At 38.2% G+C, this 288,358-nt stretch overlaps 1 protein-coding gene across 8 annotated transcripts; it reads right to left on the reverse strand.

Annotated features, from left to right (window-relative positions):
* Positions 1-485: 485 nt before the first annotated feature.
* On the reverse strand, positions 486-242,870 carry TJP1 (tight junction protein 1). 8 transcript variants are annotated; one of them, XM_087428839.1, is made up of 29 exons: positions 242,695-242,870; positions 232,383-232,515; positions 83,669-83,725; positions 64,602-64,726; positions 63,790-63,892; positions 57,825-58,101; positions 53,971-54,074; positions 52,979-53,147; positions 52,011-52,158; positions 38,268-38,407; positions 36,993-37,098; positions 33,935-34,085; positions 31,483-31,591; positions 30,272-30,491; positions 29,797-29,981; positions 29,599-29,694; positions 26,147-26,229; positions 24,829-25,039; positions 24,428-24,528; positions 20,603-20,953; positions 20,034-20,273; positions 18,517-19,389; positions 18,258-18,355; positions 16,627-16,854; positions 11,741-11,916; positions 8,817-9,294; positions 6,915-7,132; positions 5,798-5,881; positions 486-2,961 (listed from the first exon to the last, which is right to left on the reverse strand). In XM_087428839.1, exons 1-29 carry the CDS (start codon positions 242,868-242,870, stop codon positions 2,867-2,869), a joined length of 5,535 nt encoding a protein of 1,844 aa, XP_087284965.1. In that variant the 3' UTR covers positions 486-2,866. The 8 variants fall into 8 exon arrangements, with proteins under 8 accessions (XP_087284965.1, XP_087284964.1, XP_087284963.1 ...); XM_087428838.1 differs by having other exon boundaries at positions 5,777-5,881; XM_087428837.1 differs by having other exon boundaries at positions 5,738-5,881.
* Between the last annotated feature and the right edge of the window lie 45,488 nt (positions 242,871-288,358).

Consider the following 288,358-nt stretch of genomic DNA (forward strand, 5'->3'; position numbering starts at 1 on the left):
TTGAAAGACATGAAGAAAATGAACAGACTGAGAGAAAATATTTGCAAATCACACATCTGACAATGAACCTGCATCTAGATTACATGAAGGACTCTCAAAACAATAAGAAAACAACCCAATTTAAAAAAATGACAAAAGATTTCAACAGATACCTCACCAAAGATGATATACGGATGGCAAACAAATGAAGAGATGCTCAACATCATGAGTCATTAGGGAGACGCAAATCAAAACCACAATGCGACAGCCTACTAGAATGGCTAAAATAAAAACACTGATAATAGCAACTGCTGGTAAGGACACGGAGCAACTGGGCCCTTAAAGCCTGCTGACCAGAGTGCAGAACAGTACAGTTACTCTGGAAAACAGGTCGGCAGTTTCTTACAAAGTTAAACATATACTTACCATATGATCCAACAATCCCAACTCCTAGGTGTTTAATCAAGTGAAATGAAAACTTACGTTCACACAAAAGCCTGTACTCGAATGTTTATAGCAGCTTTATTTGTAATTTCCCAAACCTGGGAACAACCCAAAAGTTCCTCAACTGGGAAATGGATAAACAAAGTGTGGTGCAGTCCTGCAGCAGAGCACTACTCAGCAATGAAAAAGAACTACTGATACTCAGCTTCATAAATGAATCTCAAATGCTTTATGCTAAGTGAAAGAAGCCAGACTCAAAGGCTACATATTGTATGATTCCATTTACACGACACCCTCAAAAAGAAATGGTAGGGACAGAAAAGAGATTGCCTGCCAGGGGCCGGAGAAGGGGTGGAGTATAAAGGGGTACGATGGACTTACAGAGGGATTATGAAACTGTTCTACATATTAATTGTGGAAATGGTTATAAAATTGTATTGTTTGTCAAAGTTTGGACAACTATACACTAAAATTGATACTTTTATTGTATGTAAATTATACCTTAATTAAAAAGATCAAACAAATAGCCTAAATCTACATAGAAATTCACTTTACAGCAACAGCCTAAATGTCAGTAGGGGTAGTGCTTAAATAAATATGGTAATCATGATGGAATATGTATAGCCATTGAAAATTACTTTCTTCCTACAAATGTAGCAACATGAGAAAATGCCCATGTTATGCTTTTGGGAAAAAGCAGAATACAAAACTATATACAAACTGGTCCTAAGGAGCACAAACACACATACAAATGCATGTATATTTACAGATGCAGAGGGAAGACTGCCCAACATTCTATAGGTGGCCTGCTTCTCGTCTTACTGTCTTGAGATTTCAGTGACCGGCACTGCTCGCCCATCCGGACACACTGCGCGTGTGGCCCACCAGGCCTGATGTAGCAGGTGGTGACCGGGTGATGAGGATCAGCGCAGGATTTTAAAACAAGATTATAAAGTTGCATGAAACTAGAAATAGCGGGCAAACAGACCAAACCAGCACTTTATTTTAAAAAGTTTTATTCTGCAGATTTAGAAATTTGAGATTTTTTTAATAACTGCAAAAGAAATTCAGTCACACCTAATGATTGATTAACAGAATGTGGTGTATTATCTAAACAGAAATGTTTAGTGGTGTATTATTTAAACAGAAATCGTGCTGATGTGCCATAATAAATTGTCTATTAGTAAAAAAATACACTTTAGGGCACAGCATTGTATCACAAATTACAGTAGGGATACTTTGCAAGAATTTAATCAAACTAGAGAATTCTGAGTAACTGTATCTTTTAAATGCAGCACTTAAAAATGTAACAACTCTGTGCATTCTTTTTCTTAAAAAAATGACCTTGTGTGTGTCACAGAAATGCTGCTTTATTGCTGCAGAGCTCAAAGTTCAAGGCTCAAGAGGTACAGGAGAGAATACAAAGGTAGCCTTAAGAAATTTGTTTTGTTTATGTATAAAAAAGGTATAGTTTATAAAAGTTAATTTACAAACCAAGAACAAAAGTGGTATGCACGCATTATGTACAAGCATCCTTAAAACATCAAAATTTTCAAATGCATAGCCAAAAAGAACAGAAAACCACTGCCCCTTGCGGGGGGGAAAAAAAAAATCCCCAAATCACACCACTATTTTCTTCTGGGTGATTATACATTTCTGAAACCACCAAATCCACAATTTACTCAATCTCTTTCATGATACAGTATCTAGATGCACACAAAAGCCATAAAAACTTAGTAATACACAGAGAGAATGATCTAAGAGTTAAAAACACCAGGGTAAGGCATTCCTGCTGGTTAGTATGTCTGTGGTGATATGGTTAATTTATAGATCGAAAGAGGCCACAGAACCAGTCTCACATGCTTTGGTGTCCTTCCCTAAGAAAAATGTGTTTTCATATACGGTAAGTAATTGTCTTTACTTGACCCCCCAAAAGCTATAAATTCCCCTTGCTGTACATTTCTGTTAAATCCACTACACTGGTTATATATTCCAGGTGCATTTTAAAAAGGTGTGCATATTACCTCATGCATAATAAAATAAAATGTGTATGCCAGGCCAGGGCCATAATAAAGTTTGAAACTGCAAAGAATAGAACTCAAATGTACCCCATTTACTGGCTGGTATTTTAACGGAAATCAATATGTAAAGTTAAGCAGTGACCATAAAAAAGTACAAAAATCATTACAAAGCAAAACATCTTTGAACCTCTCGTCAATACCAACAGTTCTTCAATCACAAACACGCAGTTTGCAGCATGTCTTCTGACCACAGTTCAGGGGCATGCTCACTAACCTTTATCAGTTCAAACAAAATGCTCAATACTAACAAACTGCAGTATCAATTCTAAGAACAGTATAATACTTGATAGAGTGGTTCCATTTAGATTTAGTAAGTTTAACCCAGTTTCACATTATTTAATCAAGTTCCTATATTTTAAGAATTAAAAGTGGTCAATCAGGACAGAAACACAGTTTGCTCCAACAAGATAATTTGGATCTCCAGGAAGACACTTATTTTGCCAGGTTTTAGGATCACCTATGAGAGAAAAAGAAGTTCATGTCATTTATAGTTGGTTCAACTGCTAACCATAATGCTTTGCAATCATGGGGTAAACATAAATACATATATTTAGATACAATTTTCTTCTATTTCGTCAGCATATTGCACTTATATCAAAACTCTTAGTGTTATATTTCAATGGAATCTAAGGATTCAAAAGCTATTCCAGATTTCTCTTTTATTCATTATATTTTCAAGTTCATACCTTTTAAAAAATGAATAAAAGTCAGGGTGATCATATGTCTAGGGTAGTTCCAGTTTGCTCCCAAGTCCACATAATTATTAACAGCACTCTTCTTTCACTTCCAAAAGTTTGGACAATAATTATATGATCACCCATTTGAAGTATGAGAAATGTGTTCTCATACTCAACTACAGACCAACAAATGAAACCCTGAAAGTTCTGCAGAATCTAGTTCCTAAAGACCCTCCTCCTCGTTAAAAAAAAAAAAAAAAAACCCAAAAAGCAAACAAATAAAATCCGTAAGACTGGAGCAGAACTTCTTAGCCCTGATCCTGGCTGTACAACAAAATCACCTGTGAAGCTTTGAAAACTCAAAGCTTGAAAACTTATGTGAGTCTGAAGCAGGGCGTGGGTATTTGAGTGGTTTTTTTTTTTTGTAAGGAAGATCAGCCCTGAGCTAACATCCGATGCCAATCCTCCTCTTTCTGCTGAGGAAGACTGGCCCTGGGCTAACATCTGTGCCCATCTTCCTCTACTTTATATGGGACACTGCCACAGCATGGCTTGGCAAGTGGTGCCTTGGTGCATGCCCAGGATCCGAACCTGCGAACCCTGGGCCACCACAGCGGAGCACATGCACTTAACCACTGACTGAGCCACCAGGCCGGCCCCGGGTATTTGAGTTTTTAAACAAGCTCTTGGTGATTTGGAATTTGCATCTAGAGCTAAGAAGCCCTGGTAGTGGACACTGAGTGTGAAGAACGCTGGGATGGCTGTATGTTTCTGTGGTATGCAAGGTAAGTGATATTCAAAGCTGCTGACTTTGCTTCCCTTACAGCAAGGTTCTCAACCAGGAGCGATTCTGCCCCCAGTGGGACAATGTCTGGAGACGTTTTTGCTTGTCACAACTGGCATCTAGTGGGTAGAAGCCAGGGAGGCTGCTGGATGCACAAGACAGTCTCTACAACGAGGAATTATCTGGCCAAAATGTCAACAGTGCCAAGGCTGAGAAACTCTGCCTGTGGTAAGTTATATACCACCAAAGCAGCATCTGCGTCATGAAGGGCTCAGCAGTTCAAGACAGAGTGATTTACCTTCACAGATATATGTGGGCCTATGCAATACTGTAGATCAATTGTTTAGGCAATAAGATAGAGTTATGACAACTCTTTGGAAGCAAATAAAAAAATCTCATCTTTAGGCTCAAGTTTCTTTCCAATATACTAATTTTTCTTGGGATTAAGTCAGTAGTTATCAAAATCTACCCTTGACTTTTTGAACAGAAATTTATAGAAGCAAAACATTCTAAACCCATAAAGGATTACATAAAGGCACCTTTCTCTTCTAAGTGAACATACTCAAATTTAACACAGGAAAAAGTTATTTCAGTCTAATAAAATAACTTATGTTCCATGGCATAAAAACACTGGAATAACAAATGGAGAAATCACTTATGCTTCATATGACAGCTGGAAAAAATTGCTCATAAAATAAGTAATTACAACAGACAGTTATTTTAAGCACTGTCATCCTAATTTGGTTTGGAGGACAACCAGAGCTTATGCTATAACCTGACTTTCAGAATACATGTTTTAAATGCAGTTTTACAAATGTTAATTAATTAATTCAAACTCGGCTAATATAATGTTTCTCAGTGGAGTCCCGCAGGAAATAGCCTTAATATCTAATATTAAAATTTTTAATGTTAAAATTAATTTATTAACTTTTTCCAGAAAATGGGGTACTTTTGAATATCAGGAAATACATATTTATATATAACTTTTTACCTTGGGTAGTATTAAAATATGCTCCTATAATTTTTACATCATAAAAGTCTATTTCATACTAAAACTGCATAATGCACATGTGATTTACCAAAAATTCAAAAGTAGGACTTTGAATTCTTATTTTTCTATATCAGGTTCAATTAAAGTGATCTATAGCAAAAATACAGAAAGTTCCAACTAGTAACTGACTTAGTCACCCACGGAAGTGAGAAATGTGAAAATGCAATGGAAGCTTTGAAATTATGATCATAAGAGCAAAAAGCCATTTTAAAAAAGTGTGTATAATAGAAGTGAGAGTTTTACATTGAAAAACCATGGCCAAGTATGATCACAGTGGAAGGTCTTTTGTCTTTCAAGTTTCTCTGGTATATATACTTCGTAGATTGAAAAATTAAAGAATAGTAAGCAAAAACGGAAATTATTACACGAAAGAATCAAATCATTTTAGTAAGAAAATGAAAATGCCTATATATGTGGGACAATGTCAGTTCTCCCATTGCATCTTAAAAATTCTGACAGAACAAATAATTTTGTTGAACACCAAGAAACATCAACCTTTGGCCAAATCATCAATGTTTAAAAGGCAGAAACTTCTCTACCTTTCCATATTCATTTACAATATATGCACCACAAAGAAATTTCAAAACACTGGTGATGCCTACGAGGCCACAGGAACAGAGGTGGAGATGTGCTAACAAACAGCATGGGTAGCTCCAACAGCCCAGGGATTAATCAATGACAGTACCCAAAGCCCCCAAAGGACAGAGTGAAGACAGCATACCCGACGAGGAGTCGGATGATTTTAGAGCAAAAGACCAACCGTCAGGAGTCATGGACGCACAGTGTGGTAAGCGCAGCTCCACGGGCTTCAGGAACTTGAGGCCATGGGGCCCACACATCACTAAGGGGCTCAGCAGTGTCTCACCTGGAGTCAGGGAGGGGTGGGGGTGAGAGGTTAGATGGCTGTCTTCCTTCTAGACCACAGTTCTCCTCACTCTCCTTCTAATGATACGCTTTAAAGCTAAATGGGGTTAGTTCTCTACAGCAGCACTGATCAAGGAAAATATAACTAAAATCACATACGTAATTTTAAATTTTCTAGTAGCTGCATTAAAAAAAAAAACAAGTAAAATCAATTTTAATATTTATGTGTAACCCAATATATCCAAAACATTATTTCAACATGTAATCAATATACTAAGTTTTTGAAATCAGTGTGTATTTTACATTCCAGCACATTTCAGTTCAAAATAGCCACATTTCAAGTGCTAAACAGCCACATGTAGCTGGTGGCTACTGCATTCGATCGCAGGGTTCTTATAGTGTAAGATATATTCAAGTGTATCTTTTACAAATGTTACTTATATCTTGCATTTTTAATATTGTAGTTGCTACAGACTTGGTTTAAGAAATTCACACAGGGCTGACATATGTTAGTATCCTGGCAAAATGCAAGAAAATGAGCTAAAGTAACGAATTTAAGGAAGTAAAGCACTGCTGAAAGATTATAAAAGTTGTTGTAACACTGTTCCTTAAGCTTTCTGAGTGGGTGGTACCTAACCAATATCTAGAGATGGAAGGGGTGAATGATTCAAAGACAAATCTGGTGAGGTCAGCTAAGACTGCCCGGCAGACAGGTGGAGGAAGGCCCAATGGCCTGTCACCTGCCATTCACTCTGAACGCAAAGCATGCCATGTGGAAGGTTTAGCGTGCTCACCTCTACCACCCTGGCCTTACTGCAGGACACCCACCACGTGCTCGTGACACCATCCCAGGGCACTCCCTTCCACAGTGTTCATCTGAGAGGCCCTCCTGATAGAAGGAACGTGCTGTGGTCGGCCAGCGTGGAGGCAGAAAAGGGGTCTGGATTATCCTCTCAACTGAGTACTATAAGCTTTGAAGAGCACACAGGACAACTTAAGTTATTAAAACTAAGCAGAAAAATAAACACATTTACCTTTCTCCTTATCTAAAGGTGGGAGGATGCTGTTGTCTCGGCAGACCTTGAAATAGATTTCCTGCTCAATTCCCTCAGGAATGGCTCCTTGTGGGATAATTATACTAACACCAGTTTCTATGGAACTCAACACCCCACCATTGCTGTTAAATACTCCTCGGGCTGTGGCCACCACAGTATGACCATCCTCATCTTCATCCTCTTCCACAGCTGAAGGACTGCAAGTTCAGAAATGGCTAATGAGTAAATTCTCAATAATATGCAGGAACTTTCACTACTATCATAATAGGTGGTTTCATTTTATTTCTTCATAAAATCGAGTTATTTACTTTAACAAGGTAAGTTTTCAGTGACAGATCTTACTCATAGGAATAACTAAGCATATTCTTCCTCGAGAAATCGATTTCATTTTTTAAGGTAACTAATCAAGTTACCCTCATTACTGATTTTTGCAACCAGAATGTAGAAAAGCCTAATACCCAACTACTATAGTTCATTGGTTTTAAGAAGCACATTTTAACATCCATAAAATTGGTGTTTTAAAACTGATGGCAAGTCATGGTTTAATTAGTAGCACTTTTTTCCTCTTTAGTGATATAAAAGACAATGGTGCATCTTACAACTGATGGCATCTTAGGCCTGATAAAATACACTAATTAGGTTCTATATCTCCCTAAGACTTTAAGTGTACACAGTTATGGCCTTTCCTTAGCACTCCCTGAGTACCAGACGCCCTTGCCGTCAAAAGCAAGGCTTCCACAGTTCCATGAGGTAATAAAGACTTTGGTATGGGTACACCTCAGACACCCATGAGAAAAAAGACAGTACATTAACTTAGTACACAAAGAATACCAAAGGCAGAAGGGATGCAGTATGCAGTATCAATGACTGCTTCAAAAATGGAGATTATCAAGACTTCTTGAAGTAAAATTTTGAGCCAAGACCTACAGGTGAGCAGAAAGATGGACTGACAAAATTAAAGTGTGTGAAGAGTAGCTTCAGCTTCATTCCCGCATGACCAGAGCATCGCAGACGGATGCTGACACCTACAACGAGGAGCCTGCTCTTCCCCATCCCTCATTACTAGGGAGGCTCACAAAGAAGGGAAGGCAGCACATTTCCATGACCATCCTTGCTCTTGGGAAGCAGACTGCAGGGCGCCTTCTTAGGCTCTCTTGGTTCTGCCTGTGAGTGCTTCTGCTTCAGTGGGTGGCTTAAAAATGTAAGCAGATTTGGGAGGCTGAGGTGAGCTTATGTGTAGCCAGAATGGGTCTGGCCAATCACAACGTAATGACAAGACAGAAAGAAGTATACAGAGTGTGGTTCCCAGGCACGCCTGCTCTGTCTTGTTTGCTCACACATCTTCCTCACTAAAACTATAAAAAGAGCTGCTGTTTTTTAAAAATCATTTTGAGGTTATTACATCTTTATTCCTTTTTGACATCACTAGTGAACAAACAGTGGACAAGGAACATAGATACTTACGTTTTTCAGATATTCTCCCATGTACCTCACCAGTTGAGGTTAGCGGTTATGGGAAGCCATGGTTGGTTAAGAGTAGGCTGAGTGAGGCTGAGTGACCAGGGGCTGAGTCTAGGCTCCCCTCACCCTAGTTCTGTGACCTTGGGCAAACTGCAATGTCACTCAACCTCAGTTCTTTGTAAAATGGGGATAATGACAACACCTATCGGCTACACATGATTGTTAGCTTTATTATTTTATTGACATTATCTTGTACCTCTTGCAAGACCTTCTATGTAACAGCATTCATTGCAACAACATTTTGGACAACACTGTTCAAAAGTTTGAGTTATAATTATTATTTCAAGTCCCAAATCACATAAACTACACCAAACTCATGTAAGACAAATTGCAAGGCCAAGAGAAAGGCAAAAATCTTACCTCACAGGAATAGCTTTAGGCACTGTGCTGATATTATTTATTTGATATTTAGGCTTATCTGCATGGATGGAGAAAGTTTCAATTCCACTGTCAAACTCAGGAGGCTGTGCTGAACTGTGTGCTTTCATGAGAGGTTTTGGAGAAGCAGGGGCTTTTGAAGACAAGTCAGGTTTATGTGCAGTTTCACTTGGCAGAAGATTGTGATTGAATTTAGGACTTTCAAACTTGCGTTCAAATGGCCGAGCAGAACTTGTATATGGTTTGGGCGTGAATCGATTGTATGCTGGAGTGACTGTTTTCTGAGTCTGTTCAGCTCCATTAACTGGAGCTTTATCTGGGAAACTTTTCTGGGGATAGAAAGTAGACTGAGCAGTATCTTCTCGGTTTGGCGGTCTGAAAGTTGCTGGCTTATTCTGGGATGGAGGTGGGTCTGGTTTGGACACTAGAGAATTCTGAAAATCCACTGACACGGAATTACCTGAAAAACAAACATATAAGCATTTTAGAAAATTCCTGAAAGAAGTTTTAACAGCCCCTTGGATGTCTCTCCCATCTTAACTTGTCCTGGTGCCAGTGTGTGACGCTATGGGACCAGGAGGCAGAGATACATGTGGTGCTATTAGTGCACCCTGCTGCCTTGGAGTCAGGGTCATGCTGATACAGGTTCTGGTCTCCAGAGACTGGCGTCTGAATAACCCCTCTCCAATGTCCATAATAAATTCAAAACAAAATGACAACCTTGGGCATGTTAAAAAAAATCAGTACTGGGGGCAGCCCCGGGGCATAGTGGTTAAGTGCGTGCGCTCTGCTGCTGACGGCCCGGGGTTCGGATCCCGGGCGGGCACCAAGGCACCGCTTGTCATGCCATGCTGTGGCGGCGTCCCATAAAAAGTGGAGGAAGATAGGCACAGATGTTAGCCCAGGGCCAGTCTTCCTCAGCCAAAAGAGGAGGATTGGCATGGATGTTAGCTCACGGCTGATCTTCTTCACACACATACACACACATACAAAATCAGTACTACAAAACTTGCCATAATTAAAGCCAAAAGAAAAGCCATAGCTTGCAATAAACTATTTACAACATGTATAACTGATAAAGAATTAGGATCCAAAACTTAAAAAGAACACCCATATATCCATAAGAAAGATTCAAGTGAATAGGAAGATGGGCAAAGACTTGAACAGGTAAAAAACAGAAGTGAAAACTAGAATGCCCAGTAATCATATAATAAGGTACTCAACCTCACTATTAATTAGGAAAATGTAAACCAAAAACAAACAGAAAACATGAAATACCATTTCACACCCATTAGAATGACAAAACTTAAGTGTGGTAATGCCAAGTGTTGGCAAAGATGTGGAACAGGAACTTCCATGTACTGCTGGTGGTAGTGTAAACAGTACCAAATGAAATCTGTGAAATAACTAAGAAAAAAGTAATATCAATGCTATACAAACTCTTTCAGGAAAAAGAGAAAAGGGAACATGTCCTAGTTCTCTTTTATGAAACTAGCACAACCTAGATGCCAAACCAGGCAAGGACATCACAAGAAAATTATAAACCCAAATTCCTTGTAAACATAGTAATATAATTTACTACAATAACAGAATAAAAAAGAAAAATCTTATAATCATCCTAATACATGCCAAAAAAGCATCTGACAAAATGCTTTCAGCAAACTAGGAATACAAGAAATGTCCTAAAAATAAAGGGCAGCTATGAAAAACCACAACAAACCTACAGCTGATGTCGTAAGGGTGAAACATTAAATCCTCTCCCTAAGATGGGGAAGCAGCAAAAGCTGTCTCCTTTCTTCACATCTACTCAACATTTTACTGGAGGTCCCAGCCAGCGCAAAAGGGTGAGAAAAAGAAATAAAAGGCATAAAGATTGGAAAATTAGCACTAAAACTTTCTTTATCTGCAGACACGATAGTGTGTAAAGAAAATCCTAACATGAAGTAACATCAATTCACAACCACAACTTGTCTAGGTGAAGACAGCCTGGAATTTGACTCCTACATAAATAGAGAAGTATTATTTGTAATAACAGAATGTCAACAGGAGAATGGATAAATTGTATATTCTTAGAGTAAAATATATAGCTTTTAATTTTTTTTTTAAAGAGCCAAGTAAGAAAAGGAGTGTTGGGAGGTGGAGGCAACAGTTTCCCTTTCAGGGAGTTTGATAAAAGAGCAAAGCGATATATGAATGAAGGTAGTTTGAAGAGGCAGCAGGGTCAAAGACAGGTGCTTTTAACAATGGAATAGGTAACCTGCATATGTTTGAAGCAGAGGGAAGGATTCTGTGGAAACGGAGTAAGAGACTGAGAGAAAGATGAAGAAAGCAGAAACAGGGGAGAACGGTTGGGCAATGGCCCAGGAAGAGGGGTCAGCACAGGTAAGGGAAAAGAGTCACTGCTCAGAGAGATGTGAAGGAGAGAATATGGACAAAAATGCAGGGATACAGCTATAAAATGAATAAATTGGAGCTATGTTATCTACGTTGTTGAGATGTTGCCACAGAACATAAATGTAAAAGGCAAGATACTAAGCGACACACATTATATGAAACTTTATGGCTTTCCCATGTCCATGTGTGAAGATGGAACACAACAATTTTTACAAACCACCATTCACATACTTAGATTCAGACATACTAGTAAACAAATACTACTTCCAGAAATTGAGCTATGTTAATAAAACAGATTAAAATCTATTTAGCAAAAAGGCTTATCTGGTAGATGATCACCGTCACAAAAACAGGAGACGTACTTTTAACAAAACCCTTTTCATTGCTCCCAGCCTAACGGTTTCAAGAATGTACTTCTTATAAGAAAAACCATTTTGCTTGGAAACTACAAGAATTTCATTTCATAAGTATTACTCTATTATAGCGGTAATGGCAACTTCTGAACTTCCTACCTTCACCGTGTGCTCCCTTAGCATGTGTGTGGAGGGTGAGAGAAGAGCTGGAGCCCGGCTGAGAAGTCTGGGTGTACTGGGAGGGCAATGGAGGAGGGGGGGGAGTGGCCTGGATTGGGTCATAGCGTTTCTCCCCAAATGATCTCTCCAAAGCATCAGCTTCGGTAGACTTTCCCCTGTGAAAAAATAAAGAAATGCCAACATCTGAAAATGGATTCACGTTTACAAAATAAGTTCTCATTCCTCTAAGTATCCTTAAGTTTTAAAAAAAAATCTAGAATTTCACAATTCATTCTTATGAGTATGGATAGCTACTCTACCAAAACTTACAAATTCAACCATTCATCAGCACAAGAAATGGAAAGACATCACAGATACTTCAAGAATATCAGTAAAACAACCAGAAGAGGGCAACCAAAAGGCAGATGAAATTTTGGGTATACTTATAATATTTAATTGTGTTGTTTACAAAAAACAGTAATGGTTGGTAGGTTTAAGAAAGTTTTGCAAATATTTAAAAAAATATTTATTGGCCCAAATCCTCCTTAGATTCACTTCTGATTTTGTAACTAAGGTACAAACCCCTGGCTTCTGGCATACTCAGAGCACCACAAAAAATGATGTCACAGACCAGGAGTTGGCAAGTTTTTTAAAAGGGCTGGTTAGTAAATGTTTTTGGATTTCGGGCCATACAACCTGTCACAACTATTCAAACCCTGTCCAAAAGCAGCCATAGATACTCTGTAAATGAACGAGTGTGGCTGTGTTCCAGTAACACTAAACAACTGGACATCTTTTATTTTAAACTTTGTCCTTGATTTACCAGATCCATTTTTTGTTTAACAACTGCTAAAGTAGCAGTAGTGCTTGATTTTACAAGGCTCATTTAAGTCAAATTGTGCCATGTATGTTTATTTTTTCAGATTGTGAATTGTTAATATGTAACATAAAATTAACAGAAAAGAAATCTTTAAAATAGACCCATAATTGCAACACTGCCATCTAAACCTTTGCAGAGAGCCAAAGCTGCACTGGCTTTATGTGCACAAACAATAACATGGACATTTGGAATGTACTTTCATGAAGAAGTCTAGTTTTATGATCAGCTTTAAAACTATGCCGTTATCTCACTTTCAGGCATTTACACTAAGCATTTGAAGATGATGCCAAAATCTGAAAGTGCACATAATGCCAATGACACAGCGAGGGACACCTATGTAACAGCCTCCCATTAATGCCAGTCTTACCACTTGACGTTCCTTTTCAGGTAGTCATACCTAGTGTAAGAGCCAAGAAATCTAGGTGATGGCAAAGCAAGCGCAATGGAAAAATGAAAGAAAATGGTCAATCTAACTAACAAGCAAATTTGCAGCAAATGGAACGCAAATGTCATTTTAAAATATCAATCAAAAAATACATATCCACCATTTCAGAATAATCTGATCTATAAAAGAAAATATCACTGACTCTCATTTAGCTAGGGAAATTACCGATAAATTAAAACCAAGTAATGGCATTGGGTCCTGCTGGCCTGCCCGCCCGCCACACACTAACTGGTGTTGCTAGTGAGCAGCAATGTGTTTGGGCTTTACTCCTCTTCCACTTCTGCCCACTTCTGCAGCAGCTGCTATCGGTGGGCAAAGAAAGGCACTAAAGAAAGGAGCAGTACTAAGGATAACCAGCGGGTTCTGAATAAGTGAGAATGAAATGCTCCATTAACAGAAAGGGCTAGGCAAGAGAAATTCTCTAGGTGAAAACAGAGGAGGAAGTGATACAGCACGACAGCTACACTGACCCCCAGCAGGGTCATGATGGATTAGCAAGTGGAAATATGAACATCCCTGAAACATGACTATGACTAACATATGTTCCTTTCTAGCAAGACCTTATCCGTCACCAGTCCTAAAGCTAAGCTCTGTGGTGGGTGAAGCCTATTTGCAAAGCTGCCATGCTTCAACCTCATAGCCTCTCTCATCTAATAATGTCACAAGCACACAAAAACAACCTAATATCAATCTTACACTTAGTTGTTAAAAAGCTGAAAATCACCACCATTTATTTTGAAACCTGGAAGTCTCAAAGTAAGTTGAGTCTTGAGAGACAGATATTCTAGTGACAAAAAATCCCTAGTTGCCCTGAAGAAGCTGACTCAATCTCTGGGCTGGGTCACAGACCCAGAGGGAGATTGCTCTTTTAGCCCTTTCTTAGAATCCTGGAAACTTCTAACTCACTTTGGAGGCGAATGCCTGAGCTATTATCTCCTTAACCTCCCCAATTCCAATTCAGCTTTATGGAATTGCAACACAGGGTGATATCTGCTTGCTTTCTGGGGCATTTGTCTTGTGCTAACAAAGACTTCTCCCCTCTCTGATTTCTAACATTTCTGAGGTGTGTTTTTAAGTGGAACATAAGCACATATTATCTGGAGGAAGATACCTTTGCTATTTCTATATTTTACTTTAGGAAATAAAGACCTGTAGACAGTCTACTGGTGACAAACAGTAAATGGTTTTCAAATATAGGACAAAGAGGGTCCCATATTTTAAACAATTTTCCAATTGTTAAAGTTGTTTAATTGGGCTAAAGAATAAAACAGCATTAGAAGGGAAGGCATAGAAACAACTTCTCTCTTAGTCATCTTTTATGACCCTTACTCTCCTTTCCAATTCTCTAACCATTAAACACCTATATGGGAAAATACAGCACAACTGGGAAGAGTTTTAATTTCATACTACAAAGGAAGGAAATGTATACCAGTATCCATCTCAAGTTACACTTTGTCACTCCCACAACACTCACAACAGTAAAACCATGCTGAGTCCTGAGTGAATTCACAAAGACAGATAGTTATCTCTTTCTTTCCAAGGTAACATATCCTCGTGAAACCTCTGGCCAGCTATCACTGGTTCCTCCCAGAGCTGTGTTCAGGAAAAGGAGGGGAGCCGACACACCTAGTGCACTGTACCCTGTGCCGAGCTTCAGTCACTCGGCAAACAATTACCAAGCCCCCACCCACCAATACTAGGCAGTGTTCTAGACTCTGTCTGAAAGCTTACATCACATATATGTTACTAAGTCTTCTTTGTAGAAAACCAAATTAACACAAAACCAAAAATGCCTTGTCATTTCATTCCCTGGCAAAACTTTTTACTTACTTTTTAGACCTAAATGTATTCTTTTAAGGCTATTCTATTTACCAAGTATGTAAAAGGATAGATAAAATCTGTATCTTTATACCCCTAGACCCTCTTCTGACAGGAATGAATGTGCTTAACGGCTTCAGTAAGAAGGATTACTTAAGGGTACAGCCTTCTACCTTACTGGCAGCGAGCTCCTAAGGCTCGGTGTCTGGCTCACCTTAGTCTGGACACTCCAGATGCACTGGACACCTCTCTAGTGTTGTTGGGGGCAGGTTCACGACACTAGTATAAGACACTGCTTGCACTGAACAGAACCCTCACTGCAGAACTACTAGTCTGCACTTGTATTTCTCATAAACTGCTTTCTTCTGTAGACAAAAATTTAAATGGATGACAATGGAAAAAATGTTTGAAATCTTCACTTCAAGCGATGTCTTAGACAAAAGGGGTAATTAAAACTAGGTTTTTAATATTAGAGGTTTTAAAGTAGATTCTAAAAGAATTTTCACTCAATAGTAAATGACAAATGCTAGCTAGGTTCAGATAATACCAAGCATCTAATTCAGTAAAACTCTGGGTGCTTCTTAACTTAGATGCAAAAGTGATCTGTGATGACTTTTTGATGTGTCAACTTGGCCAGGCTAAACTAGTCCCAGTTATTCAATCAGACACCAATGTACGAACTACTGTGAAGGGAATTTTCAGATGCTCATCAGCTGAGTTTTAAGTTAATTAAAAGGGAGATTATCTGGATGGGCCCTTTTAAAGAGAATTTAGGCATTCCCTAAGCTCAGAGAAACAGCTCCGGATCTTCCCTTCCTGCCCTATGGAGTTAGGACTTGCGTAGCCAGGTCCCACAACTGTGTAAACGAATTCCTTGTAATAAATCCACACTAGTTTTTCATTCTTAAGGGTTTGTTTTGTTGAAGTATGAACCCACCTGTGCCCGTGTGGCTTTATACCCCACTCTCAGTACCAAATTCTCTATCACTCAGGTTTCAACCAGACAGGCAGAACCAGCAGGAACCACTAGGAACACAGGCATAAATGGGTTTGTACCCCAACAAAACCCACAAGAAAGAAAAGCAAACCAAGAAAAAGCCCAATAGAGAAGAAAACAAAAGGGAACAGCACAGAACAAGGAGAAGACGACTGGGAGTCAAGAAACTTGGCATTTAGTCCTAGCTTGCCCCGGCCCCAACCCCTCACTGGATCTTGGTTTCCTCACGTAGAAAATTGGACCAGCAATCTCTAAAGTCTCCTCAAGCTCCAACAATACAAGCTCTTTCTCACCTTGAAGAAGAAAAAAAAAACTCTATTATCTTCCCTCCATGTCACCCTCACCCCATCCCTGTTTTTGTATTTAAAAGACAAAAACAGAAAAGAAGGAAAAGAACCAGCATTAAGTGTGCTGCAAAGAAGGGAGAGATTCTTAAGATTCACCCAAAAGTCAGGGTCTTGACAGTTTACTCTCTCTTACCTCAAAACTCTTTGATTTTTAACATCTTTCCTAATGCAAAAACTTTATATATCTGATATCAGAGTTTAAGAACAAAAACCAAACACACATTCTAGAGCTAGGAAGTATGCAGTGCTGAACCCCTCTAGCCTACAGAACTCATGTCTTATATACTTTATTTTCCTTCAAAATATACTGAACTTCACGTGATTAACTCCACTTTATGCAATCGAACCTTTAAGTCTCATCTTACTTTTAAAAGGTAAGTCTTAGGTGAAATAACTTACTTCGAAGAATAACCAGAAAAATTTGGTTGATTCTGAGAAGCAACTGGCTTGGCAGGCTCTGAGAGATGGCTAGCAGGAATGTGTGCAGAAGGCTTGTTCTCAAAACTTCTTCGGTCAAAGTATGAGAGCTGTTTTCGATAATATTCTTCATCTTCCTCAGGATCATAATGATTTGACCGAACAATATCCTCAGGTGGCTTCAGTTGCGGTTTTTGAGGTTCTGGGATCCTGACAATGAATGACAAATGGAACAACTTTTTAGATGTTACTTTTACAAAGAAGATGGAATGTATAAATCCTTTATCTTGACCTTTCATTGACTGATGTGATTATTCAGAATCCAGTCGAGCAGTCCAATAGTCAAAATGGATATTCCAAATCCCTATCCTCATACATTATACTCAAAAGGCAGCCCTCTTCTGACTTGTGAGTCCTTTAACACAATCTAATAACTTGATAATTATCTGATTAGAGGCTTCATAGCCGGTGAGAAGCAGTTAATTAGAAACAGAAAAGGGAATGCAACCAAGACAGTGGACAACAACTCGAAATACATACACCAATGTCAGCAACAATAACTGAGAGAATTTAAGAACTTTAAAAAGGATTTTTAAGAACTTTACTCCAGGATCAATAAATGATCCTCATATAAGGAAATAGCTCTATCCAGTCCAAAGTTCTAGAGGGCACAGGAAACAGATGAGGAAGAAAGTTAAGTTATTAAACAAATTAATACACCATTATGTATGCTCTGCTTAGTAAATTTCAGAAACTTTGCATCAAAAATGGATACACTTAAATAGTTTTCATATGAAAAAAGGGCTACGCTTTCAGTTATTAGAAGTTTATTTTATGTAAAACTGCTCATTTGCTAATGATACTGGCTGAAGGAGACAGTTTACATTTTCATGAAAAGCAGTAGACATCACTAAAATAAGAAGAAAATGCATATGTTAGATAGTACTTCCTCTTTATTACAAGCACAAATGTAAGCAAATGAAACACACTAGTGAGGCAGAAGAACTGTACCCAAATCCAGTCTGTCACTTATTAGCAGTATGATGAGGCCACGGTTAACAGCACAGCTGGCCAGGTTTCTCTCTCAGCTCTACCAAGTCCTGTAAGCGACTTAACCCCTCTCAGCTTCAGTGCCTCTCTTTAAAATGGGGAAAACAACCATATTCCTTCATTGCCCTGAAGTGCTTAGCACAATGGCAAGCACGTGGCACATGCTCACTAAACAATTAATTTTAGTTATTTTTAGCCAATCTGAGTCTGTTTCCTTACCCTTAAAAGCTAAGAGTTCACATGTCTGAAAGCAGACGTCTGAAAGCACTTTTAAAACTGAAAAAAACAATACAAATGTTAGGGCTTTAAAATTTTTATTTTAATCATTTGCTAGGAAAATATCTTTTCGAAAGATCTGTTACAGAAAGTATAACAAAGACCTTTATTTTTCTTTCTAGGACCACTGTTTTAATTAGAAAGGCTGGTAGTTTTCATTGAAGGACAAACAAGATCCTCTCCCTTTCCCTTTCTCTCCCCTACTAACATAGTACAAGGCTTGCTAACTGACTAATGGTCAGATTCCTGGTCAGTTCCTCGCCACAAACACCACAAAGTGTACCTACCTGTACAATGTTTTGTCATGTTCACTGAACTGATTTTGAGGAGTGGCTTTAGGACCAATGATGGGAGCACCTGCAGGTTTAGATGCTACCTCTGGAGGCTGTAAAAAATAAGACAAACATGCCCCAAAACAAATAATTATAAAACAAGTTTCATTTTCAGGGAGTGGTGTGGGGAGGTGGGGTTAAGAAGCATTTTGAACTGCTCTTCACTGAATGTGTTTATGCACCCAAGGCAGGAAAGACATAGTTACGTATTTACCTTAAAACTAGCACTGTGATTTTCATCCTTCTTGTTCTCCAACGATGCAGATCTTTTGTTTTCAAACATTTTAACTCTAGTGAGCACAGACTGTGGTTTCATTGCTGGATCTTCCTCTTCTTCAGTGAGAGTTGGGGGTGGAGGCAGTGGTTTGGTATTTGAAGGCAGAACTTCTGGCTTCTGCTGAGATGCAGGTATTAGAGGAGGGACAACTGCAGCACCATGGGGAGGCTCATAATGGCCTGCTTTAGAGGTAAATCCTTGTGATGGTACTTGCTCATAGCTTCGTGGGTATTGGTCAAAATACTGCTTGGGCTCAGACGCTTTAGGGCCTGCTGAAGAATAGGGTTGTGCTTCCGGTCTGTACCTATTATGCATGTCGTATCCAGGAGCTGGTTGCTCTTCATGTCGTAGGGTGGAGGTTCTAGGTGGTTGGTCATAGCGTGGTCTGCCGTCATAGGACAGAGAAGCTGGCTCTTCAAAACGTGAGAAATACCCTCGTTCTGAGGACTCTTCAGGATGCTGCCTGGAGTCAAGGTCTCGAGGGTGCTGATTATCATAAGAAGGCCGAGGTTGGTAGGGCTGTTTGTCATCATAATATGACCACTGCTCTTCATACGTAGGGATGCGATCTTCATAGCGCAGACGATGGTCATAGTTTCGAGAAAACTGGTCTGTATAGCTTGAGGAGTCATATCTGTATGTGGGCTGCTCAAGGTCTCTGCTGGCTTGTTTCTCCACGTATGGCGGTTGGGCTTCATAGCTCAGGTTAGGCTCTTTGTCTGCCCTCTGGCCTGGGTGACCAACAGCTGGCTGTTTCAAAACATGATTCTGTCTCATCATTTCCTCAGGATAGGGATCCTTTCTATACACCTGTATAAAAAATTCACAGGTAAGTACAAAGGCTTGTTTTTAATTTTAGTCTATTTTAATAGATAAACTATGATTTAATATGTGAAAATGGTATATTCTACCATTGATTACCAGGACAGAAAGAGATTAGTGGAGAAAGCTAGTTTAAGTGAAAGGTCAAAATTTATAACGTAGGTAGGGGCTTTTAAGTTTTAGCATGTACTAAATGAAAAGTGAGTTAAAGATAATTAATTATTAAATTTAGTATAAAATTAATGCACTGAACTACTGATTCCACTTGATTTGGATATTGAAAATAAAAATTATAAAGAAAATTTATGGACACCATGATCTATAAAACATAAAAATGTTCAAGATGGGTCTCAACTATTTTTTATCAAGGAATTCTGGAAGATACTGAAAATCAAAAAATAAAAATAATAAAAATATTAAGCACAAATCCCAATTAAAAGGCCTGTTTTCAAATAATCAGTATACCACCGGAAGCCATGCAAACTACAAAACTAAAATGATTTGTACTGATTTGAAAGCACTATGGTGTATAAGTAAAAAAGCAAAAGGAACACTTAAAGGGCAAAGCAAAAATGATCATATGCTAGATTGATGGAGAGCAACAAATTAGTGCAACGCTGCAGCACAGGTACCTTTGTTGGATCTACATGCGACGACAATGATGGTTCTTGATCTCTTAGCATTATGTGAGCTGCCTCAGAACTTGGTGTTCTTAAAGAATCAGCTTGTGGTGAGTAAGAGGTGGGAGGAGCTGGGGTGGGCTCCTCCAGTCTGACATTAGTTAAATTTACATTATGATTAACAGCAGAGGTTGATGATGCTGGGTTTGTTTCAGGCGAAAGGTAAGGGACTGGAGATGAGGCTTCTGCTTTCTGTGAAGTGTTTAAAATATTTTAAATATAGTGTTTCTGTTTACTGCTAACTTCCCACTTCCATTTATAGTGGCTGGTAGACATACATTTTAAGTGTGCTGAATAACAAAACTATGACCTCATGTCCTATATTTTTTAAAAAAATTTAATATATTGCTGTGTAAGATGAACACAAAGTTTAGAATGAAGTCCTTTGGATTCTCAAATCAAAATTAAAGATTAATTCTTAATCTGGAGAAAGGATAAGATATATTCTTTAACTCAGTCACCACAATCTAAAATTTAATAATGCACCTCTAACTACAAAACGTTGAATGCTTGCTGCTTACCTGTTGAGAGGCTGTTTTAAATCCAGGGGAGTCTATTCTATGAATTGGCTGTGGCTGCGCTTGTGGTGAATAAGGAGGATATGTTTGGTTTTCATGATGCATTCCAGAGGAGTCCTCTCTTACAGGCTCAGAGGACCGTGTAATGGCAGACTCCGGTGGAGTCCCAACCTCATCATTAAGAGTTTCATCTAGTTCTTGATCAGTGTAGGCCCCGCCTTCTGTATCTGTGTCTTCATAGTCAGAAGTGTGTCTACTGTCCGTGCTATACATTGAGTATTCACTACCTGGGGCTGACAGGTAGGACAGACGATCATCATGCAAATCAAGGTCATCACTTGTAGCACCATCCGCCTGGGTCAAATAAAAGTAAATTAAAAATTTTATTCAGTAGTTCTTTAAGAGATGGCCTTTATTTCACAGGGAGATTGAAAAGGATAGTTTTCTTGGGAGAAATCACACCTATTTCTCGAAACTTCTGGTCAGGAAAGGTCAAGAAGATTGTACAAGCACACATGCAAACACACAGAACATCCTTTGAAATGTGAAGGGCTTGGATGAATGAAATGTTGGCCGGCCAGCCAGGACAAAGCTGGACTCTGGGGCCTAGCTCCAGAAGACAATGAAGAAACCCTGGCACCGCTCAGGTTTGTAAAACCTGTCAGTCACTAGCTTTTCAGCCCAAAGGTGAAGAGGGAGAATGCTACCAAACCAAGCTCAGAGAAACAAGCACACACTGGCAGAACAGCGCTGTGAGAACAACTATGAAAATAAATGCCACAGTTCAAGTTGAGTAAGAGCTTATATATATAAAAAGAAAACAACTTTAAAAAAAATTGGTGTTTGGCCCTAAAGCTTTTGTAAAACACAGTGGAAAAGCATTACCTAAGTGCTGGTCGACTCATTAAGAATTTTTAAGTTATTTTTCACAGATACAGTATCTAATGGATGGCGAGGGAGAAATGCAGTTATACTTCTCTTTTACAAGTAATTAAGAGCTGAGTTAGTTTTTAATAGTTTACATTATCTTCTGAGTAGATCAGAAAGAAAACGAGAAGTATTTGAGGGAAATGGAACTAAGGAGTTGCATCAGCAGGCTTTCAGTGGACACTAATTTGAAACTAGTACCTGGATTAAATAGAACAGTCTCTGAAGATCTTGCCTGGACATTGTGCCCAGTTCGGCACGAGAGCTGAAGGATCTGGAATCCAGAATTCAGACAATCCTTCTTCTATTTCCACATGGACTGAAGGACAAACGTAAGGCTGGAGACACCTGAATTGAGCTTTCCACGCAGTCCCATGCCTGGCTCTGTAAGACCCTGCCCCTGAGCACTGCCTTCCTGATACAAAAGACTAGGCCATGTCAGGCCTCCTTGGTGGCTGTGATTTTCAGCAGAGTACCTGTGGGGCTCGGGAGAGTGAGAATCCTAGGGCTCTGCTCTGTTACAGCAGAGTCTCTCTCACTGAAATTTCAATGGCTTCTAAACTTTGTAATGGCTGCTGCAGAAGAGAAGTCTTCTCACTATCTACTCTAACCTTTACCTTGCCAGGGTTCTGGAAGACTATAACCCAGTAGCCAGCCAGGGAAATATTTAAGGCCTTGGGAAAGAATAACTTGGAACTCTCCAATCCATCTAGCTTTTGCAGTGGTATGAAGTGCAGAAGTGAGCAAGAACCATGGGTTACTTTGAACCAGGAAATGACATAAGCCTAACACGTTAAGAAAGCCTCAGGACAACTCTTCTTGGTTTAGTAGGGAACATACAAGACTGTATCAGATCTTGCAAAAAAAAGGAACTCTTCCTAGCAATTAGATCAAAGTAGCTCAGGAAAGTCAATGTGAAATGAAGTGGTGTTAGTTTAAGAATCTATCTGTTCTGATAAAATATACTTGAATGGAAAGGGGGGATAAATCAAGCTTGATTTCAACTGTAACAACTTTTCTAATTTATAAAATACATCAATCTATCCTACTAATAAACGACCTATTTTTCCTCACAAAAAAAGTTGTGGGAGCTAGACCTTTATTTTAAAATTCAAGCAAAGAAAAGAAGCACACAATAATATCACGAAGAGAAATTATAGAAAATTAAGATTTGCGGATTAAAAAAAACTCTTGGATAGGTAGACGGTAAACTTTGTGCATTTATAAATTAATTTCATTTCAAGAATCACCAGTGCAGACTATTAACATTCTACCTGACTAAGGCTACTAACAGAATTGTGTTGTTACAGAAGACTAGTATGGAGAGGACTGCAATCCTTGTTATCAAATGCCTCAAGAATAAAAATTAGTAATAGTGTGTTGCTGTATAGTGGTGTAGTGGGTTTTTCCACCTTGATTTATCTATCAAGTGTCCCAGCTGATATGTCAGTTATTCAAAGTGCTCTGATGATCTCATATGCATAGTCCATCCCCCAGAGTGGTACTGATGACAAAAACCATAGTTCTGACACATTACTACAGGTGGGAATAGCAGTCACTACCTCTAGATGCAAGGGTTTTAACATCTCTTCTTGCAAAGGCTGTGTATTTGCTGGATAAGGGGCACGGTGGTCCTAAGTATGCAGCATGCACTACCAGAGCATCTGTAGCTATAGCCAGGCAGAGGAAAGTAGGGGCCATGCAGGGGCAAAACACAACAAAAACCAAGCCAAGAAGGAAATACAAAAAACAAAATAAAAAAAGAGATATTCTCAATCTTCCTGAGCAATCAAAATCTATTAATGTTGTACTGATCTGAAGGTAAAAGACATTAAAAACAAAAGGTTCTTTCAACTGTATACTTTGAGAAAACTATTAATTCTCCTAACAAAATGAACACACTTTTCCCATCAAAGATTGCTATAAAACCAGAAAGACTGATAACAGAAAGTAGTTATTTTAAAGCTGGCCATTTGAATGTACATAAAATCAAAATTCAAAGCCAAAAAGAATGCACTGCTTTGTCCAACATTTCCTGGTATGTTTTAAGAATGTTAACAGATGCTGAGTGAAAAAAAAGAAAAAAATCCCCTAGGTAAGAATTTAGGGGGCCGGCTCCGTGGCTTAGCGGTTAAGTGCGCGCGCTCTGATGCTGGCGGCCTGGGTTCGGATCCCGAGAGCGCCCCGAGGCACCACTTCTCCGTCCAACGTGAGGCCGAGTCCCACGTACAGCAACTAAAAGGATGTGAACCTATGACATACAACTGTCTGCTGGGGCTTTGGGGGGAAAAAAACTGAATAAATAAAATCTTTAAAAAAAAAAAAAAAAAAAAAAAAGAATTTAGGGAAACGCTTAAACAAAGTAATAAAGTATATTCTCAACTTCAGACTTCTCAGAGCCTTTAATATGTGAATCCTGGGCCCTCATGGGGGCTGTGGTTTGCAGTTAGTTCCCACCCATCACTCGCCATCAGAGTGCCTTTTGTTCTCAGAGCAAGTCACAAATCTCATGTGCTGACAATAGCCCTTTGGGCAACACTCATCTAGCTCACTCAACTCCCCTCATTTTCAGAGGAAGAAACGGAAGCCAGGTTCAAAGTCATTCCTCAGCCAGAAGGCGCAGAGTCAGAACTCAACCCTGCTCTTTTAGTTATCATTTGAGAATTCTCTGAGAGAACACACTTAAGTGGTAATTCAATAGGTGGGGAAATTTCAGAATCTCTTACTATCAAAAACAACTTTCATAACCCCTACATACGAATTCTAAAAACCTAAAAGCTAACTCTCCCAAAATTACTCCAATATGTTAATCTAATTAGAAAATAACGGTAACTCAAAGGCATCTCTGATTAGTTACATAATCTATTGAATAGGTTGAAAAACTAATAGGAAATTTCTTACCTTTCCCTCAGAAACCCATACCAACTGGTTCTGTTGTTGTTGAATTGCTTCTTTTAATGCACCATACCAACCATCATTCATTGAATTTAAGTTAATTGTAGCTGAAAATAAATTAACAACATTGTTTTACAGTTAGAACACTCAAAAGTCAGAATTCATTCAAGCTTGCTTAGAGCTCAATTATCATTACGAGTTATTTGAAAGATGATATTTGACGATAGAAATCTTTGAAATTTCTATTTTGGCATGGTACACTTTCTTTCAAACAGCAGCTGTTAATACAACAGGAGGCTTTCTAGGCACAGGTTATTTAACTTTTAGTATATGAACACCACAACGTTTTTGCCTACATATCATTGCCCAGACACTTTAAGCTGAAAGAACGCCTTTAACATACTCACTCGTAAAAAGATGGTGATTATTTTTACGAAGTTTATGAGACCGCTCATATAATTTCCTGGCACTCTTCCGAGATTCTGGACATAACCTCATTCTCATAGTTTTCACACCTTGCTTAGAATCAGGGTTAAGGAATACTACAATTGGATACCACTGAGCATAATTCAGACGATCAACTGCATTTGGTGTTACATCTAATAAAGCATGTTTGTCCTAGAGACACATACAAAAAAATAAACAAGGATACAAGACACAGTTAATTAAGAATCATCACCTTCTGACAAAGTCACAGCCTAGACTACATTCCAAAGGGAATGGACCTTTAATTGTGCTCCAAAATGTCTCAGCGGCATGTTAGAAAAATCTGTGATCAAAAATTAATTCAATATAATTTCTAGCCCAATTAAAAAAAAACAACTTTTTAACCAGCTCACTTTGAAGACAGCTGCAATAATTGCTAGCTGACAGTATTATCTGTGTTTGGTGAGAGTGAAAGTAAGTATAACAATTCAATGTTCCTGACATGATCTTAAAGAGTAACAACATGGGGCCGGCCTGGTGGCACAAGCAGTTAAGTGCGCACGCCCCACTGCAGCGGCCCAGGGTTTGCTGGTTCAGATCCCGGGCGTGTACCGACGCACTGCTTGTCAGGCCATGCTGTGGCAGGAGTCCCATATAAAGTGGAGGAAGATGGGCATGGATGTTAGCCCAGGGCCAGTCTTCCTCAGCAAAAAGAGGAGGATTGGCAGATGTTAGCTCAGGGCAGATCTTCCTCACACACACAAAAAAAGAGTAACAACATATTTCTTATGCATATAAATATCAAAGTACAATTTGAATTGTACTGATGCAATATAAACAGTCTATTAATATATCTGAACATTGTATACACTTTTTTTGTGGTAACGAAAGATATTTTGATGCATTTAGTACTATTCCCTTGAAAGTGATTACTATAATGCCTTTCAACAAGGGCTTAAGTTTCTTATGGTACACCAGTAATAATTTTATAAAAACTACCTTCTACAGTCATGCATCACTGAACGATGAGGATACATTCCAAGAAATGCATTGGTAGACAATTTCGTCATTGTGTGAACATCACAGAGAATACCTACACAAACCTAGATGGTATAGCCTACTATATACCTACGCTATATGGAACTAATCTTATGTGACCACCATCGTATATGTGGTCTGTTGTTGACTGAAACATCGCTATGCTATATATGACTATTATCAAAGTAACCAAACTCCATCTCACTCAAAAACACAACATTCACAACTTACAATGAAATAGGTCCATCTTTAGTAACTTACTTGATCTATTATTTGCTTTATTGTATGAAGGCGAATAATGCCAGAGCTACGCTGGTCAGTTCCAGCATCTCGTGGTTCACTTTCTATTCAGGACAAAAACAAAACATCAAATTTCCACTGGTTAGATCAGAGTTTCTCAAGTACTGGGCACTACTGACAGTGGAGTTGGGCTCTGTAATACTTAGTTGTGGGGGCTGTCCTGTGCACTATGGCCTGTTTAGCAGCATTCCTGGCCTGGCCTCTACCCACTAGATGCCTCTCGGCCCCACTATGACAAATAAAAACGTCCCCAGACATGGCCACAAGTCCTCGAAGGGCCAGAATTGTCCCCGGCTGAGAATCACTGGGTTAGATCAATGCTTCCCAACAATGCCAGGATTAGGAGAAGGCAAGTGAGGCACTTGCCTCAGGTGCAAAATTTAATGGGATGCCCAAAAACCTCAGTAATCAAGTAATATTTTGATGCAATATGTTCAATCAAAATTAATAATCCACAATGAACAACTTATCAAAATTTTAAACAGAATCCAAAAATGGAACGAGTAAAAATTATTTAAGACTGTCCCTTGGTCAAGTGAAATTTTCAAATATGGCAATTCTCTCAAGTGAAAATGAGACAAAGAGTAGATTTAAAAAATAATATTGATGAGCCTGTTTCCATTAAAGCCAGGAAAATAAAATTATAAATTCTGTGTTTGGTATAAATAAAATATTTAAACTTAAAATGTGAGTTTTAATACACATATTTTTCATGTTTTTCAAAAGTTTCCCAGCTACCTTAATGTTCTGGAAAAAATTGGCCATTAAAAAAACGTAAAAACATGTATATAGGGACACACATTTTTCTTCTACCGCCTAAGCCTCCACTATGGCCTGGCATAGCACTACTTCCAAATACACTGTGACACACAGAGAAAATAGTATTATTTGTATGGCACACTGACGTAAACTGAGGAGGCCTCTCCTGGGCAGAGCCCCATTGAGCCACTGAGGGCTGGCGAGATCAGTACCTGGGCAGGTCCATAACCCATCAGCAACACTGCTGTAGCAGACTGGCTGGGGGCCTCTGGGTTACAGACCTTTTTTACAGCAGTAGAATGGGAACCTGGGAGCAGAGAAGACCATTAGTTTGTAACTGTGAGACAGGCTGTGGTTTCACACTGGTAACCCGTCCTTCTCTACTAGTGTATAACATGTCAAATTCAGCATGGGCTGACTTCTAACGAAGAATCTCAGAGGTCCAATTTACATGAAGTTCTTCACTTTTTAAAATGGCACAGCAATGTCTGTGACTCTCGTCACAAGGAAAGCTTGAAAAGAAAGGAAGAGCTCTGGTGTTTCAGATCAGAAAAAGGCAGAGATTTGGAAGGATAAAAGTCACACTGAGGGACAAGGCGAATGAACCTAGAGAATGAGACTATCATGACACAAAGCTCCATGGGCCAAGAGGGCAGAATTTCAAATCTGATGGACACAGGAGAATTAGAGAGAGAGGGCCGGCCCCGTGGCTTAGTGGTTAAGTGCGCGCGCACCGCTGCTGGCGGCCCGGGTTCGGATCCCAGGCGCGCACTGATATACCGCTTCTCCGGCCATGCTGAGGCCGCGCCCCACATACAGCAACTAAAAGGATGTGCAACTATGACATACAACTATCTACTGGGGCTTTGGGGGAAAAAATAAATAAATAAATAAAATTATAAAAAGAATTAGAGAGAGAGATCAACGGGGAGTTCTGGTTGGAGAAAATGCTACTAATTCCTTAACTCAAAAGACTTCAGAGTCTTTTGAGTTAAAGAGGACACATAACTAAGCTGAGTCCCTTTGATAAGAGCCTGGATGTAGAGTAAACCCAATTAAACCAATCAATTCCTCTTTAAAGTAGAGCTTTGTAAGTCTTCACACTTGCTTTTCCTGAGTTCAAAAATCCTAAATTTGGTTATGGGTGGGGACACCATCAACTTCTTCAGGCAAAACGTTTTCTACCAACAATGACCAAAAAAAGATCTCTTTTGAAAAAAACTAACAAACTGAATGGGGAACCAGAAATAAACATTTTATAACTTGCTCAAATTTTACTATCATTTGTATGCAAATTTTCTGAGTTTCAGAAAATAAATATCCTCATCCAACTTCACCAGCAACCAAATGAAAAGCAATATAATAACAAGTTAATGTTCTGATTCTTTAAATTAGTACTTATGTAGTTTAAAAATGAGGGTTTCATACAAAGCCAGTGGGAAAACCACCACCAACAAAGGCATACCCCTCTGGAAAGCAGTAATAATTACACAGAGCAGTAGGCAGAAAATGTTCATGTCTTAGAGTTCATTCCTTTCTATCTTTGGGAATTTTGTCCAAGAAAATCATCATAAATATGGAAAAAGCTATATTCTTGAGGATTTAAATCCTTTGGGAAACAAGGTAGAGCATAAACAAGCAAACAAAATTTGAACAGGTTTCTGCATCCTCTGTGATAGTAAAATATAAAATTGAAACACACTATACAAACAACTAATCAACCACAATTTGATTGTAGAATAGATAATAAAATGAAAATATGGTATTATCTATTAAAAGGAAAATGGTATAAATAAAATTTCACAGAAGTATGTTTACGAAGGGTGGGAAGGGTGGAAAAAATACAAAAAGGTAAAATTTAGTGTGATGGTGATATATGCCAAAATTAGTTTTCTAACTTTTCCAAATAAAGAATGATATTTTTGTATTAGAAAAAAAAATAGTTAAGTTTAACTATGTAAGTTTTACATATATCTTAAAGCAAGCCAGAGGGGTCATAACTAAGTCTGCATATTTAAAGTACTATAATAGCTAAACTAATGAAAAAATCTGAAGTAAAATCCGTTAGGCATTTAAAGCACTACATCCTCAATCTTTATATTTAACATTAACTTACTATAAATGTCTGCAATAATAACTGATAGCATGAATCATGCTTTTATTACCCTTTATACATATTTGGGAATTTCTGTTAGCTTAATAACTGAAAGCCCTGGACTGGAGCCAGAAAGGGTTAGGTACAAAGCCGAGTTTTGTGACTCATTAGCTGGGTGTCATCAGACACTAAAGAGTTTGGTGGTGGCCCCGACCATAACCACTCTTAAGGCTCAGGTTGCTTGACTTCAGCATGGATAGTCTAATACTTACCCCATGGTGATATCGTCAGGATTAAACAAGACTGTGTGCTAAGCAGTTTTCATATGAAGCCCAGAGCTTCACAAATGGTGATTCTTCTTATTATTAAAGGGAATTGGTAGAACAAGGACACAATCATTCAGGTTTCCCACAAAATTAAATATATGGGGTAAACTGCAAATTTTCACCTATAAAAAGTTTTTTTCTATTAAGTGAATGGATCAGACCTATCCTTTAGAAGAGTAACTAGTAAAGAAACACACTCAACCTCATCTTAAATCAGTCTCGAAGCTACTTACTTGCAATCTGATAAATATCTGGTTCTTCTCTTGCCAGCTTTTCTCTGGCAACATCAGCTATGGGTCCAAAGATGGTTACAGGCCTCAGAAATCCAGCTGGGGAGAAATTCAAATGAGAAGTACCATAGTTCACACTTTTTCTTTTTTAAGCATATTGACATTAAAGAGTATTAGGTTAGTCTGTAGAAAATAAACTACCTTCTCGAAGAACAACTCTTTCATACGCTGGAAACTTTGTTTGAACTGGCTGAGCTGACAAATCCTCTCTGCTTTTTCGAAGATTTCTCTTGGAGCTGCGAAGACCCCGGAATCTCCAGAAGTCAGCACGGTCTCCTCCTGCTGTTTTTGGAAGTGTGTATTGTACACTGGCTAACTGCTCAGCTCTGAACAAGAAAAGATTAAAAAAAATAAAATAAAATAAGGGTATTCAAAAAACAAAATGGAAAAAGACCCATAATGAAACAAAATGTCAAAATACTGGATAGAACTTCACATGCAGTTTAAACCTTAATGGTTAAACTAAAATAAAGGAGTGTGTACAAGTCAGTCAGTTATAGATATGACAAATACAAAGAAAACTAATGCTTTATATAGCCAAAATTTCCCAGGGGATTGAAACCTTCTATCATCATTTACTTAATTTGTTCTAGGAGAAGTATCCAAACATTCCTACCTGTTCTTATTAGGGATGATTCCTCGTTCTACCTCCTTATGATTTTTACCAATTCGAATAGCGAGCCAAGAGCCTAGTTTTCCATTGTACAAGGTATCCACGACACGGAACACTTCTCCTTTGTTAAAACTAAGTCCGTAGGGAGATTCCTTTTCATATTCAAAATGGGTTCTAATATAGAAAGAATCTCCTACGTCTGATTCCACGATGCGACGATAAACTAAAAGGAATCAAAACAAAAACATTATCAGCAGTTAGTGGAATTAAGAAATTAATCTGAAGGGAATATATTATGTAAAGATGCGTTGATAACATTAATAACAAAAACAATAGTATTCAACAAATGTCGAATCCTTACTATGTATCAGGTACTGTATTAAGTATTTTGTCTCATGTACATCACCACTACCTCATGAAATGGAACTCTTAGTATCTCCATCTTGCAGATGAGGAAACTGATGTGGAAACAGATAAAGCAACTTGTCTAAAGCCATACACATGCCTTCTATTTAAATCATCTAACTTAATTTCACTGCAAGTATTATAGATATTCCCATTTTCTAAATGAGTGGTTCTCAAATGAGAGCAATGTTGCTCCCCTAGAGGATATCTGAAAATACCTGGAGACATTTTTCGTTGTTGCAATTGTATGTGTTGGAAGGAGGGTGTGTAAGCTACTGGCATCTAGCCAGGGATGCTTCTAACCATCCCACAATGCACAAGTCAGCACCTACAACAAATAATTATTTAGCCCAAAATGTCAATGGTGCCGAGGCTGAGAAACTCTGTTCCAAATGAAAAGTGTATCTGCTTAATCACAGAGAAATTAGGCATTCTCTTGAATTAATGCGAACCAACATCAGAGTGTATTGCATAGATAACATCAGTACAAAATTCAGAAGCTGCCCGTATATACTTCTGTGTGGTTCTGATGGCTAGTAAACAACTAGGATTTTTCTATGCCTTATAAAGGGTTGGATGGCATTCTACTTAAATCAGAATGCCATAAAGTTTGGTCCTATTATCATGCTGTGCTAATGAGCATAGTGTAAGATTGTGAACCCTTAAATGACTTAAACTCCCTCTGAGATTAACAAATTCATTTATCACTCAACTTTGAGTGATTTATTTAAAAAATTGAAATTAAAATCCCTATTTAAGTCCTCAAACTTCTACAGGTTTATTTTCTCCATTTTCTGACAGTATCTCACCATCCTTCTTCTTCTGAGCCAATATGGTCACTTCTTCTCCTTTAGGGAGGTCAAGTAGGAAAAGGACAGCTTCTTCTCTTATGATGTTTGTGAAATCTACATTGTTTACCTGGTTAAAATACATTTCACAAATTACTCTTGGCCATCTTTTAAGATTATAAAAATATTTATCTACACAGGAAACAATCTCAGAGTTTACCTAATTTTAAAATATCACACCTTTAAGAGGGAAGAAATTTATTTTACTTTTAAAACAGCAGAAACCAAGTAAATAAAGTGAGCAAAGGCATAAATTCACTTAAAGAGTAGCCACAGTGCATTCTGATATTAAAGATCATCCTTTGCAAAATCTAACCAATTTCAACCACAAAAGACAACTTCTAATTTAAAATATTTATCATTGTAAAATCGCTGGCTTTAAATTTTTAAGTTGTAAGTTCTTTGAATGTAACCTGAAACTAATATAACGTTCTATGTCAATTATACCTCAATAAAAAAAATTAAAAATTCTGTGAATGTGCAATAGAGCCCTACTTTCAGTCTCTGAAAAAGAAATAAAAAAGAAACAAGATTAAAAAGAAACAGTGTATGCACTGTGCCATCTCTGTAAGAGCATCTATATGATGTAGGCTCACTGTCTGCCAACTCAATATTTACTTATATTAGAAGCTCTTAAGGACCAAATGAAACTTATCAAAATGTCACTAGTGACTGTGCAGGATTACAGGTGGATTATCTTCTCACCTTTCGGAGATTTTTCACATTAAAAAAAAAAAATCAACATGCACTACTTTTTTGATACAAAATAAAAATAAACTATTAAGAAATAATTTTAAAATGATGTATGCCCTGATTACTTCAAATAGGGTATGAGGTGGTAATAAAGATCTGTTTAATTTCTTTAGTATAGTGAACATTATTATACAATGTTGTATTTGAGGACAACGTAAATACCATCAGGAGCAATCACAACATAATGTCAGGTGGAAATCAATAAGTCAGAAATGATGCCTTGACTTTCTGACATGCTAAGTTTGAAGGGAAAGGAGGAGGATGAAAATGGCCACAGGCAGCTAGCACAGTGCAGGGGACTCTGGAAAGAGCTTAGACTGCAAAGATTCTGACTGTGGCCTGCTGACTTAAGCGACCAAACCTGAGATGGAGACTGACTAGCAAGAGGGAGCTGCTGACATTCCTCAAGTCTTAGAAGAATCATTAAAGGTAGGAAAAAAATTAAAAAGATTAGAGGAGTACCAGAATGGCAGTGTTATAGAATCCAAGCAATAAAGCACTAAAAGAAGGATTACTTAAGATAGTCAAAACACTGCTAAGAGATAAAGGAAAATGAGGGCTGGGGATGACAGTCAATGATGCCTTATGAAAATTCAGACCCAGCAGTGGTTAAGGTGGAGGCTAGACTATAAAACTTTATGACAGCAATGAATGAAATGAAAGCAGGGAAGGGACTCGACAATACCTTCAACAAGTTCAACAGCAAAAGGAGAGAAATAAGACAGTGGAGGATAGATAAAGAGCCAGATGAGAGGGAAAGAGAAAAACATGAACCAAGCAGTAAGATTCTGGAGCAGGAGACTGAATCCAGGACCTAGGCAGGAAGTAGCCTGAATGCAGGAAAAGAAAAGAAAACAGGTGGCAACGATAACTGAGGTGGAGAAGTAGAGCAAAAAAAGAAACTCACATTTGATAGATTTGATTTTCTGATTTAAATGGGACATAATTTATCTGCCAGATAGTTTGAATATTTTAAGAGGAGAAGAGAGAGATAAAGATGGTACTATGTTACCAGGGAACACTATTTATGGAAAAGAAAGAAAAAAACAACAACAAAAGAAAGAAGACCCTATTGGTAGACTGCACCTAAACTGGGCTTTCCTGACTCTTGTAACTGGTCCTCTCTCTTAGGGGGTATAAAGCTTCAGAGCCAAGGCTGCCTACTCATCTGCCTGATGTACATCCCATCTCCTTGCACCTGAACCATCACCTGGGGTGAAGAGGGTACCAGAGGGCTATGTGGACAGCTGCACGGACTACTCTCTTGGGAGAGGAACACCTGATGTTGGCCAGCTGGCAAGTTGTGGCCCAGGGCAGAGTCTTGCCAGGCTGAATGTTTAGTTCAACTTAAAAGACTACCAGGTGGATATTTTAGGGATCTAAGACTTATTTTTTTGTAGGTTCTATGAACACCAGAGATAAAAATGACACCAGAGCATCACACTGTGTAGTAACATATAACATAGCAGTAAACAAGAGCAAATGCACAAATGGGAATTGACAGTCCAGCACAACCAAGACCTGATGGATTCTCAGCCTGAATGTTTAAGGGGTTCAAGAGACTGATACAGACTACAATCTATAATAGATTTGCTGTGTTTGATGCCTTTTTCTAGAGATGTAAGTACTTTCAAACCCACATTTTTGATATATGACATACCCTGAGAATCTGATCACCCTCTTCTAAGCCTTCTTTGGCTGCAGGGCTATCTTCTAGAACGCCAGCTACAAATATTCCGACATCATTTCCACCAGCCAGGCGCAAACCCACACTATCTCCTTTTCTGAATTTTACCAATTTCATGCTGGGCCTGTTAAAACAAATATTTCATTCAAAATAGTTAAGAGAAACTTGAAAAGTTACAGCAAACTGCTACAATGAAAACCATATTCAGAATGAAATAAAGGATCATTATCTCTGAAATATCCCCCATACCGTTTATTGAATAAAATTTAGTGTTAGAATTCCAAATCAAATTTAATAGCACAATTTCTGATTAACAAAATAAGTTTTGAAATATCTGAATTTAATATGCAAGTGCTGCTTTACATACTAATTTACAAAATTATACAAACAAGGTTTTTCCAACTCTCAGAGTCTTGGATGTTTATGGTACATACCCTATGACTAAAAAAAAAACACTCCCATTTTCTTCCACCCCAATTCATACCATATCATCTGTACTGAATAACTGAGAAGTACTGTTTTCTAAAGGTAGAAATTGAAGCATAAATTGACCAATTTTTCTAATACCAGGGAGTCAAATCAGGCTCCAAGCACTGTGATCTCTACATCCAACAGAAAGTGGTTTTTAAACTTGGCAGTTGGTGAACTCTTGCACTAGTTCACACAGATCACTTACTCTGTAGCCCCTCTGAATTTTAAATAAAAATCTTATCATCATTCAGCCTTTCTGGAGTAGCCTCATATTCAATCTCTGCCCCTTTCTTGCTACAGAGAGAATGGGAAAGAATTAACGCGTGCACATCCCTCTATAATTGGTGTAGTGTCAGAACCTGGTGACACTGCTAAAACAAATACTGAAGGATGCTTTAGAAGAATGGCTGGGCAGAAATAAATCATAATTACAAATTACCCTTTAGGGTACTTAACTACAAATTACACACATAATTACAAGTTATCCTTCTAGGTTTCCATAACTATCCCACATTCCAAGCCAAGTAGACACACAATTCTTTTACCTATTTTGACATGAAGTGTAGAAAAAGTCTCTTTCCTCTTAATTCACGAAGCAACAATGGGCAAATTATTAGAAACTAACTAAAGTACACAAATCAAATAAACGAATGAATGAGTTGAGGAAAGAGAGATGTCTAGTCCTTTTAAAACAACTAAAGACCATCTTAGCTTTTAGAATTTATAAGGTATTCACATTTGATCTGGTTTCCTCATCTGGAACTAACGTTAGCTAAACATAAACCTAAGGACCTGTAGGTTAGATGAGGTCAGTCACTGCCAGGGTTGGTGGCAGCCTTGGCCCCTCCCTGAAACGATTTACCAGTTTTATCATGGAGGGTGAGTCCCTTGGTTGTGGTGGTATCCTACTTTTCCAGTTGAGTCTGGAGCCCTCTCACAGACTCCTCTCCCAAAACAATTGTACAGAGAGCTCTTAAACATTTCCTCAAAGTCCTTAAGACTCCAGGTCCCTGGAAGTCCTTCTCTTCTAACACTGACCAATGTAGTGTGCCTCAAAAAGTAAAAATAGCTGATTGTAGTTTGCATCCTTCACGAAAATTTGGCTTTTTAAAACCACTGCTCGAGGACAGCTTTAGGCCCAAACTCCTGGTGTCATGAGCCCCTGATGCCTGACATTTTACACTCTGCCCTACCTGCAATATATCAACTACTTGCAATGGTAAAAAGTAGACTCTCACTAACCATTCTGCCTCAAGTCCATCCACTGGATTTGAACAAATAACCCAACCCTTCCTGGCTCAGCTAGGAAATCCTGCCCACACCCTTAATCCTCTTTGGTATCTGTTCTTCAGGGCTCTCCCAGGGAAATACGTCTCTGGAATCTAATCATTAAAGTTTTCTGAAAACTTAAAGAGAGAGAAAAACTTTCAAGCAGGGCTGGCCCAGTGGCATAGTGGTTAAGTTTGCGTGCTCCACTTCAGGTGGCCTGGGGTTCCCAGGTTCAGATTCTGGGCACGGACCTACGCACCACTTATCAAGCCACGCTGTGGCAGGTGTCCCAAATATAAAGTAGAAGAAGATGGGCACAGATGTTAGCCCAGGGCCAATCTTCCTTCACCAAAAAAAAAAAAAAAAAAAAAAGCTTTCAAGCAATTCTTAAGAAAGGTAAAAGAAGGGGACTATTTCTTTGCAATTTATAGAATTTTGAATGACCAGTTACCTAATATTAAAAATATATGATTTTAAACTTGTGTGATACCCATCTATTTCAGGAGCTATTTCTCTCTACCTAGCTAGGTCTTATGGCAAACCAATTTTCTTTAACAGAAAAAATAGATGAGAGCAGGGATCTACATTTAACCCACTTTAAGAAATTCGGTAATTTTCAATTACTCACATCATGTCTCTTTTACCACAGAGGCAACAAAAGACTAATTTGATGACCATGATGGTTTGAAACCTGATTATAAAATTTACATCTTAACCCCATCAAGTATAAAATATAAAGTAATAAAAGGTGTGGAATATCAAAAACTACTTTTGAGTTGCTCACGAATCTAGAACAGGTTTTCAAGTAGGGGCGATTTTGCCCCCCAGAAACATCTGGCAATGTCTGGAGATATTTTTGGTAGTCACAACTGGAGGGTGCTACTGGCAGCTAGTGGCCAGGGATGTTGCTAAACATGCCACAATGAGGACAAGTCTACATGATAAACAACTATCTGGCTCAAAGGTCAACAGTGCTGAAATGGAGAAACTGATTTTTTCGTATTTGTTTTTTTAATGCCAGGGCATTAGAAAGCTTGTGAAAATTCTGATGTCTAAATAGAAAACCATTTTTTAATTTTGTAACTCCTGATCTAAAAACTAGGTAGGAGACAGCGGTGAGAAAGAAGTAAACATCCAAAAAGTTTCTTTGTTGTTTTCAAATCTAATCATAAGTTAAGTGGTAATACACTACTTTAAAAAGTATATGCAACATAGTTTGCAACTGAATGCTCACTTTAAATAATACTTAATAATGGATACAGAAGATAACACAAGTTTAAAATTGCATTACCGAAGAATCCCGTCTTCATGAGTTGAATTCGGCAGGACACCATCAGATGGACTGACAGGTAAATCCACATCTGGCTGTCCAACTTGAGCATATACAGGCTTTGGTTCTAAAAGAAAGAAAATTTAAAAACTGTGCAAGAATCATTTTTAAAAAAATGAATAATGATGTAAGCAACCAGTGACAATAGCCAAACAGGGCCGGCCCTGTGGCGTAGCGGTTAAGTGTGCACACTCCGCTGCTGGCGGCCCGGGGTTCGGATCCTGGGCGCACACCAACGCACCGCTTGTTAGGCCATGCTGTGGCAGCGTCCCATATAAAGTGGAGGAAGATGGGCAAGGATGTTAGCCCAGGGCCAGTCTTTCTCAGCAAAAAGAGGAGGATTGGTATGGATGTTAAGCTCAGGGCTGATCTTCCTCACACACACACAAAAAAATTAAAAAAGAAAATAACCAAACAATAAAAAGTCTGTAAAATATACAAAATTCATCAGCAAAAATATAAGTTCAGAGAACCTGATAAAGAACATTATATATAGAGTTCACAGTTATAAATTCTGATGTCTTTATAACAAGTATGCAAGTTACTGGTCACCTGTGCTTTCCACAGCTTCCGCTGTTATGGTTTGAAAAATCTATTATCAAAGAAAAAAAATATAAGGAGAGAGAATCCCTACGTTCCTCTGTTAAGACTGTCAAAGCAACCTTCTTTTTTCACTATGGTAGAATTTATTTTTAATATCCATAGTCTTGCCACTAAACAAGCAGAGCAAAAACAAGATTTGAGAGAAGGAACTGAGAGACATTAAAACCAAAATCTCCAGGCCTTTCAAGCAACCAGATCTCAGAACCTTGCAGATTTCTTATTTCTGGTCTCATATACAGCTCTATTAGGTATACTTTATAAAGTGAAACACTTTCAACAGGCAAAGTAACTTTGAAAAAAAATTTCTTAAGCCAATCTAACATTTCTCTCTAATGAGCAGTGCTGCATAAGAACCTTACTCACTGTGAGTAGCTGGTAACCATGAATAACTTCTATCTAGAAAATTTTTAAAAAACTCATGAAAGCCTGCTGATCCACGCCAACCTTCTGCTTACAAGGAAATAGCTGGAAATCAAATACAGAAAAATTCACAAAGGCGTGGTGGTGGTAGTAGCAGCAGCAGAGCAGTAATAATAGCAATAATAATTGTATTTTTAAGTTTTCTGTAAATCCTGACAATTACTTTAGTGTGATGGCTAATGTTTTCTGAACTTAGTATTTTGCTAGGCTTACCTGGAAGAGTGGGTGCTTGTTTCTCATTTCTTTCAACTATAACTTCTTCCACTGTTTTAGGTGTATGATCATCTGCATGCTTTACAGGAGTTGAAATAGCCCCAGGTTTAGAAATTCTCTCTTCCTCTCTGCTCCGGAGACTATACATTAGTAAAATAAAAAATTATGAGACTAAAGGTCAGTGTGAAAATCACTTGTAAGAGAACAGTACAAGAACAGCCAGGGCTGGCCTGGTGGGGCAGTGGTTAAGTGCACATGCTCCGCTTCGGCAGCCCAGGGTTCGCAGGTTGGGATCCCGGGCGTGCCGCGACGCACTGCTTGTCAGACCATGCTGTGGCAGTGTCCCATATAAAGTAGAGGAAGATGGGCACAGATGTTAGCCCAGGGCCAATCTTCCTCAGCAAAAAGAGGAGGACTGGCATCCGGTGTTAGCTCAGGGCTGGTCTTCCTCTTACACACACACAAAAAGAATAGCCAAAACAACCTCAAAAAACAATGACAAAGGACTTGCTCTAACAGCTATCAAAATACTATAAAAACCTACTAATTAAAACTAGAATAGTACTGCCACAGAAACAGAAAAATAGATCAATGTAACAAAACAGAAAATGAAGAAATATATCCACAGTAGCAAAGTTTATTATGGAAGTGGCAGTCCAAAACTGCTGGAAAAGAACATCCTGTTTAATAAACAGGGTTAGGACAATTGTCCACAAATTCAGAAAAACTAGATCTCTGTGCATATCGATGACAAAAATATAAATTGATTTCAGATGGAATAAAGTCTTAAACATAAAATATTTTTAAAAGTTTGTATCATCAAAAATAGAGAACTTTTAAAGTAAGACTCAATGCACAAAAGCCATAATGTATCAACAAAAGTGACTATGTAAAAAGTTAAAAGGCATGCAAATAACTGGAAAAAATATACATATTGGGTTGAACCAAATGAAATGGGATTTTTTAGTTCAAACAGCTAATATTACCAATTTCATAGTTTGACCTAACATATGTAATAAGAGTTCAATATTAAGACCATATATTGACCTAATAACATATATAAATAAGAATTTGACATTTAGAACATATAAAGAACTATAAATCAGTTTAAAAGAGACAACGCAAGAGAAAAATTAGCAAATACTAGGAAGAGGCAATTCACCAAAAAGGATATACAAATAGACAATAAAGATGAAAACATATTCAACCTCAGGGCTAATCTTCCTCATCAAAAAAAAAAGAAAATATGCAATAAGCTGTAATTCCACTTCTAGGTATCCTAGAGAAATACATATATGTTCAAGAAAACAGCTATAAAAATATTTATTCTGATATCATTTTAATAGCAACAAACAAAAAAATTAAATCTAAACATCCATCAACATTTTCCCCAGAAAAATATAAATTATAAAAGCTGAATCAAGACAACACATAAAAGAGATCAATAAATATACCTCAAATAAAAAGACAAATCAAGATCCAACATTTAAACAAGTATAGAAGGTTTTACAGCTGAGTTCTCCCAACCTCTGAAAAACAAAATAATATCTGTTTCTTCAATTATCCTAGACCACAGAAAAATAAAGAAAGCTAATTCAAATTTTAGAAAATATTTGTTGTGGAAAATTCCGAAATACAGAGATAACACTGAGAATAGTATCATAATAGCATCTTGTGTACCCATCTTTAAAAATTTTCAACATTCTGTTGATTAGCAATTAAATCTGAGGCCTGAGAACCTTAATATCCAAACCTTCACAATGACAGTACAAAAAAAGAAAACAGATATTTTAAATTATGAATGGAGGAAAAAATTCTACATAAACTACTATCTAAGGGAATATAGCAATATATTAAAAACTATACCACAACCACAACATGGTTATTTCAATCAAGAGTGCATGGCTGGTTCAACATCAGGAATCTATCACATAATTCATTATTACATCCAAATATTACAGAAAAAAAAATGTTAATATCGGTCAAACAGGCATGTGAAAAAATTCAACAGCGATTCTAATAAAAACATAAATAAAGCAAAGATACAGGCAGTACAGTTAATTACGAGACTATTTTCCAAAACAAAGAGGTAACACCATATTTAATAGTGAAGTGCTGAATCTATTTACACCAAAATCAGTAAACAGCACAGCGACACCTGCCAACACTACTGTTATTTATCACTATTTTGAACACTCAGATGATACAATCATGAAATAATGGGGTTGAAATACTGGGAAAAAAATTTGGTGAGTATAAAAGAATACTAAAAAATTAAGAGAATTTTAATTACATTCAAAATCAGATTTTTATCAATATCTCAACAATCAGATGGAATTGAAAAGGAAAAAATATGCTAGCAACAATGGCATTAAAAATTATAAAAATCCTAGAGAAAATCTGCACAATTTTAGATTGGGGGAGATCTCCCTAAATAAGAATGATAAAAATTCAGAATACATAAAGGAAAGATGGAAGTATTTGACTAAATTAAAAATGTTTAATTGTATAGGAAAAGATATTATGAAGACATATTTGCAACACACTTGCCAAAAGAGCTACTATCCACTGACGAAAATATGAAAAAGAACAACCCAACAGAAAAATGAGCAACAGAAATGAACCAGGCAATTTACTGAGGAAGCAATCCAATGGTCAATAATCCCATGAAAAGATGCTCAGCTCCAATCTGGCACTATCCATAAAAATTTTTAAATAACATCAAGACACTCTTTGATGACTTTACAAATAAAAAGAGCCAGTACATGAAATCATAAACAAAGATGCTTACGCAACATTGTTTGCACAATGACCTAGAAACAGACTTTCCATTATATGGAAAGTTTCTCATCAAAAGGATAAGCCGGAAAGATGTTCCCTTTGCTTGTTAAGTGAAATTAGCTAGCTGGAAAATAATGTGCAGAGCCTGACCTTTCTTCCTTATTAAAAAAACACACACAAACTCTACATATGATGCTAAATGTTTGTAGGAGTAGGGAGAAAGGCTTAATCCAAGAGATGTGGGAACTGGGGTGAGGTGGAGCTGATGGATTTGACCTGTTTCACTTGTTCTAATAAGCATGTGTTGCTTTTATAATTGAAGATAAAAACTGAAATATTAAAATAAATTATGATGAAAGAGAGCTCTACGTAGAGACACGAGAATAACTCCAAAACAAAATTTGAAGAAGCACAAACTGAAGACTATATGTGGCGTGACATCACTAAGGTATTAAAAAAAATTCTCTCTGTATAGTTAAACAACATGTGCATGCACATGCCCACATGTAGACAAACCTAGATGGATACGACCAAACAGGCAACAGTGGTTCACCCTGGAGGGAGAAGGAGACAAAACAGCAGCCCAGAGGAATTTTAGGTTTAGCTCTTCTATTTCAATTTTTATAACAAGAAAATATTTACATATTACTTACAAAGTAAAGACTGAAATGTTTTAAAATATTTTAATCTTTAAAATGAACATTATTTTAAAATGGAATTAAATCTAACTTTAAATAAAGAATTTGGTTCTATTAATGCATATTATTAGCAGTCTCTTATCAGGAAAAAGTTTCTTCCTTGTTATTCTCCTGAAAGAATAAAACATAAGCACTTTTCATAGTTTCTATTTTTATATTCATTTAACTATTCTGTGGAAGTGTACTCTAGTTTTAAATTATATGTATTAAATGAGCTCTACATGTAAATAAAACAGTCTTTTAGAAAAAACTATACAAGCCAAGATTATTTTCTAGTTTAAACCAGAATGAACTACTTTTACATCATAAAAGGTCAAAATTTTTAGCCATTGCTTATGTAATAAAATCTCATACACAATTAGTCCAAGAATAAACAAACACAATTAAGCTTTATCCCCAAACTGCTCTAGGCACCTCAGAATATAAAGAGCATACAAAGTAGCAAATTCTCCCTGCATTCTTTGCATTAAAAAATGCAAATGATATATTATAAATATGAACATTTTAACAAAAAGAGAATGAGATTAAAGTACTACATAATTTTAATAGGTCTATAGATTTCTGTTCCTCTGCAACGAGCAGATTTTAAACTATTTGCTTAAAAAAGATTCAAAAACAAACATTTCCAATTGGTTTTCTTCTTTCTTGTAACTTAAAAAAAACTTTCTAAATTTAAAATGTGACTGACATTAATAACTACCATCTCGATAACTCAGAATCAATTATAATATTTTAATTTGAATGTCTTCCCCAATGATAACCAATAGATTGTCACTTGTTGTGCAACATGGCTCTTGTTCTGTTTATCACACAAAATTTCTACTAGTATTTTCACCTTTGGCTAATTTTCATATCATATTGTCTAGCACCTTTTTCCCCTGTAATACAGTTATTACGACAACATTTCAGATGGATGGAACTCACATCACCATATTAAATCTTTCATACAATTAATATTTGAAAATCATTGCTCTTTTCTGTGCATTTCTGTTATCTACCTAAAGATGGAGGCATTATTCAATAACAGATGTAGATCTAGAGCAGTGAACAGAATAATGAAGCAAGTCACTCATGCAACTTTAAATTTTCCAGAATCCACATTAAATAAAATGAAGTAAAATCAATTAATACATTTTATTTAACCCAATATAACCAAAACATTATTTCCTTATGTAATCAATATAAATTGTTAATGAGCTATTTTACAGTCTTTTTTTGTGTAATCAGTCATCGAAATCCAGTGTGTATTTCACACTTACAATACATCTCAATTTGGACTGGCCACATTTCAAATACCCAATAGCCACACGTGGCTAGTGGCAATGAGTTACATTATAAAACAAAATAATCAACTTTTCCAAACATTTAAAATGTTCTATTATGAGAAAATGTGACTTTAAGTCCACTGCAAGACAAAAACAAAACTTAGACACCCAGAATTAGTCTACAATCAGCGGCAATTATTGAAAAAAACTGGGGAGGCTGTGAAAACGAAAAGAAAATACATTTTCCTCAAATCCTTCTTACATAATTCTACCCTAATGGCTCTCAAATAATATTTAAGCTTTACAAAATAATTTTTGCTATTATGAGGAAAGCCGATTTTATACAAAAACCATCTTTGGCCAGATTCAGACTCAAGTTTGAGTCTGCCATACTAGAGTATGCTACTAGAGCTACTAGCTCCTGGTTGCCTAGATGGAAACTTCAGACATTCTAGGGGACCTCAAGACCCTCTTGAGGGCATTTTTGTTTTTCCCCTGGAGGGTAAGGAGACAGGTTTTGTTTTTTGGATTATTCACTTGTACATATCAATCTAACAGTAATGATCCATTTATCTAGAGACTTTGGGCTGGTTAGAAACTTCATGAAAGACAGTTGTTAGACAAAGATGGAGTGGAATGGTGTCTCTGAAGAGAGTTTTTACAGTTCACATACATGGACTCATTGTAAACAGAGCCTTCTTCAAGTCTTATTCAGTCAACTGTGTAAACAGGGTAGGAGAATAACACACACTCAATCGGATCAGCAAGGAGTAACAGATATTTTAAAAGAAAAAATTCAGGTGTAAAATCACAACTGTTTGGAGCCATTAGTGTGGGCAGAGCACAGGCAACTTGGTCCGTAAAGGGACCTGGAGAGACACTGCAGGAGTAAGCGGCTCTCCTTTCTGGTTCTAGTGTGTTCCCTCAGCAGGCTTCTGCAGCACAGAGCACTCAAAAGCACTCAGTGGTCAGCAGCTTTCCCTAGTGACAGCTTAGGATGGTTTTGCAGTGTACTGTCTCTGATGAGACACCTAACCATGAATGGCTTTCCCAAGCACCTTAGAGGGCAAATTTCCTGCAGGTTCATACGGCAACACACCACAGCAAATTCTCTGCCATTCAGTGAGCCATGGTGTGCCCTTTTCAACAAGGCTGGCTCTCAGCCTTGGGGATGGGTGGGGGAGCGTCTTCCTTTGGCATTCCATCTCAGTACCAGGGGGAGCGGCTGCTCCTTACATCCGATTCTTACATTCCTCAGAGTTCTCTAATTCTTACTAGATAATCCTTTGTTACTCCAATCCCGTTATATTTCATCTCTTTACATTAAACTTGCCCTGTTCATGGAAAGTATGCTATCTCCTGAACAGACCCTGTCTGATATGATATGCCAGATCGCTTATTCTTCATGGAGCTTTCTTTCATACCTCTAGTTCTCAAACACCTTCCCAATTGACTGGTTATGGCTGATTTAAAAACAACCTTTTAATATGGGAAATAAACCGAGGCTGAACATTCACTCTGGTAAAATATCCTTTTATAAAGCCAACTTCCTGTTACAGACTAAATGACTCATCCTACAAAAAACAATTTATGCTTTCTTTTCAGAAACTCACTTATTACATAAAGGCAGGCAAGACCTACATAGCTAAAGATGAAAACAAAAACTAGGTACTAATCCCTTTAAAGGCTATTGGACTAACTCAGCCACAATTAACAATAAAGATATGCTTAGAAGCTAACTTAACCATACTCCAAAGTTCTTCCCCACTGACAGAAGAGTTCAACGTGAGGCTCTAATACATGAGAAAGAACAACTAAAGGCACACTCAAGTCTGACTACTCAGAATGTTGCAAACATTGTTAATCTTCTAAATTCTAAAGGGAAATGAATAGATAATTACACACTGCAGTTCCTCCTTGATAGCAATTAGAAAATTAATGCTCTCTCTCTCTTTGCATGGCACATACAGAATTCTAGGGATGAGAAAGGCAGAGAGATGTAGCCATTCTGAGCTGGTACTTGGGCACAAAGTGAGGAGTTGCCCAGAAAGTATGCTGAGAAGGAAGGGGGAATAATTACCTTATACCTTTGCCATATTTGCAAGCTAATTTCTCACAATTTAAATTTGTTCTTTACACGTTGTAATCTATTTTCTACAAATATATGTGTGTGTATGCTTTTGAAAACATCTGAGTATAGTGCTCCTTTTGACAAATGGTTTTCAGGCAATAACCCAGGTAGATATTTTTATGAAGCTTATTTTGTACAGAGCTTCTCATCTTACCTGATCATTTATTATGATGATGATGACTAACCTAGTCCATCTGAATTAGAAAGAAAACACCTGTTGTTCAAAAAGTATAATTTTTATAAAAATGAACGATTTTTAAAAACCAATAATTGAGGCAAGACTGAGGAGGACTTTTTTTTACTTAAGGAATAGCATCCTTAAGCATTCACTGGTGGTATAATGATTATTAGGTACTTAGATTAATATTTAGAGTAAAACAACCCTTTGATTAAGTGCTATGTTTGGCTGATTTTATAACAAGAGACCAATGTCACAATACTCTGTTCTTTCTTTATTAAGGTTCTTGCAAGAACAATGGAGGATTGCTCTATATTATTTAAATGTGAAAATAAGATTTTTCATACATTTAGTACTTTTAACCACATTAGCAAGTGGAACAATCTGTTTTTAAATACCATATTTTATCAAAAAACAATTTGATACAACATACTTGTATCAAAAAACAATTCTCACCTGATGAACTAAATAAAATTTATACTTTTATAGTAGTAGATATAAAGTATAATATATAAGCTTGCCTTTCTAACATGAGATCCATAATCTCCTCTTAGGGGGTAAAATCTATCAGCAATCATTGAGCACACCATGACTACACTTGGGTTTCCATTAACTAGAGAACCGTACCAACCATGGTCTTTCCTCAGCCTAGACCCCTAAAAAGCACAGCAAAAACTAAACCTCAGATTGAAATTTTAACCTGGTAACCTATAATTCTCAGAAGGACTGAAAATAACAATTGGCTCTCATTTAAATAACAAAAGTTCAGGATGGGTCATCAATATTCCACTCACTTTGAAATGCCAGACAAAGAATCTTAACAAAAAAAATTTAGTAACAATTCAAGTAATAAACAACTTTTTTAACTTTCACATTCTTCCTAAGCAAACATTTTTTCCAAAACAGAGAAAAATACTTAGAACTCCAAATCACTCTCTTCCTTTGCTCTTGTGATCCAGCCACAGTGATCATCTTGTTGTTCTTCCAACAAGCTGAGTGTGTTTCCATCTCAGAAACAGCACATGCTATGTCTTATTCTGTAATGACCTTCATCTGGTGGGCTCTTTCTTACTCATTTCAAGATGAAGCGACCTTAGAGAAGCCTTCTTCCCTAAGCATGTCATCTCATGTCATCCCCTGCCTTCACTATCACATCACCTTGATTTTCTTAATAGTACTCACCACTAATGGAAATTATTTTTTTGTATTTCAAACTTATCTGCTTTATTCACTTGGCTATAAGCTCTATGATAGCAGGGATCTTGCCTAGATTGTTCAGGGCATAATCTATAATCATACACTGATAACATATGTAATATCAATAAATATTTTTCTTTTTTTTTTTTGCTGAAGAAGATTTGCCCTGAACTAACATCCACTGCCAATCTTCCTCCATTTTGTAAGTGGGTCGCCACCATCGCATGGCTGATGAGTGGTATAGGTCGGTGCCTGGGATTTGAACCCAGGAACCCGGACTGCCAAAACGGAGTGCACCAGGGGCCAGCCCCAAGGCTTAGTGGTTAAGTGCGTGGGCTCCACTACCAGCAGCCCGGGTTCGGATCCTGGGCACACACCGACGCACCGCTTCTCCAGCCATGCTGAAGCCGCGTCCCACATACAGCAACTAGAAGGATGTGCAACTATGACATACAACTATCTACTGGGGCTTTGGGGAGAAAAAAGGAGGAGGATGGGCAATAGATGTTAGCTCAGAGCCAGTCTTCCTCAGCAAAAAGAGGAGGATTACCACGGATGTTAGCTCAGGGCTGACCTTCCTCACAAAAACAAAACAAAACAAAACAAAACAAAACGGAGTGCACCAAACTTAACTGCTAGGCCATGAGGCTGGCCCCAATAAATATTCGATAAAGAAAGAATTAGCAGGGCCGGCCCCGTGGCTTGGCAGTTAAGTGCGTGCGCTCCGCTGCCGGCGGCCCAGGTTCGGATCCCGGGCGCACCGACGCACCGCTTCTCCGGCCGTGCTGAGGCTGCGTCCCACATACAGCAACTGGAAGGATGTGCAGCTATGACATACAGCTATCTGCTGGGGATTTAAGGGGAAAAAAATAAATAAATAACATCTAAAGAATTAGCAGGATAATGTCAAAATTACTGGTAAAAAAAATCTTTCAACCTTCACTGTAGAACGTTCTCGGTGATGTCTTTTGATCACTCACAACCAACTGCATTAGTCCAGTTGTAAGGCACAGGAGCCATGGGAAAGAAGGCATCAATTGGTTGATTAATTTCACTGAGACACTTAATGAATCATATTATTCTACCTAGCCGTTTCTATCATTCACAGATGAAGGGGAAATCAAAACAAAACAAAGATGAAGGACTTCATAGTGTGTCTGAAAATGGAAAATGTAGTACTACCTACACCAAGTTAATTACCAACAATATCACAGGCAAATCTTGTTCTGAATAAAGCACCTATCGAATTGGAGGTAATGAAACCTTTTTTACTTAAGACAAAGAACTAAAACCAAAATCTGATTCACCAGTCAGAAGACAGTTACTTTTCTATATTTTGAAATAGTAAAAACAAACGTCCAACTGATATATGTGGATATCTCAACAATAATTTTTAGCCTATTGGCAAAGTTATATGTATGTTCCAGAGAGAATTAAGCAATATCTGACAGAAACTACATATACTAGAATGAAAGAATAGTTATAGCTCTCTAATATCAAAGAAAACAACCATGGAAGGTGACAAAAAAAGTAAAGTGTGTAAATAAGAAAACTAGATCTTTAAAAGCCAAGACTTTAAATTAAAGGTATTTAATCTAAAGGTATTTTATCTGAGGTATTGAAGCAGATATATTACATGCCCTACACATATACGTATTAGGACTTAACCTGGCACTCTCAGAGAATAAAGTCATGAATTTAAACGCAACCCTGTATAGTAAAAGGCTGATAATACAGGTGGACTGTATAGGTAAAAGGTTTCAATCCCAAATACATGAAAGTTTGACTTGGCTCAACATCTTGAATTAGGCTAGAAATTTCTCATCTGTAAAATTCAAATTTATTATCATGTATTTGCTACATCATAGCTATATCAATACTGACACCACTAACTTCAGAATTTAGTGGAGGCATTTCTCTTAGGAGAAAAAAACAATGAATAAAGAGAATATCTAAAATTTTTACCAAGTTGCAATCTTTTTTTAAACACTGCTTTCAAGTACTTCGGAAGCAACCATTTTTATAAAATAGATATGCTAAATATAAATTAGACTTTTTTCTATTTCTTAAAAATACATTCCTAAAAACTTTAGATAACAGCTTAAGCCTTAGATGAACTTGGTCAGTCTATGGAACGACTGAGTATTAAATAATACAAAATGTAAATCTTCACAATCCAAATTTTTTTTTGTAATGTTCTTTTCAAAATTGTGTCCATATAGTGTTTGCTCTCTAAGAAAAGAACATCACACAGAGGAACCTAAGTAGGTCATGACAACAATGGAATGCTTTGTAGATCTTGGTTCCTGAAGATGAAGTAGCACTTAACCTTCCACTTTCCTCCTTTCTCTATACCAGTAAGATTAAAGATTTGTGTCAAATGGCCAAGAGTTTTAATCCTGGCTCCTATCTCGTGTCAACTCTGTAACCCTGGACTTGAGCAACCTCTCAGCTTAAGCTTACTTGCCTACAGAATGAGGAAATCTTAGAAATGGTTCAATATAAGCAGATGTGAAAGCATGTTTGGAAACTCTAACTACTACTACTACAACTAAAACAACTACTACTACTACTACTACCACCACTACTACTAGCAGCTAACATTTGTGCTGTTATTCTAATAACACATTTAATTCTCACAACAACTTTGTAACGTACAACCACGCCTACTTTACAGCAAATGAGAAAACTAAAGCACAGAAAGGTTTCGAGGTCATACAAGTAACCAATGGCAGGCTAGGAGTCAAATCCAGGAAGTCTGGCTCTGAAGCCAAAAGAAATGACTATATTTTATTGCCTCTAACAAAATGAAGATATTATTATTCTCAGCAGATAACCATATATCCTAAAAACATACAAAAATATTCAGAAATCTAGGAAGAGAACAAGGCGGGGCTGGTGTTTTACCAAGCCAGACCTCTTTACATGGTGAAGTGAAAATTTTCCCAGAGATATCACTTCTTTAAACAACAGAATTTAAACAACATTTGTAAAACAAAGACACTTGTATAAAATTAAATAAGAAAAATCAAAATATATGGAGGTCTCCTGGTATTTTTTTATACTAGGATTTTGCTCATATCTAAATTGCTTCTCAAAATACGGGGCACCCTCTAAATTAAAACTCCACAGTTGTTTGGATTTTAATATTAACTTTAGGGGGGAGATGAAACTTTTAAGCAACTGGTAATATTTTATACCTTGCCCATAGGCAGGTTACTGAATTTTCAGGAATTAAATTCTCAGCACAAAAATTTGCAAAGGGGGGCCAGCCCTGTGGCGTAGCGGTTAAGTGAGCATGCTCTGCTGCTGGGGGCCCCGGTTCGGATCCCGGGTGCGCACCGATGCACTGCTTGCCAGGCCATGCTGTGGCCGCGTCCCGTATAAAGTAGAGCAAGATGGGCATGGATGTTAGCTCAGGGCTGATCTTCCTCACACACACAAAAAAAATTGGAAAGAATTGGAAGACTTTTGTCTTCTGTAGTTAAAATACTATCTTTTCTTTAGCATATGCTAAATGTTCTAACCAGAAGTTCCCAAATCTGGTAGCGCGCAGAAAAGACTGATACCAGGAACTTAAAAAAAAAAAAAAAAAAGAAAAGGATTCCCTGCCTCCATCTCAGAGGAATTGAGAACAGGGCCCAGAATTCTCTATTTTTAAAAAACCTGGGCCGGCCCCGTGGCTTAGCGGTTAAGTGCGTGCGCTCCGCTGCCGGCGGCCCGGGTTCGGATCCCGGGTGCGCACCGAGGCACCACTCCTCCAGCCATGCTGAGGCCGCGTCCCACATACAGCAACTAGAAGGATGTGCAGCTATGACAGACAACTATGTACTGGGGCTTTGGGGGAAAAATAAATAAATAAAATCTTTAAAAAACCTCACTTAACTGGTGTTACCCATGAGAATATCTGAGGTTCCCAAGAAAAGTAAAACATCTCAATATAATATGAAAATAGTTAATCTTTTTTAAAAACCTCTTCAACCTTTAAGTTAAAGTTACAGATGCCAAGTGTTTAGGAAATCTAAAGGAAAAAAAGTGATATCAAAAAGAACTTTGTAAGATTTAGAATTTGCTTACAGTAAAAACAAATGGCCAAAATTTTGACGAATATTTCCTTTTTTTAAAAAAAGGAAAATCACGTCCAAATTGCTTGATACCACCATGGTTTCTAGGTGAAAGAAATGTGTTAAAATTATAGCTGCTCCCCATGAATCATCTAGGGTGTTAGTTATATTGCTATGGATATGTTGTGGCAGCAATCTTTTTTCAGATAACCTATGCTGTGTCAGGAAGACTTTTAGAATTAATATATTAACCTGCAGCAGTCAAAAAGACGATCAGTTATAAGATAAGCCAAATTTTGCATGTGACATACTATAATTTTTCTTTAAAAATATCATTAGAACCTCAAAATAAAAATCAGGGTTAGTATAATTTATAAATCTAAAATTTGAAATTTAGAGAAAATCAACTTCAGAGTATGTAAAACCAGCGCTGTACAGTAACTGTATCACTATGGTTTTTGGCAATCTTTAAAAAGCCTTCTCCTGGCTAGGTACTCTTGCTTTCTGTGTTCACTTCTCCCTTGCCTCTTCACCTTCCTCAGGGAATGTACTCCGTGCAGTCCAGTTCTTGGCCTTCTCTCCATATTGTTTCTCTTAGCAATTTTAGTGACTTCTATGGCTTGAACTAAGCCATAGTTAGTGGCTCTATGCAGCTAAGTCCCAAACCACCATCTCTAATCCTAAACTGTTCAACTGTGGACTTGAATTTTCAAGTGCCTCCAGAAGATCTCCATATGGACTGTTATTAAACCATAGTAAGTTGGTGGCCTACAGAGCCCTGGAGATGTCCAGAAATTTTATGTAAATGCTACACATGTGTGTACATGTGCTTTTTTCTGAAGATAAGGGTCATAATTTTCTTCAGATTCTCAAACGTATATATGACCCCAAAGACAGTACACACTCAGGGAAGTCACATATTATTGGCACACCAGAACCTTTGGCATAAATACTAGACAGTGTATCTTTAAAAGGGAAAACAAAGTTCAGGTTAATCTGTCTAGTAAAAGACTTCTACTACAGTTGACTTTCTCAAGCAGATTTCTTAAGCTTGCTAGCATCTTCTAATGCTGTGGGTTAACAAACTGCAGCTGCGGGCTAACTGTTTTTGTAAATAAAATCCTATGGGAAAATAGCCATGCCTATTCATTTACATATTGTCTAAGGTTACTTTTGTGCTATAAAGACAGAGTTGAGTAGCGATAAGAGACTGTATGGCTTGCGTGCCTAAAATATTTACTATCTGGCCCTTAGAAAAAGTTCGACTCCCCTCTGTTTTCTAGATAAGAAATAATTAAATCGATAAAGAAAAACAGACCTAATCTTGAATAATCAAAAGAAAATCTGTCTTCTAGTTTTATTTGTAAGCAATACCAGGAACATGTATTAGGCACACACAACTATTTTATTTTAAATAGAGTGTGATTACCTGCCGTTGCTTGGCTGTTGTGGAGAGTGTCTGGAATGATCAGAAGGCTCTGATCGTTGGTCAGGAGATCGTGACCGGCTGTGGCGAGGAAGCCTGTCGTGTGATCGACCGGAATGATCTGAGGCCAGTGACTGTATTTCTGAAATGTCTGTTAAATAAAAGGGTGCTATTTATTTTCCCATGAAATGATTATAGTAAAATATAAGATAATCTGATGAAATAGATATAAGCTACTAAATATAATTTCATATAAAATGGATGATTTAAGCATTAACTTCATAAGCCACTGATCAATAGTGGTGAGCTGTCTACAAAAAAAGAAATCTACAGCAACAACATGGTGGACCTTGAAGGCATTACACTAAGTGAAATAAGTCAGACAAAGATAAATACTGTATGATCTCACTTATATGTGGAATCTAAAACAAATGAATAAAACACCAAACTCATAGAAAAAGACATCAGATTTGTGGTTATCAGAGATGGGGGGTAGATTAGAGGAAGGTGGTCAAAAGGTACAAACTTTCAGCTATAAGATAAATTAAGTACTAGGAATGTAATGTACAACATGATGGCTATTGTTAACAATGTTATGTGATATATAACAAAGTTGTTGGGAGACTAGATCCTGAGAACTCTCATCACAAGGAGAAATTTTCTTTCTTTTTATTTTATCTATATGAGATGATGGAAGCTAACTAAACACATTGTGGTAATCATTTCACAATACATGCAAATCAAACCATCATGCTGTACACTTTAAACTTATACAGTGATGTATGTCAATTATTTCTCAATAAAACTCGAAGAAAAATTAAAATCAATCCTCCCCAAATATAGATCTATAAGTCTTAGATTTTGAAGGTGTCTGGGTTGTAGAAAATTATTTCACTCAAACATGTCAAATCTTCCCAGTACTTTAAGAAATAAGTTACTTAAAGGGAATCTCTAAACCGAACTGTACTCACCATCTCTCTCAGAGGCATTAGCAGAGTGGATACTGTCAGCAAGATCAGGGACGTTCAACAGGGTAGCCCGTTCATCTCTCTGAACTACCATTTTTAACTTGCCTTTAGACCTTTCTATCAATGTCTTTGCATCTGTCAATGACATATTTTCTGTCACAGTACCATTTATCTGCAATAGAAAAGAAACTATAAATGAAAGTAAATGACAAAAATACAAATGTTAATTTAGTCTGTTATGAACAACAGTATCTAAACTACTCCTTGGCTTGCTATAAGAACCAAAATATTCCCTTTCCACTTTCCTATAGCATCAAAGTACTCCTCCTTCCTGAAATAATAAACTCTTTACTCCACTGTTGCTCTGTCAGAAAACCCAAATTAGCATCCCCTAGCCCCTCCCCCAAAGCCTGTCACTTTCTGTTAATTATAAGCAAACTAAAAAAACAAACATTTCAATAGTATCTAGAGCAGTTATCAAAACCACTAATTGTGGGGGCCAGCCCGGTGGCACAGGTGGTTAAGTACGCGCGCTCCACGTCAGCGGCCTGGGGTTCACAGGTTCGGATCCCGGGCGCACACTGACACACCGCTTGTCAAGCCATGCTGTGGCGGCGTCCCATATAAAGTAGAGGAAGATGGTCACGGACGTTAGCTCAGGGACAATCTTCCTCAGCAAAAAAAAAAAAAAAAAAAAAAACCACACAAAAAAAACACTAATTGTATAAGAATACACATATCATTATCTACAAAATAGCTCCTACTAGTGAATGACATACATTTGTAGTGATTCATTTTCTCAGGATGACTCTATGCTTAAAGAAAAACATCAGTGTTGACATGTAATAACGGACAGTGGCAAACTATCCAGCCTCCCAAACATTGATTTTTAATTCTTTTTGGCAAAACTGCTTCAAGCACGAGCAGAAGCTATATGGTCACTCTAGAACTTGCTTTCTATTTCAGATCATTAAAATGTAAGAATACGACTATACCTTCAATACAACATCGCCTTCTTGAATATTGCCATCTCTTGCTGCCAAACTATCTTGTGAAATTTCCTTTACAAATATATGGCTGGCCAATCGAAGACCATATTCTGAAATAATATATTTAAATGTCTTTAGTGTAAAACCATAAGCCACTTAAATAGAGTTGAAAAGCATAAGACTAATAATCACTGCATAAAGAGTTTTTAAGTACCATCAATAACAAGAAATTATTCTTGATCACCCTGCAGAGAGGACAATTCCTCTAATCATCAAAAAGTCTGCACTGTCAATGTGAAAGCAAAGGGAAAGTGTGTAGTTCAAACAGAAGACTGACATACTGTATTCCCATTTTACTGAAGAAGAGAAAGCCCTAAAGAGAAGCCCATTTCTTTCTATGTTGTACTGACAGATTGGCTTCTCAGAAGGATTATTAATGAATATAATTCTAAAAAGTAAACTGCTTAAGGTCTGGCAAAACTCTGGAAAGGGTGATACTTTTATTGATGACTAGTGTTACCAAGCATATACTGTTTTTGTTTTCCCCAGTTCCTAGAGCAAAAATATTTCTGATCCTACACATCTTTGACACTGGAGAGACATACTCAGAGCACCAGCACATACTACCCTGTATTACTACAGCAAACAAAGGCTTACAACAAGCCAGGCAGACGTGGGTGGGAGTTAAAAATGGCAGTCCTTTCCTTTTAACAACCAACGAGGTATCCAAGAGTGAGGCAACATTAATTGTATCTGCGGGTGAGGGTGAGGGAGTGGGCCGAGTTGGGGAAGTTACCAGGACAGTCCAGAAAACTGTCCAGGGGCTTGCAAAGCTGCCGTTTTTTTTTTTTTTTTAAACTAGAACAATGACTACAACATAAAGTCAATAGGAAAAGGATTGCTCCTGGTTCTGTCAGGCGAGAGAAAAGGACTCTGAGTCTTACTGCTTTAAAAACAAAAACAAAAGCAAAAACATACCAAGATTGGAAACAAAACTGTTTTTAATATGGGATAACTTAGCAGACCTGATACCCAAAAAGTTACATCAGAGTTACAGTTTAACTTAAGGCAAATATACAAAAAGTGCTCACAAGCAGGACTAGAACCAGGGTTAAAAAAGAAAATGACTTTTTAGGGGATTTAGGCAGTCAACTATACGTGCTTTAGAAATGGTCATTATATCACAGAGAAATACAGTATTGATTAAAAGACTATCCTTCAAGTTAAAATTAAACAAATACAGAGATGACTTCAAAATATTGCTTATATATTAATATATTTCAAATATTTCCTTGGGTAAATATTAACTATGTGCCAGGCACTATGGACAAAAAGCAGCAAATGAGAGAGGGAGTCCCTGTACTCTCGTGACTTACATAGTCAGCAGGGAAAAAGATGTTACCAGGGCAATTATGAGCGTGATGAAGAGTTCAGATGGGGCAATGAGTCTAGTAAGAGGTCAAAAAAGGCCTCCCTGAAGAAGAAATACTAAGGCTGGAACATCACCTAAGAAATATTAAGGTGGAAATACTAAAACTAAAAGATGAAAATACTAAAACTAAAAGATGAGGGTGTGTATGTGTGGTGATGGAGGTGTTAGAAGCAGAATGGTTAAAAACAAATGCACCAAGGGCCAGCCTGGTGGTACAGTGGGTAAGTTCGCATGCTCTGTATCAGCGGCCCGGGGTTTGAAGGTTCAGATGCCAGGCATGGACCTACGCATTGCTTATCAAGCCATGCTGTGGCAGGCATCCCACATATAAAATAGAGGAAGATGGGCACAGGTATTAGCACAGGGCCAATTTTCCTCAGGAAAAAGAGGACTGGCAAGGAATTTAGCTCAGGGCTAATCTTCCTCACCAAAAAAAAAAAAAAAAACAAACCCAAATGCACCAAAAGGTATGAAGGAAAGACTTGGCAGGTTTGCTGAAGTCCTAAGTGTAGGGTAGCTGGGACTGAGAAGTAACTAAGAGAAGCTGAAAGAATAAGACAGAAAAGCATCCCAGAGGATCCTCTAACTCTGTGAAGGAGTCTGCAGAATCAACTGGAAGGGATCCAGAGACTAGTTTATGAGACTAAATGAGTGCATTAAGAGAAGATGGTGCTCACTACACCAAAAAAAAAAAAGTATGTGAGGTGATGGATGTGTTAATTAACTTGATTGTGGTGATCATTTCATAATGTATACGTACATCGAACCATCATGTTGTACAACCTGAATATATACAATTTTATGTATTTACATACAATGTCAATTATACCTCAATAAAGGTGAAAGAAAAAAAGGAAATGATGGTAGCTTGGACAAGGGCGGTGGCAGTGGAGAAAGGCAGAAGTGGGATGGTTAAGAGTGGTATTTAGTAAATTAGAATGTATTAACTGGGCGTAGGAAAATAAAGAAAAACAGAAATGTCAAGGATAACCACCATGTTATCTGTGACTGGCTTGAGAAACAGGGTAGATAGGAATATATTCAACGGGATACTTCATAAGAAGCACAAAGAAAAATTTTAAGAGGGAGATGTGTGTTTCATGTGAGGGACCTATGTGGAACACCTAAGTGAATATGCCTAATGGTCAGCTGGAACACAACAGTATACAGACTTGAGCTGGACAAATAAGTTTTGCCAATATTAGCAGCTGACTGAGGCAATGAGAGTAGATGAGATTGCCTAAAGAGGTTATCTTACATGGAAAAAAAGATTCTAGGACAGAAATCTACAGATCATTAAAGGGTAGGATGAGGAGAATTTATTTGCCAAAGATACAGAAAAGCAAGGGGGATCCCAAAAGGACATAGTACTACACAAGCCAAGGGAAGACATTATTTCAAAAAACAGGGAGTGGTTAACTATGTGAAATGGTACTGAAAAGGCAAGTGAGACAAAGACTGAAAATTTCTACTGGATTTAGTGTGAACAGTTTTGGGAGCAGGGTGGAACAGATATGAGACCAGAGAGGGTTGAAGAGGGAGTGGTAAAAGAAGTAGAAACAGCAAGTGTAGACAGGTTGACTGAGAAGTCCACTAAACAGTGGGGTGAGGAACAATAACTAGGAGATACGTTAGGTTTTGGTAAAGCAGATCAAAGTGAGCCTTCAGAATATTCTTACTATAATAATCTTTTTATCAAAATGATCAGTCATAAATGCTTTCCTGCATTTGAGAGACATGGTCACAGCAGGAAGAAGCCACAATCAGATTCATTTTTATCAAATTTGATTGAGAGGAGGCAGCTAGGCTTCGGTTTCAAAAATTTTAAAGAAGTCCTGCATTATAGAGAAACGCCCTTTAAGGGGCTCCTTCCCCTTAATCTCTCAATTTAAAAAAACAGTCTGCCAAAAAAACAAAATCCCTAGACTTCTCTGCCTGGTTATGCTACTACTGATCCCAACAAGAAATCCAAAATCCAACTACCACAACTATTACAACAAAATGATGCAAGAAGAGAAAATCGATGATCTCTCAAGGCTGCCATAACAGGATTTGACTTATAGCAATAGGACACAAGAACGAAGATAACAAAAGACAACAAAAACAAAGATACAAAGAGACGGCAACTCTACTTCTCATTAAAATTAAGTCTTAATGGCCGGCCCTGTGGCTTGGTGGTTAAGTGCGCGCGCTGCAATGCTGGTGGCCCGGGTTCGGATCCCGGGTGCGCATCGAGGCACCACTTCTCCGTCCATCCTGAGGCCGAGTCCCACATACAGCAACTAGAAGGATGTCCAGCTATGACATACAACTATCTACTGGGGCTTTGGAGGGAAAAAATAAAATAAATAAAATCTTTAAAAAAAAAAAAAAAAATTAAGTCTTAAAATTTTCAAGTGAAAATGATAAATGAGCTGGTAGAGAATACCTTCATTTTTCCGGGATTTCACCAATGTGACTTTGGTGGGTTTGGCAGGTTGACTGGAGGCCACAGATCGCCTATCAGATCGCGGAGACAAACTCCTCTCTCTACTTGCACTTCTATCCCTCGCCCAACTCTTCTCACTCCTTCTATTAACCAGACCACCACGGCCACTTCTTGGATCATGTACTTCATCATCATAACTATCTTCTTCATTTTCAGATACTGGTTCAGGATCAGGACGACTTACTGGTATCTGAACTTTCTTCTTCCTTCGAATAGTCTACAAATAAAAAAAGATTACAAAATAAGCTGACTGATTTTCATATTTGTACTTTCAGTTCCTAAGAGAAAGGAAAATTACATTTTTATGGTCCCATATTAATTAAATTAATTACGAATCAGAGAGATATAATACACAATCATAACAAATCCCACAGGAATACACTGCTGTAATGGTTGTGTTTTCTGCTTTCCTGATAAACAGATCTGGTTAAGAACCACATTTGGAATAGTGGGCCTAATCAAGTCCACACTTAATTAATTCAGAAAGATCTTTTAAGTGTAATAATTACAAGCTTAAAGGAAAACTAATAATTGTTGGTGGTTTGAATAAAGGATGGGGCACTGTACTCTAACACCATCAAATATACTATAGTTGCTACCAAATCATAGCAAACTTGCAAGCTCAACTTGATTCCTTAAAAATTTCAGAATCCATCAGGAACAAGGCCCACAATAGTTCTCATGGACCTCTAGGAGATAAATTTATTGACCTCCACACTAACATTCAACTTAGTGTTGGAACTAATAACTCCATTATACTTCACCAATACAAACTGCTTTCAGTTTCTGAAGCTCACCAATATGTAATTTCTAGTCTAGGTATAAATTCCTTCTTCTGGCTTTCTTTCCTCAATGACTCTGGCAACTCGTTAAATTTTCCCTGTCCATTTATTTCCTTCACTTTCTTTAAGTTCAAGATCTATATATGCGTTACCTTCTGATTAAGAGCGGCCTCAATCTCTGGACTGCACTTTGCCTTCTCACACTGGTATACACTTGATCTCATCACAGCTCTGTAAGATCTTCTTGGTTAACACTCCTTGTCTTCTATTTTTGACATCTTGATCTCCTGAAACTTTTTCAGGTCCATCTTATTTCTGATTCCTCTATTCTCTATTCTCTCAGCCATCAACTCCCTCCTAGTTTCACTTGCCTCCCTCCCAAGTTTGCATGAGATGTCATGGTGTGATATTTAAATGACTTTCTCTTGACCCCTCAATCACCTGCCATGACAAACTCCAGCCCTGTATTATCCTTACCTTCAGATGGCTGCATTTCCACACTTTGCTGATTAGGTCCTCTATAAATTCATTTCACTTGACACAATTCTTATGCCTGTTCTGCAATCCTTTCATCTACCTCTTGTTGCCTCTCTATGGAATTTGCTAACACAGGTATTCCAACACTATTCTCCAAGATCCCAATCACTTGGCCTGATTTGGAGACATCAGTGCCACTTCACAGGCCCTCTACTCCTAATTTTTTTCAATATCTCATTTATTTGGTCTTCCTTCCTTCTGGTCTCAAAGAGCAAGCTGATCCTCTTCCTGTATAAACAAAACTCTTCTGTATAAGTTCGTATTCTTATCCCTACCCACCTCCAAGACCCTTCTTCATCAATTACCATCCCCCAAGGTACTTACAACTTTAATCTCTGCCTATTCACCTCAAATCTATCCTCTGCCTACTCATCTGCCAATTAATCTTTTATTCCTCTGTCTTGCTACTCATTTCCAAGTTATCATCTTATCTCTTCCTTTTGTGGCTAACTTTCTTCAAAGTGCTGCTCTACACCTTCTACTGCTGCTTCTTACTACCACCAAGAGTGATCAGAGAAAGCCCTTCTGAGAAAACAACATTGAAGCTAAAGGATCAGAAGGAGCAAGTGGCCAGCATCTGAAAGGGATGGACAGTCAGTGCTCTGTTATGAACTTAAAGAGGCTGCCTGCCTTTCCACCCTGTGTCCCACAGGGTGGAGGCCCTTAGCAAATAACACTTACTGTAAAGCCTTCCTAACTGACTCCCTGCACTTTACTCTCACCTCTATTTCAATCTCCAACATATTGTATTAGAAGCAATATTTTGTATTATTTGTATTGTTTATACAATTCCTTCCTAGTAATGTATAAACAAAAACAAAGTACATAACCAGCCAAGCATGCAAAGCTTTCCCTATCGTTCCTCTAAGAGAGTGCCAACTATTTGGAAAGCTACTGTACCTGAACTACTCTCAACCTCGGACGACGTACATTATGGTGACAATTGTGTGTACCCATCTATGCTATTAAGATTTACGTTCCTTACAACAATAAACAAACACATAGGGACAGAGATTGGATTGGTGGTTACCAGAGGGGAAGGGGGGAGGGAGGAGGGTGAAAGGAATAATTTGGTACATATGTGTGGTGATGGGTTGTAATTGGTATTTTGGTGGTGAACATGATGTAATCTATGCAGAAATAGAAGTACAATGATGTACACCTGAAATTTTTACAATGTTATAAACCAATGTTACTGCAATAATCAAAAAATTAAAAAAAAAAAAAAAAAAAGATTTACGTTCCTTGAAGGGAAGGTCCTTGCCATGCATTTAACTATACATATAATCAAATATTTGCACCCAGTTAAGTGCTTAACCTACAGAAAAATATTCAATCCTGTTATAATTCTCCATTTATATTATGAGTTAACTGTTATAAACTCACATGAAGATATTTAGCAGGTTTGGCAATTATGCTTGATTTTAACACAAAATTTTGAAACAGAAATTTTAGGAAAAAACACCTACTTCAGTTTAGCAAAATTAAAGATTCAGATGTAAAATAAAACAATGAACTCATGCAAGTACTAGAATAAAAGACAGGATATATGCTTTTATAACTCTGATAAGGTAAAGGCTTTCATAAGCATAACACCAAAGGCAGAACCAATCAAGTGAAAGTCAGACGGGACAACATAAAAATTAAAACATTTCTATATTGAAACAAAATGATATAAAAACAAAACAAAAAATCACCATAAACAACTTACATACACTCACAAAAGCAAATGGGCAAACAATATATGCAGTACATATGACAAAAGGCTAATAATCTTAATATATACAACTCTAATATGACAATCATCATCATACAAATGCAAAGGACACAAACAGGCAAAGAAGAAACATAAACGGGCAGTATATACACTATGATATGATCAAACTCGTAATTTAAAATATTTCATTTGAAATACTATGTTTAGTCTATCAGTTTGGCAAAGACTAAAAAAGCGTTGATGAAATTGGACTCTCAATATCCTATGGGTTTTCTGAAGGGCAAACTGTCAATCCATATATCAAGTCATTCATGCCCTCTGACTAAAAAGCCACGCTTAAGAAGTTATTCATAAAAAGTAACTGAACAAGTAGGTAGAAACACATTTTTTTTAATACTTGTGGAAAGTGGACACTGAAATGCCCGTCAATGAATGGGTCAGGTAAAGTGTGTGTACGTACAGTGAAATGCTATGCAGTCATGTGGTTGTATACTACAGTGTTGGCAGGTTATCTCTAGGAAGGTGTTTTTGCCCAATTATTTGCTTCACAATGTTTTTTAGTATGTTCAGAATTTTAGTAAAAATTATACATGCTCACTACATTATAAACAATATCTATCTTCTCTTCACCTATTGTTAAACAAAATTAAGCATATTTATGGTAGTTATACTATCAAGGGAGTTGTAATATTTTAATTCAACGGAAAAGAAATCTTTTATTGAGCCTAACGCCCAAAGGGCTTTTAGTTTATGAAAAGATAATCATATAAACAACCACCCACCATAATGTAAGAGCACTGGGAAGAAGAAAGATTAGTAGATCGGGGAGGGGGGAAAGAGGAGCTGGCTATTCAGAACTGCGGAAAAACAAAAAACAACCCCCCATATAATGACCTTGAGGTTCCGGTTATGGCTGGGGATGAGTTGAGAAAGATACCTTACAACGAACGGCCACATTCTAAGACACTGGGGTTTTTTTCTAAAAGTTGTATGGCAATGAAAAACTTAACATAAATTAATGACATGATCCAATCTCTTCAAATGTGGAAATGAACAACTGCTCTCTGCTGATTAAAACACCCTTCCACCCAATCCCCCTATAGAGCAAAAAACACTTGCCCAAGGTTGCTGAGTTCTGCCCTTCCAACTGATGTAGCTAAGCACAGTCGGAGGAAAATCCATCCTTTTAGTTGCCCCAAATCCTTCTCCTTAACATGTGCTATTTCAAATATATTACAGCTTTTGGACCTACTTCTTATAAAATCATTTCTATGGGGAAAAGTCTGGAATGTAGGAATACAACTTTCTTGGGTGTATTATCAATGTGGGGTATGTGTACCATGTATTTTGCATGGAAAAACAACATTTCAGAGAAATGAAGGCCTAACAAGTTGGAGATATGAGTCAAGTTCACAACCTCAAATAGAGAGAAAAACCCAATTTACCTAAGGTGCTCACCTTGGAAGGTGCAACAACCCATCTGAAAAACACTATGAATAATAATGATAATGTGCAGGATCAGCAGCTAAGGCAAGAAAGCTAAAGCTTATTCAATTTATTAAAACCAATAAGTATAAAAATCAGCAATTTGCTTTCGTAAACACTACAGATCTCATGTTATAAAAACTGCATAAAAACTCTACTATATACTGTGCCAGTCTGTAAATAAAGTACAATCTAAAAATAACATTACAGTTGTAAAAATAAGATTATAATGAAGCTGTGAAAACATACACACAATAGAAGCTGTCTGTCATTTGGAATGCAGTAACTAAATACTGGGTCTATTGCAATATGAGAAAACTCTCATCTCACCAGCAATGACAATGGTGTAGAGAAAAACCATATGGCACAGCAGCCTACACAGGGTGAGACGGCCTAGCGACTGTGGGGTACACAGTCTCAAGGAATACCTCTTTTAGCTCTCACCCCAGCTCCCAGAGGTCAAAACACAATGCAGGCCCCTCCCCTCACTCCAGCCCTCTCCTTTCTGTTGGGTCCACTGTCTTTCTGAGTGTCTGCTGCAAAGTAGAAAGGTTCTCAGTGGACAAGGCAGGATAAACCATCTAGCTGCCCAGCCTCTTCCTCCTGCTCTGTACACCTGAGCCAAGGCCTCAAGCAGTGCCATGACCAGTCCTTTCAGAGGCTAGATGGAGTAGAAACAGGGAGGAGCAAAGTGGGCAAAGTGGCTGATGTGCTCCTAAATGTGGATCTAATTTTAAATAGGACTTTTACATTAAAATCAATCTGTGCCACATTTGCCTAGTTTTAACTGTGATCTGAGGTCAGTTATGGAGAGTTACTTTCTTTTCCTTTACTTAAAAAAAAAGACTTTTAAGAGAAATATGAAATAGAAGAAAGATTCTAGCTATATACTAAAACTGTAACATTAAATGCACCATGAACAAGTAAAATCTTACCACTTTGTCTCCTTAAACTGTATCACAGTAACAAGGAAAACAGCTGATAATGTATGTGTTCAAGGCACAATGTAAAATTTGTACATTAAACAAATCCTGGTACAGAAAATAGGGCTATATATTTCAAACAGACTACATGCCAAAATTCAGTCAAACTTAAGTACTTAAAAGAAAAGGAAACATTAAGCCATAAAGAGGTAGCCATTCAACCACTCCCCTCCTTTCCCTCTCAATTGAAAAAATTCTGGTATCTGCACTCAGAGAAAATACACACACCAGTGACAAAACACACCACCAGTATTAAAGAAACACTCTTGTAAACAACTAACTTTAGAACTACTGCTTCAGTTTTCATTTTCTTAAAGGGGAAGGAGGAATTCAAACACCAAAAACACATCAACAATAATAAAGTTAGTACCTTTACTAAATTAAAGATAAAGGATACTTACAATTTTTGCATTCTTCCCACTTTTCCTTAGTTGCTGGACAGCAAAAGCATGTTCAACATTATCCATCGAAACTCCATTAACCATTGCAACTCGGTCATTTTCCCTAAGGAAAAAAAGGTCCCCAAAATAACACATTAGAGAAAAACATACGGGTAAGTTTGTGAAGATATTTTCAAGATGAATACTTCTAAAAAATATCCTCACTATGGGCTAATTAATCTATTTATTTGTCTTCAGATCACTGATAAAATAATGTCAAACTATTTACTTTCAGATCTTCCACAAGAACGTTTAGCAAACATAACTAAACACAGGTCATTAATTTTTTTTAACCATGAACACAACGTTTCCCCAAAGGACTGAACACGTACCACAATACACAAAATGATTTTTGGTGGTAAAATTACAGGGCACGAAATGATACTATACCATATAGCTGGAAAATTCTCTTTTTAAAAAACAACAAGTCTTTCTCCTTCCAGTTTTCTTTCAATCCTTCTGATTATACTCTCACTTTTTTTTCTACTATACTTCTTTTGCTTCTCTTTATCTTGCTAATTTACTGAACAAAAAGGGCAAGACTCAGGATGAGAGGTTCCTGATGGCTATGTTCTACCCAAAACTGAGAACAAGTCTTTTCACTATCTTTATTTTTACAGTGACCTTCTACTTAAGGTGACACTAGCTTTCCATTTATGATAGAGATAAGCATAAACATGTATTAATGTAAAGAAATCACCAGCACAGGATACCAGTGACGGAGGGTAGGAACAGTGCTTCAAACAGGTGCCCACGAGAAGAAACATGCTTACTGTAGCTGTCCTTCAGCTGGTCCTCCTTTCAGCACATCTGAAATTACGATTGACGTTTCTCCACTCTGAAAATGAGGATTATCTCTTCCACCAGATATTGCAATTCCAAATCCAAATCCAGGAGCCTAAAGTAACAATTATAGTAAAATGTTGTTATTAAGAAACATAATTGTTCATTATGTTATAATCTACCATATAAAAATGTTAAAACATAAAAATTACAATCTTCTTACATCTGTGATCCAAATAGTCACTTGCTTGTATGGTTACACCTGGTATGGGAACTCATGCTCTAATAAATTAGATGCTGGGCATAACAGAATATTAAAAATTGTCAACTATATTAATGTTCTTAAGAACTAAAATACATTTAAAAATTCTGAACACTGAAATCCTGAGTTTATTTTTGATTATCAGAAGGGTTCCTGAGGGGACTGGCAGTGCCCCAGTGTGATTATCACAAACACTGGCAACTAATTTTTAGAATGACAGACTTAATTAGCAAATATACCGGGTGCCATTTTACATAATAAAATATCAATAGCTGTGAAAATCAAATATGTTATTTCAATTTCCTTCAATTATGCTAAAAATCTCTTTAGAAGTTGTACACTATGTCTTACGCACACTGCATACAATAGAAAGTAGATATTAACCATAACAAACATTTATAAATATATTTTTAATTAAATGAAATTATAATAAACTATACACTTCTAAATAAGCTGAAAATCTTTACCACAATGACTAAGGACAGCCCAGCACAGAAAAAATTCAAAATATTTCCAAGTTATTAAAAAATCACCTAATCTCAAAGAAATTCACACCATTCCCTAGAAAAGAAATGAAGTAAAATATTCAGAGGTGTCTAAAGAATCATTAAATATTTTCCCCAGGCTCCAGAATCACTAAATCAGAGGAGTGTGTTTTCATATAACGTTGTACTACAATCCACACATTGCTCTGCAATCCAAACCACTTGAGGATAAAGGCAGTCCAGTCCACAACAGAGAAGACCATGTCCATCACAGACTGAGCATATGTAATGACCATCCCTCCCACCCCAAAGACCACTGAAGAGGCAAAAGAAAAAGAAAAAAGAAAAACTCGTCTTAAAAAAGAATAAACAGGGGCCGGCCCAGTGGTGTAGTGATTAAGTTCATGCGCTCCGCTTTGGCGGTCCAGGGTTTGTGGGGTGGGATCCCAGGTGTGGACCTACGCACTGCTCATCAAGCCATGCTGTGGCGGCATCCCACACAGAAAAAATAGAGGAAGACTGGCACAGATGTTAGCTCAGGGACAATCTTCGTCAAGCAAAAGGAGGAAGACTGGCAATGGATGTTTTAGCTCAGGGACAATCTTCCTCACAAAAAAAAAAAAAAAAAAAAAAAAAAAGAACACACACCAGCAATTCCACTCCTAGGTATATACCTAAGAAAAATGAAAACATGTGTCCACACAAAGACTTATACCCAAATGTTCATAGCATCACCATTTATAGTAGGCCCAAAAGTGGAAACAACCCAAATGTCCACTGACTGATAAATGGATAAAATGTGGTATAGCTATACAATGGAATATTATTCACAATAAAAAGAAATGAAATACTGATACATGCTACAAAACGGATGAACCCTGAAAACATTATGCTAGGTGAAAGAAGCCAGTCGTAAAAGACTATATATAGTATAATTCCATTTACATGAAATGTTTAAAAAAGACAAATCTATAGAGACAGAAACTAGAGTAGCTGTAGTCTAGAGCCAGAGGTGGGAAGGGATGGAGAGACTGGGGAGGGAGAGCTTACGAGTACAGTATTCCTCTGTATTTCTGAGTCTCTGGTGATGGTTGTACAACTATGAATATACTAAAAACCATTAAGTTGTACACTTTAAAGGGTGAATTGTACGGTATGTGAATTATATTGCAATAATGTTAATGCAAAAAAAACGTTAATGTGGAAAAAAAACAAACAAGAAAACACCTGGGTAGCTGAAGACAATGGCAACTGCCTGAAACTGTGTCATCCCATATATCCTTCCCAAATAATACAACAAGAACAAATTACCACACAAAACCATACCCTCAGTATAACTCAAAGACAGAGAATATCCAACTTTCAAAGTAGCTAGAAGCAGGCCTAAAATTTCAAAAATAAAATAAGAAATGATTAGAAAGAAATAACTCTTAGCACTGAATTAGAAAACGACTATTTTACAGAACTAATTCAAATAAATTTGAAAACCTAGATGAACCAGATAATTTCCTAGGGAAATACAGATTACTGAACTGACTCTATTAGAAATAAAGTTTACACAACCTGAAGAAATAGAGAAAGTTATGAGGAAATTACCCCACAAAAAAGCACCAGGCACAGATGATTTCATAGGGGAATTCTACCAAAACATCAATATCCAGATACCCTCGATGTTCCATAAATTGTTCCAGAGCACTGAAAATGAAGGAAAGCTTCTAAACTCTTTTTATGAAGCAACTATAAATCTGATAATGACTGTCCATGATAAAGTCAGAGCTCTCCCCCCGCAATTTTTTTGTGTGTGTGTGTGAGGAAAATCAGCCCTGAGCTAACATCCGTGCTAATCCTCCTCTTTTTGCTGAGGAAGACCGGCTCTGAGCTAACATCTATTGCCAATCCTCCTCCTTTTTTCCCCCAAAGCCCCAGCAGATAGTTGTATGTCATAGTTGCACATCCTCCTAGTTGCTGCATGTGGGACACGGCCTCAGCACGGCTGGAGAAGCGGTGCGTCGGCAGGCGCCCAGGGTTCCGAACCCAGGCTGCCAATAGCGGAGCATGCGCACTTAACTGCTAAGCCACAGGGCCGGCCCCCCCCAAATATTAAAGCCCAACATCATTTACGTATATCTATGTAAAAGTAATAAATAAAAAAAGAGCAAACAAGGGCCAACACCACACATATATTCCATGACAAAAGGACTTATTCCAAGAAGCAAAACTGGTGTATTAGGAAATCCATTGGTATAAAATATCCTATTAATAAATCTAAAGAAAAAAAATTCTATGATTATAGCTTTAACCCTGGAAAAGCCTTTGACAAAATCCAACACTCACTAATGAGAAAAAAAAAAAGAGTTCAAGAACGTGCATTCAATCTGCTGTAATATGTTGGTTTTTGTTAAAGCACATGAAGAAAATCCAGCTTCACACACATACGTAATTGAAAAGGAAAGGCGTTATTTTAGTAGCCTTTTTAGGTAATTACGGATATGCATGTGTGATTTTATATCAAAACCTGATAAGCGGTAGTTTCTTAACAGATAGTTGCAATGTGCAATCTGAAACCAAATCAGTGAGCTTTTTGTACTCTGTTACATGAATATCCATTGGCCTATTTTGCACTTTGAATGGATATTTAATCCATCATGATTTTACAATAGCATGCCTTGGTCGTTTGGAAAATATTTAGGCAAATCTTTGAAATGAGGATACATTTCACTACACAATATTTTTTAAAAATCATGTGTTAATATCACCATCAATCTCATCAAAGTCTTTAAGTACTGAAAAGCTATTGAGCTCATAGTGGCAGATAAAAGTTTTCTAAATGTTAATATTTATTTTAAAATTCAATTTTCTTCGTTGGCAACAAATACTATCAGAGTTGTTTTCCTTGAAGCAACAGGTACTTGTTCATTTGAGAAAAATGTCAAACATTCAAGTCTAGATGACTATACATTCCTTGAAGTACAAACAGTGTTACACACAGACAGACACACAAATACATAACTAGTCGAGCTTCCAATTCAAACAATCACACTAGTACTTCAGCATAACGCAGGAGTGCCTTATGCATATTTCTCATTTCAATACATAGATTATTTAGAAAGATATGTATTCAAAAGCTGAGATGTGGTAAAACACTTGTTATTGCTTCGAGTCATGCCAAAGCAAAACTGAACTTGTTCTTATAAATTATGAGTGTGTGCCAGTGACTACTAGTAAGGTTTGGTGCCACTGCCTTGATTTGGGCTATGGCGCCAGTTTTACCCACCACTGTTTCTGCATTTTCACTACAAATATCAACACAGTGAAAAAGACAACACTTTGGTATTGTTATGAAAATAGTTTGCCCTACAGCATAAAGGGTTTCAGAGACCTTTCAGGGTCCTCAGCCTATACTTTGAAAACACTGATATTAGGAATCACTGAAAAATGAGAAAGAAGAACAAAAAACCCAATAAAATAATGAAACAATTTACAAAAGATATATATGATGTTAAAACTCATAATTAGAGAAATGCAAATTAAAACCACGCAGAAAATGGTATAAACTGAAGTATGACAACACATTCTGTTGGGGAGGCTGCAGAGAAATAGGCACTCTTATACACTGAGAATGGGCATGCAAATTGCTACAACTCTTTAGGAGAGGAATTTGGCGATATCTAACAAAATTACAAAAGCACTTAACTTTTGACAGAGAAAACCAATTTCTAGGAATGTATTCTGAAGATATATACAGTCATGCGTCGCATAACGATGTCTCGGTCAACGACAGACCACAGATACGACAGAGATCCCTTAAGATTAGTACCATATAGCCTAGGTGTGTAGTAAGCTATACCATCTAGGGTTGTGTTAAGTACACTCTATGATGTTCACACAATAATGAAATGCGTAATGATGTCTCAGAACATATCCCTGTTGTTAAGTGACACATGACTGAACATCACCAACAACATGAAAATACATATGCACATGGTTATTCATTCCAGATTGTCTATAATTGTAAATATTGGAAAAAACCTAAATGCCTAAGGGTTAGCTCCAGGGCAGTTGGGAGGGTGTTATTCTTTTGCTTTTTTTCCTCCTTGCAAGAGATTGGGACTAATCTTTTACCCTATATACTTTTATACTGTGCATTTACATCTTAGTGGTAATTCTTTTATTTAAAAATTAAACAGGGGCCGGCCCCGTGGCTTAGCGGTTAAGTGCACGCGCTCCGCTGCTGGCGGCCCGGGTTCGGATCCTGGGCGCGCACCGACATACCGCTTGTCTGGCCATGCTGAGGCCGTGTCCCACATACAGCAACTAGAAGGATGTGCAGCTATGACATACAACTATCTACTGGGGCTTTGGGGGAAAAAAATAAAATAAATAAAAAAATAAAATAAAATAAAAAAGTAAAAAAATAAATAAATAAAAATAAATAAATAAATAAAAATGAAAGGGACTGGCCTAGTGGCGTAGTGGTTAAGTTTGCATGCTCCGCTTTAGCAGCCTGGGGTTCACAGGTTCGGATCCCAAGCGTGGACCTATGCACCACTCATAAAGCCATGCTGCGGCAGCATCCCATATACAAAATAGAGGAAGATGGGCACAGATGTTAGCTCAGGGACAATTTTCCTCAGGAAAAAGAGGAAGACTGGCAACGAATGTCAGCTCATGGCCAATCTCCCTCACCAAAAAAATAATAATAAAAATAAAAATTAAAAACATAACACAAAAATATTAAAGAAACGCTGAAAACATCAGGAACTTTCAATGAGAAAGGCAAAGATGAGAAGATATTTTCTTAAGATTTACTTGTGAGCAAGTTAGTGTAGTTTTGGCTGCAGTGAGCCAGGGCCTGAAACCTGGCCCGCACCACTGCTTCCATGGAGCTCCGGCACTTAGGAGGGCGTGTAATGCTGCTGGATCAGTGCTTGCTGGAGTTCATTTAATGACTATCCAGAGAGTCTGTGATTCCCAATCCTGGCTGCAGATGAAAATCATTTGGGAACAGTTTCAAAAATGCTTGCTGATGTCTGAACCCCTGGTTTTAAATAAAACTGGAGAAGGGTAGATGGCAAGCATTTTTTTTTTAAGCCCCAAAGTGATTAAAATGGGCAGCCAGGACTGAGAACCTCAGCCTTAAATGCTCTGTGAACAGCAGACCAGGGTGGTCATCAAAAACTTCAAAGGGTTCAACTATTCACACTTTCCCTTCCCTCTACTTTCACTGTTGTCTGATTTGGCCTTTTCAATAGATTTCTTACCTCCACTGCACTATAATTTACCCTCCATGTTCGAAGGGTTATCATTCTAAAAGAAACCTAATCCTGTCATGCCACTGCCCACAGGTCCAAATTCCTTAGTATGCAATATACTGAAATACAACTCCAAACTTGCTTCCCAGCACCCCAGTCTTTGCTCTGAACACACTTTACTTAAGCACGCCATGCATTATCAAACTCTATGCTTTCGCATCTCCTTTCTGCCTAGGTTTCCTTTGGCATTTCATCAGTCTTGTGAGCTTTAGCTCATCCTTCACAGTCCAGGTTCCATGTCATCTCATTGATAAAAGCATCCTAGCTTTCCAGAGGTAGAAATGGCCCATCCAGTATGCTCCCAGAGCACATGCACATACTTCTGCTACTTAAGACATGGCATTGTAAATAGCCTGGGTATCAAGGCCCCATTTGGAAGGGATTCACTATTTACTTACATATTCCAGCTAAGTACAACACTGCAAGGGTCTAACACAAAGTGGTTCATCAACGTTAGTGCACTAAAACAAGTATTTGATGGATTATTCAATTTAACTTTAATTCAATTCCCCAATGTAGTTGTCTTTTTTTTAACTAGCACTAATTTGACCACTAAAAACTCAAGATTTCTAGAAAAACTAGCAGCCATAGTACTAGCATGGATTTAGATCTTACTGAATTTCCAAACGAAAAAGCAGGGCAACTACCAAACAAACCAAAAACCCATGGGCATTTACAACAAAACCAAGCAACCAACGTATCCCCTCAAGGTGCAAAACCCAAGCAGGTGGGAATGAGCAGCTAGCTATGAGACTTGTGTGTTCCCAGCAACTACATGGGAGGGAAGCAACAAGGTGTCTAACACACTAAGACCTGAAGAACCTCCAAATAATCCACAGGTATTCACTGGAAAGAATGGCAGGATAATTTGAGAACAGCAGCTAAAATTGGGAGAGATTATGGCTACTCCACAAGTGGGTGAGAGCAAGGAGTCTGCAGTAGAAGCTGAATTGGCTGGAGCAGTGTACCCCCTAGGAATTCTCAACACTGACCTGCTAGGCCCTTCTAGGACAGGGCTCACACTGCAGAGAAACTGCTGCCAGTGGAATCAAACCTGCTCCTGGCAGGACAGGAACAACAGAGACAAAGGAAAGGGAAGGTCCAGATAAAAGTGTGCAAAAGGGGGCTGCTGGCCCAGTGGCATAGTGGTTAAGTTTGCGCGCTCTGCTTCAGCAGCCCGGAGTTCACAGGTTCAGATCCCGGGCGCGGACCTATGCATTGCTTTATCAAGCCATGCTGTGGCAGCGTCCCATTTTTAAAACAGAGGAATACTGGCATAGGTATTAGCTCAGCGACAATCTTCCTCAAGCAAAAAGAGGAAGATTGGCAACAGATGTTAGCTCAGGGCCAATCTTCCTCTCACACACACACACACACAAAAATTAATACTATTTCTAGTAATTAAAATTGATAATGGTGGAATTATTATTATTCTGAGGCAATCATATGCGCTGTACTGGACTTACTAAAAGACTAACGTGCCCAAGGTGCATTCCTGAGGGATTTTCAAAAGTAATGGAAAATATCCCATTTTTTCTCATATATCTTTACCATAAAAATTTTGTAGGTGTGTCAAAAGATAGTTGATTTTTTGTATGTTTACATGAGAAAATATCTAAGATAATTTTTTTATTACAGTAGTGGGGAAAGTGGTTTAAAGCAGTATAATCTCATCTCATTTATTTGTATGTGCACATATATATATGGTTATAGCTTTTGCATGAAACAAAGAGCATCAAAGAATTTTACTTTCACCATATTTCATCCTTTTGAGACCCAGAGGCAGCCACAAGCAGAAATAACATGCATATCTTTGCCTGGTAGGGATACTGAATTTCTGATAAATGAGAGGCTGGGAATCTGTTCAGTTATTTGTCCAGAGTTATTGGACACTAGCCATGCCCATTCCTTTACATATCATCATGACTACTTTTGTGGTGAGTTTTTGCAACAGGGACCACGTGGCCAACAAAGCCGAAACTATTTACTATCTGACCTTTTATGGTAAAGGTTTGCCCATCCATGTGACAAAGCATTTCTTAATTCCTTTTAAAAAAAAAAGGGAAAAAAAAATTCCTGAAAGTTGACTGTTGATTCAGTTGCAGAAATAGCTGGATAATCTCTTCTTCAAAGATTCTTCTCTGTTCCCTTAATATATGCCCGATTCTCTACTTAAAGATTTCCCTCGTTGCCTTCTTTTCCTTCCGTTTTTCTATGCCAAATTTCTACGACCAGTTAACTTAAACCTAACTTTCTCACTAATTATAGTTTTACTCCTCTCCCTTTATTCTTCCAATCAACCCTCAACATTCCATGGAACCTGTTCTAGTCACGTGCTTTCACAGTGAACATTAGGATCACAAAATTTTAAAACCAAATGGATCCTCAGCGATCATTTGATTCAATTTCCTTTTTACAAATGAGGTCAGAAAGCCTGGGGTCCTATGTGTCTCTCTACTACTTGCAGATTTATGACCTTATGTAGGACCTCTGTGGACTTGAGTTTCCTCATTTGAATAAAAGAGATTAGGATTTTATCAACTGTGATATACCTCAATTCTGTAAGGTGCCAAGAGATTTTAAAGGCCTGTTCAAAATTAGTTAGTGGTAAACCCAAACTAGATTAGAAGTCATGAGACCCCTACAGTTTTTCTACCTTACCCTGGTAATTCTCAAAATGTTGCTTAAATAGTTTATGACTGTTAGACTGCTTCTTTTTTCTACCTCTGTATCCTTAAACAGTCTCCTGGCTACTCAAATTGTGTTATGTGTCCCCATTTATTCTTACACTATGACTCTCACTCTTATAGTTGATTTCCAAGTTTTAGCTCTCATTTCTAATTCCTGTTCCATTATCCTATTTCCAGCTTCTTATAGGACACTTTCAATTGCCCTTCTCCCAAACTGTCATTTTCTCCACAAAATTAACCTCACCACCAATATCCTAAACTTAAAAAAAAAAAAAAAAACCCGAAAACTTGTGTTCCTTCCTTACCATGTTTACTACTTTTTATGTTTTTCATTTTACTGCATGTATATGTGGTTTATGTGATAGAACTACGAATTCTGAATTTCAGAAATTATATTCCATAAACATTTTTTTTTGTGAGGAAGACTGGCTCTGAACTAACATCCAATGTCAATCCTCCTCTTTTGGCTGAGGAAAATTAACTCTGAGCCAACATCTGTATCCATCTTCCTCTACTTTATATGCAGGACACCGCCACAGCATGGCCCGACAAGCGGTGTGCAGGTCTGCACCAGGGATCCGAACCCACGAGTCCAGAGATCTGGGTTCAACTTCTAGCTCTCTGGGGCATTTCACTAGACCTTTCTGAGACTTAGTCTATTCCATGTGTTATTAACACCTACTTCACAGAGGATTAAATAAAATGAAGGAGGGTTTGAAACATTTATAATAAACTCTTATAAACAATGGCCTTCAATCAGATAAAACAAGCTTATTTCAGCTTACATGCTTACCTCAGGATAAGTGATTACCTTATATCTATCATATACTAGTTTGGAGCTACTCAAGAGATATGTAGGATTCCTCCCCCTCAACCCCTTTTCTTGGAACAATTTTATTGAGATATAATTCACATATCATAAAATTCACCCTTTAAAATGTATAATTCAAGGGGGTGAGCCCCATGGCGTAGTGGTTAAGTGCACGTGCTCTGCTGCTGGCGGCCCAGGTTCGGATCCCGGGCGTGCACCACTGCACCCCTTGTCGGGCCATGCTGTGGCGGCGTCCCATATGAAGTGAAGGAAGATGGGCACAGATGTTAGCCCAGAGCCAGTTTTCCTCAGCAAAGAAGAGGAGAACTGGCATGGATGTTAGCTCAGGGCTGATCTTCCTCACCAAAAAAAAAAAAACAAAAAAAAAGTACAATTCAATGTTTTTGTACACTCACAGAGTTGACTCACAGAGTTGTGGCAAGCATCACCACAATTAATTTGTAACATTTTCATGACCCTAAAAAGAAATTCCCAACAGTGTAGGGAATCCCCTCAATCCCCTCAACCTTATGCAACCACTAACATGCTTTCTGTCTATTCACCTGTTCTGACCATTTTATCATACAATATGTGGTCCTTAGTGACCGGCTTCTTTCATTTAGTATAATGTTTTCAAGGTTCATCCATGTCGTAGCATGGATCAGTACTGCATTTCTTTTTATTGCTGAATAACATTCCATTATACAGATGTATCAACCAGCCCTGGTGGTCAAGTGGTTAAGATTTGGTGCTCTCACCTCCACGGCCCAGGTTCATTTCCTAGTCAGGGACCACACTACCCATCTGGTGGTTGTCGTACTGTGCATGTTGCTGTGATGCTGAAAGCTATACCACCAGAATTTCAAACACCAGCAGGGTCACCCATGGTGGACAAGTTTCAGTGGAGCTTCCAGACTAAGACAGACTAGGAAGAAGGACCTGGCCACCACTTCCGGAAAAACTGACCATGAAAACCTTATATCTGATATAGTGCTAGAAAGTGAGAAGATGGCACAAAAAGAACAGGCAGGGTTCTGCTCTGCGGTACCCAAAGAGTCAGAACTGACTTGACAGCACTAACAATATGGATATACCACATTTTGCTTGTTTATTATTGATCAGCTGATGGGCATTTGGGTTATTTCCATTTTCTGGCTATTATGAATAATGCTACTATTAATATTCACATATAAGTTTCTGTGTGGATTTTTGTTTTCATTTCTCTTGGGTATATACCTAGGAGTGGAACTGCTGGGTCACAAAGTAATTTCTATGTTTAACTTTTGAGGAACCCTCTGTTTCCCTCAGTGCTACACCATTTTACATTTCACCAGCCAACATCCACATCCTCTCCAACACTTGTTATTGTCTGTCTTTGTGATTACAGCCATTCTGGGTGTGATGCTATCTCACTATGGTTTCTGACATATATTTCCCTGATGGTTAATGATACTTAGCATCTTTTCATGTGCTTATTGGATATTTCTATATCTTCTTCAGAGCAACGTCTATTCAAATCCTTTGTCGCTTTTTCAACTGAATTATCTGTCTTTTCGTTGTTGAGTTACAAGAGTTTTTACATATTCTGGATATAAATCTCTTATCAGATATATGATTTGCAAATATTTTTTCCCATTCTGTGGGTTATCTTTTTACTTTCTTCACCGTGTCCTTTGAAACACAAAAGTTTTAAATTTTGATGTGCTCCAATTTATCTTTTTTCTCTTTTGTTGCTTGTGTTTTTAACATCATATCTAAAGAACCATTGCCTAACCCAAGGTCATGAAGATTTATTTCTGTGTTTTCTTCTAAGAGTTTTACAGTTTTGGCTCTTACATTTAGGTCTATGATCCATTTTAAGTTAATTTTTGTACATGATGTGAGGTAGGAGTCAAAATTCATTATTTTGCATATGGTTAACCAGTTGTCTCAGCATCATCAGTTAAAAAGACTATTCTTTCCCCCACTACACTGTCTTGGCACTCTTATTCCAAATTTACTTCTTATTCAACCACCTCCCTAGTTGAAACACTTAGCTGCTCAAACTTAGATTATCTCTTATGTAGCCTCTTTGCTTTACACATACTTTCACCTTTTGAGTCTTTAGTATACAAATACTCACTTAATCTTTTAGATAATTCTTTTTTAGAAAATAAAAAAGTAGAGGTGAACAATTCATTTCTGAGTATTTACTTCATTTCTCAAAGGATTATAAAAAATACATGCATTTTCTAAGAAAGAATATCTGAAATTAAAGAAAGTGTGAGTGTGTTGCTGTGGCAGGAGGGTTGAAACACAGGACCCTCTGGATGCAATTACCATCTCAAACTACAGACCTGCACTGCCAATACAACAGCCATTAGACACATGACTACTGAGCACTTAAAACGTGGCTAGTCTTCATCTGAAATGTGCTGAAATTGTAAAATGTTTACCGGTTTTGTAAGACTCAGCATGAAAAAAAAAGTAAAGTATAGTCATGCACCGCATAACAAAGTTTCGGTCAATGATGGATCACATGTATGATGGTGGCCCCATAAGATTAGCAGTACATATAGCCTAGGTATATAGTAGGCTACACCATCTAGGTTTGTTTAAGTACACTCTATGATGTTTGCACAATGACGAAACTGCCTAATGATACATTTCTCGGAACATATTCGCGTCATTAAGTGACACATGACTATCAACTTTTAAATATTGATTACATGTTGCAAATGACAATATTTTGGATTACTGAGTTACATAAGATTATAAAATTAATTTCACTCATATTTTACATTTTTTAATTTGAAGACTACAAAATTTTAAATTACATATACGGTTTGCCTTATATTGCTATTGTACAATGTGCTATAAACCTCCAAAGAGTGACTCTGATAAATAGGTTGGCCTCCTAAGAAATTAAGTTTTACTGGGCACAACTAAGTACCAAGAACTAAGGGGATATAAAATTGACTAAGACTCCCTACTCTTAAGAATATTATAATACAGTAGGAGACAGGATAGATAACTACCTGAGGAATATATTCATCTATCACTTAGGACCAATGGGGAGATGAGAATCCACGAGGCAAAGAGTTCTCGCCTGTTTTTGTTTTCTGATATAAGTCCTGGGACTACAATAGTGTTCAGCATACAGTGGAGCACCAAAAAATTACTTAGCCTTGAAGAATGAATATGATTTGCAATGATTTTTAGTATCCTAAGATGAAGAAAGTTTCCTCTGAGAATGCAAATAGAAGAAGGAGGCACTATAAAAGCATATCATGTATTATTCTTGACAGTAAATAGCAGAAAATGTTAGAGTTTTTAATCTACAGGATTTTTATTCTTTTTTTAGAGACAAAGTTACCTTTCATATAACTGACCATCAGATGTCAAAGAATATGGATTTGCCCTTATTTGGCAACACACACACACTCCAGTTTATTGCCCAAAGAATACAGACTCAAATCATTTCCTTCACTAACTACTATTGCCAAAAGTGCATTTGCTACCCTCAAGAACGACTTTCTCATTTCCATCAATGTTTCTTAAAAATGTGATGCCAGAGGCCACGGCCCTCCATTTCAAACTGGAACATTTAAATAAATGCATATTAGGGGCCCCACAGCAGACCAATTGAATCAGAATCTCTGGCAGCTGGGGATGACCCAGTTGATTCCTCTTTACAATAAACCTGGAGAGCCACTGCTCTAGATCACTGGTCAGCAAACTACGGCCTGCAGGCCAACTCCAGCTAGCCGTCCATTTTTGTAAATAAAGTTTTACTAGAACACTGCCACACCCATTTACCTACATTTTGTCTATGGCTGCTTTTGCAATACAACTGCAGAGTTGAGTAGCTGTGACAGAGATTTATGGCCCACAGGGCCTAAAATATTTATTTTATTATCTGGCTCTTAACAGCAAAAGTTTGTTGATAGTGCTCTAGAAAGTCTAAATTTTATTCTGGATCAACTCAGAATACCAAAGGACTGAGATATGTGAAACTACAGCTCTGCAGCCTCAGAGAATGAAGTCAACTGAATTATGGTTTGGCATAAGTCTCTTGGCTTGTTACTGACAGAGCTATTTTTAAAAATCTTCAAAAAACAATTCCTGGAGGGATAGCTGTTGAGGACTTCCATTCTGTCATAGTGTCTCTTTGACAAGGCCCAGAGGCAACACAGCTCTGTCTTCCCACCACAACAGTTAACATGTTTAAAAACCATGTTTAAACATCATTCTTTAACATGTTTAAAAAATTATGAACTACATACTCATCTTATTTCTATGTATGTTCTGATGACATTTCTGATGGTATCTATCTCAGGGCAAAAGAAAATCAAAGCACAGAAAGAGGCCAGCTACAGAATGGAACTTATGCTAATCTTCTAGACATGAGTTCTCAGATTTGCCTGAGTATTTCAACTACCATGATGAGTTGGGATGACACTTTTAACACATTCAGAAAACCAGATTTTGTTTTCTCACTATTCAGGATCTTTTCCTACTTTGCCTAAGCTAATAAGATAAAGATCTGTAGTAAATACACTTAGTATTTCCCCACACCTGAATTCCTAATAAAATCAGGCAAAATAGTGGTAAGGAAAAACATACTTTAGCTAATTTAAGTGTCTTATTTTATTTTATTCTGCTTATTTAAAAACTAAAAAGGTACTGGGAAAAAACAAACCTAACAGGATAATGTCAAATTATACCCATGGTCTCAAATGAATGATCTGGCTTCTACCTTAAGAAATTATAAAAAGAAGAGCAATTAAAACCCAATGTAAGCAGAATAAAGGAAATATTAAAATAAGAGCAGAAATCAATGAAATAGAAAGCAGAAAATAAAGAATATCAATGAAAACAAAAGCTGGTATTTTGAAAAGATCAATAAAATTGTTAAACCTCTAGCCAGACTGACCAAGAAATTAGAGAAGACACAAATTACCAATATCAGAAATGAAAAAAGGGACATCATTACAGATAATACAACACTAAAATAAGAGAATATTATGAACAATTTTATGTCTATAAATTTGACAACTTAGATGAAAGGGACAACTTTGAAAAACACAAACTACCAAAGCTACCCAAAAAACCCACAAGATAACAAAGAAGAAATACATAACCTGAATAGTCTTATATAAAATTAAAGAAACTAAATTTATAGTTAAAACCCTTCCCACAAAAAAAACCCTCCAGGAACAGATGGCTACACTGGTAAATTCTACCAAACACTTAAGGAAGAAATAACATCAGTTGTACGGGAACTCTACCAGAGAACACAACAGCAAGGAATACTTCTCAACTGTTTGTTCTGAGGCAGTAGCTTTCCCAGATACCAAAACCAGATTAAAAAAATATAAGAAAAAAGTACTAACCAACATCCCTCATGAACATAGAAAACAACTATCTTCACAAAACATTAGCAAATCAATCCAGCAATATATAAAAGAGATAATACATCACAACCAGGTAGAATTTATCTTGGGAATGCAAGGCTGTTCAACATGCAGAAAGCAAGAAACTGACCATACTAACAGACTAAGAAGAAAACTCTTATGATAACCGCAATCAATACCTGCAAAAAAAGCACTGGCAAAATTCAACATCCTGGGGCCGGCCCAGTGGCGTAGCAGTTAAGTTTGCACATTCCGCTTCAGCAGTTCGTGGGTTCGGATCCTGGGTGTGGACCTACACATTGCTCATCAAGCCATGCTGTGGCGGTGTCCCACATACAAAGTAGACAAAGACTGGCACAGATGTTAGCTCAGGGACAATCTTTCTCAAGCAAAACGAGGAAGACTGGCAACAGATGTTAGCCCAGGGCCGATCTTCCTCACACATAAAAAATTCAACCTCCATGATTTAAAAAAAAAAAAAGCCTCTCAGCAAACTAAGTATAAAAGGGAACTTCTTGGGGCCGGCCCCATAGTTGAGTGGTTCAAGTTCTGCACACTCTGCTTAGGTGGCCCAGGTTCGCCAGTTCAGATCCCAGGTGCAGACCTACACCACTCGTCACCCACACTGTGGCGGTGTCCCACATACAAAACAGAGGAAGACTGGCACAGATATTAGCTCAGGGACAATCTTCCTCAAGCAAAGAAAAAAAAGAGGCAGACTGGGAATACGTTACCTCTGGGGGAATCTTTCACAGCAAAAAAAAAAAAAAAAAGTAAAAGGGAACTTCTTCCTCAACCTAGTAAATGACAAAATAGAAATACAAGGCAACTGCCTTAACCTGATAAAGGGCCTCTACAAAAACCCTATTGCTAACATCATACTTAATGGTGAAAGACAGAATGCTTTCATCTAAAATTTGGAATAAGGCAAAGATGTCTACTCACCATTCCTATTCAACAATATCCTGGAAGTCCTGGCTAGTGCAATAATGCAGGGGAAAAAAAAACAAACAGCACAAAGGCATACTCTGTCTTACTGTGCTTCGCAGATATTGCGTTTCTATCAATTAGAGGTTTGTGGCAACTCTGCGTCAAGCAAGTCTATCAGTGCCATTTTTCCAACAGCATTTGCTCACTTCGTGTGTCTGTGTCACGTTTTGGTGATTCTTGCAATATTTCAAACTTTTTCATTATTACTATATTTGCTATGGTGATCTGTGATCAGTGATCTTTGATGTTATTATTGTACATCATAACGCACATATTGAATTGCAGCCCATGGATCAAGGAGTAATTTCGACTTTCAAGTCTTGCTATTTAAGAAATACATTTCGTAAGGCTATAGGTGCCATAAACAGAGATTCCTCTGTTGGATCTGGGCAAAGTAAATCCAAAATCTTCTGGAAAGAATTCACCATCTAGATGCCATTAAGAACATTTGTGATCCATGGGAAAAGGTCAAAATATCAACCTTAACAGGAGTTTGGAAGAAGCTGATTCCAACCCTCATGGGTGACTCTGAGGAGTTCAAGACTTCAGTAGAGGAAGTAACTGCAGATGTGGTGGAAATAGCAAGAGAACTTAAATTAGAAGTGGAGCCTGAAGATGTGACTGAATTGCTGCCATCTAATGATAAAACTTTAATGGATGAGGAGTTGCTTCCTAAGGATGAGTAAAAAAGGTGGTTCCTTGAGATGGAATCGATCTATTCCTGGTGAAGATGCTGTGGAGACTTAAAATGACAACAAAAGATTTAGAATATTACATAAACTTAGTTGATAAAGCAGCAGCAGGGTTTGAGAGGATGGACTCCAGTTTTGAAAGAAGTTCTACTGTGGGTAAAAAGCTGTCAAACAGCATCACATGCTACAGAGAAATCGTCTGTGAAAGGAAGAGTCTATTGATGCAGCAAACTTCACTGTTGTCTTATTTTAAGAAATTGCCACAGCTACCGGAACCTTTAGCAACTACCAAGATCAGTCAGCAGCCATCACCATCGAGGTAAGACTCCACACGCAAAAAGATAATGACTCGCTAAAGGTTCAGATGATGGTTAGCATTTTTTAGCAAAAAATATTTTTTTAATTAAGGTATATTCTAGTGTAAACATAACTTTTATATGCACTGGGAAATCAAAAAATTCATGTGACTCACTTTACTGCGATATTCGCTTTACTGTGGTGGTCTGGAACCAAACTCGCAATATCTCCAAGGTACGCCTGTATACATCAGAAAGGAAGAAACAAAACTGCCTCTATTCACAGGTGACAAGACTGTCTACACAGAAAAAATGCCAAGGAATTTACGGAAAAAGTTCCTAGAACTAGTAAATTTAGAAAATTTAGAAGTTCACTATTAAAAAAAAAAACCAATTGTATTTCTACATACTAATGAACAATCAAAAATTGAAAAATTTTGAAGGAAACAAAAGAATGGAGAGATACATCACATTCACAGTTTGAAAGATTCAATATTGTTAAGATGTCAATTCTACAAATGGCCACAAGGGAAAGTTTCAGGATGATGGAATTGTTCTATATTTTGATGGTGGTGGTGGTTACATGACCATGTGCGTTTATCAAACTTAGAATTGTACACTAAGTATGAATTTTACCGTACGTAAATTATACTAATAAAAACAATACAAGTATTAGGAAAATAAATGTAATGTGGTAAAATAATACCAAGTTATTCTATCACAACCAGCCAATTAAACAATTACAAGGCATGAAGTTATATTTAAAACGATTTAGGGGCCGGCCCGGTGGCATAGTGGTTAAGTTCGCATGCTCCACTTCGGCGGCCCAGGGTTTACCACATTGGATCCCAGGCACGGACCTATGCACCGCTTATCAAAGCCATGCTGTGGCGGCGTCCCATATAAATTAAAGGAAGATAGGCACAGATGTTAGCCCAGGGCCAATCTTCTTCAGCAAAAAGAGGAGGATTGGCAACGGATGTTAGTTCAAGGCTAATTTTCCTCAAAAATAAATAAATAAATAAATAAATAAATAAATAAATAAAATTGATTTAAATGTGCTACTTATCAGCCCATTCCAAACAGAGAGAGGCTATATTTTAGCTTTATAAATTAGAAGTTAAGGTTAGTATTATTTAATTTCTTTTACCATTTAGGGAGTCAGAAAAAAGGTTGACTATACCTTAATCTGAAATCACTGTTCTTTAATAATTAATTTCCCCATTATCTATTATGTGCGGATTCAAATATTTATGAGATAATCAGGGACACGGTTTAGGAACATGATTTTCCCCCTTTCCATTTTCCTGGTAATGACTATAGCTGGTAGAAATGGTAAGTGTAAAGTATTTCAATATTCGCTAATCTCTTTCCATACATTCTCTGAGGGGAAGGGCAATCAGTAGAGTCAGCTCTCTTCAAAGGGAGGAAAGGGGAGAATTACAGGAGGCACTTACTTTACATCAAGCATGATTAGGTGCCATTAAGCCCCTTTTAAACAAGTGAAAACCAAGGCTTTAGAAGGGGGTTGGACCACTTGCCCATTTCTAAAGGGAAACAGACAGAACTAGGATTCAAATTCAAGGCAGTCTCACTTCAGACAAAGCTCTTACTCTTACCCAGCTTACTGTTCATTTGCTCTCTGCCCATCTGCAGTTGCTTAAGCAATAGCTTCGGTCTACATGTTTCAAATCACCAAGTATCTTAAGATTTTATTACCCACACGACCCGGTTTATTTTCAAAATCCGGTTTAATTTCAAACCCCAACCATACAATATATGCATATACATGCAGAAAGGCTGAAGCAGTTTACAATTTACAGTAAGGTACAGTGTCTTTTATCTGATCACTTAAAATTTAAAAAATAAATCACTTAATTTCTTAAGCCAGGAATAAAAACAGCAAATATACAAATAACAACCAAAAAGATATATGAAAAAGTAATCATGTTCACTTTTAACTTTAATAAAGAATTTATTGCAACTCTAATTTTAAACAAAAGAATATAGAAAAGTTTTTCCCCTTTCTTCTGGCTTCCTGACATCTGGCTTTCCTCTATTGTTTTCAAAAGCTGCCAGTATCCTGAGTTATACACAGATTATTTACTGCAACAGAAACTTACCCTGTGAAGCGTCACTGTGTGTTGTTCCCATATAGCTGTTTCCTCCATTACTGTGTTCTGATAAAGGAAAAGAAAAACAAATCATTTATCTTTTAAGAAACTGTCTTTAATAAAGTGAATGAGAACATCCAGCAAACAACTTAGCACACTGAAACACCAAAATTCGTACTATTAATGTTAGATACTCTGAAAGGAGCTTAATAATTATAGAAGGCTTTTTGTTTGCTTTTGTTTTTGTTGTAAGAGACAGGAAGCTACACACAGGAACTTCCTTTGTTTTTAACTTAATTTGCACAGATGCCTCTACATTTATTTCATGCCAGATGAAATCCGTATTCCAGCTAATTCTGAACTTTATACTTAACATCAGATAGAAAAGAAAAAAAGTTGGAATAGCATTATTTAAAATATCTAATGACACATAAAACATTTAAAAGCATTCCTTATGTGGTGCAAAGGAAGAAGTCAAATACCTCTGCACTCAGTAATTATACATATACATGTTACAGGAAAACAAATAAGACCATTTGATAGGTTTGGTCAACGGTTGCTTTAATATCACAGTTAAACACTACTGCTCCACCTAGTTTCAGTTTTACGACAGAATTATCTTCTCAAGCTTTGTTTATAACCCCAACAAAAAAATGCCTTTTCTAGTATACGTATAACGCACATACGCGCATACACACACACAAGATCCAAAAAAAGAAAAGCAAATAAACAACTCCAAAAAACCCCCAAGAATCAACATCAAATAAAAGTGATGCAAGCTCCAATACAGGTACTACTCAAACCACAGTGTAGTTCAGTCCCACCTCCTGTCAAGAACCTCTTACTAGAGAGCAAAATAAATGACTATCCAAGGGATGAGTACTGAAGAATTCAAAATAAATTTCTTATAAATTGGGTTAATTACTCTTAGAGGCTTAAAGTAATTCAGTCTCTTTTAACATTATCATTCTATGGAATTGGCGTTCCTAAGAAATATAAATGTTCACAAACATTTTTTTTTAAAAAGGCTCTTTCAGAATTATCAAAAGGTAGTGTGGGAGAGGAGACTACTAAGCATGACATTTTCAGAACATCACTCGTTACCCATCGTAACAAATGCCTGTTTCACAAGCGAGATCTGTTTTCTATTACACTGCTGTCATTAGCATCATGAGAATATGTCCATCAAGGTGCCATGGGCCTATTTTTCCTTTTCCACAGCAATTTTAGTCGAAGATTAATGCCACTTCAGAAAACGAATCCCTATAAAGAGAACCTGCTTCCCTAAATTCAAAGCAACTAGATTAACTTTCCTGCCAGATGAATAGAGGAAGAAAAAGGATCTCTCTGTTCACCGCCATAGATAAAAACTGCCAACCTTACCAGCGTTTTGTTTCAATCTTCCAATCAAGTGCAGCAAAATCTCCCTTTAATGAGACCTCTGCTGGAAACAAAGTTGTTTTATTTTTTAACAAAAACTGACCAGGATTTATGTATTAAAAAAAATTCCTCCATCAGTGTGAAGCAATGATGATATGAGTAATTTCTGCTAAACATCAAGAGTCTTACTAAAATATACATGATAAAAATATCTGCAATAATTGCCAGTTTGTCCAATCTTAGCTGACTTAATTAAAAATGAGAACTGCTTGCACAGCTCTAAGCTCCTCTTCTTGATCCACTTCCTTAACCAGTAGCCTGCGTCACTGCTTTTTTAATCCCTTTCCTATCAGTGCACACTGAAATGATCTGATAGCTGGCAAGTGTCTGATAATATATTCTTTGGTATGAAACAGTTTATCATCCCCCATGTGGTTTTAATGACCACCATAGTTTTCTATTTCGTAAAAGAATATTAATCAAATGGGAAATTCATTTAATGTTGGGGGGAAAAGCAGGTTATGAACAAGCTTATACACTGTTATTCTAATTCTGTTTAAACATGAATAGGAGGGCCGGCCCTGTGGCTTGGTGGTTAAGTGCGCGCGCTGCGACGCTGGTGGCCCGGGTTCGGATCCCGGGTGCGCATCGAGGCACCACTTCTCCGTTCATCCTGAGGCCGAGTCCCACATACAACAACTAGAAGGATGTGCAGCTACGACACACAACTATCCACTGGGGCTTTGGGAAAAATAAAATAAATAAAATCTTTAAAAAAAAAATAAACATGAATAGGAAAAGAAAGGCTGAAAGGATACACAAAACGTTAACATTGATCATCTTCAAAGTGAAGGGATTATGGGTGACATTTTTTCATCAGATATTTTCTTTTTGCTTCCCTTTCTCCATTCCCAATCAGAATAAATTGCCAAAGTATTTTAAACCACATTCATCAAATCCCATTTGAAACTTCAAATATCTATTTTTTATTTTATTTTTGTGTGTGTGTGTGAGGAATACCAGCCCTGAGCTAAAACATTCGATGTCAATCCTCCTCTTTTTTGCTGAGGCAGACTGGCCCTGGGCCAACATCCGAGCCCATCTTCCTCTACCCTACATGGGACGCCACCACAGCATGGTTTAACAAGCGGTGCATTGGCGTGCGCCCGGGATCCGAACCGGCGGACCCTGGGCCGCCACAGCAGAGCACGCGCACTCAACCGCTTGCGCCACCAGGCTAGCCCCCTCAAATATCTATTTTTAACTCTGCTTTTATGAAAATCAAATAATATTTAAGATTATTTTATGTTTTATTGTTAATTATAAAAAGTATTCTTTGGGGCCAGCCCAGTGGCATAGTGGTTAAGTTTGTGCGCTCAGTTTCAGTGGCCCAGGGTTCACGGGTTTGGATCCCGGGTGCAAACCTACGCACTGCTTATCAAGCCATGCTGTGGCAGGTATCCCACATATAAAGTGGAGGAAAATGGGCACAGTTGTTAGCCCAGGGTCAATCTTCCTCAGCAAAAAAAAAAAAGAGGATTGGCAATGGATGTTAGCTCAGGGCTAATCTTCCTCACCAAAAAAAAAAAGTATTCTGTTACTAAGGGATCTATACATTAAGATCTTAATGTACAAACTTCTAGAGGAGTAAAATAAGAGAAATTTAAATTATTTTGTTTGTGTAAGTTAAGGGGAAAAAATAAAAATACTAAAGCAATTGTTCTCAATATTCCAATCAAAATTAATATGTTTCTTCTTTGGAAAGATCAGAAAAGTGCACATCTCAACCAACTCAATGGCTTCCCCAAAAAGGGTAATATAATAGGTTCACTTCTGTGTTAAAGACAAACAGTCTTCTTAGCTCGATTTTTTGGGAGAACAATGTACAAGGCGGCAATAGAGAATAAAACATCAAAAAGAGTGGTTAGTTAGGCTCTTGACCAGCACACTAAACCAATTTAATCCATAATATAAATGAGTTATTATGCCTTGCCAATCCTTATCACTTTGGGGAAAAAACAAACAGAAGAATGTATTCCTAGTTTAAACCATGGACCATGCCGTCTCTCTCCACTCTCCAGTTTCCTTCAGCGGCAAAAGCAGCAAAATTCTATCCATGGTTGTTTGCATAACCAGCAGGACTTAGGAGGAATTCTGAAGGAACTAAGGGATAAAGAGATGGATGAACACAGATTTGTGATAATGCAAATACAGTAAAATACAACGGTAGAATCAGCTATCGGGATTCAAGTACCCATTGTAAAATTCTTTCACCTTTGCTATGTTTGAAAATGATCATAAAATAAGGGGCGTGCACCGATGCACCGCTTCTCCGGCCATGCTGAGGCCGCGTCCCACATACAGCAACTAGACGGATGTGCAGCTGTGACATACAACTATCTACTGGGGCTTTGGGGGAAAAGTAAATAAATAAATAAAATTATAAAAAAAAAAAAAATGAGGAGCTTCTTACAGTAAATCACTTAGAAATTGAAGGCTAAAATTGATATAAAAACATTTTTAGTACTAGTAAATTCATTAAGCATTATTTTCATGAGCACTACATAAAGACAAAATGCTCATTAATGACTGAGAATTTGGATACTTTATCAAAGTTGACAAAGGGGGGGGGAGGTTTCCTTTGGAAGAATACCTAAGAAACCAGTGGCCTGGGGGCAAAGAAACAGAAAAACAGAAATGGGGCGTAGGGGAACGGGGCGGACACCATGACGACATCGTCGAGAGACACACACACGACACCTTACTTTTTCACTGTGAGCCCTTTTGTAGTACTTTACCAAGTTCATCTATTACTTACTCAAATAAATGATTTTTGAAACTCAACATCTTTACTGTAAACTTGCTTACTTATCATTTTTCTTATTTAAAAAAAGCAGAATGCATAATTGCATAATTTGCACAAAGATCTCCCGGTAAATCAATACTCATTCCCAAAGCATTTAGCCTTGTGAGAGACCAAGTAAAAATTCTTATTCCTCTAAGCATGATTCCAGCATTATCATTCCCTAGTAACTTTGAAAGATGCTGTTAAATAGAAAATGAACTAGACCAGAAATATCGAGATCACCACCCAAATCTGCCATTAACTAGATATGTGACCTTAGTTTTCTTACCTATAAAATTAGGAAATTGGATGAAATTATCTCAAGTAAAAAGTCCTTTCCAGCTCCAAAATTCTATCAGGCTATAATTTCAATTGTAGTCCAAGTAAAATTCCAATTGCAAACAAGCTGCAAGTTCAATAATTAGTGAAGCACTGCAGGCATCAAGAGTGACTCAATTTGTGGCTACTGGATTCTGAGTTCTACGTACAATTCTAAGTCAGCATCAACTGACTAGAATCACAATTTCTGAAGAAGCAAAAAGCTGCATTTCAGTATCTGCCAACAGTTTGTTTGGTTTCTTTGTTCTACGCTCCAGCTGGCAAAGACACTACTCAGATCACCAACTCCAAAGGGCTTCCTGCCAAAACTTCACATCCCAATTCTAGGCAGTTTCACTATCCTTTAGGGCTGATTACAGATCAAATAGGGTGAGACAGGAGGACACAAGAAGGGACGAGACAGGATGAACCCATAATTGGGAGAAGACCAAATCCCAACTAGAATAACTAAAGTGTTCTCCAAATGAAGGAAAATCTTAACTCTTTAACATTACCTAAATATGCAGCCAGATATATAGCCGGTTACATTTTACCATCCTTTGGGCTATAATTTTAAAAACAATCCTTTTACTCACTCATTCATTCAACAAACATTTATCAGATATGCTAAGTGCTGTGGATGCCAGAAATAGGTCCCTCTTCCTCTCTAGGGGCTCAAGGAGAAAACTTGTAACACTAGATAAATGGTGTAAGAGGTGTCACGGAGGATGGAGCCGACTCTGCCTGCTGTGAAGCTCGGAGTTCCTGAGAAAGCAACACAAGTTCAAGCTTGAAGGAGGACCAGGAAAAAAAGTGGGGAAAGACGTTTTGGAACAGCATGTCAGCAAGGTTATTGATGCTGCACATAAAGCTGGCTTTGGTATGGCTGAGTTGTAAAATTTGTAGACTAGGAAAAGGATAAAAGGAGAAGATGCAAAAAGGACCATCACAAAAGGCCTTGCACTGCAATGCTAAGGACTTTCAACACAGTGGGAAGACACTAAGGAACTTTAGGCAATCAAATGATATAGCCAGAACTCATTCTGAAGGCTGTTAAGTGGAAGATGAATTTGAGGCAGGGAAACCAGTTAGAAAGTTAAAGTGAAAAGGAGGGAGGAGTTAAACATGGCTGTTAGGTTTCTGAACTGGGTGGCTGAGTGAAAACGCAGGAAAAAGAAAAGATTACAAATCCAGTTTTAGACATCCTTAATTTAAGGTGCCTATGGAAATACTGAAGCAGAGACATAGGCAATAGGCAGCTGAAAATACAGGTTTGAAGATCAAGACTGAGATCTGGAGTAGATAAGGATCTAGGAGTAATCAACAAAGTAGTATTGAACACAAGAGAAAAGATCCAATTACCAAAGGACTAAGATGACTCTGTGGACTACAAATACTTAAAGGGAGGTGGGGGGAGGGGGAGGGAGGGAAAACCAAAGGAACTTGAGAAAGAACAGCCAGTGAGGAACTAATATAAAACATGATTTATTGTCCACAGAATACACCAAAACAAAATTTAAAAATAGAAGATATTGTAAAAGAATACAATTTTCATATACTCTTTAAATTGTTGGACTCTTAAATATTACATCTAAACTAGTCTCTTCAGTACTCTCTCTTAAATAAAGCATGCTGACCACTCTTTCTTGATGACTTGTGATCCCCCCTTAGGAAAATCAAGTAGTAAAGGGAGGTATTAACACTCTTTCTGGGTTCCTTCTGTGAGCAGAGCTGCTACTCTGAATTATTCTGCCCTCCACAGTGTTCCTGTTTTGTTTTTTTCAGCTTTTTTCCAACCAAAATAGAAAGCAAGATCACCTATTGAAACGAGGTTGAGCCAGGAACTTGGGAAGTACAACCTAAGTTTTACTGAATAAAACAGATGACCCCTGCTCCTCCCTGAACTTTCAGTTAAGTATTTAATTTCAAATTGTGATCACTGCTATGCAAATGAAGTACAAAGAAAGAGACTAGTGTATGTGTTAGAAGGTGGGGAAAATATACATTTAGATTGATTGATCTGAAGGGCTGTTGTGTAAACTCAAAATGCAGAAGTCCAAGAGGTAGTAAAAAAGATAAATCTCAAGTCAAATGTAAAGAGGTCTTAGAGACACTCAGGGATTCAACAAACTTCACAGATACAAGATAGCAAGTCACTAAGCATAAGAATTAAAATAATGATCAAAATAACAGTGCAGTAACTTACTTTCAATAGTCAATATTGACCATCTCAATAGAAAGTAAGTAAATTTAGCATCCTACACCTCACTATACTCAACACCAGTTAAATTTTCAAATACTTTATTGTGTCTACCCTTTGGGTGACAATTTAGGAGACAAATGAGATGAAATGTTAAATAGAAATAGAAAAAATTAAGAAATATTAAGAAAAATAGAAAATATTAAGAGTTGGAAGGAAGATGTAAGTGGATACGGAATTTTTTGATTGATCAAAGCTGGAGGTTCGCTTAAAATGTTAAAGTTCACAGATAAATCATTATATTTGATGCAGTTCTAAGATCAAAGTGAAAGAATATTAGCTTAAATAAGTTACCATTATATGCACATTAAACATGGAGAAATTTTCATCAGGTACAGTTACAGATACTCTAGAAAATTTTGAGGGCTCTCCAGTTATCAAAAAAAAAACTATTTTGGGCCGGCCCCGTGGCTTAGCGGTTAAGAGCGCGCGCTCCGCTGCTGGCGGCCCGGGTTTGGATCCCGGGCGTGCACCGACGCACCACTTCTCTGGCCATGCTGAGGCCGTGTCCCACATACAGCAACTAGAAGGATGTGCAACTATGACATACAACTATCTACTGGGGCTTTGGGGAAAAATAAATAAATAAAAATTAAAATAAATAAATAAATAAATAAAACTATTTTTAGGTTGACATTTTCTAATGGCTGAAGATGGACAAAATCCCTTTCAAATTCTTTCCAAGTGGAAAGGGGAAAGGGAATAGGGTACCAGGGATGACAAGGGAGTGATAGTTCTGAGTGTAACTTTTTGTGTAGCTCTGACTTTTAGAACAGCAGTAGTTTTTCATATCCTTCATATATCAAAAAAATAAACCATTAAAACCAATAAGGGGGGGCAGGATCCAAAATGGAATACAAACAGTAACAAATAAACCTAACTGTATTACAAATGAATAATATGATCACACTGAAGAAGGCAGGGAAGAAAAGCACCTAAGTAACTGTGGAAAACAGTATCTGAACTGAATGCTGTAAGGCCAAAGACTAAAAGAACTGTACCAAAATTCTGTAGCCTAGTTAGACTAAGTCTTTCTCCTGGGGGTATGGATAAAAATTTGAAACTATTTTGTGTGTATACTAGAACGATAAATAAATACACTGTAGGTAATAAGAGCTGGGTTTCTATTGTTGGAGAAAAAAGTTATAAATAAGAAAAGGAGGGAGGCTAAAATGAACTCTATGATGTGAGATCGAAATCTGAGGTATCAGTACAAACCTGTGATTTTAAATATATATACTGACAGATACAGAAATAAAGTCACACAGATATTCATGGGTTAGTATACATATGGCTATTCTGAGCAAGCCTAGAAGCCAGAAAAACCCAACAGCAATGAGCACAGCTAGCAGAGAGATCTTAATTTCCAAATACTATTCTCTAATAAAACAAACCAGGATTCCTTGGAGACGGGGTTGGTTCCAGGGTCGGGGCAGGGAAAATGCAGGATGAATCTGGAATATCATGTGGCACCAGAAATTAAGGAACTGCTCGAAAAAATACAGGGCTTTGTCAAAGAAACAGGAACCAACCTGAAGCAGCTTCTAAAGGCTAAGGCTGGAATAACCTAAGCAACACTTGAGCAACAAAATAAATAATGACAGTATTAGATTTTAACCCACAGAACAAAACAAGTATCCACAAGTCCATACTGACATAATCAAATAAATAAATGAGAAAGGGACAGTGCCACAAATTGTTGCAGATAAGATCCACCAATACATGCTAAAATTAGTGGGTGAAAGTTTGAGGAGTTAACAGGATTAGCATAGCCTCACATTATCTCTTCCAAAATATTTATCAATCACAAAAATACAGTAACTTTACAGTGGAGAAATGCCACGTTAACCAAGTGATCAAGGTAAACATCACCAAGGATAAGGCATATCACCATCACGAACCCCTTAATATGATGCACCAAGGATGCAACATGGTTTTTTATACGGTATTCTTGCCAAAGATGCATCACCTCGTTCCAATGATGAGAAAACATTAGACAAACCAAACTGAGGAGCATTCTACAAAATAACTGATCAATTCTCTTCCTAAGTACAAAGGTCATAAAAGACAGAGGGAAGACTGAGGATCTGTGTAACAGATTCAAAGACACCAAAGAGAAAACAACTAAATGCAATTTGGAATCCTGGAACAGAAAAAGGAAAAACTGGGAAAATTCAAATACAATCTGTAGTTTAGTTAATATTATTCTATCAATGTTAAGTTCTTATCCTTTATAATTGTTTTATGGTTATGTAAAATGTAAGAGGAGTAGGATGAGGGATATAAAAGAATTCTAATATTTTTGCAACTTTTCTCTAAGTCTAACATTAATTCAAAATTAAAAAGTTTTAAAAAATCTTTTTGGTTTCTAAATAATAAGATATATGAAAAACCATGATACTTCCCAAACAAAGCACTCAATGAAAAACAGACCATATCTGTAGACTCAACTGGCCACATTTCTTTAAAATCTGCCTCCTTACTTCACCTTAAATCCTAAAACTATTTTAAACAAATTACGAAATGTTTAAGGTAAAAAGGCAACAAGCAGCGTTTCAAGCCTCACTCAGGCACACTCCATCAGGGAGCTCCTCCTGGTTCCAACCTTGAGGCTGGAAATCTTACCACTAAGGTGGCAGTAGTAATGGATCAAGGTTCAATAAGAAGAGAGTAAATATACCAATTTTAATGTAAGCCACTTAGGTATTAAAACTTACGACTTTTCCCATACACAAAGAAGCAATATCATTTATTTTCATGTAGAATTAGGTTTTTAAAGTAACCTGCTAATATCTATCTATCTAACCAACATAGTATTCATATCCAGAATATACAGAGAATTCCTATCAATAAAGACAGACAGCCTAATAGAAAAGATGGACTAAGGGCTTGAAAAAGCACTTTACAAAAGAGGATATCGAAATGTCCACTAAGTATGTGGGAAAGGTGCTCAACTTCAACAGGTTAGTACAAATTAAAAACACAATGAAATGGTACTACACACCCACACAATAAGCTATATGAAAAAGAACATATGGAGTGTTAGTGAACCATCTAATCAGAACTCACTACTCATAGGAGTGTAAACTGGTATAACTGCTTTGGAAAGCTGTAAATAATAATCACACTCTATGATCACTCAACAGAAATGTGTACATACATTCATTACAAGAATGTTCACAAAAGCACTATTCTTAATAGCCAAAAACCAGAAATAATCTGAATGCCCATCAACAATAAAATGGAAAACTATGCAACATTCATTCAATGGAATATTATGCAGCCACGAAATGAATAAACTATAACTATACAAACCAGTATGGATGAATCTCACAACACCGTTTAATGTCAAACAAAAGAAGCCAGACATAAGAACACACACTGTATGTCTCCATTTGAGTTAATAAGAGGTAAAATTCAAAAACACACTGCAAAAGAAAAACTCTCAGAGGGGAACTAGCCCTACCAAGTTAAGGCCTCTTAATTAAGACATACCATAAGGCTTCTACAATTAAAGTGTGGTACTGGTGCATGAGTGGACAGACAGACCAGTGGAATAGAATGGAAAAACCAGAAACAGACCCCAAAACATACAGAAAATTAGTATATGAGAAAGGTAACATCTCAAATTACTGGAGTAAAGATGCACTTTTTAACAAATCCTGCTGGAACAACTGAGTCATTTGGAAAAAGCATAACATTAGATCTGTATCTCACCATGCAGAAGAATAAATTCGAAATGAATTAGGGATCTAAATGTAAAAAATAAAACCATACAAGTACTAGAAGAAAACTTAAGTGAATTCCTCTTTAATGTTGGTGTAGGGAAAGGCTTTCTAACCATAGCTCGAAGTCTAAGGAAATAAAATAAATTTAAGTACATAAAAAATAAAAAATGTCTGCATGACCAAAAAGCAAATACCAAAACAAAACACCATAAACAAAGTCTTAAGATAACTCACAACCTAGGAGAAAATATTTGCAAGATATACCACAGAGGGCCAATACGTAATACATAAAGAAATAAAAAAACTGCTGAGAAAAGAACAAAAAAGCCAAAAGAAAAATGGGAGAAAGACAGATACTTCACAGAAAAGGTATTAAAACGGCCTTCAAATATTTGAACAGTGTTTCAACTCACTTGTAATTAGACAAATGCAAATTAAAATACACCAAGATGCCACATTTCTCACCTGTCAAACTGGCAAAAATTAAAAAGCATGACAACACAGTCTGTTGGCAAGTCTGTGAGGATACATTCACTCTGCTACATTTTTAGTGGAAATATAAATTAGTACTGCCTTTCTGGAGGGAAATTTAGCAATACCTAATAAAACTAAACATGTACTTATCTTCTGACCCAGAGATTCCACTTCCAAGAAATCTACCCTGAAGATATACCTCCAACAACGTGAATATACATATATACAAGTTATTCATTGTAGCAATGTTTATAATTGCAAATACTGGCAACAATCTAAATGACCAAATATGGGAGAGTGGATGGACAGATTATGGTACATCCACATAATGGAATATTATGTAGCTATAAAAATGATGAAGGTCTCACAATGTCAAGGACATACCTTTAAGTGAATAAAGCAAAGCACAAGAATATCTATAGTATGCTATCCTTCATGTAAGAAAGTAGGGAATATTAGATTATACATATGTATCTGCTCATGTGTACAAAAGAAATAACACAAATGGTAAATCAGAAACTAAAGAAATTAATTATTTATAGGGTAAGTAGGAAAGGGGTGGAAAGGAGGAAAAAATGGGTTTGGAGTAGTAGGAATGAGGCAAGAATGACATTTCTGAGCATACTATTTCTGCAGAGCTGTGAACTACAGTAATGTTTCACATACCCCAAGGTAACAAATAAGTAATTAAAGTCAACCAGGATGTGGTGGTGGTCTTGGTGATGGGACCCAAAATGAAATACAAACAGTAACAAATAAACCTATCTATTACAAATGAATACCACAACTGAAGAGGATGGGACAGAAAAACACTAAGTAACTGGAAAACAATATTCTGACTAGATACTTTATTAAGACAAAAAGAACAAAAATACTGTACTCTAGTTAGTCCATTTGTTTCTCACAGGGGTAGGATGGGTTAACAATCCTGTAACTGCTTTAAGAGTATATCATCTGGATTAAACAAATAAGTGAATATATTGTAGATAATGAGCTGATTTCTCACTGTCAGAAAAAGAAGTTATGAAAAAGGGGGAAGGCTAGAACAAAACATGTTGGATTGGAATCAAGGTATTCACATAAACTCATGGTTTTAAATATATGTACAGATAGCTAGATATAAGAGGAAAAGGGGGCAGCTCTTCCTTACAGAGGAATTCCAATTAATGAACGTAGACGGAATGAAAGAAATACAAAATCACTACTAGAGAAAAAACATAGTAATCATTGGTGCAGGCAAGATCAACCAATATAATCAGTGGGCAAAAGTTTGAGGAGAAACAATCTCAAAGTAGTATCTTGCCGAAGATATTTATCAACTACAAAGGGAAAAATAGTTAAGTACCTCACCAAGCGATCAAGGTTAATGTCATCAGTAATAAGACATAAAAATCACATACCTTCTCCTGATATGATGCACTGAGAAAGACACACCATCACGTCTGTGGTATCCTTCTCAAAAATGCATAAATCTAATCATGATATGGCATCGGACAAACCCAAACCGAAAGAAGCATTCTAAAAAATAACAGTGTTCACTGAAAGTGTCACTGGTCCTAAAAGACAAGGAAAGACTGAGAAACTGGAGGAATTGTTACAGTTAAAATGATAATATTTGGGATATATGCACAAAATACAACATTAAAATTAATTTCACCTGTTTATTTCTAACTTTTTTGTGTGGCTAATAAAAACTTTTAATTACCTATGTGGCTCACATGATATTTCTATTAGACAGAACTGTTGCTCTAGCTCTAATGTCCAATTTACAGGAAACACAGAGGGCAAAGAAACATTGTAACCACCACAGGGAAGCAAGCACCAAAATCCAGACTAAGAAATTCTACAGGACAAACAAGCCTGCTCCTCACCAGTAAAACTGCAAGCTGGGCAGGGAGAACAGAGACAGAGAGAGATGGGGAAACCTTATAGTCCTAAGAGATTTAGGAGACATGCGAAACAATCACAATGGGAGGACCATATTTGGACCTGATCTTTAAAAAACATATTAAAAAAGGAAAGTTGGTATTTAAGACAATTAGAAACTTTACATTGACTGAATGTTGGATTTTGGATTTAGAATTTATTTCTGAAGTGTGCTAATGGTAATATAGTTATTTTTTTTAAAAAAAAGGGTTCACGACTAAATATATAATCACAGGCTTAAATAAGTACAAAGGAAAGAAAAACAGTGCCAGGAGAGGAACTCAAACCGGAACCTGGCAGGAAGTTCAGTACCTGCTAGAAACTAAAAGGAGGACAGCATAGTTTGAGAACAGAGACCAAGGAGAAGAAAGAAGCAAGGCGAGGCTAGAAGGGGTAGGCAGGGGCCAAATAAGCCAGTAGGAGCTTACTGACCATGTCATGGATTTTGGTCTTTTACTTCTAAAGGTAATAAGAAGCCTAAGAGTCTTAGGATGAGTGTGTATGTTGGGGCACCGGGTGGGGGTGGGGGGGACGGACTAATCCAACTGGGATTTTGAAAAGACCATTTCAGAAAAACAGATTGTAAGGGGGAAGAAGGGATATGACAGTATTAGGAGGCTATTACAGCAATACAGAGAGATTATAATGTGTATATGTGTATATATGTGTTGGGGGGGTGAGGTGATGTAAATGGTAGAAAGTACAGATGGAACAAGTAAAAGGATATGAGGTGCTCAGGAGGTAAAAAACTGAAGAAAATTTGTTAATCAATCATTCACCATACTGGATGAATGTCCCAACTGAGCCAGGTGCCCTGGATTTGCAATAGTCTTTAATCTCTATTTCCTAATCCATCAGACTAAAGACTGCATCTCTTACTTAACACTATTATAATAAATTTTTCAAAAGTATCTCAGGAGCTCAAGGACCTTCTCTGAAACCACAGCACATCTTGCTGAGCTGGGACTCCTGACCTACAGGCCAACCTTTGTCTAAGATCAAATAAAAAAATATATACATACATACTTGCATGCATACATAAATTAAGTAAATGTTTATATAAGCACACACACACAAAAAAAAACCCATAATTCTTATATGCCTCTTCTCTGATATTGAGATGGGCTTCATTTAAAATATAGAGTTCACATAAAAGTTTACTGTGTGCTGGGCACTGTGCTGAGTGCCTAAACACTCTGAAATGGGTACTGTTATCATAACCTGTATTTTTACAGATGAGAAAACCGCTATTAAGTAGTAGACCCAAAATTCAGATTCCAGAGCCTAAACTCACATAGTAAAGTGATAAAGACTCAGGGTTATTCAATGAGAACCTTTTCAGTCCTTATATTACTTGACCTCTCTCTGTGCAGGATCTGGCCTGCCAACAGACAGGTCCCTCTCTTGAAACTCTCTTCCCTTACTGGCCTTTCTCTGTGCCACTACACTCAGACTACATTCAAATTAAGGACTTCTATTCATCAGAAGACCATTAAGAGAACCACAGGCTGGAAAATATACCTATAGTACATATAATCAACTGGCTTTTATCCAAAAAATATGAAGCAAATCAATAAGAAAAAAATAATCCCAAAGAAAAGTAGACAAAGACTTGAACAGGGCACAAACATGAAAAGTTATTCATCCTCACCTAGTCAAAGAAACGCAAATTAAAACTACAATGAGACTGTACTAAAGACCAACCAGAAAGGCTAAAATTAAAGTGTCTGATAATACCAAGTACTGGTAAAAATGCAGATCAACAGAAACCCTCATTCACTGATGATGAAGAGTGCAAACTAGTACAACCTCTTTTGGGAAGATACGATCTACTAAAGCTGAAGATACACTAAACAATCCAGCAGCAATTCCATCCCTAACTACATATCTTAGAGAAATATGTGCACATGTTCACCAAGAGACATGTACAAGTCTCTCATGGAAGCATTATTCTTAGTAGCCAAAATTAGGAAGTAACCAAAACGTCCATCAACAGTAGAATAAATAAACTGTAGTATATTCATACAATAGAATACCATACAGCAATGAAGATAAATGAATTCATATGCAACAATATACGAATCTTAAAAACATAAAGTCAGACTAGTGGTTGCTGGGTGGGGGGGAGGGTGTTGTTAGGAAGATCGTAACATAAGAATCTTATGGTCAGGACAGTGCCTACCTTAGCAAAGTAATTTTATTAGGAAAAGGCAAGGGGGGAAGCTTCTGAGGAGCTGGCAATATTCTATTCCTTGACCTGGATGGTGTTTACGTGGGTGTTCACTTTGTAATAATTCATGAATGTACATATGCTTTATGTATTTCTATATAGGTATTATATTTCACAATAAAAAGGTATAAAAACGAAATCAGCTGGCAACACTTAAGTCAAGGTAATTTCCAAAAATTCTGGATTTACAACCTGTTTTGAAAAACCGGAAGATCTGGCTTGCCTTCCTCCATGCCAATCAGCAATCAGCTAGAGCTGAGCAATAGCTACTTCCTTTACATCAGACTGTGCTCTCTGACTGCCACAGTCCCCTCTCTTCCGGCTTTCATGATTCATGCTACTTGTCTGGTCTAAGACTCACCTAACACCATTCCACACTTGTCTCCCTGACACTCCTTTAGAACACATGAACGTATAAGCAGTTCCATGTATGAAGTACAAAGCAGAGAACCAGGTGTGCGATTAGCTGGAGCAAGTAAATTTAACCTTAGATTCCTCACCTATAAAACACAGATAAGAGTAGTACCTACCAGAGTTAAGACTAAATGAGATAATGTACATAAAACACTTAGCTTAGCACTTGCCACAGAATCAACACTCAATATTAGGGGGCTATTATTTATTAACATACATTTATCATATTTACAACTAGCATGTACATCTACTTGCCACAGCCACCGTCTTCAGATTTTACAGGAAATACAGCATCAAAATATGGGTTGGTATATGTATATTTAATTAAATACTCCAACACTTATCACTTAAAAAAAAATCAATCAATGGATCTTCCAAAGTTCCTTTACATGACACCATTGGGAAAGATTTCCTACAATTATACTTTGAAAAGTAGACTTGTGTTTACTTGTTTTTGTCCAAAGCATGTATTTCTCCTGATTGTGGCTTTTCCTGGTCTGATCAGAGTCAAGTAAATGGATACCTACAAAAATATACTTTAAGATGATGGATTTTAAGACCTTAGTCATAAAATGCCCTCAAAATTAAAGCTGACTTTTCAAGGTAAACATCCATATGAACACCAAAAGCAGCTTAGTATCTTTCACACAGTTGATAGTGCTCCAATGAATAGCTAACATGCTTATCTAATTCTTGCCCCTCAGAGAGGTATACAATATTTTCCTCCAAAAAAACAGGCTAATTCAAACTATTTTTTCCTGAAGCCAATTTGGCAGTAAGCCCTCATACAATGGAGTACGATGAATTTCATCCATGAATACAATGAAAACTAATGAACTACAGTTACTCACAACATCGTTTATCTCACAAACACAATGTTGAGCACAAGAAGCCATACACAACAGAATCCACACTGGAAGAACCTGTTTGTGTAAAGTTCACAGGCAAAACTACAGTGTTTACAGAATGCATAATTAAGTGGTAAAATTATAAAGAAAAACTAGAAAATGAGTACCATAGAAGACAAAATAGTTGTCATCTTTGGGGAAAGGAGGCTATGATCCAGAAATGGCATGTTGGGGATTCTAGCACTTATCATCATGTACAGTAATTTATATGTTGCTTTCTGCCCACATCATTAAAATGCTCCATGCGTACAGAGACATGATTACTGCTCTATCTCCAGCACCTACAACAGTGCCTGGTACATACTAGGTTTGCAATAAATATCTGTTGAATGTAGAATACAGTTTCAAAAATCCAAATTGTTACATATTTCACAGCTTGTTAGACCTAAATATAACAGTAACAGCTAGCATATTGTCCATTTCCATGTCAGTATATTCAAGGAGCTATAAGTAAATTCTAATTAAACCTTTTTCTCTTATTGAGATACTTTTACAACACACATGCATGCAACACTTACACGGATGTATCTGGATTCATTAAAAAAAAAATTAACAAGGAGGGACCAGCCCCGTGGTTTAGCGGTTAAGTGCGCGGGCTCCGCTGCTGGCGGCCCGGATTCGGATCCCGGGCACGCACCGATGCACCTCTTCTCCGGCTATGCTGAGGCCGCATCCCACATACAGCAACTAGAAGGATGTGCAACTATGACATACAACTATCTACTGGGGCTTTGGGGAAGATAAAAAGAGAGGAGGATTGGCAATATACGTTAGTTCAGAGACGGTCTTCCTCAGCAAAAAGAGGAGGATTAGCAAGGATGTTAGCTCAGGGCTGATCTCCCTCACATACACAAAAAAAAATTAACAAGGAAAAATGCAAAAACGCATGTGTTACAGCAAGCCCAGGCTCTAGACGTGACTCCACCATTTTCCCCTACCAAAAGAAGCACACCAGAATGCCGTGTTATTATAAGATGACCATAAGTGTGCTCATATTTATTCTTTAAGAGTAAACAATACAAATTCTTTGGATCTTAAAAATGAATTACAGATTTCACAACTTATTATTACAGTATAGAGCAGATGGAAACTATAAGCTTCTAAAAGACAGGGATCCAAAACAAAATGTGCTCAATTAATGCTAGCTGAACTAACAAAAAGAATTAGTCATTACTGATATCCTCCTGAATTTTAGAATTATGTACTGAATTAAAAGAGCTAATTATAGAACTTAATTCAGTCATCAGAAACTATTGTACAAACCCCCAAGATTACTAGTGACAATTCCAAAAGAGTGAAAATTCCTAAGATAACCAAGAAAAAAAAATGAACTTTCACTCCTTGGGAATGTACACTATTTTAAAAAACAAAAACAAAAAATATTTCAGCAAATCAAAAAAAAATTTTTTAATAAAGCCAGGTATATGCTAATCTTATGTTCTTAACTACTATCCACGTAACGTAATATTTGCTCCTGTTTTCACCTCCCTTCTGGGCAGGATGAAGTAGAATGATTGAGGTCATTCATCAGTCATCTCACTTCCCAGCATTCTGCTAGCATGAAAGAGTTAGACTGTTCTAACATATAACAGAAATGTGCCTACAACACAAACTAATAAAAACTCATCTTTTGATCAATCCCAAAATGAAGGGCCATCTGAGATTCAGTATTTAAGACTATATGTATAACAGTCAGGGCTTTGTTATTAAATCTCAAATGGTATGTTTCATGGTACAAATTTTGGCAACGTTGGTTTTCTCATGTTCTAAAGCAGTGCTCTGTGGTATAGTCAATTATTCAGCGCCCATTATTTTCATCCATTTTTAGGACATAAAATGAAATTCCCTACCTATGTACTCACCACATACTTCTCATTATTAAGAATTTATCTCTTTAAGAAGGAATGGAAATAAAGCACCTGGCTAACCCATAAAGGAGCAACCTGAAGCCACTCTTCTCTGCAATAAATAAATTAAGAAGCACTCTAGGTCAGAGATAGCAAAAGGCCTATTTTTATCACTGGCTTATATGGAAATACTATTCTGAAACACTTAAGCCAATTTTAGATTAAATTTAAAACTCAGTAAACTATCCTAAGGTCTATCTCTTCCTACAAGATTAGAAGTTGTCCTTTTTTAAGATTGTCTTTCAAAACTCAGAGATGCAAAGCAAGTTCTAGTCAAATAGTTCAGAAACACTGTACCAGACATAAACAACTATCTTATAATCTTATATAACATTTGATCAAAAACTTCACTAATAAAATATAACTTTGCTCATTCCACTAACTTGTCTTCAGCCACTACAATGCTCAGTCAGTCCTTGACACTGAGTGTGTGTATAATGTGTGTACGCAAGCCGGGACTGAGCTGTGAAGGAGCAGGCACTACACACGAATTTATAGCTGGACTCATGGTCTTTCAGTAGACTGAACTTTATCATGACAGGGCTACATCAAGAAACAGGATTATATTTCCAAATTTTTCACCAAAATTATTATTTTTAAGTACATTTTCCCTAGCAGCATGGTGATCTGTCTTATTTATACTCAGTTTTATTCTTAGAACTGTACTGAGTTTACATTTGGTCTCTAAATAGAAAAAAGATTAAAGAGCAAGTAAAAGTCAGAGCCAGTACATTGTTTCCAGGATTGGAAAAAAAAAAAAAAAAAGTGAAACTACTGTAACCTTTTTCCTTCAAACCAAACAGGATATGGTACAATATACTAACATTATAGCCCTCAAAGCCACAGATTGGTTTCAATCTCATTATTTGGTAGTGTGGATGGCTAAGCTCTATCACTCAATGACGACAATCAATGGGCAGCATAAGTCTTTCTTAAACATAAAATAAAAGTTAACCTTGCAAGTTCCTATCAAGAAAACATCAGTATTTAAAAAAAGAAAAGAAAAAAAAGAGTCTTTCCTAACAGTGTAGTGCAATTTGCACCATTACACAACCTGGGAGAAAAAACACTGTATAATTTGAAGAGTAACTGTCTTATGGGGCTGTCCTAAAATGAACTTAAGAGTGATAAACATAGGACTATCAGCCAAGTACATACATAACAATTTTAACCATGAATGTCTGAAATGCCAAACACGCTAACATAAAAAATTAAAACCCTTTGACTTAAATATTATAAATATATTTTTAGTGAAAAGTAAGTATTGTACAAACTTAGCAGGTCCAGAAAAATATTACTACAGCAGAGTTCATTAAAAGTTGGCAGACACAATCAAGTGAATTCTCATAAAGCATACTGAGCTGTTAGTTTACCTTTGAAGCAATATGAAGCAAATATACAGTGATCAGTAAGTATTAAAATTAAAACTACATTATAATAGCCATTCAGGACACAATTTCTCCCTATAAAGACTAATTTTATAATTAGTTTTGTTCATTAATTTAGCTATTTTCTACAGTCCTTAACTTTCAAATGTTCAGCTATTAAGAAAAGTCCAGTGTGCCTTACTTGATATAATAAATCGATTCCTGAGAAGTGGTGCAAATAATTATCATACTAAACTATACTATAATTTTAGAGATAATCACCTGAAAAAAATACTGTTCCTGAGATATAATATAAACTTTTAAACAGCAAAATCTAATAAGTACAATTTTAAATTTTATTGCTATCTCCACAGTGAAACAGCTTGAAAATCTAGAAGCCACTGCACTTTCTTCACCACTTTCTGTGATTCAACCAACGGAAATGTTCCTAATAGTTATTCATATCATTTTCTTATATAATTAAATAATTCCTTGAAAGACACAGAACCACCCTCAAATTCCTGTTTTCAACTTTTAAATAATTTTATATCAGGTACACTAGTAATTCTGTTTGCAAATTCAGATGTATATCACACATATAAAAACCTTTTCCTTTATTACTTCTTAAACTAATATCATGCAGAGAGAAGCCCTTTCCAACTCAGGTATTTTTTTTTTAAAGTATCCTACACTTTTTTCTAGTATTTGGTGATTTATCTTATTTGCTCTTTTTCAAACATTTCATTTGGATTTTTTATTTTTGCCTATGGCCTAAGGCAGAAAACTAACATTTAAAAAAAAAAAAGGATAACCACCAGTCCCAGCACTATTTATCGAACAACCTATCCTTTCTCCAATAATCTGCAATGTTACTTTTATCATATACTGCTAATTTTCTATAAAGTAGGGATAACAGTAGTGCTCACTCAAAGGGTTACTCTAAGAAGTCAGTCAGTTAATTCACGTGAAGCACTTAGAACAATACCTGACACACATTAAATGCTGACGGTCATAATCACCAAAAGCTCATAAATACACAGATGTTTCTGAACTCTGTGGTTCCAGTGTCTACTCCTGAGCTAACAGACTGCTTTATATTACTTTGAATTTATAACACATTAGGCTTTCTGATAGAGTCTTCTTGTTCCACAAATTTGTGGCTATCAGTCATTTATTTTATCAGATAAACTTTCTCATCAATATGTCAAGTTTTCTACAATACCACACTGGGATTCTATCTCATTTAAACACCAACTCAAAGAAATCTGGTGTATTCCAGAATACTGACTCTCCGCATCCTGAAAGTATGTTTTCTCATTTCATTTATTCAGGTTTTATTTTATGTGCCTCTTTAAAATTCAGGTAATTTACCGACAATTGTTTTATTTATTCCTAGGTACAATCTTTTTGGAGAAAGATTTAGCGGTATATATCAGAATTTTAAATGCACATACCCGTTGAATTTGACACTATATAAGTGCACAGATATAAAAATATAAGGCTACTTATTATAATAGCAAAATCCTGGAAACAAATTAAATGTCTATCAATAAAGTAATGATGATTTGCAGCATATTCATGGGATGGAAAACTTTTCAACCATTACAAAGAATATAGAATCAAAAGTATTGGCTTAGGGCCGGCCCCGTGGCTTAGCGGTTAAGTGCACGCGCTCTGCTGCTGGCAGCCCGGGTTCGGATCCCGGGCGCGCACCACTTCTCCGGCGATGCTGGGGCCACGTCCCACATACAGCAACTGGAAGGATGTGCAGCTATGACATACGGCTGTCTGCTGGGGCTTTGAGGGGAAAAAAATAAATAAATAAAATCTTTAAAAAAAAAAAAGTATTGGCTTAGAGAAGAGTTCTACAAACTATCATGCTAAAAACAAAATAGCAAGCTGCAAAATTACGTTGTTTTTTTTTTTAACTAAGGGGTGGGGGAAACAAAAGTATCATATGTAAGGTAGTGGCTCTTAGCAAGCATTTTAATCACCTTAAAAAATTAAATGTGACTTAAGGAAACAGTTGGTTGAATATTATTTCATTTCACCTACTTTTTACAGCCTGCTTTGCTCTACGTAACATTTCGCGGTGGCCCCATAATACAGCATTTGGGGAAAAAAAGCTTTCAACTCACATTTTACTTATATTTAAGAATGCAAACGTCCCTACAATATAACATTTAACTAGTGATGTTTTTCAATATGCCATAAAATCTCAATACCATAATTCAGGAGGAAAAGTATTACTCCTTCTAAATCACGTTACTATGGTAATCTATTGAAAACTTACTCTCTCCATACTTGAAATAACCTTTTAAAGGTGTGCTGTCTTGGATATCAAGTGCAGAGATCACACTTTAGGAACAAAGTGACATTCTGTGTAATATGGAAACAAAGCCTTTCTTCCTAGGAAAGGTAGCCCCAGAAAAGGTAAATAATGTGACCTTATTTTAAAATCAAAGCAAGTTTTTGCCTTTTACTTTAAATCTTTAGATCAAGCTTTATCTTTAGATTGTTCTTCATCAGTGTAAGGTCAAAAAGGCCCACATGAAAGTTTCCTTAAAGAAAGAACACTGCATTCCTTAGAAAGAATCAATTCACTACTAAATGTAACAACTAACTTCACTTCAGGGCTATATTATACCTGCTCCCAGGTGCTATGAATAACATTTCAAACAAAAAAATAAACACGTAAAACCACTACCTGCCTAAGTACTTCGATACTATTTGTACACTGATTTTTAAAGGGGGAGATTTTTACTCTTCACATTTCTGTATCCCTGTAATTGTTTAAAAGAGCTGGTACTATTCTATGATGACAAAGGTTAAAATGTACAAAAGGAGAGGAGGATGTTAACTGATTTTCAGGAACTTCAGCCTTTTAACGTAATACACAAGTTGGTTTCAAAGCACATGGAAAAACTGATAGGAAAAAGTCTTACTTGTTTGCTGAAACCACAAGTCTTCGCTAATTATTTTTTAGAGTTCATCTTATTGTCTATTTGTAGGGGATTTTGTGTTACTTTTGAAAGTCTAATTCAAATTAAACTATTAAAAAGTGTTAAGGTATTAGTTTTTTCAACGTCACCTTAAATAAATAATACAGCTTGAAGAAAAATCCGACCTATTCCACACAGGCTGAGTGTTTTGCTGTCTCAATGTCTTATCGCTGGCGCGCGCATACCACGGAGAGTGACATCAGATCGAAACTACACGGTTTCGCCGGGGACCAACCACTCCTCCGAAGACAGCAGCCACCGGCCACAAACCCCGACTCCGGCTCGCCGCAGGCTCCCGCACAACCCCGCGCCGAGTTTCCCGGCGCGGGACCTGTTGCGCATCCCCGCCCACCCCGAGCCGGAGCCAGGCACCGACGCCGGCAGCGATGCACCTGCCCGGGACTGCGGCTCCGCGCGCCCCGCCGCCCCCTCCTCGGGCCCGCGCGGCCCCCGGCCGTCCCCGCCTGCCGGTCCCTGGCCCCCGCCTGCCCACCCACCGCCGCCGCCCCCGGAGCCCAGACAGCTGCCCGCGGGGAGGAGGGCGGGGCGAGGGCCCGACGCCGGAGGCCGGCCGCGCTCGCTTGGGATCGGCCCTGGCGGCCACGGAGCGGCTCACCTTGGCGGCCGCGGCTCTGGCGGACATCTTGTCTCTCTCCAGCGCCGCGCGAGGCTCCTCGGACCCGAAACTCCCCGACACCAGCCCGCCGGCTCCTCACGCCACAGCTCAGATAAACATCTCCCAGAGCTAGCGGGGCTGGGGGCGGAGGCGGACGGAGAGGCCCGGCCCACGGGGAGGGGACTCAACTCGGACAAAAGTCCGGGAAGCGCCCGCCCGCCTGCCCCGCCCGGGGCTTCTCCACTGGGCGCGCCTGGCCGGCGCCTCCCTCCGAGTGCAGCCACCCGCTTGGCCTCCTGAAGCTCTCGCAGCCCGGCCACGACGGCCCCGCCCGCTCGTCACGCGACAGCACCGGGGGCCTCCGGCCGTCCCCGCAGCCCGCCCGGTGGCTCCTCGGAAGCCGGTTTCCGTACGTAACTTCCCTGGAACCAGCCGCGAGGAAAGGACGCGCAGTCGGCGGGCTGAGCCGGCGCCGGCAACTGCGGGAGGCCACGCAAACCTGCCGGCCCGGCCGGGCCCACTGAGCATGCCTGGCTGGGCGGGGGCGGGGCCGAGGTGGGGGCGGGGCCGAGGTGGGGGCGGGGCCCAGGAGGGGCGGGGCCCAGGAGGGGCGGGGCCCAGGAGGGGCGGGGCCCAGGAGGGGCGGGGGCACGGCGGGGTGGGGCGAGCAGCCCGGATCCCGTTTTCCTCCAGGGGTCCGACCCCAGTCGCGGAAGGAAAAGCCCAGTTTCCGAAGCAACTTGAAGGCAAAGTTTCCGCTGGCGTGCGAGGCTTCCTGTTTGTTTTTATCAAAGGTCCGGCAGAAACCACCCCCCAGGAGAAGGCTCCTGTGTACCAAACCTTTTTGGACTTCTCACAGACTTGTCCACTTGCCCCTCAACAAGCCACGCTGGATTAGCCCCACGAGGAGGGCGGCTAGAAAGGCTGGCACAGCAAATACCTGACAGTCGTTTTCTGAACTTGGTAAATATCGATGCTCACAGCTGGACCACATGCCTGGGCCTTGCTGCCCCATTGAAGGCAGCATGCGTTTTTCTGTAAAGCACGTCCTGGCTTTCGTCTCTGGGGAGCGCCTAACTAAAACTGGTAATGAAGTCATGGGCATTCCCGGGCAAGAAGGCTGAGAAATACCCAGGAGACCTGTGGTATCTTGGCCCACCCACATTAGGCCTCAAGATATATCCAAAGTCTCTTTTGTCGCGCCCATCTAGACAGGGATCTCAAAAGTATACTTTTGGCATCAAATGCTGAAATTCTTAGTAGTGAGTGACAGAGTCAGGCTGCCTTGCATTTCTAAACCCAGCTCCTCCAGCTCACGCTGGGCAGGACAGGATGCAAAGACGTGCAGTCCACGGTCCAGTTTAATCAGCCACGACACAAACTTCCCAGAACGCTGAAGCCTTGCTAAACGCCAAGGAGCACGTAAAAAACCATTCCCAGCCTCATTATTCCACACTTTGTAAAATGCAAAGCTCTCCACAAATGTAAGGAATTCTTAGTAACATCAAATGATAAAAGTACCTGGTATAGTGCCACAAAAGAGACAAAAGAAATGGAAAAAAACATAAACATCAAGTTTTAAATGATGGTTTTCTCTTTAGAATTCAACTGTATGAAAAGGTCAAACAACCAACAAATATCCGTATATCATACATAAAGATCAATTAAGATTTCAGAGTAAAGTGCCATGTATTTTGCAACCTGAAGCTAACTGAACTTGAAAAAAGCACTCTGCAAATCAAACCCTTATTCTTTTCTTTCCTTTTTCCCCCCTGCATAGAAATGGTCGAAGTCACTTTTGTTTTCATGTCATGTTGTGTGTAACTTTTTTGTTTTTGGACAAAGTATTATTTATTCTTTTATAAATTGTAACTAAAATTTCCTTATGAGCAAACAGTTTTAAAAAAATTTGGGAGATTATTTTTCATTCTAAAAGGTGGTTTTGGAAGACCTTTCCCATTATCTGTATTACTCTTACCAGTTAATAAGCTGTGCAATCAGCATAACCTGCCTAGAACTAGGTATAGTGTCTTTAACAGCACCTAAACCTTGAGAGAATATCTACAAATGTGCTGAAAGCTTTCCTTTTTTCTCATTTGTCACTTTTCATCAAGTCTCCCAAATATAATTTAAATGTTAGATTACAATGATTTGTCAAAAATCTAATGTATTACAGTTTTAGCATATTTTACTTTTGCCATGGTTTAAAAAATAATGAAATCAAGCAAACAAATTTCACCTTGGGAATCCTCTCTATGCTTTGAAAATTACATTAATAAAAATATTTCAATGAATAATAGTATCCTTTTAAAATTTTTCAATGGTAATTAAAATATCTAAATTAAACTGTATAATGTATGTTTTATATATCTTCTTTTTTCCAAAGAAACAAGAGAAGGTTTTTGTCATTTGTAAAAATAAAGGTAAAACACCGTTGTCAAGAATTAAAAACACACCTCCATCCCTACAGTTTATTTTTGGGGAGATGCTTTGATAAGAAGTGGAAAGCATAAAGCATAATCTCAGATAGTTGCCCATTTAACAATGAAGAGTTTATCCACTGAACACCAAAAAAATGTTCAAATTATACCACAACTTTAATGCTTACATATGAATGTGATTATAACTCCTCTAGATCGATCAGAGGGGAAGAAATACAAGCAAATTTGAGATTCTCATTTAGAGTTACAGTAAAGTTTAAGGATCTCTTTCAGTTGCACAGATTATTTTATTTCTGATCATCTAATGCAAACTGAACAGGAAACTAAAAAACCACAACACTTACAAAGACAACTTCCTGTGGGATTTTTGGTGTCTGTGGCTTAGAATGAAAAAAACACTGTGTATGCAAAATCTTTATAAATCTTAGAACCATTTATTAAAACAGCCTTGGCCAAATGAACAATTATACCCACACCCATATTTTACATACGTATATTTATGTTTCCATTACAAAAAATATCCTTAGAAAAGCGTATTTATGTTATTTTTGGTATGAGCTGTGAGTTTATGGGTGAAATGCAAAGAGGAAGTATTATGGCACTGTGGTAGAACACGAGACAATCTTGATAATATCACAGAAGAGAATATATACACAAAATACTAGAATTAGGAGAACTTTATCAAAGCATTGTAACAACAACAAAAATAAGTAATCCTAATCTCACTCCTATGCCATATCTTTAAAAATTCTATAAACTGCTTCAGAGCTTTCCTCTGCCGATAAAGTCATATAATAACATTAAATAAGGAACAGCTTTTTAAGGCTCATAAAGTTTCTAGATTTCACAGACCGGTAAAATTTCAAAAAAACACTTCAGGGGTGCAATATAGGATGACCAACTTATTTTATTTTGAAAGGAAAGACATTTAAAAACAAACATTATTGATTGTACATTTAAAGATGGTCAGGGGGCCGGCCCCGTGGCTTAGCAGTTAAGTGCACACGCTCTGCTTCTGGCAGCCCGGGTTCGGATCCCAGGTGTGCACCGATGCACCGCTTGTCCGGCCATGCTAAGGCGGTGTCCCACATACAGCAACTAGAAGGACGCACAACTATGACATACAACTATCTACTGGGGCTTTGGGGAAAAAAAGGGAAAAAAAAAAAAGGAGGAGGATTGGCAATAGATGTTAGCTCAGGGCTGATCTTCTCAGTAAAAAGAGGGGCATTGGCATGGATGATTGCTCAGGGCTGATCTTCCTCACAAAAAATAAATAAATAAATAAAGATGGTCAAAATGGTAAATTTTATATTATGTACATTTACCACAATAAAAAAATACCAAAAGAATGTTACTATCACCAATATTTCATTTTTTTAAAAGGACATATCAACACTAAAAACAAGTCATTTTTTATTCAGTTCAGAATAAGAACAGTCCTTCCTAAGAAAAGTTCCTTCTAAGAGAAGAGTGGGGGCATCCTTCCTCTGACTGAGGCAATGTGGAGCTTTCTCTTTTTAGGGTCCTGAATTTTATACAACCAGGCAGACTGGAAGCTCCATAATTCCATGGAACTCATGCCTCTACCCAGAGGGGCAGGGCAAGCCTCTGACTCATCTCTGCTCAGTTTGCCTCCCCTTGTTCACAGCTCCTGTTTCCCATTTTCTACACTCTCCTAATGATCCCTCAAAGACTCCCTCCCCAGCCCAAGGAAATAATTCATAGAGAAAACAGAAATTAAGTAAAGAGAACTCTCCTTCCTTGCAGCCAAACACTAACATACCTACTCTGAGCATCTGCTTTTCTTCTCTCTTTCCTTCCCCTTAGGCTGTGAATCCCATCTGGGGAGCTGGCCTACCAGCTGTGTTCTGTCTCACCATCATCTTCACCCTCTCAGCTAAAGGATTCTACCTCTCAGAATTCAAGATTCCTCTACTATCTCCCATCTTAAAAACAGGGGGGAAAAAAAGAAAAAAGTCCCAACAGCCCTTGATTCTACCCAGGCTGCCTTTAAAGGTGTTCAACCAATGCAGCTGTACAAAACTTGGTGCTCAGAAGGGCCCTGCACTTGGGATTTAATGCTCTGCAGTGCTGTCTTGAATCTTAACGATTTTCGCTTTGGATCTGTGTTTTGTAAGTGAAGGTTGATAGGACAATGGAGACATTGGGGAATTGGGGCCTTATCTCACACGTGGTCCTGTCTCCTGTGGCCTCCCTGGAAGGGGTCCTGGGCTGCCTGTTCCTACAACTCCTGAAGCCCCTGCCTGGCTCTCCTCCCTGCTCCACCTCCCTCTGTCCCTGACAGGGACCTAGGTGAGGTTTGGGGTCAGACCTGCATACCCACAGCATCCTAGGCAGGGCAAGAGCCCCAGGCAGGCAGCACCACTTCCTGTCTGGTGGGCAGCCAGCTGGAGGCCACATCTTCGTGGGGGTGAGTCTCTTGCCCAGCCCCCATTCAGGTACCAAGCCCTGGCTGCATGGAGGTTTAAGGATTCTTGGTGGTTGCCATCTGCTGTGGGTTGGAGCAGCAAGCCCATAGCTCGACTTCCCCAAACCTTGTCCCCAGCTGGGGTGTTTAGGTCAGACGACTTGTGAGAAGAGGATCCTGGGAGGCCAGCAGGCAAGTGGGACACCCATGGTTCTGTGGTGGTCTGTACTGGCTCTGATTGACCCCAGGACCAGTGGTGCTCCCCCCACCGGTTCCTGCCTGGGAATGGGGTCCTCTCTCCTCCCAACCTTTCTGAGCCTGGCTGTGCTTGTCTCTTTTGGCCAGCTGAGGCCCAAACTCCAGGGACAAGTCACAACATACGAATTGTGTAATTTAAGTATTTCTCATATGAGTTAAATGTTCTGATCTTTGCATTTAAAACTAGCATTGCACGATGCAAAGGTAAGTGGTAAAACCGTATGTACAAAATTTAATGGCGCTTTTTGAACAAAGGGTCCCACATTTTCATTTTGCACTGGATCCCACAAATTATAATAGGCAGCTCTGAGTCCACCTCTCCCTCTAGATAGTGTTCTATCAGTTCATGACAAGCGTCCTAAGAGTTCTCTAGGACTCACCTCTAGGTCTCTCTGTTGTCAGTGCATGCCCAGGTCTTTAGGTATTCTTTCTTTCTCCCCTTAGTTTCACAACTAATACAGGAATATATTCTTTTCGTAAAAGACTCAACTAATAGATTTGTGTGTGTGTGTGTGTGTGAGGAAGATCAGCCCTGAGCTGACATCCATGCTAATGCTCTTCTTTTTGCTGAGGAAGACAGGCCCTGGGCTAACATCTGTGCTCATCTTCCTCCATTTTATACGGGATGCCGCCACAGCATGGCTTGACAAGCGGTGCCTCAGTGCGTGCCCGGGATCCAAACCCCGGCCACCAGCAGTGGGGCGTGCACACTTAACTGCTACGCCACGGGGCCGGCCCCCCTCAACTAATAGATATTTTTTAGAAGTCCAACTGGACGACATCCCTCCATTCCCATTCCTATTACACAAGAATCTTAGTATTTAAACTTAACTAGAGAGTGTATTTCCAGATCACTTTCTGTGTATTTATTTACACATATACATGGAAAAAAAGAGAGAGAGAGAGAAAAAGAAATGTGTAGATATATATAGGAATATGGTTTTGTTTTTTTTAAACAAATTGTAGACTATATTTACTATTTTATGATTTTTTCACTTAATATTTTTGTCTTAAAGATTATGTCAAACAATGAAAATCTACCTCATCATTTTAAAATGGTTGTCTAGTATTCCATAATACGGATGAACAGCAGTTTATCTAAGATGATTTTGATATTATAATTTTGCAATGAAAATCCTTATTTATGCCTTTTTGTGCACATGTGCAAGTATTTCTCTAGGAAAGCTATCAACACGGAATTTTTTGTGTTAAGTATATGCTTATTTATAATAAATTTTTTTAACTGATACTGTCAACTTGTCCTCCAAGAATACTGGATCAACTTATCCTGTTTCCCCCACGCATATGAACACTTGATAATATTAATATTTTACATTTTTGCCCATCTGGTAGACATCTACTTGCCTGTTTATTTCATTTACCCCTTTTTTTCTGTTAGGTTATTTCTCTTATTGATTTGTTGAAGTTAAACTTTAAGTATCTTTTTGTATTGAATTCATTCTAAGTCTTTAGTCTGCTGCTTGTGTGTGTGTGTGTTAAATAAAATTTATTTTGGAATAATTTTAGCTTTACAGAAGAGCTGCAAAGATAGTACAAAGAGTTTCTGTATATCCTTCACCCAGCTTCCCTTAATGTTAACATTGTACATAACTATGGTAGATTCATTAAAAACTAAAAAATTAACGTTGTTACAACATTATTAACTAAACTGCATCAACTTCTGCCAATTTTAACTCTTTAATTTCTCTGATATTCTTCCAATTTTGCCAATTCCTCCACCTTTCCAAATCTTAGGAAAACTATTTTGGACGTGTTAATTTTGAGCCTGTAGACTTTTCTTAAGTTCTGGTTTGTAAACATGACTATGAATGAGGCAGAGTATAAATCAAAAAGTCACAGAGGACAACATACATGGTTCACCCTGAGTTTCACGGTTCTTATTATGTTCAAGGAACTTTTTTCTCAGACTCATTTTGTGAAAGAACTGCTGTGAGACATTTTCTCAGCCTCAAACAATAAATAGAGATTAGAAGAAATCTATCTACCTCACTTTAGTTTGAAGTCTGTCTTCCCCAGATGGCAGGGAGTACCAAACTCATTGGATAAAAAAAAAGAGATATATTCCTTAAAAGAAGCTGAATGGTCCAGTCCCCTAAGTATACTGTTTGGATTTTTTTTTTACAATGTGTGTATGTGTGTGTGTGTGTGTGATAAAATCTTTATAATAGTCTTTTAAAACAAATAAACATAAAATATAGAAAAGTTAGTGGAACTCCATTTAAAAAGAGGTAAATATATTTTTATATTTAAAATAATTTTTAAAACAGAATAAAATATATACATATATTTGCAGCAAAAGAAACATTGGAAGGAAAACTAAGAACAAATAAAAAGAGTTACCTCTAAAGGAAGAAGAGGATGTCAATAATATAAGACTTTTCTAGATATACACTACAATATAGTTTTGACTTTGGCAACATAAAAATGTTTTACGTATTTAAAAAAATAATGAAATCAAGAAGAAAAAAGAAATCTGTAAAAACTAAAAACTAATTGAGGCAAGAAAATATACATTAAGGTGGTGAACTAACTATACAGAGAAAAGAATTATTTCCAATGACGCTTGCACAAAGTGCTTTGACTGTATATTCTTAGTATAATATATTCTAAGGAAAACAGCACTGCAAAGAAATCTTTAATTCAGTAGTCTCTTAGTATCAGCATTATTACTTAGAAACAATTTTATATATGTGTGTGTGCATTAACTATAAAACTGTTATATATTCATTACTGTATTAACAAATATATAATGATTAACTGTTATATACGTGTATTAACTATTGGTATATTTAATATATATTAGCATTATTAACATATAACAATTTATAATATTAGCATTATTATGTGTATAATAGTTTTGAAGTTACATATAAATATATAACAATTTCAAAGTACTAATGCTAATATTATATGTTAGTGTATGCTAATAAGGCTAATACTACATGTTTTTACACTAGTTACATATTAGTTAATACATTGATACATGTTAGTGTATGTTAACATTGTTTGGAACCAAGATTTTCCATTTAAGAGAAAAGATAAAAAAGTACAAAGTCAAAGAAGTTAAATAAAAATTTTGCAATTCTAATTTGTTTTCAAAAATCAGTATAAATTTATTTTTAAAAATCTTTAAGAAAAAAGAAACATCATACACACACACACACACACACACACACACACACATATTTCCTAGCTCTCGTCATTGAAAAAGACTAGAAATAATGAAAACTCAATAGCAATGAGCACATCTAGTGCCCATATTGTAATCTCCAGCCAGGAATGGCTGATTACAGGTCTGGAGCAAGAAATATACAAGATAATCCTGGAATATTTTATGCCAGAAAGCAAGGAAGTTCTCAAAGAATAATGGATCAAAAGGATACAGAAGCCAACAACAAGTAGATCCCACTGGCCAAAGATTAAACAATTTAAGCCTCAAGAAAATGCAACTGATCGAAATAGACTGAATATCTAAAACCCATGAATTCATAATAATAACAAAAAAAAGAGTAAGCCAGAGAGCCCCAAAATAACTACTCATTGAACAGCCCTGGATATAACTTGAGCACAAACTCCTTATTCTGTAAGCTGTCAATTAAAAGGGAAGAATATATTTTGTATGCACTCTATTTCAGATAACCAAATAACTCTAATTGATAAGGGAAAGTTCCCTATAAAAGAACTCCAGCTAATAAACCTGGAAGGAATGATACAATTAGGAAATGGTTGTCTTGTAACATTGAAATGACAGATTCAGGCAATGATCATCAAAGGATCAACATACTGATCATTAGTAGCATCATTAATAGTAAGACAAGCAAACATTCATACCGCCCATGTGACGCAACTGGAAGCACACAGTACTATCTACAAAGGATGCCCGCCCCCAAAGTGGAACCTGTATGAAATTTAGCTTATATGGCTAACTTTCGTAAACAGAAATACAAGAGACGGAGAGGCAAATTAAATGACTCCACAAGGAAGCAAAGGGACAAACACAGAATGTGGACGTTTCTATATAGGAAAACTAACCCAGTTTTCAGAACAAGTCAATAGAAAAAAAAAACCAGAAAAGCAAGTTGGGACTGTTATGGACCTTATGTGGATGGATTCCTTTTCAAATCTACCTATCCTAAAAAGACATTTTTGAGACAATTGGGGAAATTTAATTATGGACTGGATATTAGATGATACCAAGACGTGATAATGACATTGTGGCTACATAAGGAAAGTATCCCTTTTTAGGAGATGAATATTGAAACATGTAGAGTTGAAATAGCATGATGTTTGGGACTTGCTTTAAAATACTTCAGGAAAGAGAAAAATGAAAAAATAGAGGTAGCAAATGTAGCAAAATCTTGAAAATTGGTGAATCCAGGTGATGGGCATATGGGAGGTTTAGTGTATTATTTTTTCCTACTTTGGGGTATGTTTGAATGTTGGTATACATTTGAAATTTTTTATCATGAAAATCAACAAAAACAATAAAAACAGAAATATTCCTGTCAGCAAAGGTTAGGTAGATTGTAAATAATTGTCAGAAATTCTTGCCATCCTTGTTTGGACGTCCCATTGCAATGTGATATTGCAGCTCTTCTCATCAAGATGTGGAGTCTTTTTTTACAACCCTAAATCTGGGCAGCAATGTGGCCTGTTTTAGTTAAAGGGCAAACATGACAAGCAGAGGCTTGAAAAGCACTTGGGCATTGGGGCTTGCTCTCGCTGCTGAGAACTCTGCGACCCCCAAGGAAAGAAGCCCAGATTAGCCTGTTGGAGAGGTCACATGGAAAAGAAATGGGATGCCCTGGCTGACAGTCTGCCAACCCCCACACATATGAGTGAGGAATTCTAGACCATCCATTCCCAGCCAAGCCACAAACAGCCTGCATCTGCACGGGTTAACCCAGGCAACTTCAGCAAAAGAACCACTCAGCTGATGTGAGCCTAAACTGCCAGCCCACAGAATCATGATTGTTTTATAAGATGTTGAGTATTGGGGTGGTTTGTTATACAGAAAAGACAAACATATGTAAGGCTAAATCTACAGGAGTGCTACACAAACAAAGGCAAAAGATTAGCTCCTTAGTACTGTGGGGTACATGGCATGTACTCAATAAGAGTATCTGACTGAGAATTCTGCATCACTAGAAAATGGTATATATGGAAAGTTCTCTAAAGGCAATGGAGGCTTAGGTAGACTGCCTCCTTTTGTAGGTACTATAGTAAGGACTATAAAATCAAATAGTCACTCCATTGATACAGGCAGGTACGGCAGATGGACAATGTAGAACTTTTTTTTTCTTTTGAGGACTAAAAAGGTCTGGCTCTGCCTCTGATCAGCTATGACCAGACACTACAGAAATAGTCTTTGTGATTGCTGGCAGATGGACCTGCCTTTCTCCCCTGACAGAGTTCTGCAACCCAAGTGGCCAGTGCATAGGGCCAGCACACATCTCCTGTGAGAGTCTGGCTGACGCTCCCTCCCCTAAGGGCCACAGCTGGGGCTACCCAAGCACCCATGAAGTCATCTGGGACACTTTCCAAGAGGGCATATTTCACTGTATGTACTCTAAGAACAAATCATGTTTCCTCTTTACCACAGATGTTCACCTGCCAATGCTGGTTCCAGGTATAAGAATTAATTAGAGAGTGTTTAGAAGGCCACAAAAAGAAACTATACAAAAGTCACTGAGGTGCATATGGACGTTTTAGCCGAGGTATTTTTTACTAAAAGGAAATATTAAAGGACTTTAAATTATAACTGACCAATTTAGCTGAATCATATAACTTTAAAATAATCCTCATAATGACTGGGTAGCTCATCTTAGTATCATTAGCAAAATACTGTACTTGCAAAAGAAAAATTCAAGGTAGTTAAGTATTTCTCCATAATACTAGCTATTTATTTGGAAATATTTTAACTATAATTTGATACTTTAATTTTTGATGAATATGGCTATTTTCAGTACATTACAATTACTGTTTGCACAAATGCCGCCCACATTTATATGCTAATTTATCTGACCTCTTCATTTATATTTTTAAAGGTACAGTATAATTTTTTGTAAATGTATTTTTAAAGCAAAGAATCTTATAAGTAAATGACCATATTTTATACTATTTTGAATTAGCTACTATTATTACTATTTTGAATAAACTACTATTTAGTAAATGTTGCAAATGCCTTTTTGGACTACGGGTTTGGAATTAACATTATTCAACAAGGCTGAACAACACAAAAAGATCATTAAATATGGTTATTTGGGAAGAATGGACTTTAAAAGCTAAGAAAAATTGATGGCAGCTTCATTATTTGTGCAACTTAACTCGAAGGGGATGAATGAACATTTGTAGCTGAGCGGAAGGTTGCTGCAGCAGAAACCAGGGCCCCAGACCTATCCCTCACTTGGGGGAGCACTTTTGATCTCCTGCTCCTGACAGTCCTGCCTTCTCTTTTTGAAAGGGCAACACAAAGAGCTGAGGAAAAGCCATTAGATTCATTATCATTCCACCTAATACAAAAATAAATGTTCTCTTTGATTAACAAAGTGTGGACACATATGGTGAAAGCATCGGAAAGAACATGATGGAAATAATCTGGAGAAGGTCTTCTGGGACTTCCTCATCTGCACAACAGAGGGGGGCTGACATGGGGGGACTGGTGTGTGTGTGTATGGGGGGGCTGGATTAATTCTAAGACCCTTCCTAGCCGTAACTTTCAGACTATTTCTAAATAGTCAAAAGCTAAAGATCTTTTTCATCCCTGACACTATGAGGCCAGTGGGATGTGGTTAATTATAGGTCTTACTAGTTTTGGAAAGATGCATATTATAAAACCATATACTTTGTTTCTATGAAAAGCTCAAATTTTAAATGTTTACTTTTAAATGTGATTAATATTTCCATAAGACAGTGCATATTATATGAAAATGAAAAGTTTTATAAAACGTGGGACAATTAAAAAACAAATACAATTCCAGCTCTGCTTAAATCTGTGTGAGAGAGAGTGTATGTTTTGGAAGGGTGTGGTTTCCTGACTCTGGATTCTTTGGAAACACTCTGACAAAGCCAAATTCATTTCTCTGATATCTTGAACGCAGCAAGGAAATGGAGCCTAAAATAGCCTAAAACATGATATTCCTATACATAAAATTTAAGTCAACTAAGAAATGTGATAAATACCCAAAAGATTTCTAATCTGTATTCTCTTAATTCCTTTTTCAGAGATACACACAGTTAGTTGGACTGGAAAATTTAGCACCACTTAGCATACTTTTCACTCATTCCCTCATTCATTCATTAATTTTTCATCTATTCAACAAGTATTTATACAGTCATGTGCCACATAATGACATTTCAGTCAACAACGGACTGCACATACAATGGAGGTCCCATAAGATTAGTACCATATAGCCTAGATGTGTGTAGGCTATACCATCTAGGGTTGTATAAGTACACTCTGTGCTGTTTGCACAATGACGAAATCGCCTAACGACACATTTCTCAGAATGTATACCCATCGTAAAGCAACACATGACTGTATATCTCCTACTATGTGCCAGAAACAATTTCTTTTAGATTTTTTCCAGGTTTTTTTATTTTTAACTTCATATTTCTTTACTCTCGCTCCTGCCTTTGTTAGGTATGCTCCCACACTCAGATTACTCAAGAATACATTTAAAATGTGGCACTAAAAGCAGAATACTCTCTTACCAGGGGAAAAACACAACCCACATGGGTCAATACCTCACACTGTGGTGTCAGGAGGAGTAAAAAAACACATGAGCAGTTTGGTACTCTTCACCATCCCCACCCCACCTCAAGGGAAATAAGTTCCGGCTGGACTTACTTTTGTTTCTTCCACTATTGTTACAAGAAGTTATTCATGGGATGACCAACTTTCAGAGAGTCAACCCAGGACACAGCAATAACAGACAAAAAGACACAATAATATAATATATAATAAGCAAAAATACACATGTTATTACTTTAACATAAAAAACAGGTGCATATGGAAATTATGTATTATTCAGCATTATTTCCCTTTATTATAAATGTTATTATTTAAACAAAAGGACAATAGAACTAGTTAATAGTGGCAATCAGTAGTAATTAATAGGACTAATTAGACAATGTGTAAGAAAAATTTAACAATATTTTTAAATGTTTCTTTCTGTCCTCTGATACAGCAATTTAACTCTTTACAAAAAAATTACTTATTGGATACTAAATTTTGTAGGCTTTATATTAAGTATTTTGTGTGTGTGTGTGAGGAAGATTAGCCCTAAGCTAACATCTGCTGCCAATCCTCCTCTTTCTGCTGAGGAAGATTGGCCCTGGGCTAACATCCGTGCCCATTTTCCTCTACTTTATATGTGGGAAGCCTGCCACAGCATGGCCTGATAAGTGGTGCGTATGTCCACACCCGAGATCTGAACCCTCGAACCCCAGGCCACGCAAGTGGAGCATTCAAACCCAACCACTATGCCACCAGGCCGGCTCCATATTAAGTATTTTTAAGATATATAAAACTAAGACATCTTAAAAGAAAAATATAAATAAAATGGAGCTAAACAGATATTACCTATTTTAATGACCACAAAAAAAAGTCGTTTCTTTCTGCTCCATGATACAGTAGGACATTTTTACTCTTTTTGTTTCCCTTTCCAATAAAACTTCTCTGAACTGCCTGCAGCCGTGTTACATATCCCTCTTTTCTTTATGTGGTGGCAAAACTGAATACAGTCATATGTAAAATTCACTTGGACTTACAGTTCTGCTCTTCTCAAGCCCACGTGACACTGATCCCTGGCGTCAGTCCAATGTAATGACATTAAGCTAAATACCCTCAACAAAAGCATTTGAGCATGGAATACTTACGTTTATATTTACTAGAAAGAGCAGGTTTTTAGACATGGGAATTCAATTCCAAAAATGCCCATCCACTTTGTACCTACAAACCTGTTTGTTACTCAGGTTGTTTGCATCTACAAATTCTTCATATAGTCTATCATGTCTAAAATATTCATTGTTTTATAAAACCTTTTATTTTGAAATAATTTCAGCTTCACAAGAAGCTGCAAAGAAATGTACAGGGAAGTCTCGTGCTCCCTTCACGCAGCCTCTCCTGATGTTAGCAGCTTACACAACTCTAGTACAGTACTGAAACCAAGCAAATGACACTGGTACAATCCAAAGACTGTATTCAGATTTTGCCAGTTATACAAACACTCACGCATATGCATGTGTGTAGCTCTATGCAACTTGATCAGAGTGTAGTCTTGTACAACCACAACCACCACCACCAAGATACTCAACTGTGCCTTCACCACAAGACTCCCTCATGTTATCCCTTTATAGCCACACCCACCCTCTCCCCCAGTCCCTAACCCCTGGCAACTACTAATCTGTTCTCCAGCTCTATAATTATATTACTTCATGAATATTACATAAATGGAATCATACCGTATGTAATTTTTTGGAATTGGCTTTTTTCACTCAGCATGATTTCCTTGAGGTTTATACAAGTTGTTGCGTGTATCAGTGGTTCCTTCCTTTTTATTGCTGAGTTGTGTTCTATGGTATGGACATATCACAGTTTGTTTAACCATACCCAGCAAAGGACATCTGAGTTGTTTCCAATTTTTGGCTATCATGAATAAAAATACTATGAATATTTGTGTACAAATCCTTGCATGAAAATAACTCTTCATTTCTCTGGGATAAATACTCAAGAATTTAAATGCTGAGTCCTATGGTAAATCCATTTTTAGTTTTGAAAGGAACTGCCAAACTACTTTCAAGAGCAACTGTACCATTTTACACTCCTATCAGCACTGTCTGAGTGATCCAGTTTCTCTGCATGCTTTTTAGCATTTGGCGTTATCATTTTTTAGCCATTCTGATAAGTGTGTAATATCATCATATTTTTGGTTTTAAGTTGCATTTCTCTAATGGCTAATGATGTTGAACAGCTTTTCATGTGCTTATTTGCCACCTGTATATTCACCTTTCAGTGAAACATCTATGTCTTTGTCCATTTTCTAACAGGATTTTTTTTTAATATTGAGTTTTGAGAGTTCTTTATACAGTCTAGATACAAAGATTTTGTTGGATATTTGGTTTGCAAATATTTTTCCCAGACTAGAGCTTGTCTTTTCATCCTTTCAACAGTCTCTTTCTCAGAGCAAAGGTTAATTTTCATGAGTGCCAATTTATCAATTTTTCCTCTTATGGACTGTACTTTTGGTGTTAAGTCTAAGAGCTCTTAGCCCAGTTCTAAGTCCTGAAGATTCTCTCTTGTGTTCTTTTCTAGAAGTTCTATAGTTTTACATTTTACATTTAAGTTTGACTATCATTTTTAAACCATCTGAATGGATAAGTTAAACCTCTCTTTCTCGGGGAAAATAGTTTTAAAGCAAAGACGTAATTTGAACTTGTGTGATCAAAGTTTTAGTTTAATTGAGAAAGTCCTGTTTAACTTGCTTGCCCTTTTCTGATGACTTTTTAAATAAATTCGAAGCAGTCGTTTAAAAAAATGAGTCATTTTATTGCCATATGAGTTTTTGCCACAACCTCAACATAACATCAAACGACTCAGATACAGACACTTCATCCTTTTCTAAGCTTCTACAACCTCATCAAAGACCATCAGTTTTGAAGAAACAGCATATAAATGTCTGTTTTACTGTACTTCTTTTCTCCATTCTTACCCTCAACGTATTTACAAATTAGAAAACGATATTCCTTTTGTCCCACATTTTGAAAATACGACTTTATGCCAATTCAACGTTTTAACATCATTTTATGGCTGACAAGTTATTTTGTAGGCAAATGTGCTAAGGAGGCTATTTCCTTCCATTTCTATAAATTCAAATATCTCCTTAATTGCTTCTGCACATTTTGAAGAAACTGAAAAGTGACCAAAAACTTGCATTATCACAGATAAACAAATCATGCTCCTTTGTAAGGGTGTTGTGTATGAGGCATTCAGGCATTTGGTAGGTAAGATCATTTTAGTTTCTGTTTGTTTTCCAAGATTTCATTAAAATCTTCATAGAAATCGATTTTCAAATCAAAATACCTAATAGCCGGGCAGAACATTTTTGTTGCCATGATCTGATGCATCACGACTTACTGTAGAAAGCAGCATGGTTGGTAAGACCCGACAGAATCAGCTCTACGCCAGAAGGGGCCAACACACCTCGCATCAAGATTTCCTCTTGTTTGCCCACAGGGCACTTAACTGCAACCTCTGAATCAGGAAATGTAATTTATCCAGTTTCATAGAGAAATAGGGGAAGGAAACTATAATACATTTGTGTGGTACACCCAAGTACATTCAGCGGCAGCTATTTTCAATTGAGTATTGGTGTCTTTTTGGGAGATTAAAAAACTTTTGATTGATTTAGAAGTACTTGCCTATCTCAGCCCTAATTAGTGAAATTCAGTCTCCATATGAGCTTTCACACCACCTTCTCCACGCCCAATTCCAATTTCTGTTCTGTGTATTGTTTATTATGCTCTATTTTGGTCATTTACCTCCCTAATCCAGTTGTATGCATCCTTCCATCTGTCATGAAAATATCACAGTCATTTAGCCTTCTTGTTCAGTGAGCTCTGGGCCATGCTGGCATTGCTATTGTAATCATTTTCATTTGAATTATCTCGATTCTTAGAAAACATGATCAGAATATTCATAATGTTAACATTTTAACTAGCCTTATCTTGATAGAAAGCACAACAGTTAATCAACAGGCCAAGTCAAAGCCGGATTCTTAACACTCATGATTACATCGCCCTTAATTACACACACAAATCTCCTTGCTCAGAGTGATGCAACAACGGATGATCCATTAACTGTGGACTAATCATGGACGCCATCAGCAGTCTGGGTAAAAACAGTGACAGTGACTACAAAAGATAAATAATCTGTGCAGTATCCACCAGAAACGAACGGCATCACTTTTAGCACCTATTTTGGGGGCCACTTTATGGGTTTTGTACTTTTCCACCAACCTTCAGGACCCATCACCAGAAGCCGGGGCTTTCTGTGTCCCAGGGAGTGGCTTCCTGGGACACAGGATTTTCAGCGCTGGAATCAGGGCAAAGGAGGTCAGTTAGTCACACTAGTGATATATATAGAAGAGCCATTCTAGAGAGCCCTTGGAATAGGATGGCCCCTCTCACTGGCTCTGGTCAGACCTTTCCCTGATTATGTTCATTGTAGAGAACCAGGGAGAGACGTTTTGGAGAACAGATAAACGGGCCAATCTCCTTTTCTTCCTTCTTCTCTGCCACATCCCCATTTCACTCTTAGTTCACAAATTAAAACTGTACATAGTCTCCTCGCTTTACCCTTGTACCAGAAAGGAAGAGGCAGAAATTGGAGGGGCAAACTCCAAACTAGGAAGGCTGCAGTGTGTAAACTCCTCCAGATATTTGTACTCCGATGCAACGGAGTAAAATCGCATGCAGCAGCACCCCACTGTGAATACAACGCATACTTCTCCATCATTTATAAATGTTTCCTTATTAGATGCCATCCACTATACTAGGTGTTTGAGATACAAGAAAGAATAAAAAGAAGGTCTCTGTCCTTAAAGAAAGTACAGTCTAGAGAAGGAGACAAAATAAGAGATAAGTACCAGAGAGCGAGGGCTAAGAGCACAGGTAACAGAAGAGAAGGGGAGCTTAACTTGGATTAGGGGCTTTGCGGAAGGCTTTCCTAGAAGACAGCATGGTGGGAGTGTAAATATTTGAAGTAGAAAACAATGGACCTGAGAATAAAAGTTCCTGTATTTCAAAGTCCTTGAAGTAAATTCCAAAGGGTACCACCAGTTTGAGGGCTGCTATTCCAGAAACAGGACATTGGTGCTTCCCAGGAGCACCAAGAAGAACCCACAAAGGGGGAATGTGACTGCATAAGGTCGACAAGGCAGCGAAGCAAGCCTGCCACTCTCCCGACTAGCCTAGAAGGCTGGGCCTTCAACGTGATCGTCATGGCGCTCTGTCCAGTGTTCCAGTGTAGTCTGAGCTAGGCTAAAGTTGAGTCTGGCTAGTCCATGACAAAAAGCTTGCTAAGCAGAAGGCCAGGGGGAAAATATTTCAGCAAAAATATTTAACCCTCTGAAAATAATTGATACTTGTGTACAAACAATCTGCTGATTAAAAATGATTCTTAACTACTCATTAAAAGGAGGCCCACCCTTCAGGACCTATACTTTGCAACACTTAGTAATCATTTAATTGGAGTTACAGTATATGCAAAATATAAAAAGGCTGCATTTCTTTATATGCTATAATTTTACTTTCTGATTAATTCCAACTTTCTCTGCGCTCAATTAGCCTGACTTAGTGATGTTTTGTCATGTATAGGCTGTAAAGTCCTGGCTTTTCTCTCAACTTTCCAGCCAGAAGTAGCAGGATTAGTAAATTCTCAAGATTTTAAAAAGTAGTCCTTCTTTTTCTTTACTAATTTTAAATGACTGTAAGCCATTGGAAGAGTAATATTTATCAGCAAAAATACAATCTATATCCTTCGGGACCACAATTTAGATTTGATTGAGAATCAAATTCGAGTTTGTGGTCTCTATCTTATAATGTCTTGAATGTACTATACATAATAAAGCTGGGTTCATCTGGGGCTTCTAAAGCCCAGAGACCCATTGAGAATTCCCATAACTAGGGACATTTCTAGCGGTGGTGGGACAGAGAAAGGCTTTCTGATCGTCTGGTAAACTTTTTGCTAGGAAGCCCAATTTAGGTTATTTTATTTTGAGAGAGGGATAAAAATCTGAGCATGTGACAGCTTCCAGATGTAAGTATAAAAGGGAGACTAAGTGCATGATCAGAAGTGCAAATCTCTAACAAAGAAATTAAGAAGAGCCATTTTGCTAGCCCCTTAACATCTGCTGCCCATGGTAACAAGAATAAGTTTTCCACACGTGAGAGAAAATTTTACTTCTGAAATGCTAAATTAATCTGTGGTTTCAAACAAGCAAAGTTGCATAACGGTCCTGGCTTTGCCAGATACACGCTGCGTACGTGGACAAATTGTCTAACTTCTCTGAGCCTCAGTTTTCTTATCAATAAAAATGGGGATGGGGCCGGCCTGGTGGCGCAAGTGGTTAAGCGCGGGCGCTCCACTGCAGTGGCCGGGGTTCGCCGGTTTGGATCCCAGGCGCGCGCCGACGCACTGCTTGTCAAGCCATGCTGTGGCGGCATCCCATATAAAGTGGAGGAAGATGGGCATGGATGTTAGCTCAGGGCCAGTCTTCCTCAGCAAAAAGAGGAGGATTGGCAGATGTCAGCTCAGGGCCGATCCTCCTCACAAAAAAAAATATAAATAAATAAATAAATAAATAAATAATGGGGATAATCGCTGTTTTTTATAAGTTAGTGCCATGAGGATTAAATGAGCTCATGTATGAGAGAGTACATAAACACTCAATGAATATTTGCTCATTTTTTTATTCTTTGCTTTCTTTTTAATTTTGACCTATTTGCTATTTATTGATGTTATTATTTTTTATTTTTATATCAATGTAAAGTCAGAAGAGTTAAACGACCATTCTGAAGATGACAAAAGTTATTTTCCAGACCCAATTCAATTATTGAGTATTTGTTATGTCCTATACTCTGGAGACTCAGCAGTTAAGAGTAGACGAAAAGTCCTTCACCCTCACAGCTTCCACTGTAGTGGAGAAACACAGAAACTAGTAAAATAAATAATAAAAATATGCAAAATGTTAGACGGTAGTAAGTGCCAGAGGGAAAAATCAAGTGAAGAAGAAGAATAGGGAATCCATGAGGAAGGCAGGGAACAGTTCAATTTGTGGATTCAGGAAGGTCTCATTAAGAAGGTGACATCAGAACACAAAGAGTAAATCATGCGCACATCTGGGGAAGACCTTCCAGGCAGAGAGGTCAGCAACTGCAAGGTCTCTGAGATGGGAGAGGAGTCGGTGTGTCTGAGGAATAGCGAGGAGGCCAGTGGGCTGGGGCAGAGGGAGAGCTCAAGGGAGCAGATCAAGGAAGTAAAGGAGCTGTGGCAGGGCGGACAAGGCACGTTGGGCCTTGTAGGCTTTTTCTTCTGTGGAATGGAGAGCCACTGGAGGAGTCTGAACAGAGAGACAATGGAGCAATTGTTTTAACAGAAACACTCTGCTGCTGTGCAGAGAATGAAGTGAGAGAGCAAGGGTGGAAGCATGGAGGCCAGTTAGGAGGCACCTATAGTAGCCTAGGGACGAGGTCCCAGCGGCCCAGACCAGGCAGCATCAGTGGGGATGCTGTCTGTGGACTCCAGACATAGTCTGAAGGTAGAGCCGACAGGATGTGCTGATAGATTGGATGCAGGGTATAGAGAAAGAGAGGAGTCAAGGTTAATGCTAAGATTTTTTTTTTTCTTGGTGAGGAAGATCAGCCCTGTGCTAACATCTGCCAATCCTCCTTTTTTTTTTTTTTTTTTTTTGCTGAGTAAGACTGGCCCTGGGCTAACGTCCGTGCCCATCTTCCTCCACTTTATATGGGACGCTGCCACAGCATGGCTTGCCAAGTGGTATGTCGGTGTGCGCCCGGGATCCGAACCAGAGAACCCTGGGCCGCCGCAGCAGAGTGTGCACACTTAACCGCTTGAGCCACTGGGCCGGCCTCAGTGCTAAGATTTTTGATCTGAGCAACTACAAGGATGGAACTGCCATCAAATAGGATCACAATGACTGTGGAAAAAGCAGGTTTGGGAGGCTGACATCGGGAGCTAGTTTTGGACATGATATATGTGAGGCACGTGTTACACATTCATGTAGAAGTGTTGAGTAGACAGTTAGAGATATGAATCTGGACTTTAGGAAAGAGGTCCAGGTTGGATGGATTGATAATCACCAATTTAAGATGCTACAGGAAGCCAAGAGGTGGGTGAGCTCACAAAGGAGTGAGTGTAAAAGCAGAGAAGAAACCCAAGACAAAGCTTTGGGGCAGGCCAATGTTAAGAAGTCAGGGAGAAGTAGCAAAGGCAACTAAGAATGAGTGGCCAGTAAAATAGAGGATGGTGTCTTAGAGGCCAAGTGAAGAAAACATTTGAATGAGAAGGGAATGATTAACTGTGAACTGTATCAAATGCTGTTGCTAGGTTAAGAGGATGACAACAGAGAATTGACCAAAATGGATACTCCAAAATCCTCAAAAAAAGGTATGGGAAACTGATTTTAACATTTTAATAAGGTCTTACAATTAAACATGACAGTTTACACATGTATTTATCTCCTCTCCTACATCTCGCTAAAATGACACTAAAGATAAGAAAGGTATAAACACATATGGACAAAGAGATAATATCGGTCAGGATGTTTCTCCTCCCTCGCCTTCTCCCCTAAACTCTAAACAGATCCTGGAATCTATTCAAAGATAGATTTTCCAGCTAAGTCTAATTGGTCTTCCCAGGAATTCCAGAAGAATGGAAGCCCCAGAGACAGCAACGGAAACACAGAAACCTCCAGGGACTACAGCAGATTTGTAAGGAGATTGCAATTTAGGTGGGTGACAAGAACACATACATAAAAAGTGAAGCAAAAATAAAGACAAAGTTCTATATTTACTAGTAAACTTCAAAATAAAATGTACTAATAATCTAAGATAGTTTTACCAAGGCAGCAGAGAATACTGGCTCCCAGTCTTCTCCTGCCCAACCTCCGCCTGCAGCCAGGGGGATGTGGACATTCACCACCAGCTCCTCAAGTCCCGGACCTTCCTCATCTCCACTCCCTCCACTTCATAACTCCAAACTGCCTCCTCTCCAAAATCACTGCACTCAAACATCCCAGTCTCAGACATTTAACTCCTATCTTTGCATCTTCCTTTTCTTGCCTCCCCATTCCCTCCAATCCGTTCTCCACACTGCACTCAACTGATCTTTAACAGATAACTTACCATATCTTCTCCTGTTTATAATCCTTCAAAACTAAAACCCCACATCCTCAACATGTCCTATGGGTCCTGCATGAGTGGACCTTCCTACAGCCTTGTCTGATGCCTCCTTCTCATTCACTCTCTATTCTCCAGCTATGGTCCTTCCAGTGTCTGGGCTGTACCATGCTCCCTCCCAACTCAGGCCCTTCACATACATTGTTCCCTTTGTCTGTCGCTCCACCAGTGTCTAACATGACATATCACATTCAGTCAATAACAATTTATCTATTCATTTGCTGATTTGATATCAGAACCCCAAGGGAATGAAACACAGAGCAGATAAACCTGGAGAAAAGAGGGAAATGAGAAGCAGAGGAAGTAAAGATCAGTTCCTTCACTCATTCCAGATGTGTTAAAAAGGTTAGGCACGTCAAGGTAAATTGGAACAGTGTGGATTGTAAAGAGCCATGGGTCAACACTGTCAGATCTAGAAAGAGTTACAAGGACGGAAAAAAAGAGCTAGGGGTCACAGAAAGGAAAAGTATCTGAAAACATATAAATGTTTTAAAATTAATTAATTAGCCTAATTTAAATAAATGCTTTTTGAAGAAATTAGTAAATATTTATTGACCACTTACTATATGCAAAGCAACATGCTATGGAATGCTATGTGCATTAGTTATCTATTGCTATATAATAAAACTTAGTGACTTAAAACAACAAATATTTATTATTTCACATAGTTTGTAAAGGTCAGGAGCAGCTTAGCTGAGCGGTTCTGGCTCAGAAGCTTTTATGAGGTTGCAGTCAAGATATTGGCCAGGGCTGCAGTCATCTGACGGCTTGATTGGGCTGGAGGATTTGCTTTCAAGGTGGCTCACTTACATGGCTGCTGTCTGGAGGCCTCAATTCCTCACCACATAGATGGTTCCAAAGGCCTGCTTGAATGGCCTCATGACAGGGCAGCTGGCTTCCCTCAGAGTGAGTGATTTGAGAGAACATGGAGGAAGCCACAATGCCATGGATGACCAAGTCTACAATACACACCACCACTCCTGCCTTATTGTTAGAAGCCAGTCACTAAGCCCAGCCCACATCCCAGAGGAGGGAATTAAGTTCCCCTTCCTGAAGAGAGGAGGATCAAAGATTTTGTGGATATATTTTAAAACCATTGCACTGTACATGTGGTTCTGTAAGGAGTGATAATACAGTAGTACTGTTAAAACAAGCATGCATGTAAGTATAATACAAATTGGAATGTGGAAAATACAAGAAAGGTAAAAGTGCTATATGCAGAGTTCATGAAGAAAATTATAATTTAGCCAAGGGTCAAACCCACCAGTTGTTCCACAAAACTTACTCAAGACATTAAGTCTAAGATGCTCCATGTGATTAAATTTAAAATTTCATTCTTGTTCTTTTTTTATTTATCTATAAGATCACATTTCAAAACTGTTACAGTATCATTTAGAAGTCTTTTCATTGATGATAAAAGTCACCAAGTTTATTACATAATATATAAATCATATATTCTATTACTGTTATGTGGAAAATAATGATTAAAGAAAGAAGCACCACTATTTCTCCACATGTAAGAAAACTGTTTAAAGCAATCTGTTGGAATAACAGTTTCTGCATTATCTACACTAAAAAGCTCTGTTTTTAAATTTGTTTCTAGTCTACTTCCTCTGTGACTACTATAAAAGCCATCTAAATACATAATTAATAACAGCTGGAACTAGAGTTCTCAACATCTTAAGACACGCTTAACATAATTTAAACTTAAAATATAAATGTTAGTATGCACCAAACAATAAAGCCTCAAAATGCATGATGCAAAAACCAATAAAGCTGAAAAAAATGGACAGGTCTACATTTACAGTTGGGGACTGCAGCCCCCTCTCAGCAACTGAGAACTACCAGATAGAAAATTAGCAAAGCTAGAGAAGATCTGAACAACAGAATCTAACAGGATCTTATTGACATACATAGAACACTAACCAAACCTCCACAGACTACAAATTGGTTTCAAGCACTCATGGAACATTCATCAAGAGAGACCATATATGTTGGGCCATGAACCATGCCTCAAAAAATTTAAAATAATTGCAATCATGCAAGTGTGTTCTCTGTCATAATGAAATCAAACTAGAAAAAAATAACAGACAAGAGGAAAATCTCTAAACGTGGAAATAAAACAACAGTTCTAAATAATCAATGTGTCAAAGATAAAGTCTCAAAGGAAATAAAAAAATACATAGAACTAAATAAAAATGAAAACACAACATATCAAAATATGTGGAACGCAGATCTAGCAGTAGCTGAGAAGAAAATTTATAGCACTAAATGCTTATATTAAAAACGTGTGTACACTTTAAACTTACACAATGTTATATATCAATTATATCTCAATAAAAAAAGAAAAAAATGCAGAAAGGTCTCAAATCAATAACCTAACCTCCTACCTCAAGAAACTAAGGGAAAAAAGTAAAATCAGCCCAAAACAAGCAAAAGGAAGTAATAAAGATAAGAGCAGAAATTAAAAAAATTGAAAATAGAACAAGAAAAAAGCAAAAAACAAAACAATTGTAGGATTCTTAGAGGAAAAAAATCAATAAAATTGATAAACCTCTAGCAAGACCGACAAAAATAAAGAAACAAACAAAAAACCATTATCAGGAATGAAATAAGGGATATCACTGTAGATCCTACAGCCTAATATTAATACGATAAGGGAATACTATGAACTTTATACTCAAAAATTTGATAACTCAGAAGAAATGGACCAATACCTCAAAAACCACAAACTACCAAAACGCAACCAAGATGAAATAGTGAATCTGACTAGCCCTATCATCATTCTAAAAAATTGAATATCTAATTTAAAAGCTTCCAAAAGATAAATTTCCAGGACCAAAATGATCCACTGGAGAATTCTACCAAACAGTTAAAGAAGAAATAACACCAATCAAAATCCCTGCAAGATATTTATAGATACAGACAAGATTACTTTAAAGTATGTATGGAAAGGCAAAGGAATTAGAATAGGTAAATGGATTTTGAAAAAAAAAAGAATAAAATGGGAGGAATCAGTCTATGAGATTTCAAGACTTATTATCTAGCTACAGTAATTGAGGCTGTGTGGTATTGGCAAAGATCAATGGAATCCAGAAACAGACCCAGACGTACACGACCCACTCATTTTTGACAAAGGTGCATAGGCAATTCAATGGAAGAAGGACATCCTTTTGAAGAAATAGTGCTGGAGCAACTGGAAATCCATGGGCAAAAAGTAAACCTGGACCTAAACCTCACCCCTTTTACAAAAATTAATTCAAAATGGATCAGACACTTAAATGTGAAACTACAAAATCTTTAGGGGCAAAAAGAGAAAATCTTTCAGCTCTAGGGATAGGCAAAGATTTCTTAGATTCAACACCAAAAGGACAATCCACAAAAAGAAATACTGATAAATTGGATATCATCAAAATGAAAAACTTTTGCTCTGCCAAAGGCCCTGTTAAGAAGATGAAAACACAAGCTACAGACTGGAAGAAAGTATTTGCAAACCACGTATCTGACAAAAGATTAGAATATATAACAAACTCAAAATTCAACAGCAAAAAAACGGTCCAAGTAAAGATGGGCAAAAAATAAACATTTCACTGAAAGGGATAGTCATATGGCTAATAAGCACATGAAAAGATGTTCAACATTATTAGCCCTCAGGGAAATGCAAATTAAAACCACAATGAGACATCACTGCATATCTATCAGTTACATATCTATTTGGTGACAACACTAAATGCTGGAGAGGATATGGAAAAATTGAATCACTCATACATCACTGGTGGGAATGTAATATGGTAGAGCCATCCTAAAAAAACAGTTTGGCAGTTTCTTCTAAAACTTAACATGCAATTACCATACCCAGCAATTGTATTCTTGGGCTTTATCCCAGCGAAATGAAAATTTATATTCATATAAAAACCTGTACACGAATGTTCAGAGCAGCTTTATTTACAACAGCTCCAAACTAGAATCAGCCCAGCTGTTCTTCAACAGGCGAGTTTAACAAATTGTGGTCTATCCATACCACGAAATATTCGGTAATAACAAGAACAAATGATTGATACATGTGACATCTAGGATGAATCTCCAGGAAGTTATGTTGAGTGAAATAAGCCAATCCCAAAAGGTTCATTTTGTACTGAATGCTTGATTCCATTTATATAACATTTTGAAATGATAAAATTTTAGAAATAGAGGATAGATTTGTCAATGTCAAGGGTTAGGGATGTGCCAGGGGAAGGGAGAAAGCTGTGTGTGGTTATAAAAAGGCAACATGAGAGATTCTTTTTTTTTTTTTTTTAATCAAAGAAGACTTTTTTTTTTTGGAGGAAGATTGGCCCTGAGCTAACATCTGTTGCCAATCTTCCTCTTTTTATTTTTTCTCCCCAAAGCCCCAGTATATTGTTGTATATCCAGGCTGTAGGTTCTTCTAGTTCTTCTATGTGGGACACTGCCTCAGCAGGGCTTGACGGGTGGCGGGTGAGTAGGTCTGCACCCAGGATCCGACCTGGCGAAAGCTGGCCCGCCAAAGCAGAACACGCGAACTTAACTGCGGCCCCTAACATGAGAAACTTTTGTAGTGTTGGAAGCATTCAGTATCTTGACTATAGTGGTAGATACATGAACCTGATAAAATTATACAGAACTTAATACACACGCACACATAAAACTGGGGAACTCTGAATAAGATCAGTGGATTGTATCAATGTTAATATCCTGGTTGTGATATTATACTGTACTTCTATAAAATGTTACCATTGAGGAAACTGGACAAAGTATACAAGGGATTTCTCTATATTGATTCTTATAACAGCATGTGAAATTACAATTATCTCAATAAAAATTTTAATTAAAAAATATATAAAGGTTAGATAAAGAGAAATATACTCTTTGAAGTGGCTCTAATTTTTTTCCAAAAGCTTCATATTTAATACAATGGCCACGCTATAAAAACTGAATAAGAGGAACTGATGCCCTGTGGTTACTTTTCAACATATCAAAACTAAAATAAATACAATTACATTCTAAAAAAAATTCAAAGCTCTATAAAATGTAATTTTACAAGGTTACTAAATGTGCTTGTTTTCAGGATCATGAAAGCAACTTCCTTGTTTCAAAACCAAAAGCTTCTGAAATAAATATCCTTTGTTGAGAATGATTTACACAACGCTATTCTGCATTACATGATGATGAAACGATAGGGTGTTTTTTCACAAGAGAGCCGCACAACACATCACAGGGAGCAACAATGCATCTGCATTTCTAACAGACGGTCGCTGTACCTTCACCACACCACCACTAGATTTCCATGAATCATGTATAAGAAAATCGAGGGCCGGCCCCATGGCTTAGCGGTTAAGTGCGTGAGCTCTGCTACTGGCAGCCTGGGTTCGAATCCCAGGCGCGCACCGACGCACCGCTTCTCTGGCCATGCTGAGGCCACGTCCCACATACAGCAACTAGAAGGATGTGCAACTATGACGTACAACTATCTACTAGGGCTTTGGGGAAGAAAAAGGAGGAGGATTGGCAATAGATGTTAGCTGAGAGCCGGTCTTCCTCAGCAAAAAGAGGAGGATTAGCATGGATGTTAGCTCAGGGCTGATCTTCCTCACAAAAAAAAAAAAAAAAAGAAAATCGATATGTCACAGTGCTTTCACTCAGTTTATAATACATGCAAAAATGACAAGGCCACGGGCCGGCCCCGTGGCTTAGCGGTTAAGTGCTCGCGCTCCGCTGCTGGCGGCCCGGGTTCGGATCCCGGGCGCGCACCGATGCACTGCTGCTCCGGCCATGCTGAGGCCGCGTCCCACATACAGCAACTGGAGGGATGTGCAGCTATGACATACAACTAACTACTGGGGTTTGGGGGGAAAATAAATAAAATTATAAAAAAAAAAAAAAATGACAAGACCATTCTCTTGCCATACTATTTTCAAAGGAAATCACATAATTACTTGGAAAAACATTTTACCAAACTCTAAATCTATGTACAAAATGTAATATTTTACATACCATATAGAAAATATAAAAATACAAATATATATATAGAAGTACCAAAAAACTACAAACAAGAGAGATCATCTACGTACTGGCAACTGCAGAATGGATTCTTTAGTAGGGTGTACAGTGGCCCCCAACAAGGTATGTTCACATCCTAAACCCCAGAACCTGTGAATGTAACATTATTTAGAAAAAAGGTCTTTATAGTCGTAAAGAGATGAGAAGATCATCCTAGACTATCCCAGTGGGCCCTAAATCCAATAACAAGTGTCCATATAAGAGTGAGGCAGAGGGAGATGTGACAGGGACAGAAGAGGAGACGTGGATGTGAAGATGGAAGCAAAGATTGGAGAGAAGAGGCCCCCAGCCAAGGAATGCCCAGGAATGCCAAGGCAGCCACCGAAAACGGGAAGAAACAAGGATTCGATTCTCCCCTAGATCTCCCAGAGGGAGTACAGCCCTGCCAGATTTTGGACTTCTAGCCTCCAAAACTGTGGTAATTTGCTACGGCAGCTACAGGAAACTAACACATCCCCTTTACCAGCGAATACAATCCACATATCTGCCAATCAAAGCAAAGCATAAAAATCGCTATCTTTCAAATTCAGGATAAAAAAGATCTCAAAAGTACTTTAGGACACTAGCTATCCAGAATCTAGCTTATGTAACCATGAGACCTTCAAACTAGTTTTGAATCCAGAACAAACAAGGAACAACCAAATAGAAAGCTATCGTTGAGGAGAAAAAAAAGTTTAGAAACTGGGGCCAGCCCGGTGGTGCAAGCAGTTAAGTGCACACGCTCCGCTGCGGCGGCTGGGGGTTTGTCGGTTCAGATCCCAGGCGTGCATCCACACACTGCTTGTCAAGCCACGCTGTGGCGGCGTCCCATATAAAGTAGAGGAAGATGGGCATGGATGTTAGCCCAGGGCCAGGCTTCCTCAGCAAAAAAAGAGGAGAATTGGCAGAAGTTAGCTTAGGGCCAGCCCATCTTCCTCACACACACACACAAAAAACGTTTAGAAACTAATTTTTAATTCTTTTCACAGGGAAGCAATACCACCAAAAAATCAAATAAACAATCCCTTTAATTAATAAGCATTCTGGAAAGAATGAGAATAAAATTGATGAATATAAGTTAAACTTATATCTTTATTATATATCAGAAACACTAGTTTAAAATATAATAGATACTGCATTCACAAAAGTATGAAAATATGAAATAGTATTAAAGAATAACTTTAACCAACTATGCATGGACCTATATGAAAACAAAGACAAAAAATTAATTATTATTTATTAATTTTTTATTTATTCAAGAACATTGGAATAAGTGAGGCATGCCCAGTTGTTGGGTGGAAGACTAAATACTGTAAGATACAAGTTAGTCTCAAGTTTGTTGACAGGTTTGACACAACACAAAAAAATTCCAAATATATTTATTGAAGGAACTTAAATGACTCCAAAGTACAAATAGTGTAAAAATCTAGTGAGAAAGAAAAGATTTATCAAGTAAACTAATGGGTATGATGATGACAAGATCTGCTAGATATTGAAACATGATATAAAGGCACAATTATTAAAACATAAGGAAGAACATAAGAAGCTAAATGAAGCAGAACAGATAACAGAGAAACAAACCTTCTTATATAAGAGAATTAATATAAGGTAAAGCCAGCAACAGGAAAGGGAATATTGATAAACTTTATAAGGACAATGGACTAGCAATTGGGTGGAGTAGGGGTAGGGAAGCAACTAGAACTTTGTATCACACCACACAGGAAAATAAACTATAAATGAACTGAAGACTTAAAGGCTAAAAATCAAACAGCAAACAAGCCAGAAGGTTACAAAAGAGAACGCTAACCAGATCTGGAGGCAATGGAGGGAGGAAAAGAGAAGGACTTTAAATGCAGTGGAATAATCCAAAAAGAAAAAAGATTTGTAAATCTTTTAAATTTTATTATTTAAATAATAAACTTTAATAATTTTATTTATTTATTTATTTTTTCCCCCAAAGCCCCAGTAGATAGTTGTATGTCATAGCTGCACATCCTTCTAGTTGCTGTATGTGGGACGCAGCCTCAGCATGGCCGGAGAAGCGGTGCGTCGGTGTGCGCCCAGGATCCGAACCCGGGACGCCAGAAGCAGAGCGCGCACACTTAACCACTAAGCCACGGGGCCGGCCCGACAAATCTTACTATGCAAAATTTTTTAATACTAAAAAAAGACAAATGAGCTGGAGAAAAATATTTGCAATAAATAAGATAAAAAAGGATTAATATCCTCAATATCTAATAAGTTCACTCAGTGAAAAGGACACCAGAAAACAGAGAAAATGGAAAAAAGATATTAATAAATAATACGAAAAAGAAATAAATCTTACAATTCGAATAAAAAGACAACTCAATTTGAAAATGGGCAAAGAATTTCAATAGGCATTTCCTCAAAGAAGATATACAAATGGCCAATAAGCCCAGGAAAAAATGCTCAACATCATTAGTCATTAGGGAAATGCAAATCAAAACCATGATGAGATACCCCTTCACACGCACTAGAATGGCTATAATCAAAAAGACCAACAAAAACAAGTGTGGAGACGACGCAGAGAAATTCAAACACTCATATATTGCTACTGGGAATTAAAACGGTTTAGCTGCTTTGGAGAATAGTTTGGCAGTTCTTCACAATGTTATATATAGAGTTACCAGCAATTCCATATCCAAGGGAATCGAAAACACATATCCCTGCAAAAACTTGTAAACAAGCATTCATAGCAGTATTATTTCATAATAGCCAAAGAGTAGAAATAATCCAAATGTCCATCAAACGGAATGAAATGTCCATTCAATAATGAATTAACAAAATGTAGTATATTCATACAATAGAATATTGTTCAGCCATAAAAAGGAATGAAGTACTGACACGTGCTATATCATGAATAAACCTTGAAAACATCATGTTAAGTGGAAGAGAAGTCAGACACAAAAGGCCATATACTGCATTATTCCATTTATATGAAATGTTCAGAACAGGCAAATCCATGGATAAAGAAAGTAGATTTGGTAGTTGACAGAGACTTGTGGGAGGGGAAATGGAGAGTGACTGCTAATTAGTACAAGGTTCTTTTTGGGATGATGGAAATGTTCTGGAATTTAAAGTTATATTTTTACCTTATACCAAGTCAAGAAATACATTTTAATTGGATTAAAGATTTAAAAATAAAAAATAAAGCCAGGAAGGTACTATAAGAAAATACAGAAGAATATTACTATAATCCTTAACTGAGAAAGGCCACTCTAAGTATGACATGGATTAAAGAAATTATAAAAGATGGATGGATGTAAGCATATAAAATTTATAAACTTTTACAACACAAGAGACTTCCTGAATGGATGCTGTTGGATTAAAAGAAGTTGTTTCCATTTATATACCTTAAAAGGCCAATGTAGTAGACACCTACTGGGTAGTCCCCCAACTTAACCATTCTGCCTCTTACATTACATGGACCCACCCTCAGGCCTTAGTCACGTTTTTCTGCCACGTGGACAAGAAAAACAGAGGAGGCCCTTCTGCAGACAAACAAGAAAAATAAAAGATACATGGCAGAAAAGGCAGACATAAATGCTGGAGAACTGAATTTGACATATTCAAGTTCCCTCTTACAGCCTTTTTCCAATGCCAAGATGCATTCCTGCCTTTGGGGATTGGGAGACACTCTGGTATCCTTAAACTAGCCTTTGTTGCAACAAAATTTGTCTAAATGAATACATTTTATTATATTAAAGACGTTTCCATTCCTTTGACTCAGTATATTTGCTTTTCAGAATCTTAAATACAGAAACAGCTACAGGTAGAAACATTAATTCAATGATTATACATTAAGTCCCTAGTACACACCAGGCATTGTTTAAGGCAATGTGGTTACAGTGCTTCCTAAGACAGATGGTCAATGAAGCATTATTTATAACAGCAGAAACCACTGAGGTTGATATCCAATAACCAGGGCTTGTTTGTAGACTATTTACTCAACATTGGTTATGTTAATGTTACTTAAGCATTAAAATGCTATTTGTAATAGTGATGAAAAGTATGTTATTTGTTAAGTGAAAAAAATATCATATTAACATATATTTTAATCACAAAATATATGTTATAAAAACATTTTAAACCTATAAATAGATCAAAAGATTGGAAGGATTAAAGTGTTGACAGTTATCTTTGAGGTGATACTATGGCAGTATTTTTCTGTTGTAGAAAATTTCCAGATTTTCTATAATGAGCAAGCTTACTTTGGAGAATAAAACAAAGTCAAACATTAAAAAGAGCTTTCAGAAAAGTGAATCAGGAGTCAATGCAGCAGAAGTATGCGTCATCTGATTATAAACAATCTTCGGGCTGTTACCTCCAAAGAATCCACCAGAGACTCTAGACAAAAGAGGTGGTCCTTCCCGTCCCATGAATAAAGGAAGCCCAAGTGAGAAGGCAGAGGTTGACAACCAGTGTGGAGGTTCCCACCCTCAGCCCTTGTTCCAGGAAGTCACTTTGAATCTGTGTTCCTCAGAGCCCTCAGCGTTCTCTGGAGGTGACTTGGGATGGGGGCAGTGGAGGAGGTAAATAGGGGTCCAGCTTAAAAGATTCTGAAAGTGGGGAAAAACAGCTTTAAGGTATAGGAGATGCACTCAAGGCTGAGACTTTGCAGAGTTTATACAATGACAAAACATGATGGCCAATAAAAATTCAAACGGTTTCATAGTCAACATGATTTTTCAATTTTCACCCTTAAGTGACTCTGTCACCCTCTGTGACTCACATCACAGAATACCTAAAATCTGGAAGAAAAAAATGCAGTACAGCTTGAGTGCCTATGAGGCGGACTGTTAGATGTTTTTTTCTTTTCTTCTTTTGATGAGGAAGATTGGCCTGAGCTAACATCCATTGCCAATCTTCCTCTTTTTGCCTGAGGAAGATTGTCCCTGAGCTAACATCTGTGCCAATCTTCCTCTATTTTTTGTATATGGGACATCACCAGAGCATGGCTTGACGAGCCATGTGTAGGTCCATGCCTGGGATCTGATTCTGCACACCCTGGGCCACCGAAGCAGAGCACGCGAACCCAACCACTACGCCACTGGGCTGGCCCCACAGATTTTTAAAATAAGAATGAGAAAAGGTGTCATTTTTTCTAAAGCCTTACCATTAAGATCAGCTCTAACATCTATCCAAAAGGAATATCAGATTGCTAGTATTACCATCTTGCTTACAGAGCTGTGTTGACCAGCTAATTTAGAAAACAAATGATTTTGTGCTGTAGATTTCTCCCTATGTTGAGAATTAAATAAATTCTATGGTTGGTTTTTTATTTTTACATTTATCCTCAATGACTTTATGTCTCAATAAGAAAATATCTTAGAAGGAAAAAATCAATTGCAGGACTCTTCCAAAGATATTTTGGCCATGAGCCGAATGAAGGAATACATATCTTGCAGGCAGGCCCTCTGTCTCATCCTGCTCTGCTTCCCCCAGAGCACTGTCTCAAATACCACAGTGAAGGTGACGATGATGATACTATACCCGCTTTCCATATCGAGTCCTTGCTCTGGAACCAGCCCTGGACCTGACCACATCCTACACTCCAACCTCAGGAGTGAGCGCTTCTTTCCCTCACTCTCCCTGGGAGTCCTCATTTACTGTTACAGTGTTATGTGCCTCCCTTTCCTCCCTTCTGTTACCTGGTTCCAGACAGCAGAATGGAATTACAGGACACTTCTGTTTTCTATTCCCTCCAAGTCATCCAGAGGCATCCTTAGATTTGCACAGCTATACTTAAACATCTAGAAAACACTTCACACTTATTCTAGGATAACTTAAGTATATCCATTGTTAGTTAGAACTCTTGGTTTATAAAGTCATAAAAGAGTATTGCAGGTGGCATGCTAGATACCTTCTAGTTCTACTGAATATGAATCATGACAGGACAGAAGATGCTACACGTGTATTTCAGAAAAGCTCAAAGAGATTTTTTAAAATAATATTTTTATTGAGATATAATTCACATACCTTAAAATTCATCCTTTTAAAGTATATAATTCAGGGCCGGTCCCGTGGCTTAGCGGTTAAGTGCACGCGCTCCGCTACTGGCGGCCTGGGTTCGGATCCCGGGCACCCACTGATGCACCGCTTCTCCAGCCATGCTGAGGCTGCATCCCACATACAGCAAGTAGAAGGATGTGCAACTATGACATACAACTATCTACTGGGGCTTTGGTGAAAAAAAAAAGGAGGAGGATTGGCAATAGATGTTAGCTCAGAGCTGGTCTTCCTCAGCAAAAAAAAAAAAGAGGAGGATTACATGGATGTTAGCTCAGGGCTGATCTTCCTCACACACAAAAAAAATAATAAAGTATATAATTCAGTGGGTTTTAGTATACTCACCAAGTCATGCAACTATCACCATTATCTAATTCCAGTACGTTTTCAGGACCCCATAAAGAACATCATACCAATTAGCAATCACTCCCCATTCTGCCCCCCTCATCAACCTCCTAGTCTCTGGCAACCATTAATCTACTTTCTGTCTCTACAAATTTGCCTATTCTGAACTTTTCATATAAACAAAATGATATAATATATAGCCCTTTGTGACTGGCTTCTTTTACTTAGCATAATGTTTTCAAGGTTCATCCATGATGTAGCGTGAGTCAGTACTTCATGCATTTTTATGGCTGAAAAATATTCTATTGTATGGATGTACCACAACTTTTTTATCCACTCATGAGTTGATGGACATTGGGGTTATTATGAAATAATCCTGAAATGAACGTTTATGTACAAGTTTTTGTGTGGACATACACTTTTAATTCTCATATATATATATATCCCTAGGAATGAAATTGCTAGGCCACATGATAACTCTACATTTAACCTTTTTAGGAACCACAAATCGTTTTTCCCACAGCAGCTGCACCATTTTACGTTCATGCCAGCACAAAGGAGGGTTCCAATTTCTCCACTTTCTAGTCAACACCTATTATTGTTCATCTTGATTATTGCCATTCTAGTGGGTGTGAAGTGGTATCTCACTGTGGCTTTAATTTGCATTTTCCTGATGACTAAGGAGATGCTTGGGCATCTTTTCACATGCTTTTTGGCCATTTGACTATCTTCTTTTGGAGAAATGTCTATTCAAGTCTTTTGCCATTTTTTAATTGTATTGTCTTTTTATTGTTGACTTGCAAGAGTTCTTTATATATTCTGAAAACTGGACCCTTATTAGATGTATGATTTGCAAGTATTTTTTCTCATTTTGTGAGTTGTCTTTTCACTTTATTAATGGTGTCCTTTGAAGCACAAAAGTTTATAATTTTGATGAAGTCCAATTTATCTATTTTTCCTTTTGTCACTTGTGCTTTCGGTGTCATATCTAAGAAACCACTGCTCATTCCAGGGTCATGAAGATTGACTTCTGTGTTTTCTTGTAAGAGTTTCATGATTTTAGTTCTTATATTTAGGTCTATATTCCAGTTTGAGTTAATTTTTGTGTATGGTGTGAAGCAGGGGTCCAATTTCATTCCTTTGCATGTAGATATCCAGTTGTCCCAGCACCATTTGTTGAACTCCAAGTGATTTTGATGCACGCCTCTAGTTAAGAACCACTGAATTCTAGTCCAACATCTTTGTTTTACAGATAAAAAATTTTAGGCCCAGAGAGATTAAGTTAAAATGACTCTGCATTTGGAATAAAGGAAGTTACAGAAAAGGAGAAAACTTGGTTCCTACTTTTTAGAATTTCTAAGTCTAATGAAGGAGGCAAACATTACAATGCAGGATGTTCAGGGATAAGAGCAGAAACATACAAAGTGGTGTGGGATCACAGAGAAGGGACTGATGAAGTAACTGCCTGGTGATTTAAGCTAAGATTCACCAGGGAATGTCACTCCAGGCAGGAAAAAACTCGCCTTCAAAAGCCTTTAGATTGGAATGTTGTGGGAAGCTTACACAGTCACCAGAGTGGTGAGATCTTCAATTGGGGCCAAAAGGAAAGGGAGTGACAGGAGACAAGGCCAAACTGCAAAGGATCTGCATGCAAGGCTGAAGACCAGGCTGTGTGTGCCCTTCTCAGGTAGGCAATGGGGAGTCGCCCCAGGGTTTTAGCAGGGAAGTGACACCACTAGATCTGTGCTTTAGAAATTAACTGCTGGCAATATGGATGATGGATCATAGGAGGTAGAGCCTGGAGGGAGGTTTTAGGAGATTCTTGCAACAGTTCATGATAATGGCCTGAAAGCAGAGTCCTCAGTCCACAGCCAGTTTTCAGAGGCAGCTGGCAGATATGTGTTGTTTGGCTAAGACAGTGTTTTTAAAACATCTTGAACTTGAATACCTCATCTGGGAGGACGGGGAGGCAAGCTCTCTCTGGGTGCCACAACCCCAACACTCCCTCTTTAGGCTTGCCCAGGCAGAAACACCTGTTTACGTTACCAGCCTGGCCCCATTCGTATTTCTGTTTGCGACCTATGCCTAAACTACGGTGGCGACGATGCAGAAAGAGAGAAAAGAACAAAGATTCCCAGGAAAATTAGAAAGTGGGCTGGCACTGGCTCTCTGGTGGTGAAAGAACACAGAGCGAAGTTAATCCCTGGACTTCCATTTGCCTAACCCACAGCCTATCTCCTGGAATGATGACAAAGCTCTTGCTGAACTTGATACTCTGAATAGCTAGCACTGCTGGTTCCTGGCCTCTCGTGGCAATAATAAAAATACATAAAGTCTTTCAAAATGTCTTGAGAACTGTATTTTCTTTCCTGTTGAAGGTTTAAGGCAGAAAGCTTTGGAAACTAGACCTTCCAGTTCTCTGGGAAGCAAAGGTTCTTTTAAATTACAGGCTTCAACTTTTCCAAAGTTGTCTGGAGATTCTGGTGCTAGTCAGTGATGTGGTATTTACTTTTTATTTATCTTAAATTGATACCTCTCAAAAGAATTCTCTCTCTCAAGCTTAAAAAGACGCACCCTAGTTCCAATATAATCCTTGTTTTCTTCTGAACCTTGTTCACTCCAGTCCTTCTTTCTGAGGGTAAGTTCCTTGAGGGTCGGGAATGTGCATTTCATTTAGCTTAGTAACCAAGAGCTTAGCGAGGTTTCTGGTGCACAGAAGGTGATTATTATTGAGAACTGTACACGTTTCCTACCGTCAAGACCATTACCTATAGGCTCTTTTCAGCTTGAGTTACCTGCTGGCCTCTGGGCCAGATTCAGTTCCAAGGGGCGCTCATCCGAGTAAGAGGAATGAAGGCAGTGGAAGAAGGAAACTGGAATCTGACCCCTAAGAGTTTCCAGATCTCTTTTGTGCTTCTGATATTGTGTCTGTGAGTCCCTGCTTGTCTCATCTCCATCCCCACATTTCTTATCAGTTAGCTATGCGAGTGCTTTCTCTACCACAAATCCTTTGTACTTGGCATTCTTTTTCCTTTGCCTTACTGGGTACCAAGTGATAAACATTTGTATGCTATTTATTATTTCTTCTAACTTTTTGCTTTACAAACACCTATATTTCATTTGTAAATCTCTTTTCTAAAATTAAGACAAAAGTTATATAATAAAAAGCAAACATTAAGCTAAATTTAGAAGGCTTAAAATAACCTCTTGTTCTCCTTCTCCTGGAGTGACACAACAAGAGGGCTCTTCCAACTCCATGATTTGAAGCTTCAGGAAACCATGAAAGCTCATGTGAGCCAAGATCTTCACAATTTGCTTGAGTTGGAATCTACAAGTGAATTTTAACAGGATAAGCAATATGTAACAAGACCAGGAAACTATTCAAGGACAAGATTAGATGGGTGTCTTTCTTGGGTTTAGCCTCACCAATCCCTCCCACAGGATAAGAATTACTCTTTCAGCAGTTACTGACAGTAGCAAATGCCAGGAAGATATTAACAAAGAGCATCAATTTAAAGCCTAAGTGTCTGGAGAACGGAGCAGCGATTCTTACAAATGTTAACGTAAACTGCAGTTGATTCCACTCCATATTGTTGAAAATTTTACTCTGCCAGGTCCAGTGCAATCTCAAAATACAGTTTTCTCAAAAGAATAGGCTATAGCTTCCTTCAACTTCAGAGTGACTTTTACATGGAAATAAAGCTGCAATATCTGTAAGAACTTGGGGGCCTTTCAGAATGTAATCATGTTCAGAAGTACATTTTTTATTTGCAAAAATTATTTTAATTGATTTTGTCAAATACATGAATGAGTTAACATGCATAAGTATGTGAAACATTCACAAACCTCTTGCATACACCCAGAGGAATAATAATATATGTAGGAGCCTTGGGAGCAAAGAGGGTTAGTAAAGATGTACAGTCATGTGTCCCATAACGATGTTTCAGTCAAAATGGACTGCATGTACTACAGTGGCCGCATAAAATTAGTACCATACACGCTCTTTGACATCAGTCTTAGCAGCATCTTTGTGCATACCGTGTCTCACCAGGCAAGGGAAACAAAAGAAAAAATAAACAAATGGGATTACATCAAACTAAAAAGCCTCTGCACAGCAAAGGAAACCATCAACAAAATGAAAAGACAATCTAACAATTGGGAGAAGATATTTGCAAATTATACACCTGATAAGGGGTTAATATCCAAAATACATAAAGCACTCACACATCTCAACAACAAAGAAACAAACAACCCAATTAAAAAAGGGGCAAAAGATCTGAACATTTTTCCAAAGAAGACACACAGATGACCAACAGGCACATGAAAAGATGTTCAACATCACTAATTATTAGGGAAATGCAAACCAAAACTACAATGAGATATTACCTCATGTCCATCAGAATGGCTATAATTAACAAGACAAGAAATAATAAGTCTTGGAGATAATGTGGAGAAAAGGGAACTAGCATACACTGCTGGTGGCAATGCAAACTGGTGCAGCCACTATAGAAAACAGTATGGAGATTCCTCAAAAAATTAAGAATAAAACTACCACATGATCCAGCTATTCCACTTCTGGGTATTTATCCAAAGAACACGAAAACACAAATGCATAAAGATGTATGCACCCTTATGTTCACTGCAGCATTATTCACAATAGCCAAGATTTGGAAACAACCTAAGTGCCCACCAATGGAGGAATGGATAAAGAAGAAATGATATACAACGGAATACTACTCAGCTATAAAAAAGATGAAAACCTGCCATTTGCAACAACACAGATGGACCTTGAGGGTATTATGCTACGCAAAATAAGTCAGACAGAGAAAGTCAAATACTGACTGTATGATTTCACTCATAAGTAGAAGATAAAAACAACAACAACAAACACATAGATACAGAGATTAGATTGGTGGTTACTAGAGAGGAAGGGGGGAGGGGAAGGGTGAAAGGGGTAATAGGGCACAAGTATACAGTGATAGATTGCAATTAGTCTTTGGGTGGTGAATGTGATGTACTCTACACAGAAATCAAAATATAATGATGTACACCTGAAATTTATATAATGCTATAAACCAATGTTACCTCAACAAAAAAAAGAAAATATTAGTACCATAAAGCCCAGGCATGTAGTAGGCTATACTGTCTAGGTTTGTCTAAGTACACTCTGTGATGTTTGCACGAAGATGAAATTGCCTAATGACGTATTTCTCAGAAGGTACCACTGCCGTTAAGCAATGCATGACTGTACACACATTCAGCAACATCTAGTGCAAAGTCTGAGCTAAACATCATCACCAATACCAAACAATAAACGCACTTGGCCTTCAACAGCCTTAAAAGCTGTTGGAGAAACAACTCATAGAAAGAAGAGTGAATGTAGAAAAGAAGTGAGGGAGTGAATTAGAGAGACAAACAGATAAGCTAAAGGAATAGAGAGAAGTAGTGTGTTGAAGAGAAACATGTATCCAGTCTTGTTCAGATCAATTCAAATCACTAGGCACTGTGCTAGGAACTGGGGGACATGAGATATTTACTAAGAGAAGCTTTCTGTCATTGATTGGTGCTGAGACAAATAAATTTGCAACTAACAACTGCAAAAGCATATCTTGCATCATCGGCACTCAAAAGAAAGGAAACATAGAGCTGACATAAACTTTGATGTAAATACAGCTTTAAGCATTTTTTCTTTTTCTTTCAGTGGTCTGACACCTTCTCCTTTTCAAAAATAACAGCATATTAATTCTCTGTTAAATCTTCTCTTTGAAATTTGTGTTTATGTCTGGAATGACTTTATCCCTGTGTCACCTAGTCCTGCCCCCCACATTCCTGTTCCTTCTGGCAACACCCACCTAAATTGCAACACATTTTCTCTCACAAATTTAGCATTAGCTTAAGTCATTAATTATATTTAGAGCTTGCCTTCATCTTTACTGAAATATAAAGAATAGCTGCAATAATGGGTGTGTTTTGTTTATGAAGAAAAAGTGTCCATATTTAATCAGTACATTTAAATACATTAGTTCTGTATTTGAACATGGCTTTGACAGCTGCAGGGTAGGAGGAAAACTCCACACTGGTCAGAAAACAAACAGGCAGCATTCTTCATTTCATTATGTGAACTCCCCACACAGTATATCATGTGGAATTTGTGGGGGATTTTATTTACTATATTACAAAAGCAATCCTTAGTGTATATTTTACACAGGGAAAAAACGGGCTGCTTTTATATGTCAAATGTCACACCAGAAAATAGTACTCTGGAATGTTTGGAAAGCATTCCAATGTTTTTTATCCATTGAAAAATATAATTTGCCTTTCACAAGAACAAATTAACTGAAGGGGTGAGGTATGTTTAATAAAAAAAAAAGCGTTCTGGTTGGAACAGAGCTGTCAGGAACCTGTGGAAGGAGACAAGACCCTCCATGGGCTTTCTCCAGTGGCCGCCCTAATCTGAGACAGCCTGGGAGGCGGCTGGGGCGTCAGGTGCACAAGGACCCGCAGAGAGCCACCATCAGTAGCCCTGAGCCTCCCAGGGAAAGAACACTGAAACTGAGCCTGAACGCATTGTCCCTTAGTTCCTGCTTTATTCCAGTGGGCATTCCCAGATGACTGTGCTTCTTGCTGTCTTTGTGTTCCCTACGTTTTCCTGCAAAATCCATTGAACTGGACTTATGACATTTATTTAGAACAAATAAGATAAATGATGTACTACATAACATGTAAAAAGTGGAAAGAGCAATTTCTGACTGGCACTGGAACTCCTCTGGACACAAGAAACTTCAACACATTGAAGCTGAGCAATGCCCAGATCAGTGCTGTTCATCTGTGGCCAATACTAGAAGGTAGTCGTTTAACTGGAGAAGCTAACAGCAATTTATGAGCAAGAAATCAAAAGAAAAAAATGAATTATCGATGAGATAGCCATCACAAAAGGTAACAAGGGCAAAACAGTAAACCTGTTTGTTTACAAGTCAAAGCAGTCCTCCCTGGAAGAGGGTGCCCTGCCTCCCTGTCACACACCCCAACACAGCCCATGTCTGCTCACAGAGGGGAAAGCATTTCTTTCCCTTGACACGATGTGGGAGTTTGGAATGCAGTTTTCCACTCTCTTTCCACAGGCTCTTTGGGTGTGTATATTCCCTTGAAAATTGTCTCAGTGTGTAAAAAACCTGTTTTAAAAACATTTTTAAGAAGAATTAGCAGAGGATTAGCGCAATAGCTCCTAATTCCCTCTTTGTAATTTTCCATGCATTAAAAATAATTGGCCAGTTACGAGGCTCCTCATTCTGCCCAGTGGTGTGCAAAGGCTTAGGATAAAACACAGAAATCATTGCTAAGGAGGCTCCTTTCCCTTTTCTGGCGTTGTGGCCTCGTATAAAATCTACACAAGCTCTAACACTGCCCCTGTGTGTGCAGCTCAGGCACAAGGACAAGGCCAAGCTGGCTACGCTCTCCATGAGTCAGAGAACGGCGGGCTCTCTCTCAATCCACCAGCCAAGCACACAGTGTCCAGCTCATAGCAACACATAATAAAAGCTGACGGAAAGGAAGAAAGAGAAGGAAAAAATAAATGAAGAGAATGATACGGCTCATCATGTCTGCAGCGGCATACACTAGGTGCCCAATATTTGTTGAGCAAATGAACACTCTAAGCAAAATAACCCAAATTTAAGTTTTCAAACTTCCTTTAGAGACTGGTTCTGAGGACATAAGCGAAAGATTTTGCTACTGCTGACAAACTTTGCAAAACTTTGAAAAGAAAGGTTTTAACCACGGGAAAAAAATCTGGAAAAAAGTAATGAGTAGAAACTAGCTCTAGCAGATACTAAAATATATTATGAAGCTTCAATATCAAAACAGTTCGGAGAAGAAGTAAACAAGACAGATCAATGCATCATAATAAAAGATTAAAAATGTATAAGATAATTTAAGTTACTGTAAAGGTACATTATATTACTATAAAGGTAACATTTCAAGAAAAGAGATTACTCAATAAATGTGTTTAATGCAACTTGGTAGCTTTCTGGAAAAAATAAAGCCAGATTCCTCTCATTCCTTATACCAAAATTAATTTTAGATGAATCAAAGTTTCTAAATGTAAAGATGAAGCCCTAAGAGAAGGCGTGGGCGAACAGTGAATACGTGAATAATCTCAAAGATGTGAGGGATGGTCTCTTACTACACTAACACTCAAAATCAAACAACAAACAAGGAAAAGATCTGCAATACATATACAAAGGGCTAACTCCATTAATTTAGGAAGTGCTCATACAAACAAATAAAAAATAAACCAAGAGAATAATGGGGAATATATACAGAAAATTTGCAGGAAGAGAAATACAAATTTAAAAAACAAAAATCATAAAAGGATGCTCAACTTCACCCATATTTAAAGGGGTAAAATCAAATAAACAATGAGATACTGTTTATTTTTCTCACTACATTGCAAAACTTGGGGGAGGGCCTGGGATAACTTACTGAGACACTGTTGAGGGGAGTATGTACTAGATGTAATGTTTCTGGGGAATTTGGCAATGTTTATCAAAATTTAGAAAACATGTATCTCAGCAATCCCCGGCCCACAAAGAATTTATCCTACAAATATACTCCCACGATCCGAGGTTCTGCTCTAAGGTCAACGTTGCATAAGGGGCAGCGTTCTCTCCAGATCATCACTCACACTGTAATCAGGTTCAACCCCACATCCCACAGACACTGCCTGTTACACTTAATGATGCTCCCCTCGATGCCAGATCAAACAGGCACCGTATAGACACGGCATGATGATGAAGCTCACCACATGGCACTGTTGACACGTATGCTTCCTCACTAGGCTCCAGCAACTTGAAGGCAGGACGATGTCCTTCCATCTTTCTTATATAGTATTTATATAGCCCACAGTAGGTATGCAAAACAACATTTGCTGAATGAATGAACAAATGAATGAATGAATGTGTAAATGAGATGAGTTAGCTAACTGGAAATACCAGTGGGCAGATTAGTTTCACCTGAAACACAGGTGAAAGGTTAAAAAAAAGAGAGTGAAATAAAACTTTAGAATAGTTCTCTAATAAATTTAACATGAGTCTTCTGTGTAAAAACTATTTTCACATTAATATGCAAAATTACCTTACAATACATAGAGCAACATGAGTAGACAGTAACGAATCTTACAAATTTAGTAGGTTGGGTTAGATTTCATGAAACTAAAGACTTAAGCTTCAGAGACTAGCTTGTTAAATAACCACGTTCCTGTAAACAGGCAGGCTAGATTTATTGTGCCCCTGGGAAATTCTCTGGACTGAACACAGAAAATGCTTCTGTTGATTAGCCATTTTAGCTTGCGGCTGAATGTTGACCTAAAAGGGAAAGCCCTGCCCTCCAGATTTTACATAACGTGCCCTTATCAATTCCTGTCAGGGGAACTGTCTCTCACAGGGATATGAGGAAGACTGACGATTCTGCCTCAGTAAAACATCTGTGGTCCCCAGAGCCGGCTGCCAAACAGAAGTTAATCTTCTATACCTGCTTGAGGACTAGAGAGAAAAATTTTTAACTGAGGGCAAATGCAAAGAGAAAGATAAGTAAGGATGGAGAAATTAATACAACTAACAAGTTTACTGACTGATAAATTCCAGACAAAGAGAGGAAACCAAGGCCATGCATGTGTGATAACCTGCGCAAGGTCACAAGGGAACTCATAGCCAGCCCGAGAGCATCAGGGCCTTGCCTCCTCCAGCTGGGCCTTCTCCAGCCATCTCCTCAAATGCTAGCTTGAACTGCAAGCAGGAGGCATTTCCAAGAGGTATGCCCTGAATACTCTGCAGTGTTTTTACTAGACAAAGGAAAGGAAAGATACTCCTCTAAAGAAGACACTGAACATTCACTTACAGCCGGTAATTGAAGCCTCCATCTGCAACTCAAGGCTCACTTAGCCAACATTTGAGTTATTTCCCATACAGTTCTAAAAAACTATGCAAAACAGAAAATGAGGTCAAAGAAAGATACTTCAAATATTGTGAGAGTACAATAAAATTAGAGGATTTTAATATACGTATAAAACATTATAAAATGTGGAAGTGTACATAGTTGGTGTTCTGGCTGTCATTGCCAATCTGCAAAGATGACCTCCCTCCACACCCCATCCCCACAGAGAGCGAAACCTCTCGCATTTACCCGTGTAGTTCCCTCCCCTTGAATGCAGTAGAAGCAAAGCTGTGGTGACTTCTGAGACTTGATTCATAAGAAGCTTTGTAGCTTCCACCTGAGGCTCTTGGAGCACTTGCTGTGGGAGAAGCCCAACTGCCCTGAGAGGCCTTCTTATGAGGAAGTGCATGCTAGTCACATGGGGAGAAAGCCTGGAGAGAGAGAGATGCCAGTCAGCCCCTAGCTCGCCCAACTACCTCTGCTGAAGCACCAAACACACACATGAAGAAGCCATCCTGGACGTACAGCCCAGGCCAGCACTCACATAAGTCCAGCCCAAACACCATCGACTACAATCCCATAAGAGACCCCTAGTGAGAACTGCTAACTCACAGAACCAAGAGAGAGAATAATAAACAGACCACTAAGTTCTGGGTGGTTTCTTATTCAATAACAGATAACTAAAACATTAGTTAACCAAACTGTGAAAAAATACAAAAATAGATTTCTTGCTATAAGACATGAGAAATGTAAACAGAAAAGGTTAATAAACAATCATTGAGCTCTTATGCCGCTTTTTTGAATGGAAGGCCTGAGAAATGCTTCTATACTTTCTGGGGTATTTCGAAGGAGAGCAGGTCTGAATACACAGAAGCACACAGCTGTGGGAAAGGAGGCCAGGTGGTTAACAAGGTCTGCTGTGGAAGAAGAAACCTGGTGGGCAGGAAGAGAACAATGGTGACCACAACGGGGTCCAGGAGGCTGTCAGCTGAAGGACTCAGCAACAACACCTGACTTTCAATTGGAAACACATTCAGTCCAGCTGATTATTTCTCCTACAAAGTCTAGAATGCTCTACGGTCCTGAGAGGTATTTATATTGTGAGCATAAATGTGGAGTTACTTGTGTTATCCTAGATTATGTGGCAACATTTTATATTCTTTACTTTCTCTAAATTTAAATCTTAGTGTATTTCAATCAGAGATGATTATGAAGTGCCTTGAACTCAAATTCAAATTTAAAATGTAAAACAAAGATGAAAGCATAGACCAGAACAGAAAATAAAAAATAAACAAAACACAATTCAAGGATATTATAACAAAAATATATTTCAGATACTGGAGACTGCTGGTACTTTGTGATAGGAGGTGGAGTTCCACAGATGTCTCATCCTTAACATGCAGATGTGTACACTACTCATTCCAACAAAGTCATTTTTGAGGTTCAAAGCTGCATTTGAATGGGCCTTGAAAACCTCACAGGAGCACGTGTTCATTCAGTAAGTACACACATGAGGGACCTGCTGAGGGTGAAGGGCGAAGCTCTGTCCTGAGAGAGCAGAGTAAGCTCAGGGAACTTCAAGCAGCTCTGAGTATTTCTTTCGATGTCCATTTGGCGAAAGAATTTCTTATTAAACAGACCAACTCACTGTTTGTATTTTGCTGAATATATTAAACACTTGTGAGAGATTCCCTGTCTCTCAGTTTTAAAAAAATTAATTCTGGATATTAGTTGTTTCCAAATTCAAAGGTGACATCCCTCACAGCCAAAACCTCATCCAGGTGCCGGAAACCCCATGCAGAAGACGGCCGACAAGGCCCTGCCACAGGGACTTGCACTCCTGCAGACCCTGCTCCACGGCTCCAGGGTGGCCCACCATACCTCTCTGTGTAAGAGCAAACTGTTCCTCGGGCTGAGTCAGTTTCTTTTTTGAATCAAATCAGAAATGTAAAGAAAACATAGAGGGGGCCGGCCCAGTGGTGCAAGTGGTTAAGTGCGCATGCTCCACTGTGGCAGCCCGGGGTTCGCTGGTTCGGATCCTGGGCGTGCATCGATGCACTGCTTGGCAAGCCATGCTGTGGTGGTGTCCCACATAAAGTGGAGGAAGATGGGCACGGAGGTTAGCCCAGGGCCAGTGTTCCTCAGCAAAAAAAAAAAAAGAGGAGGATTGGCAGATGTTAGCACAGGGCTGATCTTCCTCACACACACAAAAAAAACAAACATAGAGAACTATTCACTATGATCACGGCAACTTTTGCTATACTCGACATTCTTTTTCAGTTTCATGTTTTCATATTCTCATCCAGTAGATTTCAAGCATAGGCTCTCCTTTTCTTTCAACTAGGGTATGAAGCTGACTCCACCTGCCTAGACAAGGCACTGGATTTTGTGGCCTTGGGATTTCTTAGGGATGTACCAAGTAGGTTATCTCCAGATAAATCCAGAAATCTTTCTGATGTAAATGGAACTGCAGATCATTATTTTACATTTTGCTGAGGGCAAGAAGTACACTCCATATTGCACAAAATACAGCATTAGACACAGCTCTTACCCAATTCAATAGGTTCAAAAATCTAAAACAAAACAAAAGGGCAGAAAGAAAAGCAGTTTTCTTCTCTTCCACCTCCTCCTCTTTCCCCTTCTCCTCTCCTCCAAAATGTACCGCCCACCGGGAGTTTCTCATTCACACAGTTGAGCGTTTAGACAAAGATGATATTCCATGTTCTCTTTCAGGTTTCCCATTTATGGCTGTCACCACCATGACACCAATAACAGCAAGGGAGGTGTGGTCACATTAATAAAACAATGAGGGTCTGTTCTGGGGAAACTCAAGGCCCGTGTCATGGCTTCCTTTCTCTCTGAGGAGGAGGGTGACAGGACAAGAACAACCTCCAGGGTGACAGCCGGGAGTGTGTCAGGGATGGGGCTGCAGAGCCCTGCAACGTCCCCACTGTGTGCTGTCAGAACCAATCAGGCACCGGCTCATTGGAACTGGGTCCCCACAGCAGTGGGGGATGAGGGCAAACCTCAAAAACAACATATCTCAGTCACAGGACCCGATCAGGACTGGCATCACCAACCATGAGACAAGCCTACAGCAGACAGCAGTCAGAGACAATGCCCTGGGTTAAAAAAGGAATCCACCCTATTATGAAATAGGAGAAACCTCAGCAAATTGTTGTCTATGTTCTTTCTGAGCTGATAAAATGGCATTGCAATGAACCAAGAGTGGCTAGTCCCTCAAAATCCATGTTAATGAAATTCTTTAAACCAAGTGAAAGCTGGCAAAACCATCATTTTAAACAAATTTAGAATTTTAAATTTTTATTTGTTTGAAAACTTGACAGTGAGCTTTTGATATAAAAAGTCTAATTTTTTATTCAATGAGGAATGGCTTTTAAAAACCACACCTTAATGCACAGCAGTATCAATATTACAACTATTTACATAGCTGATGCTTCCAATGATAAATATATGTCATCACTCACACACTCAGATATCATGCAAAAAGGTAACCTAACTAATTCTGACATGCATATACACCAAGTAGGACCACTCGGGTAAATACAGAGTTCATGACTACAAGAAGCAAATAATACCAATAAAACGATTTTTAAAGGGTTTTAGACTTGCATTCTCTTCCTCATTGGAAAGTAGCATTTATTGCATATCCACATGTTGCTGGGATTGTAGTAAGCGAAATCTCACTCGACTGAAGGATGGCATCTATTACACAAGGATTTCTTATTTTAAATGTAGGCCCACTCCCCACACACCCACACCCACCAGTCACCCAGCAGATCATCATAACGAGTGCTAAAGTTTGACAGCTCACTGGGGGCTTGAAGCAAACCTTCCACTCCAACCCAGTAAATGTGCAACCCTAGGAGGCACTGTGTCCATCTGCAGACCAAGACTAAGGAAAGCCTCTAGTGTGTACTTTTGAACTAATACCTGGGAGGTTTCTTAAGAGTGATTTTGATCTTGTTTTAATTGGTTTGATTTTATTTTACTCAAGTACCTTGTTGCAGTTGAAAACTACAGCTGACTTTTATCTTCAACTTATTTGAGTCCTCTTTTCTGCCTGCCATAAGAATTCCTAAAGCAAATCATTTGTGTAGGTATCTAAGGACTAACTTCTCCTGGAGATGCCATGTTCAAGTCCATAAATTCTCCCCCAAATACAGGTGGGTTTTTGTTCTCCCATTAGGAGGGAAGTTGTCACTGTCTTCCCTGTCGGTTGCATCTCCAATGACCAAATGTAGCTGTTACTTCAGCCAAAAGTCGACACCTTTGAAGTCTAATGTGGCAGCCACTAGCCACACGTGACTATTTAAGTTAACAAAATTACATAAAATTAGAAATTCTGTTCCTTAGACACACTAAAGCCACATTTCAAGTGACCCACAGTCACATGTTGCTAATGGCAACCATACTGAACAGTGCAGAAAGTTCTACTGGGCAGCATTGCTCTACATGATAGAAGATGGGTCTGTTCCAGCTTCTGGTTAATACAGAACACTTTCTACCAGTACACACACAACTGAGAATACCGAAATGAGTAAAAGCTATATGGAACGCTGTAGCCCCTCCACTCCTCTGAAGAATTCGGGGGCAATGTAACACCCGGCAGGGCAGCACTGTGAATACAAATCGGAGGAACCAGCACACTCTTGTCCAGAGCCTGAAATCGTCCCAAACCTTTTCCTGTGACAGTTAATACCACCTCTCAGGTGCTCACATCACACATTTATGAGAACATGGTGACGCCTGAAGTAACCAGAATGCTCACAAAATGGAAATATTTCAGTTAAATCTGAAGTCAATTCAGTTTCTCCTCACTTCTATTACAATTTTCTGTATAACTTGTCAGTTTACTTTGCTGCTTCGGGATGGCAGCATTCTACACCTAATCTTTACTAATTCAGGATCTTACATTAATTCAAATTCACTGTTTTTATAATTTAGTGTAAAGCAATAACAGATGTAAAAGATTTTAGAAGTTTTGACTTAACATTTGACTCAAGGATATAAAATGGAAGATTATTTCTTTTAAAAACAAATACTTTGACTTTTCGAATTGAAATTTGCCTGTTTTCCCTAAAAGTAAAGCATAGTTTTTAATTTTTTTTTTCCCCCTAAAGCCCCAGTAGATAGTTGTATGTGATAGTTGCACATCCTTCTAGTTGCTGCATGTGAGAGGTGGCCTCAGCATGGCTGGAGAAGCAGTGCATCGGTGCGTGCCCAGGATCCGAACCCGGGCCGCTAGTAGCGGAGCACACGTACTTAACCGCTAAGCCACGGGACTGGCCCTAAAGCATAGTTTTTAAAAAGCTGGTTAACTGTGAGTAACCAAGTGCATCTAAGCTGACTTGATCTCCATGGGCAGCCTCTGGACTTTCCCAGAACTGTGATGAATTTCTTGGAAGAAGTCAATATATTCTCAAATAAATACTTCATTTTTATAAGCAAGATCATTCTGATATAATCTCATTTTAGAAAAACAGGCCATAGTTCAGTATATGACAACAATCTATTCTTAGAATAGAACTCTGGGGGGCCGGCCCCGTGGCTTAGCGGTTAAGCGCACGCGCTCCGCTGCTGGTGGCCTGGGTTCGGATCCTGGGTGTGCACCGACACTCTGCTTGTCAGGCCGTGCTGTGGCGGCGTCCCATATAAAGTGGAGGAAGATGGGCACAGATGTTAGCTCAGGGTCAGTCTTCCTCAGCAAAAAGAGGAGGATTAGCATGGATGTTAGCTCAGGGCTGATCTTCCTCTCTCTCTCTCACACACACACACACACACACACACACTAAATAAATCACACACACACACACTAAATAAATATTAAAAAAAAAGAATAGAACTCTGCAATAAAAGACAGTCTCTAGAGGCATCTTTGAAAGGTGTCCCTACAATTTTAGAGTTCCACAACTCTGTATAATTTCTAATTATGCATGGAAACGGCTGAAATGAAAAATGATTTCCTTTTTGTATGTATCTGTTTCCACATTGGCTTGTATAATATTCCCATTCTGCCTGAATCAATAGGGAAGCTGATTCGGGAGGCAGGGCTGGCCTGGGACAAGCATGGGAGAAAAAGTGAACTGCACATTAATTAACGCCCACACCTCCTCCAGCGCCTCTCCCCCACACACATTTGTATACAAGTGGTTAAAACAGGATAAAGAGAATATTAAATACAGTGTTAGCGGGGAAGAAACTTCTAAGAAAGGCAACATGCTGTTGTGAGCCTAAGAAGAGACTGATGATGATAAGCCTCAAAGTTTGTTTGCTTGCTCCCCTCTTGTCCTCCGATGCCGTGTTTCAGAGCCACCTCTATCTTCCCCTCCAGCTGTCTCCAGGGTGTATGGCCCAGGAGCCTCCCCAGAGCCAATACGTGGGGGCCAGATTCTCTACCAGCCTTTTTTTCCTTTTCAATATTTCCTTAGGTTTATATTTCTAATGCTATATTGATGATTTAATCAGGCCAATTTTTACAGTGGTTTAAAAGCTAACTCTGGGTGTTCTCTCCCAGGAAATATCTCTCCCAAAAAGAGCATCAATCCCACTCCTCTGACCTGCTGGTACTTTAGCAACAGAACTGTGATGTTAGATGGCCACTCTTCTACAGGTGGTTTGGACCAACTGATAGTATTAATTAATGTATCAGAATGGCAGTGAAGAGGGCCGGCCCCGTGGCTTGGTGGTTAAGTGTGCGTGCTCCGATGCTGGTGGCCCGGGGTTCGGATCCCGGGCGTGCACCGAGGCACCACTTCTCTGTCCATCCTGAGGCCGGGTTCCACATACAGCAACTAGAAGGATGTGCAGCTATGACATACAACTATCTACTGGGGCTTTGGGGGGAAAAATAAATAAATAAATAAAATCTTTAAAAAAAAAAAAGAATGGCAGTGAAGAATACCTTCATCTTGTTAGCTACTCTCAAATATGTTGAGTATTGCTGAAAGAAAACAATTGTTCCTTATGAATATAAAATTAATTTCAAAATTACACAAGCTTTTACTATATTTATTGTTTTCCTCTTCTACCATATCTTCAATAATTTCTTTCTTGGTACAATTTATTGCAACAACTCGTTCAACCATTCCTCTGTGTATGTACACTCAGAAGTTTTTGTTTTTTTGCTTTTTGTTTTGTCTCTAAAAACAAGCTGTAATAAACGCTCCTGTCCATGGTCTAGTGCGTCCTTTAGAGGCAGGTAGTCCAGTGTAGTGGGTACTGTGGTGACGCTTAGAGTTTCATTACCTAAGTTCAAATCCTTCCAGTCTCACTGTATAACCTTGGGCAAGTAATTGACTCCTCCTGCCTGGTTTCCTTCTCTGCTAATCTGGGATAACATTAACTGAAAGAGGCAGGATCACATCTATTAAGACTTTATCCAATTAATGTTCATCACCTGTTTTATGAGTAGATTCAAATTTGACCCACACTTTGGACAGATACTTTCCATCTCTATTCAGGAAGCTTTGTGGATATTTAGTAGTAATTCCCAAATACTCAAGTAAATGAAGTTTAAAAAAGTGTTTCTGGACAATAAAGTATGATGCCCTTGTATCAATTCAAGCTAACCTTAAATTGCCCCAGTACACTCACTAAACAGACCAAGTGAGCCCCTCATTAGCACAGTTTCCCCACCATCAAGCATCAGGCAGAGTGTTTACCATATGTTTTACTTGTTTGTTTGTATTTTAGTTTTGGGGAAGGGGAGAAGAGATGTCAGTAGGCTCAAAGCTACACTATAGAGCAGACCCTAAATATGAAATGACTCTCATGCCCTCATTACCAACATCAACAATAAAAGACTTCCTGGTAACTCCTGGAGATTTTAGAGACATTAATAAGCTTTCTAAAAATGATTTTGTGACTTTCATTATAAATTGTTAGGCGAACACCTCATTCAATAAACTGCAGGAAATGGGGCACAAAATGACCAGGAGGCACATGATATCATGTACAGAAGAGAGAACAGAACCAAAATTAAATTTGTAACTAGGTTTAAGTACAAAATTCCTAAGAGACTTAGGTGGCTGGATTAAATGTGTTGGGCAAGATGAAGAGCAACTGTTTTTACATGTGTTAACAGAGAAAGTCTCTCTCTAATTACCCTCCTCAAATTCAGAGTCATTGGTCCAATTCAGTTTGAGGCACCCTGTAGGTTATCAATAAAGGTTTAAAAAAAAAAAAAACTTGCTGGATCAATTTGGTGGATGGTGATTTTGAGAGTAACTAGAAAAAGTTAAATAGACTCAAGATTTGACCAACTGGCTGCTTACTCATTTGGCCTTGGTGATGACTTCATTACTCTGTAATGCCTTCTACCTTCTGTCTTTGCCTTCCTACTGCCCCTTTTGATTCTGCCACTTCTAGGACTTCTCAATGGAAGGAGTACAAAAATGCCTAAAGCATTTAAATTCTTTTAAAATGGTTGTTTAGGGCCGGCCCCATAGCTTAGCGGTCAAGTGTGTGCGCTCCGCTGCTGGCGGCCCGGGTTCGGATCCCGGGCGTGCACCGATGCACCGCTTCTCCGGCCATGGCCATGCTGAGGCCGAGTCCGACATACAGCAACTAGAAGGATGTGCAGCTATGACATGCAACTGTCTACTGGGGCTTTGGGGGAAAAAATAAATAAAAAAATAAAAATAAATAAATAAATAAAATGGTTGTTTGAAAGAACTAATCTAACTGATGAAAAAAAAAATATGCCTCGGCTTGAGTTTCAGGACTACTGTTCCTGCTAGAAAAGAACATCTAACAAATATTCTTTCTATGCCAAAATGTGCAGACCTCTGGCTGTATACAGCTTGAAGCCCATTGGAAATCTGTCTGCTTCCTCCATCTATTGTCAAAGAAATTCAATTTGGAATCTAATAAAGTAAAAGATTTCTTCCAATCTCTAGGCTTGCCTTAGGACTTATAGTAATGCTGGGTCTATTTCCTGCAGCCTTGGAAAGCCGGCAAGTGAGGCGTTTAGGAAAGGGCTTGGTGACTGTTCTGTGCAACGTGCTCAGGGAATGTAGAATGTCATTATGTGTTCTTTTTTACTCTGAACTGTTTATATTTGCTTAAATAACCTATATTTACTCCTCAATTGGTGATTAACTTTTGTATCATGATTGAGGCATAAAATTATAAAATAAATATAATCTCATACATTCCTTACAGCAACTGTCTCCTTACCTCTCTCCATGTACAACTTTTTAGCAGTGAAATGGTGTGGGTTTTTTTTCCTTTTAATCTGGAGATCATTTATTCTATCAAAGCCATTTAATGAAATGACCAAATGACAAGAAAAAGAGGCATTTTGAGGAAGAGTTGTCTTTTTTATTTCTGGCTTTAATTATGAGGATAAGGCTTTTTTCTTTTTCTTTTTTTTTTGAGGAAGATCGGCCCTGAGTTAGCATCTGCCAATCCTCCTCTTTTTTTTTGCTGAGGAAGACTGGCCCTGGGCTAACATCCATGCCCATCTTCCTCTACTTTATATGGGACGCCGCCACAGCATGGCTTGACAAGCGGTGCGTCGGTGCATGCCTGGGATCCAAACTGGCGAACCCCGGGCCGCAGCAGCGGAGCGCACGCACTTAACCGCTCGCACCACCAGGCCAGCCCCACTTTTTTCTTTTTTTAAAAGAAAAAATATCTAGTGAGGAAAGAATTACACTTCAATGAATGGTAATCTTTTAGAATTTGCAGATTTATTCTATTCATAAAATATTAACAGCTCAAGTTTATGAAGGACTATATGAATTATACACAGAGCTTGACAGCTTCATGTGTTTGGTGGTAAAATTATCACAACCATGGTCCACTACCATAACGCTATTAATAAACGGAATATATGATAAATACAGAAACTCCTGAAAGGTAAAAATTCCTAGGAAACAGTCTTTAGGCCAAAAGCTCTATGAGGGTATCCCTACTCAAATGAGGACATCCTACTGACTGTTCTCTCCTCGTAGAGAATTTGAAGACATGCCTTTTTCTACTACATTATGCTGCATGTGTTCATTATTTGTACTTGTTGCTGCACTGAAGTCACAATAGGAAAAATAAATTAAACTTCTTTTGAAAGAAAGTAACTTTACAAACAGTTGTCTATAATGTCTTAAGTATCCTTTTAAAATAGAGCTGAAGAAACCACAGAGACTATCTTGTTGAATGGTTCTCAACACATGCTTTCTGGACTATCTGGGGGGCTATTTAACCTGCAGTCTCTTAGCCCTACCCTAGGCCCAACAAATCTCGGAGGGCAGAGCCTAGACATCTACGATTTTAATAAGCACCTTATTTCATTCTTCTGTACAACAAATTTTGAGAACCTCTGTTATCCTGTCTCTTCCCCTTTCAAACACAGAAACTCCAACCCAGGCTGTCTTAAGATTAGAGTGTCAGAGCTGGGTAGAACTTAATCTAATAACCAAAATATCATACTACTGCTCTGAAATGTAACATTTACTAAAAACTAAACTGTAGAAAGGCATGTTCATTTATATTTTATGCAGCTATCTTACAGTACTATCTTAGGCCTTTCTCATTCATTCTTCTATTCAACAAATCTTTACTGAATGCCCAAACTACACAAGGCATCCCTGTCATATCAGTGAGGGCTACAAAAGTGCCCTCAAGGAGTTTACAACTGAACAGAGATGAGACATTTACACAAAGAGTGCAATTCAAGATAGCCTGCAACAAACACTATAGGAGTAGGTTAACTAAAGGGATCTAAGAGTTCTAAGTAGCTAGTCCCCACTTGTGGTTCAGATGATCAACAAAGACTTCACACAGGACGACTGTTCTGGCCAGGCAGGAAGAAGGGCTGGGCTAGCAACAGACAGCAAGGGCAGGGGAGAAACCCACCTCATCATTCTCATTCACTGCCAAGTGTAAACATCAAAGGCTTCCATCATCCTGGGTGTGCAGCCTCCAAAGGTACTGCTTTGTATGGAAGTGCTTAATGTGAACTAAAAAGGACAGGTGAAAGACAACAAGATCCTCACTCTAGGCATGGCATCTCCCCTCCAGGGCTGCCAGGCTGGCCTTAACGGGACTGCTTTCCCTGACTCCTCACTCCTCAGACTCTCCTCCTTTTCAGGCTCTGTTGTAGATCTGGATCCTGCTGTCTCCCCCACCTCCCAATGCCCAGAATGACAGGGAACCCCAACATTCACCAGTGTCTTAGTGTCTTACAGGTTATTCTTTTACAGATGGGAACCAAGGCTCAGAGGGGACTGGCAAGTTCCCTGGGGTCACAAAGTGAGTGAGTGGCAGCTACCAGGCAGGCTTGGATCTAGATATCCTGACTGTCAAGCCAGTGCTCCTCCCACTACAAAGTTCTCTTTAAGGATCTGTTTGGGAACTCCCTGAGATAGTATTGAGAGGGGAAAGGGAAATTCAAAGCAGCACTTCTGAATGCTGTGGGGAGGGGCTTCAGGCTGTGAGGCTTTGTTTCCTCTGCTCTTCCCTCTTCTTACTCCTTTATCAGTAATGCCCCCAGTGATGCTGAGGACAGTCTGCAGATGACCACCCTGTGTTTTTAAGCTTTAAAACAACAACAACAAAAACTAGTAAACAATCAGCTTTTCTTTTCTGCCTTGGGCCAGTAAATTAAAAAAATAAGTGGCAGGGGAGAAATGCAGAGAACTGACCTAGAATTGTCAACCTTTTATTTTGACATCTAAGAACATTAAAAAAAAAAGAACTTTAAAAGCCACTATTCCAATAAAGAGCAATTCTTTTTTTTTTTTTTTTTTGAGGAAGATCAGCCCTGAGCTAACATCCATGCTAATCCTACCTACTCTTTTTGCTGAGGAAGACCAGCTCTGAGCTAACATCTATTGCCAGTCCTCCTCCTTTTTTTCCCCAAAGCCCCAGCAGAGAGTTGTATGTCATAGTTGCACATCCTTCTAGTTGCTGTATGTGGGACACGGCCTCAGCATGGCCGGAGAAGCGGTGCATCGGTGCATGCCTGGGATCCAAACCCGGGCCGCCAGTAGTGGAGCGCGCACACTTAACCGCTAAGCCACGGGGCCGGCCCCAAGAGCAATTCTTTAGGTAGAATAAATTCAGATTACGAAAAACACGTTACCTACTTTTTTTATTATTTTGCCTTGGATTAGTAAAAACTGCATCATGTGGCACGATATGTAGTACTTAGAAACTACTTGAGGTTGAGAAATGTAAACCGTAGCTCAGAGATTCAAAGACGGGAAAGGAGGCTTGCAAAGAGCAGGGGAAAGGAGGCTTGCAAAGAGCAGGGAAAAGAACAAAAGCATTCGGAGTTTTTCAAGACATAACAACAAACACAAGTTCTACTCGACAATTTGAGATTTGAAAACCCTTCATCAACTGTAATTCAGGCTACGCCTGTTCCTGGAGCCAACAGAACCAAGCTGGATAAGATGCCAATTTAAAAATACTGTGTGCTCTAAATAAATTTAAACATCAGCAGTGTAGGAAAACCAGGTTATCTCAAAACATATTGTTTAATAAAGATTCTACAGACTATCTCTGAAAGATTTAAAGCATATCACCATTTTTCATTACCTTTTTATTAATGTAAAATTTTACTATTTTATCATTTTAAAATTTTTTATTTTAAAAATTTTCAAGAAATTCAGGCCAATGCTAAAAGACATAAGACAGAAACCAAAACTTAAATATTAAAAAGGAAGATAATATATTTATTTTTGTATGATGTTAATAGGAATCAAATGGGAAACGATTAGATTTAATTTAAAAGTGAGTGAACTCAAGATACACAAAATCAAAATACTAGGTATCACCATCCTGAAAAACATGATAAAAAAAGAGATCAAAACACAAACTACAAAATAAGTGGTAATAACCATAATGAGAAATGTGTGACCTATTTAAAGAAAATTGGAAAATTCTGTGAGAAATACAGAAAATTCTGTGAGAAATACAAAATATAAGATATAAGTAAATGCATAGTTCATGCCATGGGCTTGGTTGGGAAGACTAAAAATTTTTAAATGGGCAGTTTTTCCCAAGATAATTTGTAAATTTAACATAAGTATTCCAAAGTTCACCTGAAAGAACAAATAGGCAAGAATTACCAGGAAAATTTGAAGAAGAATCCTGAAGGAGGTTAGCCCTATCAGATACTATATTATTTAAGAAATGTAGCACTGGCAGAAAGACAGACAAGCAGAACGATGGACCAGAGTAGACAACCCAGAAATAAAATCTACATGTATTAAGAATATATCACAAATCAATCAAATAAAATTGGGGAAGGACTGAGCTAGCTGGGTAGCAATTTAGATGGGGAAAAAGTCCCCTTCACCAGATTTCCATATACTGAAATAAATTCCACATGAATTAAAGAGTTTAACAACAAAAATTTTTTTAAGGTAGAAAAATATATTGGATATTTGAAACACTTCTTGAAAAGAAACACCAAACTGGAAAAAATATCTGTAGTTAAAAATGATCATCAAAAGACTAATAGCTTTCTTGGGGGGCGACCTGGTGGTGTAGCGGTTAAGTTCCCGTGCTCCGCTTTCGCAGCCCAGGGTTCACAGCTTTGGATCCTGGGCGAGGACCAATGCACCGCTTGTCAAGCCACGCTGTGGTGGCATCCCATATATAGTAGAGGAAGATGGGCATAGATGTTAGCCCAGGGCCAATCTTCCTCAGCAAAGGAGGTGGATTGGCAACAGATGTTAGCTCAGGGTTACTCCTTCTCACAAAAAAAAATAAAAGACTAATAGCTTTCCAATAAACAGAGCTATAACATTTGTATTAGATTTGCTAGTAGCCCTGTAAACTACTATAAACTTTTCAGAAGGCAATGTGGCAACATATGTAATCGAAATCTTAAGTATTATTCGTATCCAAGACCCAGTAATTCTACCTCTGGGAATCTAGCCTAAGGAAACAATCACATATAATAAATACTCGCTGTACACGAAGATGCTCATCACAGTGAAAAATATTGGAGACAATCTAAAAATGCATAAAAGAACAGTTAAATTATTGTCTTCTAAAATGATGCTTAGGGCTGGCCCCGTAGCTTAGCGGTTAAGTGCGCACGCTCCGCTGCTGGCGGCCGGGCTTCGGATCCCGGGCACGCACCGATGCACCGCTTCTCCAGCCATGCTGAGGCCGCGTCCCACATACAGCAACTAGAGGGATGTGCAACTATGACATACAACTATCTACCGGGGCTTTGGGGGAAAAATAAATAAATAAAATTATAAAATGATGCTTAGAAACAATGTGTAATAATGTTTAAGTTTCTATAATATAATGTTAAAGGAAAAAATCAAGATATTAGTTGCATATTCAATGAGGAATATATCTATTTCTTAAATCTAGATTTATGTATAAAAATATTAAAACACTATATATACCCATTATATATATGTGTATGTACATGTATATAATGTGTACATATTTACATACATTGTATTTAATATATACATACGAGTGTGTATATATATGTGCGTGTATATCTACATATACACATACACACACACACACACACACACACCCATCACCTGTTTAATGCCTTTAATTTGTTCAAATAACAGGACATAAGACCAAAAAGCATTAATGTAGTATTACCATTCATTTCGAAGTGTAATATTATAATTAATTCCCAGAGCACCTTAAAGTCCCATTTTTTCCCACCAATAAAGTCATAAAATTTTCACCAAAATAAAGTCATAAAAGAAACAACTCATTATGAATTAAGTGTATATTAAATAGCACTTATTAAGGGCTTAATCTCCAAAATATATAAAGAACTCATGCATCTTACCAACAAAAAAACTACCAACCCAATTAAAAAATGGGCAAAAGACCTGAACAGACATTTCTCCAAAGAAGATATACAGATGGCCAACAGACACATGAAAAGATGTTCAAAATCACTAACTATCAGGGAAATGCAAATCAAAACTACAATGAGATATCACCTCACACCCGTCAGAATGGCTATAATTAACAAGACAGGAAACAACATGTGTTGGAGAGGATGTGGAGAGAAGGGAACTCTCATACACTGCTGGTGGGAGTGCAAACTGGTGCAGCCACTATGGAAAACAGTATGGAGATTCCTCAAAAAATCAAGGATAGAACTACCATATGATCCAGCTATCCCACTGCTGGGTATTTATCCAAAGAACTTGAAAACACCAATTTGTAAAGGTACATGCACCCATGTGTTCATTGCAGCGTTAGGCACAGTAGCCAAGACTTGGAAGCAACCTAAGTGCCCATCAAGCGACGAATGGATAAAGAAGATGTGGTATATATACACAATGGAATACTACTCAGCCACAAGAAACGATGAAATCCAGCCATTTGTGACATCATGGATGGGCATTGAGGGTATAATGCAAGGTGAAATAAGTCAGAGGGAGAAGGTCAAATACCGTATTATTTCCTTCATTAAGTAGTAGATAATAACAACAATAAACAAACACATAGGGACAGAGATTGCATTGGTGGTTACCAGAGGGGAAGGGGGGAGGGAGGAGGGTGAAAGGGATAATTCGGTACATGTGTGTGGTGATGGGTTGTAATTAGTATTTTGGTGGTGAACATGATGTAATCTATGCAGAAATAGAAGTACAATGATGTACACCTGAAATTTTTACAATGTTATAAACCAATGTTACTGCAATAAACAAAAAATTAAAAAAAATAAATAAATAAAATAAATAAAATAAAAAATAAAATAAAAGAAAAAAATAAATAAATAGTACTTACATTTAAAACAAAAAGACATTTAAGCTCAAATATAATTAGTTTCCTAAAATGAATGAGTAACACAAAAACATTCTGCATACAAGTACTTTATTATTTCTACTTCCACCAGTGCACAGCCTAAACCACACTCTCCATCTGCGTAAGGAATAGCTCTGGCTCAGCATTCCCGGAACTCCAATGGCACCTTCATGCATTTTCACTCCTGTCATTAGAAGGACACACTGACAGAAGCACGAGAGGAATGCTAAGTGCAATGGGATGTTATTAGAAAGACTACAGAGTGCAGCTGAAAAGCCAAAACGAATAATAGGAGAATGGGAAATCAAAGAAGTCAGCAGAGACAGACTGGATCTCGTCAACTGCTCTAGTTGAAAAATGCCCAGAAAACGTGCTCAACAGAAGGCACAGGACTCCTGCTCCCCAAGACCCAGAGATGGTAAATCTGCTCCCTTACCCAATCCTAGGAAGGAAATAAGAGAGGCCTGAAAGTAAATCAAACACGTAGCATGTAGATATGTATGTTGTTTTAGTGTTAAGTACAAGGTAATCGTCAAGTGATTGTCATTTAAAGTGTTTGTAATAGTTAAGAAAACTTGTCATAATGGTTTTGGCATCTGTAAGCTGAAAGATGTATCAGAAATTTATTAAGTTTGTAAATAATACTGTTATGTTTGCGATAACGATTACTGTACTTATAAGTTTTAACTTATTAGATTTTGAGGGTTTTTTTTTCCTTTGGGATTGTAAATATGCCTCTCAGACATTTTAAATGCTTAAAAATAAAATACAATAAACCTATAAAGGTAGTGTAAAATGTTTGAGGGAAATCCAATTAACTAAAATTAATCAACAATCATTTTATGCAAAATAATTAGATTCATTAATGGAGTAACAAGCTTTGTAAACTGAAAAGGAAAACTAGCTTTTAAAAAGTATAACTTCCATAAACTGAATATTACTTTTAAACACAAGTAACTAGAATAGTTCTTCGTAAGGACAGCAGTCCCTCTTGGACATTACAACCTATCATTTACTTATCCCCCCACCCTCTCTTACAGCTGAACCCCTGGGAGACTTTCATGTGAACAGCATGGCAGGCCCTAGACCCTCCTCAGCCCTCTCCCACTTTGAGGTCACACTTAGTAATTCATCCTATCCTCCAGAGAGATCCAATGTCACAAGGCATTATCAAGTCATAGTCATTTCACTAAAGATTTCATGGGGAAATGATTAGCAGAATTAATATTTTTTCGATATACTGCATAGCAAAAAAAATTTAATTTCTTCCACTGATATCTCCTTTCTTCCACTCAAGAGTCCTCTTTCCTGCCAGCTTCATTATCTTTCTTTTCTCCTGTCCCAAAACCTCTCTTTAGATACAGTTCTGACCCTCAGTTGCATGCTCCACTCAGCAAAACAAAAGATCCACAATGGACCAGATAGTGGCCATGCACCCCCACCCACCCTGAGTCCACCATTCCAAGTGTAAAAGCCCAATAAAACTGGGTCTACTGGGAGTGGAGGAGACCACTCCACTGCCAGATTTTTCTCATAATCTTTAAAATAAAATGATCGTTATAAGCCATCTGAAGCAAAACAAGAGTTAAGGGGAAACAGGCCATCAGAAGGCAACAGAAGTAGAGCCATTATAATATTTTGCTTAATTCTTAACGCCTTCAGTAACATCTTTAAATTGCAAAAGCTGGAGACAGGAAAGGGTATTCTGAACAACTTTAAGGCCCAAGTGAATTACTCCCACTGCCATGAAAAGCAATTACATATGTTTCTGTGGAGCCATTGTTGGTGTGGTTTCCTAAGGGAAAAAAACGGACAGCTGTCAGGAAATAGAAACCAGAGGAATATTTTCCTAATTTTCAGAAAAGAGCAAAGAGTAAGATTCTGGAAATTATAAATTGGTAAATATGGCATCAATCCCTAACAAAATTCTAGGACAGACTGTCAGACAAATGTCCCGTTGTGAGAGGAATAACATATATAGTATGTTCAATACAAAATATGTCAGAAAATTATTAGGCCCCGCCTTTGTCTTTCACAGAAAACTTGATGTGATAGTAAATCTCCACACAACTGCTAAAGGAGGAAAGAGAGAATCCTCTCAATATTTCCTCATCTACTGTCAGAAAAGCAAAATCACTAGAAAATCAATGCCACAGAAGAGTGCAAAAGCTACTGATAAGGAGAGCCCCTGCCAGGGAAAATATCTACTTGCTCTAGTGCAGCCCTCCTGATGGCTGAGCGCCAAACTTGGATCTAAGTGAGCCCTGCACAAAGGGACCAGGCTGGGTGCAGGGACTGACAGGGTGCTGGCATCCAGCCCAAGCTCCACATCCATGCCTCATGCCTTGCTGCAGGACCAGTATCACCCTAGGGGCAGCATCTTTTCCCAAGATGCTTTTGTGGCCCTATGTACACCTCAAGTCAGGAGCCTGGAGTTCAAATCCCACTTCTTCCACTCATCAACTTGAAACCCTCCCTGGGCTTCAGTCTTCCTATGAATGGGTGTGAGTCAGCCTTCCCGACTGATGGTGAGGAGCCATCAAGTATGAGGAGCACTCAATTCAGAGCTTGGCACCATCTTGGGAAAATCTCTGAGGGGATAAGACCAGATCTCTGCAGTCCAGATCTCAAATTCTGAGATTCTGTGCCAGAGTCTGAAATCATAAATTCTTGACTCAGATCCTTTTTGGTCATCATCTTTTTGTTGCAGTTAAAAATTCACAATGTGAACTACTGAAAAAAGAGGATTTCTGAACAGTATTTTAGTTTTCTATTCTTCCCATTTTGTAAAGTACACTATAAAAACAAATGCTTCTGAAGTAATGGGTTTATTATACTCGTTCCCTTGTGGGAGAAAAGTCTTAAAGTCATCCTCTGCACCACCCCCATCCATTTTCCTCTCTGTTCTAAACAGATTCTATGGAGCAGTATTTATGTAATAGGTAGAATTTTGCAAAAAAGGGTGGAGAGAATCCTATCTGACCATGTCTTGAGAAGCAAGTTTTTCACTGGTGGTTTCACTATGTGTCTGGGGCCAGAGGAAGAGAAACGAAGTGACTTGAGGGACACATAGTGAATGATGTGCTCTGTCCACACACTCAATAGGTGGTGATTAGAAAAGATTCAAAATTTATAAAAGTATGTATATAAAGGAATCTGAGCATAGGAAACAACTACACAGAACCCCTTCAGATATTTTTTGAAAATAAAAATTTATTTAATTTCAATCAATAGTTATATTTAATGGTTATGTTGTAGATAAAATCTATGAAATAAAAGAAATACAGCATGTTTGTTACATAATGCTAATCTAATCTTAAACTGGAGGAATTATTTCCACCCCAAATTCTCTTGAAGTGAGAAAATGATGAATAGATAACATGTTTATTAAATATATGAAAATACATAGGTTACAGATCATTGATAGAGAGACTAAAATGTACTTGAATTTTTGGTTAATTTTGATTAGGTTTCAGCTACAATGGTTGGTTGAAATGAAGTATACAGAGAAAAAATAAGGACAAAGGTGTTAGGGTTGGTCTCTCTATGAAGGGAATATGGAGCATTACTGGGACAATAATAATTATCTCATTAGGCCTCTACGTATTGTTTTGTACACTCAATCAGCAGCCTTGAAAAAATTAAGCCAATGTTTCACGAGGCAGAAAGTGACTCCTGAAGAAAGGAGCCCCAAAAGCCATGATGCTCCCAACTGCTAGGTACAAATGTACCTCCACTAGCGTAAGAAAGTGACTGGCTCTTCTGCTTCTAATTATATACAGATAGAAAAGTCCCAAATCCTTATTTTATGTTTTTTACTTAAATTATTCCTTTTCTATTGCAGTTTAAGCTTGTTCTCGTCTATGTTCTCAATTATTAAGATAAGTTGCTGTTTTCCCTCTAATTATAATGTAAAGTTATTCTCCAATCTAACCTCTTACTTCATTTGCTTCCTCACCATTGTCTCTGGGAACTTTTGTCAGTGCTCCTTACCCTGCCAGCTGTGCAGCCCCTGGGACAGGCAGTGGACGGGGGAATGGGGCACAGGTGTGCGAGAGGCCGCCTGACAGGGAGCCAAGGCCTGACCAGACGTGTGATCATGGGCAACTTGTGGAAGCCCTCTAAACCCCAACCTCTTCTGGAGTAAAATGGAAATAACCACGCCTACATCAGCACAGGTTTGCTGTGAAGCCACTGGAAGGCACATTAGGAGTTCAATAATAATAATAAAGTAGTCAAAAGTGTCGATTTTCTTTTTTCTTCCTGATCAAGGTATAGCCCTTGAAGAAAATCATACAGCTAAAATGATCCACCCACAAAAACACCCACCAAATAATCTTCTAACATCAGGAAGTTGGACTAGCTGATTCTTTTAATCAACATATATTTATTAACTATCTACTCTGTGCCAGACACTGCTACAGGTACTGAGGATACAGAGATCGAATAGGCAAAAATTCCTGCCCTCAGGAAGCTTATATTCTAGTATGGAAAATGCAATCAATAAAATAAATAAATAAAATATATATGAAATGGTGGTGGGCGCTATCAGAAAAAAAAAATAGGGTAGAAACTCAGAGGGGATAGGAAATGCAATTTTAACAAGGGTTCAGGCAAAGGTGACATTAAAACAAGATTCAAAGTAGTGGGAGAGGAGCCATGTAGCTGACCAAACAAATGGAGCAGCTTGCACAGGCCCTGGGGCAGGAGTGTGCTTGGTGAGTCAGGACAGTCAGTGTGGCTGGAGCAGCTACGAGGTGGAAGAGAAGGAGGTGACGATGAGAAAAGACAGGTGAGGGGCTTTCTAGGCCACAATAAGGACTTCAGCTTTAACTCTGAGTGACGTGGGAGCCCTTACAGAGTTCTGAGCAGGAGTGACATAATGCAGCTTATCTCTTAACAGGATCCTTCTGGTTCTTTGAAGAGTATGCTAGGAACAGACTGTAGGAGGGAAAGGGTGAAAGCAAGAAGCTACTAAGAAGCTGTTGCAACAATCTGGGTAAAAGATGATGTCAGTTTAGGGCGTTAAATGTAGGTGGTGAGAAGTAGTCATGTATTGAACCTATTCTAAAAGTGTGGCCATGGTGAGATTTGCTGATGGGCTGGATACAAGCAGAGGATGAGAGAAAGCAGTCAAGGATGATCCCAAGGTTTCTGGCCTGAGCAAGTGGAAAGATAAGGTTACCATCAACTAAGTAAGAAAGACTGGGGTAGGGGAGCAGATACAGGATAGAGGGAACATCAACATCTTGGTTTTAGACATATTAAATTTGAACGACAGGCTGTATGACTCTGGAGTTCAGGGAAGAGGTCTACAGTGCAGATGTGAATTTGAGAGTCAACATCATTAGATGGTATTTGGTAAGCCAGGAGGTTGGATAAGATCACCAAAGGAGTGAGACAGATAGAAAAAGGAAGTCCAAGAACTATGCCGTGGGGCCAATATTATGGTGTTGGGAGATGAAGAGGAGCCACAGTGGAACAGAGGGAGAACCAAAAGAGTGTGGGGTCCTGGGAATATGTTCCCAGGAGGAGGGAGTTTCATCTGTGCTAATGACAGGTCAAGGAGGATGACAATGAACTGACCAAAATGACCAACATGACTGAATCGGGCAGCATGAAGATCACTGGTGACTTCCAGGAGAGCAGTTTCAAGGGAGTAGCGGAGATAAGAGCCTGATTTAAGTGGATCAGAAACAGACTGCAAAGATTCAGTTGACTCCTCTGGGCTCCAGTCTTTATACCCTTCTTCACCATGGAGCATTAAAACTCCAAAGTCTCTTCATGGTCTTAATTCTCAGAAAGTACTTCCTCATTTCAAACTAAACTTCTATTTTAGTTTTAAACTCCATTTCCTTGTATTTGGTCCTTTATGAACTAGGAAAAAAAAATTCTGTATCTCTCTAACAGGCACAGAAATCCATAACACTTTATATACTTAAAAATAGCAGTCAATAAGAAACAATTCCATTTATAATAGCATCAAAAAGAATAAGATACTTAGGAATATTTAACAAGTGCAAGACTTGTACACTGAAAACTACAAAACATCATTGAAAGAAATTAAAGAAGACCTGAAAAAAAGGAAAGACATCCCATGTTCAAGGACTGGAAGACTTAATATTGTTAAGTTGGTAACACTCCACAAATTGATCTAAAGACTCAACACAATCCCTATCAAAATTCCTGCTGCCTTTAAAAGAAAAAAATTGACAAGCTCATCCTAAAATTCATATAGACAAACAATGGACCCAGAATAGCTAAAACAATCTGGAAAAAGACGAAAAAATGGGAGGACTCACACTTCCCAATTTCAAAACTTACTAAAAAGCTATAGTAACCAAGACTGTCGTACTAGCATAAAGACAGACATATAGATGAATGGAATAGAAGTCAGAGTCCAAAAATAAACCCTTACTTTTATGGTCAATTGGATTTCAACAAAGGTGCACAGGCAATTCAACAGGGAGAATGATAGTCTTTTCAACAACTGGTACTGGGACAACTGGATACCCACATGTAAAAGAAGGAATTCGTACCCTTACCTCACACCATACACAAAAATTAACTCAAAATGGATCATAGACTTAAATGTAAGAGCTAAAACTATAAAACTTTTAAAAGAAAACACAAGAGTGAGTCTTCATGACCTGAGATTAAGTAATGGTTTCTCAAATATGACAACAAAAAGATAAGCAACAAAAGAAAAATCAAATAAATTGGACCTTGTAAAAATTAAAAATTTTTGTGTTTCAGAGGACAGCATCAATAAAGTGAAAAGACAACCCACAGAATCAGAAAAAATATTTGCAAATAATATATCTGATAAGGGACTTCGATCTAGAATATATAAAGAACTTTTACAACTCAATAATAAAAAGACAACCCAATTGAAAAGCTGGCAAAAGATCTGAATAGACATTTCTCCAAAGAAGATATACAAGTGGCCAAAAGCACACAAAAAGATGCTCAACAACATTAACCATCTAGGAAATACAAATCAAACCCACAATGGGATGCCATTTCACAGCCACTAGCATGGCTATGATCAAAAAGACAAACAATAACAAGTGTTGGCGAAGATATGAAGAAAGTGAACTCTCATACATTGCTGGTGAGGATGTAAAATGGTACAGCTGCTGTGGAAGACAGTTTAGCAATTCCTCAAACAGTTAAACACAGAATTGCCAAATGACTTAGCAATTCCATTCCTAGGTTTATATCCAAAAGAAATGAAAAATTATATCCACACATCCATAAAACATACATCCATATACAAATGTTCTTAGTAACATTATTCATAATAGCCAAAAAGTGGAAGCAACCCAAATGTCTATCAACTGATAAATGAATAAACAAAATGTGGTGTATCCATATGATGGAATATTCTTAGGCAATAAAAAAGGGACAGAGTACTGATATATGCTACAATATGGATGAACCCTGAAAATGTCATGCTAAATGAAAGAACCCAGTCACAAAAGATGACATATTATATTATTCCATTAATATGAAACACCCAGAAAAAGCAAATCTATAGAGATAAAAAATAGATTAGTAGTTCTCTAGGACTGGGGTGGAGACTGGGGTGTGATTAGGGTGGGTAATGGGGAGTGACTGCTAATGGGTCCAGGGTTTCTTTTTGAGGTGATGAAAAGTTTTAAAATTAGATTGTGGTGATAGCTGCACAACTGTGTTAATACATTAAAAACCACTGAAAATGTATACTTTAAATGGGTGATTTGTATTGTGAATATCTCAAAACAGCTATATAAAAAATAGTAATCAAATATTTAACCTACTCTAAAAAATCCCAACTTTTTAAACTTTGAATAATTTTTATTATTCATTATTTTTCTATGATCCATTTTTGTTTTTTCATATCCTTTAAGAAATGATAGCTGAATTAAAATGCTCATTTAATCTAGAACAAGGGTCAGCAAACTACAAGTTGTGAGCCAAACAGAGCTGAGAATGTTTTTTACCTTTTTTTTTGTGAGGAAGGTTAGCCCTGAGCTAATATCTGTTGCCAATCCTTCTCTTTTTGCTGAGGAAGACTGGCCCCGGGCTAACATCCGTGCTCATCTTCCTCTACTTTATATGGGACGCTGCCACAGCATGGCTTGTCAAGCAGTCAGTAGTCCGCGCCTGGGATCCAAACCTGCGAACCCCAGGCCGCTGAAGCAGAGCGCGAGAACATAACCGCTATGCCACTGGGCCACCCCCTGTGTTTTACTTTTTTAAAGGGTTGATTAGGGAAAAAAACAGAATATACAACAGAAACCTTATGTGGTCCACAAAGCCTAAAATATTTACTATCTGGTCTTTATAAAAATTTGCTGACCCATGATCTAGAACAACAAAGTAAGTTTTATATAGTATACTCATTATAAAATATATTATAAACAGGGCTGGCCCCATGGCTTAGCAGTTAAGTGCGCGCGCTCCGCTACTGGCGGCCTGGGGTTCAGATCCCGGGTGCACACCGTAGCACCGCTTCTCTGGCCATGCTGAGGCCGCGTCCCACATACAGCAACTAGAAGGATGTGCAACTATGACATACAACTATCTACTGGGGCTTTGGGGGCAAAAAAAAATGGAGGAGGATTGGCAATAGATGTTACCTCAAAGCCGGTCTTCCTCAGCAAAAAACGAGGAGGATTAGCATGGAAGTTAGCTCAAGGCTGATCTTCCTCACAAAAATAAATAAATAAATAAAATAAAATATACTATAAACAGGTTAATTTTGATCCATATTTATAATGTGATTAACTACAATTAATGGGTGGAGGAGGAATGGGGGGGAACTATTACTAAATAAACTCCCTTTTTACTAATATAATCCATTTCAACTTCTATATTCCAGGGTATTAATAACCACAGGTAATTTGGCAAAACTGGTAATTATATACACCACGGCCTAGTCCAGAAGCCCAGAGGTTACCATGCAAAATTCATCAGATTTTGGCCAGATCACTTCATGGCAGTAAAGTCAAGGACAATTTTTGGCCTCTTTTTTTTAATAATACTTATTACTCATACCCTACAAGTCTTCAATCACATTATTATCTTACAGTCCCCACTGTTTAATGAGGTGGTATGTAGTAGAGTCAGGATTCAAATTCTACTTACCAGCTGCATAATCTACACACGTGACAATTTCTGACTCTGAGGATTAGATGAGTAATGAATATACGTAAGCACACAGCCCAATGTCTGGTACAGGGGCCCCCAAGGTACCTTTGGGTTCAAATCAACAAACCCCATTGAATGTCTACTTTGTACTATGTCCAGAGATACAAATAGCTAAGATGTGGAATCCACCCTCCAGGAGTTTACAACCTAGTGAGAGAAAGAAATACTCCTCTGTAGCACAGGTTCAACAGCAGTCAGAGTAACGTGCATAAGATACGGAAGTCTGGCAGGGAAGGCATGACTGATTCTGATGGGGGCTGTCTAGGAGCACTTCCCACAGTAGGTGACAGCAGAGTAGTGGGTGGCCTTTACCACTCTAGGTTAGAGGAGAACCTAAGAGAACCTAAGAGAATTTGGCACAGCTGGGAAAAAGGCTACAGAGAAGGACAGGATGTTGAGGGAACACTTGCCCCATATTGAATAATGATGATCTACTACTGAAAACAGAGACTATGTCTCCTCTATGCACCACAGTACTGGGATGCAGGTCACCACATCCTAAAGATTTCAAAGCATACAGGGTTCCTTCTGAATGTTCCTTGTCTATGTAGTTATTTGGTTTGACTGTTCTTGCTTTCATAATTATAACTTGGTTCAGTCAACTCTAGTCAGCACCATAACTTTGCACTATAGACCTCCAAAGCAAAATTCTGCAAAAGTACAGCTGCCTGAGGAGGGGCTTTCTCTTTCCATAGATTCTAAAAACCACAGAAGTCTCTGGTGCACTCTGATACTTGGCAGTGAATAAGAATCAGTTTTGATAACACTACTAAATTGGTGATGTTTGCTCAATGGTCAAGCATGAGTCAGATCTTCTTATATTGTTCATATATTTAGTACCAGCCTATAATTCTGTATTTAATTTGATTTTTCTTAGTAAGATGAAATAAAAGCACCACAAAAATTTTAAATAATATGGAAAAATAAGCCACTAATTTCTGCATTAACTCTCCAATTCATGTCATCAACTCCAAAAACAACTCTATTTCCAAGAGTTGGAAGATGAACAGGAAAAAAAATTCAGATATTAAATGAAATTGTTAAAATGTTACTTTTAGTTCTTTAATTTGAATCATGGAGATCTTTGAAGTTTTATTTCGTGAGAAAACTGGAAAATGGAAAACAAACAGAAATAGTCCATGAAGAAACCTAATGTTTAAAACCTTTCCACTGAAAGAAATGCAACATTGTATTTTTTTCTCCTTGCTGGTTATTTGAAAGTTACAGATTCAACTGCTTGAGAAAATGTAAATTAATAGCGTCATCAGTTTTATTCTAACTAATTTATTCCAACAGTAAAAATGGAGGAAGAAATCATTAGTAAACTAAGGATAAAATAAACTCAGCTAAATATATGGAAAACAATCAAGGCTTAATTTTAAAAAGAACCTTTTGATCCATTCACAACACTCATTTAGGTTTAAGGGAGCAGAGTCCTAGTTACATTTACAAAACACCTTTAAAAAATGATCAGGGGCTGGCCCAGTGGCTAAGCAGTTAAGTGCGCGCGGTCCGCTACTGGCGGTCTGAGTTCGGATCCTGGGCGCGCACTGACGCACTGCTTCTCCGGCCACGCTGAGGCCGAGTCCCACATATAGCAACTAGAAGGATATGCAACTATGACATACAACTATCTACTGGGGCTTTGGGGAACAAAAAAAGGAGGAGGATTGGCAATAGATGTTAGCTCAGAGCCGGTCTTCCTCAGCAAAAAGAGGAGGATTAGCATGGATGTTAGCTCAGGGCTGATCTTCCTCACACACACACACACACACACACACACACACACACACACACAAAATGATTAGGAAAATGGGAACTATTCTTTACTAATGTTACCTTTTTGCCAGGAACCAGTTAAGATAGAATTCTTTTTACTTAATAAATGCACTAAAGTACCATTTGCCCTGCCCTAAAGGAAACTGATAAGAACTAGAGAATGTGGAAACCAACAATTTAGCAATTTAATATCTCTGTTGTTATATGTCATACACTTCTAAGGAAAAAAACAACACAATTGTCAACTCCATTTAAGAAAAGTATCTTTTCTAATCTAACAGGCCAGGTTTTGACCTAAGTGATTCAAAGGCAAGCCCAGCCTCTGTAACTGAGATCAGGCTATTCACAAACACACCTGCCAGGCGCCCTTCATCCCTCTCTCACCCATCTCCCATCTCCATCCACTTGGTGGCTCTTGACTCAGAGAAGGGTGAGCCTGAGGGAAGCAGAACTTTCCAACTGATCTGTGTTATCATCTTTTCCGAAGCTCTATATGAAGTTCAAGATGAGTATTTTACAAAGGCGCAAAGCATGCATGCCACAAATTTAGTATTTATTTTTTTTACATGATCAAATGTACTTATAATATCATATATTTATCTAGAAGGATAAGGTTAAGCAGTAGATAAAGATTAAAGCCTTACTCACTGAGAAACCATTAAGTGTTCAATATTACATGTTTAATCTTATGAAGTCTCAAAATATTTAAAAAATCAGAAAATTTCCCTTTACAGTCTTCAAGATATTTGTCCTTTCTTTTTGAGAAATTGGAGTAGAATTTTTGTGAAAAACAGCAATCTAAGTAGGCTATTGTAATGGGAAATTCCTTTATCGGAACTTAACTTTAAAAAATCTAAATAAAGACATGTATTTGTAGTAGGTAACCTGAAGGCAAAATATCATACTCATACAAATGAGCTGCAGAGCTGGGGCAGAGAAGTGCTGTGCGGCAGCCTCATTCATTATCAATTCTTTGACCTCTTGGAGCTGGGTGTGAAGCCTAAAATAACTAGAGCAGATCTCAGCAGAGCTGAACTCAGTGCCTGAAGTCCCGGATCAGTAAATGTGTTTGGATAAACAGGAAGGAGGGAGGCTGGGGCAGAGTGGCAGGAAAGAAGGCGGAGGAGGCTACAGATCAAGAGAGAACTGCAGGCCAAATTGAGGGCTCAGGCTTTTGCTCCCAATGTGATCATAAGCCATTGAAGGGTGTTGAGCAGGAGAGAGACAGGATCTGGTTTACATTTGAAAAGGATTGTTCTGGCTGCTGTGTTGAGATCAGACTGGGCCAAGTTAGGGAAGAGCTAGGGAAACCCACTACAAGGCTTCTGCAATGATCCATATGAGAAACAAGGTGGCTTGGACCTCACAGGCAGTAGAGGAGGCAGCAAGAAGTGATAAGATTTGGGATATAATTAGAGGAGAAGATGAAAGATATAAGAAGGAGACAAAGTTACATCCCTACCTCTTTTCATAAATAAAAATACATTCCAGATTGTTCAATGAGTTAAGATAAATCATTCAAATGAAAAATACGTAAAGACTACAAACAATTTACAAAACAAGAAATACATGCAAATACCATACCAAAAGATTTCAACGTCACTAGTAATTACAGAAATGCAAAAACAGGATGTTTTTTCCCCTGCTCTGACTAGAAAAGAAATTTAAAGATAATTGTAGTGGGCTGAATAGTATCCCCCAAAATTCATGTTCACCAGGATCTTTAGAATGTGACCTTATTTGGAAACAGGGCCTTTGCATATGTAATTGGTTAAGATGAGGTCATACTGAATTAGAGTGGGCCCTAAATACACTGGCTGGTGTCCTTCTAAGAAGAGGGGAGGACACACAAAGATACACACACACGGAAGAAGGCCATGTGATGATGGAGGCAAGATTAGAGTGATGCAGCTACAAGCCAAAGAACATCAAGGATTGCCAGGAGCCACTAGACACTAAGAAGCAAAGACGAATCCTTCCCTAGAGTCTTTGGAAAGAGCATGGGCTGCCAACACCTGATTTCAGACTTCTAGCCTTCAGAATTGTGAGAGAATAAAGTTCCGTTGTTCTAAGCCACTAAGTTCGTGGTTATTTGTTACAGCAGCCTAGGAAACTAATACAATAATGTATGATGTTACCAAGAGTGTGGGAAGTAGTCACCCTCATATCCTATTGGCAGAAGCATAAATTAGTAGTCTAACCTCTGGGAAAGACTATTTGGAAATGTTTACCACAATTTTAAATTACCAGATCTTTTGACCCAGCAATTCCAACTTGAGGAATTTATATATTAAGGAAATAATTAGAAATGTGTGCAAAGATTTAAAAAGAAGAATATGCATTCTAGGGTTAAAATTGGAAAGAACCCAAATGTTCAAAAATTTGAAATCTGTCAACTAAATTATGGCATAAATTTATAATGAAATACCATGTAGTTATTAAAACTGATCTTGATTGGAAGACAGTTTGGCAGTTTCTTACAAAACTAAACATATTCTTACCATATGATGCAGCAATCACACTCTTTAGTCTTTATGCAAATAAGCTGAAAACTTATGTCCACACAGAAACCTGCACACCAATGTTTATAGCAGCTTTATTCATAACCGCCAAAACTTGGAAGCAACCAAGATGTCCTTCAGTAGATGAATGGATAAATAAACTGTCATACATCCACACAATGGAATATTATTCAGCAATAAAAACAAATGAGCTATAAAGCCACAGAAAGGCATGGAGGAACCTTAAATGCATATTACTAAGTGAAAGAAGCCAATATGAAAAGGCTACATATTGTATAATTCCAACTATATGACATTCTGGAAAGGCAAAACAATAGAGATAGTAAAAAGATCAGTGGGTGCCATGGGTTCAGGGAGAAGGATTAATAGGTGGAGCACAGGACATTTTTAGAGTGGTGAACTATTCTGTATGATATGATAATGGTGGATACATGTCATTATACATTTGTCCAAACCCATAGAAGGTACAACATAAAGAGTGAATCCTAATGTAAATGTATGACCTTTGGGTGATAATGAGGTGTCAATGTCGGTTCATTAATTGTAACAAATGGACTACTCTGGCATGCATGTTGATAGTAGAGGGGTGAATGTGGAACACGTGTGGGGGCAGAGGGCATATGGAAACTCTCGGTACTTTCTGCTTAATTTTGCTGTGAATCTAAAACAGCTCTAAAAAATAAAATCTATTAATTTTTTAAAGATTTTATTTATTTATTCCTCCCCCAAAGCCCCAGTACATAGTCGTCTGTCATAGCTGCACATCCTTCTAGTTGCTGTATGTGGGACGCGGCCCCAGCATGGCCGGAGGAGTGGTGCCTCGGTGCGCACCCAGGATCCGAACCCGGGCCGCCGGCAGCGGAGCGCACGCACTTAACCGCCAAGCCACGGGGCCGGCCCTATTAATTTTTTAAAAATTCAAAAGAAAAAAACGATCTTGAAAAATATTTGAAAAATAACATTACTTTATAAGCACTGTATTGTAAGTGGAAAATGCAATGTCTTAAATAAAACTGTATTCAAAATTGGCACCAAAAAAAAAAAGAGAAGAAAAAATATTTGATAAGAATACTCAAAATATATGATGTATTGTTAACTGGAAAAAGCAGAGTATAAAAATGACCTACAGTAGATTCTAATTTTGTTTTTAGTATACATAGATATATTCACATATTATTAGATATAGCACAGAAAACACAAAAATGTTAATAAGAGTTATCTCTGAGTGGTGAAATTATATACAATTTTTACGTTTTTCTTTGTGATTTCTTATATTCTCCAAAATTTCTACAATAAACATGTATTATTTTCATAATCAGGAATGAAGAGTTAACATTATTTAAAAGGAATAACAAATGCAAGCGCCTGAAAAACCTAAGAACGTTAATTTGAGAAATAACCCTCTTCAATTATGCCCTCAATGCCGCCTGTTTTGTTGTTTTAACTTGTCCATCACATGTCTCTTTGTGTCCTTTGTAACTATCTCCATTCCTCCCCAGTTCCCCCCAGGTTCCTTTAACCTCTTTTTCTTCACTAAGCAACCTGCTTACCTATTCAGAGATGCTGAAATTCACTTAATATGCACAACCTCTAATTCTCTTGCTTGCATAACAAAGTTTCCCAGAATTTCACCCACCCTGTTTTCCATTCCTCTTGTCATTTACTGTCCTTAATAAAAGGACTGAAAACGAAAGTCCTCTTAAAAACTAAAAATATGGGAGCAGAAGGGGAAAAAAAACTAATAAAAATTTGGAATCAAAGTTGAGAAATTATCTCGCAAAGCAGAAAAAAAGGATAAAGAGGTGAGAAACAGGAGAATAAAAAGAGAAGGAAATTAAAAGATCAGTGTGAAAGGCCCAAGAAGAGAAAATGAAAATACCACTAAACAATTTCCCAAAATTTGGAAGATTTTCTAGTTTCAAGTTTCTACCCAAAAGTCTCAAGTGCCCAACAATGAATTAAAAAAAGACCTACTTCATAGCATATCGGAACACCAGGGATAAAGAAAATTTCCTAAAAGTTTCCAAAAAAGAAGGGAAGAACAAGAACATATAATGGACTGGAGATCAGAAAGCCAATGGATTTAGTGATGACACTGGAAACTAGAAAACTTTTTAAGTGATGCCTGCAAAATTAGGAGAAACTAATTTCCAACCTAGAATACTATACCCAACGAAGCTATCAAGTGGGCAGGCGACATAAAGATGTTCTCAGACATTCAATTTATCTCCCTTGACACCACAGCAGGCCCTGTTGATGGCCAACCCAACAGTTCTTCCTTGCTGACAAATACCACTTTTATTCATATATTAAGTGATCATCTGTTTTGAAGGAGGTAGGGCATCAGCCCCAGGAGGGTGAATCCTTAATAGACGCCAATTATAGTAATTCTATTCCCTTTTCTATGTTCTGAGATGTGAAGTGAAGTTGGCTAGGAGGTTTTCAGAAAAGGATTTCCTGGCCTTTAAAAAGAGGCTCACCAGAGAAAATGGTTCATTTTTTGCTTCCAAATAATTGTCAGCATAAGACACCGGACATGGCAGCCACCTTGCAGCTAGCCCACGAGGCCAAATCCTCACACTGAGGCTCAAAGAGTTGAAAGTTTGAAAAAAACCTGAGGTTGAAAATATCACTAAGCCTACCCTGTACCATCCTAACTATAGACCTATCTGATATAATAAATGTCCTTTCTGTTTAAGTCACTTTCAGTTGGCTATTAACTGTAGCTGAAAGCATCATAAACTGATACATACCCTTTCTCAGAAAACTAATGGAGGAGGCCTCATTGGAGCCAAGAAACAGGAGAGGTGAAGAAAACTCCTGGAATGTTAGTGAAAGGACATCCAAGGAAAACAGCTGTGCAAAGGCCTAGAGAACAACACACCTAGATTGGAGTCAGAGGATGCGACTCCAGGAAGATCCCCAGGGAAAACCAACAGACATGAGGTTTGCGAACATGTGAAAAATAACATTAAGAATGATTCTGTAGGGCCAGCCCCGTGGCTTAGCGGTTAAAGGTGCACGCTCCGCTGCTGGCGGCCCGGGTTCGGATCCCGGGCGCACACTGATGCACCGTTTCTCCGGCCATGCTGAGGCCGTGTCCCACATACAGCAACTAGAAGGATGTGCAGCTATGACATACAACTATCTACTGGGGCTTTGAGGGGGGAAAAATAAATAAATAAAATCTTTAAAAAAGAATGATTCTGTAATTTTCTTAAACAGTTTAAGAAGACACAATAATAGATACACAGAAAATTAAGCAAATAAAAAAATGAGGCAATTTTTAAGTCCAAGGAAAACAAAAATTTACACAAGAAAGGAAAAGTGGTTATAATATACTGCTTGGCTCAGCCATGAATAATATTTATATAGTCACAACATAGAAACTCAGAATTTGGGGAGCAAGGGAAATGGAAGGGAGGGAGAGCACAGCTCACCACACTGAGAGGGCCACCTCCTCATCTCCCAAACAAAAAGCAATGCATAATATCTAAGGTAGACAAATTGAGAAATATCAGAATAAGCATGTTATTTAGCATTAAGGAAGTAAATTCCAAAGAAAAAGTTAAAGGTTGAAGACATTTAAATCCTGCAGTACTATTTAAGTTACTAAACTGTATGAATACATGACTATAGTATAACAAAGAATTTGTCTGGTCTTTGTCCCAGGTTTCTGGCATGGAGCTTCTAAAACCCTTGGAATTTCCTGAGTGATAGGAATGTCTTTGTTATGCTAATGAGGTAACTCATGGTGGGCCCCTGGATAGCTTCAGGAAGGGGGCTGGCCACCAGGAAGAATAATCACTAATAGTGTGACTAGAAGGTTGGGACTTTCAGCTGCCCTATCTCCAGGGAGGGGAGTGGGGCTGGAGACTGAGTTCAATCATGTGGCCAATGATTTAATAATTAACCAAACCTCTGTAATGAAGCCCTGATAAAAACTTTGGACACTGAAGCTCAATAGAGCTTCCTAGTTGGTGAACACATGAATGTGCCATAATTAGTTATCAAACCTGAGGCGATCACGGGAACCCCCAAATTTATAGCCAGTTGGTCAGAAGTGCAGGTGGCCTGAGGACCTCCAAAGTACAGCTGTCATTTGAAATAAAGGAAGTCTTGTTGGGGACCATGTCCTATAACTTGTGGGGTCTGAGCTAACTCTGGGGGATTAGTGTCAGAATGGAATTGCAGTACACCAGTTAGGGTTGGTACAGAATATTTACTTTGCTAAATTAATTTTTTAAAGGAAAAAAGAGTAAACTTCATCATCTTAATCATTGAAGGATTCTGTAGCATATGTCTGAAGGCTCACCTTGAGGGTGGAAGACCAGGGTTGTGGTATTGCTGATGGCTAGAGAGGACTCAACATGGAGCGTCTCTCTGGGATGCAGGCACTAGAGGTCTTGCTTCTGCCTGAGGATGCAGAAAAGGAGGCTTCTTGGGATTTTTCTACTAAAATGTTATCTCAGAGTGAGAAGGTTTCTGCCAGAGAAGACTGTCAACCTGGACAGTCTTAATTTCCTATTCTTCAAAACAAATGCCTAGAAGTTTGCTTATGACCAGAGTTGGCCAAAGGTAAAGTGAAAAAAGCAAAGCTTGTCCTTAGTATCCTTTGTTCTCCGGGTCTTCCTCTCTCCCATCCTGGAGGCACTTCAGTACCCATCTGAGCCAAAACCACTGAGCTGGCCCTCTCCAGGCTGCTCTCCTTCTGCTTTAGAATCTCCCTTCTCCTGCTACCCTGCTCCTCTTTAAACTCCAAAGACCTGGTTTCAGCTATCTGGTAGCAGGAAAGTGATTCATTAGTTCACAAATAAAAACAAGTGACTACTATATATAGATGTTAACCTTTTAAAACAAAAGATTGCAGAATTTTTTAAATGATATTTCAATATGATAATTCAGAAAAAAAAATTCTGATGCTCTTCAAACCAATTTATGGACAAACTGCTTAGGAGTCAAAAACAAAGTTATCCTTCCCGGTGCCTCCATCCTCAGCAGCTTTGGGTGCAAGATTAGTCTCCAGCCATGCAAAGACCCGCTGCTGCTCTGAGGATACTGCATTCTGGCAACTCTTGCTTGAACACCATGCTTACACAATGTTCTGAGGGGAGCTGAGCACCCTGTGCCACCAAACACAATACCTCTGTGCACTGGTGCCAAACTGGAGTCTGTAGATTAGAACTCAGGACCCCGAGAAGTGGGGTGGCTTACCCTTCCAGGGCCAGCCATGACTGTCAGTACCTGAGGAAGGCCTGGGCCTCACATGGAACCCATCCATGGGTTAAGTTAGCAGGCAGAGGTGGGAAACTAACTTAGCTCTTTAAGGATTCTTTAAGTCATCATTTATCTCAGTCAAAACAGAGTTTCTAGAATGATCCAGATTCATGCTCCACAAAGGGCTGGGACATCTGCACTGAAATCAGAAAACACTCTAAAAGGCAACGTGATATTTGTTTATTTGTACTACTAAAAACCACTGGAGAAAACGCCTTATCTGGAAAAACAATTTGAACTTTTACTCACCTCTCCAAATCTAAATTGATATCTAACATCCACTTTCCTCACAAAACAATAGCAGGCAGTGGAGACAGAGCCTTTTATACTAAGAAATGTTATAATGTCACAGAAACCTAAGAAGACATAAATATAGTACTTATTTTCTATGTACTCTCACTTTCTCTAACATCAAAGCCTGCGTATATTTTTAAATACTAAAGTGGAAAGAGTGACTTTACTATGTTTGCTCCACCCAAGTTCATTGCTACAATACCTGAATCTTTGCCAAAGAGTTTGGCCTATCGCTAGGAAGTCCTAAACACAGCCTGTTTTTGAACACTTCCACCACTCCCCTAACCTCTCCACTTCAAAAATATTTTCTGATATCATGTTTACTTTTACATTTTGGACACTGTTTATATGAAGGAAAATGTTTTAATTAAATCAAGTAATGGAGATTATGCATATTATCTCCATGCAGGCGATTCTATAATATTTTATTAAAGTTGAAAATACTTATATTGTGGTATAGCTCTAACAACTGTGCTAATAATACTAGTGACAAAAAATGGACCTATAAATCAGTTTTTGTAATTACTAATATGCATAATGACTAACATCAACCCCCGTTCCAACAGCTCTAAAGAAATGAGAGTTATCACCTCCTCTCCTGAAAATAACACCCTGTAAGTACAGGGAGGCCCCAACTTAGACATGTATATCATCAATTATATGTAATGAGGTAAACTGAAAGAGAATAAGAGATTACCAGAGGTGGAATTAAATCAGCTATGAGCCCTGAAAGATGGGGAAACAAGAGCACACATGTGCATAATACGAGAGACATCTGAGATCAAAGGGCACTTTCAGCTCCAGATAGCTCTGCTGATTTCAGAGCATGGGAGGCAAGTAAATTGTGCCATGACAATCTTGAGGAGAATGCACGCAAATAAAGAGTGTGGTGAAGATTAAGTTACATTCTCCCTCTTCAACACGTTTACCTGCAGTGGTATCTCTCATGAAAACTACTTGCATCCTGTCAAGCCAGCAGTTACCGATTGCCACTGAGAGGTTGTCCAAATGCCTTGGGCTGAGAGCTGGCATGCAGCATACCAGATCTGCTGACTCTCATAACTTAATTACAAAATCCAGGGGCTGAAGGAGCTAAGGCTGCTATTTCTATCATGACTTGCTCAAGAACTGGGCAGGGCATAGTGGAACCCATTAGTAGATTCAGCTGAAGAAGGCAGGAAAATGAGGATGAGGGAAGTTCAATCTCATAATTAAAGCAAACCTCATAATTATTTGTGTTAACTATGTGTTGACTCAACTAAGACTCAGGCCCTGGGAACTTAACATGCACCAGGCTCTATGTTAGGAACTAGAAGGAAACAGAAAAACGAGGCATGGTTTAGATTCTCAAGTAGCTTATGATCTCATGAGGAGAAAGATAAGCATACAACAATTTAGTTTTGGATTAAATATTAGGTTAAACCATACAAAATTCCATTAAAAAACAGAACACCATAGAGGGGTAGCATGAAGGAATATTCTAGGAGGTAATAGAACTGTTCTGTATCTTGATTGTGGTGGTTATTACATAACTTGAGGCACTTGTTAAAACTCTCAGAATGGTACATCAATAAAAGTGAATTCTACTGTATGTAAATTAAAGAATAAACTTAAAAAGCAGCTGAATATCAGCAGTTTCATGTGGTTCCGTCTAGCAGATGCTACAGTACAGGTAGACGGCTCTGCAGGAGCACAAGCAGCAGAGATGAGCAGAGATTAACAAGGGAGTAACAGATGGTCTCATGAATGACAATCATTTAATCAGAGCCTTGAAAAAATAAAGATGCTTTCAACAGATGAAGAAGAGGAGGGTGAGTAGGTAAACATTCTAAGTACAGGAACAGCATGAGCAGGCAAAAAGTTATGCAAACTCATAGTCTAGAGAACAGCAAATCAGGCAGTAAAAAGTTCATGAAAGTAGGGAAGCCAAAAAAATGGAGCAGAATTAGATTAAAGAGATCCTTAAAGAGGATACTAAGTAGACTGAATTTATTCTACAAAGACAGTTAAGTTTTTAAGCACAGGAGTGACATAATTAAATCTATTTTGGAAAGATAACCTTGGTAATTTGTTGTAGGAGATATTAGAGGCAGGAAAATCTGATGAGGATTTCTTAACCAGGGTCTGCGAATCTCTTGAGATGACTGCAAAATTGTGTGTGTGTGTGTGTGTGTGTGTGTGTATGCATGTGAGTACAAGCACTTTCTCAGGAAAAGGGCCTACAGCTGTCATCAGATACTCAAGGGGTTCATAACCTCAAAAAGGTTGAGAACGAAAGAGCTAATGTTCAACTCTATAGGGACGGGGCAGGAGGAGTAAGTGTGCAGAGAGCAGAATAAATTCATGAGACACTTTATAAAGACTGCATTTCCGGACTTGCTGTCACCTAGTGAGGGAGTGTGAGAGAAGGAGGATCTAAAGATGACAATAAAGAGTCTAGCCTGGTGACTTGGGGGTGTGGGGAGGAGAGAAAGGGGAAGGGAACAGAGGGGAGTACCATTACACTAAGAACAAAAAAATGATTTCACTTCAAAGAATTGAATACTTAACCTTTTCACTTGTGTCACTCTTAGCTGGAGATTTTTTCCCATTTTTATGGGCCAAAGTATTTCTGGCTAAAGACAGAAATAAGATGAACTACAGAGGACCCTGCTTGCATATAAAAATAAAAAGCAGATGAGAAAACAATCTTCAAAGTCTTTTTCAGAGTTTTTCTCTCTCCATGTAGGCCTGCTTTCCATATTCTCAGGGCATTAGGAAACTTTGGGGAGAGTATCTGCCTGAGCCACATAAGGCAATGAATTTAACATTCATGAGTAAAGTTAAGCTAAAGAGCACAATCCAGACAGCGTTAAGTTTTTTAAATGTACAAAACACTTCATATGACTTGAGGTTTTCACAGATTAGGAATTTGACTCACCAGGGTGGGTTACCCTTTAAATGAAGATAGCTTCATCCCTCAGGTTTTTATATACATACCGTATATTGTGGAACAAATTTGTATTTCTTTAGTAAACATTTCTGAAACAGAGCCTCACAGTTCTTTTCAATTTGTCCCTTTCTCTCTCCATAAACCTCCAAAGTTAAAATAGTGACTGACACACAGCAGGTACTCAAAGCTGGGTCCAGAACAACGTAATTGCTTACCTCTAGCATTCCAATTTCTAAGTAAAACAAAAATTTCTGTGGAATTAAAAATCAATTTCTAAAATATCTTTTTTTATTACATAAATAATGCATGACAGAACTCCAATTTTAAAATAAACCAATATTAGCCTAGTATGTTTTCCATTACAGGGGCCAGAAAAGTGGTCCAAGGACCATGGGACCCAATGTCCTGGTGTGCTTGTCAGAAATGCAGATTCCTGGGTCCCACCTAGACTTACTAAAGTCAGAATCAGAATCTCTGCAGTGGAGAAGGAGTCTGAACTTTAACAGTCATCTCACTTGATTCTTGCTCAGAACAAAGTTTGAAAGCCACTGGTCTAACAAATAGGTGGCAGGGAGAGAAAGAGAGGGATGAGGACTAGTAAAACAAACAAGCACGTCTGGGAATGAGACAGAAAGACAACAGAAAAAATCTCACCTATACGTCTGGTGGAATGGGGTGGGGTTAGAATATCACCAAACTTTGATCTCGGTGATATTCAAGGAAACTGGTCCCACAGATGTGCTTTCAGACTGTTCTTAAAGAAATGGCTCTTATATGACTTTCTCTGATTCCATTAACTCTGAAATGACTCTGAAGTGTAAAAGTCTATAAGTCAAAGACTGTAAGTAATGAGGCAGGAATAACAACACTTCCCTTCTCACCCTCACTTCTGCCCCCAACCTCCGATGGAGATCAGGCCCTGGACTCCCCTCTCTCCTCCAAGCAGTGGCAGTGAGGCAGGGGACAGCAGTGGCCTTCCACTGTCTTGGCACCATTCTCAGGGCCAGGGACTGAAGCCCATTTTGGAGGAAGCATCTCCTGCCACCGCACCTGCTCACCTAGGGTCCACAGTTTCTATCTAGAAGGTCCTCAGGGGCTACAGTCTGCTTGGAAAGAGGCTTGAGGTTGAGTTTGCAAAGAACTTCACATAGCCAGGGAAACATTAATTAAAACTGGGGGAGTGGAGCCCTCATTTACTCTACGAGTGGTTCTCAAACTTTAGCTTGTATCAACACCAACGGGAGGGTGAACCTCACCCCCAGTGTTGTGGATTCAGCATGTCTGGGGTGGGCCCAAGATTCTGCATTTCTAACAAGTTCCCAGTGCTGCTGCTGCTGGTTCAGGGCTGGCACCCTGAGAACCGCCTGGCCTCTGCCCGACTTATCACCTCTGCTGAAGTCTCCTCTTTACCACCAAACAGCTTGTTGAACGGGCAGTTTTTTGGCACATACTAAGGAAAAATGTAGATCTAGAGCCAAAAAACCACTTTAGCCCTGAGTGCTAATGTAGTAAGCAGGGTCAAGGCAGCAGTGTCCAGATGAAAGGTTCAAGCAAAAGAAAAGAAGGGAGCAGGAGGAACAGAGAAGTAGGGTGGGTGAGAGACGGGTTAGAAAGGGAGAAAGAAAGGATGGATTCAGGAAGGGTAGAGTGCTTGGAGGAGTTGCTTTCTCTTACCCCTAGTACCCTTGAACTCCCTAAAACTGGATGAAAAGGCTGTGGTATTGCATTGCATTTTTTTCCATAGCTTTCATCAGACTCTCCAGGGTCTGTGACCCCTCAAAGGTTTGTGCTCTTCTGCTCTGAGCCAAGCTTTTCCAGCACAGGACAAAAGCGAGTGGCAGAGCTGACCAGCTGGCACAGCCACCAAGTCATACTGGAGACCCTTCCTGCTCCTGCTCTGGGCAAAAGAGAATGCCCCCACCCAGAAGATGGAGGCCTTCTAGGGATTCAAAGCTGCTGGCCCCTCGAGACTCTGATTTAACTGTTCTGGCCATCTCTACTTTTAAGAGCCTCCCTGCCCCCTCAGATTCTCATGTGCCCTAGGTTGAAACAGGATGCTCTAGAGAGAGCTTCCCCAATTGCTCTGTTTGCTCTGTCTGACCCACCTCCAGGGGACCTAGGATCCAAATAGCTGCAACATAGCCTCAGGAAGCCTGGAGAAGGCCAAACAGCAGAAGGCCAGTGAGACTGTGTTCAACAGACAGGTATTAATAGCTGATACTACGATGGTGTCAGAAAATACAAAGATGTGAGGCGGCTCTCTGCTTGCAGAGTCTGGCTCAGCCACGTGGGAGCAGCCCCATGCAGGAAGAATCTGAATGCCTGGTGGGCCAGGGAAGGTGGCTCTAGGAAGGAGATGGCTGCCTCATGGAGTTGAGAGGAACAGAGAAAGGGGACCTTCGAGAAGAGCATCCAAGGCTTCCTAAAAGCTCATATCTAAACTAAACAGCAGGGTGCTCTTACCTAAGTTCCACTCACACAGCTCTGCCAGATCCACTATTACTCTCCATTGCCTCAGTGAAGCATTCACACCCACTGAGGACTACAGCCTGCTCACACACACACACAAGCACAAGCATGCCTGCACACATACACAAATGGATAGACACATGCACACATGCACCACATACAGGCACACATCTGCTCTCACCAATTGAGCTCTATAAACAATACATCCTTAGCCAATTGTACTGTTTCATTCGTATTTTTTATTGTAACTGGACGAATGGGTGCAAAAGAAATTGTTCAATAAATGCTTTGGAAGCACTTGATGAAGGCAAATTACTAAAAAAAAAAAAAGCTGTCACATTTGGTATGGAAGAGATTAACTGTAAAAAGGAGGATGGGAAATTATTAAAAGTCATGAACAATCTTCTACTCAGACTATCCAGGTCTTTCCACTTTAAAGAAACCCCCATACTCTGGTTTCTCTTCAGATCACATAAATCTTCCACCTTTCACTAAAGAAACTCCAACTGCAATACGGCCATGGTTAATGGAAGAACAAAGATATAGAACTTTTATTCAAAGAAAAGGCCATGTGCATTTATATGTATTTAATTATATTTAATTAATATAAAACAGGGGGTATACAGATTATTTTTTATGATTCTCTGCTGTACTTTTTCACAATTTACTGGCCAACTTCCATAGGAATTAATCAAAACCCCAGCAACTCTTCAATTCCTCCTCCATATGAATTTAACTGGAATAGCTATCACTACCACATTCACCCACCTTCACCCCATACCACCCCATGACCAGCTGCACTCCCTTTCAACTGGAAAATCCTTGGTTCTGCTACTGGACTTTATCAAAGATGATTCACAAACCATACAACCTCATTCACTGTGATTTGCATTTAGTTTTACTTGATAAATGGATTTCATATGAAGATTTAAACCTTAACCACTGCCAAATCTTCCTTCAACTTGTCTAATAAGATTTCATAAAACTTAGACAAGACTGTATAGACTGAATAAATATACGAAGTACTCTATCAAAGCAGTTTCTTAGTGTCTGTAATCATCTGTATTCCAGTTGCAGAATTTTAAATAATGAAGATTATCCCCCCCAAAATTAATTTTTGAATGTAAAATATGTGGTTACTTACTTTGTTTTGGCATATTTCAATTTGAGATACTACACAGTGACAAAAACATTCACGTTGTAACTAATGAAATTAAATTTGATAAGAAACCTGTCATTTACTAATTACCTTGTTCCTGCTTTTTGAAAACTTTATTCAGTTGGAGAAGCTGTCTTCCTTTAAAAATGGATGCTTTAATATCCATGTTATAAAAAGATTATTAGTGAATACCAGCTAAGCAGTAGCTCTTTCTTCATAATGTGTTAAACATCAATATGTTATTATTCAATATACCTGTAGCATATTGTAAGATCTCAGCAGCACTATGGAATGCTCTGGACTGGTACTTGGTCTTTACACACAGGATTCGACCTAACAGAGCAACTTGAGAAGACAGAACTGGATTTCCTGAATGGGTAATGGGCTGTCTTACATTTAATCCGCTGGAGGCCAACCAACTTTGCCTTTAATTAAAAAAGAAAAAAATGGTACTATTAAAATTTCATTTACTTTTTGTGATAGGTAGCCAAAATGCAAACTACCAGAGCTTTGTGAATTTTAAAGCCTACACAAATGTTGTTACACAAATTCATTTTCCTCTAATCCTCAAAGTCTTGCTCAAGTTTAGTAGTAAGCTCCTGTAGGATCTCAGGTTCTGCTTCCATAATGTCTGCTGTCAATTCGAGGATGGGATTCTTTCTTACAGATCACATTTAATACGGCAGATGTACTACATGTTAACAGATGGCCATCATAAGTTATGTTTAAAACCAACTTGCTAACTAATTTTAGTGTGTCACTTTACAGTATCAATTAAGCAACTGGGATAAACCATTTTGAAAGCATCAACGGAACAGTGAGTTGTGACATCATGCAGACATTTCCTTTCACACCTTCCCCTTAATCCACCCTTCCAACCAACACTCCACACACGCACACAGACACACACATACAGACATACACATGCACACACTCCACACAGACACACACCCACCAATCTTTCATAGCATACATTTATGGCTTAAATTTAGCCAAATTAATGTTGGTTTCTTTTGACAACTTTGGAAGTAATTTTCAACCCTCTTAAATAATTGACAAAAAGATAAGACGTATAGGATTTAGCTCTATAAAGGTTTCATTACTGTTGTTGCTGTTTTCTGTTTTCTTTAAGAAATGCCTGTCCTATCAGGACACAGAGCCTTGCCACCTCAGCTGTAATGAAAGGACATTACCTTGAAGGGGCCTGCAGCTCACTGGAGCCTGGGTTTAGAAGCTGACTCACCGTTTTGATCACTGCTCCCAGGTGATGGCTGTACCAATGTGGACAATAAGATCAACTGAATACATGACCGAAATAAGCACTTTGAATTTTCATTTGTATGCGAGTGGATTAAAAAGATTAAAGTAGTACATCCATAATTATATGATTACAACTATTAAAAAATACCTAGCCAACTTCTAATTAAAAAGGTGGAGAGTACATACATACATGTTACCTCCTCTTCCTCCTGGCAAAAAAAAAAGACATAAAGCCACAAGGAAAAAAGATCCAAGGGAATGAGAGATGGCAAAACTCTTTGGAAGAGGAAAAATGATACAGGAGTGGTGAGCACTGAGAAAAAGCAGAGACTGCAGCCATGTGCCCGCAGAGGGTACACCACAGAGAAACCAATTTGCTCTGAAACCCAGGAGAGACACTCATACATATAAACTGGTAACTGAGGACTAGAGAATATTTCAGAAAAACTTTCTAAAAGTAAAGATAGAAACCAAAAGAAATGAGGAAGAGGTCTTGAAAATTTAAAACAGCATAAATAAAATTTTTTTAGAAGAGTTGTACAAAAAGTGACATCAAACATTGCAGAGGAAAGAGAAGACCAGTAGAGATGGTCCAACATCAAATTAACAGGATTCCCAGAGAAAAGAGAGGAAAGGTGTTTATTAAAGAAATGACATCAGGGCTGGCCCACTGGGGTAGTGGTTAAGTTTGCGCGCTCTGCTTCGGCAGCCCGGAGTTCTTGGGTTTGAATCTCAGGCGTGGACCTACACACCGCTCATCAAGCCACGCTGTGGAGGCACCCCACATGAAAAACAGAGGGAGATTGGCACAGATGTTAACTCAGGGACAATCTTCCTTAAGCAAAAAGAGGAAGATTGACAACAAATGTTAGCTGAAGGCCAATCTTCCTCAACAAAAAAAAAAAAGAAACAACAGAAGACACTTTCTCAAAATTAGAAAATAATGGTTTCCACATTCAAAGGACCTTCTAAGCGCCTGGCAAAGATGAAAATACAAGGCCCATAACAGTGAAATTTCACCAGGAATAAAGAGAAGATGTTAAAGCTTTCTGAGAAAAAAGTAGGTCACATAAAGGTTTAAAAAACAATGTATCAGAGGTCTCAATAGCAACACTCACAGCTAGACTACAGAACACGTTTTTCAAATTCAGAGAAAAATACTTTACAAGCTAGAATTCTAGACCTAAGCAAACCAGCAACCAGGAAAGAGCCAAACAGTCTCCATCAGAGAAGGCCAGAGAGGTCAGCTGACCCTGAGAGCACAGGTGGTGGGAGCAGGGCATGGAAGGCTTCCCACCTCGCACTCAACAGTGTTTACTGAGTGTCTACTCTGTGCCAGGCACTGCTCTGTTCCAGGTGCTGGGAACACAAGGGTAGATAAAATAAAGCTCTTGTCCTCACGGAGCTTTCAATCTAAAGGGGGAGGGTCAATAAACACACAAACACATCCTGTTAGGTAAAGTGCTGAGGAAAATGAGCAAGATGAGCGAGAGTGTGATCAAGCAGAGTGCTAGCTGAGAGAGAACAGTGATCTCTGGGACGAAGTGCAGTGTAGGTCAGAGCCCTGAGGGGTTCGGGGGAAGAGCAGTCAGGCAGAGGGACTCCAGGACCACCCCTGCCTTCATTCAGCCTGCCCTCTTGGCAGGCATTCCACAAGAACAAGGTTTTCTGCTTGCCCCTGCCATCTAGTCTCTTACCATCCTCTGGAAAACGACTCTGCCTGGAGCCCAGCAGCAGGGCTGAGAGGCTCCAGTCACTACATGGTGGGACGTGGCAGGCTGATGCTCTCTCTCCCCTCCCCAGTGGGGGGACATTGCAAGGAAGATGGGACCCCAGATAGATAGAAAGGACACAGCAGTTAAGTGCTAAAGTAGTAAGTCCAGGCCAAACTGGTCTAGGCAGACAGGCTACCTTATACTTCTGTAGCTCCTTATGTGTGTTTTCACAAGCAAGCGAGAGGCAGAGAAAGTGATATCATCTTCATTTACAGATGCAGAAATTGAGGCACTGCCAGGTAAGGAGCTTGCCCAGGGTCACAGATCACACTAGTTACAGAGCCCAAACTGTAACTTGGGCCTGTTTCAGAGACCAATCAACACCAGATGTAAAAATGTTTTCCCCATTACATTTTTCTCCATACAGGTAATAATAAAGCTCAAGTTGTAAGTGGTTCATGAGAACAGAAGATTTTTTAATTCAGCATTTAATAAAATATAAGTTACCTGTATTACTCCTCCTGGAACTTCTCCTTGAGCTGTAATTTTCTAGCTACTCATGGTAAGAGACCAGTACCAGAACTAGGCTAGACTTATTCTGTCTCAGATTAGAAACAACTACCATGATTCAGGAGAGAAATGCAAACTAAAGGATGGAATAAAGTTTCTCCCACCTGGAAGAAGAAATATGTTTCAATGGTTGGGTTACTAGCATCACTGCTAGTTCCCTTCTGGAATATGCCACGTTAGCCTTCTGTTCCAAACATTGCACTTTCCTTTCTTTACCTGTCTTTACCTGTCTTCGGGGTGCAGTTCTGTCCTGAGAGCAGAGAAATGTCTGCATCTGCAGGGCGGGAGTGTGTGAGGGTGCAGGATAGGAGGGGCGGCTGCTGCACACCAACATGCGGAGTCAGCAGCTACAGGGCCCTGATGCTCCTGCTGAGCAAGGAAATGTAGGGGTGGCCCTGTCTCCATCTGGCTCTGGCTCAGCTCCCAGAGCTGACTCCACAATTGAATCATCATTTGCAACCTGAAGTCAGGCAACTTCTTAGCCAGATTTAAAACACCATGTATTTCTATAGTACCTAACAGTTTAAAAAATACTTGCATATTTAATCCTCAAAACTCCTGCATGAGAGAAGCACACTAGTGCCTGCAACTTACTTGAAGTGAGTCAAAAATGTAAAATGGATGGATGGATAGATGGACGGAGGGATGGATAGGCAGATATGTGATAAAACCAGTAAAATGATCAAGGTAGAATTCAGGTTTTGGATAAATGAGTATTCACTGTAACATTATTTCAGCTTTGTTGTATTTTTGAAATTTTTCATAATAAAATCTTGGGGCGGGGGGCTCTCCCATCATCCTGGATAATTTCAATATCCATGTGAATGATGCATTCAACAACCCAGCCTCAAGCTTCCTGACCTTCAATACGTTTGGGGCTCCCCTCACCTCTGGGACCTTATCCTCACTTAGAATACTGCTGCTGCCTGTGAAAGAGTCACTGTTTCTTCAGACTGAATTCCTTTCGTTCCAGCTCACTGTCGTCACTGCTGCTTCCACCTCAGGAAGATGCTGAGTGCCTGAATCTCCCTTCTGAGATAGCTTAGTTTACCTTCATTGCAATAGAGCACATCTTTCAACAACTTAAATATTTTTTATTACAAAATATTTTAAATATACTCAAAGGTAGAAAAAACAGTATAATAAACCCATCCCTCAGACTAAACAGTATCAAGAGTTTGACATATTTGCTTCATTATCCCATTTTATTCTTTTTCTTTTCATTCTTTGCTGAAGTTCTTTAAAGGAACATTCAGTTCTTCAAATGCCTCTCTAAAAAAATGTGGAATTTTTAAAACATAACCACAATGTTATTATCACACATAACAATATTAAAAATAACTTCTTTGTATTACATAACCCTTAGTCCACAATAAAAATTTCCTGATTGTCTGAAAAATGTTTTTACTCAAACAGGTTTTAATGAAGATCCAGAGTCCACATATCTGTTACCTGTGGTTGCATGTCTCTCACGTCTTCTTTACTGTAGGAGTTACCCCTCCCTCACCTTTATTAATTTAATGCCATTAATTTGTTGCATTTGTTTCAAATGACTCACACTTTGGATTTGCCTGCTTGTTTCTTCCCCTCTCTCTCATATCTTCTGCAAACACAAGTTAGCTCTAGAAGCACGATTAAACTCAGGTTCCACTTTTTGGCAAAAATAATTCATAGGTCATGCTGTGTGCTTCCTATTGCATCACATGGTGGGCCCAGTGTTTGCTGGCACCTCTTTCAGTAATCCATCAGTGGATGGAGGCGGTGATAGCCTTAACTCTGCACTGTTAGGCCCCCCTTAACCTTTCATCTAGTGGTTTCACCCCTTGATAGTCACTGCTTCAATCTATTATTTCATCAAGGGTTATAAAATGATGATTTTCTTTTCTTTTTTCTGTTGAGGAAGATTTGCCCTGAGCTAACATCTGTGCCAATCTTCCTCTATTTTGTATGTGGGTCGCCGCCACAGCATGGCTGATGACTGGTGTAGGTCTGCACCCAGGACCCAAACCCACAAACCGGGGCTGCTAAAGCAGAGCACACCGAACTTAACCACTACGCCAGGGGGACTGGCCCCTGATTTTCTAATTCCATCATTCTTTCCATAGCTATTAGCTGAAATTCTTCTATAAGAAATAACTTTCCCTTATGAGATACAGTTGTTACCTCTATTACAGTTGATACACAAAAGGAAGGCAGGATAAGTGCATAGTTCTTTCCTTTTAATTGCTAACTTTCAGAGTAAGACTAAGACCCTAATTCCAAATTGATTCAATAATGTCCAATGAGTTTGTTTGACTTTCTCTCTTTTAACGTATTCTTATAAACTCATAGGTTTTTACAAGATGTGGGTTTTTTGTGTTTCAATTAATTGCATTTTTATGTGTGTGTGATTCCCAAACTGTCCCATGTTTGGCTAATGAGAGCCCCTTCACGTTGGCTCCTATGTCTCTTGACATGACCCCAATAGTCTTGGTAACTTCTCTGCTTTCCAACACAATAAAATATTCCAGGCTCATCTTCAATACTTCTTGCCTCAAACCTGGAACTGGCTGTTCCCCTGGTTAGACACTACAGGCGGAGTGCTAGATATGTTCACTGCTGAAGTTATCAATGCTTCTAGGAACTGTTCTGTGGATAGAGCCAGGAAGTATGTTTTTCTTTTTTAATTAAAAAAAAATCAGTTCATACTGATATTTTCAATTAAGATTTAACATTATAGGGTTTTTACTTAAGATCTGCAAACAGAAGGTTTTTAACTCTTTGTTTCCAAATTGTATGCCTCTCATGTTCCTAACTATAGACAGAAAGCCTCTAGTTTTTCTCCATTAAATAAGATGCTGACTTTTGGGTATGTATATATGTATGTACACGTGAGAATTTTTAATCATGTTAAGCTACTATGCACTGAGTCCTGTTTTATTGAGCATTTTTTTTTTTAAAGATTTTATTTATTTATTTTTTTCCCCTCAAAGCCCCAGTAGATAGTTGTATGTCATAGCTGCACATCCTCCTAGTTGCTGTATGTGGGACACAGCCTCAGCATGGCCGGAGAAGCGGTGCGTTGGTGCGCGCCCGGGATCCGAACCCGGGCTGCCAGTAGCGGAGCGCGTGCACTTAACCGCTAAGCCACGGGGCCGGCCCTATTGAGCATTTTTTAATGAATGAGTGTTGAATGTTGTTAAATGACTTTTTGGCATCTATGGAGATGACCATACAATTAATTTTTCTTAGACCAATTGACCCAATATAATAAACTATATGAATGGATTAATGAATCACATTTGAATTCCTGGAATAAACTCTCCTTGAGCATGATCTGTCTTTTATATGTATCATCAGAGTATATTTGTTAACATTTTACTTAAAATTTTTGCATCAATATTGGTAAGTAATATTGTTCCTCAGTTTCCCTTTTTTGTAAAGCCTTTATCAGATTTTAGTATTAATGTTAATTCACTTCATTAAAATAATTTGGAAATCTTCCTTCTTTTTCGGTGCTCTGAAACAGTTTAAGTAGTACTGGGATTGTCTGAGCTTTGAAGATTTGGAAAAGTTCTCCTGTAAGACCATCTGGGAATGGTTCTTCATCAAACTGTTTTGCAATTTTTCCTACCTCATGTATTATTGGCCCTTTAGATTTTCTGTCTCCACTGGGATCAGTTTTAGTAAATTATATTTTCATAAAAGGTTGCCCATTGCATCTACGTTTTCAAATATATTCGCATGGAGTTGTGCAAAGTAGTCTCTTGTTTTATTTTAAATTTCCTCTGTTTTGATGGTTATTTTCCCCTTGTCATATCTTATTTGGGTATATATTGTTTCCTTTCCCCATTTTTAATTAGGTGGGCTAGTATTTTTTCTCTTTTCTTGATCCTTATCTCAATAATGAGATTCTTGATTTATTAATTCTTCTGTCCTTCTGTTTACTGATCAGTTAATTTCAATTTTTATATTTAATAATGTTTTCTTTCTGTCCTCTTTTAGTTTACTATGTTGTTTATTTCTGCAGTGTTTTGAGTTTGATGCTCAGTTCATATTTTTTCATTGTTTGTTTTGATTTTTACTTACACAGATATTTGTGCTATGAATATTCCTAAGCATTGTTTCAACTACGTCCCATAGACAATGATATGGCACGTTTTTAATATTGTTATTTTCTCAGAATTCTGTAGTTTTGACAAAGAGTTCAAGCAAAAAGTCATAAGGATACTCACTGATCTTGGGAGAAGAATGGATGAACTCAGTGAGAATGTCAACAAAGAATTGGAAAATATAAAAAAGAACCAATCAGAAATGAAGACTACAATACTGGAAATGAAAAATTCACCAGAGGGACTCAATAGCAGACTAGATGATACAGAAGAACGGATCAGCAAGCTGGACAAAAGACTAGAGGAAATCACCCAAGCTGAAGAGATAAGAGAAAAAAGAATTAAAAAGTATGAGAACAGTCTAAGGGACCTCTGGGACAACATCAAGTGCACTAACATTCGTATTACAGGTGTCCCAGAAGGAGAAGAGAGAGACAAAGGGACAGAGAATCTATCTGAAGAAATAATACCTGAAAACTTTTCTAACCTAAGGAAGGAAACAGACATCCAGGTATAGGAAGCACAGAGAGCACCAAATAAGATAAACCCAAAGAGGCCCACACTAAGACACATTATAATTAAAATGTCAATAATTAAAGATAAAGAAAGAATCCTAAAAGCCGCAAGAGAAAGGCAACAAGTTAATACAAAGGAAACCCATAAGGCTATCAGCTGACTTCTCAGCAGAAACCTTACAGGCTAGAAGAAGAGAGGCACGATATTCTTGAAGTGCTGAAAGGAAAAAACCTACAGCCAAGAATACCCTGCCCAACAAGGTTATCAATTAGAATGGAAGGAGAGAGAAAGAGTTTCCCAGACAAGCAAAAATTAAAGGAGTTTATTACCAAGAAACCAGTTTTACATGAAATGCTAAAGGTACTTATTTAAGTGGGAAAGAGAGGACCACAAATAGGAATAAGAAAATTATTTAAAAAAAAAAAGCAATAAAATCACTGGTAAAGGCAAAAATACAGTAAAGGTAGCAGATCAACCACCTATGAAGATAATATAAAGGTCAAATGACAAAAGTACTAAAATCACTTATTTCCATGATAAGAGGGTAATGGATACACACATACGCAAAAAGAGGTTAGACACAACATCAAAAACATAAAATGTGGGAGGTGGGGAGTAAAAGAGTAGAACTTTTAGAAAGAGGTCAAACTAAAGAGACCATCAACTCAATACAGATTGCTATATACGTAGGCTATTACACATGAACCTCATGGTACTCACAAACCAGAAACCTATAATAAATACACAAAAAATTAAGAGAAAGGAACCCAAACATAATACTAAAGAAAGCCATCAAAGCACAAGGGACGAGAGCAAGAGAAGAAGAAAGGAACAGAGAAGAACTACTAAAACACTCAGAAAAAAAGTAACAAAATGGCAGTAAGTACATACTTATCAATAGCTACTTTAAACGTCAACGGACTAAATGCTCCAATCAGAAGACATAGGGTGGCTGCCTGGATTAAAAAACAAGACCCATATATATGTTGCATACAAGAGACACACTTTAGACCTACAGACACTCACAAACAGAAAGTGAGGGGATGGAAAAAGATACTCCACGCAAATGGCAATTAAAAGAAAGCTGGGGTAGCAATACTTATGTCAGACAAAATAGACTTTAGAACAAAAGCCATAACAAGAGACAAAGAAAGGCACTACATAAAGATAAAGGGAAAAATCCAATAAGAGGATATAACACTTGTAAATATCTATGCACATAGGAGCCCCTAAATATACAAAGAAATTCTTAACAGACATAAAAGGAAAAATAGTAACACAATAATAGTAGGGGACTTGAACACTCCACTTACACCAATGGATAGATCATCCAAACAGAAGATCAATAAGGAAACATTGGCCTTAAACGACATATTAGACCAGATGGACTTAGTAGATACATATAGAATATTCCATCCAAAAACCACAGAATACACATTCTTTTCAAATGCATGTGGAATATTCTCCAGGATAGATCACATATTAGGCCACAAAACAAGTCTCGATAAATTTAAGAAGACTGAAATAATACCAAGCATCTTTTCTGACCACAATGGTATGAAACTAGAGATCAACTACAGGAAGAAAATCAGAAAAGCCACAAATATGTGGAGATTAAAAAAAAATGCTACTGGGGCCGGCCCCGTGGCTTGGCGGTTAAGTGCGCGCGCTCCGCTGCTGGTGGCCCGGGTTCAGATCCCGGGCGCACACCGACGCACCGCTTCTCCAGCCATGCTGAAGCCACGTCCCACATACAGCAACTAGAAGGACGTGCAACTATGACGTACAACTATCTACTGGGGGGCTTTGGGGGAAAAAAAGGAGGAGGATTAGGCAATGGATGTTAGCTCAGAGCCAGTCTTCCTCAGCAAAAAGAGGAGGATTAGCATGGATGTTAGCTCAGGGCTGATCTTCCTCACACATACACAAAAAAAATGCTACTGAACAATGATTAGGTCAATGAAAAAATCAAAGGAGAAACCAAAAAATATCTGGAGACAAATGAAAACGAAAATACAAGATGCCAAAATTTACGGGATACAGTAAAAGCAGTTCTAAGAGGCAAGTTTAGAGCAAGACAGGCCTACCTCAACAAACAAGAAAAATCTCAAACCATCTAACAGTGCATCTAAAGGAACTGGAAAAAGAAGAACAAACGAAGCCCAAAATCAGTAGAAGGAAGGAAATAATAAAAATCAGAGCAGAAATAAATTAAATAGAGACTAAAAAACAATAGAAAAAAAAAATCAATGAAACCAAGAGCCGGTTCTTTGAAAAGATAAAATTGACCAACTTTTAGCTAGACTCACCAAGAAAAAAAGGCAGAAGGCTCAAATAAATAAAATCAGAAATGAAAGAGGAGAATTACAATGGACACTTCAGAAATACAAAAGATTATAAGAGAATACTACAAAAAGCTATATGCCAACAAATTGGATAATCTAGAAGAAATGAATAAATTCTTAGAATCATACAACCTTCCAAAACTGAATCAAGAAGAAACAGAGAATTTGAATAGACCAATCACCAGTAAGGAGATCAAAACAGAAATCAAAACCCCCCCAAAAATAAAAGTCCAAGACCAGATGGCTTCCCTGGTGAATTCCACCAAACATTCAAAGTAGACTTAATACCTATCCTTCTCAAACTCTTTCAAAAAATTGAAGAGGAGGAGAAGCTTCCTAACTCATTTTATGAAGCCAACATTACCCTGATACCAAAACCAAAGACAACACAAAAAAAGAAAAGTACAGGCTAATATCACTGATGAACATCGATGCAACAATCCTCAACAAAATACTAGCAAATCAAATACAATAATACATTAAAAATATCATACACCATGATAAAGTGGGATTTAGTCCAGTGATGCAGGGATGTTTCAACACCTGCAAATCAATCAACGTGATACACCACATTAACAAAACAAAGAATAAAAATCACATGATCATCTCAATAGACGCAGAGACAGCATTTGACAAGATACAGCATCCATTTATGATAAAAACTCTGAATAAAATGGGTATAGAAGGAAAGTACCTCAACATGACAAAGGCCATATACGACAAACCCACAGCTAATATCATTCTCAATGGAGAAAAACTGAAAGCTATCCCTCTAACAACAGGAACCAGACAAGGATGCCCACTTTCACCACTCTTATTTAACATAGTAATGGAAGTCCGAGCTAGAGCAATCAGGCAAGAAAAAGAAATAAAAGGGATCCAAATTGGAAAGGAAAAAGTGAAACTCACTATTTGCTGACAACATGTTTTTATATGCAGAAAATCCTAAAGAATCCACCAAAAAACTTTTAGAAATAATAAATGAATATGGTAAAGTTGCAGGATACACAATCAACATACAAAAATCAGTTGCATTTCTACACACTAACAACAAAGTAGCAGAAAGAGAAATTAAGAATACAATTCCATTTACAATTGCAACAAAAAGAATAAAATACCTAGGAATAAACTTAACCAAAGAGGTGAAAGATCTGTACACTGAAAACTATAAAACATTGTTGAAAGAAATTGAAGAAAACACAAAGAAATGGAAAGATATTCCATGCTCTTGGATTGGAAGAATTAACATAGTTAAAATGTCCATACTTTCTAAAGCAATCTACAGATTCAATGAAATCCCTATCAAAGTCCCAACAACATTTTTCACAGAAATAGAACACAGAATCCCAAAATTTATATGGAACAACAAAAGATCCTGAATAGCCAAAGGAATTCTGAGAAAAAAGAACAAAGCTGGAGGTATCACACTCCCTGATTTCAAAATATACTACAAAGCTATAGTAATCAAAACAGCATGGTACTAGCACAAAAACAGACACACAGATCAATCGAACAGAATCAAGAGCCCAGAAATAAACCCACATGCCTATGGACAGCTAATCTTCGACAAGGGAGCCAAGAACATACAATGGAGAAAGGAAAGTCTCTTCAATAAATGGTGCTGGGAAAATTGGACAGCCACATGCAAAACAATGAAAGTAGACCATTATCTTATACCATACACAAAAATTAACTCAAAATGGATTAAAGACTTGAATGTAAGACCTGAAACCATCAAATTTCTAGAAGAAAACATAGGTGGTACACTCTTCAACATCAGTCTTAGCAGCATATTTTCAAGTACCATGTGTGACCGGGCAAGGGAAACAACAGAAAAAATAAACAAATGGGACTACATCAAACTAAAAAGCTTCTGCACAGCAAAGGAAACCATCAACAAAATGAAAAGAAAACCTAACAACTGGGAGAAGATATCCATAAACCACATATCTGATAAGGGGTTGATATGTAAAATATATAAAGAACTCATGCATCTCAACAAGAAAAAAACCAACAACCCAATTAAAAAATGGGCAAAAGATCTGAATAGACATTTCTCCAAAGAAGATATACAGAAGGCCAACAGGCACATGAAAAGATGTTCAACACCATTAACTATCAGAGAAATGCAAATCAAAACTACAATGAGATATCAACTCAGTCCTGTCAGAACAGCTAAAATTAACAAGATAGGAAACAACAAGTGTTGGAGAGGATATGGAGAGAAGGGAACTCTCATACACTGCTGGTAGGAGTGCAAACTGGTGCAGCCACTATGGAATATAGTATGGAGATTCCTCAAAAAATTAAGAATAGAACTACCACAAAATCCAGCTATTCCACTGCTGGGTATTTATCTAAAGAACATGAAAACACGAATGTGTAAAGATACATGCACTCCTATGTTCACTGCAGCATTATTCACAATAGCCAAGACTTGGAAGCAAACTAAGTGCCCATCAAGGGACGAATGGATAAAGAACATGTGGTGTACATATACACTATAGAATACTACTCAACAATAGGAAATAATGAAATCCAGCCATTTGTGACAACATGGATGGACCTTGAGGGTATTATGCTAAGCAAAATAAGTCAGAGGAAGAAAGTCAAATACCATATGATTTCATTAAGTCGAAGATAAAAACAACAACAAACAATCACAGAGAGACAGAGGTTGGATCAGTGGTTCCCAGCGGGGCGGTGGGGGGGGCGGGCGAAAGGGGTGATTAGGCACGTGTATGATGATGGATTGTAATTAGTCTTTGGGTGGTAAACATGATGTAATCTACACAGAAATAGAAATTTAATGATGTACAACTGAAATTTATATAATGTTATAAGCCAATGTTACTGCAATAAAAAAAAACTTGGAAGGAATATCATTATTTTTTTTAAAACTTGAATTTACCAGGCATTTTACATAAATTCTAAATAAATCTTCACTCTAAAGGTAGGTGACATTATGTTTTTGAAAATTAGGGAAATGAATTTTAAAGGTGATTGCTTTTCTTAGATCTCAAAGCACTACAAGATACATGATTTGAACATAGGTCTGTATGGTGCCAAGTCTGCTCTATTTCATACTACTTATCTATCAAGGGTCAACCATGCATTCTTTTTGGTTCCACCATGTAGTTAGGTTTTCTCTTGTGTTTCCTTTTTTTTAAGGCTTTTTAAAAAAATTGTGGTAAAATACACATAACATAAAATTTACCATCTTAACCATTTTTAAGGGTACAGTTCAGTAGTGTTAAGTGTATTTTTTGTTTTTATTAATTTCTAGTTTTATTTAGAAAATGTTGATTTCTATTTTCCAAAATTACTTGAAGTTTTCTACAATCAACTAATATAAGGTCAACTGGTATAAATGATCCATGTGCACCTGAAATTAAGGCATAGTCTCTATTATTGGGGTACACAGTTCAATATGTATCTACAGATCTCCTTATTGATTATTTATTTAGGCCATCTATATCCTTACTAATTTTTTGCACTTACTTGATCTGTGTAAATCAGAGAGAGGTATGCTAAACACTCCTTTTTATTAACGTGTGTCTATTTCTCCTTTCATCTCCTATAGTTTCTGCTTTAGGAAAGCTGCTTCTGTGTTATTTCGAGCATAGATATTAAAAACTCATTTCTTCATCATAAATTATAGCCTTTAGCCTTATATGGTGTCTCTGTCTCATGTAATACTTTTTTGGCCTAAACTCTACCTTGTCTGAGATCAAGACTTTCTTTTTGTATGTATTTTCCTGGTACATCTTTCCCAATCCTTTATTTCAAACACTTTTCAATCACTTTAAGTGTGTCTCTGTGCAAAACATAGAGTTAGATTTTACTTTACCAGTCAATCCGAGAATCTCTAATTTTTAATAGTAACTTAGGCCTATTTACATTTGTAATATGACTGGTTTGTATAACACTTAATGGATATTGTGGGGTCTATTTTCTTTGTTCTTTTTTTCTTTTTTGGTATTTCTTTTGGGAGTTAGAAAGTTTTGTATTTTTGTTCTACTAGCTTCTTCATACTAATACTTCTATATAATATTCTTAGTCATCTCTTTATTTAGCTATTACCTATTGGATTCACAACTGGAAAATTCCAGAATTATCCTTCAGAGCGAGAGTTACCTCTGATTCCAAAGATAGGCTCTTTTCACCAGGACTGCTCATGATAAAGTAACACGTGGAATAAAAAGGAAGATTTTCTAGGGAGAATATAAAGAATGCAACTTTTCCCACTTTCCAAAGAAGAAAATTAGGAAAAACGAAGAGGAGAGTTGGGGAAATCAGGAAAAGAAACCATATAGAAATACGAGAAATTAATGCAAAGGTCAACAAAAGTTGCAGTCTATTAATGTAATATTTAGTAATTTTGGTTTATAAATTAACAGATTAACACTTAGGCTACATATAAACATTATATTTGTAAAGGGCCAGGCTTTTTAAGTTTCTAAGAAAATCTTCAGTTACCAGTTTAGAATCTTCTAAAATTAGTTAAAGTAAAAAGAAATAATTGGTGTGAAAATGCAAGGATTAGTTGTGTGGGAAAATGTCTAATTGAGGGTTGTAAGTTTCTTGTATCTTCAGAAGAATAAATATTTTGAAGAGTAACACTGAAGGTGGCATTTTTAAAAGAAATTAAATGGTTATTAAAAGCCACAGGAAAAGGAGTGGAAAGGAAATGGTAACAGATCAAAGAAAAAGATAATGGAATAATAAACAGGTTAACAGTAGACTAATGATAATTAATAGTAATAACAAGATATCATTAAAATTATAATTAAACAAAGCAGTAGAAGGGAATACTTGACTATATAAAAATTCTAAACTTCTACTTATAAACCTCTAACCTTACATATTTTAAAAGAAAAAACATAAATGGCCAAAATGAAAAAACTGTTTCATTTTCAGGGTTCAACCTGAAAAGTGCCAAGAAATGCAAACAAGGACACTGATCAGCTATTTTTCATTCATCCAATCACCACAGATTAAGAAGACTGACCATTTTAGTGTGACGAAGACGTGGGGAAATGAACACTTTCCTGTACCATTGGTTGATGTGTAAAAATTCTCTTTGCCTTTCAGGAAGGCAGGGTGGCACTCTGTGTCAAAATGTAAATTGACCACACCCTTTCAGCCACCAAATCTACTTCCAGAAATTTACCCCCAGAACACAATCACATAAATGTTCAAAGATATATCCATAAGAATGCCCAATGAAGCAGTGTTCAAAAGAGTGAAAACTATGAAAAACTCAAATATCTATTAACAACAGATAGGGTAAATAAACTATGGTACATCTACAAAAAGGATGACTGCTACAGCCATTAAAAACGTAAGGATGTTGGAGAAAGTTACATAACAAAGAAACTTAGTGACACTATAAATTCATGATCATTGCTCCCAAATGCGCCTCTACACTCTTTCTTTAACCACACACTTACAGGCCCTTCTGATGCAACCAAAGCTCTCCTATCGGCAATAAAAATGAATGAAGTACTGACACAAGCTACAACATGGATGAACCTTGAAAACATCATGCTAAGTGAAAGAAGCCAGTCACAAAGGCCCACATATTGGATGATTCCATTTATATGAAATGTCTAAAAGAAGCAAATCTATAGAAATAGAAAGTAGATTACTGGTTGTATAGGGCTGGGGGAAGGGGCTGGGATCGGGGAATCGGGGGGTGATGGCTAAAAGGAGTGGGTTTTTTAGGGGTAATGAAAATATTCTAAAATTGATTGTGATGACGGAGACACAACTCTGTAAATATACTACAAGCCATGGAATTGTACATTTTAAATGGGTGAATCATAAAGTATATGCATTATATCTCAATAAAGGTATTAAAAAACAAACATCTCTCCCATATGCTGATGAATATCTCTGCACATCCTTTTGCCACCTCACTACTCTTATCTTTAAAGCTAAATACAACTTATTGGTTTATTCTAATATGTATCTGAGTTTCAGCATCTGTATGCAACAAGCCAGCTCTACACTCATCTGTTATTCCACCTTTCCAGAAAGCCATGTGACAATACATACCAAAAGCTAAAATAACAATTCCTATCCATTGATTCAGATATTATCTTTTTGAAATCTATCATAAGGAAATAAAAATTTAGAGATTTATATTCAAAGCAATAATTTTTTAATTTGGGGAAAAATGCAAGCAATCTAAATGTTTAACAACTGAAGAATCAATAAACCATAATATGTCCATATAAAGAACAGCAAAAGGACACTAAAATGTCTTCAAAGAATACAGAATATGAAGAAAAAGTGTTCATGATCTATACGTGAAAAAAGCAGAACACAAGTGTCTATATAGTGTGATCCCTGTTATGTACATTACACGTACCTACAACACGGATGTGGGGGACATCCATCACTTTCTCCAAATACCATCCCCTTCCTTGAGAGCCACTGTGTTAGTGTAATGTTACCACACTGCCCACAGGGACTACCACAGGGACACAGACTGTATCTGGGGATAAGATGGACAATCACAGTCTCCTCCCCAGAAATGTGCAATTAAGACCATGAGATTCAACCTGGCTGCTCCGCTGAACTGAAGAGATCTAACCTCAGGCCCAGTTTGCAAGTCCATTATAGCCCACAGTTATCTAAGGAATGCTGCTAGGGTCCAGGCCCACCAGGGCAGCTCTGACTCTTCGTTGATACTCACTGCACTTAAATTCCATAGTCCTTAGTTTTTGCTGGAATGCAGAGGCAGGAAGTCTCCCAGCACACTCTGGTTGTAAACAGCAAAGCTAATCCCATGGGAGCACTGCTGGCTGGTGTCCACCTGTGCCAGCAGCTCCCTGTAGCACCTTCTTCTTTAACCTGCTCCAACTACAGTAAATAATCCAAGAGCTGATTCTGCTACACAGACAACTACAGTTCAGACCAGTCTAAAATTTCTAATCACTTGTCTAGAGCACAGTTCATAGGTACAGCCACTGATCCTAGTCACCACTTACTGTTGCATTTGCCACAGGCTGAGAGAATCAAGCACTCTCGGGGCTCAGGGTCTAACACTCGGGCCCTCAACATTTCAGGGCTGCACTCCAGTCTCCCTTCAGCTTCCTTCTATCCTAGCACAGAGATGGCACTACTGCAGAAAGAGCAAGAAGTGTGGTGAACTGTGAAGGGGAATCTTTTCAAGCTGAATCTTCTCAGCCTCCCCTGAGCTGAGCACCCTTCTCTGACAGCATCCGAATCTCTGGGGACAAAGGGGCACCTAACGACTCAGGCAAATCTGCCCCAGGCACATGGTGAGGGAAAGAGGGCAGGCGCTCAGGTCACTCAGACCAGGCTCTACTTCTCTCCTGTCTCTGGTTACTCAAGCAAGTTACTCACACCTCCACACTCGAGTTTTCTCAGCTGCAATATGAAGGCATAACAACATTTACCTCCGAAGGCATTCATCGAATATTACTTCTGGTCCCTCTTTTGTGCTACCTCCTTTTCTATTAGAAAAATGACATTTAAAAACAAAAAGATGCCAACTTGCTGCTGTGGACATAACAATTAAAACCTCTAAGCCACGGCACTCATCAAGAGCCCTGGAAATTATTCCTAAGGACACACACACATACTGTTCTTCTTGTATGTACTGTACTTGGAAATATCTATCACACTGAGTCAGCAGGCTTCTGGAATCCAGGAGCAGGTCAGCAGTTTCTGATACATTCTCCTTTAACTCTTCTGACAGGAAGATCTTCCTTTTTCATAGCTTTATTGAGGTATATTTCACATACCATAAAATTCACCCGTTTAAAGGGTAAAGTTCAGTGGTTTTTATTATCGACAGGCAGATCTTGACCAGCATAGAGAGGAAAATAAAAAATAAATTAGCATCCTCTGTTCTCAACCATATCTTTATCTTCCCCTCCTCTATTGTATTTTCTTGGAACCCCATTTAACCCATGGCCACCTTTGGCCCCTCGGCAGCACCTCTTGGGGGCTGACAAGCCTGGCAGGGAGCCATAAGCCAGGGCAGCAGGCTTAGCTCACTATGCCATGACCCCAACACTCCTCCCAGGGGAATAAACTCTAGTCTCAGCATACACGATCTTATTGAAAACCAAAGAAACAAGGATAAAAAGGAGGTGAAAGAAGGAAAAACGTTTTTGTGTAAAGTACAGAGAACAAGTTGAGAGTTTATAGGCAAAAGCTGAGATTTTTTTCAGAAAAAGAGCTTTGTTGCATAATCTTTGTCCTTATTCCCACAAATAATCAAAATGCCACAAATAACCATATGGATCCATCAAATAGCAAAGAATTATTTGGGACAAGGAATGAATTCATGTGTGTGGTGGACAATGAAAGACCCAAAGAAATAGAAATCTTAGAAAAAGCAAGGTAAATATAAAGCATAGAAAAACATGATAGAAATATATCCAAATACATTATAAATCACAATAAGTATAAATAAATAAAATGTGGCCATTTAATTGGATAAAAACTTAGACTGTGTACAAAGAAAAATAAACCTTACAAAATGCACAGACACACATACAGATACAGAGAGGTTAAGAATATAAAGGGGAAAAAATATGCCTATGGGAGGAATTTAGATTCTGGGAACAATGGACTAGGTAATTCAGACTAAGCCTCCCTCTTAACGTAACCGGAAAATATGACGAACATTTTCTTGAAGGCATTGTAGGACCAACAAGATAGCAAAGAACTGCTAAGCCAAATCCTGAGAGAATGGAGGTCTGAGAAGGTGAGTCAAGCATACGGGGGCTACTTTCCCCTTGGGAGTGTCCTCTGATTCCGGAGAGTGTGACTGAGCACCACCGTGACTCCATTCAGGGATCAAGGGACAGAAATTGAAGTCCAAGGCCCACTAAAGTCAGGGAGCCTAGTGAATCCTCTTTAACTTAGGTGGAGATTCTGAAGGAATGCTCCCTACAAATAAAGGTGAACCAGAAATCAGCAGGTCTTCATAGGCAGTGTAGCTTAGTTCTGAATCATCTTAGTCTTGAAATTGGACTGAGGTAATCCCACATTGCTATGGTTGCCAAGTGCTGGGCAGAAACAAACACAAACCCATTCTAGAAGAAGACTACATCATCCTAGACCTCAATTTACTTTTAAATTTTTTCATTTTTCTGGCACTCAATAAAACATAACCAGACATACAAAAAGATAAGATTCTACAGGCAAAAAAATCCCACAAGCAATAGAATACCCATAATCACTCTAGATACACAGTCAGGTGTCACTTAATGATGGGGATACATTGTGAGAAATGTATTCTTAGGCAATTTCATCATGTGAACATCACAGAGTGTACTTACACAAACCTAGATGGTATACGCTACTACACACCTAGGCTATATGGTACTAATCTCATGGGACCACTATCATATATGTGTTCCATTGTTGACTGAAACGTCGTTACGCAGCACATGACTGTATAGTGCTGAGACAAGTGGTTATCCATATTGAGAATAATAAAACAATCTTTACCTTTCACCACACTCAAAAATAAATTTCAGGATTAAAGATCCAAATATGAAAAGCAAACCTTAAAACTGTTAAAAATATATAAGGATGAACATCTTTATGACTTGGAGAAAGGTTTTTTTTTTTTTTTGGTGAGGAAGATTGGCCCTGAGCTAACATCTATTGCCAATCTTCCTCTTTTTTTTTTTGCTTGAGGAAGACTGTCACTGAACTAACACCTGTGCCAATCTTCCTCTATTTTGTATGTGGGATGCCACCACAACATGGCTTGATGAGCAGCGTGTAGGTCCACACCTGGGATCCAAACCAGTGAACCCTGGCCTGCCGAAGTGGAGCACATGAACTTAACCACTATGCCATCAGGCCAGCCCGAAGAAAGGGTTTTTTGAACAAGACATTACAAGAGTAAAAATAATTAAAGAAAAGACCAATAACCATGACTACATTAATATTAAGAACACAAAACAGAAAGTGAAAGAGAAACCACAAACAAGGAGAAGATATTTGCAATGCATATTATCATCAAAAGACTAAAAACTACAATATACAAAGAACTCCTACAAATCAATAATCCATCTTCTCTCCAAATAACTTAGCTATTTTTACAAGTGTGAGTAGACTCCATCTTTTGTTTCCATTTTGAAAAACAAATACTTAGCTTCTTTGAGAATATTCTTTGTTTCTCATTGTCATTTCCAACACAGAATTCTAAAATTGATTTGAATAGTATTAGAACTATTGAAAAATATTTTAAAACTAGTGTATTTTAGCTGTTTTTATGATTATAAAATAATTCATGACAATTGTAGAAATTTTATGAAGATATTAAAATATACATTTGAAATATTAAATAATTAAAATGTTAAAGTTAAATTAAAAAGAAACAAATATAGAAAAACATAAAAATCATTAACAATCCTTCATGTACACACACATCCTTGTTAATATTTTGGAACTTTTTTCTATACTTTGTTTCCATTAATATATACAGATATGTATACACACATTGTAAAATATACATTTATATATATATATATATATATATATATATATATATATATATATAATATATGCATGACAAGTTGGATCTGAAGTGAAGGTGGGCCATTCAAGTGATGACATCCATCAATCACTAGAGATGCAAGCTAACACTCAGGAAGGTTAGGTCTGGGAATGTTGACTCAGGAGGTCATTCTTGGAGCAACAAAAGTTAAGAATCATTCTTAACTTTTGAAGAAGCTGTGGGAGGCAAATAAGAGGGAGAACTAAATGATGGGATAAGGACCATATTAAAATGCTGGGTTAAAGAAGTCTTAAAAAAAGAGAAGCACAATCAGAGAGGTAGGAGGAGAATCTGGATATTGTGGAAGAATTTCAGGAAGAGGATCTCACTCGACTGCCAAACCCTATAAAGAAGTTTAAGGAGAATGAGTTCTAAGAAAAGGTAATCAAGAGGGCTGTGGTGAAAATATCAGATTACAGCAATGCAAAGTAAACAAGAGATAAAGATATGTGTATGTGAACCACAGAGTCAACAAATCTGGCAGGAAAGAGCAGGTGACGAATCAGTAGATTTTTTAAAGATAGTAGATATCTGTTTAGCTCTAGGGAGAGAAACCCAATCCACTGAAAGACTGAAGATGCTGGAAGAGAGAAGAAAGCGAGGACACAAAGATCTGAAGGCAGTGGGAGAAGACAGACTTGTGAAGGAGGAAATATAACTCGTAGTCTGACACAGGAGAAAAGAATTGGGGTTACAATGGAGACATTTCGAGATGATTATGAGAGGGGAAACTTCAGGCCAGGAAAACTTGGTAATTTTAGTACCAAGATCTAGCATGGGACAAAATTCTATTTAAATCAAGAAGCATCCACATTAAACTGTATCTGAAAGCTTATTAGAAACACAAAAAAGCCCTCATTATGTCTGTGCTTCAGCTCACCCATGGCATGAGAACCAAGACCAGTATTCAAGTGAAACTTCATAAACACTGATGCTAAGGGGGATTTTTAAAACTAGTTAACCACTGACACAAACGACTGATAAACTCTTGTTTCCTTGAAAAAAGGAAAATACTGATTTATTTTAATATTATTTTTTGATAATACAAGTGTCTGTCCACACTACTATTGGTGAATGCTACACGTAATGAATGTTTCTGTGCTACGTGGTCAATTGCATAATTGCTAGTTTAAGATACAGAATTAAAAGCAAAACAATTCAAGGTGAAATAACCCAACCCATGTTTTCCTAAACATCCGTCATTAAACAAGGAATGCGATGATTCATGGTACTCATATTTAGTTATATTGAGGTTGCTCCTCTGTAACAGAGAAGTAGGGCTAAGTTGTCACTGTGATCTTCCCAACTCCTTCCACATCCAAAGCCCACACTCCCCTTCTCGCCTATTAAAAGTCAGCCCCACCTTGAATGACGCCAAGTTAAAACACTAACGTAGACATCCTGTGCCATAAACCCAACAAACTGGAGAAACAAGAATGCTTACTGACCTCTTTAATTACTTCTTAAAAAGAGATTTAAAATTTATGAGTAATAAAAGAAAGAAAAGAACGTTTAACTTCTAAGTATATGCATAATCAAAGCATACAAGTGAAATATTTGGAACTTCTAAAGCCGTTTTCAACTTCAAATACAAACATTTATTAGAGGCAAAGCTAATTAGCTTTGTTATAAAGAGAGTTGTGATTTGAGGAAGTAAAGCTTGCAAAGATTTTCATTTGACTGTGGATTGACAAAATGTTCAACAATTCCAGTTTCTAAAATAGCTGTTATCTTCCTGTAGGTTAAAATAAATTAGTAAGTTAAGTGTGCAAGTCTTTGAGGTAATATCAAAGCAACGTCAATAGAGGGAAACAGACTTATTACTCTCGAAAGTATCTGGACAGTGACTGTCAAAAATGAAGTCACAAAGAAATTACTCTACCTACATTCTTCCACATTCCATGGATGTTTCTTCGATTTGCTCACATGAACCCTTTGCTCTTCTGCACACTCCCCAGCAACACTTGTAGATCTCCTAGGTGTTTTTAACATTTAACTCTCCAATTAGCTCAAACTGCTCCACAAACCATTTCTTTTCTCTTCCTTCAAAGGTTCCTTATTTTCAAATTTTTCCTCAAATTTCATTCAATTTTATTTTTTTTTATTTTTTTATTTTTTAAAGATTTTATTTATTTATTTTTTCCCCCCAAAGCCCCAGTAGATAGTTGTGTGTCATAGTTCCACGTCCTTCTAGTTGCTGTATGTGGGACGCGGCCTCAGCATGGCCAGAGAAGCAGCGCGTCAGTGCGAGCCCGGGATCCGAACCCGGGTCGCCAGCAGCGGAGCGCGCTCGCTTAACCACTAAGCCACGGGGCCGGCCCATCATTCAATTTTAAATTCTTTATATTTTACCTTGTAACCTTTTTACTCACCTCTTCTATTCCAATTACCAGTAACGACTTGACCCTCAAAGCCCCTATCTCTCTCAGCAATTATTAGGCATTTTCTTAAAACTCTTGTGTCTCCCGTGAGGTGCTGGTGGCTTTTCAAGAGCCTCCCTCCCAGAGCAGCACTAATCATGAACAGGAAAGATCAGTCAGGAATTGCTGAAGACTCTTCTTCCACTACCCATGGTCATTCCAAATGACTTTAAAATTCCTGGCTTTACCAGTTCTGGAATGACCTTGATCTCCACTCCATTCCAGGAGTCCACTCCCAAAGCCACACTTGGTCTTGGTCACAACCATTCCTCTGACAACTTCTTAACCTCCTATATCCAGTACTTAGGCCAAAGCTCTTGTATTCTGCATCGAGGCCCCCCAGCCTCCTCAGGCCCTTCTGATTTCGTTTCCTTGCATCCTCAATCTGGTCCTCATGGACCAGCATTTCAATCATCCTCTCACCTTTCATCTCACCTTTCATCTCAACTTTCTCCTCCCCTTATCTTCCTCTGTACACACCCTTCATAACTGGCCGTGCCAGCTCTCCACTGCCACCCCCAGGCTGAGGAGTTTTGCTGAAGGGAATCATACAGGAGAGGCCCTGGTACAGTCACGGTCTCTAATCTCTGCTGGTCCCTCAACCATGCCTGACAGTCCCTACTCATGTTCTCAGTCATTTCCCTCTCCTTTTGTCCCTCATTAGCAATTCTACATTGTCACCTCTCTTTAGAATCCTCACCTACTCCCTCTTCCTCAACTGGCAATCTCAATACCCACTTAGAAAATGAAACTACCTCCCAATCCCAAACTTATGTCTATATGCAACTATTCAGATTCTCCTGGGGGGTGGGGTGTACTCCCCACTCCTGTGCTTTGAATCCATGCATCCCTCCTCATGCCCACAGCTGCAGAGCCCTCCGTCCGTTTCTCTTCTCCCTTTGGTATCTTCAAAGGTTCCCCCTAAGCATATGAAGGTGCTCCATACTCTCCCATTTTTAAAAAGTGACATATATTAAAAATTACAAATTTCTACAGAGTAAATTTAACACTCCACTAAATACTAACTATAGTGGTCTGCTCAATCTTCATTATATTATTTTACCTCTGTTGTCAGTCCCTGCTTCCTCTGGTCCAGCTTATTGTAGACACTGATGCTCATTCCCGTTGCTTCAGAAGCTTCAGCAAGTTTCTAAGCCACTCTGACCAAGCCTCCAGCCTTCCTGTGACTGGATCTAGAGGGCCACCTTCCGGCTTTCCAAACTGAGGCTTTCTTTCTCACACCTGCAACTCTGATCACTCAACTCCTGGCTTACTTTCAGTTTGTACTCCAGGTATCTGCTGGGTCTGCAGTGCTATCCTAGACCCCAACTTACTGCACTCATGTCCAACTAATGCCCTAACAAAAGACCAGCTCCTTTTTCCCGTGGGTCCTGACTTCATCTCAACCCCAGGAGTTATCAAGGGTCCTGTCACTCTCAAATTCACATAACTACCAGTAGCTGAATAAAAACACTGCCATGGCCCACAGACCACTCTACCTGGGTTGACAGGATCCACCTTGGGTTTATCAAGTTCCCTTAGAAACTGCACTCAGAACACTGGCTGCACAGCAGGTTATTCACCTTTACTCCCCGCTCCCTTGTTTCTAGTTTCCTCTCATTTTCTACTGATCTCCATCCAATCTCTCATTAAATCTATGGGCAAATTGCCATGCTATGACAGGTGGTTTATTTCATTTACTACTTATTTTAAGTTATGATAAGTGTTATAACCAAATTCTGAAATTTATACAACTCTTTAAGTGGTTAGCAAACAAAACTATTACAGACTCTATTATATTTCATAATTATATACTATATATAACATGAATGCTACAGGATTTATGTTCAAGGAAGAGTTTAGTATTTGCGAAACTGTTCAATCAGTCAAAAACAAAGAAGAAAAGGTTATCATCAGGTACTAATATACTTGAAAATCAAATCTTGAACAAAGATTTGGGGATCCTTAGGCTTATAAATGTATTGGGTTCTATTGGATAAAATTCTTGGCTTTCTCATTTTATACCATCCAAATAAAGGAACTGATATTATGGTAAAAAAAAAAAAAGACCCCCCAAAAATCTGAGAAAACACAGAAAAAACCAGCAGTAAACCTACATATTGCATTTTTTTGAAATAAAAACTAAGAAAAAATGGCATGCTAAAACAAACTGGTACTGACATACTTCTTCATGAATGTGCCACAGAGCAGTACTTAATAGCTTCAAAAAGCAGTCTCAGATACCCATCTGTACATGATGTGCAAAGGAAATAACAAGTATACAACCTAAAACAGACAACACTGACCCAGTCCAAGATACAAAATGACATGCAGAGACACCCTTAACACAATCATCATTTGGAGAATAAGTCAAGAAGGGAAGCAGCACAGCCCTCTAATCCTTTCCTAAATGACACTCTTGACAACTCAGTAGCTCCAGTTAGGCTGCTCTTTTGCCCCGGTCCAAAATATACCTAGATATGAGAAAGTACAAAGGAAAACATTTCTCTTTAATAGAAAGAAATCTAATTATCAGATGCTAAATCGACTGTTACGACAAAACAAACTTTAGATGAATTAAAATATGGCCCTGCCTCAAAGCGTTAGCACGTCTTTCCAATCTTATTGTACCTTGCTAACATTTTCAAGGGGGGAAAATAAACATTTGAACCATTTAAAATTAAACAGTCCATTTGTGCTTGTTTTACTTGACATATAAAAAGAATCACATTTATGTGGAATTCAAAGGTTAAACAGGTTTTTAAAATGTAAACAGTAGCAACAAGAATATATTGAATTATGTAATTTCCAAAATGTTGAAAATGAATTTTCATGCCAAAATAGTAGGAAAATGCCAGTGATTATGGGTTATCTAAATAAAATGGAGTAACTCAAATTATATAGTTAGAGCAAAAGGAAAAAAGTAAAATACTTTAAAAGCTAGTTTATGGTTTCCATTTTCTAATTGTAATAAATCTTTCAAAATTTAATATACAATAGAGACCAGAGAAACAAAGTTCATAAATGCTTACAAGGACGGCTCAGGTTACATTAAAACATAGAAATGAATATCGGAACATGATTTTAAAAAGACCAAAAACTGATAGCTCAGAAGTCCTCAAAGAAGGATAGAAGCACTTCCATTTTTCACTCCAAAGAATAAAACAGATTCTCTGCTGTCATTCTACCACCACTTATTCTCCAGTTATCAAAGTTCTTGGCATATAAATCACCTTCAAACAAGCACAGGCAGCTCAAAATTCCACTCTGCCCTAAGCAGCACCTCTCTAAATACCAACTGCTTCCAGTAATTCAAACAACCAAAATAACTTCAAATTGGAACGGGTTTTCCACTTTCATTTCCACATTAAAGTCCATCTTTAATAAATGTAAGTAGAGTTATGCTGGGTGAGAAGGAGGAAGAATGAAGTGTTTAGCCAATGAGGACCTCAGCTGGACGGCATTGTCCAGGCTGCCAAAGTGCACCCGATAGGGAGCCCTGCCCCCAAGTGGCCGCTGAACTGCTGCAGAGCTGGCCAACCTGCTCTGGGGCACTAGGGAGAAGATTCAGGTCTAAAATAATCACATTAAATGCCCACTTCTGGCCGTTGAAAGAATCAGGAGAAAGTCTCCTAAGGAGCAACTATCCCTTTCCCAGTCTCAGTGTCTTGGAAAACGTGAATACACAAGAAATAACTGCTGGAGAACGGAAACCACCACTGCATCTGCGTGTGCCTTACTGAAGTTCTCTCATGTGGTTTGAGTGAACGTGGGCATTCAATTTCTGAGATGATGCCAAGGCTCAATTTAAATGATGTCTTTCCTGGTCACGACCATATTTTGCAACGTTTCACTACATACAACCTTTTAGATAATATTAAAGTTGTACATAAAGCTCACTTGCGACTTTCTTCGGCACTGGGGCAAACGCGGCATCTTGGCACTTTAGGTTTTGGTATTCCCTCTCTGTCTGGGACCCTCCCTTCCCACCTCCAGCTGGCCGGGGCCTCAAGTGGAATGCTCCAGTCCTCTCTGGTTCCCACCCCATGCACTTCCCAAGGCAGAGCCTACAGCAGCCAAGCTCTAGCCACCAGTAGCCATTTCCCAAGCCTGTACTGTCCCCCCTCAACCCTGGGGCAGGCTCTCAGCGCCTGGTAAGGTGAAAGCTAGCTCCAATAACAAGCTCTGGAAACGGAGCTGTTGTCCAAGCCCATTAGTGACTCTCAGAGGGGGACTTCCAGGACACACAGATTGTGAGGGACTTCCAGAACAAACAGGCCACAAAGACACTCTGGGGAAGACTGGGTCTTGTGACAGTACCCAAATCAGGCTCTGAGGAATGTGCCTTCCTATAAGCTATGAAGTCCTAACTGAAAAGAAATTAACCATAACATTTCACTCTCCCATTTGCCACATGAGAGAAAACAGCAGAGCAATGAGGAACTGAAAGGATTCCCCTCCTTCTGGTTTATTTTCTCAGGCCACCCTCAGCCAATGTAAAGTGCTGGTGCTCTTGCTGTGTGTGGCCCTCACTCCTCCTCTCTACCAGGCACACAGTCAGTCCTCAATAAACGTTAGCTACTACAAAAGGTGGGGCTTCCCCGAAAAAGAAAATGTTATACAGAAAGAAAGCACACTCTGAAACTTCCGTTTTTCCTCCTAATGCTCAAAAGTCACATAATAACTATATGAGTTAAAATGCTTTCAGACTAGAGGAACAGATGATATATGTTTCAAAGACAAATACAACCAATTTTCTCCATATGCTTGAAATTATATGTGGTGTGTGTGCACACAGACATAGATGCACTACATTATTATGTTCCTCAGAGATTATTTATTCTGTTCGATAACAAATGTGGAAATCAAATGATTCAATTCACTGAGTGAAAAGTAATGAAATGATATAACATCATCTCTGAAAAGCTGAAGCACACCCCTTTTAGATAAAAAAGAATTATTCCCATAAAATTACTCATTCAGCACACATAAAAATATTCTATCTTTATACTTCTATATTTTCACCCTCCTCCAGACTGCCTGTCCACCCCACTGCCCTTGGTTAATGTCACCAACCACCTCCAAATGTCACCCTCCAGCCTGCTCTGCCTCCAGTCACCACCATAAGCACAGCACCAGGAGGGTGAGTCCCACTGCAGTATGCCCCATTCATATACATGGGGGGGACAGCTGTAACTGTCAGAAATGTGATTTAACTGTTAGAGTCCATGACATCGGCTCTGTAGATTTTGAAGTAGTGATGGTTCTCTTTATCCTGTGACTGTATGAAAAAATTACATTATTTCTCCACTCAAGATAAAAAGTAAAGGAAAAGATAAACTCTGGTTTAATGACCTTCTCTGACTGTTGGCATGTCCAAGCTGCCTTTGCCCTCCCTCAATTACGTGAAGCTACATGAATCTGTGGATCACTCGCTCCCTTCTTGGAACTGCCCTCTTCAGCTTCTTTAACATCTCTCCATGAACTTGCTCCTCTATTTCTGACTGCCCTTGAACTGGGGGTGTTCCTTGGTTCTAGCATAAGACCTCTTAGTTCACAAAACCATCTTGGTGGCAGAATTCTTTTATTCATATGAAATGGTGTGTGTCCCCTCACCCTCTGGTATAACAGATAAAAGCTGAGCTACTCCAGCTAGAAGAGAGGATGGAGGCTCAAGACCTGCCCGCTGGCCTCTTGCATACCAGCCAGCCCAGCCTGGGGCATCTGTGCAGAGCTCAAGTGTTCAGAACAACCTGTAGTTTCCTTCAGCACCCCTGGTAGTTCTGAGCTGCATTCCCTACTCAGCTCCTTCCCGATGACCTCCTCCCTGCTTTTTCCCCCAATAAAGTCATATGCATTCTTCCAGATTCAGTTCAAGGGTCACCTTCTTTGCGCTTCTTTTCTGCCTTCTGCGTATCAGGCAGAGACGAGCACTTCGTATTCCCCCAGGTACCTTGTACTGCCTCTACTACTGCACATAGTGCAACGTGTTTGTTGACATTTCTGCCTGCTCTACTAAATTGTGACCGCTTTAAAGGCAGACAACATGATGGTGATGGTGTTGTGTACGTGAGAGAGAGAGAGATGGGGAAAGGGCTCCCAGCTGAAACTAAAATGAGGCTCGGACATGTCCTGGCTGTGGGGCTGGTGCCTTAATCTGTGCAAAGAAAAGGGAGGCTGTAGGGAAGGCAGTAATTGGAGAAATGAGGAGGAAAACAGCTGCTGGTCTCCAACCCAGCCAACAAGAATGGAATCTAAGCCCTAGAAGGAGAGATGGTCAGGCAAAATCAAGGAACTGCTTTCATGAGAGACTATGAAATACGAGTTAAGGCAGAATACCAAAGCCCTCATATTCTTTTCTTTGAAATAATATTTTCTATGTTATTTTCATTAAGACCTAAATTTCTAGGGGCCGGCCAGGTGGCACAAGTGGTTAGGTGCGCACGCTCCGCTGCGGCGGCCCGGGGTTCACCGGTTCGGATCCCGGCTGCGCACCGACACACCACTTGGCAAGCCATGCTGTGGTGGCATCCCATATAAAGTGGAGGAAGATGGGCATGGATGTTAGCCCAGGGCCAGTCTTCCTCAGCAAAAAGAAGAAGATTCGCAGATGTTAGCTCTGGGCTGATCTTCCTCACAAAAAAAAAAAAGAAAAGACCTAAATTTCTAAAAGGTCTGTATTTTCTATTCAGTTCTGATAAATAAAATCCTGCCTAAAATCAGAGGCAACAAACTTCCCATCTACCAGTTGCTAGTGAAAAGAGACTCTAAAGAGATAAGAGACGTCGGCATAGGTCCAAGATAGAGAGAAAATTATGAGCTGTAAAACCAATCCAAAAGCCTGTTAGATAAAGATGGAGGCTGACAACATTCACAAGAATGGAGTTCTTGTAGCTATTGGCTTATAACCATTTAAAAAAACGAAAGTGCTTACAAGGCTGTACATAAGAGTCCCTTAGAATTATCTGGAAATTCACAGTTTAATGATGAAAGTAACCCTTAAGGGCAAAATATCTCCTAATCGGTTGTCAATTGGCAAACTGCATTCAGACTGGCCTCTGGAACTCCTAAAGTTATATAAATAGCTGGATCCCTTTGTTCTGCAGAAGAGCCTCAAAACTTTCTACGTGACTTCTCTCACTTTGGAAAATTAATGGGGGTGATAATTCTGGTAGATTCCTGTACCCTACGGCAATGCATATCCTCATGGAGCACTGGGAATGGGCCACAACACACTCCAGTGTCCAGTTCACTGACACCCAGGCCAACGATGAGGCCAGATGCTCAGTGAACTGAGAGTAGGGAGGGCAAGGCTTTAGTTTCTGCCAAGAAGGCATGACCTGAATCTGGTCATGAGGAAACATTGGACTGCCCCGGCTTGACGATTCTTTAAAACTGTCAAGGAGGAAACATGACACCTACAAGCAATGCATGTTCCTGGATGGGATCCTGCACCAGAAAAGAAAAAGAGACACAGAACAGTAGTGAAGTTTGGATGGGATCTGTGGATTGGACAGTACTGTCATGTCAATGTTGATTTCCTCACTTGGTTATATGGGTTATATGGTGGTTAAGCGGAGAACACCCTTGTTTTTGGGAACTAACCCTGCAAAGCTTAGGGGCTGTGGGACATCATATTTACAGCTGGTTCTCAAGTGGTTCAGCAAAAGACTAATGATAATGGGTGTATACACGTACACACATATACACATACAGAGAGAGAAAGAGGGTAATAAAGCAAATGCTGTGAAATGTTACCAGTTGGGAAATTTGGGAGGGTGAGTTATGGGAGTTCTTTGTACTGTTCTTACAATTTTTTTTAAGTTTGAAAATATTTCAAAACAATATTTTTTAGATCTCCCTATTGTTCATTCTAGTATTCTTTTTTTCAATCTTCTCCTTTCCTTACATCTGACAAAGCCTACTAGCCAAAGACCACACACACCTGTAGTCAAACAGTTAGATCAATTACCTTGCTGCAGCAAGCCAGAAAGCTTTCCATGGGGAACCAAGCGGCATCTAAAGGGTGGCAGGGGAGCAGGAAAAGAGGCAGGGAGGTAAGAGTATTTATAGGGCCTGGGGAGGGGGGAAGAGGTAGTCATCGAATGGTCTTGGCAAAGACTGGTCAGAATTTAGAAATTAGGGAGTTGCTGAAGAGTCAGTGGTTTTATCTTTAGTACAGATGAGTGACGAGTTACTGTTAGACCAGTTTGTCTCTAGTCTTATCTTGGAACATATGGGTCTGTATGACTGGTGTTAAAGAGTTTGAACATAGTCTGTGATGGGTGACATAGAGTGGTCCAGCACATTTTATCTGTTTTGCAAATCAGGGTACGTTTTGCAAGTTGTGGTTTCTGTTTCCATTTTCAGTGTCCCCCTCACAGCCTAGCTGTCAGCCAGGCCATTTATTCACTTAATCAAATCTCTTCATTCATTCAACAAATATATATACTGAGTTCTACTAAGTCCTTAACATTATGCTAGGTATTACGAAGCTATCTAATTTCATGACACATAATCTGTCTTTGAAATTGGGGAGCAAGATGTAGACATAAATTACAACATAAGAGATCTTGGAAGGCCATACTGTAAAAACAAAGACTTCCTGGAACGAGGGAAAACTTGGGAAATGATTTGTTCTGGATAGATAAATTTTCACAGAGTTAACTGAAAATACCACTTCAGGCACAAAACCTTTTTGTATTTTAACTATCTGGTTATATTTTTTTTCCTATAATGTATTACACACTTTCCTGCCTCCTTAAACTGAACACCATTTGGTGATATGTTACGCAAATTTTAGTTGTGCAAATCTAAATCATGCAACATAAAATATTGATAAAGTCTCACTTCATACACAAATCTGAAATTATGCAAATACTCCCAAATTAAGAATAAGCATTATTCTTATTTTGAATCACAGAATTTCAAACCAGCAGGCTGAGTGAACTACAACCTAAGTACATACCACAGTAAACTAGAAACTGTGAACTACAATCAGACCACTTTATCTGGAAAACAGAAATAAGCCACTATATGTTGTGAGTCTTATGGGAAAATTAGTCTCATGATTGTATGAATCTTGAATTATGCAGAGGCCTCAGAAACATACGTCTTTCCTAAAATGCCATGATATGAATTATAATTTAACCTATTCATGATTTGGTTGTTACTGAAGCATTAATTTTCTGGTCTGTACAGTGGTTTCAAGATCTGCTGGGATATGTAGGTGGGCCTTGCTAGTTACCTACAAAGTGTCCATTTCCTCTTTCTTCCTTACCAGCAGAATCCCATTTTTATCTCTAGTAGCCCTGTGCTACCAAAACTCCCAATTTTTCATCCTCCCTTAGTACAGGAGATGGCAATATGACACAGTTCTTGCCAATGAGATGTAGGAAGATGTCCCCGGGGAGGGACTCTCCTATGAAATAAAAGAGCAAAGTTTCACAAGAGAAAGTTTTTCCCTTTACTCTGCCCCCTTTTTTTAGCTGGAAATATAAGATGTGAGGGCAGACCTGTAGCAGTCACCTAGAGATCACAGGAAGACTAGCATGAGGACTGAGGCCTACAAAATGAGGGGAGCCTAGAAAGGCAGAGAAAGTTGGGTCTCTGAGAATATCACAGAGCAGCTGCACCAATGCTGGACTGCCTACCCCCAGACTCTTTTATGAGAAAAACTCCTGGTAGTTTATTTTAAATGACTATAATTTAATTAGCCAGGGGCATTCGTAATGGGTATTTGAGAACTATTTGCTCCCACTAACAGTCATATTTTACCATGCCTTTTACATTCTTATAGCTATTATTTATGAATTTTCAGACATTTCTTTTGGTCAAAGCACCCAGCTAAGCAAATCAATGTATGGCATTCACCAGACCAGAACCTGGTCCAAGCAAAGGTCCAATGAGACAAAAAAGCAAAGTGGGAAAGGTTTCCCTTCTGGGGAAGGGTTTCCATGCTTGTAAGAGAGCCACAGAAAGAGACTTTCCTCTTTCCTGCCTTTTTCCACGTGGATGTGAGGCCCAGAACTGCTGCACTCATCATGTTAAAAGCCTACTGATGAAGTCTCTGCAGAAAGGAGAGTAGACCCAAGATTCCCAGGAAAATGGAACTGGACCCAATGGATTCAATTAGCCCTAAAGATCACCCTATCTCTAGGCTTCTAGGAATGTGACCTGATAAATGTCCTTAATGCTTAGGCCACTCTGAGTCAGTGTTTTATTACATGCCATCAGGAACATTCTACTGCCTCACAACCTGAAAGACCTGGCCACTTTGAGAACAGAAGCTGCTATAATCATCTCCTCTACCTCCACCACCATCTCCATCTCCACCTCCACCATCACTATCACCTCCACTCTCCACCACCACCTCCTTCATCACCACCTCCACCATCACTATAACTATCACCACCACCACCACCACTACCACCACCTCCACCATCAGCAATACCACCATCTTCACCTCTACCTCCATCACTACCAAACCACCCCCTCACCTCCTTCACCACCTCCACCATCACCACCACCTCCACCACCACCTCCACTACTGCCACCAGCACCACCACACCTACTTCGGCTATTCAAAAAATCTTCCCCTTATTTCTTAGTGCTCAGGCATGTTCCCCATAAGAAAAGTCAATAGATAGAGTAACTGGGTAACTTTACCTGACTATATGTCAAACGAGTTACATTATTTTATATGTCCTCTTGCTTCTTGACCTCCACTATTTTAACATTTAATGGTCTCTCAGCTTTCTTCTACTCAGCTGCCACAGTTAAGCAATCAGTCAACCAACAATCAAGCAACAAATATTTAAATGAGCATAAAATCTGTCATGCTTAGCATTTTGGGGAATACGAAAGACATGCTCCCTGCCTTTGAGGAGCTGAAGTACATGGTACAATCAGGGAAAACAACATGCACTAAGAGTCGGGGGCACAGTGAGGAGATGTGCTGTGGGGCCAGTACCTACAATGACACAAAGATACGTAAAAGTGACTGGAAAGATGCCCAAGTCACTACAGCTCAGGGTAAGAAGAGCAGCTACGCACCCAAGGCAAAAGGGAGCTCACAATGCTCACTGCTGTTTCTTCTAGGCTCTCATACTGGTGAGACGGGTGTTGGTGATCAGAGTGGGAGCGAGAAAGGGTAGAAGTGGCTGGTCCCCTCCAACTGAACTGGGAAGCAGGATAGGTCGGTGTTCAGTGTCCCTTCACATGTTCTTGCTTCACCATTTTCTCACCTTTTAGTGCCTAGCTCCCTATTCACCAGTCAGGCACCCGAGTTATGTCAAAAAGAAAGCAAACTTGGCATGTATTCAAAGTCAAAGGGATATTTAGTTTTAAAACAGGTCTTTGGGGTCTCTCAGCATCCTGCAGATCTCATAGTAGGAGGTCTTGAGGGGTAGAGGAAGAAGGAGAAAATTTCCATCACCGATATCTTCATAGGGTTACATATATTTTCTATAAGCCTACATGGAGTCTCCTCTTCACCAGCAGAAAAAAGTTTCTTTTCAAATGTGAAAAATCACTGATCATTATAAAACCATAGAACTATATTCAGGCAGCAGTGAAATGTGACTTATTTGCCTAAAACTGTACGCAAATGTAACACTCCAACTAATATCTTATCACATATTTTCCTTCTCATGACAAAAACTCTTCTAAAGGTTTTGAAACATGTATCATTTTTGCCTAATGGTTCTCAGTGATAACTGAATCCTTTTTCACCCAAGGCTAAGGGAACACAGCCATAAACCATTAATTGGTTCATTGTTTCTATTTATCGTGCATAAAACTTTTTGTAGTATTTTTCTGTTGGCAGAAAGAGAAAACTAGCAATCTAGGTTTGCACTCACAGAGCAGGAAATAAATGACTTAAGTTTACGTTCAGGATAGCTTCCCTAAACTGAATGAATTTTACCCAACTGGCTCCGTTCTCCTATTTAAGGGAGAAGGTATAATAAAGAAAAGTTGTAAAATTTCAAGCAATCTGTTGCATTTTTAAATTGTTACTTAAAATTCTTTGACTATACACTTAGAATCTGAGAAGGAGGAAGGGACAGGAGTGAAAATGCAACCTGATCACTCTAAACAGGCAATGATAGCAGAGTGAAACGTAAAAGCTAAGAACGGAAACATTATTAACTAAAGACAAACAGCTGCTTTTCTTCTTCATATTGATTATCAATATATCACTCCATTACCACAAGGGAAAAAAAGAACTTGTCACATGGTTTTATTTTACCTATTAAGTGTTGAAGAAAGGCTCAGGTTTTCTAAGCAAAACGCATCTTCGTAACAGACTTGTCCATTCCAGGCCCTGCCTAAGAAAATTTTACCAAGTATCTCTGGGACACTCAAGGATCTAGGGAGATTGGATGGATTCCAGTCTCCCTCCGTAAACTAGGATATCAATCAATTATGCTGTAGGCTTTTACAAAATGAACTAGAAAGTCCATCCCATTTAATCCCCACAGAGAAAGCTAAAACAATCACCTCTCCCCAGGACTGAAATGGCATCAATCTGACACCTGGGACCAAAGCCAACAGTCTCAGCTGGAACCTGAGGCTTCTCAGCCAGAAATTGGGACCTTGAAACAATAGCAAGTGGACCTTTTGCTCCACTTGCTATGTTTTTCCAAAAGCAATAAAAATTGTATTTTTTCTTAGGCAAAGTTAAAAGAAAAACGTAAAAATAAAAATATAAATGTCATTCTGTTGGTTATGCAAATTTGATATATGCATATGACAGGAGATTATGAACTACATCTAAGTCTTCCTATTTTAAGGTTTTCTGTTTACTCTGGCAGTCAAAGGAAGCCATACATTTAAAAAAAATTTTTACAAATTTTAAAAACAGCATATAATATGACAAAATTTTCAGTCTTTTTGAACTAGAAGAACATTTATGAAGAGATACCTATGGTGGCTAAGCTATTTCCTAAAGGGAATAAGGATCATACATTCCCTAATAATTGGAAGTCACTACAGACCCTTTACTAAGGATCTTCCCTTTAGACTTTGTGGCTAAGGTTTTAAAATTTGGTTCTCCACGATTATATTACAAAGTCAACTGCGTTAAAGAACCAAATATGAACACCTTTTACCTCCCATGAAACCCTTTTCTAATCTACCTTTTTAAAAAAAAAAGTGTAGCACTTCCTTCTTTTAAAAAAGATAGAGTTTTAAGACTGGAGGGAAAACAATTCTTTTTTAGCCCCATGCCAAAGATGCTATATGCCCCTAGGTATTTTGGATATTATAGTATTACTTGTCATAGCTTCTGGTAGAAAGTGGAAGTAGCCAAGCTGGTAGGCTCTTCTTCTTTTTATTTCTTTATTGTTCAGAAAACCAGTTTATTGCTTTTCTAAAAATGGAATGAACATGTTCACTGTGAAAATTTCTAACAACCTAAAAATGTTCAGAGTAAAATAAATATAAATTGATGCCCCACCATCTATGACTGCGAAAAACTGAGAAAGAAAAACAAATTGCAAAAAACCCAAACTGATTTCAGTAATTGCATTTTATTAATACATTCCCATTACTGACAGATAGGTGAAATGTCATTACACCAAAATCCATGGCCTTTCAATGCAGTCTTCAGGAAGTAAAACACCAAGATCACAAACAACATGGTCCACAAAGCCGAGTAAACCATTACACCAGAACACATGGCACCTCCCTAGAATCCACCTTCCGTAATCCTCAACTTTACCTCTCTTTTAACCTCCAAGTCAAATGTCTTCCCTCCAGAGATGCTAAAACATTTCACTTTCGAGATAAAGTCAAACAGGAAAAATCATCAAAAAGAAAGAAATTAATTCTGCAGATGTTAACCGCACCTGGGTAGTGTCATTTTTTCCTTCTTTGGACTGTATACTAACTTCAGCCAGAACAACTCTTTCATAGAACGAGGCAGGGAATAAACCATCAATAACTTTTAAACGTATTTATCATGATAAAAAGATAACTCTATTGTCAACTCCTTCTCATAGTTCAAATAATCTATTTCTATTTCTAGGAAACTGAAGGCAACCTTACATGAAGTAAAGCTTTTTTTCTGTCATAGTCTAGAGAAATTTTAACCTCTTCCCAACCACAGTGATTCTGTTTAAGCAAATAAACATATTTTATGACATGCCAAAATAGTTATATAATTATGCTTCAGTAATGACAATGTTTAACATCACACAAAAGAACCTGATAAAATTTCAATTTCCATTTTTATATTCCAACAAATAATTCAAATTTGTTTCTCAATTAATTCAACGTTTCACTTTTGAAAAGCAATTCACTTTATTTTAAACCATACTTATATTTTCTTCAGTCACTTTGTTAGGTCTACTTAGCAAAAATTTACCGTCTTTTTACTCCTTTTTTCAGTTATTGCTTAAATGTCTACTAATAGGTCACCTAGTTCACCTTCTTAAGTCTTGTGTCATAAAACATGGTCAAACACACTTTTAAGTAAAATAACTCAGTAAAATTATTTTAGCAAAAATAATTACAGTCATGCGTTGCTTAACAGCAAGGATACGTTCTGAGAAATGCATTGTTAGGCAATGTTGTCATTGTGTGAACATCATAGAATGTACTTACACAAACCTAAATGGTATAGCCTACTACACACCCAGGCTATATGGTACTAATCTTATAGGACCACTGTCGTATATACAGTCCATTGTTGACTGAAACGTCGTTATGTGGTGCACGACTGTAGCGAAATTAAAAAAAATTTAAAAGTAAGAAAATAGGGTATCCACATTTACTGAACTTTTATTTTCATCAATTATAGATAAAAGATGCAGATGTCATATCCTCAAAAAAGACAGTCTTTAGTTTCATACTTTGTTACCGCCTTTTGAAACAATAATGGTTAAGGGTACTTTTATAATTCAGAGTTGTTCAGAGCTCAAAGGGGAGAAATGAACACATCTGGTCTACTAAGCATTGTAAACATCTGCTAATTTGCCATTGACTCCTACAACACACAAACGTGAACACAGGCATACCTCATTTTATTGCGCTTCGCAGATACTGCATTTTTTACAAGATCTTCCACCAGCAAAAAGATTATGACTTGTTGAAGGCTCAGATGATGGCTAGCATTTTTTGGCAATAAAATATGCTTTAAGGCATGTACTTTGTTCTTTTAGACATAATGCTCTTAATAGACTACAGTATAGCATAAATATAACTTTTATATGCACTGGGAAACTAAAAAATGTGTGTCTCACTTTATTGCAATATTTTCTTTATTGCAGTGGTCTGGAAGTGAACCCGCAATGTCTCTGAAGTATGCCTGTAAAACCTTCTTACAGTAAAGAAAGTTCTAGTACTTCCTTTACGGCACTGCAGTATCTCTTATAGACTAGGACAATACAATTAACAGGAAAGGACAGTGGGGCCTCAAAGTGCCAGTGTTCCTCCAAAAACATGCCTGAATTTACCACATACCCATATGAAAACCTGTCACTTGGCCTGGAAAAGAAATAAGAGCACTAATGTTAATCACTTAGAATGAAAAGAAAGCACCATCATTAACTGAATTGGGATCTGTCCTAACAATTTTAGAGTAACTCTATTTTCTGGCATTACCAGGAAGTTGGGTGGAGTTCATCAAAGACTTAGGTCTTCACTTCCACTAACATACGGATTTGTGATTTTTTAAAGAAATTTCCATTAATACTCCACTGAACTTAATTCAATTTTTATTGTAGAGTTCAGGAAGCATTTCTTTATTTTGGTCTTTGCATCAGAATTATCATTATGAACCATTTATTATAAATGTATCATATGGATACCAGTTAAGAAAGTATGCTGGCTGGTAATCTGTTGGATAAACCACTTTTCACTAAAAAATGATTACCACAAAATAAGCCTGTTGCATTTTTATGAAAATAAAAAAATGAAACCAGATAGTTCACATTCTTTAAAAAATTAGAAAAGTACTGAACAGTCCACTTACAGTGAGTTCACAGAAATCGATGCTATCAAGGCTTTTGCTTCTGTGTAGTCTACCTTTAATTCGTCTTAAAGAAGGTTTTCCTTGGCTGACACTAGAAGTAGCACCATTAGGATTTTCAGAGGATGGCGTTACCCTGCAAGAAAGAGAAAATTTTTTTAAAAGACAAGTTTACAGGTGAACATATGTCTCAAGTATGAGGTAAGCATTTACTTGAGGATAGCTTTGGAAATGTCACTCCTTTTTCAACCAAAAAGCTAAGAACCACAGTGGAGCTACATTCTATCAGATACCCCTTCTAAATATTTCTTAGCATCTTGCTAGTTTAGAAATCTTTTTTGACAGAGTTCAAATACTCCAACATTAAGATTCACTAAAGGTCAACTCTATAACCATCAAAGAAGCAATTGAGACTACGCTGAAGTTTCTTAGGTAACTCCAAGGCATCTACTTCCCTCTGGGTATGGATTAAATGCTCGGCCCAGTGCCTGGCACACCCACTGCAAGTCAGCTATCATTGTGCACAACCACAGATACTGTTCAGGATGCTTTTGTTAAGCATGAAAATAACTTTTAAAAATTTAAGCATGACAGCCAACACTTAATTCAGCATTACTATGAAACCAAGAAAATACCGATAAGAAGAAATGGCAAATAATCTAAGCCATCTACAGAATGCACATTGGGATACATGTTCATACATATATAAATGCACACTCAAGACTGTCATGGGTTCTCTTATTTCTGTGTCACTACTGGTGGCAGCCTTAGGACAAGGCGCCCTGGGAACCTGGGAGGAAACCGCTCAGTGGATTATTGTCTTAGAGATGATAAAGATTATACACTAATGAGACTGATTTGTAAGTGTGGTTTATGAAAACTAGTTTCCTTATTTTATGATCAGATCTCCTAGTTACAATACATTCCATGTTCATATATTTATCAACCTTCATGACCTACTTTTTATATTTAAAATGTTATTGTCTGAAAGGGATAAAATAGGTCTCTCATTGTTGAAAAGGACCCACAGGATGGACTATTAGCAAAATAAATCTGGTTTATATAATAATAGGATAGGAGTAAATAATACCATAAAACAGACTAGTTTAGGCACAGCCACAGTTTAAAATAAAAGTACTATATCCATACAGTTAGAATATTTGAAGAGTATAAAAAGATAGAAAAATGAAAAGTAAAAGCCTCCCTCTTCCCCTTCATCCCAAATCCCCAGACCTTTTCCTAAGGACAATCACTATGAACAGTTCTTTGCATAACCTCTCAGAGAAATGCTCATGCTTATCTATGTATGTGTTAATCTCCCTTTGAAATTTTTTAGAAACGTGACCAAATTGTTCACATTTTCCTGCACCTTACTCTTTTCAGTTAATAATATATCTTGAAGTTCTTCTCATAATAACCCATACAGCTCTATTTCATTCTTTTTAATGCCTAAACAGTATTCCATAGTATAGGTGTGCCACAATTTATTCAACCACTCTGCTACTAATAGGCATTTAGCTTAGTTTTCAAATGTTTGCTATCAATCATAAAGCAATGAACATCTTTGACAACATCTTTGGGTACAAACTCAATATTTACTTAGGAAAGCTTCCTGGAAATAAATCGCAGGGTCAGAGGTTCCTAGACGTTGCCAGGTACTGCCTTTCAAAAAGGCTTTACCAATTTATACTTCCATCAACAATATATAAGAATGCCCATTTGGGGGTCCTTAAATACAAGGACAATTTTATCGTTTTATTTTATTCTTTATAACTCAACTTCTCAGTGTCCTTCATCATATTTGTCTTGCTGAAATGCTAGTTTCTAAAAAAAGACTATTATAGAGTTTCCCAACATGAATATGGATTTGTCAATTGATCTTTGCATATCATTAGTTTTTCCTTTATATATTTTAAATTTATTAGATGCCTTAATGTTCATAACTCAAATCTTAGGCATTTAACCTTTTATCATATGAAAAGTCTCTGGGGGCCAGCTCTGTGCCTTAGCGGTTAAGTGTGTGTGCTCTGCTACTGGCAGCCTGGTACTGGCAGCCTGGGTTTAGATCCCGGGCAGGCACCAATGTACCGCTTGTCTGGCCATGCTGAGGCTGCGTCCCACATACAGCAACTAGCAGGATGTGCAACTATGACATACAACTATCTACTGGGGCCTTGGGGACAAAAAGGGGGAAAAAAAAAAAAGAGGAGGATTGGCAATAGATGTTAGCTCAGGGCCAGTCTTCCTCAGCAAAAAGAGGAGGATTGGCGTGGATGTTAGCTCAGGGCTGATCTTCCTCACAAAAAAAAAAAAAAAGAGAGAAGTCTCTGTGCCAATTAAAGATTTTACCTGAAATGCTATTTTGCCTGATAATTTTCCCCATCTACATTTTTATATTAACCTTTTTCTGGCTTGTATTTTCTATGCTTGTATTTTCAACCTTTCCATTTGTCTGTTTCTCTCTTCTTTTAGTGTACCTTCAAGTCTTGGTAAACAGCATGTAGCTGGATTTTCTTTTATAACCAAATCTGAGAATCAGTATCTTTCGAAAGGAACTTAAATCATTCAAATGTATTGCATTTACTGATATGTTTAGATTTATTCCTGCCATCTTGTTTCGTGGTTTGTGAAAATTTAAATGTTCTTTTTTTTCCTGCATTTTTAGTATGATTGAGTTTTGTTCCCACCCACCCCTGGACTTTTTCCCCTTCCAATTAGTAGTTTGAAAGTTATACATCTTATTAGGGCAACTCTAACTCTAGCTAACTAACTACACACACACACATTTATATATATACACACATATATATACACACATATATACACACACACATATATAAACTCATATTATTCTATCAACATCTAGGGTTCATTGGTATTCTTATCTCCTCCTACACAAGAAATGACATTAACACATCTTCATTTCCCTTCTTTCCCAGCATCACCACATCTCACACCAAAAGTAACCCCCCATCCTCTCCCACCCCTTGGAAATAGTTTTAGGGTCTCCTAACTTTTCTTTCATAGTTCTGATCCCTTTGTACTTTTGTGATCCTTTAGCTTACTCCTCTAGATTACTAATTTGCTTTTTGATTTTGTCAATTCAACCATTCTCTTTTATTTCAATGAACACATTTTAAATTTCTAAAGAGTCTACTATATTTTTTAATACAATATTTTCTTGAATCTTTCTGAAAATAATCCTGTTAATTCAATACTTTTCTATTTTCTCAGGGATTAGTTCTCCTGTTTGTTCAATATGGTCATTCTCTTAACACCTTTCTCTGTTTGATTTTTTAATGTCTACTTATATTTGTATTGGGAAACATCTGTTTCCCCACTGTAGTGTTTACTATGGCCTGCCTTTGGCAACTGGCAGAGATGGGACATGCTGCCGGGAGGTTTGTGAGGTAACTTCTCTTTTGGGTCAAAGGACTCAGTACCTATCTCAGGTACAGCCCTGTCTCTCTGGCCCTAGCGCCAATATTCACTGCTTCAGTAAGTGAGAAAGCAACACTGCTATTCACTACTTGTCACAAATTAGTGAGGATGAGGGGGGTCAACCAATGTAGTGTATCAAATCTGATTAATTCCCCAACTGTCCTCCGCTTCTTCCATTCCTTGATGCTACCACAAGCTATCTACCTCTACCTTTGCAGGAATCTTCTCTTGCACATTCTCTGGACAATGATTTCTGAAAGGTTTTTCTCTCAGTAAATCTATCCCTATCTACTAAGTCCATTTCAGAAATTCCTCAAAAATGCTGGCCCACTGATGGTATTCTTTATTGTTTACTCAGACTATTATTTTTTTGTTGCAGTTTTTTAAATTTATATTTTTGTTATTTCATTGAATTTCCAATGCGTCCACCGTTCAAGTCACTTCCCAGAGTAAAATTCTGATGATGCCACTTTCATTATTCTCATTACAAAAAGAAGCACCTTGTACAGTTTTGTTCTCTTCTCTGCAGGGTAAAAACTTCCATGAAAATAACGAAGAACTTCATTCAAGAAAAAAAGGCATATGGGAAATTAAAATAGAATTGTAAAACAACATACAAGTCTTAAATTCTCTTTATTTCCTCTCACTTTATTTTGATAGTGCTGGTTATGTGGTGTGATCATATTACAAGAAATTCATACAAATGTAATATAAACTTTTTTTGACAAAGAAACTTTTCGTAAGTTTTCTCTCATCTGACTTAGAAAGGCATCACTATTTTCCTTTTTTCCAAGCCTAAAACATAGTCTGCAATAAGAATCTATAGCCACTAAATTTTATAAATTTATCAGCCAAGAAGTTTATCAGACTTAACTCAATGTAATACTAAATCCAGTGACAAAGTAAAACAGAAAAAAATAATCCTAAATATAACTAGAAGAATGGACCCACGCCCTCCCTACCAGGATCGTTTTAACAAAAACATTTAATAACTCATAGAGCTGAACTGGTATACACCAGGTGAATATCAGGTCTGTACCAACCCTACTCACAGACTCAGCAGGAGAATGGTGCCTTGTTTAAGAATTGAACCAGGTCCTATGGAGTAATTTCAGTAACTTGACAGCTTTGACCAGGTCTTTGTGAAGCTGAGAGGTCAACTATTAAAAAGAACAGGGCTCAGTAATGACCCCCCTTTCATTGGTGGGGGATAAAGAAAAGGAATAAACATAGGCCCAGATAATATTACAGAATGTTAACTCATGTTGTAAGTAGAAAGAGTCTTAAGGTATAGGTGAATTTAACAGGTCACTTCTCTTTTGTATTATTACTGTTTCTGAGACTTAATATTTGTCCTAGAGTGGAGATATGTGTGTTCAAATAGTTTTTGCTAGACACTCACAAGAATACAGAAGCATATCTACAACTCAAGTGAGAAGAGCTGTACTATTTGGGTACAAAAAGTCCACCAAGGACAGTTCTTCCTGATGTGGAATATAAGGAGTGTTTTTAATCCCAAGGTACGACTCTCCCCCAACCTGATGATGTGGTTGTGAACTGAGTAACTCAGACTTGGAGAGTTAGTCCCCAAATACTTTGGAGAATGGTCCTCGACAACAGGGAAATAAAGTTAGAAACTGAGGTATAAGCATCTTGGATATTTTCCCTTGAAGTCTGGGGAAATCAATATTCAGCTTACAAGGAAACTTTTCTTTTCCTAATTCTCAATTCCACTGAATCATCCTCAGGGGGCAATTGGGAAGAAAATTTCTGCCTCTCTCTACTCCTTTCATAATTTCTCTAATGGGGCCATGTTTTTACTTATGGGCATGGCTGATATGCTTGAAAGGCAGAAACCCAGGGTCCACCCTCTCATTTTGTTTATAACTCAGGAGCTTTGGCTTACAAACATTTCTGACTGTGGTTCACTGAGGACAGAACTCACATGCTCATCTACTTCACCCACTTCTAATTTCTATCCAAAAAGAACCCAACAATAAAGAATTAGGCAAAAATAATCAAGATGGTAAAAACAAAGCAGTTATATAACAACAAAACTATCAACAAGAGTAACACCTAATAATCCTTTTACAAGATATTAATTTTAAAATGTCAGCAACTGACAGCCACAACCAACTTAAGATAACACTAATGAGTGATAGCAAAGCATCCTTCCCCAAACTAGGGGAATACAAACAAGGGTGTCAGAATAGGAATCTCGAGATAAGTAGAGCAAGGCAGCTGACTTTAGAAGGATACTGAATCCTGAAGGATATACTTCAGTAAAAGCTAGTAAAATGCTAATTTTTGTTCATAACTATCAGGCTTCAGAAACCTTAATAGCTCACTTAATGGGTTAATATTAAATGGCCCTTATCTGTACTTATAAATAATAATGTGTGTAATTGCCTATAATTTGCTTATTAAGGAAACCAAGTACTTGGATTTTAGAGCCATTTCCATCTCATCAGGGGGACCTCTGTGATCCATGAGTGAGCCATAGACAACTCTTGGAAAAACAACATTCTACAAGTCATTTCCCAGTCGTTCTGTACCTGTTTTCAGTTCTCCCTTTCTAGACTGTCATATCCCCGCTCAACTGTGTTTTTAACCCCAACAACTGGCATAAAACCTGATGTGTGACTCTGGGCAAGTCAATGACCTCATTTGTAAAACAGGAAATAGAGCACCTACCTCACAGGGGTGCTACAGGTTAAATGAGAAGATGCTTGGAAAGCACTTATACAGGTCCTGGCAGCTCTTATTATTTTCAGAATCTGATTACTGGATGACTACTTGAATGAATGAATTGATACTACATGGCCTTCAATAATTACTGAATCAAATAACCAGGAGAATTATATTTGTTTTTTTTTTTTTATAATTTTATTTATTTATTTTCCCCCAAAGGCGCAGTAGATAGTTGTATGTCATAGCTGCACATCCTTCTAGTTGCTGTATGTGGGACGCGGCCTCAGCATGGCCGGAGAAGCGGTGCCTCGGTGCGTGCCCAGGATCCGAACCCAGGCGGCCAGTAGCAGAGCACGCGCACTTAACCGCTAAGCCACGGGGCCGGCCCGAGAATTATATTTGGAAGCATGAAGACAATGAAATGACACTCCTTCTTTCCCCTAGTAGTATATTAGCACAGCAATATACTAATTAGTATACTAATTAGCAATTAGTATACTAATTGCTATACTAATAAACAATCCTAAAAGCACTCAGTGCAAAAATAAACTCTTGACAACAATAAAATTATTATGAAAATACTTTTCACATTTCACATAAAATAGAGAGGAGCAGCTATTATTTGGGCCTCACAGCACTGAATAGCAAGGAGCTGGCCTTGGTGCCTGTCCTAGGTTGAAGGGAGCCCCTCCTCCCCACACTTCCTAACCTCAGGAACATGTGGATGTGACTCTATTTTTAAAAAGGGTCCTTGCAGATGTAATTAAGGATCTCAAGATGAGATCTTGGATTATCCAACAACAAGTGTCCTTATAAGAGAGAGAAGAGGAGAAGACAGATACACAGAGAAGGCCATGTGAAGATGCAGAGATAGACTGAAGTGATAAATGGCCACAAGGAACGCCTGGAGCCAGCAGAGGCTGGAAGAGGGGAAGGATTCTCCCTGAGAGCTTTCGAGGGAGCGTAGCCCTGCCTACACCTTAATTTCAGACTTCCTGCCTCCAGAACTGTGAGAGAATAAATTTCTGTTGTTTTAAGCCACCAAGTTTGTGGTAATCTGTTATGGCAGCTCTAGGAAATACAGTGCCCTACTGCTTCTTTCCATCATTGGCAACTAAAGCAGGCCCCCAAAGGAAGGCAGCAGGCTGCACAAATTCATGCCTACCTCAGGCAGAAGTAAGAGGCCTTAGTTTCAGGTTCTTAAACAGTAATGATTCAGAACCAAACGCTGCAAATACTCCTACTTCCTAAATTTCTTGGCGAAGAAGACAAGGAGAAAAGGGTTCCTGCAGGCTTCACTGATTCGGGTCTGGATGTTTGTTTGCTTTTGCTTCCACCTAAATTGGTCTGCAAACATAATACTCCTTAAAGGATTTGCAGAGCCAATCACAAAGACAGAAAGATGTTGCACAAAGGAAAGCTGATGAGCACAAATGGCCAAACTAGACAGAAGTGTGGAGATAAAGCACTGGATCATTCAACCCTACCCTTTACTTACACTGGCATAAGCTTTGCAGGCATGCTGTCTTTCCACACAGGCTGCAATAATTTAAAGAGAGAGAAACACAGAGAGTATACACATTTTCATAAACATCTTCATATAAATCTTCATATATGCCACAACCAATTATCATAGTATACCCTCACATCTTGTAAATGGGCATAAGCTGGTGCATTTCAAGGTCTGACATACACTGCTGACATATATCCGCTATTGGTTCCCACCCACCATTCTGGAGTCAGAACCCACACCCTCATATCTTCTAGCCATGTAACGGTGCCTTCTGTGTCAAATTCTCCACGTGCAGTTGCTACGACACTGGCGAAATGAAATGTTATCTACAAAATAAATTCCAGAGGATATAACAGATAGATTAATCAAGCAGCACAATACTCTCTAACTTAAAGAAAAAAAAAAAGGATTATACATCTGTGACATCTGTGTTTAAAAGTACCACCCACTCCACAGGTTTTGTAGAGTATGCTCCTCACTTTCCCACTGTAGAAACTAGATAAACGTTTGCAAATTCACTTAACACTGAGTGGAAATTCTGAAATGCTTGTTTAAGATTGTGGAAAAGTTCAACAAAATCCCCCTGCCCTTTCCCAGGCCGTCTCCTAGTAAGACAGTTGTTAATCCTGTCCCCAGTTCACTGCCTGCCTCAAATGTGACTCCCCAGAGTAAAAAAGTTACCTGGATTTTATCTTATCAAGTTCTCTCTTCACAAACTCTGTATTGGGGAATGTATTTTCAGAAGTAGCACTCCAATTATGAAAAAGAATAAACCTAGTTTCCTGGCTTTGTGACCAAGTGCTGCTAATATTCATGCCTAACAGCTCCTCAGACATTATTCCAACATCTTAGTTTTTAAATTTAACATCGAGAAAATTTTCTTTCCCAGTTATGCATTATTAAGAATTCATTTATTCAACATATGTCTTTCTAGAACCTATTTTGCACCAGATACTAGTTGCAGGGGATTTAGTAATAAACTAAACAGACAAAAGCCCTGTCCCCATGCAAATGCTAGTGCGGTGAGAGGTGACATATATGAAAATGAAGTAAAGTATGTAGTGGGTTAGATATTGCTAAGTGCCCAGGAGAAAAACATGGTGGTGGGAGGGTGGGGATAAGACTGTTGGTGCTGATCTCTTTTTATTTTTCCTGTACACCATCAATCTGAAAAGTCATCTTCAAATGTTACTGTTTCTTGCTTCATAATAGCGACATAATCTTCATATATTTGCAAAATCTTCTTCCATGGACATTTATTAATTCAATTACTGCCAATTTTTACCAGTCTAGTCTTCGATGTGTTGTCAGTTGCTGTTCATCAAGTTAAACTACCTTTTGCAGAATAAATTTCTCTTTTTTTAAACAAATTGAGGTGGGGGGTAAGGAGGAAGACACTAACATTTACTAAGTATCTATTATTGAGCCAGACATAGTGGCAGGCACTTCATATTCATTATCTCAGTTGATCTGCATATGACCCCATGAGGTAGATAACATTCTCATTTTACAGAGGAAGAAACAGATACTCCAGTAACTTGCTTCAGGTCACACAGTAAGTGGCACAGCTGAAATCTGAACTTTGCTGCCTATACTTTTTGGTCTTATCTCGAAAATTCTCTACTCTTGGGATTCTTTTTTTTAACTCCTCTTTTTTTTTGGGTGCTCAATCTTTATATTCCTTGGATCATTCTCTCATTTGTCTGATATAGCATAAATTACTTTCCCCAAATGCCTAAAAACAGCCTTACTTCCTTTTCTCTATAACCTTAAAATTAAATTAGACTATGTTCAATTGAATTGCATAAAACCTTTATGAACTACATTGACCACAAATTTTAAAATTAAAATGACCACTGAATACCAAGATCACTGGCATCTTTTTTCTTTAGTCACCATCCCTTTACTTGACTATTTCTTTTGTAATAGCACCTTACGCCTAAGTCTCAAGTCCAGAGAGTGCCTAGGCAGCCACTGGGATTCCATATGACATATTTAAATACTAATAAAAGGCAATACAATCTGAGAGATAATCAACTATGTAAACCTGACCTGGATAACGTCCAGACATTCTTCTCTAAAGGCGTTCTTTTCCTGTTACCCCAATAACAGTTTCCAGGTCGGAGGAACTAAGACACATGCAGATAAAATGTAGTCCTTGATAATGCAATTATAATCTCGCAATTTATTCCCCTTATTATAATCTCGCAACTTATCCCCCTTACCGTGGGAGCGGCTCGTCCTTTACTAGGTACCCAAGAGCAGACGGGTTTTGAGAAATAACAGAAAACGCATACCGTGATGCTAAATTTTTCGCTGCCTGCAAGAAAGCCTGGCTTGCAATCCCGAGCCCGAACTCGCTGCAATGGAGCTGAAGGGACAGACACCGGCGGGAGACGGTGGGTGCCCGGGCGCCCGTCAGCCGGCGGCTCCGGCCCCTCCCTCCCGCGCCGCGCCGCTCTACGTGTCGCCGGGCACCGCCGAGGGTCGCAGCGGGAAACGACCGTGCGAGCGCGGGACGCCGAGGCGCTCGGCCCAGGGGGCTCCGAAATGGCTGCTGCGCCCGGCGCTCTCCGCGCCCGTCGGGCCCGGCCGCCGCCGGCCCGCCCCGGCCCCGGCCCCAACCCGCGCCCGGTCCGGGCTGCGGCCCCGCGCCCGCCGCGCCCTCACCACAGCTTCCTCTTGAGCGGCAGGAGGCTGCCGCGGTTGGAGGGGGTGACGCCGATGGCCATCTGCAGCACCGTCAGGTATTTCTGGTACTTCATCTTGTCCCCGCTCCGCTCGCGGGCAGGGCCCCGCCGCCGCCGCCGCCGGCGCCGCAGACACAGCCCCTCCAAGCGCCGCATAGATCAGCTCTGGGCCATCCGCCGCCACAGCTCCCGCCGCTCCCGCTCCCGAAGCCGCCGCCACCGCCACCGCGGCCGTGCGTGGCCAGGCCCCCCGCCCCCCCCGCCGCCGTCGCCGTGCGTGCCCGGCCGCTCCCGCCGCCGCCGTGCGTGGCCCGCCGCTCCCGCCGCCACCTCCCGCACCGCCCCCTCCGACCCCGCAAGCCGCGGGCGGCGCGGGCCTCACAGGCGGCCGGGCTGGCGGTGTGCCGGCTCCGGGAGCGGCGGGGTGACGCCGGGGCGCCGCCCCCGCCCACCGGCGCCGCCCAGGCCCGGCGCCCCCGCGTGCCTCAGTTTCCTCGGCGGCTGACGGGAACTCATCTCCGACCGTTTCTGCTCCAAAGGGATCCTAACGACAAGCTTCCAGAGAGGAAAAAATTAATTTTTTAATTTATAATTACCACTTAATAGCTTGTAACCATCAGTTCTAGCCTGAAGTGTTTGCAGACTTGGTGTATATGTAAAATGCATGTATATGTATATACATACACATATACAATGCGTATATATGTGTATGTGTGTATATATATACATATATGCAGTCCTCGCTTACATGCCAGGCAGTTCAGGATTGTGGAAATGACCTGAACCATGCGAAACTATCTTCGTAATCATTGGGAAAAATGGAGATTGTTCCATGACCTTTAAAAATTTTGTCAAAACATTCCAAACTCTCTTCACTGATGGAGATAATGTATAGAGAAATAAAAAAAAATAGTAAAACTAATCACTTAATAGTGTGACAGAACATTACAAAGATTGAGAATTAAAGTGTTTTATTTTTTTGTAAGAAAAACTCATCAAGAGTAACTTGCACAGCTCTTGTCTTCTCCTAGTAGAATTGTTATATACTGAGAGAGCGTCTTTTCTATGCCTTGGCAGAACATCATATTTGGGTCACTTTCAGCATTTTATCCTCTGTACTTTCAATGTCGTGAAATATATCAGAGAGTTCCTTTAATGTGACGTCCTCTGGGACATCCTCATCCTTTTTGTCACAACCACTTTCCTCATTCAAGTTCACGTTTACTAAGTTCTTCTGGCTGCATGTCTGGAGTCTCTGGAAAGGCAGCAGAGTCAACATTCCCACAGTTGCCTATTTTTTCTATAACTCCATTTACATTCCATTCGAATTTTACTTCATTTCCATCTTTATTGTTTTTTCTTTGCTGCACTTTCATCTTGCTGGCTAATTCCGTCTTTCAATTACTCCTTTTTATGCAATGTTGTACAGGTTTATCACTGGGAGAAGAGGAGGCAACACAACTGCACAGTTGGCTGTTGGTGCATAAACTGAATAACAGGTGCAGCAGTGACCAATGACTAACAGACTTTGAAAGAACTACTGTGATTGGTCACTGATCATGATGCACATGTTATTGTGTTGTGCTTTGTGGATTAAAGAGCTAGCAGCGAAGTTTATACTACGTGCGTTTGCACTATATGCATTTTCTTACAGTTAATATGCCATGATAGCTGAAATTTGAACCATACTGTTGAGCAACTGGTATTATTTAACTGAGCCATAGTAGCTAACATCAGGCATATCTGAACCTGCAAAGCAAGGACTGCCTGTTTGTGTGTGTGTGTGTGTGTCTGTGTGTGTGTGTGTGTATAGGATGTATATATGAAGAGTACAGATAACAAGTGCCTGTGCATCCACCAGGCAGAATTATCAAACGTTAACACCCTCCCTCCACAGTGCATCCCTCTTGTACCTCTATTTAAACACTGCATTTTCAAATTAATTAGCACGTAAGATTAGAACAAAACAGTCTCCTAGTTTGGGCTCCCAACATAATTTCACAGTCACTTTGATAGGAAAGCAGGTCTAAATCTATTTCACTTTCATTTATCCATAAGTTTTACCTCTCACATAAAATGAGGAATTAGAAGATCTTTGACACTTCAAATATATATCCACACATGGGAGAAGACCTTGGAGCAGTACTTTTAAAAAATATCAGGGCCTGTACTTATGTATGTACCGTTTCTAACGTATGCTTGGCCTTTTGCACCACCTTGTCATATTACTGGTAAGATATTTGATGAAAATACTGCACTGTACTCAAGGATTTTGACAACTGGAAGCTGAAGGGATCAATTCAGGATAATGAGAGATAAAAATAAACTGGTAGAAGCACTTCCAGAATGGCAGATAATCTGTTTCTCCATAAAAGGTGAGCAGTGGCTATAATTTGTCAAAACCAACCTTTCCAGAACTCCAGAAATTAACCAAAGGCTTGCAACAATACAAAGAATGTTTGTACAAAAAAATTACTGAATCTTAGAACGGTGAGCTTTATAGTATTTTGACTTGCCCAGTTCCCATCCCCTTCTCTCCAACTCTGCCGTAGCCTTGTAAACCAACAGCCTCGTAACTAAAGTAGTATTGAAAACCAGTTGACTAGCAGCCACTAATGGGCTTAGAGCTCCTCAAAAGCCCTATCCCCAGATAACTGTTGTTATTTCACCTGTTGGCAGCACCCTGAAAAGCTCCATTCACAGTGCTTTTGTCTTTATTTGACCTGGCTGGCTCAGGATCTCACTCTGTGCAAACAGCCCTATCCCTAGGGCATTTGTCAGAAACAATCAGTAACAATTGTTTAGCATCACAAGCTGCTTGAGGCAGTGAAACCTGTTGGGGCTAACAAGCGGCTAACCAGAAAAATTAAAAGGAAAAGTGGAGAATGGGGCTCCGTATGATGCCTTGAAAAACTTCGACATTCTTGGGACTCCAGAATGCCATGTGCACATGTAGGACTGTGTACATGCTCAGGAAACACCTGAGAAGGCCCTAATCTCTCGCTTCTGAGTGACCTTGAGGTTCAGTGCAAGCAGAAAGTGAAGGTTAAGGAAGAGTTGTAAACTACCTATCAGAATGTTGAAGGCATCCCCCAACACACACAGCCTCTCAGCAAAGGCTGGGAGACTTAACGGTTCCAAACATTTAAGGAAATCTCTGTCCAATAATTAGCTGACCACTAAACTACCTACGCAGAGACTTCAGTGGCCACACATGACAAAAATACAGACTTTACCGAATTAGTCCAGCAAAGTCACTAAATGAACAAAACAACCACAACAAGAAACACCACCACCAACAAACCTTGGGGAGTGGGGCAAGGATATGATTTCTAGGGTTGCCACATTATATTATTCAAAATGTCCAGATTCCAACAAAAAATTACAGGACATGCAAAGCAACAGAAAAATATGGCCAATATATAGGGGAAAAAAAGCAGTTAATAGAAACTGCCCTTGAGGAAGCCCAGGCATTGGATTTATTGGACAAAGACTTTAAATTGGCTATTATGAATATCTTCACCAAAGAAAACCATGTCTAAAGAACTAAAGGAAAGTATGAGAACAATGTCTCACCAAATAGATAATATAAATAAACAGACAGAAATTTTAAAAAATAATGAAACTCTGGAGTTGAAAAGTACAATGACTGAAATAAAAAATTTACTAGAAGGGCTCAACAACATATTTGAAATGGCAGAAGTAAGAGTCAGTGAACTTGAAAATAAGTCAATTGAGATTATCCAGTCTGAGGAACAGAAAGCAAACAGTGAAGAAAAATGAACAGAGCCTCAGAGACCTATGAGAAACCATTAAGCATACCAACATATGATAAAGTCCCAGAAGGAAAGAAGAGAGAGAAAGGGACACAGAATATTTGAAGACATAATGACTGAAAAATTCTCAAATTTTATGAAAAATATTAATCTTCACATTTAAGGAGCTCAAAAAACTCCAAGTAGGATACACTGAAGGTAGTCCACACCTAGACACACAGTAATCAAACTGTTGAGAGACGAAGACAATGAGAGAATTCTGAAAGGAGCCAGAGAAAAGAAACTCATCACATACAAGGAATCCTCAATAAGATTAACCTGTGACTTATCATCAGCAATCATGGAGATCAGAAGGCAGAGGGAAGACATTTAAAGGGCTGAAAGAAAGACTATTAACCAAGAATTCTATATCCGGCAACACTATCCTTCAAAAATGAAGGAGAAATTAAGGCATTCTCACATAAACAAAAACTGAGAAATCATCACTAGCATACATGCATTACAAAAAATACCAAAAGAGTCCTTCAGGCTGAAATGAAAGGATAGTAGACAGTAACTTGAATCCACACAAAGAAATAAAGAACACTGGTAAAGACAACTATGTAATTGAATATATGAGACTTTAAAATATTTTTACATTTTTTAATATTAAAAATGTTTTAATTAAAAAATATTTTTACTTGAGACTCTTTCTTCTATCTGATTTTAAAGACAACTGCATACAGCAAAAATTATAAACTGTTGATGGGCTTGTAATGTATAAATATGTAATTTGTATGACAATAATAACACAAAGGAGGAGGGAGAGAATGGAGCTATATTAGAGGATAGTTTTGGTGTACTATTGAAATTAAATTGGTATTAATTTTACCTAGATTATTTTAAGTTAAGAAGTTAATTGTAATCCCCAGGACAACCATTAAGAAAATAACTTTTTAAAATATAGAAAAAGAAATAAATAAATTAAAAGAGTACACTAGAAAATACATAGCACAGAAGAAAGCAGTAATAGAGAAATAAAAAAAGACATAAGACATACAGAAAACAAATAGGAAAATGGCATCCATAAATCCTACCTTATCAGTAATTACGTTAAATGTGACTATACTAAACATTCCAAACAAAAGACAAAGTTTAGCAAAATGGATATAAAAACATGATCCAACTATATGCTATCTACAAGAAACACACTTTAGGGGCTGGCCCCATAGCCTAGTGGTTAAGTTTGGCGCACTCTGCTTCGGCAGCCCAAGGTTCATAGGTTCAGATCCCATGTGCAGACCTACACCACTCATCAAGCCATGCTATGGCAGCATCCCAAACACAAAATAGAGGAAAATGGGCACGGATGTTAGCTCAGGGTTACTCCTCCTCCAGCAAAAAGAGGAAGATTGGCAACAGGTGTTAGCTCAGGGCCAATCTTCCTCACCAAAAAAAAAAAAAAAAAGAAAGCTGGAATGGCTATACTAATATCAGACAAAATAGACTTTCAGAGAAAAATTGTTACTAGATACAAAGAAGAATATTTTATACCGACACAAGGGTCAATCGATCAAGAAAGTCTAACAATTAGAAACATATATGCACATAGCATCTGAGCCCCAAAAGAGCAAAAACAGATGGAATTGAAGGCGGAAAAAGTAGACAATTCAACAATAATAATTGGAGATTTCAACACCCCCACTTTCCATAATGGATAGAACAAGGCAGAAGATCAACCAGGAAATATAAGACTTGAACAACAGTATAAACTAACTAGACCCAACACATCTATAGAACATTTGCACCCAACAGCAGCAGAATACACATTCTTCTCAAGTGCACATGGAACATTCTTCAGGATAGATCATATATTAGGCCACAAAACAAACCTTCAATAAATTTAAAAGTACTGAAATCATACAAAGTATGTTCTCCAACCACAATGGAATTAAATTAGAAACCAGTATCAGAAGGAAATTTGGGAAATTCACAAATATGTGGAAATTAAACAAAACACTCCTAAATAAGCAATGGAACAAAGAAGAAATCATAAGAAAAATTAGAAAGAACTTTTGATGAATGAGGAAAAAAAAAAAGCATAACATAAAACTTGGATGCAGCTAAGGCAATTTCCTTCCTTGCTTAGAAGAAAATTTATAGCTGTGAACACAATATTGAAAAAGATGAAAGAGCCCAAATTTATAGCCTAATCTTTCACTTTAACAAATTAGAAAAGAAGAGCAGACTAAACCCAAAGCAAGCAAAAAGAAGGGAACAATAAAGATTAGAGTAGAAATAAATGAAATAAGAATAGAAAAACAATAAGGAAAATCAACAAAACCAAAAGTTGGTTCTTAGAAGAAAACAATAAAATTGACAACCCTTTAGCTAAAGTGATTGAGGAAAAAAGAGAGAAGACTCAACTTACTAAAATTTGGGATGAAAGAGAGGATATCACCACAATCTTGCAGAAACAAAAAGGATTATAAGAGAATACAAGAGTAATTGTATGCTAACAAATTAAATAACCAAGATGAAATGGAAAAATCCCTAGAAAGATCAAACCACTGAAACGGACTCAAGAACAAGTAGAAAAGCTAAATGGAACTATATCAAGTAAAGAGATTGAATAAAAAAAACTTCCCACCAAGAAAAGCCCAGGTCCAGAGGAAAAGGGTTATGTCAGTGTTGTTCACTGCTGTATCTCTAGTACCCAGACCAGGGCCTGGTACATATTAGACACTCAGTAAACATTTGTTGAACTTGAGTGAGGGTATGAGTGCAAAGTAAAAGACTTGATGATTTTTCATAAAATGTATCATTTTCCTAAAGAACAAGACAAGCCACCCATATAGTTTTGCAAGCAATGTAGATAAATATTACAGCTGAAAAGACGACATCATTTTATGAAGTCAAAGAAATAAAGATTTGCTGTTGGTTCTCAGAGGATAGCCAATGCTTCAAAATAAAATAAAGGAGCTGCTACTCTGACATTATGGCGGCCCCAAAGGAGACCTCTCACCAAGCAAATCACTGAGGATTGCAGCGCCTGAATCCGTTGTCCACCTTCCTCTAAGATGGAGTCTTTCAATTTTTTTTTGACTAGCACTTCCAGTAAGAAGCACATTTTAAATAATGGCCCAGTACACACAGACATGTGTAGGCATAGTGAAGCAAAGTTTCTGGAAACAATATTTTACTTTACCACCTGGGTTGGACCTTTCTATTCTCTTCTGTTTCATTGTTTAAATGTTAATCACAACCCATTCAATTTATTTTCTGACTTTAATAGATTGTAACTGTGGCTTGTATAGCACTGCTCTCAGAGATGCCTGTGACGAATGCCATCACGCCTCAGATCCTTGTTTACCTTAGTGACCACCAAGAATCCAAGCCCCTCCAACCAGCCTGCAGCATCCAGACTTATTGCTCCATTCATCTCACATCAAGGTGACCCAATTTCCATCTCTCCCAAAGCTATCTCTGTGCCCTCTGGTATGCCCTGTCTGTGAACAAGCCCCCCTACACCCTTAGCATCTTGTTGGAACATTCTTTTCAGTTCTTGTCCTTACTTGAAGCCCAGCTGTCCTCTGATCAATGCTTCCTTCTGCAGCCCTCAACAGCAGAAGGTATTTTGTCTTTTGGACCCCACATGCCTCAAGGAAGGCCAAAGGGTGGGTTGAGTTTCCTCCTTGCTTGTACTGCCTCCTCTAAACCATTCCTTGCTCTTTCTCATACCAAAAACAAAACAAACAACAACAAGAAAAGCCTAAAAACTGGCTCCTCTAAAGTTTATGCTCTTAGGCTAAACCACCTTTCCCTCCTCTTCATTTTCATCTATGACTGCCTCTCCTTTTCTATTTCTGGCATAATTTTTAATGACTTCAACATCCATGTGGATGGACCCTCCAATACTAGCCTCTCAGTTCCTCAGCCTCATCTCTTCCAAAGACCTTTTCCCTGTTCCACCTTATCTACCCACTCCCATGGTCGTACCTTAGACCTGGGCTCACAAACTCAGAGCCATAGGGTAAGGCAGTTAAAGCAGTAAAGCAGGCCGGGATGTTAGTCAACAGGGAGTGATGGAAGCTGTGACCTGCCTGCCTGGTGCTGCAGGTCCCTTTTAGAAAGAGCAGCCACTACTCAGCACCAGCCAACTGTCCTGTGGAAATGCTAGGCCAGTATTTCCACTTCTTCTAATTCGTGTCAACACAGATTTTTATGTGCTGTCTCCCAAATTTTAGATGTTAGCAACAATATGGACTTTCACTTTTAAGATGGTGACATTAAAAACATTTCCTCCTTTTATTCTCTTGAAAATCTGCTCAAAAGAACAAGAACGAGAAAGGGAAATAAAAATTCCATCTTCACTGAAACATGGAGATATCTGAAACTGTTCAGAAGTTGGAAAGCAGTGGAGGAGTAGTAAATGTCTTAGCAGAAGGGAGGGGACAAACCTAAGTGGCTATTCAGGGCAATGCCATGGAGAAGCAAGCTCATTCTCACCACAGAACTGCAGAAATGCAAAGGAATAAATTAGAGGGACCAGATAACATGGAAGATGGATGTAAGTTGAGGGAAATGAGAGGCACTGAAAATGGGGGGTTTATTTGAAAGCTGGAATAAGAAACTGTCAGTTCCCTCCAGTAGCCTCTTCTACCCCATCAGTTAGGCAACCACTTTTCTCCAACCTTGCAGAAATCTGGGTTCTCCAAACCCAGGAGAAAAACTAGAGAGTGGAATCAGTGCAATAGAGTGGGCAGCCAGACTGAAAAGGGGAGGAATACGAGAAAGTCTGTGTGTTGAGTAGTGAGACACTAAGCTCTCTTCTTCCACCCAGCTCCAGAATGCTGCCAACTTCAGGCAAGAGATTTATCTATCCCCCATGTGGATCATCAACATTTTTGGTTAAATCGATATATTTATTTATTGTGACTATTTAAAAATTGTTTGGCACTGACCCTAGTATTGTACCATGATTATATTTCGTTTTTGTACAACTTTTTATTTTACCTGGAGTTAATAATTGCCTTGTTTTTTTTTTTTTTTTTTGAGAAAGATCAGCCCTGAGCTAACATCCATGCTAATCCTCTTCTTTTTGCTGAGGAAGACCAGCTCTGAGCTAACATCTATTGCCAATCCTCCTCCTATTTTTTTCCCCAAAGCCCCAGTAGATAGTTGTATGTCATAGTTGCACATCCTGCTAGTTGCTGTATGTGGGACGCAGCCTCAGCATGGCTGGAGAAGCGGTGTGTCGGTGCGTGCCTGGGATCCGAACCCGGGCTGCCAGTAGCGGAGCATGTGTACTTAACTGCTAAGCCACGGGGCCGGCCCTGCCTTGTTTTTTTAACTTGTTTAGTTCCTAGACTCCGTGGCTAAGTGTTCTTACATCTGCAACAATAATATGAAATGCCTTGCAACACAGTTTTCCATACTAGACAAAGAGTCTATCAATTTCATTTTTTCTTGGACCCAGCCCTCCAGGAGCCCTCCATCCTGCTGCTCCAATCGGTATAGATTTGCTGTCTAAGTTTATGCCCAGCTATTGTCCTGGGTATTTCCTTCATTTCTCCGCTATGTTGGGTCCCATGTATTCTGGACCTCATATATTCTTTCTTGGTTTACTTCCTTGATTTGATGAATAATCTCTTCTAATAACTTCCTGAGGAAGAATACATGAGACCTAGATATTTTAAGACCTTGCATATCTGAAAAGTTATGATTTTGCCATCACTTTGATTTATTATTTGATTGAGTATATAATTCTAGGTTGCAACTAATTTGAATTTTGTCAATGCTGCATTGTCTTCTAGTTTCCAATGTTGCTGTTGAGAAATCCAATGTACTCTGTGTCCTGAGTACATTGTTTGCTTATTTGATCTTCCTACTCTTTGGAAGCTTTCAGGTCTTCTGTTTATCCCACTGTTCTAACATTTCATAATGGTATTCCTCGGAGTGGGTCTCTGGTCAGTCACTGTGACCCTTTCATAAGAAAAGTGTATGTTCCTCAGTTCTGAGGAATTTTCTTGTATTATTTCTTTGATATTTTCCTCTCCATTCTTTTCTCTCTTGACTTTCTGGAACTAACTCCTTATTAGTTGAATGTCAGATGTCGTAGTTCAATCTTCTAGTTGTCTTATCTTTTATTTCTTAGCTGTTCTTATTGTTTTTTTCCTTTGTCTGTTGATTCTACCTTCTGGAAAATTTCTGCAACTTTATCTTCCAAAAACCTTTTACTGAGTTTTAAATTTTTGCTGTTACATTTTTAATTTCTGAGAACTTTTTCTTGTTTTGATTGATTGATTGAATGTGTGTATATGTGTATGTAATTTTATTTCATGTATACAATATCTTTTAAATATCTTTTATAATCTCTCTGGGATATTAATTACAATTTATTCTTCCCATTTTCTGTTTATCTGTTGTTTCAATCTCTTTAGGTTGTATTGGAAGCTTTGCTTACATATTTGATAATTCTTGTCTCTACATTCGTGTTTAAGAGTGAAGCACTAAAATCTTGGTGGGATGGGATTTATTTACTGGTGGGTTTCATCAAGAGCAATCTTTATTTTTTAGATCTTTCTCCCCCTCAACCAAGGTTGTCATCTGTAGATCTTTTGTTCTCTACAACAGTTCCATTTACCTGGAATAGGAACTTCTAAGAAGAGAAAAGCTAAAAATGTTCAGGTACTATAGCAGGAAGTAAATAAATAATTGAATCAGGAAATGTCAATATTTGCATATTATTTAGAAATGGGTGGATAAGTGCCTTTAAACAACAACAACAAAAAAAGCCAGAAATTGAATGACTACCCTTGGGGAGTGGGATGGGATAGTCAGAGTACGGGTAGAGTTGTTTCATTATAAAGCTATTAACATTATCATACATGTGTTATTGTGATTAAAATTTTTAAATCATTTTTAAACCTTCAAATAAAATTTTAAAAGTAAATTAGATCATGTTACTTCCCTACTTAAAAACCTTCCAATGTCTTTCCATTACACTTAGAATAAAACTCAACTCTTGCCTATGGCCCAGGAGGCCCTACATGATCTTGCTGTAGCCCACTTCTCCAATCTCATCTCCTGTGGCTTTCCTTCTCTCTTACCATATATAGTTTTTACTTGGCTGGCTCCTTATCATCCATCAAATATCACCTCCCCAGAGATGTCTTCTCTGAATGCCCTATTTAAATGTCTCCCTTCCATTATATCCTCATAGAGCAGTACATCTATTTCCTTCTTATCACAAACTTATCACAATCTATAATTCTCTTTTTGTTATTTTTCATTGTACTTACTTGATTACTTTTTGTTTCTCCCACTAGAATGTAAGTTCAGTGAACTTAAGGTGGTTTGTCTAATAGAAGAGTCTAGCCCATAAAAGTATGCTAGGACCCCAAAGGGCTATATCCTCATTGTGAGGGTACACCAGATTTAAACCCACCCCATATCCTTACTCAGGGGAAACATTATCTTGGTGTTGAGTAAAACAGGGGCAAAAAAAAAAAAACAGCAAAAAGATCTATCCCTCACATGAATATGCAACCCAGGTCACCTGAGTGATCTGAAATACCTTAAGGTGTGAATTTGTTTAGAGTGGCCCCTGAATGGTATGCCCCAGGTGCTTGGCAGGAGCAAATACAAATCCTTTTAGAAGAATACATCTGTATACTAGGCCTTCAAAAATCCCCACATATGATTTTTCCAGGAAAATTAGCACTTCATATTAAAATTTATTTAATACAAGGAAATAAGTTACCATGAGTGAGAACCACAGAAACAACAGATAGTAAATAGAAGCACAATGTCTTCAGAAATTGAAATTAACATATACAACTTACAAAATAACTATGTTAAAGGGAATAAGAGAAAAGCTTAGAAATGTGCGATGGAAACTATAAAAACAACATAATTTATGAATTCCTAAAGTATTTCCCTACACATTACTTGTACATTACAAAGGGCAAAAAATATACCCTTTACAGTGGTAAAATGTGTCAATCAACTTAACTAAATGATCAAAGTTAACCTCACCAATAAGGAGACAAACCAGTATCATGTGCCTCCTGATGTGATGGAACAAATTCCCACTAAAAATGTAGGAATTGTCACACCCACTCGGATGGCTACTATGAAAAAAAGAGAAAATAACAAGTGTTGGTGAGGATGTGGAGAAATTGGAACCCTTGTGCCCTGTTGGTGGGAAGGTAAAATGGTATAGCTGCTGTGGAAAACAGCATGGTGGTTCCTCAAAAAGTTAAAAATAGGATTACCATATGATCCAGTGATTCCACTTCTAAGTATAGACCCAAAAGGATTGAAAGTAGGGTCTCAAAGAGATATTTATACACCTATGTTCATAGCAGCATTATACACAATAGCTAAAACATGGAAGCAATCCATGTCCATCAACAGATGAATGGATAAGCAAAATGTGGTATATATGTATAATGGAATATTTTTCAGCCTGAAAAAGGAAGGAGATTCTGACACGTGGTACAACATGGATGAACCTTGAGGACATTATGCTAAGTGAAATAAGCCAGTCACAAAAGATGAATACTGTATGATGCCACTTATATGAAGTACTTAGAGTAGCCAAAATCATAGAGACAGAAAGTAGAATGGTGGTTGCCAGAGCTGACGGGGAGGGGGAGATGGGAGTTGTTGTTTAATGGGTATAGAGTTTCAGTCTTATGAGATGAAAAGAGTCCTGGAGATGGATGGTGGCGATGGTTGTGCAACATTATGAATATGTTTCACATTGCTGAATTGTACTTTCAAAAGTGGTAAAGATGACAAATTTTATGTTATGTGTATTTTACCATCATTAAAACATTGGGGGATTGAAAACACCAATTTGTAAAGGTACATGCACCCCTGTGTTCATTGCAGCGTTATTCACAATAGCCAAGACTTGGAAGCAACCTAAGTGCCCATCAAGGGACGAATGGATAAAGAAGCTGTGGTATATATACACAATGGAATACTACTCAGCCATAAGAAATGATGAAATCCAGCCATTTGTGACAACATGGATGGACATTGAGGGTATAATGCAAAGTGAAATAAGTCAGAGGGAGAAGGTCAAATACCGTATGATTTCCTTCATTAAGTAGTAGATAATAACAACAATAAACAAACACATAGGGACAGAGATTGGATTGGTGGTTACCAGAGGGGAAGGGGGGAGGGAGGAGGATGAAAGGGATAATTTGGTACATGTGTGTGGTGATGGGTTGTAATTAGTATTTTGGTGGTGAACATGATGTAATCTATGCAGAAATAGAAGTATAATGATGTACACCTGAAATTTTTACAATGTTATAAACCAATGTTACTGCAATAAACAAAAAATTAAAAAAATAAAATAAAATAAAATAAAACATTGGGGGGAAAATGCAAGAATTGATTCAGGAAGGATATTCTACAAAACAATGGGCCTGTACTATTCAAAACTTTCAATGTTATTAAAAAACAAAGAAAAGCCACAGAATTGCTTTAGACTAAAGGAAGCAAAGCAAGTAAAAATAATGTTACTATGAAAGATAGTGTTGAAATAATTGTCAAAATTCGATCTGTATATTAGATAACGGTATCATACCAATGTTAAATTTTCTTAATTTGATCATTTCACTATCGTTATAGAAGAGAATGTGCTTGATAGCACAGCGTGTAGCAGATACATGCTGAAATATTTAGGGCAAGGGGTTATTATCTCTGCAACTGACTCTCAATGGTTCAATAATAATAATAATAATAGCAATAAAAACAATAAGACATATTTGAAAAACAACCAAATAAAACTGCTAAAAACAAGAAATTGAAAATTGAAATAAAAAACAAATGGATGAATTTAATAGAAGAGATGTAGCTAGACAGAGAATTAGTAAACTAGAAGTAGCCCAGAGAGACAAAAAGATGGAAAATATGAAACAGAGGTTAAGAGACTTGAAAGTTGGAGTGAGAACATCCAACATAAGGAGAGTACCTGAAGGAGAAGAAAGGGAAAAATGGGGCAGATACAACATTTAAAGAGATATTCATGAGTATTTTCTAGAACTGATGAAAGAACCAATTCACAGTTTCAGGAAGCCCAGTGAATACCATGCAGGATAAATAAAAAGAAATTCACACCAGGATATATCATAGTGAAATCACAGAACACCAAAGAAAAAGAGAAAATCTTGAAATAAGCCAGAGAAGAAAGAAAGTTTACATTCAAGAAGCAGCAATTAAACTGATGCTGGTCTCTCAAAAGCAGTAATGGAAGGCAGAAGACAGTGGGATGATATTCAATGTGCTGAAAGAAAATAACAACCAAAGTAGAATTCTGTAGCCACTAAAAATATCTTTTAAGAATGATGATGCAACAAAGACATTTTCAGTCAAACAAAAATGGTGAGTTTGGGGGACCAGCCCAATGGCGTAGCAGTTAAGTGCGTGCCCTCTGCTTTGGCAGCCCAGGGTTCGCAGGTTTGAATCCCGGGCATGCACTGATGCACTGCTTGTCAAGCCATACTGTGGCGACATCCTGTATAAGGTGGAGGAAGATGGGCACGGATGTTAGCCCAGGGCCAATCTTCCTCAGAAAAAAAACAGGAGGATTGGCATTGGATGTTAGCTTAGGGCTGATCTTCCTCACACACACACACACACACACACACACACAAAATCATACAGCAAATATTCTGAATGGTGTTATTTTGAGATCAGTACAAGACAAGGATTTCTACTATCATCACCTCTATTTGACATTGTAGTGGTGATCCTAGCCAATAAAATAAGAAACTAAAAAGAAATAAATTGTGTAAGAAATAGAAAGGAAAGAACAAAACTGTTATTATTAGAAAATATGAATTCAAATTAAAACTAAAAATATATTTTATTATAATTAATGATAGAGATGAACAAGTCTGCTGGATACAAAAAAACTGCATTTCTATACACCAACGTCAAAAAATTGCTAAATGAAAAAAAAAGATATCATTTACAATAGCACCAAAATATATGAAGTACCTAGGAAGAAAATATAACAAAAGATATTACAAAGAAAATTATAAAACTTTATTGAAGAGATATCAAAGAAGACATAAATGGAGAAATATAACTTATGGATTGGAAGATTGAATATTATAAATATATCAATTTTTCCTAAATCTATGGATTCAATGTAATCACAATAGAAACAACAGTTTAAATTGTTGTTGAACTTGGCAAACATTCTGAAGTTTATATGGAACAGGAAAGGGCCTAGAAAACAGAACAAACAAGGTGGGAATATTTGCCCCATAAGATGTCAAGACTTAAAACAACACTATAACAATTAAGAAGGTGTGGTGTTGGCTCAGGGATAAACAAATAGATCAATGGACCAGAGAGAACACACAGAAATAAACCTATGCACATATGGACATTTGATATATGACAGAGTTGGCATTTCAAATAAGTGATGAAAGGATGGATTTTTCATTAACTGGTGCTGGAACAATTGGGATTTCATATGAAAAAAAGAAAAACTGAAAATGGTCTTGTATCTTACATTACACACAAAAATCATTTATAAACTAATTATATGTGAAAAACAAAACTATAATGCTTTCAGGAGATAACATAGGAGGATCTCTTCAAGACCTGGGAGTAAGGAAGGATTTCTTAAATATTACATAAAAAGCATTTAGCCATAAAGGAAAAGATTAATAAAAAAGACAACATTAAAATTAAGAGCATCTCATCACCAAAAGACACCTTCCACATCATCAAAAGACACAAGGCTAGAAGAAAATTGTAATGAATATGACTGATAAAGGACTCGTATCAAGAATACATATATATTTAATATCTACCAATCAACGAGAAAAAGGAAAATAACTCAGTAGAAAAATGCACATAGGATATGAATAGGCCGCTGTTCAAAAAGAGAAATTCAAAATTTCTAATAAACATATGAAAGGTGTTTAGCCTAATTTGTATTCATAGAAATGCACCTTAAAACCACAGTGAGACCCCTACAAGCCTATCAGACTTGCCAAAATTATGAAATCTAAAACAAGTTTGGAAGAGGCTGGGGAGACTATTTTAGTACACAATAACAAAAAATTATCTGTGTATTATAAAAACAGGAATTTAATGTGGTAGAAGAACCCAGGGATTCTGGGGAGAGCTGGGATGCACACTTGCTCACTTCCTGCATCAGTGGATTTGATGAGGGGCAGGGCAATTAATTCTGGCTCTTGTCAGTCCCAGTGCTAAATTGTTCAGCTACCACTTAGTGGAAGCAACAGCTGTCATAACGCTTTAATAGTTTCCTTCCACTGACATGAGATAAGGAATTTTTTCCGTGGGAATGTTCAAGAGTTGGCAAAACTCCTAATGGCATCCTTCAGTTTTGGCCTCTAGTGGCTCTCACATTCAGCTGAATTATGTAGAAAACAGTTAGAAAGAAGGAATTATCAGTCATATTCCTCTTCCTCTCAAGGAAACATACCATTTTCTTCGTCTCTTCTATAGACTAAGATGGCATTTTTTCCTTCAGTTTTGCTCAATTTAAAACTTTCACTTCTAACCTTCTTCAGGAAGCTCCTAAGCTGAAGTCTTATTGCCAGCTATCCTCTGATCCTTTTCACTTTCCATCTTGTATTACTATTGTAATGGACATGTCTTAGCTCTTCAGTAGACAGTGACTTTTTGGAAGACAGGATCCTTATCTGATCCATTTTTGAGCTCTCTATAAGGCCTTTTCCAGTTTCTTACAAATAGAAAGTGCTTAGTAAATGTTCGCCTGTGAATTGATCATCAATTTATTATGTAATAAACATCCAGAATTTTAGGATGTATCAATTGGGATTGATATTGGTGCTAGTACTGAGAACCTGTTATAGTGGTTTAAACAAAGGAAAACTTCTTTCCTCTCATATAAAAAAAGTCACTAGTCAGCCAGTCTGGGGTTGCTAAGTTTGTTCTACAAAGTCACAAGAGACCCAGGCACTTTTTAAAATTTTTGCTCTGCATTCTTTAGCATGTTGTTTCCATCTTCAGGGTCACAAGATGGCTGCTAGAGCTCCAGCTAGCATGTCTGCATTTTAGGAAAATAGAAAGGAAGAGACAAGAGACAAACATGCTCTTCTTTCATCCAAGTCAGCCCCCCTTTAAGGAGAGTTTCAGGAAACACCAACCAAAGACTTCTACTTAAATTTCACTGAATACCTCCTTAACTGCAAGGGAGTTTGGAAAGTAGTTTTTTAGCTTGGCACACTATCCTTCTGAACAAAATCTGAGTTATGTTACTCAGAAGAAGGGGAGAGAAGATATTGGGTAACCAGCCTGAAATATTTGTTATAAAAGACCTTAATATTCATCAGTATATATTATCACTTTTTACAAGTGTTAATTGTTTCTTCAAGATTCCTTTTTATTTCTCTTCAAAGTCCATACATAAATTATTGAAATTTATCCAGACTCCAGCTTTCACATCCAGGGTTTTAATGTAATACAATCCACTTGATGCTCTCCCTTCATCAAATGTGATCTTTGTTTTTCCTGTATCTCTAAGTAGGTATGACACCATCTGGTGTTTTCCGCTTCTGATCCAGCCATGGCTGGCATCATCAGGGTAGTCAAGAGTTCAGGAATGGGTTAGTGACACAAATCACTTGGTAATTTGAAACCCATTGATTATAACACTGCTGCCTGCAGAATAAAATATCCATCGCAGGATTTTGATAAAATTCTGTTATATTAATCATCTACAGTTGGAAGCTCAGAGTGTAAGTCTAATTGTCAGATTGATGCAATGGCTGATAAGAAGTATTAAGTTTCAAAAAGACAACCAGAGAGGCAGTTAAAGAAGCATTTGTTGTGTGCTCATTCTTGGCCTACCTTTTCATATATGTTAAATTCCTCCTAAAAATAATCTGGATGATGGAGGCACAAGTGACTAAAGGTAATAAGTGATCTATTTAATCATCCATTCCATTCAATCAATAATTGTTCAGCATATACTATTTGCCAGGTATTATGCTAGTTACTAGAGATTTAAATGATAATTTTTAGAATGTAGACATTTCAGAGGTAAAGATATGTTGAAAGGCTGTAATGGACAGCAGGAAACTGAGATGAGTCATCTGAAATCAGCTTCCATAGACTAACAACCCCAGAAAGCCTAACAGAAAATTAATAGCAGAAACTAAGCTTGGACATTTTGTAATTCTCTTTTAGCCAAATGCAGTTAAATTAGAAATTCTCAGAAGACTCAGGCATAGAATGTTAATATGAGATTTTGACATGTACAAATTAGACAATCTTTTTTTTTGGTGAGGAAGAACGGCCCTGAGCTAACATCCACTGCCAATCTCTCTCTTTTTGTTTGAGAAAGATTGTCCCTGAGTTAACACCTGTGCCAATCTTCCTTTATCCTTTGTATGTGGGATGCCTCCACAGCATGGCTTCATGAGCGGTGTGTAGGTCCACGCCCGGGATCCGAATCCATGAACCCCAGGCCGCTGAAGCGGAGCACACAAACTTAACCACTATCCCACTGGGCTGGCCCTCCAAAATTAGACAATCTTAGTGAATAAAGAGGAGAAATAGAACAAGTCACTTATATGGTATAATACAGAAAAAAGGTGTCCTGGATGGTCAACTATTCTGCCTGAAAGAGAAGAAAGAAGTTATAACATGTTATAGCTGAGTAAGTGGCTCAAAACTCTATTAGAATATTCTAAGCTTTAGTGCAGGAATTTATACAAGAGTTACAGAAAAAGAAATTTAAAACCAAGACCTGGAAACCAAGACCTGGTCATTTTTTTTGAAAATCACTGGATTGTCAGAAATTGCAACTAGTTAATTCCAATTGACTAATTGACACAATTGGTCCAATCTCAGCTGAAAGTCATGAATTTGGAAACTGCTGATGCCATGGCAGATAAAATGTGCTCATAAGAAGAAATTCAGCCCAGAGCAGCGGGAGTCCTGTACTTCATGCATCTCCAGTGTGTTTCACTTGGAGCTCAGGCCACTGTCCTAAGCTTTCGACCTTAGAACATCAGTTGGTCTGACATGCTTGTTTTGTTCCCCTTAGTTGGATGAATAAATTATAATCTCTAAAACTCAGTGTACTCTTATGTAAGTGTGTTTAAATGTAACCATTTAATGTCCTGTACATACTCTGTTAATTTTTTAAATGATTTTTGAGAGGCTTAAAAGGATTTCATCTACAAAATTTATAAGGTTGATTTATTAGATTGACAAGAGTGGTTTAAATGCTTAAGAAGATTTTGTTTCTTCTATTTATAATCCTCCCCTGGTGTATTTGAAATGTTCAAGAGTCAATTGTATCAAAATTGTACTTTGAAAAAGCCAAGGAAATTTGATTAGTTAGGTATGTAAATATGTTAAATGTATGAGCTAACTCAAAAAGGACAAGTTAAAATGATTGTTCTTATTTTTATTAAAATTATAAAATTTATAGATAAGTGCTGTAAGTTAAGCTTAAATGTTTAAGGAAAATAAGATTTTTACCTTTGTAATAATATAATATGGATTAAAACAAGTAATCATAGGGATTCCTTTCTGTGCACAAAAGCCAAACCAGGACAGTGAAAGCCCCAAGTTCAGAGTTAACCAATAACAAAAGTGGGAGTAGGCTGCAGGTGTGGGCTGTGGGTCAATCTCTAGGGTGCTTGAAGAAAGACCTGCATTCCTAGCAGCAGTATCAGTGGGGCTCCACACACCCCCACCTCACCATTTATACGGAGCACACAAGCTGGCAGAAGAATAATGCCAGAGGACTGCCACCTGTAGAAAGATAATGTGCCTGGAGAGGGGATCTGGCTGTGAGGGCGGGGATCAGAGCAAGAAGCCAAGCAGGGCTTAAGATAACTTAGGGCTTAAAATAAACAAAAATGTTTACATCAGACATCAAGGGGGACAAAAAGGAGTGAGATCACTGAAGTACTCCATCTCCAGAATAAAAACCTCCTACCTTTGCTAAGTGTGGAATTTCCAGGCTGCCTGACTTCATCATACCCACCATCCTCAAACCTGCTGGGTAATACCCCTGCCTGCTGGCACAGAGGCCACACTCAGGCCTCCCAGTGATGGGGAGACCTGTGGGAAACTGAAGTTCCCTTTCCTAATCATCCTAATCATTCATTCATAAAGATGAACCAACCCAAGAATCACTAGACACTGGATGAAAACCAGCAGCATTAAAAAGACCACAGTGATGACAACATTCTGCTAAGTGAAATAAGCCAAACATAAACAGACATCTGTATGATTCCACTTTTATGAGGTACCTAGAATATTCAAATTCATAGAGACAGAAAGTAGAATGATGGTTGCCAGGGGCTATGAGAAGGAAGAATAGGGAATCAGTATTTAATGGGTACACAGTTTCAGTTTGGAATGATGAAGAAGTTCTGGAGATGGATAGTGGTGATGGTTGCAGAGTAATGTCACTGAATTGTACACTTAAAATGGTAAATTTTATGTTACAAATATTTCACCACAATAAAAATTATATAAAAAAGACCAATGTGAATAAACCAAATTAGCTGATCTGGAGAAAATAATTCAGGGAAGAGATAAGAATTTTAAAATTCTAGTTAGAATCCTTAGAAAATTTAGATAGGATATTACATCCACAAAAATAAGATTGGTTGCTACGAAAAATGATCAACGAGAGAGCAAGAAAGATTTCCTGTCAATTAAAATATCATTGCCAAACAAAAAGTTCAGTGGATGGATTGAATGGTCGTGGCTAAAATCAAGTTGGAGAAGAAATCTACTGAGATGTAGAACAAGGAAACTATGAGAGAGAAGTTAAGAGGCCTACGGATAGAGCCACATCATTAAATATTTATCAAATAGGATTTCTAGAAACAGAGAGCAGAGACAAAGTGGGAATGAAACAATAGAGAAATAAAAAGTGAGTAATTCTCTGAGCTGAAGAAAGACAGTACTCAGATTGCAAGGACCCGTGTATATGAACAGGATGAATGCAAAGAGAGTCACACCTTGAATACACACTGGAGAAATTTCAGAACTCTGAAGATAAACAGGGAATCCCAAAATTTCTAAATAGCAAAAAAGGTTACCTTCAAAGGAGTGAGAATCAGCAGACATCAGATTTCTCATCAACACATTGGTTGCTAGAAAACAACAAAGCAGTGCCTCAAAATTCTCATGGGAAACTCTAAATCAAGTGTGGCCAAAATTAAGTCAACTCAGACATGCCAGGATTTGGAAAATTGACTACCCACCCCACCCACAGAAGACATCACTCAAGGTGGCCAGTCAGGGAAAAGGGAAAATCAAGAAAGAGGACCACATCAGACCAGAAATAATAGTAGCTGAATATGCCTTGGATGAAGTGGAGAAAGCTGAAAAGATATCAAAAGAGAATCCATTGAACTTTGATATTTGGTGCGCTTTTCTCTGGTTGGTAGAAGTTTGGAGACCTAGAATTCCATTTCTTTTTCTGTGGCTATAATCACACCACTTATTTCTGCAATAATTAAATAATCATACCATAAATACTCTTTTACTAAGTTTTTTTTTTTATAATTAATTCATAGACCTAATTAGGGCTACAGAACAGACTGAAAATGTAATAAACATTGACAACTTAAGAACACTAAAATAACAATAAAATTGAGTGGTGGTAGAATTTGTGAGGGGAAGCAGGAGATACTTATACTAGAGAATGCCAGTATCCTCACTTTTCATAGATACAGTACAAAGATGACAAATCAAAGTACAGAAATCTAAATATAGAATTTAAAACAGTGCTTTTCTTATTATAAGTCACAACCCATTACTGGGTTATGAAAGTAATGTAGCAGTCCTAACTAACATTTAAAAAAATGAAATAAAATAGAATTGGAAATATTAGAATGCATTGCACATTTTAAAAGTAAGTATTGGGGAGTAACATCAGCAAGATGGCAGAATAAGATGTCCCTCACTCATATACCCCCCCCTCAACAACAATAATTTGTCATTTATCCATAGACAAAAGTGCCTTTGTGGGAGATTTGGGATCTAGCACCATATGCCAAGGGACCTGGGAGGAGTCTTACCCACCCATACATTCGATAATAGTCACATAGACCTCAGTCTCAGCTGTGGACCTTGCAGTGGCCCATGAACTGTCTCTAGCTCCTCTCAGCTTGGTCCAGGAGCCCCTGGAGAACACTGATTTAGACAATCACCCAGAGAAGAGTGCCTTTGTGGAAGTCCAGGAGTCCAGTGGAGAAGTTCCAGCACACCATTGGAGAAAAAAATATATATATATTTGGACTCATTGGAGAGGTAAGGGGAACAATTTTACTTTACTGGTGACATCCCTTCCCCAAGGTGGCACAGCTCAGTGCCAATACAGACCTTTTTAGCCAGTGATTTCTATTACAGGGGAAAGTGAGAGCATGTGAGTGAGCACTAGCTTTTCCAGCTATGCAGGATGTTGCCAAAAAGGCCCATTTCTCTCTTGCTCCCTCTAGAGTACTGAGTCTTCAGCTGCATGATAATGAGGCAGGAAGCAATGGGAGAGTTGCAGATAGGACTCTTGGAGGGCATTAAAGGGGTGCAGATCCCATTAACTGCAACATGGACTCCATCAAAAAGCCTGCCCATAAACTACTGGGGATGCCTCACCTGCAGATTCCCCCACTTGGCCCATGGGCACCCGCAGCACTGCATATACTTCACACACACACACATCTCCACCCTGTGAATAGCTCCCTGTGAGAGATCCCGGTGACAACAGTGAGACCAAGCTTTGGCATACAGCTAGTGAGCATGTGAAGAAAGCTAGCCCAAATCTGCAGGAGAGACCACAAAACTTGAGCTTTAGCACTGCCCTTGGGAAAGCAAAAGGGAGGCTGTCAGCACTCAGCCTGGTGTCTTGCAGGATTAAGAGAAGGCATACAAGTTTAAGAATTCTGCCATGAGAGGGAGGAAGAAGTGTGGAGCAGGCATTTCCATAGAAGATCTGAGAAAGCCTCAGAATCTCTAGCAGGGCTCACAGAAGGTATTTTTCTCTGAAAGTCAGTCAGTAAAGATTGGAAGAGGTGACTGCTACTTCAAATGTGAAAACAGCAACACAAGACATCAAGGAACATAAAAAGTCAGGGAAACATTACACCACCAAAGGAGCACAGGGGCTGGCCCAGTGGCACAAGTGGTTAAGTGAGCGCGCTCCGCTGCGGCGGCCTGGGGTTCACTGGTTCAGATCCCAGGTGCGCACCGACGTACCACTTGGCAAGCCATGCTGTGGCGGAGTCCCATGTAGAGTAGAGGAAGATGGGCACGGATGTTAGCCCAGGGCCAGTCTTCCTCAGTAGGAAAAAAGAGGAGGATTGGCAGATGTTAGCACAGGGCTGATCTTCCTCACACACACAAAAAATAAATAAACAATAAAAAAATAAAAAACAAACAAAACAAAACAAAAAACAATAAAAACAAAGGAGCACAATAATCTTCCAGTAACTGACCCCCAAATTATGGAAATCTGTGATTTACTCAGTAAAGAATTCAAAATAGCTGTTTTAAGGGAGCTCAATGAGCTAAAAAGAAACACAGACAATTCAACAAATCAAGAAAACAAAACACCAAATGAGAAGTTTAACACAGAGATAGAAATCATAAAAAAGAACCAAACAAAAATTCTGGAGCTGAAGAATACAATGAATGAAATGAAAAATGCAATAGAGAGTATCAATAGCAGAATGGATCAAGCAGAAGAAAGAATCTGTGAATTAGAAGACAGGACCTTTGAAATTATGGTCAGAGGAGACTACAGAAAAAAGAATGAAAAAGAGAAAAGAATCTGTGAATTATTGGAGCCTCAAGAGAAGAGAGGGAGAATGGAGCAGAAAGCATATTTAAAAATTATGGCTGAGAATTTCCCAAATCTGGAGAGAGATTTGGTCATCCAAGTTCATGAAGCTCTTGGTACCCAAACAAACTCAACATAAAGAGATCTTTTCTAAAACATATTATATAAAACTGTCAAAAATCAAAGACAAAGAGAAAATCTTAAAAGCAGCAAGAGAAAAGAAGCTTGTAACTTGCAAGGGAACTCCCATAAGGCTATCAGCAGATTTCTCAGCAAAAACCGTAAGGCCAGGAGAGAGTGGGATGATGCATTCAAAGTGCTGAAAGAAAAAACTGCCAACCAAGAATACTCTATCTGGCAAAGATGTCCTTCAGAAATAAAGGAGACATAAAGATTTTCCCAGACAAACATAAGCTGAGGGAGTTCATCACCACTAGATCTGACTTTCAAGAAATGCTGAAAGGAATTTTTCAAGCTGAAATGAAAAACGCTAATTAATAACATGAAAATATACAACACACTGGTAAAGGTAAGTATATAGTCAAGTTCAGAATACTCTAATACTATAATATGGTGGTGTGTTAACTAGAGTTAAACACTTAACTCTAGTATAAAGATAAACAAGGACAAAAGTATTAAAAATAACTATCACTACAATAATTTGTTAATGAATACACAATATAAAAAGAGCTAAATTGTGACTTCAAAAACAAAAGAAGGAGGAGTAAAAGAGTAGAGTTTTTGTACATGATTGAAGTTAAGTTGTTAGCATAAAATAGAAAGTTGTATCTATAAGATGTTTTATGTAAGCCTCATGGTAACCATGAAGCAAAAACCTATGGTAGATTCACAGAAGATAAAGAGAAGGGACTCAAGGCATATCACTATGGAAAATCATCAATTCACAAAGGAAGACAGCAAGAGAGGAAGAAAGAAACAAAGGAACTATAAAACAGCCACAAGACAATTAATAAGATGGTATCAATAAGTATTTACCTATCAACAATTACTGTAAATGTAAATATATTAAATTATCCCATCAAAATGAATAGAGTAGCTGGATGGATAAAAAACCAAGACCCAACTATATGCTGCTTCCAAAAGACTCACTTCAGCTTTAAGGACACACATAGGCTCAAAGTGAAGGAATGGAAAAAGATATTCCATGCAAGTGGAAACCAAAAGAGAGCAGGGGTAGCTATACTTGTATCAGACAAAATAGACTTTCACTCAAAAACTGTAATAAGGGACAAAGAAAATCATTACGTAATGATAAAAGAGTCAATGCATCAAGAGGATATAACAATCATAAATGTATATGCACCTAACATTGGAGTACCTAAATATATTAAGCAAATACTAACAGATCTGAAGGGAGAAATAGACAACAATACAATAATAGTAGGGGACTTCAGTACTCTAATTTCAACAATGGATAGATCATTCAGACAGAAAATCAATAAGGAAACAGACTTTAACTATACTTTAGATCAAATGGACCTAATAGACATATACAGAACATTCCATCCAACAGCATCAAAATACACATTCTTCTCAAGTGCATATGGAATGTTCTCCATGACAGATCATAGGAGAGGTCACAAAACAAGTCTTAGCAAATTTAAGAAGATTGAAATCATGTCAAGTATCTTTTCCAACCGCAATGGTATGAAACTAGAAATCAATAACAGGAAGAAAATTGGAAAATTCACAAATATGTGGAAATTAAACAATACACTCCTACATAACCAGTGGGTCGAAGAAGAAATCAAAGAATATCTTGAAACAAATGAAAAGGAAACACAATGTACTGAAACTTATTGTATGCAGCAAAAGCAGTTCTAAGAGGGACATTTATAGCAATAAAACCTACATTAAAAAATAAGGATGATCTCAAATGAACAACCTAACTTTAATCCTCAAGGAACTAGGAAAAGAAGAACAAATTAAGCCCAAAGTAAGCAGAAGGAAGGAAATAACAAAGATCAGAGCAGAAATAAATGAAATAGAGACCAGAAAAACAATAGAAAAAAATCTAAAGGAAACTAAGAGCTGGTTTTTTGAAAAAAATAAAATTGACAAGCCTTAGCTAGAATAAGAAAAAAAGAAAACAAATAAATAAAATGAGAAATGAAAGAGGAGACATTACAACTGATACCACAAAAATACAAAGGATCATGAAAGACTGCTGTGAACAATTATAGGCCAACAAATTGGATAACTTAGAAGAAATGAATAAATTCTCAGAAATATACAATCTACCAAGCCTGAATCATAAAGAAATGGAAACTGAGCAACCAATAATGAGTAAGGAAATTGAATTAGTTATCAAAAATCTCCCAACAAAGAAAAGCCCAGGACCAGATGGTTTCACTGTTGAATTTTACCAAACATTTAAAGAAGAATTAATTCTATTTCTTTCCAAGCTCTTCCAAAAAATTGAAGAGGAGAGAAGACACCCAAATTTATTTTACAAGGCCAGTGTTAACCCAGGTTCCAAATTCAGGTAGAGACGTTACAAGAAAATAACTATAGGCCAGTATCCCTAATGAATATAGACGCAGAAATTCTCAACAAAATACTAGCAAACCGTATTCAGCAGCACATTAAAATGATCATACACCATGATCAAATGGGATTTATCCCTGGGATGCAAGGAGGTTCAACATACGCAAATTAATAAATGTGATACATCACGTTAATAGAATAAAAGATAAAAATCATATGATCATCTCAGCAGATGCAGAAAAAGCATTTGACAATATTTAACATCCTTTCATGATAAATATTCTCAATAAATTGGGTATAGAATGAATGTACTTCAACATAATAAAGGCCATATATGACAAGCCTACAGCTAACATTATACTCAATGTTGAAAGGTTGAAAACTTTTCCTCTAAGATCAGGAACAAGACAAGGGTGCAGACTCTCACCATTCCTATTCAAAATTGTACTGGAAGTCCTAGCCAGAGTAATCGGGCAAGAAAAAGAAATAAAAGGCATCCAAATTTCAAAGGAAGAATTAAAATGGTCTCTGTTTGCAGATGATATGATTTTATATATAGAAAATCCTAAAGACTCCACCAAAAAAACTGTTAGAACTAATCAACAAATTCAGTAAAGTTGCAAGATACAAAATCAGCATACAGAAATCAGTAGCGTTTCTATACACTTATAATGCAATATCTGAAAAAGAAATAAAGAAAATAGTACCACTCACAATAGCATCAAAACAATAAAATACTTAGGAATAAATTTAACCAAGGAGGTGAAAGATCTGTCCACTGAAAACTGCAAGACTTTGATGAAAGAAATTGAAGAAGACACAAATAAATGTAGAGATATCCTGTGTTCATGGATCAGAAGGATGAATATTGTTAAAATATTCATACTACCCAAAGCCATTGATAGATTCAATGCAATACCTATCAAGATTCCAATGACGTTTTTTACAGAAATAGAAAAAACAATCCTAAAGTCTGTTTGGAACCACAAAAGACCCCGAATAGCCAAAGCAATCCTGAGAAAGAAGAACAAAGCTGGAAGCTTACACTTCCTGATTTCAAGCTACATTACAAAGCTATAGTAATCAAAACAGTATGATACTGGCATAAAAACAGACACATAGACCAATGGAACAGAGTTAAGAGTCCAGAAATAAACCCTCACATACATAGTCAACTAATATTTGCAAGGGAGCCAAGAATACTCAATGGGGAAAAGACAGTTTCTTCAATAAATGGTACTGGGAAAAGTGGATATGCACATGCAAAAGAATGCAACTGGATCACTATCTTACACCACTCACAAAAATTAACTTGAAATGGATTAAAGACTTAAATATGAGACCTGAAACCATTAAACTCCTAGAAGAAAACATAGGCAGTAAGATCCTTGACATTGGTCTTGGCAATGATTTGTTTGATGTGACACCTAAAGCACAAGCAACTAAAGCAAAACTAAACAAGTGGGACTTCATCAAACTAAAAAGCTCTGTGCAGCAAAAGAAACAATCAACAAAATGAAAAGGCAACCTATGGAATGGGAGAAAATAATTGCAAACCACATATCTGATAAGGGATTAATATTCAAAATATATAAGGAATTCATACAACTCAATAGCAAAAAAATTAAATAATCTGATTAAAAAATAGGCACAGGACTCAGATATTTTTTTCAAAGAAGATATTCACATGACTAACAGGTACATGTAAAGGTGCTCGACATCACTAATCTTCAGGGAAATGCAAATTCAAACTGCAATGAGATATCACCTCACACCTCTTAGAATGGCTATTATCAAAAAGACAAGAAATAACAAGATTGGCGAGGATGTAGAGAAAAGGGAACCCTTGTGCATTGTTGATGGGAATGTAAATTGGTACAGCCACTGTGGAAAACAGTATGGAGGTTCCTCAAAAAATTAAAAACAGAACTACCATATGATCCAGTAATCGCACTTCTGGGTATATACTTGAAGGAAATGAAATCACTATCTTGAAGAGATGTCTGCACCCCCATGTTCACGTCATTATTTACAATAGCCGAAACACGGAAACAACCTAAGTGTCCCTTGACAGATGAATGGACAAAGAAGATATGACATATACGTATACAATGGAATATTATTTCAGGCATGAGGAAGAAGGAAATCCTGCCATTTGTGACAACATGGTTGGACCTTGAGAGCATTATGCTGTGCAAAATAAGTAAAACAGAGAAAGACAAACACTGTATGATCTCACTTATATGTGGAATCTAAAAAACCAAGCTCATAGAAACAGAACAGATTGGTGATTACCAGAAGTAGGGGTTGGAAGGTGGAGGAATGGTGAAGGTGGTCAAAGGTAAAATTTTCAGTTATAAGTTATATAAGTTCTGGGATGTAATGTACAGCATGGTGATTATAGTTAACAATACTGTATTGAATATTTGAAAGTTGCTAAGAGAGTAGATCTTAAAAGTTCTCATCACAAGAAAAAAATTTGTAACTATGTAAGGTGATGGATGTTAACTAAACTTATTGTAGTAATCATTTCATGATATATACATACATCAAATTGTTATGTTGTATACCTTAAACTTATACAATGTTGTATGTTAATTATATCTGAATAAAACTGGGGAAAAAGGAAAAATTTATCATTTTTCATTTATTTAATCCATATTTTCCTCTATATTCTTTAACATATTCATAGTAGTTATTTATTTAACGTCCTTTTTCACTATCTCAAATAGCTAGGATATTTGTGGATCTGCTTTATTATCTATTTTTTCCTTTTGATTTGTCATTCATATTTCCCTGCTTTTTCTTACGTCTCATATGTTTGAATATATGCTGGATATTGTATACAGTAGTCCCCCCTTATCCACAGTTGCACTTTCTGAGGTTTCAGTTACCCACAGTCAACTGTGGTCAAAAATATTAAATGGAAAATTCCAGAAATAAACAATTCATAAGCTTAAAATTGCATGCTGTTCTGAGTAGCGTGATGAAATCTCCTGCCGACTTGCTCTGTCTTGCCCAGGACATGAGTCATCCCTTTGTCCAGCATATCTACGCTGTATATGCTACACACTCATTAGCTCGTTAGTTAGGAAAGAATATAGTATATATAGGGTTCGGTACTGTCCACAGTTTCAGGCATCCACTGGGGGTCTTGGAACATATACTCCGTGGATGGGGGTAGCTATTGTATAAAAGAACCATAGTGACTGAAGTTGATATTTATTTTTCTCAGGAGATGGTTTCCCAATTCTCCATAAGGTAGATAGCTGAAAGGCTGATCGCTTTAATCCAATGAGGGATTGAGCTAATTTGGACTATGTTGGTTTGGCTCTCCTGGGCTTTTGACTTCAGTCACTATGGTTCTTTTATATACAATATCCAGCACACACCATAATAGTTGCTCTTCCGTACTGTATAATATCGATATTACACTATGTCCAACAACAGTCATTAAATAATGGATTTTCCCATATTTGTATTGTTTTCTCTCTGAGCATAATATTTGCCATTAACTTGAGACTATTTTTATGTCTCTTGGAGATACAGTGACCTGTACCTGTTTTTGAGAACTGCAGTGATGATCTTTAGTTTTGCTTCTTCTCCTTTAGAGGCACAGTTCATCAAGTTTGTGCTGGAAAGCATTATTGGTTTTGTAAAACTTCTATTGATTTACCAGATAGCAGTTCAATGTGCTCTCCTTGAAAATTATATAAAAATTGATGGATAGTGCCAGTATTTGTCAAATTTTTATAACTGGGGATTATTGGAGGAATAGATTGCCAGTCCAAAAAAGCCCCAATTTTCGGAAATTCGTCTTTATACTTCCTATTCAATGATTCACTTTTTATTTATTTTGGACACATTTGATTTCTCTACACTGGCACATATCTAGTCTGAGCACCTACTGATTCATGTTCTAATTTACACTGGAGTTCTATTCACCATTTAACATTACATTTTTTAAGGCACATATTTTTTCTATTTGAATACTACTTTTAAGCTTTAAAGAACAGCCCTGAACAATTGATCCACTTGGAGAATTAGGGCTGTATTACAACACAACAATAATAAGAAAAAAGTAAAAATGGTCAATGTGAAAAATAGCACAGTTGAGATGACCTGAATGTTAATGAGACAACTTATCCAATGAAGAAATACCATACCAAGAACAAGGGATGCTTGTTTTGGATACTGAAGAGTCATCGAAGTGATCTTGTGGTACCTGCAACCTCATAGGAAGGGGAGAAGAACTGAAAGCCCTACACTATGATAATGGGGGCCCATCACCTTTAGCAACAGGGATAGAGCCTTGCTACCAGAGAAAACATTTTCTTACAATATGAGTTTGAGTCAAAGTTTGCAAATTAGTGGCCTGGAGGCTATACTGGGTCATAGACATCTTTGTTTGGCCTGCACAGTATTTTAAAAATTGGGAAATTTCGTATAAAAATCTAGCACCTCTTGAACAAACAGGAATCATTCCCCTCTGTCACCAGTTGGAGCCGGGTAAAAGTTGTTTTTCTTAGATGGGACTTGCATGCTCCAATTTGCCACAGTTGGCGTCACTTCCTATTTTGAGACACTTGGCTTGCCTTATGTCCTAACATTACCTACCTGGCTTCTGTAAGCATTTTAGTTTGCAACTGTTGACTATGCTATTCCCAAAGGGAAAAAAATAGACCCTCTAGTAAAGAAGCCAGGAGATCAGGCTCTTGTTGATGGGAAGACTGAAAAGGAAACTCTATGTCAGGATCCCCATTTATTGATGATCATACAACTAAAGTGCAGACTGAAGCCTCTGCAGCAATGACAGATACCATAAAGCCTAGACTTTCTCTTGAAACTGCAAGACTCAGAATGGCCCAAAGAGCTAGACATCTTCTTACGGAAATGGACAGAGATTTCAATTTCTAGGGAGAGGAAAGTGGAATTTTGGATTGAAAGACTTCAAAAAGTGGGGCCGGCCCCGTGGCTTAGTGGTTAAGTGCGGGTGCTCCGCTGCTGGCGGCCCGGGTTCGGATCCCCGGCATGCACTGACACACTGCTTGTCTGGCCATGCTGAGGTGGCGCCCCACATACAGCAACTAGAAGGATGTGCAACTATGACATACAACTATCTACTGGGGCTTTGAGGAGAAAAAGGGAAAAAAAGGAGGAGGATTGGCAATAGATGTTAGCTAGGGCCGGTCTTCCTCAGCAAAAAGAGGAGGATTGGCATGGATGTTAGCTCAGGGCTGATCTTCCTCACACACACACACAAAAAAGGAGGTACCTGCTCATTGTAGGCATAAATCTCAGGGTAGACAAACCCTATTAGGACTAGATGGAGCACCCAGTCAGATTATAGGTGATTTTTTAAAAATATCGAAATTTCAGGGGCTGGCCTGGTGACATAGTGGTGAAGTTTGCGCGCTCTGCTTCTGCGGCTTGGGGTTCATGAGTTCAGATCCTGGGTGCAGACCTACACACTGCTCATAAAGCCATACTGTGGTGGTGTCTCACATACAAAATAGAGGAGGATGGGCACAGATGTTAGCTCAGGGCCGATCTTTCTCACCAAAAAAAAAAGATCCAAATTTCAAAAATATGCTAATGACTATACTTTTTGTTTTTTCATTAAGGTAAAAATTTTACAAAGATTATAAAGACCCTTAAGTCTACATCTAGGAGTATAATTGCTGGATAATGAGATGTATACATCTCCAACTTTGACAGAAGGTTCCAAATTATTCTCCACACACTCTCACTAGAGTGAACCCTACCACACATTGTTCTCCAGTTGGCCAATAGTCGATACTGTGAGATTCTGCACTTGTTGCCAATCTGATGATTATGAAACAATATTTCATTGTGGCTTTAACTTGCATTTTCCTGATTATTAGTGGAAATGAGCCTTTCTTGTTTTCTCTTTTGTGAATTGCCTGTTTGTCTCATAATCTTTCTATTGTGTTGTTTTTTTCTTATATATTTTATATGTATTGATAATATATATATTTTATCAATGTATATAATTGTGTATATATGTATATATATATACACTCAATTAATCCCTTGAGAGTTATGTGTGTGGCAAATGTTTTCTCCTAGTTTACACTGACTTTTCACTTTTTTTAAGTATGCTTTTGATGAGCAGAAGTTTTATATTTTCATGTAGTTCAATCTATTGATCTTCCTCTTTATAGTTTGTGCTTAGTTTTTGAAATATCAAGAACCATTTTGGCAATATTTCAACAGCTTTGCCTATATGACACAATGCGTTTTATATATACATATGCAAACATGTCAAAATAACAAATATGCCTAAATTATACAGCTCTAACTAGCTTTAAATATTATAATTAAAATAAGCATGCCAGCCAATGGTGTAAAAAATGTTTCACTCCAGTTTGGTATTTATTTAGCTCTTGTGCCCCTGAAATCATTGGCCAGAGTAAAGCAATTATCTGATGCTTGTGGGTGGCAACTTTGGAGAATCTCAACCTCTTCTTCCATCCCATCCTATTTTTGTCCTTAATAGCAGATATTTTCTCAGTTTTAGATTTTATTACTTTCTTTATAATCATAACCTTAAAAGGTTAAAACAGTACTAAATTTCATGTGGAATGAAACTTCAGATTCTCAGCATCTTATCTTTCATAGTGATTTCTACTCTAGCCCTCAATATTATTATATAAATTCTTATCTAAAGTGTTGTTTTTACTTAGTGTTATCTAAGAGTAACGGGAAAGGGGAAAAATAGAGCCCAAATTATCCATAACTACCTGTGCCTTCTGAGGAAGGCAGCATAATCTATTTCAGCAAAGAAAGAAATTGCCCTACAGCTTTCTTCTCCTAACATAGACTAGTGGGAGAGAAGAGTGTGAGATTCTAGTTTAGTAGGGCCTTTGGATATTCAAATGGAGTCCCAGAGCTGAGTTAATCAAAGGAATGGACAGAAATTTGGGGATGGAAGATAGAGAAAGAGGAAGAGGGGAAGAGAGGGCTAAATATTTTGGCAGAGGGCTGGAGCCTGGGCTGGTAGATATGGTCAAGGAACTTTTTAAGAAAAAGTTTGGAGATTTGAGGTGACCCCACTCTTACAGTTACCTTAGACCTTTCTTATAATCTGCTTTATATACACATGCCTTGTGTGAACAATGCTTTTGAGGAAGCAAATCTATGTTTTATATGATGCAAGGAACAGCATGACATAACAGGAACAGCATATGTGGGATAATGAGATTATCCTTCCACTGAACTAATTCACCTGTGGAAGATGGTCATAGCAACTAGGAACTGGACTGCTTAATCTCCTCAAAGACATTAAGAAGGATTTATGTCTTTGACACCCACAGCAAGGGCCTCAAGCAATTTTATTAGAATCTCCTGTCATTTGAGTTATACAAACTAAGGAGAAGAATGGGAAGCACATAGCAGTCACTGGCCCATTACAATTCCAAAGTCCAGCCAGGCACATATCTACCTTAAGGGGAATTCCTTAATTCAGATCCATTTCTGCTCCCTGGAACTGGTTCCCTGGTCATTACTTTATTGAGGCTCTTGAATTCATCCTCTCTGCTCTTGGCTCTGCCTCCTTAGTTGTCCTTCCTTTTCATTAGAAGCTGCTCTTTTGACCTGCTCTTTCCTCCCTAAAATCAGGGGCCTAGAGGGCTCTTTTCATTTTGAACCCACTCCTGCTCCTTTTGGTTAAAGCTGGTGGTGCTTTCGCAAGTATAATTGTCTTTAAAATGTTCTGGGTTCCCTATGAATCTGATTGGGATCACACCACGGTAAAGAAAACCCCTGCACCTGTAATTCTGTCTAAGATGGGCTTCTCTTTACTTTGGGTCACATGTGAGGCTGCTGTGGGAAAATATGCCCTTAATATTCTTAGAATTCCAACTGTCTAGTTGAGAGGGCCTACTAGGTATTGCCTTAAGCTTACAGAGGTTTCAACCAGGGATCTTACAGCCAAACCCTTGATTTAATCTTTACTCTGAGACCATATCTTACTCTGAGAATGTTTTGCTGGCCAGAGAGGCTATCCTGGGCCCTCTATATTTCTTCTTTATTCTGCCTAAGAACTAAACAGTACCTTGTTTAGTTAATCTCTCTCTTCCTATATTTTATCAATGCAGCTAAAAGAAGCCAATTGCACTTTCTTTTCTTTTCTTTTTTTAATATGTGCATGTATTTATTTATTTATTTATTTATTTTAAATGAGGTATAATTGACATATAACATTATATTGGTTTCAGGTGTGCAAGATAATAATTCAATATTTGTATATGTTGCAAAATGATCACCACAATAAATCTAGTTAACATTCATCACTATACATAGTTACATAACTTTTTTCTTATGATGAGAGCTTTTAAGATTAACTCTCTTAGCAATTTCTAAATATGCAATACAGTATTATTAACTACAGTCACTATGCTGTACATTCCAGCCCCATGACTTATTTATTTTATAACTGGAGGTTTGTACCTTTTTACCTCCTTCACTCATTTCACTTACCTCCTGCCTCTGGCAACCACCAATCTGTTCTCTGTATCTATGAGCTTGTTGTTGTTGTTTTTTAGATTCCATATATAGGTGAGATCATATGGTATTTGTCTTCCTCTGTCTGACTTCTTTCACTTAGCATAATGCCCTCAAGTTTCATCCACGTTGTCACAAATGGCAAGATTTCCTTCTATTTTATGGCTGAATAATATTCTATTCAATATATAATATATATAATATTTAATATATATTATGTTTTATATATTTATATATATACTACATCTTTATCTTTTCATTTGTAGATGGACACTTAGGTTGTTTCCGTGTTTTGGCTATTGTAATAATGATGTGAACATGGGGGTGCAGACATCTCTTCAAGATAGTGATTTCATTTCCTTCAAGTATATACCCAGAAGTGGGATTGCTGGATCATATGGTAGTTCTATTTTTAATTTTTTGAGTAACCTCCATACTGTTTTCCATAGTGGCTGTACCAATTTACATTCCCATCAACAGTGCACAAGGGTTCCCTTTTCTCTACATCCTCGCCAATGCTTGTTATTTCTTGTCTTTTTGAGGATAGCCATTGTAAGAGATGTGGGGTGATATCTCATTGTGGGTTTGATTGCAGATGTGGCAGATGATTAGTGATGTTGAGCATCTTTTCATGTACTTGTTGGCCATCTGCATATCCTCCTTGGAAAAATGTCTTTTCAGATCCTCTGCTCCTTTTTTAATCAGATTGTTTTTTGCTGTTGAGTTGTGAGTTCTTTGTATATTTTGGATATTAACCCCTTATCAGATATATGATTTGAAAATATTTTCTCCTATTTGACAGGTTGCCTGCACTTTCACTATTTTTCCTGGAAATCCCCTTATCCAGATCAGCAAGTTCATTGGCTGCATTTTCTACCTTCCATGATACTGCAGGTAATAGTGTGGCCAAAAACTCCACTCCTGTGTAACACCGGTCACCTTTTTTTTTGAGACTCCAATAGCAATTTTCTCACTGCTATTTCAGGCTTCCCTAACAGTTTCCTCACTGCCCTTTCAGCCTCTGTTGCCACCCAGTATCAAAACCAATGACAGGGCCGGCCCTGTGGCTTAGCAGTTAAGTGTGCGTGCTCTGCTACTGGCGGCCCGGGGTTTGGATCCCGGGCGCACACCGACGCACCGCTTCTCCGGCCATGCTGAGGCTCCGTCCCACATACAGCAACTAGAAGGATGTGCAACTATGACATACAACTATCTACTGGGGCTTTGGGGAAAAAAAAGGAGGAAGATTGGCAATAGATGTTAGCTCAGGGCTGGTCTTCCTCACCAAAAAAAAAAACAACAAAAACCAATGACAAATGTTTTAGGTTTTTGTTATGGCAGCACTGTACTTCCAGATACCAATATATGTTTCAGTTATCTATTGCTGTGTAATAAGCCAGCCCAGCATTTAGTGGCTGAAGTCAATATCCATTTCATTGCTCACAATTTTCTGGGTCAGGAATTTGGGCGAGGATTTGTGGGAATAGCTATTCTCAGCACACAGGGTCACTTGCACTACATTCTATTGGTCAAAGAAAGTCACAGAGCCAGTCCAGATTCAAGGGAAGAAGAAAGAAATTTCATCTCTTTGTTGGTAAAGTCACATTGCAAAAGGCCATCTGGGATGGGACAGATTGGTATGTCCCATCTTTAGAAACAACCTCCCTCACAGAGAGAAGCAAAAAGGTCATAAACCCAAATACTGTCTGAGCCGTTTCCATTTGACGGTCCAGCAGTAAACCTGATGTTCAAGTTCTCTCCCTAGCTTCTTAGCTAATTCAACCCAGTGAGGTCAGAAGGGAGTTCAGGCAACAACTAAGCAACACAGACTGCCATTACAATATTCCCATCTGTATTTGCTTGAGCGTTTTGAGAGACAAACTACCTTGGGAGGCAACCTGTTCCATTGTGGAACAGCTCTCAATTTGAGAAAAGTCTCCCATCCGTGAAGCTGAAGCTGCCTTTCCGTGACTTCTCCCATCTTTCTGTGACAGATATCTGCCTTCTGGAGCCCCTCACAGGAAACCTATGCCCTTCGGAATAAAGCTGACCATATTCATATTTAGACGTTTTAAGATTTTAGGTTTAGATTTAGATTTTAAGATAGTCTTCTTGAGTCAAGGCTTAACACCTCCTAACTTCTCTACTAGTGTGTCCCAACTTGTGATTTCCAGAACCATGTGTTTGTGTGTATAACATATAACTTATCAAGTGAATTTTGCCCAGCATAGAGTGTTTAAGAAGAGAGGAAAATGTGTAATTAATTATTGAGAGTTTTAAAATACCTAATGATGCAAATAAGTAGGTTGTTTACTGTTAAGTTTATTAAACACTTGCTTGGCTTAACCATTCGTTTTGATCTTGTGGAAATCCAGTGCTTGAAATTTATCTTGTCCTGACTTTTTCATACCTTATTCATTGTTTACCAAAATAATTGTCTAAATATAGCATCTTCTATAGTTGGTATTTAGTGGGTGATGCAAGTGGGGAGCAGTAAAACACAAATTCTGAGAAAAGCTGAAGGCAAAGTTTTACTGTTAGCTTATAACTGACAAAAAAAAATTGCCCAGATACAACAAAGTCTGTTTGAGGTTTTGTGTGCCAAAATGAAAAATAGGGAGCAAACATGTATGGCTGGTTGAAGAATCATTTCTCCCTGTGGATGGTGCTTACATAAGAAGGTGCCTCCAGACCCAAAATTAGGGTGAAGCTCTACTAGTTGGGGAAGGTGGCTATAAAGAGATAACAATAATGAAAAGCTACGACAAATAAAAAGAATAACTTAATCACAGCCTTATCAGCCCACAACAAGGGGTCACAAAGAGCCTTAATCATGTCTTACATTATTAAGACAACAACCCCAAATTTTCTTGACAACAATTTTTTGGTGCCAATATTTGGGTCTTTTGCCTCCAAGTACTAACCTCTTAATAAAGTCAGAAAGCTTTAAAGTGTGTTTGTTTTATAAATAGAAATACATTTGAGGATATATGAAAGGAACAAAGTATTTATCTCACCACACAGTTAAGGACTTTAAAAATATTCACTGTTGTGTAATGTTTTTTAAAACATTACAATAAGTGGGACAGTTGCTTTGAATTTATGGAGAATAACACATGTATAATTAATGACTTTCCTCTTCTGTTTGTATTGTACTTGCTTAGATTTTTTTTCAGGCTTAGTAAAAAGGCTATTTATAGGAAAAAACAATGTGTTTATGTTATAATAAAGAAATGTGGACTATTACTGAACTGAAAATAATCCTTTGCATATATTTAGTTTAAACATAGTTCCAGATATTTCTCTACATTCATCTTTCATCTTTTGGGCATAAATGACATGAGAAAATCTTCAAAATTAGATAAGTCAAATGTATCCTGGTTGAACACAAAAAAGTGAGAAAATTTTAGTTTTCCTAAATAAAAACAGAGGATAGAAGATTGTTGGAATTGCAGAAATCTTTTTCAAAATTAATTCTGAAACTAGATAGTGGTGATGGTTGTACAACAATGTGAGTGGACTAAATGCCTCTGAACTGTACACTTTAAAATGACTAAAATGGTAAATTTTATGTGTATTTTACCACAATAAAAAAATGACATTTCCAAAAAACCTTCATAATTCATCTAAATATACCTGAAAATCTACTTTGCTAGGAAGCTACGATTGGGAATCTGAAGGGAAAAAGGATAAATCCAGGGTGAATTTGCTGAGATTGCTTATCTTTTTCTTTGTTGACAACCTGCAAAATGCTAACTTCTGGGAAAATATGACTTTAGTCGACAAAGAAGCAATGTGCACTTGGGCCCAGGCAGACTTGTACCCAGGGTGTCTTTGGACGTTTACTTGGACTGAGTTCACTGTTGAGCAAGTTGCAGACAGGAGCAGGCAGGTTCAAGAGCTACTGATGCTCACAGTGTCCAGCAGAGTCAGCTGATCATGAACGGGGCCGGCACAAGTGGTTCTTTATGCTAGAGCCCCGCTGGCCGCACAGAGGCACAATCCCCCATTCATCTGTTCCCTTTGGATGTTTGTGGTCTTAGGGCCTTGGGGATTTTTTGATGCTGCAGATGACAGAAAATAAGGGTGGATGAATGTGATAGTAGTGTTTTCTCTAGACTAGGAAAAATTCCTGATTAAAAATAAAATAACAACAGCAACAAATGGGAAAGGTGAACAATACCAGGCCGTGTAGCTCCTGAGCAAATGATTCCAGCTTTTATCTTAAAGTGTAAGTTGATTTGGCACAACTCCAGGCCTGGTCATAGAGTATATTAGACTGTCATCAACTGTAATAGGAATAAGTAAGATCATTTGATATTCCAGGTTTCTCATAATTACAAGATAGCTCAGTTGATGTTGGGGAGGAAAAAAATGGTTCTTTGGTAGAGAAGTTTCTACTTTCATCCCAATTGGAAAGTGCAAATCAGAAGAGTTTATACCACTGGGGGTGGGATCCAGATCATATGTGACAACGAGCGGGGAATAAAGTCTAACTACAGGAGGCTGTCACAAGATTGTCCAGGGTATTCTCTAAAGCACTGCATCTCAAACTTTAAATGTGCATATGGATTAAGTGGGGATCTTGTCAAAATACAGTTAGATTTTACATTTCTAACAAGCTTTCAGGTGATGCTGATGTTGCTGGTCTGAGGACCACACATGTAGAAAGGCTCTAAAAAACTCAGGGCTGACAAGGGAGAGACTAGCACAATTCCAGATAGATCTAGTATTTCTACTAATTCATTGAAACTTTAAAAATGTAGCTTTTGATCTAAAGAGTTGATTACAAACATGAAATTCTAACTAAACAAAATGCTCTGAAATCATTCATCCATACTTAGGCTAAAGCTAGTGGATCTCAGTTGGAGGAAGTACCACCTCCAACATGGCATTCAGAAATGTATAGCAGGTGCTGGTGGTTGCCATGACAACATGGAAATGCTACTGCTATTTGGTGCCTGGAGACCTAAATGTTTGATGTGTGGAAGAGTTCTGAACAAAGAAGGATTGTCCCACCCAAAACAACAAAAGAGCTCCCAGTAAGAAACTTGACCAACACACCAGTGGAGACAAATGCTGCACCCATACCTGAAACCTCAGCCAATCAGTTCTTCAAAGATCTTTTTGAATTTACAGTCTGGAACAGTAGACCTTGCCCATGTATTTTAGCTCATCCTTTTAGAATTTGGCTGCCTTTGGAATTTTCCAGTGGGAAGAGAGACCCTTCTGTCTAGTGTACCACATGTGGTACCACAGCTTGCTAAAGTCATGGCCATTCTCTCAGCAGAGGATGAGCTCTGCAGGAAGGACTTCAGGAAGTCCTGCAGTCTGGATTCATCAATATTCTGAAGAAAAACTCAGAAAAGAGAACTTCTAGGGTCCCCTTTGAGATGACACTCTCAAATGCTCTTGCTGTGCTCACCTTACTCCAAAAACGGTGCTATGACCAGCATTCCTGACTCCATACACAAACAGCTCCAAGGATTCTGGGTCTATCAACTCCCACCACATTCTTCTTCCACAAAAGGAAGAGTCCCACAGTGCTAGATTTGCTGGCCATAGAAAGCTTTCCTAAGGTCAAACAGATTCTGATCTCTGATCTCAACAGATAGTGTCAATGACACTACAACATTACCATGAGCATATTAGAAATTCTTATGGTAACTGAGTTGAGATAAAAAAGACATAAATGTGAGAAATAAAATAGAGAAATAAAGAAGTGTCTTAGGACAGTGTTAGAGAAGGATGACACAGTAAGAGACTTTTGAAGATAAGGAAAACTCAAATCAACTTAGTGTGATAGAAAAGAGGCCTTCACAACTGTTTTTTCAGAGTCTGGTAAAAAAAAGAAGTAATAGATATTGTGATAAGTGTATTCAGTACAATATAAGGAAAATATTGTGTAGCTTCTTGAGCTTCCATATTAAGTTCAAGAGTTGGGAAACTTCTGAAAGAGTTTGGCAGGGTGAGTGTGATTCAGTCTGGGAAAAGTTTGTTCATCTTGGCTTTGTTTTGGGGACTGCTAGGAAGATGAGAAATGTCTCCAGCAGCCCAGGGGAGCAGTTTCACCGCTCAAGACTCCAAGTTCCCCCTGACCACACTGCAATGCCCCAAAGGAGATGCTCTGTCGCTTGTCACTACATTCCAACAACTCTACTATGGGTAAAATGTTAATCTGGTGAAAAATCAGTTACATAAGTAAAATAATGTATATAAAACACCCATAATCATCTGCACACATGAAAATGTTAATTCTGAAAGGGCTGAGCATTTCCCTAACACAGGCTTCCTGTAGTGCTGGAAAGCCGGACAATTGTTCAGGACTCCCCAGCACAACGCTTTCCTTCTCTGAATGAGAATTGGCTACACTGATGCCAACTTTGCTTCAAGAACCAGGAGCTCCCTATGTGTCTTAAAATGGTTCGTGGAAGTTCTTCTGAAATGGTGCTATAAGCTGCAGTATAAAAGATTTAGCAAGAATTTGGCAGGACTCCTCTTACAGGAAGAGGGTCACTGGCAGCTGTGAAGCCTGGAAGGAACTTGGGGGCAAGAGAAAGCCGTGCAGAGAAGGCTGTGTCTGCTTTACACTGCTTCGACGCTCACTTTTGTTAAGTTCTGTACCTTGGTTACAGCAGGTGCGTGTGCATGTGCACGAGAAAGTGTGCACTTCCTGTCAACCTGTAACCTACCTGCAACGATACTAGCAACAATTTGGACTTGCAGAGGAAATGTCATTTCTTATTTTGTTTACATCATTTCTTGCTTTCCTTAAGGATTTCCTATTGCTAGAAGGAAAACTAAGCAAGCAAACCAACAGAACCCAACTAAATGGCTCATCAGGTTTAAACATTAGTTGCACACAATACTTGAAACAGTCACTTGGGTAATGCTCAGCCTCCTGGTTTCTGTCTGTCTGGGTGTCCTCATGTATGGTCACCTTCCCCTGGGTGCTGGTGATACCTTTGGCTGCCTGGGTGCTGGGCTCCTTGCCGACTTCTGAGCTGAGGCCTGGGGCTGGTGGATTCATGGTGGGATCTGCAGGCTCAGGAACCATTCCTGTGAGGCATGGCCCCCAACAGACCCAGTTTCCTCTCCATCTCACTGGCTGAGATCCCTCTAAGAGCCTGTAGTGTCCTGCATGCAACCCCGTTGGGCCCTCTGCCGCCTGGCCTCACCCTACCACCATGGCCTCAGGGCAGTGCTGGTGGGGATTGGAAAACTCTCTGGCTGACCACTCTGTTCAGCGCTCTTAAGTAGGCTGGGCCACCCAATGTTGGCTCAGCGGACCCACTCAGAAGTTCCTTGCAGAGCCTGTGCATTCTGCACCCCTTCTTGCTGGAACTTTGTGAGGGACGCTCAACACCTACATAGGGCTGACCACTTGGCTGGACCCTTCTTGCTCTTCTACCACCATCCTTCAGACCGGAGGAGGTGGGCTTCTTTTTCATATCTTCTCTATGAGAAATTCCTTCTTCTGTATTGAAGAAAGCCCCAGGGCACAGCAGAGATAAATGGAAGGACTCTCTTCTCTCTTCACTTTAGGAGATGGTTTAATGTTCAAGTCAGGTCTACGCCATTTGAGTGGCAGCTAAAAGAATCAACCAAATCCACAAAGCCTGGATTTCACGCCTACTGTCTTGCCAAAGAGGGCACATTCCTGCTTTCTATCCTGGACAATTAGCCTCTTGACTCTACTTCAAGATGAGAGAGGTTGGAATAAAATATGGCTTAAGGATAACACGCATTGGTTTTATACTTGTAAAGTATTGTCTTCATTATAACAGCATTATAGAGTTTTGAGGGGGAAAACAAGACCAAGCAACAAAGAATAGTATAATCTTGTAGCTGTAATAGATAAAGAGAAGCATTATTATGAACAGGCTTTCCAAATATTAAATTAGGTCTTAATCATATTTTGAATATTAACTGTATGTTTGACTATGTCTGTACTACTAGAATGCTGGTTGTTACTTGTACATGCATTTGTATTTGCCAGTTATTCTCCTGTCTTCTTTTCAACTTCACACAACTAATTTATGTTGACTGTCAAAAAAAATGGGTACTTGAATGTCAGGACATGTGACTTGCGTTCTAGGACATATTGTAACTTCCAGAGCACTGAGTCAGCAATCTAATGGTTTCGCCTTCATACTCCTGACAGCTGTTTATTTGTTCCAGTGTAATTTTGGAGAAAAATATCCAGAAGGGATTTGCTGCCCTAGATCTATCATAAAACATATTTAAGATATTCTGTAGTTTTATGATACAAAAATCTAATACTAAATAATCATATCATAAAAGGGTTACAATTTTTAGTAATAATTTATCTGAAATCAGGCAAAAAGGTGTTTAAAGCACACAACTGATACTTTGTAGCGATTTAATGAGATGATGCATGGGAACAGTAGAAGCTGAGAAATGTTTCCAATACTATTTTAAGGTAATCAGAGAATAATAGAATTTGAAAGAAACTTTCAAGATTATCTGATTTAGACCCCTGCTTTCAGCACCTAGAAAAGACGCTTACTTGTTGAATTCTGGCAGACGAGTAGGGCTGCCCAAGGATCAGACAGCCTTGGGATCACAGTCAGTGACCACAAAAGAAACCCAGGTCAAAAGGTCTCAGCCCATCAGGCTCAAACTGAATCCAAGGACGTGAGCATCAGGCCAGATTGGGACCTAGAGGCAAAAATCAACCCCTGGAGAGGAAGACTGGAGCAGATCAGCTTCTGGGAGCCAGTGGCTCCACCAGGCAGGAGAGAGCTTGAACAGCAGTTTGCATCCACAAGGTAACTCTCACGGGTCTCCTGATGCCAATTCTGCCTCCCCAAATGCTTTAGATTTAAAGCAACTACTAAGAAGATAACTAAAACAGAAATACTCAAGAAATCAACAAAAGAATGAAAATGATACACTAGACAATATCTACTTGCTACAAAAGAAGACAGTGGAGGAGGAATTGAGGAACAAAACAGACATGAGATATACAGAAAGCAAATATCAAAATGGCAGAGAAAATTCCAACTATATAAATAAAAACATTAAATATGAATGGATTAAACACTCCAATCAAAAGACAGAGATTGTCAGACTGGATTTAAAAACCAAGATCCAACTATGTGCTGTTGACAAGAGATTCAAATTTGTTGACACTTTAGATTCAGAGGTTGAAAGGAAAAGGATGGGAAAAGATCTATCATGCAAACAGTAACTATAAGAGAGCAGAAGTGGCTATACTAATACAAGGCAAAATACACTCAAAGACAAAAAACTATTTAATGCAAAGAGGGACTTAATATTTTTTAAAAACTAAAGCTTGTAGTTTACATTAGAGTTCACTCATTTGTGTTGTACAGTTCTATGGGTTTTGACAAGTGCATGTAATGTATCCGTGTGATGTGTCCACCATCACAATATCATACAAATTAATTTTACCACCCTAAAAATGCCCTGTGCTCCACCTGTGTATCCCTCTCCCTTTCCCCCTCCCCTTAGCAACCATGATCTTTTTACTGTCTCTACAGTTCTGCCTTTTCCAGAATGTTATATAGTGGAAAGCATACATTATGTAGCCGTTTTCAGACTGGCTTTTTTCACTTAGTAATATGCATTTAAGTTTCCTTTATGCCTTTCTGTGGCTTTATAGGTCATTTCTTTATATTGCTGAATAATATTCCATTGTGTGGATGCACCACGGTTTGTTTATCCATTCACCTATTGAAGGATATCTTGGTTGCTTCTAAGTTTTGGCAATTATGAATAAAGCTGTTATAAATATTTGCGAGCAGATTTTTTTATGCACATAAGTTTGCAACTCATTTAAGTAAATACCTGGGAGTACAATTGCAGGGTGATATGGTAAGAGGATATTTAGCTTTGTAAGAAACTGTCCAATTGTATTGCAAAGTGGCTGTACTATTTTACATTCCCAGCAGCAATGGATGAGAGTCCTTGTTGCTCCATATCCTAACAAACATTTGATATTGTTAGTGTTTTGTATTTTAGTCATTCTGATAGTTGTAGAGTGTTATCTCATTGTTGTTTTAATTTGCAATTCTCTAATGACATACGATATTGAGCATTTTTTCATATGCTTATTTGCCATCTAAATTTCTTCTTTGGGGAGGTGGTGCCTGTTCAGATATTTTACCCTTTTTTTAATAGGGCTGTTTCTTATTGTTGAGTTTTTAAGAGCTCTTTGTATATTTTGGATAACAGTTCTTTATCAGATATGTCTTTTGTAAATATTTAATCCCAGGCTGTGGTTTGTCTTTTCGTTCTTTTAAGAGTGTCTTTTGTAGTGCAGAAGTCTTTAATTTTAATGAAACCCATCTTACCAGTTTTTTCTTTCATGGATCAAACTTTTGGTGATCTATCTAAAACATCATTGCCAAACCCAAGGTCACCTAGATTTTCTCCTCTGTTATCTTCTAGGAGTTTTATAGATTTGCATTTAGGCTTAGGTTTAATTTTGAGTTAATTTTTATGAAAGATGTAAGGTCTGTGTCTAGATTCATTTTTTCACACGTGGATGTACAGTTGTTCCAGCACCATTTGTTGAAAAAACTATCCTTGCTCCATTGTATTGCCTTTGCTCCTTTGTCAAAGATCAGTTGACTATATTTGTGTGAGTTTGTATTTGGACTCTTTATTCTGTTCTATTGATCTACTTGTCTATTATTTCACAAGTACCACACTGCCTGAATCACTGTAATTTTATAGTAAGTCTTGGAGTCAGGTAGTGTCAGTCCTCTGACTTTGTTCTTTTCTGTAATATTGTGTTGGCTATTCTGAATATTTTGCCTTTGCATATAATCTTTAGAATCAGTTTGTCAATATCCACAAAATATCTTGCTGGGATTTTGATTGGAATTGCATTGAATCTATGGATCAAATTGGGAAGAACTGATATCTTAATATTGTCTTCCTTTCCATGTACGTGCAATATTTATCCATTTGTTTAGATCTTCTTTCATTTCTTTTATCAATATTTTTTGGTTTTCCTC

The sequence above is a fragment of the Ceratotherium simum genome, chromosome 3 (genome assembly GCF_057802395.1).
Source record: "Ceratotherium simum simum isolate JZ-2026a chromosome 3, ASM5780239v1, whole genome shotgun sequence".
In the NCBI taxonomy this organism is placed as follows: domain Eukaryota; kingdom Metazoa; phylum Chordata; class Mammalia; order Perissodactyla; family Rhinocerotidae; genus Ceratotherium; species Ceratotherium simum.

Excerpts from the sequence above, each read along its gene's own strand:
- TJP1 (XM_087428837.1), bottom strand. The coding sequence starts at position 242,870 with ATGCGGCGCTTGGAGGGGCTGTGTCTGCGGCGCCGGCGGCGGCGGCGG. Across the intron at positions 29,982-30,271 it reads ATCATCCCTAATAAGAACAG|AGCTGAGCAGTTAGCCAGTG; the intron begins GTAGGAATGTTT and ends TTTCTTGTTCAG. Across the intron at positions 26,230-29,598 it reads AGATATTTATCAGATTGCAA|AAAGTGAACCACGAGATGCT; the intron begins GTAAGTAGCTTC and ends TGTCCTGAATAG.